The 221660-nt window shown below is 37.7% G+C and overlaps 9 protein-coding genes across 12 annotated transcripts; 4 read left to right on the forward strand and 5 right to left on the reverse strand.

Moving 5' to 3' along the window:
• Window positions 1-9103: 9103 nt before the first annotated feature.
• Window positions 9104-10749, reverse strand: LOC132861085 (transmembrane protein 100). Its single transcript, XM_060892446.1, has one exon. The coding sequence runs from the start codon at window positions 10514-10516 to the stop codon at window positions 10130-10132; it is 387 nt and encodes a 128-aa protein (XP_060748429.1). The 5' UTR covers window positions 10517-10749; the 3' UTR covers window positions 9104-10129.
• Window positions 10750-13204: 2455 nt separating this feature from the next.
• On the reverse strand, window positions 13205-21708 carry LOC132861330 (tubulin epsilon and delta complex protein 2). Its single transcript, XM_060892809.1, has 10 exons — window positions 21475-21708; window positions 21239-21337; window positions 21111-21169; window positions 19779-20283; window positions 19640-19693; window positions 18281-18359; window positions 17457-17589; window positions 17018-17116; window positions 16386-16573; window positions 13205-15443 (listed from the first exon to the last, which is right to left on the reverse strand). Exons 2-10 carry the CDS (start codon window positions 21334-21336, stop codon window positions 15288-15290), a joined length of 1371 nt encoding a protein of 456 aa, XP_060748792.1. The 5' UTR covers window position 21337; window positions 21475-21708; the 3' UTR covers window positions 13205-15287.
• A 98-nt stretch (window positions 21709-21806) lies between these two features.
• On the forward strand, window positions 21807-40804 carry cfap70 (cilia and flagella associated protein 70). Its single transcript, XM_060892489.1, has 26 exons — window positions 21807-21908; window positions 22072-22255; window positions 22758-22856; window positions 23074-23159; window positions 24867-25052; window positions 26597-26779; window positions 26870-26958; window positions 27369-27471; window positions 27566-27703; window positions 27908-28054; window positions 30215-30277; window positions 30362-30453; window positions 30581-30641; window positions 31625-31819; window positions 32361-32492; window positions 32680-32805; window positions 32966-33099; window positions 33686-33801; window positions 34534-34701; window positions 36632-36801; window positions 37071-37223; window positions 38205-38366; window positions 38552-38641; window positions 40193-40294; window positions 40488-40535; window positions 40718-40804. The coding sequence occupies exons 1-26, from the start codon at window positions 21852-21854 to the stop codon at window positions 40796-40798; spliced, it is 3165 nt and encodes a 1054-aa protein (XP_060748472.1). The 5' UTR covers window positions 21807-21851; the 3' UTR covers window positions 40799-40804.
• Window positions 40805-41664: 860 nt separating this feature from the next.
• Window positions 41665-50123, forward strand: hmox2b (heme oxygenase 2b). Its single transcript, XM_060891853.1, has 6 exons — window positions 41665-41711; window positions 42976-43116; window positions 44834-44951; window positions 45085-45576; window positions 46546-46666; window positions 46784-50123. Exons 2-6 carry the CDS (start codon window positions 43019-43021, stop codon window positions 46909-46911), a joined length of 957 nt encoding a protein of 318 aa, XP_060747836.1. The 5' UTR covers window positions 41665-41711; window positions 42976-43018; the 3' UTR covers window positions 46912-50123.
• Window positions 49900-56475, reverse strand: dnaja3a (DnaJ heat shock protein family (Hsp40) member A3a). The gene is made up of 11 exons (XM_060891852.1): window positions 56238-56475; window positions 55916-56052; window positions 54966-55049; window positions 54671-54889; window positions 53056-53208; window positions 52819-52966; window positions 52020-52084; window positions 51392-51520; window positions 51195-51310; window positions 50956-51053; window positions 49900-50757 (listed from the first exon to the last, which is right to left on the reverse strand). The coding sequence occupies exons 1-11, from the start codon at window positions 56428-56430 to the stop codon at window positions 50735-50737; spliced, it is 1365 nt and encodes a 454-aa protein (XP_060747835.1). The 5' UTR covers window positions 56431-56475; the 3' UTR covers window positions 49900-50734.
• A 3689-nt stretch (window positions 56476-60164) lies between these two features.
• Window positions 60165-166563, forward strand: coro7 (coronin 7). The gene is made up of 28 exons (XM_060892810.1): window positions 60165-60305; window positions 67901-67997; window positions 68646-68726; window positions 68934-69004; window positions 73278-73461; window positions 74603-74679; window positions 81634-81684; window positions 107853-107936; window positions 108164-108246; window positions 156019-156073; window positions 156230-156287; window positions 156439-156584; window positions 159107-159202; window positions 159368-159469; window positions 160041-160182; window positions 160285-160460; window positions 160690-160798; window positions 162887-162973; window positions 163047-163189; window positions 163341-163445; window positions 163546-163631; window positions 163761-163902; window positions 164089-164178; window positions 164254-164370; window positions 164513-164648; window positions 165334-165425; window positions 165509-165595; window positions 165707-166563. The coding sequence occupies exons 1-28, from the start codon at window positions 60246-60248 to the stop codon at window positions 165713-165715; spliced, it is 2766 nt and encodes a 921-aa protein (XP_060748793.1). The 5' UTR covers window positions 60165-60245; the 3' UTR covers window positions 165716-166563.
• On the reverse strand, window positions 128550-145327 carry vasnb (vasorin b). Its single transcript, XM_060892638.1, has 2 exons — window positions 145109-145327; window positions 128550-131568 (listed from the first exon to the last, which is right to left on the reverse strand). Exon 2 carries the CDS (start codon window positions 131546-131548, stop codon window positions 129530-129532), a length of 2019 nt encoding a protein of 672 aa, XP_060748621.1. The 5' UTR covers window positions 131549-131568; window positions 145109-145327; the 3' UTR covers window positions 128550-129529.
• Window positions 166564-176881: 10318 nt separating the features above from the next.
• Window positions 176882-179833, forward strand: pam16 (presequence translocase associated motor 16). The gene is made up of 5 exons (XM_060892815.1): window positions 176882-177009; window positions 177238-177326; window positions 178245-178377; window positions 178465-178530; window positions 179671-179833. The coding sequence occupies exons 1-5, from the start codon at window positions 177007-177009 to the stop codon at window positions 179755-179757; spliced, it is 378 nt and encodes a 125-aa protein (XP_060748798.1). The 5' UTR covers window positions 176882-177006; the 3' UTR covers window positions 179758-179833.
• Window positions 179834-181462: 1629 nt separating this feature from the next.
• glis2b (GLIS family zinc finger 2b) lies at window positions 181463-213166 on the reverse strand. 4 transcript variants are annotated; one of them, XM_060892812.1, is made up of 8 exons: window positions 212419-213166; window positions 195212-195310; window positions 191238-191450; window positions 190105-190241; window positions 185084-185263; window positions 184775-184908; window positions 184576-184694; window positions 181463-184500 (listed from the first exon to the last, which is right to left on the reverse strand). In XM_060892812.1, exons 3-8 carry the CDS (start codon window positions 191425-191427, stop codon window positions 183839-183841), a joined length of 1422 nt encoding a protein of 473 aa, XP_060748795.1. In that variant the 5' UTR covers window positions 191428-191450; window positions 195212-195310; window positions 212419-213166; the 3' UTR covers window positions 181463-183838. The 4 variants fall into 4 exon arrangements, with proteins under 4 accessions (XP_060748795.1, XP_060748794.1, XP_060748797.1 ...); XM_060892811.1 differs by lacking the exon at window positions 195212-195310; XM_060892814.1 differs by lacking the exon at window positions 195212-195310 and having other exon boundaries at window positions 191238-191325; window positions 212419-213165.
• Window positions 213167-221660: the final 8494 nt, after the last annotated feature.

The raw sequence follows: 221660 nt of genomic DNA on the forward strand, positions 1-221660 counted from the left end.
TAGTTTTTTTTAGGGGTATAGAATGTAAATGTATCATAGATTAATTAGAAATGAAAGATACATATTACGTATAGATATAAATTATTTCAATTACGTTTGACCATCGGCTTCACACAGGATGAAGAGCACTATATAACAAAAAGTATTATTTTTCTATACACAAGAGATTAACAGTAGAGCCTGGCATGTATAGCAGACATTCTCCACACCACCTCTGCATGTCATAGTTCCAAGATGCATCTAGAGAACCAGTTATTCTCTATAGAGAATCAAACCATTTCTAAAGCTTCGAATGTTCCCAGAAGTGTGAAATGTAGAAGTTTGGAAACACCCGGACGTTACCTAAAGATGTCTGCCCAGTTGAACTTAGTAACCAGACTAGAAGGGCCTTGATCAGAGAGGTGAACAATATCCCAGTGGCCACTCTAATGGAGTCTTCTGCAGAGATGTGAGAACCTGCTAGAAAAACAAGAATCTCAAAATACTCAATCAAGCTTTTATAATAGAGTGGCTAGGCCTAAGTTAAAGGCATGTGGCAGGAGTTTGGAAGCATGAATTAAAATATTCTCGTTTGATGAGATAAAAGTGTAATTTTTTCCGATAAACACCAAGTGCTACATCTGACATGACCAGATACTAGGAAGAGCTTTCAGGAAGAGGTAGGCTCTCCCATCTCTTGAAGACAGCCAGTGACTCAGCGGTTTGACTAGAGGAAGTTCCTTCTACCACCTTAGTGCCAGAACAGAAACGAGTCTTGATGTATACCTACCTCTTAACCTGAGAGATCGTAGTAGTCAAGCAGTGCTAGTATATCGTGGGGAGCGTGATGCAGTGCAAGGAGTGATAAGAACTTCTCATTGGATTGTTGCCATTTGAGGACACCATTTCATCTTTGATTTCTGTTTTCTTTAGATTTTCTGTAATTTTCAGCCATATTATCAGCTGTTATCTTTTAACTAGTCAGTGTGCCTGTTATCCTTTATGGTGTTGCTGCAGATTACATGCCAGATCTTTTGACAATTAGCATTAATGGAAACAGGACAAAGTGCCAGTTTTCAATGACTCCTGGCAGCATTTGACATTTACTGTGAAGCATTTATAAATTAGTTATAAAGTATTCCGTCAGTGCTTTGTCTGACTTCAATAAATGTTACTTATTGAACTGAAATAGCTTCTGATGGTGTCGTGACTGTTCATATTCATGCAAACAATGTATGTCAAGTTATAATTTTTTTTAATTCTTTTAAATAATGAGGAGTTAAAATAAGTTATTTTAATCGTGCACTTGGAAGACTCTGTGTGAAATTATGCCGTAGATAAATGTATTATTAGCATGGAGTAAGACAAAGCATAAGCATAAGCAGAGTGTGGCTCTATTCATTGGAATCTACAAATATGTTCAGGTCAAATGATTCATACTTAGTGTGCCAAAAGAAGAACTGCGTAATTGCAACAATTAGCAGTAGTGTCCTAAAATACACTCACCGGCCACTTTATTAGGTACACCTTACTAGTACCGGTGTGGTCTTCCGCTGCTGTAGCCCATCCGCCTCAAGGTTCGACGTGTTGTGCATTCAGAGATGCTCTTCTGCATACCTCGGTTGTAACGAGTGGTTATTTGAGTTACTGTTGCCTTTCTATCAGCTCGAACCAGTCTGGCCATTCTCCTCTGACCTCTGGCATCAACAAGGCATTTGCGCCCACAGAACTGCCGCTCACTGGATATTTTCTCTTTTTCAGACCATTCTCTGTAAACCCTAGAGATGCTTGTGCGTGAAAATCCCAGTAGATCAGCAGTTTCTGAAATACTCAGACCAGCCCGTCTGGCACCAACAACCATGCCACGTTCAAAGTCACTTAAATCACCTTTCTTCCCCATTCTGACGCTCGGTTTGAACTGCAGCAGATCATCTTGACCATGTCTACATGCCTAAATGCATTGAGTTTCTGCCATGTGATTGGCTGATTAGAAATTTGCGTTAACGAGCAGTTGGACAGGTGTACCTAATAAAGTGGCCGGTGAGTGTATATGTCTTACGGAGCAATGTCTTTCTTAAAAAGAGAACTTTTCCTATTCTTCAGTTGTAAGACACAAGAAACCAAATGCATGTAAATAATTTCATCTAAAGCAATTTACATATTCTATATGAAAATTCAGTTCAATGTTATGTTGGCTTTATCTTTAAGTCATAAAATGTATTTTCCTCTTATTATTTCAGCCCTAAATGTTAAATTGTTAACATTTAAATCTTCAGACATAGTGGTTAGGCTTGTGAAAGATTTTTTCCATGCATTTATTATGGTACCTTAAAATAAAAATGTGTTTTTATTATAAGACCTACAGCACACGTAAAACAATATTAAAAGTTAGTGTTTAAAATGAAAAGTCTCATGTAGAAATAAAAACAGTTGCAATTCTTACAACTGTAAAACACTAGTACTCTGTATTAAATGCACATTAATTCCTTCAATTCAGAGTTGAGGAACAGTCCACTTTTTGTTGAAGAGCTTTGGACACATGTTGGACAATGTTATCTGCTGGGATCAAACCCAAAGCTTCGCTTGTAGCCAGGTCCTGTGACTGCCTGGATAGTTAGCATTTGCAGCCTAATTAAAATTGAAGTGGGGATTCACAGTGGTGCAGTGAGTAATATTGTCATCTCACAGCTCTATGGTCTGGTGTTCAGGGACGTGAGCTCCGGTTTCTGCCTGTGTGAAGTCTGACATTCTCCTCTCTGCCTCTGCTTTCCTCCCACCTCTAAAAACACGCTGATAAGTAGATTCAGTAATCTGAATTGCCCATAGGTGTGAATGATTCTAATAACTAGAGGAAAAACCTAAAACATGAATCAATTATTCATGAATCAGTTATTTATTTGATAATTGCTAAAATTGCCCTTCTTTTTTCAGATATATCAGTTAGTCAGTAAGTTACCAGTGGGTAGATTTGTAAGTTAACTGACTGATATTTCTAATTGTTACATATTTGTTATATATTCATATATTTATTTATTTAAATATTTTTAATGATGTTTTAATTGACATTATTGACATTCACAGTTTAACTAAAGCAGTGAGAATAAGGCTACAACACTATGTCTACTTCAGTTTAGTTGAAGAAGAAGAAGAAGAAGAAGAAGAAAAAGAAGAAGAGGAAAAAGAAGAAGAGGAAAAAGAAGAAGAGGAAAAAGAATAACAATTATAATTTGTTATTATTCTTTGGTATTAAATACAGTTCTCTCTGTCAATTTGTTTTATTTTTTAAATTAAAAATTCCAGATTTAATAAAATGATGACAAGAAAACTACAAAGAAATATTTGTAGCCAGATATATCCCTAATTAAAAAACAAACAAAGAAACATGCAAACAAAAAGGACAGCTCTACTATAATATAGTATAACCAGTCCTTTGTATATTTCCAAAACTTTTATTAACATTTGAGGGATTGTACCATTGAATGAATTTATTGAGGCAATTAGGAAACATTTGTTGCTGCTGACCCTTAACTTGTACTTACATGTATGCGTGTATATAAAGGATAAAATGGAAAGCCTAAGCATGAACAAAAAAATCTAAAAGATATACTTCAAAAATAAAACATACAGAAAAGATAAATCAGAAATAAATCAATTGCAGAATACAATCAATAAAGAAATTAACACAGAAGAAATTACATGCATATGCAAAAATATTAAGACATCATAATTAGGTAGAATTGTAATATGCTTATCCATTCTATGATTTATTAATTTCTTTAGAAGTTCTGGTCTTCTTTAGTAAGGTGTGCTATGAGTAGATGCAAGATATGTAAATGCACTGAAAGTATACTTACTGCAGAAAGAGTTCACTCAAAGATGAAAGATAAAAATGTTTTTTTCCTTTGTGTTGCAAAGGAGCTGGTTAACACAAAAGAGTAGTGTACACCCACCAGTTTAGTATATGTTTTCAGCATGTCTAAATCATCACTACTGTCTAACACAGACACTAACATTAAACTATGAAGAATTGTAACTATAAAAATATATTGTCCCCAAGCCTCAGCTGAGGTTTAGCTAATAACAGGCATTGTCTCATACACTTCCCAATCGTTAACCCACTAGCTTGCCTATAACAGAGCAATGTAAAGACTTTTCCACCCATTTTAGAGTTCTAGACCTTCATTACAAAAAATGCAAAACCGACAACACCATAAACCACCAAACATTTCCAAGCTGATTTACTAGCAGGGTCTAGTAATGACTGCATTCTTTTTTAACAGAAAAAGCGGGTTTTGCAGTAGTTTTGCACATTTTCTCAAAAACCTAGCAATATGTTTTCTAATAAAAGTAAACCCTGTCATACAGTGGCATTATCTGAGATATAAAAAATGAGGCTGAAGCAAAAGAAAGTGCTCTTTTTTTTCTAGTTAATTTTCCACGCATGACAACAGTTTGACAAAAATAGAAAAACACATTCGCATGTGACATCTTGTGGAAAATACAACATTTTTTAAGAATCGTAAAAGTGTTATATATATTTTTTCATACTTCCCTGTAAGTGAGAACAGTAGTGTTGTTGTGAAGTGCTGTGCTAATAATTCATTCTGTACCATCTCCCTGTGTGGTTTGATTTTGATGATGGGAGGGAAAAATCAAAGGGTGCAGTTTTCCAGGAAACTTGCAGTGCTCAATTGCCGGATAAGTGCCCAAGAACATCTGGCAGAGTTCACCCTGCACTCTTACTAGTCAATTTAACAGCGTCAGATATTGTTTCCCCTGTTTATTTACTGATTGCTCTCAGGCTAGCTAATTATCTCTATACTCCATCACCCCCCACTCCCCCAAACCCTCAGCCCACCTAAAAAAAAGGTTAAGATATTAAAACAAGCTGCACATAAACTTTTAGTAGACTGTAATATTATTTGTTTTAAAAGATTAGATTAAGTTGTCAGGCCCCTAAATGTTTTTTGTTAGAAATCCAGAAATAGATATAGATGCTATTAGATATAATCTATGAGCATTACATGTAACTCTGAGTTATTAAGCAGGATGAAATATTTAGCGTTGGTTACTTCTCATTTTATTAAAGCTCTGTCTTAATGTGCTGCAGTTTGGTAAAGCAATCCAATATTTTCATGTATATCTGCCATGATGATTTATTTGTTGCTTTAATGACCACTGAACATGTGAGTGTGAAATCAGGAAAAAGATGTCATGCTTGCCAAGCCAATACTGGGTGGAGAGGGAGGAAAAGGTCGGTGGGCCTGAATTCCTGTAATCTGCACTGACCCTCCCAATCCCGGAGCTTCCTCCTCTGCCCTGCTCTCGCCCTTTCCCCTTTTCCCTGAATCAACCTGCTTCCTGTCCAAACGCTCACACGCTACCCAGTCACTGGGCTTCATTTGTCATTTTACTTTTTTTCTCTTAGAAATTGAGGTGAAACAGTGTGCAGTTTACCTGTGAATGTTCACTACAGTGTTCATGTTCAAATAAACTAGAGCAGACAAAAGAGGAATAAGAGCCTGGAAAAGTAATTTGAGTTACTGGTACAACGCCTCACATGATTCTGGTGGAACCCAGGATGGGGTTTGTGGAAGAGAAGTTGATAGATTGCCGTCACTGCGGGAACTTGAAAAAGAGGAATTGAAGAGATAGTCATAAAGTAAACACATTGTAATGCATCGTGGTCTGTACACTGTAATTAGGAATACACTATAGCACTTCGTTCATTTAAAAGGATATCTAAGGCAGAGATTAATTTAGTAAATTAATTAAAAAATATAAATGAAATAATGCTAATATTTATCATTATCATCAATAATAATAATAATAATAATAATAATAATAATTCTTTTTTATTTCACTATTGTTGTTGCTAAATGTAATATGGTATTTAGCTTGAGGTTTCAATATTTTCTAAGCCCACAGTGTCATCAGTACAGTTTGTGTATCAACAATTTGCTAACACACACACAGTTATCTAAAGTATAGAACCAATCCTCAAAACATTTTTCAGATTGATCTTTCGCCCCCTACCTCACTTGGTTCTTCAACAACTATCTTAGCGCAGATCATTTTAAAAATGTCTAACTTTAGTTATCACCCAAAAGTCTAATCCAAAAGTGAAAGAAATGCTATACATTTTATGTTAGATCATATATTAAGAATGACAGGGAACATTAATTGTGAATAGTGCAGCTCACAATGTGTTTAATATAATTTAGCCATATAGGCAGAAGATTGTCTTATCTGTAGACATAAACCACATTTGTAATTGTACTACAGTTTTTAAACAATGTCACCTTACAGCTCCAGGATCCTGCTTCAAGTCTGTGGGGCGTTTCACTCTGTCCGTGTGGGTTTCCTCCCTCGATCAAATTGGTTTTCATGCGTGCCTTAAATTGGTTTGCTGTGCCATCCAGGATGTATATGTGCCTTGCCTGACCTTTCCCAGGATGAAGTGGTTTTTAAAAATCAAGTGTATTAACAATTATACACCATGATTCGTACATCAATGTGTGTTGAAAATGAGTACTGATTTCCTATCAATCTGAGGTATACACAAATGCTTAAGAAACACCCACATCATGTATAGGTTAAATTGTTTAATTAACAATTAATGAATAAAGCACATTTAATACTTTTTACTTTTAACATCCTAATAAAAACACAAAAGGCCCATCTCTATTAGCATTTTTAATATAATAAAAAAAATTGTTTAAATAGGAGTATAAATATATAAATATAAGTTGGTATTTACATAACTAACAAAGCTAAATACATTACAGGTCACAGGTTAGCATATATTCACCTCCAGCTAGTCAATACTCTGCAGTGCATAGGCACACTAAAGGCCAATCCAATAAAGTATACCCCACAGAAAAAGAGGTAGATTTTTCCTTTTCCCCCCCTTTTTTTCATTTTCAAGCAGCAAAATAAAGGTCATACACAACACACACTTTCCTCTTTGTACAAAAGCAGGGTTTGAAAATAAAACTGTCTTTAATAACTTTGCATCTTGGCCTACAGTATGAATGTACAGCTGTAGAGTGCATTTACAAAGCCATAGCTCAATGAACGAATATACAGCTGGAGTGTATGGAGGGCACAAGTGGGTAGCTGCATATTGAGAGAGAGAGAGAGAGAGAGAGAGAGAGAGAGAGAGAGAGAGAGAGAGAGAGAGATACATATAGATGTCTGGCTACGGATCTTTCTTCATTCCAAGCACGTGGCAAATTTCTTCCATGCTCTTTCCCTCAATGAAATTGCTCATCTCTCTGCGGCTTTGTATCCTTCTCTATCTTTTGTCATCTCACCTTGTATGCCTGTGGAGAATGTGGGCCAAGTCGTGACCTGAGTGCAATAGCCTTTTGCCACAGCTGATAAATTCACACTTAACCGGGCCCTTAACCCACAGGCATAGATCACCGTGTCATGTGCTACTCTACGTCACCTCCCATGGCACAGATAGAAGAGATGGTCAATATTAGACTAATATTAACTATATAAGACCCTCAATCTTTCAGTCATCATTAATTATTCACCAAGCTATGCTTTCAGATAATGTTCAGATAATGATCAGTCAGATGATCATTGAATGACTGCTTAGTTGCCATCACTCATCCCTTAGTTTCATACCATGGATTATTTTGCAAACACGTCCCCCAATTTACTGGTCTACCTAATTTCTTCATATTATCTCCTGGTTATATCAGTTACACATGATTTTTTCCAATATCTGGTCCCTACAATTCCTTCCACTTAAGGAGTGTTCGATTTAAATGAGATGCACTATAGCAGGCAGCAACAGCATTCAGTATTGTTAAAAACACCACTATAGCATATTGTTTTCCCTTTCACAAGGCACACCTTTCCTTTGCAAAAACAAAGGGAGGAATTATTTTCTAATTAACCTCCGAGTTCACAGAAAGAACTTTCAATGAGCATTAAGATACTGAGACATAATAATAATAATAATAATAATAATAATAATAATAATAATAATAATAATAATAAAACTAGTTGTGCAATTGAGTGTTAATGAAAGTTTATGGCTGCAATTATCCAATTATTCAATAATCCTCCATTAGTTTCATGGAGACATTCAGGGGAATTCCCACTGTGCAAAAGTCTGAATGTAGTCTGATAGACGGATATTCTACAACAACTGTCTTCTCAAGCATATCCTGCCTACGTTCTGTTTCTCTTCACTGATGCTATTATTAGTGTCCTTTTTCCCTGGAAACCTTTCTCTAGCTGAATGAGCCAGGAGGTTCTAACTGTCAAATAAATATAATAAAAATAATTATATTATAATAATATTACAAAGTATAATAAAATAATGATCAGTTTCATGCATAATCATAATGATTCACTTTTTATCGCACTTCAATGAAACATCATTCTACCAATCATAAGGATTAAACAAACTAGGTTTCTCAGTATACAACCAGAGCTGAACAGGTGAACAACACATGAATATTTCACAAACCAATTCCTTCATCCGTGGGAAATACATTAAATAATGACGGTAATGATGAGTCAACATAATGTCAAGTCCATTAATCTGTCATTTGTCTACCAACCTGGATGAAGGTCTTTCTTCAAATGGAAAAAATTCCTGACACAGTGTAATGATTGGTATTTCCACCTTGGGGATGGATATGAAATGCAGGAACGATGGCAGTTTGTGGATCTAGAGAATGGAGTTTATGAGCTGGGAGTGACAGAAGGGCAGAGGAAGGGGAGTTGATGGAAGGTAACTCCTTAAGCCAGAAATGACATGAGAATTGGGATTAGCTTGAATGGAAAATCTGATGTTGGCCAACGGATTTATGAAGAGCAAAGGCCAAAGAGAACGATGTTGAGAAGGTATTGTACACCACTTGAGTCCCACTTGCTCAAGGCACACGAGTGAAGTAAACGTGTTGACATCTGGTGTCCTCTTGCATTTTTTTCTTTTTCAGAAATATCATTCTCTGTGAGGCAGGGAAATAAAATCTCTGCAGACAAAATACACACACACATATATACATATATATATATATATATATATATATATATATATATATATATATATATATATATATATATATATATACTTTTTTTTTTTTTTTACCTAAAATGGGCTTTGGTTTGTTATTTTTACTTATATATTCCTTAAATGCTGCTGTGCAAGGGCCTGAGAGTGATTAGAGGCGCACACCTACAGCGAAGAAACCAGAGGTTTATAAATGTTTATAGTATTAAAAATCCTCAACTTAACCGCTTTTGGTGCACAGAGGAGCACACCTTCCTATAGAATTCAGTTCCAACTCTAACTCAACACACATGCTACAGGTAATCAATCTACTTGCCTAGCCAGATCAGCTGTATTGATCGAAGACAGGAACTGAAATCAGAAAGAAGCTTGACTTCAAGGAAAATGGTCACTGCTTTCCAAGCATCCACTACACCCAGCCTGATATCAGAAAACCGGGACAGAGAATGAAGTAGAATTCCATGCACCATGCTTGCAGTTCTCCGTATTTCTGCCTGCACGCACAAACACAAGCAATGTTTCCTGCTCATGCCTTCTCTCACCAGTAGTGACTAGCTGAGGCTCGACTCAGGTTCCACTCTCCCGTTGCATAAAAAAGCTCACACATTGCTGTAGTGTCACAGGACAGGAGAATGACGTGCGCCGATTACGGATTTGCACTTCTGCTTTTCGTCGCGGTGTCTGGTTGCCCTCACCGGATCACTTCTTTGCTAGCCTTGGGTAGCCATTTGGCCCCAAGGGCAGGAATGCAGGGGACTGACGGCTGTGTTGACGGCAGCACTGACTTCAGCAGAGGCTTGGTGTTACGGCCCAAGCGTTTAGAGTCTTAAATGTATATGTGGCTCTGGAGTTGTTTTGACACCAGACACTTGCTGAGTGGTGGTAAACCATGTGTGTGAACGCTTATATTTGTCCAGTAGGTTCCTTTGCTCCCTGGGGGTATCCTGAACACACTGGCCAGCTGTCCTATTTGCATGTTCACACTGCTGCTTCCTGAGTGAACACATGGGCAGACGTTTGGCAAAACAAAATGCTAAACAAAAAGCAAGGTGGTATAACAACTCCACGTGTTGTCAATCAAATCTTCATTCTACTAGTCTCTCCCCTTAGTCACAGGGGACACTGTTCAGTGGTAAATGGACCTCCCTCTTTCTTTTTCCTGCGTTTCTTCTTATGTGCTGTCCAACAGGCAGCAGCCATTACCACCAGGACCAACCCGACAATCAGCAAGACCACTGACACCACCTTGGTCTGAGGGAGATCATTGTATGTGTAGGTCACGCTTGTGCCAGCTATACCAATCACCAGTGAGATGATTCCAAAGGGGAAGATGCAGCGATACCAAGATTTCTCCATGCCCCCTGTTGCCTGAGAAAGCTTCTCCAAAGATGATAGGACCTCTGGTACTTTAGCTGCCCCCTCCTGAGTCTGTCCCTCTTGGTTGTTGCTTGAAGAAGGCTGGGGCTGGCATGCCAGGTGCCCTGTAGTACAGCCCATCGTAAAAACCAAATGCCAGTGAGTTTGTTGGAGGCCAGGTGGAAACTTCCTCTACTGTACTCCAAATCCAGTCCTGATTTGAGAAAAGATGAAGGCTAGATCTAAACAGGCAGATGTGAAACTATGTGCAAGATGAGTGTGACCAGCAAAAAAAGGTCTGAAGTCCCTGCACAGTCCTCCTCTCTTTCTAGGCTGTGCAGTGTTACAATAGTCTGCACTGTGAATCAGCAGCAGCATGTTGAACACTCTCCCAGCTAGACTGTGCGCGGGTATTTAATATGCCAAAGGCAGGGGGTGGAGTAAAGATGCAGCGAAGGGGCTGGACACCAGAAGTGATTGGCTAAAGCTGCAGTGTGACGCTGAAGAAGAGCAAAGGAATGGGGATCAAAAGGAGAGCTGGAAAGAGGAAGGGAGGGTGGGAGTTAACCATTTAACATCCATGTCTCACTTTTGCTTTTTCCAGGGATCCCTGCAGTCGTTCTTCCTTACAGGAACAGAATAACAAATATATCCCAAAAGAACAATTAATATGAACATGTGACAGCTTTAAAGACACAAGAATATTATGTTGAATCCCGCAATTTCAAGTCATTTTTTATCTTTGTTAGTGATCAAACAGAGGGAATTCCATCTGAGAGCACAGATGAGCTCTGCACCCTCACTCTGTGGATGATTAAACCCTCCATACACACACACACACACTCACATACACACACACTCCTGTGCGTGCCCACACACCCTCACCCACCCACGCAGCAGCAGACAAAGGCAGGTTGCCAAGTGCTTGGAAAAACGGTTTCGTATGGACATCCATGTGGAGTTTCTACACGATCTGGATACTGAGGAGGTTTTTGACCCCAGAGAAAAGAAAATCAATGCAGAGACACAAATCCCAGCTAAAGGACTGAAAAGAGGGCTAGAGATTAGAGAGAGAAGTCGTGATTTTTAACTCTCTATATTTGATGTTTCCTTCAATGATCACAACTAGACTAGCAGTGACAAGTATATTACAGTATGATTAGAAAAACCTAGGAGACAAAGCAGAAATGAAAACGTTGAGTCAAAATTGAGTTTTGTACATTGACACAAAAAGCCCAAATAAATAAATAAAGAAGGAAAGTGCATCTTATTTTACAGTGCATCCGAGTTAAGTGTCTTTATTCCATGTGTCTAGATTTTGGACTGATAATATGAGACCTGAATTGAAGTTTGATATGGTTAATAATGTCCATCAACAAAAAGCCCCATAAACTGACGGTTCAGTACCAGAAGCTGATTTAGAAAACACAAAACAATTCAAATGTTTGAAAAATCATCTGTAAATAAAAGAGACTGAACATCGTGCCACAGTATGTTATCCACTGAAAATACTTTTTAACCCTCAAGGCACTAATATTTGGAGCAAAGCTAAACCACTTTAGGATGCAGAGACTGCAATTCACCCTCTCAGTTTGTGAAGTGGTTCCACAGCAAGTAGGGGCAAACACTGTTACTGATGAGTGCAATGACTCAGCATTGGCAGCTTTAACTTCACACGCCAGCATATCCCAAGCATAGAGTGGAATCACAGAAAAAGGGTTAAATGGGACAAGATGTTGTGGCATACTGCACATGAGGACAAATGTGCTGTTGGCAGGGGCACACAAAAAAATTATGAATAAAAATTAAATATCTGGTGGCCTTCAGTTGCAGTTCTCCCACTTGTCTCCTAAAACTGCCTATATGGATAACAATAAATATTGAGAACTAGTTAACAAAACTAAATCAATTTTCATTGCTTTTAGCATTAGGAGTGTGATAATGGCTGCCACTCTTTGTCTGAGTAGATATGTATTCACACAGGGCAGCAGGACAAAAGGAAAAAGGTTTATATATATATATATTTAATTACAAGTTTAAAATAAATTTAAAAATATTAATTTTAAATACTATATATCTCAGACTTCTTTCCCTAATGAGCAAGAAAGAGACAAGGAAAAACTCACTGAGATGATATGAGGAAGAAACCTTGAGAGGAACCAGGCTCAGGAGGAAACCTATCCTCATTTGGGTGACACTGGACAGGAAATAATGTAAATAACAATTTTTACAACAGTTCATAAGAGCTCCTGGGGAACGAATGGGTCAGCACAGACTGAGTGCACCATAGGGCCAACACTAATTCCTTCCTGCCAAAGTCTTCAAAAGATTGCTGATAAAGTCCAGACCATACAGCTGACTGACGCAACAATCGCTCAAGGCATAGCAGCACCAGCCAAAGCAATCCCATGAATCCCTGGCAGGGTGTCCAGGCGACGAGACTCCAACCAAGGCTAGAACATCAGGATCGACAAAGTAGCTCCTTAAGAAGAGACGATCAGATATCAAAAGACCTTCATGTCTAATCAGGATTATAAGTGACACATAACTGACACATAAGGCTCGAAGAATATGTAACTTAGCCATAGATGAGCTAAATGAATTATACTTTGATCGGGTCATCAACATACTGTATATATTATATATTTATTATAATTACTAGCAAGAATAATGATTTTAATGAATATAAGTGCAAAGGTGTTATCTGGGGATCCTCCTGAGAACAGCTATAGGTATAGGTTGTGACAAGAATTAAATTCACCTCTTTGTTTCAAATGTTTTCAAAAAGTTATTTAAAAAAACTCCTCACAAAACTTTACCAACGTCATGTTAAGCAATATAGTTCAATTTATAATAAAATATACAGAATGAATTAGTGCGACAGAGCAGAATATAGGGGTTACGGAAATCTGGAAGCCCAGAGTATGAGAGCCAAGAATCAATGATCATAAACAATGAGAGAGCTTTGCATCAGACAAACACTCGGTTATGCCTTTGAGACAAAGATCATGACTGGAAGGAATATCACCGTTATAGAGAATCATCTTGTTTCCCGATTGCATGGAATTACAGGCCATACACCAGTCACCTACATGTCTTTCCCTCCGTTAAAGCAGGTCAATGCATTGATGATATAAGGATGAGCTTGGTGGTTTAAAGGTGAGTGAGTTCATGCATGTGGGGTGGGTGTCTCATCTGTTGTTTGTCCACTTTGTTGTGCTCTCTTTTGGTTTCCCCATTTTCTTGGTGAGTCACTGAGAAAGGAGGAGTGCGTAGGGGTTGGAGGAGGCTCCAACCAGCACCACCTGTCCCCCCCGTCTGGACCAGCCTACATGGCCAGGATCTCACTTTCACCTACAAGAGTCTGGCATAAATAAAGTGCTCATACAAGGCATGGAGAGCATTGATCACACTGCGTACACTCTACACTGATGACAAATCGGACTTTCATTGTATTGCAAAGAGTAGGATGAGTCACACTGTTGAGCTGGCAGCATGTTAAATCTAAGCTGTGCATAAAAGCTATGTAGTTGACATATAACGCTGCATAAAACCAATGTGTCATTCATGTCTTCTGTGTAACCAAGGAGACATTTAAAAACTGGTTCATTGTGCTAAAAAAAATACATGATTACACATGCAGGATCAGATCAGTGAGGAAAACTTCACTAGTTCTTATCTCAGAGTGATCTCAGCTGCTGGGACTCTCGATAACCTGTAAGTGTCAATAACTCAATTGTGATTCTATATTATTTGATAAATTTATTTCCAGTAGTATATTATTTAAAGGCCCAGCTAATATGTATAATCTGCCAAATTTGTTCGCCTGTTCTTATGGGATGTATTTGCTAGATAGATACCTAAGAATAGATTTTTTTTAAAATCAGGCCTGCAGACAATAAACACTGCTGTCTTATTCTTAACCTACACACTTCTGTTTTTAAGTCAGTTGTAGAATAGGGACATATTCTCCCTTTTCACAAAATAACAGGAAATAAATAAACTGTTAACTAACTGTATATGTGTCTGCCTATATTGGTTCTTGCATTATAGTATGTAATAACTTCTTTAAGCCTGCAGAATAATTAAAAATAATCCACTGATCAAAGACAGAATATCTGAGTGAGATGGAAACAAACTTTGAGTATGCAATCTAAATTCTTAACAAGCACTTGGCTGTCATATTTATTTATGGACTGATTGTGTTTCTATGTATAATTCTTATTTTTAAATAAATGAAAAAATAAAAAGAGGATATAGGATTATAAAAGTTCAGTGATTGTCCTCTGGAGATTTAAACTTCAGAAGTAAAATAAAATCTAATTTATTCCCAAAGTCATCGCAAAATTGTGATTACCATTTCAAGCACTATCAAGAAACCCCCAGGTGCTCAATCTTCTCATTTTACATGTTTCATTGCTTTCAACACACACAAGTTGTACAATCTATGTAATGGCAGAAGGTGCAAACCGGGGGGGCAGGCACAGCTTAATCTAATCTAATTTGTATCATGGTGCTGTCTGGTAAAAACTCAGCAAAACATGACTCATGAGATACACGAGACCACAACATGCATATTAACAGACTTTGTAATATAGATACTTGAAATGTAAAAGCTGCTGATGAGCTTACAGATCAACTCCTGATTTAAAATGGTGGTAAATAGAGGAGAGACAGCTGTTAACTGCAGCTGGCAGATTTATCCCTGCTACAGCCAAGCAGCTGCAGGCTCTTGGCTGTCAGTATTTAACACAGCAGATAAGAGGCATTTGAGTAGACATCTGTCAAACACATACAGCAAAAAAATCCTGCTCGTGTCTGGTGTAGGAGCACAGTATCCAATCAGTGCATAGGGCCTAAATCAGTCCAGGGTCATCACTTTGTCCACTCGATGTGAAAATGAATGCGGTCTTTATGTTTGAGCTGAATCGATGTCCAAAACCAGGCTCGGAAACTGAGCACCTCCCTCTCCCAGAAGTGAATACACACCACGTAGGGCTGTAGCACTGAGGTGCCCAGAAGAGGAGGAGGAATCACTGATCAGATCTAGGAGTGCATCACACATGGCCTGTAGTAAGAAAAATGTAAAAAGCTGCTATCATATGTGTAATGGAATAAAACAGTTAAAAACTTTTAGGTAGTAAATTTGTCCAATCCTCAAAAAAAGCATAAAATAGATTTGATTAAAGGCTTCCTTCTTGAGGTCAGAAAAGTGAAATGTTCTCAAGGGGCTGAAATTGGAAATAAAAGGAGCTTAAATATAAACTGGCTCGAGGCATGAAGGAAGATGCTGCCACCTGAATGTAAAAGTACAATGTAATTGTATTTAAGAAAAAAGCACAGAGGTGCTATCGCTCAGATATACATACACACATTATATATATATATATATATATAAAAATGCCAAAGAAGGTTAAACAAGTGATGAATCATTTCCTGCTTTATTTCACAACATATAGTCTAATAAAAAAAAAGCAATGGTGCAGATGTACCAACATTTGCCTACCTGTTATTCACAGGTGCTGTATAAACCATCAGTGCTAACTGTAATCTTTGCTGGAGCGTTGAACTGTTTTCATATTCAGAGTTGTTAGCTGTGTTAGTCTCTGGACTATAGATTGATTGATTAACACCTACTCAATACAAAACCAGACCTGAAATGATGTGCATGTGGTAATGGATTAAAAACCTCAAAAAGAAATAGAAAGAAAAGATCCACTCAGGATAAAGACTGAAATATGCCAAGTGTGACACTGCTCATGTAACATATCACTGTTTTCACTTTTTCCCTATTTTACACATGTATTATTCCTATGTTTTATGTAGTTTAAAGAAATCTGCACAAATTGTTTTAATTTTCTAAAATCAAACGTGTCCAGTATTTGTTTATTATATAACGTTTATATGTCCATTATTTGGTTTACCTGCTGAGGTTGACCTAATCAGTATAGAAATAATGAGTATAGAAAGCTGTGTTTCTGAAATTTATGGGGTGTGAATCATCTCTTACCTGGTGCATGTGGATCTCCAGCTTCAGCTGAGCTACCTGTAGTCTCAGGCTGTGCAGATCTTCTAGCTCTACTTTGCTGCTATAGGCCAGTAATGGGGGCAGGCAGGGTTGCCCTGAGAGGTGCCACTCAACCCTGCTGCGCAGTGGACACAATGCCCCATGCCACCATGCCATATTCCTCTCCCAATCTGAGAGAAACCATTTAAACATTATTTATATATTTGACTCTTCCATGATGGGTACAAAACCCTGCACCCTTACCGTACCTTTGCAGATAAGAATGGACACCATTCTTCAGAATATATTCCTCTATATTCTATATTTTCCTCTTTTACAAATATTTCAGGTAATCCCAAGATTTGTTCATAACAATTGTATGATTCTTTCCCCATCCATGAATGGAAAGAGACCGGTTTTATGAAACACACCAACCTTACTGGTCCATCTAGATGTGGTGCTCATCTTTGGCTGTTTACATGCAAGGGTTTATCACTCTATATGATTAATGCAAAATAATCTGATACAAAGTTAGTGAATTGAACATGCATTAAGACTGAATTAAATACTGAGCTATGCCAGTGTAAAAAGCTCTATTCTGTTGTAGCCTTTATCAGAAAGGCTTCATTAAATACCTTTTTTGAGGCGACCAGCTTCCTTAATGACCAGGCCCATCATTTTTTCCAGGCCTGCCAGCATTAGTAGAGATTCATATTCCTTCTCTGTGGATGGTTCTGTACACAGACATGCAAACACAAACAAACAGAGTGCAAGATATTTTCACATACCGCTTAACTGGAGCAGTGCAGTTTGCACATAGGCAACAACACTTACTTGCCTTTTAAAAGCTGCCAGAATATAAACTATATTATTACTGTTGTGTTAAATCAGATGGGAGCATTAGATCAATTCTCTCCTGAATGAGCTGCCTGAAAGCTTTAATTCCACATTACTCCCTCTGGTCTTGTGGCTCATCTCTCAGTCTCTCCTCCTACACCCTTCTGTTATGATCTCTTGCAGACTCCCTGAAGAGTGTTCTCTCTCTTCAAGCCTGTTCTTTTAATAATCTACTACCTGGACTCCATCCCATTTGGTGGCTTTGGAGCTCTGCGTTATAGCAGTGAGTCAGGTCCAGCCCTAGCTGCGTAAGGACATCCAGCTCTGCTTCCATGGTTGCTTTGTGGACAGAAGCCCATTCTGTGGGAAACTAGCACATTTAGAGGTCAAGGAGCCATAACATGCTGTTCAAAATATCCAGTGATGTAGAACAACCAATGGTTGGACTGAGGGCAAAATAAGGCAGCTGTGTCATAATAAATAATACCATCATTATAAACAGATTATTAGGAAGATGGAACTAATGGAAAACTGTGGCAAATAAAAATACATTCATTCATCTTCTACCGCTTATCCGAACTACCTCGGGTCACGGGGAGCCTGTGCCTATCTCAGGCGTCATCGGGCATCAAGGCAGGATACACCCTGGACGGAGTGCCAACCCATCGCAGGGATAAAAATACATATTAAAAACAAATTAGCACCATAACACTGCAGAATATAAACTGCTCAGAGCAGAGACTGATACATTAGTGTTTCTCAATACATGTGTACGTGTTAGTACTAGATGTATATCTAAGTAATTTAAATCTACCAAAATATCAAAAACCATAGCCCACATTAAGATCAAGCATAGGATCCGATTTTTTTGTCCCCTTTTAATTCCTACTGGAAGCCAACTGACAGGTTACCAATAATGCCACACAAACAGCTAATTTGTGCTCAGATCTGTTCAAGGCATCTGTTGATAAAGCATTGCAAACTTTAAATAGATGGCATTGAAAACAAAAGAAAGGAGGCACTGTATAGTTCTTCTTCTTTAACCAATTCTGCAAGGATACAGTACTAATAAGTCTCTTCTTGAAGTGGTCTCTCTCTGGTACAGCCTTAGAATGTCTGGTCAAAACTTTATTCCACAGCCTGGTAATAATCACACAACTAGCAAATTAACTTCTGAGATATTGAAATAAAGCTCAATGGTGTGAAAGTGTTGCCCCCTTTCCTTATTTTTTTTTGCATGTTTGTCACACTAAAATGTTTCAGACCATCAAATAAATTTAAATATTAGTCAAAAGATAACAAGTAAACACAACATGCAGTGCAAGGTTTTTATTCTTAAGGGAAAACAAAATCCAAACCTACATGGCCCTGTGTGAAAAAGTGTTTGCCCCTAAACCTAATAACTGGTTGTCCCACCTTTAGCAGCACGAACTGCAATCAAGTGTTTGCGATAACGTGCAAGGAGTCTGTTACAGCACTGTGGTGGAATTTTGGTACACTCATCTTTGCGGAATTGTTGTAATTCAGCCACATTGGAAGGTTTTCGAGCATGAACCTACTTTTTAAGGTCATGCCACAGCATCTCAATAGGATTCAGGTCAGGACTTTGACTAGGCCACTCCAGAGTCTTCAATTTGTTTTTTCTTCAGCCATTCAGAGGTGGACTTGCTGGTGTGTTTTGGATCATTGTCCTGCTGCAGAACCCAATTTCGCTTCAGCTTGAGGTCAAAAACAGATGGCCTCTGCCATGCAGGCCATTTTTGCCCAGTCTCTTTCTTATGCTGGAGTCATGAACACTGACCTAAACTGAGGCAACATCCATTCTTTGGATGTTGTTTGTTGTGGGGTCTTTTGTGACATCTTGGATGAGTCGTCGCCGTGCTCTTGGGGTAATTTTGGTCTGCCGGCCACTACTGGGAAGGATCACCATTGTTCCATGATTTTGCCATTTATGGATAATGGCTCTCACTGTGGTTCGCTGGAGTCCCAAAGCTTTAGAAATGGCTTTATAACCTTTTCCAGACTGATAGAAAGTAATTGAGATCTTTCTCATTTGTTCCTGAATTTCTTCAGATCTCAGCATGATGTGTTGCATTTTGTCAGTCAGGTCTTATTTAAGTGATTTCTTGATTGCGAACAGGTGTGGCAGTAATCAGGCCTGGGTGTGGCTAAAGAAATTGAACTCAGCTGTGATAAACCAGTTAAGTTATGATTTTAAAGGGGGGCAAACACTTTTTCCACACAGGGCCATGTGGCTTTGGATTTTGTTTTCCCTTAATAATAAAAACCTGCATTTAAAAACCAATCAGGAATGGGGCCAACGCTTTCACACCACTGTATAATAAAATACTGTTTCTAGAAGGAGGTTCATATTTTCTTTCAAAACATGCGCACACACATACACACACGCACACACTAACTTGTTCTTTTTGGCTCGTTGTGTCTGCCATGATGGTAAGAAAGGAGAGGGCACCCTGCAACAAAGAAAGCACGTAACAATCAGCAGAAAATTTAAATAAGGAACAACTACTGATGCTAAACAGCAGAGGCTAATTTTACCATTGCTCTTTAGGAGATGATGTTACACTTTGCATTTTTATCTGTTGATCTGAAGAAGTTCTCTCTTCTGAAGAAGATACACTGGTATTCTTCACACCTCTGTCTAGGGAAGATCTGGTCATCTGGCAGGGCTTTATCTGGACATTGACTCTTGTAGTTTTCTGCGTCGAAAAAGGTTTTATTCCCGACTGCTTCCCTTTGATTGTAGGCCGAGATGAAGGCACTGTTTTGCCCAGATCCTGCCGTGCAGCACTGTCTCCACAGGCAGCACTGCGTTTTAATTGTTCTCCACGCTGACAGCTTCCTTTCACCTCAAAGGTCAATGAGGATTTTTGTGGGTTTCTTTTACCACTGTCATTAACAGCAGGAGCATTTCTAGCGCTGCTACCTGAAAATGTTTTTTCTTGGTAATTCGAGCCAACTGCAGAGTTGCTGCGGATTTTGAAAGCCTTTTTCAGAGCTTGTTCTAGGAGCTCAACCTCTTGTCTCTCTTCCAGAGGAACGTCTAAAAAAAAAAAAAAAAAATCATCATACACATTGTGTGGTTAGTCAGTGAATTAGAGTGAAGAAAGGGTTTGGACAAAAGTGTTAACATGGAGTCTATGCTTGTTTACCTCATGTCATGTAACAGCTGCATGTCAGTGATCTACAGTGACAGCTAGAAACTTGATTATACTGTAGTGTTTATTACACCACAACTGTTATGGAGATGGACACGGTTGCTATTATATCAATAACCAACATGCCTGGTTTAGCCAGTGAAGAGAGTATTTAGTTAATGTGGTACCTGTATTTGCTTCTTTATTTATTTCAGATAGAGTGTCTTGCATGTCAGCAAAGCCGCAAAACCAAACAGAATAGTTACCCAACTTCGGTCTGTTATTAAAAATCAAGTACAAGGAACACAAAAAAACGCTTGTTGCTTAACCAGAATGTTTAAAGGCAAGCCTATAGATTATAAAAGAGAATACCTAATAAGAAAACTACATATATCATATTGTCTAACAGACTTTCCTTTCATTGGCCAGGTGTATTACCTAACACTGTAGGTCGCCCAAAGACATAGTAAAGGAGGTCCCTTTAGATTGGGTGGTTTTCTGGGGTAAAGCTGATGTAAACAAATGGCTAATTCTGATTGTCTGGTATTTTTCTAGACCCAGATATATTCTCGTCCACCTCGTATTAATAGTACAGAATTACAGTGTAGTGAAACGGGCTCATTGAAACATATAGAACCATGTCACACTGTCATGAAACCTTGGGCTACATTACTGTATGGTTGTTGTTTACATCCCGACTGGAAATTGTGTGTATTGTGTTCATTCATCTCACCATGATGGTTCACGCTGGTCGGCGTTTCTGCTTCACTGCTGTCTTTCACACGTGTTTTCCTGCCAAATGACACACGTTATTATTAAAACTATTAGCTAACCAGCATAGCTAGTAATAACACGACTTACATGGACCGTAAAATGTCTTTATATTGTCGGATAGTTTGGGTTAGTTTCAGCTCCTCGTCTCTGCAGAGTCTGATCGCTTCACCCACAGGTGAAGACATGCTGAAACACAGATAAATCAACTGTAAACTGCTGTGTGTGTGTGTGTGTGTGTGTGTGTGTGTGTGTGTGTGTGTGTGTGTGTGTGTGTGTGTGTGTGTGTGGACACATCCACAGGAATCACAATATGGATAACTTACATATAGCGTTGGTTTAATACACTCGCCTCATAAAGTGGCAGTTTCAAGTCACACACCAGGAAGTGAAACTTTACTCATAACCGGTTACATTTGTATAAAACAGCGCCATAAATCAGCATATGTTGTAACTAGATCACGTTATTCACGTTAATATTCTGTAGTCTATTCTGCTGCAGCTACCAGAAACCGTCCAATACACGTGTTGTACACTAGCGTTCTAAAGAGAAGGTCTGACAAAATAGAACGCAACGCAGCTATGACGTCAAACATCTCGCGAGAGGTAGCGTTACTATGGAAACATCGAGACGCTTGTTTTGGACTTAAGAGAAAAAGTCAACAATTTTCGGAGGGAGTTTCAGCTGATATCGTGGATCGACATGGATCAAGGAGCAACCGGTGCAGTGCAGATGACTGTATTGCGAGGAGAAAATCTGGTAAAATAAATCTTCTGTTGATTTCAGCTACGTATTTGAACTGATTTTCGCTAATTAGTAAATCCTTCAATGCCCATTTTTTTAAACAAAGATCCATATTTATTTTAAAATAAGTATGAATACACGTCCAGATGCTGTACTGCTGCTTTTTCTGTCATTTCAGAGAGGTAACAAAAAACAGCCGTTTCTCAGCTTCGTGCGTGCGGAGTTTAACGGTGTGCTGCTGGGAGACTCGCAGAAAGTGCAGGTGCCTTTGGACGAAGACGTGAATTACAGCTTCACCTGTGACTTTGAATGTTCAGAAGTGACCCACACGCTAGACGATCTGGCTCATAAACCTGTTATATGTGAGTGAATCTGTGTGTGAGTGGAGAAAAGACTTGCTGACTTTTATTACCATGATCGTTTGCTTCCTGTTTGTTAGTATCACTGATAACAGTCCATTTTATCATTAGCCATTTGGACCAGTGGCTCTTAAAGCACCGTCCCAAATCACAATCCACTGTTATGAATGTTATTCTATTTATAAAGTCAATATTCTTTCGTTTTATCCTGTTCATGATAGATTAGAATGGCATCCCACTGCACATTCATGATATCATTCACACTTTTAGTATAGACAATACCTTTACTGACCTAGCACAGGATCAAACCAGAAACTCTGAAGCTGTTATGGACTAATGCTACGTTCTATCACCATGTGGCTCTAGTACTGAGTTCTTATAGACCACAAACTAAATGGGTTGCCAGCTTGGAACTATTATGTTGTTTGCGTGTGCAAGCCTAATTTAATTCCTTCTGCATAGGGTAAAAATTAATTGAAACTTCTCTGTCATTTTGACTTTTTAGTAACACTGTTTGAGGTCTCCCCAAAAGAAGAAAAACAAAAAGAGGAGAAGACGTCTGTCTTGGGCCAAGCTGTTGTGGACATGCTCCCTCTGTTGCATGGTGAGCATTTGCTTATTCTTGTCACACATGTCAAATAGGAAATCTGCATTTTAACAATACTTCACCTGAGAGTTTGTCAGGAAAATAAAAGTTAGTAGCCAATTTTAACACACAAGGTTTAACACACATATGACAATAACAACTGAGATCCTTTTCAGTAGAAAAAATATTTATAAGGGTTTTTTGTTGCTAAGTTTCTGACCTATTTGAACTGTAGGGCAATGTAGCTTCTCCTCCACTGTGGTGCTTCACGCTACACATGGATCACCCTATATCACTGTCTCACAAGACAAAGGAATTAAGGTAAGGTATACTAATTGCTGCATAAAGCCTTCTTGAATAGAATTAGTAAAAAAAAAAAGTAGTCCTTAAAGTACAGTTCCACTCTGTTGCTTATTTGTCTGTTTGTGTTCTGCAATGAGACTGCGCTAAAATAAAACAGAGAACATTTTTTAATATTTATTTTAAGGATATTGTTTTAACCCCTGGTAGAAGGGGGAAAATGTTTTTACTGTGTATTTAAAAACTAGAATATTGTGCACTAGAGTATAAAGTTAAAATTGGGCATGCACATTTAAAATTTGCAGATGCATGCATACACATTTGTCCCTATTTATCTTTTAACAGAGAGGTTACCCTAAATTGATCCAGGCTTATTTAGGGTGAATAATACTTGGGACATGTTTCTGCAGTTGATAGCGATGCTACCTAACAGAAAAAGAGCTACAGGTTTGGGTCTGGGTGGAATTTAACATATTCTTACCACATTAACATGTTTTTTTTGGCATCCCTGGTTTCCACCCTGATAGTAAATGAGTGTGTGTGTGTGTGTGTGTGTGTGTGTGTGTGTGTGTGTGTGTGTGTGTGTGTGTGTGTGTGAATGTTGCTCAGGGATGGACTGGTGTCCCATTTGTAGTAAATCTCTGACAATCTGCACCTAGTGTTCCATGAATTCAGGTTTCACAGTGACCCTGATGGATGTCATAACCATAAAGTTGATTTGCGAAAAAGGATGAAAAAAGGTCAAATTGTTTTCTGAGTTTTCAGTCCAAACTTTTTATTAATCTCTTAAATACCCAGATCTTAGGGAAGATCCACAGGTAAATTTCCGTTAGGTAATTTGCATCGTGGAATGGCACCCAATGAATTTAATGTGAGTTCATAATACAGTGCTGTATTTGCTGTATATAGTAATAGGGTTCTTATTGGATTTGTATGTATTAATAATGAGGATCTAATTTAATTTAATAAAATAATGTTCTATTATGATCTTATTTGTATAAGGCTGCCATGAGTTTTATGCTATTCTTAATGTCAAATATACATTGCATTCTATTGTCCTTTTTAGAAGTCCTATGACATTCTATAGTATAGTTTTTCTAGGAATTTAGTGGATGTGTTTGGTATAATTCTCAAATATTTAGAGCTTTAGATCTCTTTAGAAAGCTAAGTGGGACAACCAAATGAATTTTAATGGGTTTTCATATACAGCTTAGGATATTCCTATGAACTACTGTTGATAAACTATAGACTCCAGCAGAAAAGACAGTGAATTTTGTAACTGTACATTTCCGTATAGTAGTCAAATGATCCCCCACCATTCTGCATGTCCAATGCCAGTTGAGATGGTTTGGGCAGCCAGTCAGTTCTCGCTAGAAATGTATCAGGTATGTCCCACTGGATGGAAACCCTGGGGAAGAGCCAGGCACTGCTGAATAGATTATATCTCTCATTTGGCTTGGGAATATTTGGACAATTCCCAAGTAGGAGCTGGAATCTGTGGCCAAAAATAGAGAAGCGTGGACTGACCTTCTAGAATGTTCCCACAGTAATGGAAAGAAAATGAACAAAAAAATGAATGACTACATTTCTATTAGTTCATATAATTGAAAAATCCACTGTAGTTACTCAATATATGCTTGGACAATAGAGCAATGAGATAAGAGATTGAGGATGAAGATCTTTTTTGTATTTGACTTTTTACTGGACTATGGAATCCTCTTTCCACAGCCAACACTGGAGGTGACAGTCAGTACACCAAAGCCGTTGCTCTCAGACACTCAGCTATCTGAATCTAATCTGTTGGCAGTCACAGTGGAGACGGCTTACTCTGTACCTGAGGTTTGGAATACTGCTGCCAGTGGGCCTCAGTACAGTTATGTAGCTGCTCTGCAAGTCCCCCTAACATCACAAAAGGTAGAAGAAGTTATTACTATATGTATTATGACTGGTTATGAAGGAATAAATAAATAAAAATAAATATAATTTCTTTTGCCAGTCCGTGATAAAAGTGTACCCCAATTTAGTGTCCCTGATCTACTGTAACACACCTACTTTAATGCATCTAATTAGTTGAACCACTTGTGTGGGAGCAGTAAAAACAATAATATGTGTGGGACAGAGAGTACTTTTGGGATCAGGACTGGGAATTTATGCTCTAGACAGAACCATTTTATACACATTGACATTTCTGAGATTATGAATTTTTTTCTCTTTTGGTAGAAATAAATTTTTTTTCATTTCCTCAGTAACATAATATTATTTATAATTGTCATATAATTGTTTCTTGGTGCATTTAAGACTGTATTCTGGCTGTTTTATGGCTAGTGTCTGTAGCACTTTGTGTCTGTGTGCATCTCATGTTTAATGATCCTTGTTTTTGTTCTTCTTATAATTATTATTTTTTAGTCGTTTTGTAAAAATGTCATTTTGCAGCAGTTATACAATGGATATTAAATTCAACACACCCCTGTTAAAATGGTTTCCGTTATGTAAAAAAATCAAACCAAGATAAATCGTCAGAACAAAAATATGATTTACAATCATACAATCATACAATTGTATATTTTCCATCCTCAATGTGAAATTATGACAAACATTTGCATTTTTTTGCCTGTACCTTGGATGGTTCCTCTGGGTACTCTGCTTTTCTTTCACAGTCCAAATACATGCATTTTAGTTTGATTGGCATCTCTAAATTGTCTGTAGCTTGATAATGTGTCTGTGCAATTGTGTCATATGATAGACTGGCATCCTGTCCAGGAAGTCTAATGGAATAGGCTCCAGGTTCCCTGCAACCCAGCAGGATATATAAGTGGTGTAGAATGGATGGATGGAAGAGGTTACAATAAATTGGTTGCATAAGTGTGTTCACCCTTTTATATGATAGATATAGAGGATGTGGCTGTGTTCAGGATGGATCTCACTTATGTCCAAGCTCAAGTTCAAAATCAATGAAATGATTCTGATTAACCCCAAATAACTTTCCACTGATTTTTAGTAATTTGTCTGCATTTCCATGGTTTCATCTGACTACTAAAAAGATGCAAAGAGCTTACAAAGAATGTATGTCTTATCTTACTTGTTGAAATGAAACAGAAATGTTAGAATATGTTTTCCTAAAAAGAAATGGGAAAATATTGTCAAGTGAAGCTGTCCCATGCATTTACCCAAAATGAGTGGTGTAATAGAATCAAATGCTGCTTCAACAAATTATTTAGTTGGGGTGTGCACACTTGGGTTATTGTAATTTTGTTATTTTTCATTTGTTTGTTTTTTATTTAATTTTCTTAGATTGTAATTTCACACTGAGGGAGGAAACACTGCAACATGATTTAGCTTGGTTTCATTATTTTACATCACAAAATCCTGCTATTTTAAAATTCCACTTTTATTCATAGCCAAACGCTTAAATGTGAATATAAAATGCAAAAGTAAAAAAAAAAAATGTTCTTTTTCAGAAAGAGCAGTTATTGTTGTTCTCCAATGGCATATTAAAAATGGGTGGTGAAAGAGAGCCTGTGCCTAGAGGCAAAAAATGGCCCCTTGGTTCATTTCTTGCCCCAGATGCCCATTTCATCCCAGGCATGTTCATTGTTGACGAGCCTGTTAAACTGGAGCATATTGACCGTAATACTGTTGAGGTATGCCTGGATGTTTTAAATGAATTCTTTTCTAATAAGACAAGTTTGATGTTCATGCAGTGACAGCTAATTAACATGTCTGTGTAACAGGGTGAAGTATTCCAAGCTAACGCTGAGTGCAACAGAAAAAGAGTGAGCTGGGATACAGAGCGTCGCTGTTTTATTGATTCAGCTACATGGTTTGAAAACACTTTTGTGCTTAATAACTGCCTATTTTACTGTAATCCACTGTTTTTCATCCCAACTCTTACTGGATCAGGTTTAGGTTAGTTTGCAAACTGTGAAGAACAAAGTGTTCATAAAAATATCAATAATCTATCTTTTGCAAAGTTAAAATGATTTTGAGTTTGATGTCATTTTGGTTTGGGTATCAGCTATGCTTATGTTGACAACCTCAGCCAAGATAGATCATGTCCAACCTGGAATTCTAGATTAAATGACCATTGCAGATTTTCTGATCTGAGGTCCTGGCTTCTGAGTACACTGAAACGAGGCATAGCTCCCCAGGAACTGGGTGTACTTGCTTTTCTTTTGTCTTTGTATTATTAAGATCGTCCTTCCAATGACAGTGTTGGTTGTTGTGTGTCAGTTTGTCCGACAGAATTGTTGAATGCAGGTTGTGGCCAGTGGAAGTTATGAGATATACGCAGTCTTCCAAAGCAAAAGGAGGAAAAGTAGGCAAAGAAAAAACGGTAAGCAATGAAGTAAGAAACTGTATATCTATCTAATATGCTATTTCCTTATTATGCTTTTTTATGAATTATTCTTCTTTGCATTTGCATACAGCAACTGGAAGATGACATTCAGATTTCTTTTCATGGAGTTGCCTATGTCGACTTTGCACCTTTGCTGTATCCTGGAGTCAAGCGTATCCGTGGAGCGTACAGAATCCACCCATTCTCTGAATCTGACCTACTAAAGAAAGTAGGAGTGGGCATCATCCCATACAGACTTTTACACTGAAATAATTTACATTGATTACCACACATATACTGTATAATTAAAAATCAAACAGTTTCTCTAGTAGTGCTTCCTTGATTATTTTTGATTAGCCTCTATCATATTTTTCACAAATTATTTGCTCTACCATTGTACTTCATTTGGGGTTTAACCGAGTTTATGTTGAAGACCAACAGGCAGGCAAGTGTGGTGAGCGAGAGCATGAAGTCACAGCTATCAGAAGCTCGTCTTCGTCCAACTTCATTAACCCCCTGCAGGGCAGCATCCAGCAAAGTGTTGGGAAACAGAAGAGACAGTAAAGAAGAAATAAAAAAGGTATATACTATTCAATGTAATGTGTATGTAAGATTCTATAGAGCCAGGGTTCCCAAATTGTGGTTAAAAGACTCCAAATAGACATTGGACAAATATAATTTTATGTGATCCCATGCTGTGAGCACTATACTTTTTTTTGTAAATTTTGTAGATTTTATAGTATGTCAGTAACAAGTGTAACTGTGACTCAAAAAACAAAGTGATGTTCCTTACACAGACCTACATATCTAGTTGGATGAGCAAAGGACATCAGCAGCAGTCTGTACTATGCTCTGTATATTTAAATTTTTCCCCACACAAACTCAGCAGGATCAGCTTATAAAGGGCTGCTGATAAATTGAGTTGAGAATGTACAGAGAATGACTGGCCGGGATGGAAATGAATAGACTATTCAATTCCAGTGGATTCTTACCATAAATGTCCATGTCCAGTGGTGCCCTTATTATTATGTGAGCAAATATGAGTGACATATTAAAAATAAAACAGGCAACTTAAATACAACTTAAATAAAGTTTTAATTCCATATTTTAGTGAAAGTGTAGGTTTGTTGTCCAATTCAGCTTTAAGGTAATATTATTTTTTTCTCTGTTGAGCAAAAGGAAGAAACTGTGAGAGGGTTCAGTTGCTTTGAAAAGTGACTCTGAACAGCACATTATCAATGAAATTATGACATTTGATAAAGAAAAGCAATTTAAACGTGCTTCATGAAGCTGTGTAGAGATGCAGATGCCCACTTATCATCTCCTATGTGGCGCAGCTTGGTGGCTCATATCCTCTGTGCTTGGATCCGGATCTGTAACAAAAACAGGCTTCCAAAAGCAATTAGTTGTAAAAAGAAGCAGATTGGTGGCTTCACTGCAGATGGTTGATCGTCATGACACCAAGAGAGCATCAGTTTCCTGCCACGTCGACACACTCTAATGCCTTTTACATACCTACATGTCCTAGCCTTACAAGTAGGGATTAAACAAGATCCTTAGATAGATAGATTGGATATTTATTCTTTTTAAAAAAAAGGGTCACCCTGCAAGTCTAATACCTGCCAGATACCCATGCAGCACCTTCAGGAAACAACACAGAGTAACACAGGCAACTTGAAATCAGCACAATAACAGAAGGCTTGGAAAAGACAATTAGTGTGACCTGAGCAAATACTTTGTAATGAATAGACTGAATAAAAAGTCCTTTTAAACACTGTGTGTCAACAAATGCCAAATTTAGTATTGGACATAGATTAGACTATACTTAAATCCAATCAGTTTTACTATTAAACCTAAGCTGCTGAAGCATACATGCTCAGATTTTGGATCAGTGTCGCTTCAAACTGTGATTAAAATCTATGTAACTGACATTTTATTATTGAATATTACTGAATATTTATTTTTATTTTTTTACTTGCTATTTTCAGGCTTTTATTAAAGAAAGCTCTATTTTACTACACTCATGAGTATATGCCTTTACAACAGTTTAACTCACTGTTTAAACTTAAAATGAGATGCAGCTTCTCACAAGCTTTCTCACATTTAGTATTTCTATACTAACATTTATAACTTTGAATATATCTCACACAGAGACTGCTGGGAAAACCTCTCATGCACCACTCTGTACAGAAGCAGCACAAAAATCGATCTAGTTTAGTTACAAGTTACCAGCATGTGTGTACGTATCAGGTTAGACCATGCACCTGTGTGTGGCATTATAACAAGCAAAATCCTGTCATACTGAATGTTGACCATATGCCACTGGCTGTCCCAAAGGCCTTCTCCTCCAGGTCTGTTCTGAACACTTGCTCTAATTATTGACCACCTGTTCCTCACTATTACTCCCACTGTGTCACATTTTTACTTTGCATATACATTATACCCATCTGATATGTTGTTGTTGTTCTTGTTTTGTCTTGCATGTATTGTTAGCTCCAAGTCTCAGCTCCAAGTTTTTTTTAGCTTATTTTTCTATATATTGTTTTAGTTTTACGTGTGGTTCTGAAAACTTTCTGCCTGTTGCATGGTGAATTTACTTGATATTTGGTTGTTTGACTGTGTTCTGTACTGAACTATGAACCTGTGCTTTGACAACTATTTATTTCGATCATCTATTAGGAGTAAATGATAAATAAATAGAAATGGCACTCCAGCAAAGATATAATTGCTATCTTTACAGACAATACCTGGAAAAGCAGAGAGTGTGACCGACGTTGAACTGCAAGTGAATACAGATGCTCAGGTTGGTCTGTTTGATCAAAAAAGAATACTGAACCTTTCAGACTTTTAGACAATTTTGTGCAGCTAATGGGAAATGTATTGATAGATGTATGCAGATGCGAGATCATACATCGTTATTGAAATTGCTTTGGAGAAACCGTTGGTTCCAAAAAGACAGCCAGAGGAGCTAGCAAGAAGGTAATTGTTACTTTTTTAAATTACTTTAAATATCTAGTATATTTTATATGTTATATTGTGTGTTGGAATGGCATTAAGAGATTATATGCACTGACTGAATGCTTTTGTGAACCTGTTTGTGCTGTAGAGTGAGGGACCTGGTTCCTCCCAGGCCTCCACGACACTGGCATGCAGCCGGAGCAGAGAGAGTAAGAGAGAAGCAACATACACACACATGCACACTCTCTCCCTCTCACTCTCTCACTCTCTCTCTGTCTCTCTCTGTCTCTCTCTCTCTCTCTCTCTCCCTATTTGAATCCATGCTCTGTCCATTTGTCTGTGTTGCTCTCCTGTGGAAAGTGAACTAAATTTATGTTAGTTACGCCCTGAATACACTGACTCTCTTTAAAGGGACAGTTTGTCTTGTACAGTTTCTGTTGCTTGCAAAACAAATGCTTAATAATTTATTATAATGCGCTTTCATCTTCAATGAAACCGTTCAGCTGACCTCATCTCTTCAGTTGTTACATATGCCTGTATAATTTACCAAAACATGAAAACAGTCTCACTCAATTTTGCATTTTTTTGTCTCAAATGTTAAAATAACCTACATTTTTCTGTTACAAATACATAAACTCAGACTAAGATTCAACAACTTGAGTCTTAATATTTGAATCTAATATTAATATGTTTGTAATAGTAAGTTAAATCTCACATTTATTTTGTTTATATTACACTATTTCTCCATGGCATATCTTACAGTCCTAGTGAAGGATACATTACCTCTGTTCCCATCAGTCCTAATGAATGAGGCTTGACCTGTGTGACTGTCACTCACAGTCATTCCCAGTAAAGATGGTGTGACCTCCTTCCTAGTAGAGCTAGCATGGCTTTCAGGGACAGGGACAGTGAATGGCCTGGTCAAGCTAGTACTTCAAAACTCTTTAACTCTGTGATTATTGAGACTCTCTCTCTCTGTCTCTCTCTCTCTGTCTCTCTCTCTCTCTCTCTCTCTCTCTCTCTCTCTCTCTCTCTCTCTCTCTCTCTCTCTCTCTCTGTCTCTCTCTCTCTCTCTCTCTCTCTCTCTCTCTCTCTCTCTCCTATTCTACAATGCTACAATGTTTATACCCTTTAAATGCATTTAAATACACCTGGTAAAAAAATAATTAGTCTGCGTGGGTTTTTGGTGCAGTCTGTGCAGGAATACCAGGCACAGATAATGAACGTAGCAGCGCAGGTGTTGCAGCAGTATGAGCAGATGTTTGGAGCTGCATTCGTTCCTTGTGCCAAGCCTCTCGACCCTGCTACCCAAGAGCAGCGCAAAACTCAGTTGTTCGGAGAGCTGAACTGCTCTGGGAAATACTTCGCCTTTAAGGAGCAAATGAAAGTAGGTTATGAGTTGGTGTGACTTGAAAACATTAAAGTGTTCTGTTACAGGAAAATAATTAACAGCAAAGTGGCACCATGCAGCATGACGTGAAAATTACATATGTTATGTTCCTATATCAGAATGTCTGTATGTGTTTATATAGCACCTCAGTTTGAAAATACATTTTTTGGTTATTAAAGAATGGCACAGCATACGCTATTGTTGTGGAACATCCATGAAACCTGAGTTATAATACTACTGCCAGATTAACTGTTACAAGTAAATAAATTCAAAATTGAATTATATATTGACACATACACAAATATATACAGTACAACATGTTGTGAAATGCTTTTTGACTGTCTGGTTCTTATAAAACATAAAATAAAAAAGAATAAAAGAAATAGCTACAAACTACATAGAAATATCCATTATCCATATTAAATATTAATAAAATTATGTTATATACCCTGTTATATAACATAAGGTATATAACCTGCTTTAGTAGACTTTACTTTATACATAGGATGACCAGTTTATTGATTTTGTCTGTTCCAAGTATTCAGTAGTACGAATTGTGCGTGAGAAGATGCTGAGAACGGAGGCTTTCACCAACCCAGAGCAGCTGCAGGCTTTTTTGAGTCAACTTTACAGCTTCCTGGTGGATGAGATGCATGTTGCACTTAATAAGGTGTGGCAATGACTTTCTGGTCAAGTTAATTACTTGGTTGTCTGGCTTGTGATGTATCTACTATCTGTATATTCCTGTCTGTGAATGCATGCTTGTTGGAATAATGGTCATTGGACACTAGAACACTTTTTGAAAATGATTTTAAAATCAGACTGGCAAACAGCTTTTCTCCCTGACCATCCTGCAGACCTTATCAGCTGAAGAACAAGAGCTCCAGGCTCAGCCCCTGCTGGACTGCAATCAGCTTAGGCAATTTGCCAAAGAGGCTCTGCTACATGAGGATTATCAGCTAGCTGCCCACTATTACCAAGAGGTTCATGTCACTTATTCCGATAATCTTATTAATAGTTTTGCTTTGTGATAAGAATCAAGAATTTGTCTTGGTGTGTTGGTGCATAGTAATAATAGAGAAGAAGCATTAATATAAAAAAAATAAAACTAAAAACCATTCAAAACCATTTCTCTCTTTGCAGCAACTGGCTCAAGACCGAAGCAATCCATCCCACTGGTTTGATTATGGTGTGCTTTACATGTGCACTGCTGAATATGTGAAGGCAAAGGAGTGTTTCCATCTGGCCGTGTCTGTAGACCAAGAGCACATACCCAGGTGTGAAGTTCATAGTTTGTGTTGCATTTCATTGTGAAACATGTGATACATAGACAAATGTATGTGGACACCTGACCACTGCATCCATATATCAGTCTTCTTCAAACTGCTGCCACTAAAGTTGTATGTACACAAATAGATTGGATGTCTTTATATGCTGCACTCATATTTCCCTTCACTGCAACAAAGGGGCCCAGTTATGTTCCAGAATGATAACGCTCCAGTGTGCAAAGCAAGAATGTTATGGAAGAATTTGTGTGTCTTGCACAGAGCCCTGACCTCAACCCCACCAAACACATTTAAGTTGAACTAGAACACTGTCTACACATCAGGCCTGCTCATCCAATGTCAGTGCCTGCCTTCACTAAAGCTCTTGTAGCTGAATAAATGCAAATCCCCACAGCCATGATACAACAGCTAGAGGAAAGCATTCCCAAAAGAGTGGAGCTTATTATAGCAAAGGAACTAAATCTGGAAAGGGATGTTTAAAAAACACTTATGATTGTTATGGTCAGCTGTCCACAAAGCCATATAATGTACACATATGTAAAAATCAATTCTTGAAATGTTCACTTGTCTTCTCCAGCTTACTTCTGTGTGGAATTCTGTCAGAAATGAACAATTGTTGTGAAGAGGCAGAGACCTTTTTCGAAAGAGCCACATGTATCAATTCAAGCTCCGTGGTCACCTGGACCACATTTGGTAAGACCAGTATGAAATAAGTAATGCTACTGTTGTTTTTTTTCTTTCTCCCACCACTACCAACCAGCTCTTTAATACCATATGGCAGCCAGGAAAGGTGAAATCTAACACATGCTTCTATATGAATACCAACTTCATCTTTTTAAACTGCTCATGAGCTGCACACATGGAGGAAAGTGTTATCTGTAAACTTCCACATACATGAGCTCTCTGACACCCACAGTTGGCTGGTGTCACTGTGATTGACAGGGAAGAGACAGTATGCTCCCACACAAGAGCATAGCCAGGTTTGCTGTATTGGCTATGAGCCATGGGTGTTCATGATCTTGATCATTATGAGAAACGATATTTAAAGTGTTCCTGTAATAATTTAAATATAAAATAATTTATATATAAAACACCCAGTTGGGTATAACAGCAAAGTTGTTATTGACAAATCTGCTCATGTGCTGGCCAGTTTTGCAAAGCCTTCAACGAAGTACATCTGGTCAAAACCTGGCTTTTATTTTACTGGAGACTCATAAATGTGAAAATGATTGTCAAGGCAAACATGGATTAATAGCCACAAAAACAGTTGACTTTAAGTTGGCCTGGTATACAAAGATCAGTTAGGGTTACTGTGTCTAAATTATATTTCTCTATATCATGCCTGGATCCATCTGGGTATAAACACATCCCAGTGAAGGCCTGTCTTATCATTATCTCCAAAATAGATATGTTTTATGTGTGCAGGCTTGTTTTACTTGGCCCAGGAGAACTTCATCCAAGCAGAAATGGCTTTCATGGAAGCAACTAAGCAGCAGAGAGCAGCCCTGGAGTGTAGCAGCCCAGAGCAGACAACAAAGACTGTGTGTGACAGTAACACTCATTCAGAAGATAATAAGCTGGTGGATGAACCAGGTGAATTATTTCTTATTTCATGGTTCAGTAAATGGTACTGTTCTTGGGCTTTATACAATACAATCTACTCATTTTTCAGATTTCTATAGATGTCAGATCTACATTTAATGAAGTTAAGCTTCTATTTATAGAACAGTTAAATGGCACAATCTAATTCTCGTTGAAGCTCATTCTAGTTTTTGCACGTAATCTGAATTCTTCTGCAGAAATCCCCAAAGACTTTATTAAATTCTAACATTAGATTACTAAGCTACAAGAAGACATGTGAAGCCTGATAAATGTATGTTTTTGAACTGCTCATGTAGTAGTAGTAGTAGTAGTAGTAGTAGTAGTAGTAGTAGTAACAATATTGTAGCCTAAGTGGTAACTTTGACCATTCGGAAGCTAGAGCTTAGTTTAGGCAATTACCTCAGCCTGTAGCAGTTTTTATTTTATTTTCATGTGAAGAATAAAATTTTTCCAATTTTTCATGTGAAAAATAAAATTATTCCAACTAGATTTGTAAAGTTCGTCACGACAAACGTTGATGTTGGCTTTGAGGATGCAAGTACAAAGGCCGGTGCTTTTTGGAGGAGAGTGGACATAAGGGTTAGTTTAACTTTTGGAGGCAAGTGGACAGAAAGCTAGGGTGCAGAAACATTTGGAAGTAAGTGGAGATGAGCATGTGGCATCATCTGAATACTCTTGAGGAAGTTCCCCACATTGGGCTGAGTGTTTTGATATGTCACATGTCGATGACTGCATATCATGAGTTTTGTATTCAGTGAATGAATTGAGCCTAAATGTAGACATCACGTGACATCAGAATACATGTGAGGAAGTTCCCTTCATTGTTCTGAGTGTTTTGATATGTCACATGTACATGTTGTAAAAAGTTTTTTGATTTTGCATATATTGGGTGCGGGGCTGCGGCACAACCGAAAGGCCAGTCGGTGCACCAATTTAAAAGTCTGTTCAGAGTATCACCCTAAAGGAGCTGGTCGAGTTTGGTGTAAATAGTTCGAAAGCTTGCCGAGTTATAAACCTCCAAATTTTATAATGGGAGTCTATGGGAAAAAAGGCCAATTTGAGACCCAGTACCAGAAGTACCAGTACTCGGATCGCTTAGGAAAGTAATAGCAACAAACTTCAGACCAGGGTCTACAACATATCCGAATTTGGTGCATGTGGCTCGAAAGCTCTAGGAGGAGTTACTCTTGATAAATTTTTGTCTAAGCTTAAATAGGAAAACAGAATGTTGGCTTCTACAAAGCCAACATAATAACCCAAAACACTTTCTACATTTTCTGGTAAATCAGCATGGAAAATGCAAAGAGAACTTTCTCCATGAAACACTACGAGTACAAAGATTTGTCTCTACATTTAGGCTCAATTCATTCACTGAATACAAAACTCAAGATATGCATTCACTTAATGTTTCACCTCTTACACTCAAATCTAAAACATATTGCCAAAGGTTTGTGGACACATGGTGAACATTCCAGTTTTGATTTAGTCCTCCCTTTGTTATGACCTCCACTCTTCTGGGAAGTCTTTCCTCAAGATTTTGGAACATGGCTGTTGGGATTGTACTCATTCAGCCAGTAGAGAATTCAGACATTGGTGTCAAGCCTGGTGTGCAGTGTTTCCATTCATCCCAAAGGTGTTTAATGGGGTTGAGGTCAGGACTCTGTGCAGCACACTAGAGTTCTTTCATGTCAACCGTAGCACACAATGGATTATGGATTTTCCTCACTGCACAGGTGCATTGTCATACTAAATCCTGTCTGGATCTCTTAGTTCTCTCAATTTTACCAGTGAAGGTAAAATTCTAATGCTACAATAAATGAAGACATTCTACACATTTTTATTATTTTTTTCCCACATTGTCATGACCTTCATGATGGAATACACAGTAGCTAATATCAGGCTAACAGTTTTGATTTTGCAGCTGTGAAAGAACACACAGGTGAGACAGAAGGACAGGACAAACCTCAGAGCAGGCAGAAAGTCAGAGCAGAAGAGGATGACAAAACAAGAGACCATCAGTCTTCCCCTGGAGTTAGCACCACCATCTACATGGAGACGGCAAAGTTTCTACTAGAGAGTTATGCCTTACAGGTGATCCAAAGCCCTCCAAAGTTATAAAATTATATTTAGCAAAGAAAAATACTCACTGATATTATGAAGCATTTTGAAACAGATCAGATGTTTTTTAGTGGACTGCATAGTGGACTGTGGACTAGTAGTGAACTGCATCACATCACCTTGCTTTTGATTATTTTCATGTAACAGCGTTCCTTAATATGATTTATTCCTTAGATAGTGGATTATATGTAATTGTATGCTGAATGTAATTATATTCGTGTGTGTGTGTGTATGTATCCAAGATGGCTCAGAGGGCTTTGGCTCAGGAGTTGTTGTGTCCAGATGGAGGGCCAAGCAGCTCATATTATTTGGCGCTGACCCAAATACAGCTGCTGAGAGGAGAGTACAGCAGTGCTGAGGCGAGTCTGCAGCAGGCCCTCAGTCATAACTTTCAAGTATGTGATGTGTCTTCTGGATTATTAGTCTATAAGCACAATACGTTTTTTAACATTCAAGTAGAAAGTATAAAACATCTGCTCATATAATGAGTTACTGTTTAATTAAACGTAGAGCAAACATTATGCTTTAACCTTGATTAAACTTTGAAAACTGGATGGAATAAATCAGGATTGCATTTAAGCTACCTGGTTAACACTGTAGAGAATGAAAGGTTCTGCTTAAGGTCCAAAACATACAAACTCAACTGTGAAACATGGTGGCGGTAGTGTTCTGGCTTGGGCTTGCATAGCTGGTTCTGGAACAGGCTCAGGGGAAACGTGGAAGGTTTTAGTTTGGCCGAGTCAATCACAAGACCTTTACCCAATTGGGCATCATTTCACCTCCTGAAGAAGAGACTGAAGGAAGAAACCCTTCCAAATCAATGCAAAAGCAAGCCTGGAAAAGCATAACAATAGAAGAATACAACAGTTTAACATTTAGTGTTAAATCTATAATGAATTCAGATGTTACGCTAATTTATGAGACTGTATATGACTGTAGAAAGGACATTAGTTATAATCAAGATAGTTTCTGATGTCACACTCTTTTGTGTTATAATGATTTATAATTACACTCTCTGGTGAAACTCAAATGAGGATGGGTTTCCTTTTGAAGCTTCCTCATACCATCTCAGGTAATTTTTCCTTGCCATATTCACCTGAGGCTTGCTCATTAGGGATAAATACAAATAAATGTAAATATAAGTCTAATATAAAATATTGAACTTGAACTTTCTTATACTCTGTGAAGTTGCTTTGAGATGCTTTGGATATCGACAAAATTACATAAACATTTGTTTTTAGCTGATGCCAAATATGGTTAATCTGTCCAGTTCTTTGTGAAGCACTGATTATAACATTTTGTGTTAGAACTTAGAATCAGTGCGATTTACCCTGTAAGATGCTAAATGTGATTTTTTTGTTGTTGTTGTTGTTCAGAACCCTGATGCGTGGGCTCTCTGTGGTCACATGTACTATATGATAAAGGATTACAATCAAGCTCAAGAGTCTTATGAGAGAACGCTTGATTTTGTAACAGATGCTTCAGACACGCATACTGTTTACCTGCGTCTGGGCTCCATCTACTTACAAAAAGAACAGGTGAGATAACACCTGCTTCACAAACAGTGTGTTCTTCATTATACATTATACAAGGCTTTTCTGAGATAAATCAAAGTGGCTGGATATGTGGAATAATGTTTCTTTTAATTACTAGACATATATTAGACAATTAAATGATGTGCATGACTAAAAGGCATTTTCAATCTGTTTACATGCCATTGTAGTATGAGAAAGCAAAGCCTACATACCTGCTTGCCTGTAAGAGTTCTCCCTCCTGTCTCACCTGGCTCGGGCTGGGGATTGCCTGCTACAGGGTAAGTACATAATTCACAATCGAGAAAGATGGTGACATCACATCTACAACAAACCTATAAACACTTACTGGAAGACCAGCACAACCTTGACTGTATAACTTCATTTAAAAAAAAAAGGCACTGATTTGTCAAATGTTATATATCAGAAGGTGTACAGAAGATGCTTTTAAACATTAATGAAAGGAGTTTTATATCTCAGCACTTTATAAGTCCATTTTCTCAGTATTCTGATGAGCTGCTTCAACAGAGATCTAAAAGAGAGGCTTGTTAGTGAGCAACTGTTACAACATACACACACCATTCACTTTATTAGGAATGTTTGAATACATTTACAGCATTTGGCAGATACCTACATACCTACACATTTGTCTATATATCCAATCAGCCAATCACATGGCAGGTGTACAGTGCAAAACAATAAATCATCCAGTTAATGATCACATCAAACATCAGAATGACATGACTGTTGGTGCCAAACAGACCAGGCAACATTTTTCGAATCTGCTCGTGTATAGTTTCTACAATGACAAAAGGACCCATGCCCCCCTTTCCCATCTCCCTCCACTTGGTACCTGTATCCACTCAAATTAAATTCAGCCTTGAGCTTACATACAAGACCATGCCAGGAACAGTACTCCCCTAACTCACTCTCCTTGAGGTTTATGTTCCTCCTGCAACCTGTAAACAGTTAATGCTCCTACTCTGTGAGCCATGATGTCCCTTTCAGGAACTTTCAACCTGACTATTCCTCAGCGATGGAATGTAATTCCAAGTAACCAGCTCTCTACTCTGCATACTTTGCTTTTTTAACACTCAATTAAAATCTTATATGGTAGTTTGTAACTACTTCTGTTGACCTCTGTTTGATATGTTGCTATGCTTGTATTTCCTAATTAATAAGTCACTTACGATAAAAGTATCTGCTAAATAAATACATATAAATGTAAGAGTTTCACTATATAAAATGAATGCAGCATATTCTAAGATGCTATTCAAATGCTTGTTCGTTATTGTAAATGTGGTTACTTGAGATACTATAATCTTCCTGTCAATCAAATCAAATCAAAATCCTGACAGTTTCTGAAATACTCAAACCAGCCTGTCTGGCACCAACAATCGGAATCCCAGTTTGAATCCCAGCTCCACCAAGCTGCCACTGATGGACCCCTGAGCAAGGCCCTTAGCCCTCAATTGCTCAGTTGTATAAATTGAAATAAAAATGTAAGTCACTCTGGATAAGGGAGTCTGCTAAATGCCTGAAATGAAATGTAACCTGGATCTGCTTGATTGTATGAATTGCGCTGTGGCTGAGTGTCTGATTGGATAATTACATGAATGACGACATTCTTCACATTCAGATCTTCAATAAAGTGTTGGTTAAATGTAAATTATAATAAGAACTAACTAATTTTGTGAACATTCCACTAGGTTAAATATATAATAGTGTCCCATTCAAAAGGGTCTTGTTTTATGACCTGCATGTTTGAAAATATGATAAACATTTCATTACGGTGGTTCTCCCATATGTCATTTGTTTGTTTGTGGAATTAGTTGGGGGAGTTGACTGAGGCTGAGGATGCCCTGACTGAAGCTAATGCCCTCAATAACAGGAACCCTGAAGTCTGGGGCTACCTGTCACTGATTTGTTTACAGGTATGTAATAATTTAAATATTTTTCACTAATTTTTGACAATTCTGTTAATATCACTGTGCTGTTAAAAATAATCACAATCAGCTAAAGAAACAGTATCTCTGCTTTATGTCATGTTATTTACCTAGAACCGCATGCTGAATTCTGTTTTTTCCTTTACTTGGTTAACTTTAATGCACATTATTGCTTTTTCAGACTGGAAGGAAACTTGAAGCAGAGCAGTCATACAAGTATGCTGTAAAGGTTGGTTGTCTTTTTAAATAGGTTTATTGTTGATGTAATCTTTTGAATAATACTCAAAAAAAAAAAAAAAAAAAAATATATATATATATATATATATATATATATACATAATAAAAACATAAATATACATAAAGATTTGTATGAATGTAAATAGGTCATCTACATGTACTGATCTTTGACAGTTCAAGGCGTCTGAGACACTGCTGCAGGAGATTACAGATGTGCAGAAACTTGTGGGGTTTGGAAATCCAGGTTTTTCATAAAATATGTACACACCACAACTTTTTAAGCAGATGTCTTCATTTATTCTGTCTTCTGCTAAAGAAGTATTCAAATAAAGCATCATCCTTTTTCAGAACTGAGTGTTTATTATTATTATTATTATTATTATTATTATTATTATTATTATTATATGGTTGAACTCCTAGCAATTAGTAATTAGTAATTTTCTTAGCAGCGTTTATGTGCACCCATATGTGCATTGATTTGGTCTGTTATCCCAAGCAAGATGTATTCCTGCATTGCACGACCTTGCCCAAGATGGAGCGGTTATTGTAGAGGAATAAATGAATTGATAAATCAAATGTAATTTTATACAACAATTTGTTTTGAAAATAACAATTTGAGGTATGCACAAATGCTCAAGAAACACCCAGGACAGACTTTAGATCCACTGCAACCTTGATCAAAATAAGTGAGTGCATGGATCATTTTTTTCCACAGGACTTGCAAAAGTATTTCATTGAATATACCATTCACATATTTAACACAAACAATAAGGCTCCTGCATTTTCTTGTACATAAAACATACTTTATCTTTCAAAAATCTCAGAACTCAGCAAGTCACCAAATCTCATATTTCTTAGAAATCTCAGTTGTGTATGTACAGTATATGTTTATATCTAGTGTTACACGTGTATGAAAACATATAATCTACACCACTGGAATCGAAGGAAACTTCTACATTAGTCTAATATCGATAAACGAGCATCAATTCATACACACGCGTTATTGTACTAGTGTATTAGTGTATTATCTTACATTGGAATATAGACCGCTCCAATATGGCGGACGCTATGACGTAATGCTCGTCGACTAATGTTTTCCTGTGCGCTTGACAAGCACGTGGCAAATAAGCACTTCCCCTTTCTAACTGCAAGTGCGTTGTAGGTAAAGGTAAGTGTGTTTTACTGATTATATGTTTTACACTGGTTAGTGTTTTAAGTGTTTTGTTTAACAAGCCTTTGGGGACTATGTGAAGGGTTTGAGGCTGATTATTAGGAGTCGCAGCTGGAAAGCTGATGAGAGAAGCTATTGTTTGTAGCTGTGTTAGCTACAGGATGATACCTAGCGGTAGGATTACACAGAGCTAGAGCTGTAGGGTTACATAGAGCTGTAGGGTTACATAGAGCTGTAGGGTTACATAGAGCTCGTTATTTGGGTGACGGTTTCCAGCAAAATTGGTTTACATACACTGTGCATTTCAGCTAGTTTTATTCAGCCGGCAGTGTTCCAAACGCATTAAATGGTGAACTGCTGCGTTCACTTACAGCCAGAGTTTCCCGTGTTGGTGCTTGTAGCTCGCTATAACGCGTCGCAGCTGCGGATCTAAAACACGTGGCGTTACTGAGCGGTAAAATGTACAGAAACAAACAGATGTAGCTCGAAATCTCAGCAGCTTTCCCCTCACATTCACTGCGAGCTCTGAAAACACCAGAAAGACCTTTCTGACCCAGTCATGACCTTTTGTTTACTTTCTCCCCGTCAGCTGAAACAGTTGTGTAAACAATTCAGGTCTTTTCTCTGTATATTGTCAGTTTTGCTGCTAACTTTTAGCTGTTTATTATTGTCTTAACATTGTCTGTGCTTAATTATTTTACTAAAACACAGTTTTCTGTCACACACGTTATACAGCCACACTAGTGTTTATTATGAACGGCAGTAAACTTTAGCTGAGCTGCAGGTTGTACACAAACAGTTGCTGAAGGAAAACAAGATAAAGTGTATTGTATAACTCTTTACACCCACTGAACCTGTCACAATTTCTAGTCTGGAAGCATGGTGGTGGTAGCACCAAGCTGAGCAAGACCTTTGGCCTCTTGTTGTTTCTCACACTAAAAATGTCTTTATACATTGCTGGCTTTTAGTTTCATTTCCTTTCATTTTAAAATAATGCATTTTATGAAACTGTGTGGGATGTTTAAAGTTTGGAATTTTTTTTTAAAAAACCCAAACCCTGATTAATACTTTGTTCCTGATACATTTAAAAACCTATTGTGCATAGATTCATGACGTAACACATGAACACAAGAATACATCATGAGTTTCAATAAGTAGTAACACTGAAGTGCCTTTATTATTATTATTATTACTTTTCTTATATTAAGACTCCACTTCTTGTGGAATTGTACTGAAAATCACGTCTGAATCACTTCCACAGGTATAACGAAAATCAGGCAGTCAGCAGAGACGGAGGCTAAAACATGTCTGCAGTAAAGACAGAAGATTCAGCCAGTGGTGTGAGTGTGGTGAATAGTGGAGGACCTGTGTACGAGGATAAAGAGGAAAATGACAATGCCAGGTGTTGCTGTCTTTAATACATTATCAATGCTGACATCTATAGAAATGGATTTAGTAGAATTACCATTGTGGTAGTACTGTAATATGGGAATATGAAGGACTTTTCACAACTATAGTGTAATAGTTATATAAAATAGTTAACTCTGGGTCACTGTAAAATCCGGGTAAAGCGGAATCTTGTGGTTCGTGTTTCACATTATAGATTCCTTGCAAACACAGGTTTAGCCTTTGCATTTGCATATTTGCACAGTCAACAACCATGACTGAATAAATACAGAACATGGCCACGGTAAATTGACGATTCACTTCAGTGAGAGAATTTGTTTTTTTATATAGTTTGACCAGGCATTCACTGATATCAAGCTTCTTTTAATTTTTCAGTCAGTTCTTTAAATACTCTTGTTATTTCACACTTCTCCATCCAGTTTGTGACATCCACTTTTACTATTAAAGGTTAAACTACTAAAGGTTTCCTCTTTGATGTTCCTCCAATCGATGTGTTTTCTGCCACCAATTGACATTATTTAAATTTTTCATCAAACACTGGAACTGCTGTTCACATAACAGAGACACACAGGGTTTTTGTGACTGTACAAAGCATCGTTTTATTTGCATTATTTATATGTTTGGCATTGCATTGCACTTAAAGATGTTATGGGAGTCTGACTAGTGTCTTTTTGCTCAATTTGAGGTGACTGTTGTAGCACTTGAGTTTTCCTCACAGTATTTGTGCTGCATTGTTCTGCTCTTTTCTTAGTTTTCATGTTCCACATAGGAATATTTAACTAAAAGTTTTCTTCTGTCAAAATCCTTCTCAAGTTCTTCTCAAGTAAAACACACCCACGTGCCACTGGACCTGGATGAAGGATAATTGGCAATGTCGAAACCTAGCAGCACAAACGCATAAGCATTCTATGTGGTCAATCAGTATATCATGTACACGAACTGGGGCACTGGTAAGGATGCTGTATCATTACACATTGGGACACTGATGACTCAGTATCCGGAGACATTCTAATTTCCTCATCAGTCAGTGTAAATACCTGAAAATGTCAATATGTCACAAACTTTAACCAAGTGTTTTTGTCACAGTACTTCAGGAAGGATCGTAGGCTAGTAAATAGATTTAAACTTAAAAAAGTCACTTAAAAGTCATTAGACTCAAACAAACTTTAAATAGAACGAACAATAAACATGAGTACCTTTCATTAGAGTTCATTGGGCTTAGAGTATGTCTAGAGAGGCTACAGAAAACGAGACGCGATTTCCAATACGGGAACATAGTGAGAATTCGATGATCCCATGTTTTTGTGGTGCATTGTGGGATTTTTTAGGGAGTGAAAATTTTAGTGTACTGGAAGGATATTGCAATTGACTCCCTGCTCAGTGCCCTGACTACTGAACTGTATGGACTACTGAATGGACATTGTCTCAAAGCAGCTTTACAGACCATACAATTTTTATGTAAATATATTTACATTATCCCTGTTTATCTCTACCGAGCGAGCGTGAGGCAACTGTGGTAAGGAACACTCTTTTAGATGGTATAAGTAAGAAACCTTGAATGGAACCAGACACAAAAAGGAATCCATCCTCATTTGGGAGGCACCAGAGAGTGATTCAGAGAACTCTTTCTCTGATCTGTTTGTATAAATGGACAAATGTTTATTCAGTTATGCTTATTCTGCATCATTCTAATGAAGCTGCTTCCATTACAGACCTGAAGATCTCTCTGAGCTGCTAGCTGCAGGGACCAAATTAGTTCATGAGCAAGCTGAGAACACGCAGTTTGTCAAAGATTTCCTTCATGGAAAGATACGCAAAGAACTCTTTAAGGTTAGACGTACTAGAAAGCAAATATCCAGTTGTCTGTATTTAATTTACCACATGAATATTACTTTCTGTTTTTAATAGAACATATTCAGACCAAAGCAAACTTCAAGTGTCTAAAATATCTCTTTACTTACAGCTCGGAGCTGTGGCACTCTACTACACCTATTCGGCCATGGAGGAAGAGATTGAGAAAAACAAGGATCATCCACATTTTGCACCTCTTTACTTCCCCAATGAGCTTCACCGGCAGGAGGCCCTGGCTCGGGATCTCGAGTACTTCTATGGCGAGGACTGGCAGAGTCAGATCAGCTGCTCTCCTGCCACTCAGCGCTACATAGAGCGCATTCATGAAATCGGTCGTGAAGATCCTGTGCTGCTGGTGGCTCATGCATACACGCGCTACATGGGTGACCTCTCAGGGGGTCAGGTGTTGAAGAAAGTGGCCCAGCGTGCCCTCAAGCTGCCCCCTACAGGAGAGGGAGTCTTCTTCTATCAGTTCGACAGCATCCACAGCAACAAAGCATTTAAGCAGCTGTACCGCAGCCGAATGAACGAGCTGGAACTCGATGCCAACACCAAGGACAGCCTTGTTCAGGAGGCTGTGAGGGCTTTCCAGTTCAATATGGAGGTAGGAAGCAGCAAATAATCACTTTGCTGTCTGAAATGTTAGAATTCATGTCTGGTTAGTTTTGGTACCAAACCGTCAGCCAATTTCTATGAAGTTTGACTTAAGTTGACTAAAAGATAAAAAATATAAGAATGAGGAACTATACAGTGAAATTTGCATACACATCTTATACCGTTAATTTTCAAATACTTTAGACTGTATTCACACCTGCAATAACGGAGTCCACTTTTCTGGGCAGTCTTCAAGATCTTTCAGATGGCAGCCGAAGGAGCATTCTGGACTTCTGTAATAAGTGTGAGATACAGTAAATGTATTAACACCCAGTTTTTAATTTTAGATATTTAGTTTGAAAGAGTTCCCTGCTCCAGCGGCAGGATCCTGTGCACTTACCGCCGTGGTCCGAGTTCGATTCCCGGGCAGGGAACTGACCCAGCCAGAGTGGTTAATTCTCAGTGCTGGTCCCAAGCCCAGAATAATCAGGAAGGGTGTCCTGCAGGTAAAAACCTGTGCTAAAACTTAAGAATGCAGATCACAAGATCAGTTGTGGCAACCACAACAGGGAGCAGCCGAAGGACAACAATGACTATAAACGAGTGGTGAGATTTGTTCTCATGTTCGTGAACAGAGCACAAGTTTGTGGCTGTTTTGGGATTGGGTAATGAAAATACTCTTAATGTGAGTTGGTACATTACACTGACAAGAGGCACAATGTGGGGGTGTAATCATTGCAAACAGAGTGTAGTGATTGTAAAGAGCAAGCACTGATCTGACAGAGAATGTGATGAGTTGCACAGATGCGCTTTCTAGCAAGAAATCTAAAGGAGTTTGGTTTTCAGTGTACGAGCAATTTAAGCAATGCAAGACGTACTATTGGTGAAATGTAAGGTGCTATATTCTGTGTTGCTAGCATGTTGGCATATGTTAAAATCTTGTTCCTACTGACCCTGTATAATTCTGTGTTCATCTTAGGTTTTCAAAGAGCTGGAGGAAATGGGGAAGACAATTCAGGAAGACGTTCTGGATGGAGGACCCATCCACGGCCACATGGAAGGAGACGTCAGCAAATGTCCATACTACGCCGCCAAAATGGGTAAGCCTGATCCAAATGCTCGTCTTCAAAAATGTTTTGGAAATTATGGCCATGAATGATGTCATGACATGCTGATTTCATGGTGGCCTTCATGTCTGCCTCTCTTTCTTGCTGTAGCTGCCAGTGGAGGATCAGCATATGTTTATCAGATGGCTGCAGCAGTCCTCAGAAACCCCACAGGCCAGGTGCTGTTAGCTGCGTGGATTGCCGCTCTTGCTGGATTGGTTGCTTGGTACCTCAAATGATTCCTTCATGGCCATGGAATTGTAGAATTGAATGTTTATGCTGGCGGAGTTCCTCCCCCTTACCAGAATCCTAATCAATAGTTAAATACTAAAGCTGATTTTGAAAGAGGAACTTCCACCACCAACCTCACAAGAGTAGTATGATGGGTCGGGTCTAATAGACATGTACACATTCTTTAATTTCTTCTTCCACCTGGGAAACAATGAGTCCCACTCACCTTTCTGTTACTAATTGAGAAATATTTTCACATGAATCTGTGCTGCAAAGTGAAAAGCAAATAAATAGAGCCAGTTGAGCTCACAAGCTTACATACACATTGTAGAATCTGCAAAATGTTAATTCTGGATAACGTATATATCTTATGTAGTTTTTGAAGGGCAGAACTGAATGTAAAAATAAAACAAATAATATGATTATCCTATTTAAAAGTTTACACCCCCTTGCTCTTGTTGCTGCCTTTATCATCAGTAAGTATCTACACCTTTGAGTACCTCAGTTGTTCTCAGAAAAAACATTGATCACAGCATTATACAGTATAATCACTGCTAGAAAGGGCCAGATATGTAGAAGATACAGGAAAAGGAAAGAATTTTGCTGGACCTGGATGGTATTTCTGAAGAACAGTGGGCTGTTTAACTGCTCAGGGTGAACAAGGCACTCATGAAGAACTCACAAAAAAGAGTCACTGATCATGCAGGAAACAACACAATGTTAAGAATAAAGCATATGTGATTTGCTTTATTCAGTTAGTATTGTGTTTTGCAGCACTTATTCATTTAAATTATTAACATTTTGCAGATTCTGGAAGACGTATGCAAAATTAAAACCTTAACTGTATCTATTTTATACTGTATGAATACAATTATAATAGCTGTTTTGTGATGTAATTTCAGTTCAGAATATAAAGTTTTGAAGAACATTTATGCACTGGCCCAAATGCCATAGTTGTGGTCCTTGCTTCTGCATGCTTGATTATGAGCTTTGTGAGGCTTTAGATTGCACTGTACTTTTAGTGAAAGGCTTTAGAAGGCGACCCAGAGTGTTCTCTATACATTTCGCTGGTCGACTCTGACAAACACACTGTAATCCTAACACTTAACCACTCCTAGCGAACATCGGCTAAATAGTCTTGCCTGCTCTGTAGATTGACGTTGGTATCAGTCTGGCAAAACTTTGGAGGAGAATAAAAGTGAACAGGAGCCCTTTATGCGCCTTGCTGTGTGCATCCACCTTTAATGTGGGACCACACAAATCGTACTTATCGTACAATATCTCAGTAGTAGGTGTGGTGGTGTTTTTTTAGTTATTTTGCAGCATTGGAATATTATCAGTGAATGGTTTCATTCAGTCGTGTGGTAAATCGTGTGGTAAATCTGTACATATTTCAAGTGCTCTTCAGTGAAACACTTGTAGCATCCAGAAAAATCACATGTAAAATATGTACTGGTGGTTGAGGGGGAAAAAACCCCAACAAAACCAGAAAAAGTAATAAGTGTGAAGGCACATTTGCTGCATTCTGACCCAAGCAAGCAATGATCTCCTACACACAACTCCCTGCAGTTCCACACAAGTACAGGGAAAGGATAGGAAGCAATGATGAGAGATGAGAAATGGGTGAGAATTTAAAACTAAAATTAGAGGTCTAAAGTAGACTATGATTTACAGCTGAACACCAGTCCTGTGTGTGGATGGGATTAAAGACGTTTGATCTATAACCATTACACAAGACTTTACTCAAGGCTCCTACATGGAGCTCTGTATGAGGTCCTTAGGGATTAGTACACCATTTAGGACAGTGCTTGTTCTATTCAGTATTACTGCTACTACCACCAAATCAGTTCTTGTTGCAGTAGGCAGGGGTTTTGAGAGTTTAATATATTTTTATATATATATATATATATATATATATATATATATATATATATATATATATATATATATACACACACAAGTGTCATGTGATTACTTTTTGCAACAATCTGGTGCCACACGGTGTTTACATGAATGATGTGATTAGATTTTGAGTAGAATTGAAATAAAACAGCAGTATAGAAAAAAGTACACAAGTATTTTTCTTCCTAACCTGATAAAGTAGGAGCTACAATCTTCTCCAATGTACCGAATTTATCAGTGGCAGGTTTTAAGTGTTATATAATACACCATATATTACCACTAAAATCTGTTTAAAATGGTTTTACTGATAGGGTGATGGTTTGTGGCATTTTCCTTCAACTAACAATATGAGTAAATAAATAAGCTTGCAGTTGGCCTTAACGTTTTTCAGCTTGCATTAACATTAGGCATTTACTAACACACAAGCTCAGTGCTAAGCAATGTAAGGAAAAGAATCTTAAATGTGCTCATTAAGCTCCTACACATTTGTGAAAATGTGAGTCGATTTAGAGAATAATTAAATTCAGGGTCAGTTTGTAACTGAGGAGTATATGAATATTTGCACAAAGCAGTTTGTTGATCGTTTGACTACTGCAGCTGTTTCAGACTTCTTGCTTTTAGGTATCTCAATGTTTAAAAAAGGGATCCTGCACACAAACTGCCTCATTTGCACTCTCTCATACTGCATATGCACAGTAGATTACTTCTTAGATATTATATAGTTTGGTTTCATCTCCTAAGAAATATATTAAAGTGAAATTTGCTTTTGTTATATTGAAGTAAAATTAAAATTGTCACCAAATAGTGAATAAGTGGCTCTGCTTTCCTGGACCCAAAGAACATGTTCCTGTTATTTATGTGCTATTAGAACTGAATAGTATTTAATTTAGAATACCAAAGTCACTACAATAACAGGCTGCATATGCTGAGGATTTTCCCCCCAGAAAAGGCTTTGCATAGCAGCTGGTGTTTGAGAAATGCACAGAGAATGTTATGTAAAGGTTGATGTGTATTTTAACAGATGCCGCCAACAGGCTAATCAAACTTAAGATAAAACATTGATAGTTTAATACACACAGTTTGTAATACCAAAATGAGAGTCCACATTCAAATGGATTTATTCATTCATTCATTCATTCATTGTTGCTTATTGCACCTTTAAATGGGAACTAATCTATAGTGGAGCAGATTACCAGTACAATTATCTTAGGCTTAGTAACTGTTTGTTTATAGTTCTGTCTGTCTGCACGAATGACTTCTTTGTACCTTCCCACTATGTGACAAATATTTTGGACTAATAAACACTTAATCCAACACATTTGACTTGTGATGTCCAATTTAATGTACTGTGAACCGATCATAAAGGTTTATGAATGCTGTTTAAACAGTGACATCTTCAACATTTAAATAACAGCTTATATAATAAGAGGCAGAGCAGCAGTTACTGTAACACACTGTTCTGTGAAGATGATCAGGCACTCGCCTCATCTGTGCAGAGAGAAATCTCAGAACTTCAGAAAATCACACCTAACCAGCATACAGACTTAAAGCACAGTTAATGGAACATGGGGTAATTTGTAACGATTTAAGAGCAGTGCATACAACCTTTGACAAAACGCTGCAACATAAAATTCATTCATTCTGATGCAAGTCAGAAATTTCTGTGCGTTTGTTGAGCTCCCAGAATGCTTTCCACAGACTAGACCACACTGCACGCAAAGCTAGTGAGATCAGCTTCAGTGTGGATCAGCAGGTCCTATCAGAAATCATCTTCTTCCCTAAGGCCTTTATGGAAATGGTGGACAGACCTGTGTGTCATGTTGGGGCTGTCTGCTTGACAAGCGAGAGATCTCACACTTGCTTCTCTTCTGTGTGTCCAGCAGTTGGTCATAACAGCTGCCCTGTGTCCTCATTACCCTCACTGCTGTCTCAGTTTCCTGTAGATCTTTTACCTGAGGAAGTTAACACTAGTATGAATAAGAGCACAATACCAAAGGATTTTGTTACAGCAGCTATAAAACATTCCTTTTTTCTTCTCTTTTGAAGTGAAGACAAAATTATGTAGCTTGTCACACACTGCAACTGAGAAAAGGTAAAAACACAAACTCCTATCTGTGTGTGTGTGTGTGTGTGTGTGTGTGTGTGTTCACCTGTAGTGGTTGTAGTGACTCCATTTACTGTTCCCTCAACATCTACTTCATCTTCAGCGTAGCTCATAATGAGGGCACGCTGTCTGTCAGTTAGCACCCTAAATACCATCACAATAAAGGATCACCATCAATGAGATTTGACACTCACTATAACGATCACAGTGATTACAGTGCTTTATAAAATTTTAATTGAATACTCGAATAGATTATATAAACAATTAAGTATAAACGTGTCATACTTGGGGACTTTAATCTTGATGTGGATGTAATGATCACCATAACCATAGCCACTGACACGTGGGATTCCCTTTCCAGACAGCCTGATCTTCTGCTCGGGCTGGACGCCAGCAGGGATCTGTCCAACATTCAGGTTAGACACCGTTCCAAGAGTACAAATCTCAAAAAAAAACTTTTCTGCATTAAAGAACTAACTCACAGAAAGGTTGACTGTCTCATAGAGTCCTTGTGCTCGTGCTGTGCCTCCCAGGATGGCCTGAGCCACCGAAACCTGAACGTCTGAGTGGATATCTGCTCCATCTCGCCTGAACACAGGACTCTTCTGGACCTGAGGACCAAAAAGCTAGACTTTAACTCAACCTGGCAAATCCTAACAGATACAAATTTAATAAAGAGCTGTGTAATCATGCATGTAGCACACTAACAAACAAAAGTAATTATGGAATTTCTCTGTAAACTGAAGGAATAACGTACATGGATGTGCTTTCATAAGAAATTAATCAAATCTGGGTAGCACATTTCTATTTAACAGCAGTTGTACTTTATTCCTTAGTTAGTAGGTGTTAATTCTTTTTCACTTTGGTGAAATCTCTCTCTCTCTGTCTCTACATTTTAGATATTTTTTAATTCTAAAATAAATAAATAAATAAATAAATAAATAAATAAATAAATAAATAAATAAATAGAAAAAATTTTATAATACATTGATAATATAATAGCATTAGGCAGTAACTAACTTTGCTTCATTGTCTGTAAAAAACAACAACATTATTGTCCTGAAGTGTCAGATTGTTATTTAAATAGAAACAAAAAATACATCAACTCACCTTGAATGTGATAAAGATCTCTTTATTTCCCACAGGCATCCTGACTGTCTGCCCATCTTCAATACCTGTAAAACCAACCATACAACAAGCATCAAACCACATGGTTTAGATCTCACACATAGGTCAGCCATAATATCCCTGGCTTAAAATAAAATGGGTTCATTCATGAACAAACTATAATAAAAATAATAGAATTTGCACAGTCCAGATGACAAATTTCCGATATCACAACCTAGCACCAGTAACACTGATAGATTTCTGTGCTTAAGACACACACGGCCTCACAAATGCCAATTTGAACAATTCAGCTGGTTTGGGAATGTGTAAATTATTAAATGGATCTGAAAACACAATATTACATGCACTATTTTCCAGCTTCAATCAAAGCCATCTTGTTGAATATCATCCCCAGGGCTCGTTCAATCTGATCATGTGTAAGAAGGCTTTCGTCACAGACCCCAGGTTATCACATGATCCCAGTTCCAGCACACCCAAACTAGTCTGTTTTGTTGTTTGTAACAACTGTAGAGAGCTATGCACAATAGATATTCTGTGTTTTTGCATATAAGGTGAATCATACAGAATTCTGTAAAATTGGCCTGTGTGCTCAGTGCCACAACCCCATGTACACTGCATAGAAACTACCGTGTTTCCTTTCATCTACTTTATTTCATGTAAGTTAATCAGTGTGGATCAGGCATGTGATTAGGGCAGGAGAGGCATGTTAACAGGAACAGAATTTCATGTTAGCGTTGCTATATCTTTACATGTGAATGTTCACTTTAGTTGAATGACTCACCGGCAGGAACAGGAACCATGACGGTGCGTCTCTGCTTGCTCTGACCTGTTCCTTTACACGCTATGCAGGGGGACGTGATCACCGAGCCTCGGCCACCGCACCGCCGACAGGTAGAGCGCATCACAAATGGCCCTGTGTTCACAGTCTCCTAAAGGGACACGAAGGCCATGTATAGGTTAGTATCAGGCTGCCTTTCTGTTTGTAGCTCATGTTGTTGAATTTCACAGTATAGATTACCATTCCTGTGCCGTTGCAGTGGTGACAGTGCTGGATCTTAGAACCTGGCTCATGGCCTTTGCCATCACATCGCTGACAGGTGGCCTCAATGTTCACTGTGATTTCCTTATTCACACCTTTAGCAGCTTGTGCAAATGTCAGCTCCATCACGTACTGACAAAAAACAGATGGAAGACATTGGGCCCTGTTAGCTGCTTAAGAGAAAATACATTGCATTCCATCTCACTACTGCAAAGCTTATGCTTTATAACACTTCACCAAATATCTGAAATCTGAAACAATTGGAACAGCAAGGCTAAGTCTTTTGTTCTGCTTTAGACTGATTTCAAACCCAAATCATCAAACAACAAACATGGGTCTCTATCAATGTCCTGAGCCCAGAGGAACTTAACTACAAAAGGACATCAGAACTGTTTTTCACAAAGGAAATTCAGTGTCTTCATTCAGGCTGCAGTTTGCTAACGTGGATGTAGTAGAGATGAATACTCGGGAGATCAATATGTCCTACTCATCCAGTATTCTTTTCCCCACTTTTACTTCATTTCTTTGATGGCTCAAATGTATGCTCTAGTCTCGTTAGTGTTTCAACCATTTGTGAACTACATTAAAGCTCTGTCTCATTTTTCATTTACAGAGATTATACAAACCAATGTGATTTAATTACAACTAGAGCACAAAAGCTCTTCATAGAGGCAGTCTTTTTAATTTTTCTCTCAGCAGGCACCAGAATGACGCACACACCACAGTGGGCATGTTTACAGTGGTGCGAATCTGAGACTGATTGTTTTCGGCGCCTCCTTTAAGGTTGGTCTTGTTTGAAGTCCTGGACACTGGCATGCAAATATGCATTTTTATTTATTTATTTTTTTTCATTTAAAGTTCATCATTAGTCTTTATTTGGTTTACATTTAGCATTTACTTTAAACCTTTTTTTCTCTGTCATTTTGAAAGTTTAAAGGATTATATATAAAAAAAAGTTCAACATTTAAACTTGAATAATGTAAATTGTTTTAAATAATCGTTTTGTAGTAAGCTTCAGTTGTGTAAGAACGCTGGAGAACCGAGAGGTTTTCCCTAATAAATATCAGAACATTTTGCACTGGAAATGTTTCTGAGTGACACTCTTTTATTGTTTCAGAACTATGTAGTGGTCCATGTTTTATTTTGTCCAGTTAAATGTAGTAGTGTTAAGAAGACTGCATGGTGCCACAAATGACAGTAGAAGAAATATTCCAATTTTCTTGTTGTTTATGTTTCTTTTTTGTTTATGGATTTTAAAATAAAATATGATTTTTTGCAAGTTTCTGTTTCTCTTTATAATAAGAAACTCACTAAATAGTACACACAATTGTACACAGACCTCTCAGGTTCAGTACTGCGATGTGCTTTCTGGTCCAAGTGACAGTTTCCATACTACCAATTATTCATGCAAAAGCTGCTCTGTTTTGGACTAAACGGTCACTGTGAAAGCCCTCGAATTTGATCAATAACCTATGAGCATGAACAGTGCTGTGGTATAATAAGAAAAAAAATAAAAGTCTCTTATTTTCAATATCATCTCGTCCCTTTGTGATCCACATCAGCTCCCTGTTCATCAGCGTTTAAACTCACTGACCTCCTGTGGCTGATCAAAGATGCCATTGAAGTCCCCGAAGCCTCGAGCTCCAGCAAATTCCCCAAATATCTTGCGGAAGAGTTCCTCAGGGTCCACTCTGGTGCCGCTGCTCCAGTACTGCTGCTGACCCGCACTAGCTCCAGCTCCAGCTCCGCCCGCCTCAAAGCCAGCTGATCCATACGCATCGTACTGCTTCCTCTTCATCTCATCACCAAGCACCTAGAAGGAGACCAGACACAGAAGATCAGATATGTTTCTCACATCATGATCAAAGTCTGTGACTTTACTGTGATACCTCATAGGCTTCAGCCAGCTGTGCAAATTTCTCTTTGGCCTGTGGGTCGTCTTTGTTGGAGTCTGGATGATATCTCTTTGCCATCTGAAAGAAGCAAACCAATTTGTGTAAATAAAAAAATGTGTGTCTACTAATTTAATGTCACAATGTAGGATTCAAACTACAAGGCTTTTGTAATAAATCTATAATAACATTTAAGCAGCTTTCCAGCATTTTAAACCTAAATGCAATCTGAAATCTTACCTCTGTAACTGAACTCTTAACTCTGTAACTGAACTGTAAAGCCATGAACTGCACAATAATCTACATTATGAAAATTATTGCTTTTGAAATAAACATTCCAAAAGATTTTCTAAAATGCAAAACCAACAGTGGAGACTGAAATGAAGTTTGTGGCGACAAACTTTGATGTTGGCTTTGTGCTGAGTGTGTTGATATGTCACGTGTCCATTTTTGTATTTTTATTTATTTTGGGGGGGCTGCACGTGGCGTCTCGTGACGTCATCCAGATACCCGTAACGCCACCCACTCATTGCTCTGAATGTTTTTGATACGTCACGTGTCAATGTTGTAAAAAGTTTTTTAATTTTGCATATTTTGGGGGCGGGGCTACGGGACCACCGGAAGGCCAGTCGGTACCCCAATTTAAACCTCCAAAGTTTTGAATGGGATTCTATGTAAAAAAAAAAAAAAAAAAAAAGCCACTTTGAGAACCGGTACACTCCGGAACTCGTATCGCTTAGAAAAGTAACAGCAACAAACTTCATACCAGGTTCTACAACATATCCAAATTGTTGCCTGTGGCTCAAAATAAGATCCAGTAACAAAACAGAATGTTGGCTTTATCATAAATGCTGAAGATGTTAAAAGTTCTGATTAAGATGTTTCATGTTGTGTCTGCTAATCGCTCTCATGCTACAGACGCACTGGACACAGAGTTGAAGGCTTACTTGGTAATAGGCTTTCTTGATTTCTTTCTGCGATGCTGTACGTGGGACACCGAGGATCTGGTAAAAGTCCTGTTTATTTCTGTCGGCGGCATTAACATGGAAACACAGCCTCGGAAGGACATGATGAGGATTTACACCTGCAACCACAAGCCACAAAACACTGTAATTATCTCTATTTAGGTCTTAAAGCACGAATGAAACGTCAGCTCGCATTACTGGGAGTTTGTATGTCAACAAATCGTAATTTAATTATAATTCTGATAGCTGGTCTGCTCTCACACTCAGGCTATTAGCATGTAGCTTAGCCAGGCCTGACTCTCACCTAACAGTCCCGTCAATGTCACCGCTTTTTCCGCTCCATTTCTAACTCTGCTGCCCGCTGACCAAAACACCCCGCCACCAAATTTCGCCAAAGCTCTATTAGGCCTGGAGACAAAAGTGCTACAAGTCCGGACATTACAGGACACAGTGACTGTCACCCAACGTGCTGCACACCGCGCTGCAGGAGACGCCATCACTACCGAATGCACAGTCTGGGGACAAACTGCGCATGCGTGGTACACAGTGCGCATGCGCAAGACCGATCAGAATAAGAGTCTTACAGGGATAAGACAGTTTTATTTTTATTTTTTATAAATCGACAAATTTAAATATCAGAATTATAATGTATAAAATAAGCATATGAAATGTGTTATTATAAAGCATGTTATAGTGCATATAAAAAAGTCGTTTGAGAATGTTTCATTCCTTGAGTTAAATATTAATCATAAGGTGTAAAGCAAGCAAGATTTATTGTAACCAAAGTGGACAGAATTAAATATATTTATGTGTTTAAATGAAATTGTCACAGTAAAATTTTCTCACAATAAATGGGCGGTTATCATTAAAGTTGAAGTGAAAATAATAAGGATCATAATCATAATAATTATCATAATAATCAGTTATGTTTGCTAAGTTCAGCTTTTCATTACAGTCTATCAAACCAAAGTGAGTAATTGTGTAGCTTCTCAGTCATGTGTGACCTGCTTTTGGTGATTTACACCAAAAGTGACATCTACAGATCTACCAGCTCCAGTTGGACTCTATGATACTAAGAGGAGATCTGAACTTCATGTGAACCAATACAACACTTGCCTGACTGTATATTTGTAATCACACCATCTAGTGTCACCCATATCAGGATGGGTTCCCCTTTGAGTCTGGTTCCTCTCACGGTTTCTTCCTTTACCAATCTAAGGGAGTTTTTCCTTGCCACTGCTGCCTGAGTCACCTCAGACTTGCTCATTGGGGATAAATACATATACAGTACATACACACTGTGAACTATATATATTTTTAATTTTTATTATATTAATTCTTTATATTACTCCTTACTGTATGTTTATCTTCTGTCCTATGTTCATGTTCTGTAAAGCTTTTTTGAGACAATGTCCATTGTAAAAAGTGCTATACAAATAAACTTGAATTGAATTTAAGATTAAATAGCGGCTGAAGTTCGTTGTGTAACATGTTTGCCGCAGGTTAAAAAAAACACAGTTTCTAATTAAAATCCACTCTTTTATGTAAATGTTTGTTTTTTTTTCTTTTCAAAGCTTTATTCAGACAAAGCTTTTTGTGCAGCAAGAGATCTCAGGGCTGTATGCAGATCCTGGATCAGAGTTCTATTGAACTCTCTAGAAAGACAACAAGACATCTTAGAAATAATCAATACTGTTTAATAATCAATGACACAGACTGAAGCTGAGTTTCTTTTACAACCCCAAAATGCTTAATTCCTTTTATGTCACAGTGATTTCCCAGCAATAAAATCATTTAATGAATAAAGGATGACACATTATATTTAAAAATATATATCTAAAAAATTTGTTTATATAATGAAAGTTGTGCAAAGCATGAACTTTCCTATTATCACTTATTTTATGGAATTTTTATAGTTGATCTCACAATATCCTTTCTAGAAGTTAATAATGCAAGAAAATGCAGCTTGTCTTGTTACAGAGTGTTGTTTGTTTAACAACACTCTGTAACAAGACAAGCTGCATATAAGACAAGCTGCATATATATATATATATATATATATATATATATATATATATATATATATATATATATGTACCCTATATATAGCCAGGGCAGTTACAAGTGGTCTTGTATGAATAGTGGAACATGCACAAAAATGTCCTTCATAATGGACCACATAGTTAATCAGTGTATGATGAGATGGTTACTTCAGCATACCCTTAAAATACAGAATAAAATGAACTTTCTTCTATTATTGACTGTTTATTTATTTTTTTTTTAAAACTCTATAAAGTTCCTTACTCCAGTGGGTCACAGCACCTCAGTTTCTCTAAACAGGGTGCACAAATGCACTAACAATTTTTGCTTGCGTCTTCTTTACATCTGCTGCTACTCTATCATGTACTTTACTTTATCATATATGTCAGCTATCAAGCACACAACATTACTAGCCATAACTAAATCAAACAATGTACATTTATAACATATGATGAGAATGAACTGGTTGTAACAACAACAATAATCACTTTTCACTTATTAAACAAAAGAAAATCAACAAAAATGAATATTTCATCTGAGGAAAAAGTTACAACACACTATGCCCTAATAGCTAGTATTTCCCCCATTTTCCCCAACTGGATGAAAGTTTTCCCCACTCTTCAATGCAGAATTCATTCAGCTGTGTGATGTTTGAGGGGTTTCTTGAATGCACAGTCTGTTTCAAATCACTTCACAGGATCTCAATAGGATTTAGATCTGGGCTTTGACTTGGCCATTCCTGAATTCTCAGTTACTTTTCAGCCAGTCCTTGGTGGATTTGCTGGTATTTTTTTATTATTATTTATTTATTTATTTTTTGCTGCAAGGTCCAGTTCCACTTCAGCTTCAATTTATTGACATTGTAGAATTCATAGTGGATTGTATGATAGTGATCTGCCCAGGTCCTGCTGCAGCAAAGCATCCCTAAACCATAACACTTCCACCTCCATGTTCCACAGTTGGTATGAGGTTCTTTTCTGAAATACTGTATTTAGTTTATGCCAAACATGCCCTCTGGTCTCCAAATAAAAAACATTTTAGACTCATCTGTCCAAAGCACGTTATTCCACAAGTCTTGACATTTGTCTCTGTGTTCGTTAACAAACTTCAGTCTTTTCCTCATGTTTTTCTTAGACAGCAAATGTTTCTTCCTTGCAGACCTTCCATGATAATTAAAGTTGTGCAGTCTCTTTCTGATTGTAGATTCATTCACTTTGACATCTACTGTAGCAAGAGCGTGCTGCTGGTCTTGTGATAATATTTTAGGGTTTTTGGAGACTTCTTTAAGCGTCTTGCAGTCTGATCTTGGGGTGAATTGCGTCGACGTCCTGATCTGGCCATGTTGGCAGTTGTTTTAAATGTTCTTCAACTGCAAATGAGTTTCAGACAGTGGAATGACTGATTAAAAATTCTTTGAGATCTTTTTATATCCCTTACCAGACTCATAACCATGAACAGTCTTCTTTCTGAAGGCCTCTGAGAGCTCTATGGATCTCACAATGGTGAAACCTCTTCAACACTTCAACGATTAAGAGTAAACCAAACTAAATATCTGAGGCTTAAATAATACAAGTGTCCTTTAAAATGCTCTGTAACAATGTTCTAATAATTTGCACCTTATGTGGTACAACTATAGGTCATTTTATTCATTTTAATTACAAATAAATGTGGTTGCGTTCTTACTGTTTCCTCACAAGAAATTAGATTTTTTTTAAAATGACGTTTTACAGATAATTTAAAAAAAGACATTTCTTTGGTTTTATTTGTTTAGCTATATTCTTTGAATCTTCCAATATTGTTAAACTGGCTTTTTTCTATCTCTATCTCTCTCTCTCTCTCTCTCTCTCTCTATATATATATATATATATATATATATATATATATATATATATATATATATATATATATATATATATATATATAAAAGGATGAGTAAGAACTTTGTAATAAAGTGTCATTAATTCTCAGTGTTTTCTAAATGGTGGATTAATAATATGATCAGTCATATATCCGTTATCATGCCGTAAATATAACCCTGTTGATGGTTAACAAAACCATGCTAACGGAGTGTATTACTGAATAGATAAAGGGAAGGGAACGAATGTGAGTGAAGGTTTATTGGTGCCTTCACTATTTTATCTACGTAAAAACAGACCGCGTCTGAAGCTCAGCCAATCAGCGCTCAGGATTTCACCCATTCTGCTTCACTAAAGCTGAGCGTGACAACACAGCGACACCCGGAAGGCACGAGACGATCAGTGAGGAGCCAAGAATGAATCGCTTCAAGACGTCCAAATTTAAGAACACCACTCCGAAGATCTCTAAGAAAGATGTGAGTAGCATTTCTGAATGAAAGCATGAAACCAGACGTGTGCTTTTCCTACATACTTCTAAAAATCTGTTCGCTGTTTCGGGCGGAAGACGCGATTGTATCTCAAACGCCTTGTTTATCACTAGGAAGTGCACTACACAGATAGTACAGTGAATGACACTATAGCCTACTGTAGTGCACTACATGTTTATAGGCACTTGATTTGGGCTTCGGCCGGAGTCTCTCTGTAAGGAGTGCCTGTGTATGGAGGATGTCTAACATCTCACTTCCTCCAATATTGACAAACTTAACTAGATTTGGACATTTTACACACATGCGGCTCTGAATGTTAAACATTTCACTATGCAGTTTATTACTGTGTAGTTTAATGGAATTATAGTTGCTGTGTTTTCACTCTGTTTTGCATCAGAGCCTCTTTCTGTGATGCAGTGATCAATGTTATTCTACATTAGATCACTGACCTGATCTGAGATCCTGCATTTTTCTGCAGATTTATATGATCTTGTTTGCTTTTCCATTCTGTTTGAATTTGCATGATGTATGAAGCCCTTTATTGTCCTGTTTGTTTATCTTCATTAATAGTCTGTAACCCTGACTTTAATGCTTATTGATTTTAATCTGTATGTCTTTTGCAATATATAATTTTAAAAGTCAAATTACACTACTTGAGTTGACAAAACCTCAAATTTACAAAAAAATAAATAAATAAAAAAAAAGGCAGTTTTGGCTTCAAAAGTGAATGAACAAATGAATAAAAATGGTTCCTCAGTCCAGTTCAACTGAAAGATCCCCTGCCCACTTCTACATTTATAATCTTATGTCCTTATGGGGAAAAAAACAAAAACTTTACTTCTAAATTTGAAGGAATGATGCATTTATAATGGACATTGATTCCACTTCATTCTCTATTTCTTGAGGTCTCCAGAGGTAAAAGTATCTCATGTCATTTAAACTCAAGCCTTCATCCTCAGCTTCACTCTTACATCAGCTGAGAAAACTGCTGTGTAATTCGGTTATTTCTTATTGGTTTTATTTTATTTTATTAATGTTTTTTTATATAGCCTTTTAAGTCATATTCCCCTTTTTAAAACTTTGCTGTTGTGTGTACAATGTGTAAGTGCTCTTCCCCTTTATCATGATGATGATGATGATGATGATGACAAAGTTTTAACAGATAGTATATTATTGCTGTCTATTTTTATTATTATTAGTAGTAGTAGTAGTATTATCCAAAAAAATATGGAAGTAATTCCAACAACAATAACAAAAAAGTGCATGTTGTTTGGGGGGAAAATAAAAGTAGAAATGTCCTGACATTTATTATTGGCAGAAAAAAACATTTTTGTCAAAGAAAATCCCAGGTTTTCTCAGACTAAACACAAATTCACAAACTATGTAAGGTTCAGAGGTCTTATACAACCACATTTTCAGTATTTTCTGTCTCACACCTTAAACCCACATCTCACACAGAACATCAGTCATGACCTTGTCATTTATAAAGTTAAATTCACAAGTGATTCCTTGTTACAGGAAACAACTTCATAGTTTATTTATTGGCAGATGCTTTTCTCCAAAGTGATTTACAAGAATATATACTTATCCAAGCAAATAAAAGCAACTAATAGGGTTAAGTGCCATGTTTGGTGTTGCTTTAGCAGTCTTGAGATAAAAGCGGTATGCTGCTGTTGGTGTTGTGGTGCATAGTTAAATGCATCACAGTGTAGGAGGCAACACTGTGTAACCCAATGCCCTCCTAATCCCATTAAATTGATGCAGTGGCAGAATATGTGCATTGGGGGAGTTGCTTTATTTAAAAAAAAAAATAGTTAGCAGTGGGGAGCTTCTGGAGGAGAAATGTGTGTTGCCAAATTCAGATTCAGTTGCTTATTACATAACAGTTTGAGTTATTGACTGCTCTCACCCCTGCCTTTCCCATCTTGTTAACATTCTAAAAAGGGTTTAACAGTTTCAATGTGCATCACAGGGAGGCTATTACATGTCCTTGTTTCTGTAGATTCAAAAAAGGTTTGTGTGTGTGTGTGCAACAGAAGATTTTAGTTTCATCTCAGTTTGTGCAGTGAGTTTCCTTTTCCTTCTTCCTGTTTGCAGTCTTAACTTCTAACTTCTTTTTCTGCGTACTGAATATTGTGTTTTGTGTCTTACTGAGAGACAGAGAGAAAGACAGAGAGAGAGACAGAGAGAGAGAGACAGACTTGTTTTTCTCAGTTTGGATCCTGCTCTGGCTTGTTCTTTATGTTAGTTAATGTGACATGCATTATATGATATAATTTAAAAATAACCCAGAATGATCTGTTTTGCGGGGGACACGGTGGCTTAGTGGTTAGCACGTTCGCCTCACACCTCCAGGGTCGGGGTTCGATTCCTGCCTCCGCCTTGTGTGTGTGGAGTTTGCATGTTCTCCCCGTGCCTCGGGGGTTTCCTCCGGGTACTCCGGTTTCCTCCCCCGGTCCAAAGACATGCATGGTAGGTTGATTGGCATCTCTGGAAAATTGTCCGTAGTGTGTGATTGCATGAGTGAATGAGAGTGTGTGTGTGTGTGTGTGTGTGTGCCCTGTGATGGGTTGGCACGCCGTCCAGGGTGTATCCTGCCTTGATGCCCGATGACGCCTGAGATAGGCACAGGCTCCCCGTGACCCGAGGTAGTTTGGAAAAGTGGTAGAAGATGAATGAATGAATGGATCTGTTTTGCTAACCTGTAACAATATACAATGTTAGACAGACTTTGTATAGACAACTCCATGAGAAAAAATAAACATGAATTGCATTAAATAAGTGATGTTTTGAGATTAAACATATGCAAACATCGTATAGTTGTATTGTAACTGTATTTCTAAATACAGATTTTGTAAGCGGTGCATTTATTTATTTATTTATTTTCTTAAACATTAATTAGCACAGCCACAGTTAATATTGCATTAAGAATCTCCTGGTGAAAATAGCAGCACTGAACTGCTTCCTGTAATATCTGACATTATTATTTATTCTCATCACACAGTGCATTACATCACACTGAAATTTTTTTGTCGCATATCCCAGCGTCGGAAGTTTGGGGTTAGAGCACAGGGGCAGCTATTATACACCCCTGGAGCTAAAAGAGGTTTAAGGGCCTTACTCAGGGGGCCCAATTGTGGCAATTTGGCAACTAAGCAACTAAGATTTGGGTTAAGATATCACACAGCAAAAAAGGTCCCTGAAGCTCTAGTTGCAAAATATCTTAACCACCATATTATGCACTAGGGTTGGGTGATTTGTATACCATTTGTATACATTGTATACTGTATCATATGTTCACTTTGGTCTTAATGTGACTTTATAACAATTCCAGTTCCAGTAACACTGAAAATGGCAGTGTTTTTTGGCATGAGTGTTATTTATATATCTGTGGGACAGGAAGTGACACAGAAGTGCTAAAACTCAGGTAAGGTCTCCCTCTGGTGCACTGTGTGTCCAGTGGGCTGACTTGTGTAACGATGCATGAAAAGGGGGGTTCAGTACCTGGGAGGAAGTTCCTAATGGTAAGTTAATGGGTTTATTTGCCTTGAGACCTTGAACGGGCCAATGAATCTGGGACTGAACTTCTTATTTGGGACTTGGAGTTGGAAGTTTCTTGTGGACAGAATGGTCCCATGGCACCATTTGGCCTGGTTGGTACCCTGGATGTGGACGTGTCACCGATCAGCCTGCAGAAGACCCCTCTGTTCAAGACGGTATTCTCAGAGAGGCTGTAAACTCTGAATATATGGTGAAACAGTATATTTCCATGGCCGTGGATAGGCCTTTGAGGGGGACCAGTCTACATGCCTTTGAGAAGCAATCTATGATGACTGTGGTTCTGATTGTTGGGAATTGTTTAATTTCTTCCATCAACTCCCAGCATATGGGGACAATAATTAAGGAAGAGGGCAGAATGGGCTCTTAGCTGGCAGGATTACTGATGGGGTCATGTCTCTTAGATAGGGTGTCTGCTTTGCTTTTCTTGAAACCTGGCCTGAAGGTTCCAGTAAAGTTAAACCTCGCGAAAAATGGTTTGAGTATTTTCACGCTTTTGATGTATTTTAGGTTTTTGTGGTCTGTGGTAACCTGGAAATGGCATCGTGCTCTCTCAAAAAAAAAATCTCCACACCTTTAAGGCCACCTTGATTGACTGGAGTTACTTGTTCCTTACATTATGCTTGGCCTCAGCTGGTGTTAGTTTCCTGGAAGAGTAGGCACTGGGGTAGAGCTTGTGTGGTGTCCCATGGCAGTACGACAGAACTGGATTGGTGGCTGCGGTAAAATCTTTCTTGAGTCTTTTAAAGGCCGCCTGGGCAGTGCTATTTCATGAAGCTTATTTGGTTTTCCTTTTAACAGCGAGGTGAGGGAGCAGCTACCATGCTGTAATTCCATATAAAATGACAGTGAAATGACTTTAGTACCTTTACTGTGGTGGGTATTGGCCAGTAGGTTACTGCTCACACTTTGCTCTGGTCTATTTTTACCTCCTGGTGACTGATGATGTATCCCAGAAATGAAGTCACAGTGTGAACGAATTTGCGTTTCTCTGCTTTGACTTAAAGTCAGTCTAAAAGGTGTGACAGGATAATTTACATGTGGGATACATGTTCTTCCTTGGTTCTGGAGTTTATGAGCATTATCATTAATGTAGGCGACTGCGCATTGGTTCAGCAGGTTCCACGGACATGCTGATGCATAGTGCCCCCTGTTGGTAATGAACGCCGTCTTCCACTCATCTCCTTCCTTGATTTCATATGAGTTTATATGTTAAACAGATGGGTTTCCCGCAATTGTTCCAGTGCTGAAGGGACTAGTGGGAGGGAGTATGGGTATTTTACCATAATGGCATTGTGAAGCCTGCTGGGAAAGTTAGATGGAATAATGAAATCTAAGAGTCTCCTCAATAAAGTGCTCTATTGTGTTTCTGAAATTGACAGTGGACTGGGTCGCCTTCAAGGACGCTTTACAAGGTACAGTATTTCAAGACAGATGAAATATAGTGTAACATACATTCGTCGAACATTTGCCCAGGACGAAGGATCACATGCAGCTGCATGAGATAATAACAGAAGAGAGGACTATACACAAAAACATACAGTACAAGAGATAGGACTCTACATAGTACACGATACATACACAGAAAAATTAAGGACTCCTAATACATATGCATTTACTGATAGTGAAGGTTGAAAAGGTGGGTCTTAAGCCTTGATTTAAATTCAGACAGAGTGGTGATGGTTCTGAGTGCAATGGGTAGGGAGTTCCATAGTGTTGGAGCAATGACAGAAAAGGATCTGCCACCCACAGAGGATAAATGGTATCTAGGAATACAAAGAAGTTCAGAATTTGAAGACCGGAGTGACCGTGAAGGTACATAAGATGAGAGAAGATCGGAAAGATGGGGGGGGGAGAGCATTTAATGCCTTATAAGTGAGCAGTATGATTTTATATTTTATGCGAGATGAGACTGGCAGCCAGTGAAGATCAAATAATATAGGGGTGATGTGGGTAGATTTTTTATTGGAGGTTAACATTCTGGCAGCCGAGTTTTGTGTGTACTGTAAACGTGAGATTGAGGGAGCTGATAGACCAGAGAAGCCTGAATTGCAGTAATCGAGACGGGACGTAATCAGAGCATGTACTAATGTTTCGGCATCATTTCTGCAGATAAAAGGTCGCAGTTTGACAATGCGTTGTAAATGAAAAAAAGACGTTTTGGAGAGGCTGCGAATATGGGCATCAAAGGATAGTGAGGGGTCGAATATGATACCTAAATTTCTAACAGTAGCTGAGGGGAAAATCGTAGTAGCATCCAGATCAAGACTAAAGTCCACAGAGTTGTTTTTTATTAGAGATGGAGGACCAGTTATCAGATTGTCGGTTTTATTCAGATTCAGGCTAAGAAAATTTGAGTGTAGCCATAGTTTTAACTCGCTAACACAGGAGGAGAGTGAGGATTTTACATTAACAGAATCTGGTTGACAGGCAGTATATAACTGAATATCATCAGCATAACAATGATAGCTAAAACCATGTTGACGAATGATGTTGCCAAGCGGCTGAATGTACATAATGAATAGTAGTGGGCCAAGAACAAAGCCCTGTGGGACACCCTGTTTAAGTAAGACAGTACGAGATTTGGAATTGTGTATGGAGATGTGATATTGCCTGCCCGTGAGATAGGAGGAAAACCAGGATAGTGCAGAGCCTGATATGCCAAATTCCGCTAAGCGGGAAAGTAATATCTTATGACAGACAGTATCAAAGGCAGAGCTGAGGTCTAATAACAGAAGCATAGAGAGACTACCTGAGTCTCCAGTGAGTAAAAGATCATTAACAACTTTTACTAGCGCGGTCTCCGTGCTATGCTGTTGGCGGAAGCCAGATTGAAAAATATCGAAGAGGTTGTTACCAGCTAGGAATGACTGCAGCTCTCCATAATCTTCGATACAAATGGCAGGTTGGAAATAGGGCGGTAGTTGGATAAGTCTGCCGGGTCCAGATTAGTCTTTTTGAGTATGGGAGTAACAGCAGCAGTCTTAAGTGACACAGGTACAGTAGAGGAGATAAATGACATTAATAAGGTGGGAGATGGGGGCAGAAATCGCCGATGTACAGTCTTTTTGCAGGATCAAGAGTACATGATGAGGAGTTAGATTTTTGTATTAGCTCAGTGATTAATGAGGAATTGGTTAAGGCTAGGGTTGTCATAGAATTATTAGATTGAGATTTCATATGCTCATCGGTAGTTGGTTCCTCACCAAATGTCGCATACAGAGTATCTTCTTCTATTCATGGGAGAAGAGATGGTCTTTGGTTTTGGACCGGAAAAGTCCTACCTGGAGCTACAATGAGACAGTTTGATGTGTAATATAACCCAATTTTCTGATTATCAACGGCTGTTTTTATGAGAGTTGAGGCACATGGCATGGTGGAAATGTTGAGATCTTGTACCAGTTGATGGTGGATGAGGATTAATAGAGGAACCTGAATCTAACAAGGCTTAGATGTGATGAGATTGAGCGGCATAACTGAGACAGACAAGTAACAGGAGATTGAGGAAACAAGTAACTAGGCATTCCTTGGTAGCTGGGGTTCCTGGTTTATTTGGGCAAACTGTACAGCAGTTAAGGCAATAGAGGCACCATTGCTGAAGGTGGTGCCTATGATGTTCCTCAGATGATATACAATTCTTCCCTAACTGCATGGGTTTAGGTGCCCCCTGAGAAACAAAGTGAGATGCTTCACTTTAGGTTGGGAAGGTTTGTGGGGCTGCTGCAGATGGTTGAATGCAATTTAGGTTGTTGAGTCACATAGCCAGGGTAATGTACTGAGAAAGAGTTAGCGACTCATCCTTGCCGGCCAACTCTGCTTAAAGGGTTGGGGTTTAGTCCCTTCTGAAAGACGGCCGCTAACGCTGAGTTATTCTTTCCGCCCTGGGTGGCTATAGTACGGATTTGAACACCGTACTAAGCAGCCAAGTTGTCACCTTGGTGTAATTGCCTCAGAAACACCTGTGTCATGTACCTGAAAACTTATTTAAAAAATTGTGATGAATTTTGTTTTGATTTCCTTTTTAGGAGTGGATCTCAAATGTGCGAGGAAGCTCCCTTAATTCTCAGGGTAACCATATTAAATCCAGCTGCAGCATTGTGGCCTTCAATACCGACCAGACTGGTAAGTTCATCTTTCTTTAGCAGTTTAATACATATGCTAAACGCAATAGCAAATAGCAAACAGAATATTGTCTGGTGTTTTCAGTATTAAACAAAGTTAACCTGAGAACTTAATTATAATGGCCATCCTGCATAATCCCAGGACTCATATAGACAATGCTGAATGTTCACCCTGAAACATCTTTCAAACACACTCTACTGTTTGACTATGTAGTATAAAAGAGTACAGAAGATAAATTAATTTAATTTAAGCTTTACATTTATTTATTTATTTATATTTTACTTATTTTTTAAAAAAATTTATATTTCTGAAAAGCTGCTTTGAGACATCATGAATTGTTAAAAGCGCTATACAAATGAATTTAATTGAAAAAAATCTAATTAATTTGCGTCTAACTTATATAGGAGCTTCAAACACATTACGGAGTCGGGAAAGCCACTGTATCCCCATATATAAAAATAAAATATATATAATCGCACTAGATCAGTTGTTTATATTTGACATAATGTGTAAACATACACAATTCTGTGTCAAGTAAGTATATTTATAATTAACTCCAATATAGTCTGGTTTTCTTAATTTCTTTTTGAATGTTTTTTCATACTTTCTTCCTCTTTCCCCTTGTTGTCCTCTGCTCTTTCTTTGTAGGCGGTGGGATGGTTGGGCTAAGCTCACTTGATCCTGGGCCTGATGGCAAATTTATAGTAACTCAGATTCCATGTCATACGGGTAAGACACCAAGTAAACCATCAATGTACTTTAATTGTAACTGTAAAGCTATCTATATTTTACATATTTGATTACAATTCTGAACAGACTTTAGATTCTTTAGATTCGTAGTGTCTATAAAAAAGATTTTCACTCCTGGGATTTTGGGCTGACTTTGAGCAACCATCATTAACAAAACACATTTTTCTGCACCTTTTCTACTATTAGACCAAGTGACTGATCTGGATTTCTCCCCATTTGATGACTATCTCTTAGCCACGTGCTCAGCTGATGAGACGGTAATGTCTGTGCTGCTTTCTTTTTGTTCAATTTTTTTATTTATATTTACAGATCCTCATATTGCCATGAAGAAAGAAATAAAAAAATAAACAAACAATGAGAGAGAAATCAAAACATTAAGCAAATCTGTAACAATCATACAGTATTTAGCATTAAACTTTAAGAATGAACAGGGTAATAAGGATGTTATTGCTAGTATAAGGTTAACTAATCCCTGTTCACAATGAAGCTGGAACACTCTCGCACTTCTTCTGCATTATTTAAATATTCAAATATTAAATTCAATTTTACTTGTATAGCTTTTATCAATAGATTACAAAGCAGATTGACTGAAATCATGTTTCATGGAATCCCTCATGAGAAAGTCACAATTGATAATGGTCACAAATAACCTTTTTAGACCACGTCTATGGCAGAAAGCCGTATCTCAGACTTAGACTGTTTTGGGGAAGTCTTTTTAAGGTACAGTACAAGAGCTGAGTCACAAGGACAGCAAGCTCCACATGAAGATGCAGCTCCCTGACAAAAGTCTTGTCGCCTATCCAAGTTGTAGGAACAACAAATAATAATTTGTCTTCTAGTTGATCATTTGGAATCAGAAGTTGCCTTTTTTACCAAAATAAAATCTTATCATGCCTTGATTTTTAAATATTTAATTAGGACAGAAAGGCCAGACTTTGCTTAGACAAAAGTCTTGTCACATCTTTGAAGGATTCAACCAATCACAGATTAGAGCGTCACCTGTGAGAAATACTGTAATTAACACATTCACAGATGTGTAGAAGAAGAAGCCCAGGACACCCAACCTTCTTTTGAAATGCATCTTGACCAGTGACAGCATTGTCAAAGCTCCAACCACAGACCAAAGTGCTGATCATCAAGAGCCTGAAGACCAAGTCTCCTGTCTCCTGCTACATCTTTAATGTGTCTGAACTTCAAGTGGAGAGTTTAAGAAAAATATTTGAAGAAACCGGTGAAGTTCATGACAGGCCCAGGTAAGGCAGACCCCGTAAGACAACTGTTCGAGAGGACCATTTGTTGGTTCGACAGTCCAGAGCCAGCCCTTTTTCAACTGCAGCAGAGCTACATAACAACTGGTCACCAGAAACCATCATTAAACAGAAGACAACTAAAAAATCGTGTTGCATTTGCCAAGGCCCACAGCTTGCAGGAAGAATGGACTGTGGAAAAGTGTCAGAACATTAATTTTTCCGATGAATCATCTATTGAACTGCATCCCAATCATCGCAAATACTACAGAAGACCTATTGGAACCCACATGGACCCAAGATTCACACAGAAAACAGTCAAGTTCGGTGGAGGAAAAATCGTGGTTTGGGGTTACATTCAGTATGGGGGCATGCGAGAGATCTGCAGAGTGGATGGCAACATCAATAGCCTGAGGTATCAAGACATTCTTGCTGCCCATTACATACCACAGCAGAGGGTAAATTCTTCAGCATGGTGGCGCTCCTTCTCATACTTCAGCCTCCACATCAAAGTTCCTGAAAGCAAAGAGGGACAAGGTGCTCCAGGATTGGCCAGCCCAGTCACCAGACATGAACATTATTGAGCATGTCTGGGGTAAGATTGAAACCAAAGAATCTTGATGAACTCTGGGAGTCCTGCAAGAAAGCTTTCTTTGCCATTCCAGATGAAGTTATTTGAGTCATTGCTGAGACCTATGGATGCAGTCCTCCAAGCTCATGGGAGTCATACACAATATTAATTCTTTTTCCATTTCACCATGACATTATGTTCTGTACTGTACATTATTTCTGTTAAGTGACAAGACTTTTGTCTAAGCAAAGTCTGACCTTTCTGACCTAATTAGATAATTAAAAATCAAGGCATGATAAGATTTTATTTTGGTAAAATAAGCTTAATCTAGAGGCCTTTGCCTTTCATATAAGCCACTTCTGGTTCCAAATGATCAACTAGAAGTCAAGTTATTATTTGTTGTTCCTACAACTTGGATAAGCGACAAGACCTTTGTCAGGTTGTGTATAGAGGGCAGGTCTGAGTATGACAACCATATTTAAAAGGATGAGCCAGTAGGTAACACAGGTATGAGGTCACCCAGGAACATAAAGCCTTTAATACACTGCCAACAACCCTGATTGATTGTGGGAGACAGGGGGCAAAAGCATTAAAACAGCCCAGTTGACCTTTAATGTTTAGTAAAGAGCCTGTACCTTTTGTTCAAAGCAGGTGTGGTGGATCATAATAGACCAAATGTTTGCTTAGATACTGTGGGGTGAGACCATTGATTACCTGTTGGTTAATAGGCCATTAGTTTTTCTGCATCAGCATTATACTTCTTAGCTTAGCGCTGTTTCATGTTTCAGAAATGAAAATACATTATCTTAGTACGTTATTTTCATGAGCCTCAGTTGACAGACTAATGTCAATAATTACACCAAGTTTGTTTACTTCTGCACATTCTCACTTTCTCTTTAAGGATTACTTTATAATCTGAAGGCTGATTTCCTGTGCCCCTAGTAGGCAAATAATGATCAGAGGACAGTGTTAGGTAATTTACTACTTTAACCAGTACTGTGTCAGTATTATACTGAAACCTAGCTGGTGGACTGTATCTTTTTTCTGTGGTTTTGGAAATAAAGTGTATGCTTGAAATAAACCTATATTTCAGGTTTTAAACCCTTGTCATTTGCAGGAGTCGGGTGCAACAAACAGAACCTTTTTTGTTTTTAACAGAGGCCTGATTTTTTGATATTCTTCTTTTAAGAAAATGCATAGATGTAATGGTTTTAGGATCGGGTGCTAATTGGAATGCTAATCGCTCCAATGTTATTTTGTTAGTATAATTCTTGAATAAGGGGGGCACGGTGGCTTAGTGGTTAGCACGTTCGCCTCACACCTCCAGGGTTGGGGGTTCGATTCCCACCTCTGCCTTGTGTGTGTGGAGTTTGCATGTTCTCCCCGTGCCTCGGGGGTTTCCTCCGGGTACTCCGGTTTCCTCCCCCGGTCCAAAGACATGCATGGTAGGTTGATTGGCATCTCTGAAAAATTGTCCGTAGTGTGTGATTGCGTGAGTGAATGAGAGTGTGTGTGTGCCCTGTGATGGGTTGGCAGTCCGTCCAGGGTGTATCCTGCCTTGATGCCCGATGACGCCTGAGATAGGCACAGGCTCCCCGTGACCCGAGGTAGTTCGGATAAGCGGTAGAAAATGAGTGAGAGAGAGTGAATTCTTGAATAGAATGATGGGCAAAGCAGCCAGTGTTTTTGACTTACTACTAGTACACATCCAAAAATGACTCCAATGACCGAGACCATAACCGATTACAATGGGTATTGATGTTTTAATGTGACTTGGTAGGCCGATATCAATAGTCCTGTTCGGTAATAGTTCTTTAACAGTGGCTTAGTGTCAGTCCATGGATTTTACATCACAAATGTAGTCTTTTAAAAAGTGTATAATATCACCAACTGCTAGAATTTAACCTATAAATAGGAGTTGCTCTTGGTGAACCTCTGACCCACTGGTATTAAACTTTCTTAAATGCAAACTGCAATGTAGGCTGTACACCCTTTCATAACATTTCTTGTCTTGACAGGCCTGTTCATAAAGTCTTACAAGCCTCACATACCATTGTACACACCACTGAATACACAATTTAACATTACATCCAGATTCCTGCAAAGTAACAAACTCACACGTTACATAAACTCACTCTAGATATTTTCTTGGGGACTAGAGGAAGCTTAACTTATTCCTTTCTCTGAAGTGGAGTTCTGTCCCTCCTGATATCTTCGCTTAAAGCTCGACATTTCTTTTGTCAATTTGCAGATGATATAGCTTATTCTCTAGAATTAAATGTTTAAAATTTAGCTAAATGATCTGCCAAACCAGACAATAAAACATGAAACAAGCACAAAATGTTTAGCAATAGGTTTAATAATCTTAGATTTGTTATCTTAGGAAATACTACACAATACCTAGTACCAATATATGCACTTAAGCACCCCTAGTCCTGAGGGGTATACAAATTCAAAACTCAACTTAATTTATTTATAGATTAATAATATAAAGGCAGTTAAGGTAAGTTTCTTTTTTCACATTCACTTTATTCCATTGGTTTGTGTCACATGGTAGTAAAAGAGGCAGTGAAGGAAGTAAATACCACTAACCGCAAAGATGGGGAAAAAAAACAGCAGTAAAGAAAACACCAAGATGGCATGATATGTGAACAAATAATATTTTTCTCTTTTTCTCTCCCTCTCTTTTTTTCTCTCCCTCTGTCTCTGCAGGTAAAGGTATGGCGTCTGTGTGATCCAGGTCAGGAGCAGGCTTTAAGTGCTAATGCATCTTTAAATCCTGGTGAAGGGAGACTGGAGCTGGTGCTTTTCCATCCCACTGCTGCAGGCTTGCTGGCAGTCGGCTCTGGCAGGGGCGTCCAGGTCTGGGATACTAACAGAGAAAAAGGCCTGGCAGGTACATGCCACACACACACACACACACAAACACACACACACACACACACACACACACACACACACACACACACACACACACACATATACATATACTCTATATTTAACAACTTAAGTTTCTTTATATGTTTTCATTGCTAAAAACTAGTCAAGTTTACAGCAGCACATAAGCATTGTGTCTCCGTCCCCACTGTTCTCGACTGTCTTGTTTCTGTTCTTTCTTTGTGTAAATTGTCCTTGTTTTGATTGGCGTAGCCTCTGGTTGTTTACAGGGCTGAATGTACAGTCCTCTGGGGTCTAAGCTGGAGCAGGTGAGGCAAAAGATTGAAGCCTAGTGGCTGTTTGATCCTGGCACCATGATGGCTGCCGCTCACTGCTGCCACCTACTGGCCCTCCATCTCTCACCACCCACTTTTGACACCATTCCTCATAACTTGTTTGGAACTCTTGCTTTGTTTGTGTTTGTTTTTATGTGATGTCTCCTTACAAACTTTATGATATTCAATAATTAAAGTTGAGTGCCAAGATGAAGTGTTACTCAAGTGTTCGAGCAATTCACTTATTTTTGAGTGTGCTTGGCTAGGCCATCTTAGGATAATGAGATGTGGCCTTTTATATATGTTTTTAACTCACATTCCATAACACACTTTTGTCAGCCTGTGTTCACCATGCACCTTCATTCCTGCTGTTTTATGTTTGTGTGCCTTTCTGATCTGTCTGATGTGTCTGTATATGTGTGCAGCTTTTCTTTTAGCTGTGACCTCTATAAAGTAAACTGATATGATTTTTCAGACACAGTGGCATTGGTGTCAACTGACATGATTAAAATGAGATCTATTTTTAGATCGATTTGTTTTTGTGGGTAACATAAATTTAATTTTAATATCCCTTAAAACCAATAATATCACATGATCTGTTTTAATTCATTTGTTTTAGTGTGAAGTTTATTCAAAGCTATAAGGTGTGCATATGTAGACATTTCTGGCATTAAAAAATAGACATGTTAAACTCAGATACTGTTTGTGTTGGTTGATGATGGCTAGTGTAAGAGAAAAATCATGTCAGTTTCAGTTTGAAGTTACTACTGTATTTCTTTTATTTACTAAGAGTGTGTGTGTGTCTGTGTGTATCCACGAAAACAGTTCTGGAGCAGCATAAGGAGCAGTTGCAGGGTCTGGCCTGGAAAGACGATGGTTCCTTACTGGCCTCCACGTGCAAGGTGAGTCAATGTCTTTGGAAGGACCAAGTCCGAAGGGTTGGTAATTGAACTTGGATACTGATATCCAACCAATGTACCATCACAATCACAGCATCACACTACCCAATACCTAATACCAAAACAATACAGCAACATACAAATTAACATTAATCAATCCAGGCTGAATGATTTCAATGAGCAATTTTAGCCAGATGAACACAAGCTACCAATAAAAGAAAAACATTCAGCAGGTTTATCACCGAAGATCTAAAGAAAGAAAGAAAGAAAAGAATAGCATTGAAAATACATTTCAGCAAAGCTTTTATCTCTGATTGCAGTCAAACCTCACCTCCTTCAGGAACTAAAGTATCTAAGGTAGCTGTATCTAGAGTGCTATTGCACTATCTTGCCAGTAGAGGTCATTAGAACATCTGTTTTCCAGGCTGCTCGCCAAGCATTTTGTGAAGCTGAAGCCTTTCACGGGTCTGTGTAACCTGTCTAGGTCAGGTGATCACTCATTCCTATTCTACACACAAGAATGAAGAATCTTTCCACTGTCACTTCCCTTGACCCATAACCTTCTCTGCTCTAGTGGCACTCAGCTTCCAAACAAGCTGGGATCTGTAAGAAAGAATTTTATTGTGCATAACTTGTATGTGAAAAGTGAAGTAAAGGCATCTTCATATTCCTCTTCTCTATTCTTTATTATTTTTATTATTATTATTATTAAAGATCTGTAACAAGCATCACACTGAACCCTCTAAGACCGTATACTGCCCAGAGATCTGTGAAGTTATATGACCCCAGTGGTATTGCAGTTCTACCCAGACTGTATGCATGCTGTGTGAAATTTGCTGTAGTTGTAGTCCCCTGGCCTACGAAGCATTTGCTGCTTTATATTCTTAACTAGTCGAATGCTTCAGAAAATAACATTTTGTAGTTTCTGTGGCAGTTTGCAAACACATGAATGCAAACATCAGCATTTTTGTGCAAACTTCTGAACAATGAGCAAGATATAGTTACTGAATTATTCTAGTGTTTTTAAAGCAGTTGCAGTGCTGGGTAAACTTATGTATGTTTGAAGACACAGAATATTTGTTGCTATTTGATTGCAATATCAGTGCAATGACTTCTTGGTGTGAAAGATAGATATTTTTCAAACTGATGAAAGGTATAAAAGTCACTTAGAAAAGTGATAAAGTTTTCTCTTAATTATCTTAAAAGGCTAGGATAATGAGACCTGTTGTATAAGGTTAATGGTGACTTTAATTAACATCGCTGATACTTAACAAGCAGGATAAAAGTCTTGAGCTCACAGGTTGTCTCCCCTTTGGCCCTGTGTCCTGCCTGTGCCCAGTCCCACATGTCACCTCTACCATGCCCCTGTGGAGAATTCTCTTTAATCAGGCCTTCAGCTCACCTCATTTCTTGGCAAGTCATAGAATTATGACCTCTTTAAGTAGAAGAAAGATGCAGTAGCAGGTTTTTACATGGTCCAGTCTGTGATTAGTGCTTCATTTCCACTATTTTCCGGAAGAACCAGTTTTTGTTGAACTGTCTTCGTCTTTTTAGTTTTGTGCCAACTGATGAAGCCATGATCAACAAAAAGCTTACAAAGTATGTGTCGTATTTCACTTGCTGGAAATTCATTTATACTCCTTTCCTGATTTAAAACCTTTCAAAAAAGTTAGCTGTACCCTTAAACACTGTAAAGACAAAAACTTACCAGGGAGGCTGAAAAGAGTCAGAATTAAAGGAGTCGCAGGAATATCTGACAAATACTAATTATTCTCCCAGTTTATGGTTTGGTTATTTTACGTTATTCTGTTAGATTAACTAATTAACTAGCCCTGTGTTTCCTGTATAGCTTTTTGATTTTGGATGTAAAAAAAATAAATAAATAAATAAATATATATATATATATATATATATATATATATATATATATATTTATATTATATTATATTATATTATATTATATTATATATATATATATATATATATATATATATATATATATATATATATATATATATATATATATATATATATATATATAATATATATACATTATATATATATTAATTACATGGAATGATAAAATAATGGTCATAATGTTTTATTTTATTAACACATAGTTACAGCAGTTAGTGTGAGGTCCTTTGATTCAATAAAACTTGCCAGTACTGTATTTACCCTGAATTACCCAGAATACTGTCCAGCTTGCTGTATCAAATGTATAACATTGTACAACATGTCTAAAATATTTATACTATATGATATTGAAGAAGCCGCAGAAATCGATTACAGTTCAGGTTAAGAATACATTTCTGATGTAATGATTAGCTTTGGAACTAAAATGCAGCTGTAACCTCAAAGAGTTTTGAAAAAAATACTTCTCTCAAAAAGATTCAAAAAGATAAATTCTCTCTCACTCATTTTCTACCGCTTATCCGAACTACCTCGGGTCACGGGGAGCCTGTGCCTATCTCAGGCGTCATCGGGCATCAAGGCAGGATACACCCTGGACGGAATGCCAACCCATCGCAGGGCACACACACACTCATTCACTCACGCAATCACACACTAGGGACAATTTTCCAGAGATGCCAATCAACCTACCATGCATGTCTTTGGACCGGGGGAGGATACCGGAGTACCCAGAGGAAACCCCCGAGGTACGGGGAGAACATGCAAACTCCACACACACAAGGCAGAGGCGGGAATCGAACCCCCAACCCTGGAGGTGTGAGGCGAACGTGCTAACCACTAAGCCACCGTGCCCCCTACTTTAAATTAATAATTGTTATTTCAAGTGTAATATTTTGCACAAATGATCTAAAGACTAGTCTAGAAATGCTCAAAAAAAACTACCCATAATTTAATACTGGATTTAAACAACAAAAAAATTTGCATGAAATTTTAATGCACATTTTCAGTTAGAATTTTGCAAATACACAGCTTGACTTTGCCAAACATAAAACCATTGAAAAGCATCTGCATAGCAGCTTGCCTTCATTCAAACCACAGACTTCAGCAACAGAAGCATCACTGCAGACTGTTTTACATTAAGCAAACCACTTTATAATGCTGTGGCACTGTTTCTGTGTTAGATTAGAGATGATGGGAGATATGAGTTAATTGTAGGGCAGATAACTTCATTACTACAGTGCAGAAACCATCTGTAACTGACTGAACTAAGAGCATTTGAAGATAATGCTGCTGAATGAGGTGGTGTATGGCATTGGGAAGTTGAAATGACTGGAATGAGTAGAAAAAAAAGGAATAGAAAAACAGGAAAGTAAGAGAAACATGACACTAGATCACAGAGCAGCTCCAGAGGTTCTGCCCTTTTCCGTGCTGGATTGTAAGTGAACTGAATAGACCCTTCAGTGTCCCTCAAATCCTGCTTATTAAAGTAAATCAGTGCTGCCAACATGTGTCTTTAATTTCAGGCAGTTTTGCCCCTATTCAGTAAACACAGGGAGCAGATAAATTGGGTGTAGGCCAGAAAAAACGGCTCATGACAGGCTTCGTTTGGAGACACATATTTTATGGGCCATGTGCATAGAGAGCACCTTTTGTACTCGCACTGCAATTTATTTTTTAACTGACGACTTTTGAGAGGATAAGGCTCAAATAAGCTTGTAGATGATTGTGTCTTTGTTAGGCTTTCTTGTATGACTGGGAAAATGGAATGATCGTATTTTATCGTCCTTCTGTGAGTTTTAGTGAGAGGGTTTTTTTTATACAGCAATCAGCATTAATACTAAAAGCATCTGCCTAATATTGTATAGGTCTCTCTTGTGCCAGCTCTGACCTGTCACGGCATGGACTCCTCAAGATCTCTCTGAAGGTGTGCTGTGGTATCTGGCACCAAGACATTAGCATTCCTGTTGTCCTGTATGCTGTAAGATCGCACAAATGCTTGGTTGGATTGAGGTCTGGGAAATGAGGCAACACCTTAAACCCTTTGTCATGTTCTTGTTTGTTTGTCACAATTTGGTCCCGTGTCAAATTCAGTCAGATCTTTATACTTGCCTGACATTCTTCCTGCTTCCAAACACATCAACTTAATTTATTGAATGATAAATGATTTAATTAACAGTATCAAGACAGTATCAAGACAACACCACATCCACTCTTTCTGGGTTGTGTTGAAGGATTTACTGTAAAACTGCAGCATTTTAGTTTAACTAATGTTTAACTAACTGGAATGTAAGACGTTTAAGAATGTAAGATGTTTATTTTTTTTTATTTTGACACTGACAAACACTTTTATTTATTTATTTTTTTTGTTCAGAAAAAATAAAGTCTGCTCATTTAAGCTGCACCGAACAGGTTATCATGAATGAATACAATCTATGAACAATTTACAGCTTACATTTTCATGGTGAATTAGAGGCATCTCTGGGGATACATGTGTAGCATGTACATGTGCTAATTTAGTTTTACAATTCAATTTATTTGTATATTTGTATAGTTTATCAATAGACTTTGCAACAAATCAGCAATACGGAAACCCTTTTTTCACAACAATGCTATTTTCACCCCTTAACCTCACTGCCTTAAAACCCATCTCCAAAACATCTTTTCCTCTTTGGGCTGTTCGGAATAAATGAGGTTAACAGGTTCGGTTGTTATGCTGATTAAATGTATACAGATTGTAATGAAACCTTCATTGAAGGCCTATAGACCTGCACTTATGGCATGTTTATTAGGTTCTACAGTTCTCCCTGAGGGGCTAAGCTCATACTGAAGCTCCAGAGACTGAGCTCTCACTTCCCTGAGGCTACACAGCTTGTGGGTGGGCTGCCTGGTTTCCGGAAAGACCTTCTCTTTTGCCACACTTCTTTAGAGACATCAAGTCAAACTCCATTTGCTCTCAGCCATAACAGCCTAACAAAACACAACACCCATCATGTTTATTCTGTCATAAAAAGTTGTGGTGCGGTCAACGATAGATGTGTGTCCTTATCCGTTTATACAGATTTTTGTCTTGACTGTGTTTACGCTGTGCTCCTTTGAATGATTCTGTCTGGTTTTCTTCTAGCTGAGTCATATCCATGATGTAAATCTCTTCTCTTGTCTTCTCTCTGCTGATTTTTTTCATGCTGCTTTGAAAACTGTAATTGCAGCAGACAGATTGTGTCAGTGGTTGATAAGTGAGTTAGGAGTTTTTGCTTATTCAGGCTGGTCTTAGAGTTTATATAATAGGAGAGATAAATTCAGCTGGGCAGAACCTGCTCCATGAAGCGTGTGTGTATGGGTACGGGTGTGTGTCTGTACTTGTGTGTGGGCACGTGCCTGCACATGTGTATGTGTGTACATGTGTGTGAGTGAGTGTGTGTGCGCACCGTACAGAGCCTGGACATTTCACTGATTTGAAATGAATCAAAGATCAGTCTCAAATAAATTATATTTCCTCAGGTTGTGTTAGTAAGATTAATCCAGATGTAGCTGTTTTCCCAGAGAAAATTGTCGGCTTGATTGCACTTTATTGAAGTTAGCAACTCCCCAAACTTAAAATGACTGCCAAGCATGAGGGTTGGGGATTTTTTCATCCTCTAGCTGAAAAGTTAAATCTGCCTTTTCTTTTTCATTAGTGTATTGCCCCTCTTGACTAACCACAACAACCCCCCCTCCTGACCACAAGCTGCATTCATGTCACAGCCAAATTAGACATATTAAGAAATGAAATTTCAAATTGTACATTTATTTAGGCATTTTCGTGTGTGTGAGTGAGAGTGTGTGTGTGTGTGTGTGAGTGAGAGTGTGTGTGTGTGTGTGAGTGAGAGTGTGTGTGTGTGTGTGAGTGAGAGTGTGTGTGTGTGTGTGTGAGTGAGAGTGTGTGTGTGAGTGAGAGTGTGTGTGTGTGTGAGAGTGTGTGTGTGTGTGTGTGAGAGTGTGTGTGTGTGTGAGTGAGAGTGTGTGTGTGTGTGAGTGAGAGTGTGTGTGTGTGTGAGTGAGAGTGTGTGTGTGTGAGTGAGAGTGTGTGTGTGTGTGTGTGAGTGAGAGTGTGTGTGTGTGAGTGAGAGTGTGTGTGTGAGTGAGAGTGTGTGTGTGAGTGAGAGTGTGTGTGTGTGTGAGTGAGAGTGTGTGTGTGTGTGAGTGAGAGTGTGTGTGTGTGTGAGTGAGAGTGTGTGTGTGTGTGAGTGAGAGTGTGTGTGTGTGTGTGTGTGTGTGAGTGAGAGTGTGTGTGTGTGTGTGAGTGAGAGTGTGTGTGTGTGAGTGAGAGTGTGTGTGTGTGAGTGAGAGTGTGTGTGTGTGAGTGAGAGTGTGTGTGTGTGTGTGAGTGAGAGTGTGTGTGTGTGTGTGTGTGTGTGTGTGAGTGAGAGTGTGTGTGTGTGTGAGTGACTGTGTGTGTGTGAGTGACTGTGTGTGTGAGTGTGTGTGAGTGTTGCTCTGGCATTGATTAGTGTTTTGGTGAGCAGTAGACAGGGCTGCACTGGTCATATCCTGTTTCTATTATTGCTTGTTTCTCTTTAATCACCATAAATTTTTTCTGATAGGCTCCCCTCATTAACACTGCATGTGAGGGGTCACTCGATGGTCACTGATTGCTTTAGAGATGTGAATTATAGTCCAGGTTCTAAAAATCAACTTAATAGTACTTTAGAAACTAACGTCTAAGCCACACTACAAAACGAATATAATATTCACCAATGTAGAAACTGAGACCTCACATATAATTACAGTGTTCTGGATCATCCTTCAGCCATCAAATTCCTCATATTACTAGATTAACCCAGAACGTTTCCCACCACCCACTTTCAGATGCACATGAAACCTGACCAATATTTAGTGTTTTTGCACAGGACAGATGTCTTCACTGAGTGTTGGTTCCTGTATGAGTATTGATTTATGATGCAGTCCTGCATGATTAATTTGTCCTCATATTTGTGTATTTATATCATTACATTAAGCTGTTAAAATGCCCAGGAGTTTATCTGTGCTCTTCATTTTCTTCCCCAGGACAAAAACCTGCGCATCTTTGATCCGAGAGCACAGTTGTCTGCAGTCCAGGTAATGTGCTTCACAACTATTTTCATTTAAATATTACTTGCATATAAGTCACCAGTCAGTGGGGTTTTGAAATATGTCTGTCTAAACACCATGCAGTCTGCCATTAATGCACTGATTGTTTTTAACAATCTGTCTGCTATGTGTTTGTGTCACAATACTTAGTGTGTTTCATAGTACATAGTTTCATCGTCAAACCAACGCTAATCTGAGAAAAAGAGCAGAAAATACTTTTGCTATATTTTGGAGGTATGTGAGTTGTGAAGACTAAGGGTTGTGAGGGACTGAAGACAGACACATCAGAGGCAATGATGAACTTATACATAATGATGTATTATTACAGCAGTCTCAAATATAGCTGACTTTTGGAAAAGGTGAATTAGTTTGTTTTATCTATGATGCCGGCGTGCTTGGCTGAGTGCAGCGCACTGGGTGCAAGGAACGGTGACGAGCGGGTTCAGGGAGAGTCGTCCTTTTCTGCAACCTCAGGGTGCGCTGCAAAAACAGAGAAGAGTTGCACATTAGTTCCTGTGTGGCACGACACCTTACCTCCCCAAAGGCACTGTGCCCAACTCCGTTGCCAACTTCTTGTCCCAGAGGGTAAAGAGCTTGTACTGTAGAGCTGCTCTGATTGGCTGCTGGGTTTTTGCCATGCTTTTTCCACCCTATTCCATGGCCATGCGCTTCCTGGCTGTCCACAACATTGTGAATTTGTGCTGTTCGTACTCCACATACTGTGTTTGATGTGTGTTTATACTCCGCATAGTTGAAAATGTTTTATGTGTGCAGTGGCTTGCTACAAAGGCTTTGATTTAAAGTTTTTATTAATGATTAATTCATAATTAAATTTTCACAGTTGTTCAGAAATTAAATCAAACACTTTTCTATTTAGGGGGCACGGTGGCTTAGTGGTTAGCATGTTCGCCTCACACCTCCAGGGTCGGGGTTCGATTCCCGCCTCCACCTTGCATGTTCTCCCCGTGCCTCGGGGGTTTCCTCCGGGTACTCCGGTTTCCTCCCCCGGTACAAAGACATGCATGGTAGGTTGATTGGCATCTCTGGAAAATTGTCCCTAGTGTGAATGAGTGTGTTTGTGCCCTGCGATGGGTTGGCACTCCGTCCAGGGTGTATCCTGCCTTGATGCCCGATGACGTCTGAGATAGGCACAGGCTCCCCGTGACCCGAGGTAGTTCGGATAAGCGGTAGAAGATGAATGAATGAATTAATTTTTCTATTTATGGATTCCTTCACTCTCAGATTTTGGGATTATGCATCTATTTCTTGATCTTTAATACACAATATTTCAAGTGTCATGAGGCCTGCAGGGCCATGGAATTTACCTTTACTCATTTTAAGGCTCTTTGTGATTATTCACTGAAGGCCCGTTAATACAGCAGTGTTCTTCAATCCAAAAAGTCTTAGATCAATCATAGCAGATTGGTTTCTGAAGAGCAGGGAACACATAGAGAATGCACAGACTCTACACAGTGTATTGAAATTAAGTGGCTTTAAATGTAATCCATCGCTGAAAGCATAATGACAAAAATCCTTACTGATCTTTAGCACAAGTGATGAAATGAAGTGAGTGATGACCGTGTTAAAGACTCTGACAGCATTGCTGCAAAAGCACCATGCTGAAAACAACAACCCATTTAAACATCTTGAACATTTTCCCAAATGCTCACTTTAAAGATCCTTTGGGACTGGCCGATAGAGCTGTGAGAATTGCTAGTTTTTCCAAAATCTAGCTGTGGTGTAGAGCCAATGACAGCCAAAAGCATCACACCATACACAATCTGCTCAATCAGCTCTTATTGTGGAGAACAATGGCTCCAAAACAAGTGTGAAAGAAAGAAAGAAGGGAAAAAAAAAAACATTCTAACCATCAGCAAGCACAGAACCAACCTTCTAATGTACACAAACCAGTAAGACTGACTTTGACTTTGATGTGCTGAGTGTGCTGCTCAGTCTCGTGAGTATTACCCAGAATATTCAATAGCTAACAGGTAATGTATAGCAGGATGCCTCGTCCATTGTCTTTTCTAAGAAATGGTCTCATTGTGCTATGGTGTTTTTTTTTTTCCTCTCACTGAATGCTGGTGACTGTTAGAATATTAAAAACTGGGCAACTAGGTATAAAATACAAATTGTCTGGATGCATAATCTTCTTGTCCAGGCTGCTGAGCTTAGTAGTTTTAGGACTGCTGTCTATAGAACCACTTGAAGACTGTCACTGGCTTTGAACTGCTTTTGTAACTGTCAATCGTAATCATTGAACCTTTAATGGCTTTGGCAGGAAGGGATTAGTGTTAAATATATATATAATGAACTCAGACATCACACTCCTCTGTGTCACCTAGATGAGGATGGTTTCCTTTTGGAGTCTAGTTCCTCTTGAGGTTTCTTCCTTATATTGTCTCAGGGAGTTTTTCCTTGTCACCATTACCTTAGGCATGCGCATTAGGAATAAATATAAATTTAGCTTTAAACTTTGACATTTTTATATAATTTTTTTTTTATTTCTGTAAATGTCCATTGTTAAAAATGCTATACAAATGAAATAGAATTGAATAAAGTTGAATAGTTTTTTCCAATCCTGCATACCATTCAGATACAGTATGCTTTTATTTGGTTTTAGACCATACCATTAGAATTTCCCATGTGCTACAAATCCAGCATTGTGACCATGAACCTGTCAAGCCACTTGTTTTGCAGATGAATAAAGGTCAATAGCTGCCTGTGTCTGCTGGAGTAAATCAATCCTGGAAAATGTAGCAGGAATGGGGAAATGCATTAGGATCTGGGCAGAATACAGATTAAACATTCCCACATGCTTCCTATAGCCTTTTCAGCTGAGGTGTGAGGGCCTATTATTGATAGTTTTCAGTAGGTAAAGAAACCCTTAGCAAAAACAGTAGTGGCCACGGAGGATTAAACTTCAATTCAATTCAATGTATTTGTCAGTCAAAAACCGTTCAGAAACACACACACACACACACACACACACACACACAAAGATGAGAGCATATTTAATTTTTGTTTAGGTGTTTGTTTGATTTCTTCCTGATGTTTTAAACAGAGTTGATGTCTCTAATTCCCACATTTTGCTACCTCCAGGTTTTTAATTACTACACTTTCATATTCCAGTAGGTTTAGTTTTACTCCATGTGTTTTTGTTTTGAGTTCAGAGCAATAGCCACTAATCACCAGAAATGGAACAGTTTTTTCTGTGGTCTGTTGTGACCTTTTTTCATAACCTCTCCCAGCTCTGTGGCATGTTTTTTCATGGCAGTGTGCTGAACGCTGAATGATGGACAGTGTAGTGACTGCACTTTGAGAATTTTTTGACCTTTTTGAAGTCAGATGGCAACAGAATGTGGGCTGTTTTTTCAGACACCATATGGAACTGCTGAGTTTGGGGAGGTTAGCACACTAAACTCCTGGCTTGCCTGTATGTGTCGTGAAGGCACTTTTCATTCCAGAAAGAGAGGGAGAAAATGTGCTTCATTCTTCTGTAAAAAAAAAAAAGCGCTTTGGCAGGGAAAAAGAAGTTCTGCCTCAGCAACACAGATTGCTCTCAGTTCAGTTTCCATTACTAACAGCCCATCCTCTGTTACCTCTCTCATTAACACCACATTTGCTTGAGTGCTCTTAAGTGAGCCGTTTACAGCCAATCATATCACTAGTCACAAGGGTTATAATGACTCCACCCTTGAGGGTTTCAAACTTTGGTATAAATACAGCACAAACAAATAAAAATGATGAGGCCTGTTTCTTTTGGGTCTGTGTGTAGAGGATTCCCTTTATACCCAACTTTTCTATTTTCACACCTACAGGCTGGAGTAGGGATGTTACTGTACCATATAGCAATTAAAATATGGTTCTCTTGATATCACTGTATTAGTCATCCATTTAACAGTCCCTCAAGGATTTATCATTTTCACAAACACAGAAGATGAATATTGTGTATTACTATATGTGACATCATTACCACATGAATATACCTAAACCCCTATTCAATTAATGTGTATCAAACATGAGTAGAGCTATTATAGAAGGTGATTATACATGTCTCTTCAGTGAGTGATAGCTCAAACGAAGAATCCTGTGCCTGCAATTTCACTAATTCATTGTTTGGGATGAATATCATCTCTGTACAAGGCCTTTAACCTTTCTTGAGCTCAGCTCATATGGATGTCTCTTTGATGGTATTTACCAAATGAATGCAAGTGTAAATGATTTTTCTGACACACATGAAACTACAGCAGCTTTCTAAGGTAGCTTAAACCTTAATACTAAAGTGTAACTTATCCATGAACTTGCACTGCCTGCGATTGGTTTGTCTCAGACTGTTGACTGTTTTGATGAAAGAGGGGGGTACAGGGGGTGGATAATCCAGCCAAATGGGTTGCAAGCCAGTGATTTCTGTGTTGGTCCCAAGCCCGGATAAATAGAGAGAGTTGCGTCAGGAAGTGCATCCGGCATAAAATGTGCTTAAACGTGCGAATAGTCAGTGTGAATTCCATACCGGATCGGTTGAGGCCCAGGTTAACAATGACCGCCAACGGCACTGTCGACCTACAGGGTGCCGCCCGGAAATTAGGCTACTGTTGGTTGAGGAAGGAGAGGAGGGAGAAGTGTTCATAGGTAGAGAGAGAAGAGGCACGAGAAGGCTGTGAGTTAGAAGAGAAGGAGAGATTCCTGAGTAAGTTAGATGAGGTGTTCGAGAGTATTCCCAGATGGGAGAGAGTAGTGATTCGAACAATTTTCAATGGGCATGTTGGTGAAGGGGACAGTGGTGATGAGGAGGTGATGGGCAGGTTTGGTGTTAAGGAAAGAAACCTAGAAGAACAGATGAAAATGGCTGTATTTACTTATTTCCAGAAGAGAGAGAGAGGAACATAGTTACATATAAGAGTAGAGGTAGGAATATGCAGGTAGACAGCAATCTATGTGGATGATGCAATCTGAGAGAGATTAGTGACTGCAAAGTGGTGGTAGGAGAGAGTGTAGCCAGACAGCATCAGGCAGTGATAAGTAAGATGTCTCTGGTGGCCAGGAAGAAGATGAGAAGATGAGAGAAGACCATATGATGAATGTTGGAAAAGGAAAAATGTCATGAGGAATACAGATAGAAGCTGAGACAGGCTTTGGGTGGTCAGTAAGAGCTTCCTGATGACTGAGAAACTACAGCAGAAGTGACCAAGGAGACAGGTAGGAGGCTGCTTGGTGTGTCATCTGGAAGGAGAAAAGAAGATAAGGAAACATGATGGGCAGCAGTATGGCTTCATGCCTAGAAAGAGCACTGCCGATGTAATTTTTGCCCTGAGAATGTTAATGGAGAAGTACAGAGATGGTCAGAAGGAGCTGCACTGCGTCTTTGTGGATTTAGCGAAAGTGTATGACAGGGTGCCGAGAGAAGAGCTATGGTACTGTCAGGAGTGGCAGAGAAGTACATCAGAGTAGTTCAGGATAGAGTTCAAGGTGGAGGTGGGGCTACATCAAGGATTGGCTTTGAGTCCCTTCTTGTTTGCTATGGTGATGGTCAGTTTGACCAATGAAGTCAAACAGGAATCTCCATGGACAATGGTGTTTGTGGATGACATTGTGATTTGTAGTGAGAGTAGAGAGCAGTTGGAGGAACACCTGGAAAGGTGGAGGTCTGCTCTGGAAAGAAGAGGAATGAAAGTCATCGGTACAGTAGTAATACAGAATACGTGTGTATGAACGAGAGGGAGGGGAGTAGAACAGTGAGGTTACAGGGGACTGAGGTCAAGAAGGTGCAGAAGTATTTGGGGAGTGTGGAAAAGAGGTGAAGAGGCAAGTGCGGGTGGGTTGGAGTCAGTGGAGAAAAGTGTCAGGAGTTTTGTGTGACAGAAGAGCATCAGCAAGAATCAAAGGAAAGGTGTACAAGACAGCTACTATGCTGAATGGGTTCGAGACTGTAGCAGTGAGGAAACGACATGAGGCAGAGATGGAGGTAGCACAGATGAAGATGTTGAGGTTCTCTTTAGGAGTGATGAGAAAAAGAAGACTGGGTGGAGTGGTGGATGGTGAGACAGCAAGAGAGACAGATATTTAGTTAGGGAGATGAAGACAGATAGTTAGGACACAGAGAAACACAGAGATAGAGAGAGTAAGAGTTTCTTGACAGTATGGTAAATGCATATTATCTCATTTTGATTTTGTCAGTTACCAGATGATTTAGTTGCTGACCTAATATCTGGATCATATAGCATAAATACAGTTAAGTAAAAACAATCAGGAATTTCTGGAATATTGGCATGTCATGCATTTCCAAAGAAAATTGATGTATTTTCATGAAAAAAAATTATCTTTTCAAAAAAAATTATTTCAGCTGTATCACTAGTGCGCACATGTAATGGCACATGAAGGCTTATATATGTGTTTTGTTTAACAGGCCAAAAACATGGATGTTTGTCATAATTTATTCATCCTGGGACTGAATAAACATCTCGTAGTAAAAGAACAAACCCTCTGACGGGATGATGTGATGAAAAGTGGATTTTTTTATAGATGAAATTCCATTTGTCATTGTCAGCTCTTTATTTCCTGGGATTATGTAGATTTTTTTGACATGTCAAAACAAAGACAGGTACGATGGAAATATAAAGTAATTGCAGTCCTGCGTGCACTGTATTTATGGGAATGAGGGGAAGCTGTGTACTCTGTGGATGAGCGTAAGTGAAATCTCTAATCAGTGTGCATTCGAGAGCTGGTTTTATTTAGATTGCTCGCACACTGTGTTTTTGTAGAGCGTGGCACTGTAAATGATTCCTGTTGCTTTTATGTGGACATTGGTTTAGTGTTTCGAATGGCTAGAGTATACATATATACATATACGTATATTGTATTGGCATTGTCTTTTCTTACATACGTAGCCTTGTGACCAAGATACAGTGATTACTTTTGAGAGAGACAATTTCTATTCCTTAATCAGAGCTCCAATATGTGCAGATCACCACCTCTTTTATCTGAAATAATCTGTTGGATTGAAAGGAAATAGCAGTCTGGGTGTGGTGCACACTGCCCAAAGAAGACCTACATACATTCACATATATTGAGGCAAAAATGCACGTGTGTGTGTTTGTGTGTGTGTTTCAAATTACAGAGCTGAAAATACTCCTCATAGTTTTGGGCTGGTGCTGGCTGCAGTGATGGAGCGATGTGGTCCCTGGCACACAGGAAGACAGGAAAGGGAATATTTTTTGGACTCAAGGAGCCAGATTTCTCGATTTCATTGTCGGCTGCTGCTGCTTTTGGTGAAATTAGAGAGCCCCTGGAATGAGTATGAAACGGGAAAGAAGGGCAGGGCTGAATGAATAACCTTCAGAATAGACAGAGCGGCTGCAGGGGTTTTTAGACTCTCTCTCTCACACACACCCACGCACACACACACACACACACACGGTCTAAAAAGAAGAAAATTGTTGAGTCTTGACATTGTGGATTATGTATTTTTGATTGCCACTGCTGTATAATACACTGTAAATAAGCAGCATTTCAGAACCAGCAAAATCTGTAGATTTTAGTGTTTTTAAACATTAAACATGTCAATTTATGAAAGGAAATACCTTCCCACAATGACATTTATGAGGTACTTATAGAAAAAACTGCATTACTGGCACATTTGGAAGAAGTTTACAGTTGACATTTAAAATCCTCTCCTTCAGTCTTGGTCTCATCAACTGAGCTGAAATACACTTGTAGCATTAAACACTAGCCTCATCCTCGACTCTTCACTCTATTGAGCTCTGTACATGCTAATGTTTAACATTACTTATTACACACATTATTCACTGACATCTGTAAAGTGCTGTTAGGAACTTTCTCAGTTTTGCTGATGTGATGCACAGGAGCAATGTGGACATTTTGACAACTGAGTTGGCTCCTTACACATCATGGTCTTTTCAGGCAAACAGCTAAGGCAAGGATAAATGTAGCATAAATGAAAACAAAATTAGATGTAAATTTGCTAAAATATTGATGTTTTCTTAAAGTGATGTAAAAAGTGCATTATTTGTCATTTATGGATGTTTTCCAGAATTTAGATGATGATCTTAGTATCTGCAGAAAAAAAAAACAGTTTTTTTAGAATGAGGCACTGATGGACAAAATGGAACAAAGTATAATGTGTAAAAACAACAGTTTTTTACCTATAACAATGCATCAACCTACAGTATAAGAGACAGCTTGTGTCAGACATTGAGAAGCTCTCAGACATGCCACAGACTATGATGCTAGTTGTGTAACAGTCCTATAGCTAGCAATAATGAAATGCTCAATATTTTGATGTACATTGTCTTTTAATCTGGAACTGACTTTATTGTCAGGAACTGGATTAATTCTCAGGAACTAGCTTAATTCTCAGGAACTAGCTTAATTCTCAGGAACTAGCTTAATTCTCAGGAACTAGCTTAATTGTCAGGAACTAACTTAATTGTCAGGAACTAGCTTAATTGTCAGGAACTATCTTAATTGTCAGGAGCTAGCTTAATAGTTAGGGACTTGCTTATAATCAAAAACTGGCTTAATTGTCAAGAACTGCCTTATAATTAGGAACTGGCTTATTCATATCATGGTAGCTGGCACTATGCATGTAGATGGACATACCCACATGGTGAACATGTGAAACTCTGCTCACACTGCAAGTGTATCTGAGTTCTGGATTGAAACTCAGAACTGAGAGGAGGCAACACTGAATGCACCAGTTTAGACCACGGTTAACATTTTCTTTATACTGAATGTTATAGTGTAATGAAATTGATCTGTGTGACTACAGACTTCAGCCAACATTTTTCATTTATCTCCAAAAAATCATTTAGAATTGTGACCTTTACTTTTCTTTTTCATAGATTCAGTGTTAGCAGTACTGCAGTTGTCAAACAGTCCTGTGACAGCCCTCGAGACTTAAAAATGTATGTGTCTCGATTAGAAACCAGCATTTAACCGTTTTTCATAATTTCTTTGCATGTTCTGTTTTGTAATTTTCATATCTATTATACAGGAAAAGACATACTCTTAAAAATATGCTTACAACAGTCCATGTTGCATACCAGACCGGACGCTGAATAAGTCCTTGTTGAAACAGCGTTAACTCGTAAACATTGCCATTGATGTTACCTCTCAGAATTCTGCTTTATTATTTTTGTTGAAGGAGGTCAGAGTGGTCATGCAGTTAGTGCAATGGAAACCTATTAAATTGAGTTGGAACTGTTGAGCTTTTTATTCATGAATTTTCCTCTCACAAAATACATGAATTATTATAATTGCCATTTGATTTAATTTGCCATCATTTATAAGCCTACCTTTCAGTTTACCTTTTCAATCCAATTTACTTATGCAATTCAGGTGACAAGTTAAAATGCTAAGAGTGGAGTTTAAATTTATTTTTTTTTATCCTAGAAGCCCTGGCTTTGCTTCTCGGACCACTGGTTGTCCATGACCATTGTCCGTCCCCAGACCCCACATTGAGAATCATTGACCATGTGAAACATTTTGGACTTTGCACTGTTTTGCTGATTCCTTATAAATCCATAAACAATAAATGCTGTTTACACTCAAGGAATGTTTGATAATAACATGCTGCTTTGGAATGCCATCATTGTGAAATAAGTCATATCCATCTGTAAAGCTTCAAACAAAGCTTTAAACCCGTGTCAGGGATTTCTTTTTCCCGAGAAGTTTAACCTCCTTTTACATACAGTTTGGACCTGTTGGTGCTACAACATCTCCTGTTGTAAATCCCCAAAACATTGCCATGGAGATCATTTTGTTACTCTGTTTGTCAGTTGAGCTTAGAAATTATGCAGGCCAAGAAAATCAAACGCATTCAGAGGGCCATTGCTCTACATAATTCTAAACATTTCTGCAGTGAAACGTCCAGCTGCCTCACAGGCACTCAGCAGAGTCTGACCAGGTGGCTGCTGACACACACACTCTGCTAGAAAAGCATCACAAAGCATGATAACCCAGACAGCTCCATATAAACACACAATGACCTGGGAAGTTTATTAAGTGGATAATACATTTAATGTCAGACTGCTGTCTGAAAACCTTTTTTCTAAAGGCCAACTACCAAATATTTCAACATGAAAAACCTGAAATGTTTTATCTCATCCCACCCGCAGTTATGTAAACACTAGGCTCTGAACAAATGATGATTCTTCCATGAATCGCTGCCATGAATGTTATGAATGAGAGCTAATGCAATTCAGGAGTGAAAAAAGGACACCTTGGAAAATGAATTGGAAGATGGAAATGGATGTAGGCTCATTTAATCCCAGCTTGGATTAAGCCCGACCTGCCTGCTGCACTTCCTGTGAACCCGACACATCTGCAGGCTTGTGTCGTGCTTTATAGACCCATGTATCAACTTAACCAGTGTTTATCAAAACTTTTTAGAGAGAAGACTGCTGATTTATTTTGCCTTTCATGACAAAATAAATCTCATTAAGAAGGAGAAGGTAGCAGATCTTGCAGCAGCATTGTTCAAATACGCTCACTGTTGTTTAATAGCAACATCTGTATACTTACTGATTTCTGTAGCTATCATGGGCACAGACATGAACAGTTGAAAAAGGTTTGAATATTTATGCATGATGAGATGCTTTTCTGCTCACTATGGCTGTAATAAGTGCTTACCAGTATGGTCATTTTCCTTAGATCGCTCTCAATTTTCTTTTTTTGTTTTTTTTTGGCACTATTCCTTGACACCCTAGAGACTGTGGTGTTTGAAATTCCAAGGAGATCAGCAGTTTCTTTACAGTTTCAGTTAAAATACTCCAGATTATGGTTGTTTTTAAACAATCCATTTGGTAAAAACAACCATGCCAGGATAGAAGTCACAGAGATTAAGTGTTTTTATTTTATTTATTTATTTATTTTTTCATTTTGATGATTAGTTGTTGGTACCAGATGGTTTTGATGGTGTTCTTCACTGGCCTTCTCAATCACCTTGTTTGACTTTAGTAGAACTCTTGGGATGTGGTAGAACAGGAGATTCAGCATGAAAGTACACATTAGAAATCTGCAGGAATTGTGGGATGCATGTCAATATGGACCAGAGTCTCAGATTATTTCCAACATCTTGTGGAAACAATGCAGTGAAGAATTGAGGCTATATTGTGAACAAAGGAGGGGCCCTACCCAGTATTAATATAGTGATCCTAATAAAGAGCTCTGTGAGTGTATTAAGTAAGGAATATAATTGCAATGGATTCTTTTTTGATTACAACATGCCCTGACGTGTTTTATTTCTCTTAAACAATAGCAATTTAGCAACAATTACAAAGCTTCAAGTCCTCAAGAATCTTCATTTTCTTTTTACTCACATGTGGCATAAAACATACAGTTACAAAGGCACAGACTCCAGAGGCTCCTGTAAATGTTTAATAAACATGTGCCTACATTTAATTTGTTAAATAGCGGTGCCATGGCATACAAGTCCCTGCGAATGAGCTTTTACAATAGAAACAATCAGGATTAGTACATTAATACAAGCTTTTTAAGTTAGAGCCAGCAGTACTGTCAGATTTGCACTTCATCATCAGATGAGAGGATGTAACAGCAATGCAGCCTTCAAAGGTTCCACAGTGCCACAGTTTGACAGGATAAAGGTAATACAATAGTAATACATCAATAGCCTTTAGCACAGTGTATGTGTAAAAAACATATTACACAATATACTGTAGATGCTATTACAGTATACTGCATTCATTTTCATACCCTTGAAGAAAAATGAATCCCAATTTATGAAAAAATAATACATTTCAAAATTTCCAATAAAATGTCAGGAAAAATAAGAATAATTACAAATATTAGTTAAAAAAGTGGTATCTCCCTTTCTAGATATAAAGTAAACATTTTGTTAGAACTTCTATGTCACCTTTGCCTTTATAGAGTTTACAAACACTGTTATGCTCAGATCCACTTTTAGATTCTCAACCCATTCCTTCCTGACATACAAATCGGTTTTAACTCTTTTTGATTGCTCTGTCAATAATCGCCACAATTTTTAAAATCTTTAACTTCATATAAAGCATTCATTAATTTGGGGTTTGGGGACCTATCACAACACTTTATTTTTTCTTTTCTGTTCATTTCTAAAACTTTCATTTGTTGATCTTTTTTGTAAATAAGTAATTGTATAACAAATCTAAATTTTACTTTTTGTATCTATACTAAATGGTAGCCAATTATAGCAAATTTTATATTATATGCAAATTTAATAATATATGAATTAATTAATATATGAAGTTATAGTGTAGGTGTTTTGCTGCTTGATGTTAATGTATGTCATGCTCTCCTTTCCCAGTGTGTGTAAATGTGCACTAGACCTGTTAACAACCAATCCACTCATGTGTTTTTCATTCATATGGTATGGATGAAATTCCAAATTGCCCATTCAACCTTTCCACCTACTTCACCGCTCCTTTCCATTACAATTTCAGGAAGCAGTATAAAAAGTATTTTCCGTGATGAATACATGTATATTTTGCATTAGTAGAATCACATGGGAGGGAAAGGGCTATGTTGAAATATGTTTTGATTTAAGTTGTTACAGATTTTATGCATGACAGTCATAAATCATGGACCATCTGTGTTTTATGTGTGAGAAATGCAGTTCACCTGACAACCAACAGTTTTTTACTGTCATGGGCTGTGTGCGTCTTCATGGATAAGTGTAGGCAGTGCACATATGTGTAGGAAAAATGGAAAAGCTTAGTAGTCTATGATGTTTTTTACCTTAGGATTTTTATTGAGATGACGGACAGTGGGTTGAAGGAATCGGTACTGGTAGAGAAAACAAAGAATTCACTGTGGCCCTGGATAAAGCACTCTGTAGAGTGTGTGTGTGTGTGTGTGGGGGGTGTTAAGATTGAGGTAGCGGGGAGGATATTGGTTACCAGATGGCACTGTCAAATAATCCCACATGTGGGTGTTTCACATTCAGTCTTGTGTCTTGTGGCACTGCATCCCTAATAGCACCTTTTTTCAGTTAATTTCATGATGTACATATGCACAGCACCTGGAGTAAATATAGCATCAATGCAAGCAAAGCTGAATATTGTAGCTCTTGATGTGGTGAGGAGCAACTGAACTTCCCAGACAGAATCAGAGAGCCAAACTAAACAACCTTTTTGGATGCAGGTTTGAGCAATAACACAGAATCGTCCCTATTGTCTCTCTTTTTGCCTCATTGTATCTCTATATTGAGTTGTTGTGCTTATTGTTAAAAGGGATTCATTCACAAGGTTCTCCATAGGACTGGCATTCTAAAGTGTGTTCTTGCCTACCTGCTTAGTGTGTTTACTGAAGATAAATGAATTAATGAATAAATTAACTAAGTAACTAACTAACTAACTAACTTAAGAAGCCACCAGACTTGTTTCCTCTCCTATATGTAAAAACCCTTTATGAACCCTAACTAAGAACCTTTAGCAACAACGTTTTCTTAAGTGTTTTAGGCTTTCACCATATTTTGAGCTTAAGTAAATCATATTGATTTGCTGATCTTTTTCTGCCTTTTACAAAGTACTCGGCATGTCACAAGACTGACCTGCCAAAGCATTCCCAAGAATATTAGATTGGAGTATGTCCCCACACACATCCCCTATGTGTCAGTGCCAATAGTGAAGAAGTAAACCATCACCAGCAACAGACTTAAACAATAAGTATAGTGGTCACAGAGATGTGTTTGGCCTTTATTCATGTGTTCTCTAGATAATGAGACTTCACTTAATTGGATTTTCAAGAGCAAGTGCAAGATGCAAGGCACTGAGAATGTTTAAAGAGTGTAGCTTTTAAAGACTTGCTGAAATACTGAATCCTAAAACTTTGCCTAAAGTGTTTTTTATTTTTGAATTAATATAATTTGAATTATTTGCATAAATGTAGTAGGAAATCATATAGTGGTCTGTTTTTTTGTTAGCTAAATTAATTAATATTAAAATTAAAATTAATATTTTTAAAAAATTTGGGTAGAAATGCATGATAATAGAAGCTTAGAGGGTTTTTGAATGACTGTATTAAAAGCAACACACTTCAATGTTTTAGCTGGCTTCCATTAAAGTTAATCCTATCCTATTCAAACTGAATTGAAAGATCATCCAGGAATTTATTTGTTCTATCTATTGGATGAGGCTCATAGACAGATATTCATTCAAATCTATAGATGGATTTAAATTCGGGGCTTAAGTGAAGTGTATGGAGTCTATCTGCTAAATAAAGCAGGTACTTGAACCCACATGTCCGCACATGGGTACTATTTCAGTTAAGCACACCTTTACTGACATGTTTGTGAAGCATGCTAGCACTGGTTTAAACACCCAGTCATAGCACATTCTCATATAACCAGAGCCATGGTATTGAACTTAAAACAGTCAGTTCTTAGAACAGCTTTTTTTCTGTCAGGCATAATTCTAGTCAAGACAGACTTATGAAGTGGCTTGAACTCCAACAAAGTCGGCCTGAACCTACCACTGCATCTGCCACACGGACCAGCATAAACTGTATCACATCCCTTGTAGAACAGCCCTTATGAAGTACAGGCCTGAGTTGTGACTGAGGAGCAATACAGTGAGGAATGCAGTGTTTTTGCAGATCCTTTGTTTTGTTGAGAGCTAAATATCCTCAATACAACACAGGTGTGTGTTCCTCACACTGACACAGAGATGATGTTGATATAGATCTTTTTAGGGGATGCATAGGAAGCTTGATGTTCCAAACAGACATAGCGGTCAAAGGGTGCAATGGTCATTCACCAACAACTTGAAGGGCTGATAGATAGCAGTGATGGCTGGTGCAGGTCCTTTCTGAAGCAGACTAAATGCTGAAAGATGGTGAAAGTTTTGGATTAGTGCATGAAATGATCCCATTCTGGTGAAACCATATTGTTCATCAGGATGTGTAAAGAGAATAGTTTAAGGATGATTAGTAGTTGGCTTGAAATGGAACACTATTATGACTTCCTGAACCATGGTATTTAAAGAATATTTCATTTATTCATTTTCAGTAATCAGTTCATCTTGGTCAGGGTCACAGTGGAGCAGGAGCCTATCCCAGGAACAGTGTGACTGAGGAGTGCCAGTCCCTTGCATGCACCATGTGCACACCTAGGGGGCAATTTTGCTCAGCCAATCCATGTTTACTTGTGTAATGTGTAATCCAATTACTTTTTTAACCACTTAATTAAGGAATAGTTTCCTCCAAAAGTTGTTAAAATCATTACAGATACTGTGATTCAATTGTTAGAGAGCTTATTGTAGTTTAATTCTGTGTGCACATTGTGTAATTGGCAAATGGTGGGAAATGTGTATGATAAAAATAGACTGTGTATATTGTTGTGTGTCTGTTTAAAGGAATGATGAAAGAAGACAAAAATCGAATTTACACAAATTTTCCACTCGCGTCAAAAGTAGACAATAAGCCAAAACAGCAAATTCACTTTCTTTCTCAGCACATAATTTGCTGTCACTTTTTACAGGAATGAGACTTGTGGCTTTCAGAGTTCCAAACCAAACAGCTGCCACCAACATTTGAAAGCAGAATTGCATGGAAAGTTAAGTGATTCAGCCTTTGTGATTCAGCAAAAGTAAAAAATGACAATATACGGTTCACTTTAACTAAGGTCCTGTTACCCTGGGTTATAAATATATGGTTGCATACATGTACCCTTACCATGTCAGCCATTATCATGGGGAAAAACTAAGTAGTATGGAGAATGGTGAAGACAGGAGTGATCAAATTTAGAAATCTATTCCTATAATATTACCTTTAAATTCTACTTTCATAAAAACAAACTGTTTCGAAGCATCACAAGCCTTTCCTGAGTGCATTTCACAAAATACAGACTGGTCAACAGGTGCCATTAGAACTGCAACTGGTATTATGTATTTTGGTTAGATGAGATTTCATGACATGAGACTCATTGGTCATGTACACAATCAGCATGTTTGGTGACAAATTGGGCCTGGTACAGAAAAAGCACCTGAAACTCTATTGTAAAATACAGGGCATGGATCACTAATGCTTGGGCACTGTGTTGGTGCTGGTGACTGTGTTGCCTCTTCCAGGAGTTTCAGACTTGATTATAAATAGAGCTTTCAGCAACACAATGAGCCAAGTAGACTCCTAAATGAACACACAGATGGTTAAAGAAATCACATTCAAGTTCATTTAAACAAACTGAGAATATACATTTATATTTAAAAATGATTATATTAAACTCCAACTTATTTTAATGCTGTATTAAATAGTCCATGTAGTTGTATTGCTACTTTACAAAAAAATGTCATTGTAATAAATCCTTTGAGGCTTGTTTTTATGATGGTTTAAAGCTGGTACTTAGTGACATTAGCCTTGTGATGTCAGTGCAATGGTAAAAGAAAACACTACCTTCAAAATAAATGCTATGGGTATAGAGAGAGAGGCATTTTGAAGAATAAGGCTCATTTATTGTGTTCATAGGTGAATGATAAATCAACTAGCTGTTTCAGCTGTAAAAAGGGCAGTAAAAAAGCACACAAGTACCCTCTCTCTCTCTCTCTCTCTCTCTCTCTCTCTCTCTCAGAAATTAGTATGCATTGTCATACACAAACCTGGTACCATGCATTTTGAGATTTATTTAAAAACTGGAATAACTTTCATCAAGAAGGACGCATGTAAAGTCACCTTCGATACTAATCCACATAATGCATCAGAGGATAATGCTATCCTCATGCTCGTTCACAAATTTTTTTGTCAACACCCCTAGTGGTTAAAATGCTGTTTAACTAGGAAGCTAATTATATAATTCTGTTTTATAGCCATGTTTTTCTTCTGTAAAACTTTCTCTCCCATCCTGCTGTAATCACAGCACCAGGGCTATGGGGCATGGTGTCCAAGGGATTAGGCACCCAGTGGACCAACAACAGCTGCTTGCTTCAGCACATCTGGCAGTGCTTGAGATTCATGCCACACTGGCACTCACTTCTTTTGGGAGCTCATTCCAATTAGTGCAGTGGCAAAAAATGACAGGTTGTTTTCCTCCAGTGTTGAATTTTTTTTTGCTCTGCATTTGAAACCTTTTTGATAATAAAAATAAACCTTTGAAAATAAACCTTAGATAATACCATTTTGCTAATGCCAAAAGGATGAAATAAAACACATGCTAAATTCTGGACAAATACAGTATATTGAGAAGTGAAGTTTTTGTGGAGCCTTTAATATCGTCTTGGATAGGATGCACTGTGAAATATGATGTTTGATTGCAAAACCAGATAAAACCAGGTGCAGCTCCATATGAGGATATATTTTTCTCCTATTTAATCTCAATTTAAAACACTGCCTCTACAGATGGTGTTTTTGCAAAAAAGTAACGCACAGTGAAGCCAAGGAAAACGAACGTGGCAGCAGCCTGAGCGTTTTCATGAGTCACTGTGAATTTCAAAGACTTGGCTCTCTCACTCTCTAATGGCTTTTACACCCTGTTGATTTTCCCCGGCAATCACAGGACCTGGATTAGATTACTGTCCTCTTTCCATTTTAGACGTAACGCATAAAGCTCCGGAAGTCTTCACTCTGTCTGAAAGCAATGTGCCTCTTGGCAAGTCACAGGTCCGAATATTGTCACCTGTCAATTGGTGCGGAAGAGCAACTTCTAAATAAAACTTCACTTGCCTTAAAAGAGCAACTTGGAAAAGCTGACTTGGTAAAACCCAGGCTTTTTTTTTTAAAAAAAGTCAATTACCTGTAAGATTTATTTACAAATTCGTGTTCCTTACTTTTTAAATTAGTTGTGGGAGTGGATTTTGAAAATTCTGGTAATCTAATTCGTCCATACTCAATGGGTGTGGGGGTGGGGGTTAAATGTTAAATATACCTTATTTCACAACACACGTTTACATTTCCTTAATGATCACTGGTCAGAAGATGATGCGAGAGAGAAAGAGCTCCCGGAAATGAAAGAAGTGTCATAGTGGACCCTTGTAAGGTGATTGCCAGGTGCTGAAAGCCAACACCGGTGAGAAAGCTATGCACAGAGAGAGTCTACGTTTTTCTTCTTGTATTTTTAGCCTCTCACATTAAAAAAACAGCCCTGTCTATTCAATCTGTGCATATTCTGATGGGCACAACCATCACACCTTTCCATGCTTTTTTCCACTTTCTTTATTGGAGTCTCACAGTTCCTTGTTTCTTCCTCTTTATATATTCCTACTTCTCATTTATTATGAATGTGAAATAAATATTTTTCTATGAGATTTACATATCTACATACATTGCTTTTGATTCTTCTGAGCAATTTAATCTTGAATTGATTGTTATTTAATCTTGGACTATTTTTTTTTTCTTGCTGACATAGTGATGTGTGGCTGTGTTGCAATCAGTCATGGTATGGGAACTGATGCCTGTTTCATTCGAATGACTCTGTATTGCGGTGGTTTATAATTTTATAATAATTTATAAACCATGAATGAAACTTTATGGTGCATAAGTTTACCTTCCAAGGCAAAAATATGATTTTTTTTCTGTATGAGTTCTTCCAGTAATCATGAATCACCCAAGACATATTTTCTTTTCTGTAAGATCTATTTTCATATACATGAACACTGATCTGTTCAGCAGGCCACTGACACTAACAGGAGCTGATTGAGGTTTTCACAATTTACCGCCACCTCTTTATATGTGCACTCAGAAGAGTGATTCTAAATATGCACCATGAAGAAGTTTAACCATAGCACCCCCTGTTTGCCCTTTTGGCCTCTACCCCCAACCTACCCCTCTTCTGTTCCTTCATTTTCTCAGCATGTTTCCAGAAAGCTTTTGGGAAGAATCCCAGGGCAAATACAGAAATATTAAAGATGAAAACAATACAGATGGAAAACCTCTGCCTGGATAAGCCATTTAGAAATGGTGCTATATTTATCTGATATTTTATGTGATATGTTAGGTATTCCCTCATTAGAGGTTTGCGGTTAAAGCCGCTGCTTTTTCAGTTGTTCTTTTGACACTTTTGTATAGTATACAGACTGAAGGAAATAGAGATAGCTAATTCAGACATATAAACAATCAGGTTCAGTTCAAAGAAAGTGCATCTTAATTATAAAAACCCTTCCTAATGACTTGAGTGTAAGTCAGAAATAATGTGTATTTATATGCTCATACAAGTGTGCCTATAACTTGGTGTGTTGGCACCAACCCTCCACATATAAAGGATGATAACATGAATGAATGCTTTCACAGCTGTGCGGTGTCATTCCTGGGGCCCTGCGTTAAGCTTTGGCTACGTTTGCAAAGCTTTATTCTTTATCCTCTCTTAACTTCTCCTCTTTTTTCCAAATGGCTAGGAGCGATTGTGTTTGGGTGGAAAACCTAAGGAGTTTTCAGGTTGACATGGATTGGATATGTTTCTGAGAACAGAGGCAGTACCTAATGTTTTTCATAAACATTATTAGGTACATGCTACTGAAACAAAAACACAAAATTTCTGGTTTGTGTTTCATTTTCTCCTGTTTTTTTCTCTCCTTTGGCTCTCTCTTTTTGTAGTACTTCTGATCAGCCCCTAATTGAAATTGTAGTAGAATTGTGTGGTTATGGAAAAGGATAATTCTCCATTGTAGCACTTAAGCAGGTTTGCATCAAGTGCTTTAATCACAAATTGAAAATGGGAACACATGTTCCTTTTCGAAAAGATTAAAGGAAAAGACCAAGATTAAAAGAAAAAGTGCATTGCTGGGAGTTTCTATGTGCAGGAAAGGTGAAGAGAGGAAGACAAAAAAGAAATAGGGCACTGTTTTACTGGTCATTGGGCCAGATTATACAAAGTCATCAGGTTAAATTTCCCCTACTCCCCTTAACAACCAGTGCAGGGCTGGAAATAAACTCCTTTTAATCACGTTTGATCGGTTTAATTAGTCCTCTTCTGGCATGAGGCTATGTTGAAGCTATGCAGGAGAGGTTCACATTACTGCTGGAACAGCAACCACAGCCAGAATCCCCCCGAATCTAAGAATGACGGACATGCCGAAGCGTTGAAGAAAGCAGGTTCACAGCTCGTAGCCAACCCGCTTTTGATGGAGCACAGTGGGGAGATGAGGGGATGCGGCTGGAAAAGTCATGAGCAAAGCAGGATGGTTACGCAGGAAGGAAAATATGAACTTGCACCAAAGCCCTGAATAGCTGAGGCTTACATTTTCCTATTCTTTTCACCATGCCGTTCACAAGGAGGGAAGCAGGCAGAAAGCGGGAGTGGGGGTGGGGGTGGGGGGATGATTATTACCATATGTGCATATAGACACCTGATATTTCTCCCAGTGGGTGGACAGGGAGCATTCACTGTCACTGACACAGAAGCACTCTCTGTCTGTTAAACTCTGCACCTAACTGCACAAAATGAGGTATAGCAACATTTTTTTCTTTACTATTTAGGGCCAGACTATTTATTTCTGACCAATTATAAACTGCTGCAATTTAGATAATGTAATCCAAACACCATCTGGAAAGAAAACTTCAGAAAAGGATTATTTAAATAAACACATTTGGACAAATATTTCTTACTCGTGTACAGGAAGCACTGATGTCATCTTCAACATGGTCCCACAGCCTACATGGGAGTGAATATTTATTTGCCAAGCTGTGTGATTGATGTGGCCTGTCCTTTTCTCCCCCACCTTTCTAACTTAGCTGCACAAGCTGATTACTTCATCATCAACAAGGACCTGCATCTGCTCTACAGCTCAATGGTCAAATCAATAGAGAAGTGACTTCATCGTCCTTCCACACTCTGATCAGCAGAACACTATGGACTGAGACATATTTCACAAATTACTGTGCAATACTAGTGTTTATTAGGTTTAGATGTGCATTTACTATTTTCTAGCTTTCAGCAAGAAAGTCTCTGTCAGATATTGTTATGCTCAGTGTCTAGGCCTCCACATGTCATTATTACATAATAACAGCATTACAAATCCTTCCCTTTAGTTGTGGTAATTTTGCATTTGCAAGCAAAGAACAATTGCCTGACAATTAGCATGAGGTTGTTTATCAGCAACTTGTTTCCTCTTGTCACGAATAATTACTATGAGGAACGTGCCAGGAGTTCAAACCTAGAAAAACAATCCATGGTTCCTTGTCAGTAGAAAAGGGATTATTTTGGTTGTCTTTACACTTTGGAACATGACAGAAAAGACCTGTGTGTACGCTAGTACTTTAATTCCTGCAGGCTGAAATGTTTACATCTGAGATATCTTCCATCTTTTCATATTCGGCAGCCCATGAACCAGCCATAAACACAAGGAGAGTTATTAGAGAACAGGAAAACTTTGTCAGATGCACTCGAAAAAAATGAAAGGGGAGTTTTCTGTGTGATTGCATTGGAGCTGAAGAATCTTTTTATGGTTCTCCTGCAAACTCCAGTAACCTTGTGTGTTTGTAAAATAGTTTTATATAGCAATATCTTGCTCTTCTGAGATATTGTGATTCTGTACTTAAAAGGATGTGAGCATGATGAATGCTCCATGCCCTGATGCCCTGATGCCCTCAGGCCACAACACTTTCAGAAACATTATTCTTGCTTGTGAGTACATCATATGAAAGCAATACATAAGCTTGTCTAAACTGACTCTGTCAACTATTTTTATAACACTGGGTTCAGTGCCCTTGTTTGCATCTGATGAAAGCAATATGCAGGTTGGATGTAGCAGTATGACACACAAGCCCAGTCCTCTCATTACATGCTGAATGCAAAGTATTGGCAATTGCAGGCTCTTACACACAGAAATATAATAAAATCTTCATAATTAAATGTGTACATTGAAAGAACTTGTGTGCTTTCCCTCTTTTATGTATAATGTTTAAATTTAATGTGTCCTGTTTTTTTCCGTTTTGTTTAGTTTTTTTGTTTTATATTTGAATGTTTAAATAAGAAAGTTTAAAATATGGGTGATTGGGCATTTATTTACAGTAAAACCTTGATCTGGTCACTGGCCAAAAAAGTTTCAGAACTGAGATGTGTTGAGTTTGGAGATAGAATTTAAATAGAAACTAGATTTGTAAAGTTTGTTGCAACAAACTTTGATGTTGACTTTGACGATGGAAGTATTTGCAAAGGTCCGTGTTACTTTTGGAAGCAAGACAGGAAGCTAGGGTGCCAAAACATTTGGAGGTAAGTGGAGACGAGCATGTGACGTCATCCGAAAACTCTTGAGGAAGTTCCCCACATTGGGCTGAGTGTTTTGATATTTCACATGTCCATGATGTGCTAATTATTTTTTTTATGTGACGTCACGTGACGTGACCAGAATACACGTGAGGCAATGAGTTCTCCTCATTGTTGTGAGTGTTTTGATATGTCACATGTACATGTTGTGAAAAGTTTTTTGATTTTGCATATTTTGGAGGTGGGGCTGCGGCACAACCGAAAGGCCAGTTTAAAAGTTTGTACAGAGTATCACCCTAAAGGAGCTGGCCGAGTTTGGTGTAGATAGTTCGAAAGAGCCGAGTTATAAACCTCCAAAGTTTATAATGGGAGTCTATGGGAAAAAAGGCCACTTTGAGACCCGGTACCGGATCGCTAAGGAGAATAATAGCAACAAACTTCAGACCAGGGTCTACAACATCTCCGAATTTGGTGCATGTGGCTCGAAAGCTCTAGGAGGAGTTACTCTTGATAAATTTTTGTCTAAGCTTAAATAGGAAAACAGAATGTTGGCTTCTACAAAGCCAACATAATGAGGGATTAATTTCTGAGGGATGTGTTTTTTTTGTTTGTTTCATGTTTAGCGCTACCTCTTTTTCTGGTCTGATCCATCACACTTTTGAGGCTCTGTCTGATCACACGATTGACTCTGATCACCGGCTTGTTATCTCCTGTAGTAACTATAACTGAAAGCTGCAGTTTCATACAGTAGTTATGATGTTTATTCGAGATGCTGAACTGTACACCACAGGCACATGGCTACGCATCTTGTATTCAGAATTTGGAAAATTTAGATTTGAATTGTTAAAATGTTTGGATTGCTTCCATTGAACTGTCAACTGTGTGGATAGTACAAAACAAAAGGTCTGTAGAGTCAGTGGCTTCCCAGTGACTTTGATAAAAGAATGATACACTATGAGCTACAACCCTTCAAGAAACACATATTAAGTGACATTTTGATGAGGTCGGCTCAGTTTAGAGGTTTATGTGCAGGGTGTGTGCGGCTTTGAAACATTCCACATCATGTTCTTTGGACAGTGCACAGTGCAAGCGCTTCTTAAATAGGCTGTAATTTAATGGCCTGAATAAAAAAGCATGATGTGTCCAGTGTTCCTGGCTGTAATTAAATCTGGTTGAACCAGTGGATCAGAGTGAATCTCCGTGTGTGATTTAAGTAAGTGTGGCATGTAGCATCACTCCTCCAGACTGAGAGAGAGGGAGAGAAGAGATAAGATTCCATTCTTATGAAATCAGTTTCAACTGGTTCCAAAGCATGATGTCCACCTCCCCACCCAAACTCCCTCTCGACCCTGAATAAATAAAGAGCATCACAGTTCTTGCCTTCAAACAATCTCATCAGTACTCTGCATTTCACACATCATTTTCAATAGTGTGATCAATAGTCAAATAAAATAGTGTTAAAATATCTATATTTATTTATAGAAATGTAGAAGAATTGTATTAAGCTATATCATGTTACATCCATTAATTAAGAGTTTATAAGCAATTTTAGTGATGTTTTTAATTTAGATTTTAGATATTTTTTTATATATTTATTTTTATTTGTAAACAGGAGTACAGAAATGTTTCAAACTATTCATCTGATATTACAAGGGAGAATGCAGAAAGTCTTTATAATGCGGACTTGCATGTTTCTGCCAGCAACCACACAAAATCATACAATCAATACAAAAATTCAGTTTGTTGGTAAGTCTGGGTATTTCTTTTTATATGTATTATTATTTTAGAATATTATTTTAGGTTCAACTCATTTGCACTATTTTTCTTTTAGCTAACTGTAGAATTCTTGATGTAAAAAATGTGTGTCTATTAGCCTCAATTGCACTTCCTGCATTTGAACTTATATTCGATTAGCATACATCTACTACATGCTGTGATTCTAGCTCATGATAAACATTTGTCTCGTGCTGGCCTGCACAGCTAGAAATCTCCATTTATATAAGAATGTATACTTGTATGAATATTCTTTTGCAAGACTTCCTATAGGATTCAAAGAATGATGTAAATGCAAATATCAGTACAGTCAAATTTGTTTGGCAGTCTTAGCAGACATCAGAAGCATTTTTTCTCCTGTCATATTACAAATTAACTGGGTGAACCATAGTGCAAAGTCTTAACCCTCTCCTACAAAACTTGGCTCAATATCTTAAGATATTGTCACATGGAACCTTATAATTCCAAGGTCTGAAGTCTCTCTCTCTCTCTCTCTCTCTCTCTCTCTCTCTCTCTCTCTCTCTCTCTCTCTCTCTCTCATATGTCCTATGTTAATCTTCAAATGGCTGTGTGTGGCTATATAATTACCTGCATGCTCTTTGGCATATATTCACTGAGGCCTGCATTGCCACCATTTAACTTCATGGTCTTTCTTGTTCCCCTGCCCCCTTTTTCCTTCTCTTTCTTTCCATACATTATACTATTCCTTCTCTGAAGTGTCAGCAGCAGTACATCAGCTTGTTCTTATTACCCAGTCCTGCTGCCGTGCCATGTGTTCTTCCTCCCCTTAGTTTTGGGTCAGTGACAGCCTGCCTATAAAAATGACAGCCCTAATTTTGAAAGATGTGGCCAGCAAACCTCATGTTACATGAAATAACCGTGGCGCCTAAGGAACCATGGGTCCTTTTGGGCCCTGGTGTTTTTTATGCAGCATATACTCATATTTAGGCATTTGCCTTTGGTTTGGCAAGCGAATTAGACTTCCAGAATTTAGGACCTTTCCTGGCAAAAAACCATCAACGCACTCGTAGCACATATTTTCCGTCAATGGCCTGTATTTGTCCCATATCCAGTAATGGCAGAAAATCTGAAAACGATGTGCAAGCATGAAATGTCACACCAGGAGAATGGAAAGAGGACGGAGTTGATTTCTTTGTTTATTTTGTTTCCTTTTCCATTGCCTTTATTCTTTCATTCCTGGAGCAGTTTGAAATATTCTGGAGAAAGTATTTGCTAATGATGCATGCTGAAAACGCACTGTAGCCATACAGACACATCACCCTGCTCACATTGTCTTTGGTTTCAGATTTTCATGTTGAGATGCAGTTTTTGTTACTGTTTTTCTGCTAGGTTAATTTGAGTGACTAGTGTACAGTGGATTTATCTTTCTTATAGTTTGAACGACATTATTGACATTTTTCCTGACAAAGTTATTTTTCACCACAGAGTAGTCCTTCACAGACCCTGTACTGGATGTAGAAGAATATGATAGGGTGCAGTTACTAATGTTTTCATAGATTGTGTTGAGAGCATATTAATAATATGATGTCAACCCTGTTAGGCAATAATGACACTCTTGCTTGATTGTTACTTGGAAACCGGGTTTATGTCCTACACTGTTGTTTGAACTGTAAAGTAACTTTTCTAATTCCTTCAAGAAATGAGTGTCTCTTTTCACACAAACACATGCTAATTTTTTTTCAGTGTTGTTTCTCAATATTTCTCAATAACATTTACAACTATGCATTCAGATTTACACACATTGTGACGATGACGGAGTAATTGAGCCGTCTTACAGTGTCTCAAATTGCAGTTACATCCACATCCTTTACTACAACTCGAATATTTTGCACCCGAGTCAAAATGCAACTACAATTAAAAGTCGCTTGCTCAAGCATCAGTGTTCCCTCACATTTCATGACCGGTTGCTATGAGCACGAATTATTAATCATGGCTTGTCATTTAGTAAAACCTCTAGATACTCTAAAGACTCATCAGACCCCTCTGGTTTATTTTTCTTGTGCATGTTAGGCTAAAAAGCATTCAAAAACACACTTTTCCATTATTAGAGTAGCTTACAGAACTGCCCCAGAAGCTTTCTGTCTCGCTTTTTCTACTGTGTTTAATTAAGTGAAACAATGATTGAATTAAAATAAAAAATATTTAAAAGATTCAAATCACAGTTTGATTATAACAGAAATGTAGCGTAAAATTAATGTTGGTCATTTTCTCTTTACAGTGTGCTCAGGTTCTTTATAGCAACAAGGATTCTCGTGTTGTCTGGGTAAAAGGTGATCATATCCTCACTACAGGATTCAGTCAGGTAACACTCTGTTTGTTATAACACATACACTTTCTGTCAAACTGTGTCAGTTTTTACCTGGTCCTTAATTCTGTGTTGTTTTATGTAGCTCTGCAGTTTATGTAGCACTATTGTCCTAAAAAACATTGTTACCTTTCACTATGTACTGTACCATTTATATATGGCTAAAATGACAATAAAAAGATTCTTGACTTCACATATACACATATGTGTTGTGTGTGTCTCAGAGTCGGCAGCAGGAGGTACGGCTGTGGGATTACAGGAAGCTGAACACTTCTCTGAGCTCTGCATCTTTAGCTACTTCCAGTGGGTGAGTCTCAGTACAAAACACGTCCAACGTCCAGTGATCTGTGATATATGTGTTGGTGTGTCATCATAGGTGTGTGTCTAGGGTTTTTTTTGAGTGTAGAGAGTAGAGTGTAGAGAGTAGAGTGTAGAGAGTAGAGTGTAGAGAGTAGAGTGTAGAGAGTAGAGTGTAGAGAGTAGAGTGTAGAGAGTAGAGTGTAGAGAGTAGAGAGCAGCGCGTCGAGAGCAGCGCGTACAGAGCAGCGAGTACTTAATTAATTCTCCAGAAATTTCTTGTGAGTCTGTGGGTTTAGGAGTGTGTGATTGACCACATTTAATTTTAATCAGGATTGTATATAGTTTTCTTCTGTCTTATTCCCTTATATTATTACTATATTAATATTTATTCATACAGAGTATAAAATATGTTGTGAAATGTAAGTAAAAGTAAATATTCTAAAAATGGCACACAATAAAAATAGCAAACTGAAAGGAACTTCAATCAAGCACACAAACATTCATGGAAAGACTGGAACACACACAAGTTATGTTTAGTTATGTTTGATTAGTGCATTTGTAGCACAAAATATTTCCCATTATCTGCCAGTATTGGTCTTATATCCATTACTGCAAGAAAATGTAAAAATTGTGATCAAGCAGAAAACATTACATTAGAAGACGCAAGAGTGGAGCGCACACACACACACACACACACACAAGACAAATGAAGTGGTAAACAACACAGTGGACAGAATTAGAGGGAGGGAAGTAGTGAAATGTGGTGTTTATATAGCGATGTTGTGGCACTGCTATGGTAGCAGCTATGTGGTTCTGCTCTAAAGGACAGTAGGGAGGCGAATGATGCCGACTGAGGCTTCACTTGCTCTTGAAGCTGTGGAAGGAAGGAGAGGGGAAATACATAGGATGGGGTCTGTACACAAGTACGGTAGCATTGTAGCTCATCTAACGTGGTCTTTACTAATGTGTAGAGGTATTTACCGAGCAAAAGTTCATAGATGTAATGTGACTACTTTGGCCTCTTTTTTTGGCTGAGAAATTGGTGTTTATTTTAAATGACTCCAAATGGGCTCTTCTAGCTGCCTAACAACCCATTTTTTACCTCTCTCATTTCCACTGGGTTTTTGTTAGACAGATAGCTAACTTTATGTAACACCGTGAAATCCCCCTGATAAATTATCCCTGAACATTGTGCACTATTGTTAAAATCAAACAGATAGCTCTTTTTAGCTATTCTGAAATATTTCAGTTTTCACCAGTGCTGATGTCCTTGTTGAGAGATGTAATTGTGCCAGAACTACACAAAACTACCGCAAACTACTAAAAATAGACACACACTCAGCTTGATGAGTGTGCAGTGTGTTCTTTGTTTGTCACTAAGCTTGTGCCAGTACAGCGACCACAGGATGAGGAATGTTGCAGCTTGCACAGCTGATTGTGAACCATGTGTCAGAGTGCTGGGTTTAGTCCGAAGAATGTACCATGTGCTTGTTTTTCTATAGATGAGCAGATCTGCATAATCCGTTGACAAGCTGTGTGACCCTACTGTTATTTACACATTAACACTGTACCCTTACTATGTTTAGGCTAAATCTATTTATACTGTTTTCATTTAAACATGAATATTTTATGTGAATCAATTATTAAAATCAATTTCTGTGTCCTGGTTCTAATAGTTAAAAAATGAACTAACATCAAACTAAAGTTGCTGCCAAACAGGTTAGGGTTAGAGTTAGGAGACATCACTACAGCACGTAAACAAAATGGTGGCCGAAGTACTTGTAGTTTGTTTTTGTTTTTTCGGGTCATAATTTAATTGTTACTGAGGCATTTACAACATGCTACATTAAAAACCATTTTAGCAAAGGATAGGCTATGGCTCCTGTCTGTATTATGTATATATATATGACTGTTAATGCAGTTTTTTGTAAATGTAAAAATGAAACCAAGATATATTATGACCTTCAATTAAAGTAATTCAAGTAAAACCAAATAGAAATGTTATAAGGAAAAAACATGCAATAACCTGGTTGGATAAATGTGTAGATTCTTTATTAATAGGGCATGTGACTGCTATGACTCTTTAATGACTCTTTCAATGAAGTGATTTTGATTAAATACAAATTAAGATCAACTGCTGAAGCAATGATCCACAAACAGCTTAGAAAGCATATACAGGGTATCACTGGTAAATAGAAATTCTTGAAAACAAAAAAGAATAAATACAATGAAACACTGTGAAGACTATCATTAACAAGTGGAGAATATGGAGTAGAAAATAGGAATGAAATAGAGTTCTCTTTAGCTGGAACAGAGGCTCTGGTCAAAATATATGGAATCATGTATAGCTCCAAATGTCAATCTACTATGGCACAAAACATATTAGACAGCTCTATTAGACAGCTGAAGATAAGGAGATATTTCCAGCAAGATAATGACCCAAAGTACAACTCCAAAGCAAGGAAGCTGTTACTTCAGAAGAAAAAGTGCAGATAGTCAGAGCCCAGATGTCAATCTTATCAAAAACCCATGGAATGACATGAAGGGTCTGTGCAGAGACAATTTCTTCACAACTGGGTAGTTCTGGAGCATTTTTTCAGGAACAGGAGCATTAACAATGTATTAGTTAATGGGGGCACACACTTATGCAACCAGTTTATTGGAATCCTATTTCCTTAAGCCATTAATATATCCACTGTTGCTTGCTATTTATCACATTACTGTACATGATCAGACACTTTTTAGGTTTTTATTTTTCAGATAGCTTTCTGAGCAATCAAAACATGAGACTGTGCAACACAAAAGAATATATTGCAAGGCTTATATGCATGCTGAGTATTTCTTAAATAATCCAGACTTTTGGTTTGCTTACAGCAAAGGCATGTTTTATTTGGATCTCCAACTATGAAACTTGGTTAGTACTAACCTTGACTTCCAATTGTCACTTTATTATTCTTTTTGCCCGTTTTAAAAAATCCCTGACTTGCATTATCCTGTGGGTCAGATGACCAACGATGGCTATATTTAGATTAAATTACCATGAAATAGAAAAGGATGTCTGTTACTAATCTACATATTTGGCTCTAGTGAATGATGCAGAATATTGGTCATGGGCCTCAGCTATCTTAAAATTCTTGTTGGTGATCAAGGGCATTATTCTCCCAGATGAGAGTTCAAATCAGAATCAGAATAACAACACAAAACATGTGAATCAGACATTAAGTTAGGGGTGATATTTGCAAAAATGCCTTTCGTTGTTCTTTGCAAGTCATCTACAGTAGTTTCTGAACTGATTTCTGGTAGGGTGTATGGTAACAAATAAACTCCAACAGCGATAAAATTCCAATAGTGTGCCTTTCACATTCTTCCAAAATTTCAGTTGAGGTTTTCTGGCACTTCAGAATATGTAAATTCAGTACACAGCTCTGAAAATCCAATCCAACTAAAGGTTAGCTATATGTTGGTCATTACATAGCGTGGAGGCAAAAATACAGTTAATGTGTTCCCAGAATGAAGGAGCACTATTTGCAAAGCCCTGACACACTGGATTGACACACTGCTTAATACTGTTATCATCGAGGAAGTTTATGAAAGCAGCCCACTTTTTATTTAATCTTGGAGAGAAGCCACGTACCCCAGGCTCTTGCAAATGAGAACAGTCCTTAATCATCCACCCCCTATGGCTCACATTCCCTGCCAAGGCATTAAAAAATTTGTCCCGTCCTGCTTTTTGTGCTTTATTCAGTGCCCTTTTTATGGGGTTTTTATGATTACCAAAGGCACAGATGTTTTGCATTGTTTTGCAACTATATTATGGGATCATTAGTTCATTATGGGATCATTAATTGTATTATTAGCTTTGGATGCTGATTGCAAACTAGTTTCACTATGCCTTTATTTTTGGCATAGACACTTGGTAAAAAATGCCAGACTTGATTTGAATCAGATTATTAAAATATCATGTGTCTTGAAGAATTCATGTTGCAGTAGAGCATCTTTTTATATGATTGCATCAGAGCCAGATTATGTGCTTGTCTCACATGTCCCAAGAGTTTCTCAAACATCTTTTCCCCATCTAACTAGTAGCCCCTTTTGTATGAGGAGGTTTTTATTTACCAGACTCATTCGAATTATTAAAACTTTAGGTGCCTAACTAGCTTAAATAGGTCTCCGAACATCTATTTTGATGCAGATTCAGATTCGTGATATATTGCAATTCCTTATCTGTTGTAATTATTGACTGATTTATTGTGAAAGGAAATTTTTCATTAATTAATTTTAATTAACTTTTTTCCTGGGCTGACATTTTTGGTGTTTTGGTGCTACTTAATTTCTCTCTCCCATTTACATATTTTTTTATTTGAATTGAATTGGACCAGCTGGAATGGATACAACTGAAATCAGCCAGTGCAGCTACATCATACCATTTCCTGCCAGTGTTCTGTTAAAGTCTGTCCACTTCCACTTTAAGGGTAGCTGAGATACAAGTCAAGTCAAGAAGCTTTTATTGTCATTTCAACTATATATAGCTCTGAGCAATTTTTCTACACCAAAATCATCCACTGGAGCCTTTTCATGTAGTCTCAGAAATGAGAATAGCAGGATTTACAGCTGTGGATTGTATTTTTATATGTTGCATTTTAAATACAGTGCCTTACAAAAGTAACCTTCAGCTTCTGGATAAAGATTACTACTGACACTTGATTTTTCCAGCTGGTAGTTGCTTGCATAAGTATTCAACTTCTTCAAACTAGTACTTGGTAGAAGCATGTTTGCTAAAATAACAGTCTGTTGATGTAAGTTCCTGAGCTAAGTTGGGAAGAGATTTTTGTCCATTTTTCCTTGCTTATTCTTTTGGTTGGTTGGATATTGTTGGTTGATTCAAACCTTCATTCATTGCTACAGATTCTCAATGAGATTCAGATCTGGACTTGGGCTTGGACACTATAGAACTTTTTCAAATTTTGTTTTTAACTACTTCTGCATTTCTTTGGCTGTGTGTTTGGGAACACTAAACTCCTGACAACTGAAGTTTCTTCCAGGTTTATTTTTTGCAGATTGGAACAGGTTCTCTTGTTATTCCCCTGTATTATTCACCCATTCTTTGTTCAGTTTTGACAAGATAGCCATGGTCTGATGATGAAAAGCAGCAGAAAGCATGATTCTGCCACCACCATATTCCATTGTAGGGATTTGTTAAGTTTTACAGAAGTATAGATACAGAAGAGAGAGAAAAAGAAATAAATATATAATAATAATAATAATAATAAGAGGAAGAGGAAAAAATAAGAATTTAAAATAAATTAGTGAATATATAAAAAATAAAGTTTCAAATTAAAAAAAAAGATTAACTTTAAAATTTTAAATACTATATATCTATCCCTATCCCTAATGAGCAAGCCGAAGGTGACGGCGGCAAGGAAAAACTGCCTTGAGATGATAAGAGGAAGAAACCTTGAGAGGTACCAGGCTCAAAAGGGAACCCATCCTCATTTGGGTGACACTGGACAGGAAATAATGAAAATGTAAATAATGACCTTTCTACAACAGTTTATAATAGTGCAACCGAGAGATCAGACCAATTTCAGGGTTCTACATAGACCTTTAAGGCTTTCACATGGGGCAGCTGAAGAACCTGTAAGCGTTCCATAGTTTACATTGATCAAAGTCTGCTTTCAAATAGCCCTGGTACATTTTCGACAACTGTCTTCTCCTAAATTGGCTTAAATGGGCCTTTAGGGTATGGATGCAGTGTGACTAAAGAGTCTAAATTATAGATTTCAATTATAGAAAACATCAGTAAATGTGTTGTATGCACAAAGCCAAATGAACCATGTAATTTTTTTTCAAAAGCTCTTTCAAAAACTAAGTATCCTAAATATCCTTACAAATTTGTTTTCAATTTTGTACCAACTGCTGATTCAACAGGAGCTCACTGAGAGCCATCCTAACCGTTTTGCTAATCATATAAAGGACAAGTCAAGTTTCTGTCTAAAAGCAGTCCACTGTGGACTAGGATGTTGGTGCTGGCTGTTTATCTCTGTATGGTTAATCTCATATAATCTCTCTTGTTTTTTCATGGACTTCTTGGTTTAGCAATGATTTTCAGCCAGAGCTTGGATTTGTCTCATAAGTAATGACTTACTCCTTCCTGTACATAGATCCAATCCCTCTCTTTATTAAGGGCAGGTGTTCGGGGTACTAGCTGAGCTCAGTGTTTGGATTTAAATGTGGTGTGTGTTTGATCAGTGATACAATAGTCCTATTTTTCTGCCGTCAATGTTTTTTTTTACTCTAACAAACTAGCAAAATTCTTTCTGCTGATCCAGGCAGAACCAGTAAGGAGGAGCCCAGTTGTGGTTTAACCATAGCAGCTTTGAGAGATTACTAAAGGGAAATGTTGCTTGGCTAGAGAAGTGGCTGTTACTTGCTGGCCAGATAAAAGTATCTGAGTACTTTTGGGTTTAAGCTATCAGTTAAGGTAATCATAGGCTTCATGACAGTATGACGCAAAATTAGGAGCTTTGGAAATCTCAGGTTTTATTTTTATATGAAGTGTTTTTTATTTTACCTGGATAGTTTTCCACCTCCATTACTAATTAAATTCTTCATTTTGTGTATATTTATTTTAGTGTGTCCTCTTAAAATGGGTGTCAAAACAATTCCAGAGTCAAAACCAACGGTAGAAAGTGAATCAAATATGCTGTGTAGGCAGCAGTTGTTTGTTTTTTGTTTTTTTTTTTTGTAGAAATAATGTGCTAGCCTTCCCCTCAAACTGAGCCAAAGGACAGAGCTATAGTGGGCAGAAGTATATGATGACTTCCAAACATGTATTATTTTTATTATAAAATATCAATTATTTATTGAATTATATATTTTAGCAGATGTTCTTTATGGTTTGTTGATTTTTTTTTTTTTTTGCACACTTTGCAAATGTATGTCTATCTGATTGATATCACTGTATTTGTGACTTTTATGTACATTTTATAGCCCATCAGCTTGTTTTCATGTTTAGGCTTATTTAAATAGGTGCAAAATTAAATCAAAACAAATATCAAACAAACCAAACCATTTTGCTCTCATTTGCAAATGTACTGAATGTGCCATGATGGTGAAATCAGAACTGCCCATTACATTACTTATTTGCATTTGGAAAGCCATGCAATGAGAGCATAGGTCTATGCGGCTTTTTTAGTAGATGAATAAGCAGGCTTAAATCGCCATGTGCTGAAGTCATCTGTGTAATGATGATGGCTCTGAATCATGCCATTTAAAACTCGCCTGTTTTCTTTGACTATTGATATTCAGTAGCCATGCTGAACTGTGTGTGTGTATGTGTGTTTGTGTGTTAGGGGAGCATCAGGGGTAAGTTTGGCAACCCAGGCAGAACACAAGTATATCTAGCCCAATCATTATTCACTACACATGGATGAAATGCAATGTGATTTTTTTTCCCCCCTCAATTAATTTTTTTTTCCTTTGCTTAAAACAGGTGATATAGAGGAATGATTTCTCTCCATCTTTCTCTCACCCAAAAAGCTTTTTGTGTGTTTGTTATTGTCACTCTCATCCTTGAGCGAGAGGGTCTGTGGTTTAGACTCCTGTGTATAAGTGAAGGTTGGTGACTAGTGCCAGAGTGTTGAATGACATCCCTTACTCCATGCTCATAAAGGGAACAAACCTGTTTCCCATTAGGTTTCTCCTTCCCTGTGCTGCCAGGGTTCCAGTGGCACACATACTACACAGCCAGTTAGCAGTGGCAGGTCACCGTACACAAATACACACATGTGTAGCCAATTACCGCTCTCGATTTTTACTTCTTTTAAATTGCACCGTTAAATTGAAGCTGTGGAAAAGCAAGATTTTTTTTTATTAGGAAAACCTGGAGGACATTTTTAAGTAAGAAAATTAAACCTGATAATTGTTTTTGTTTCTTAACACTGCAAGAAAAAACAGCTCCAATAAAGGTTATAAATATGTCAAAAATAAAATCATGTCATTAAATCATAAATCATGTAATCATGTCATTGAGACATTATTTAAAACTTATTAAATAAGTTCCCAAATGTGATGTCTGTGGCAACATACATATATATATATATATATATATATATATATATATATATATATATATATATATATATATATATATACACACACACACACACACACACACACACACACAAGTAAATATCAAAGTATATAATTTACTTGAGTATTATTGAAAGTACTTATTCTTCAAAGTCTCTTCTTCACAATCACTGTATGCTACACACTAGTTAAACAGGTTAGCATTCAGTCATTTAATTTATCATCCAATCAAGTTCTCCATTGGTATAAAAAGAAAATAAAGAGTAGTCCCCGATCATGCCCCTCTCATACTATTAAGTTCTTTCTAGTGTTGAACTTAAAGATGAGCGATTCCTGGTCATACCTTAGTAGAATATTTCATTATGCTTGAGTAAGCAAAGGCTCATATAAATAAGGCATCTCCTTTGCCTCTATAAAATACATGAATAACATCTAATTTGATCAAGCATGTTGAGGTTTACTATTTTACTACATTATCTACTTAAATAAGTTATCCTGTTTTATGGCTGATTTCATCATAGACTAGCATCTTTTCCAGAAGCTAAATATCCAGTAACTAATAGAATTGGCTAGACAGCAAGTCAGATTCAAACTATTTATAAATATTGCAAATTTACAGAGATCGAATTTTGTTTTCAGGCAAAATGGTATAGTAATATTATAGTAATACTATTTACTACTAATAGTAAATATTATTATTTTTATCATTAATAATAATTATTATATTGAATATTAAATATTATTTATCCAAACACCTATGTTGGAGTTGTACAATGAAAAATGATTTACATTCTAATTTTATTAGCCATTGCATTTTGCTGTCCTTTTTATTTACATTTTGCATTTCTGTAATAAGTCCATATAATCTGAGACCTAATTCAATTAGAATTGCAAAATGAAAAAAATAATTCAATTTAAATTAAGCTCTTAAAAATCTGTCTGGCCTCTTTTCTTCCAAGTCTATTCTATATTCTGTAATATTTCCATTTTTTAAGATAAGCTCTTCCAGGCCATAACATTTACAAACATTATTGGCTGTTTAGATGGCAGTATTTCAGTGCAAGCATTTTACTGGCTGTTGACAGGTGGCATGTGCATCTGTCTAGTCGCATATCTCTGGTGAGATTTGATTGGCCACAAGATCACAAGTAGTCCGGTGGGAAATATGTTAGTGTCAGAAGATTGAGTCTTTACTTGCTTGCCCTCATGATTGGCATGTATTTAATTTGTCTGTGTTTACTGCTGCACTGTTTTCAAGCTGAAATTATTGGTCATTAGACCAGCCTTTGGAAACACGCTGATTAAGTGGCTGGATAATTCAGCTGCCAGTGTTCAAATGTGCTGTTGTCTGTATTTGTTTTGGTTTTAACATTCAAACTTTTTGAACTTTTCATACCAACTTCTTAGCCACTAGCTTTCCAGCACTATTCACCACATTGACTATGGCTGGATGGTAACACTGCTTAAAATGAGCTTTCAGCTGTGTTACGAATCCCTGAAAGAACTAAATGAGATGGGTGTAAAAGGAGATGAGGCCCAGCAGGTTCGAAAGAACAACAGTTCTTGTTCATATGTTCATCATGGCAGTATTATGATAACATGCTGCACTCTGCACACCTGGCTGGGGGTTCTGGGTAGGGACCACAAATCTTTAGTATAAGCAAATACAGCATCGAAATGACATTTCCTTCCAAAAAAAGTAAAGAATAAAGTAATTGAGAGAGAGAGAGGGAGAGAGAGAGATTTACTAAAAAAAGAATGGTATGAAAGGATAATTTAGCAGAAAAAACTATGGTGAATGAAGATGATTAATTAAATAATGTGCAAGGGAAACAGGGAAGGGTAAAAATGAAGGTAATAAAATCATACTGAAGGACTATTCAGTAAAGCAGCAGCTTTTATCTATCACTTCATTAAGAGCTCTGGGTTCAGAATGGATTTGCGGATTTTCCCAGTGATGTTTGCTTTAAGGGAAATTGCTTTGTCAGTTCATTTTTGTTGGTAGGAGTGGAGATTTGAGCTGATTCTTTTCAATACTTTTGTCCCAGCTACTGTGCAGGCAGCTCAAGCTGCAAACCTTTGATGTCTCATGATTTTGTATTACAGTTTAAATTAAATTAAAGGAGACATTTTAGTTATTAGGAAATTCTCCAGTTAGAGGTTTAGCCATTAAAAATGAACCCACAAACTGACACTTTAAGGAAAGTTTTATGTCTAGATTATTGTCTTCTTATGTCTTGCATATTGTACTATCTGTGTTCATCTATGTACTGTATACATAAGCATGATTATTATGAAGTTCTTTTTATGGCATCACTGGGCATTAAGTGTCTTTATTCAGTCATCCATCATAACATGGTGAACTGACTTTTACAGTCAGAGCCACAGGTTCCTTTGTTGCTCATAAACCAGTCCAAGCATGAGGGTTAGACAATCTGGAGAAGCAACATTCCTACACACACACACACACACACACACACACACACATACACACACACACATACACACACACACACACACACACACACACACACACACACATACACACACACACCGTCTTTCTCATCATTACCATTCAGGTCTTGTGGCCTTTTCAATAGATATGCTTTTAGAGTTGATAGAAAAGAGAAACAATACACACACTGCATTATGTCCAGGTGCACTCACACAGGGGACTAGATTGCAGGCTTTTGAGTACAGAATCAGAAAAAACATACTAATTTTACATCCTTACTTTGTGTGCACCAGTATTTCCAGTACTTTCTGCGCCATAATTTGCCAATGTTTCCTTATATTTAATCAGTTGATACCATGCCATTTGTACATGTTGCTTACATTTTACTGCCTCATTGTTTCATAACACTCAATGTGACTTACTGTTTTGCACGTCTGGTTAGCTGCTTTTTCATTAATTTGTTTTGTACTCATTTGTTTTTTGTTTTGTTCTACTGATAATCTAAAATATCTGATCTAATCAAATGTTATATCATATAACCAGAATCGTACATATAATCATATCTTTACATATCCACCAAATATTTTAAACTGCCTTGCAGCCTATTTATTTATTTAAGTTTGTAGTTTTCCAAATTATTAATGTAGTGTATTGTAATACTCAACATCTTATAATTGATAAAGTATAAAAAGCAAAGAAAAATTAATTTAAATTCAGTTTATTTGTATAGCACTTTTAACAATTCCCATTGTCTCAAAGCAGCTTTACAGAAGTATGGAAACAGAAGAGAGCGGATAAATAAATAAATAAATAAATAAATAAATAAATAAATAGATAAATAGGGGCATGGTGGCTTAGTGGTTAGCATGTTCGCCTCACACCTCCAGGGTTGGGGGTTCGATTCCCACCTCCGCCTTGTGTGTGTGGAGGTTGATTGGCATCTCTGGAAAATTGTCCATAGTGTGTGATTGCGTGAGTGAATGAGAGTGTGTGTGTGTATGCCCTGCGATGGGTTGGCACTCCTTCCAGGGTGTATCCTGCCTTGATGCCCGATGATGCCTGAGATAGGCACAGGCTCCCCGTGACCTGAGGTAGTTCGGATGAGTGAGAGTGAGAATAAATAAATAAATAATACTAAGAAGATGATTGCTGATAAAGACCAGACCATACAGCTGACTGACACAACATAAATAGCAGGTTATGAAAGCACAGGAAAATAAGGAGAAAACATTTTAGTTCATAAATCTTCAGTCCAGACCTACACCATCCTTGGGCTGTTTCATTTGTTTGTTAAAGCCCATAAAATAGGTGTTTTTTTGACATTTGTTTCTTCCTGTGGTTTAGTAATTCACATTGCAGTTATTTTTAAATGCAGCATTTTCTGATCCATGTCTGGTCAGGAATTAGGTGTGCTTGACGAGGATCTTTTTTTTTTTTTTTTTTTTTTTTTTTTTTTTGCAGACCATGGTTCAGTTGTTTTGTGTGCAGTTTTCTAAAACTGAATAAAAACAAAAGTTTGGTACGTCTTCACCAAACAAGGTAGTTGATAGGTTGGTTGTCTTTCAGCTATGGCCTAAGTGACCCATAACAAAGAGTTGTGAGAAAAAATAGTACAGGACAAAACACAAAGCTCTTCTTGTGACTTATTTGTAGAATGACAGAAAGCAAGAGGCCCTGCTTCAGGAAAAAAAAATGTAGGAAGGGGGTTTCTGTTTTTATAGGCTAACAGGGATAAAGACTGTATAGTGGGCTCACACTGCCTTTACCATTTACATATATTGGAGGAAGACAATGCAAGTGTTTTGGCTGGTTGCCTTAATCCTGAACTTTCTTACAGAAGTTAACACCAGTCACCAGATTTGAATATTATTGAGCCAGGTGTGTTGGAGGCACAAGTCACCGAATCCACCATCATGTAGTGACCTGGCTACTGTTCAGAGGAATCTTTCACAATCCCTTTGGCCACTGTGCAGGACTGTGCATGTATCTGTCCTTCCCAAGATGAATTGGTGCTGTAGTGGCTGCAAAAGGAGACCCTATACCATACTAATAAATGATTGTGGTCTAAAACCCGGTATTTCATTTTCATTGTCCAACACTTTGTATACTTATACATTTTTAATGGCTTTATAATGTCCAGTTATTGCCTGGTCCAAGGAAGGACAAATGGTGAACCGGTGAACCGGTGACACGAGCTCCCAAAGCTCATTGATGCACATGGGGAGTATAGGCTAGCGCATCTGCTTTAATTCCAAAATTACTGTAGCACAGATGAAAAAAGTTTATACTGGCAATGGTAAGTGTCACAAAGCAGTCTGTCACATCTTGCTATGTATAGGGCTGCATAGCTGTAGACCTAGTTGGAGTGGCCATGTTGTGAGAATTGCCATGTGGGAACTAGACAATGGAGCAACGGAAGAAGCTGGCCTGGTCTGATGAATCACATTTTCTTTTACATCATGCTGGGTGTGTGTGCGCATTGCTTACTTGGGTAAGAAATAGCACCTGGATGCAATGTGGGAAGAAGACAAGCTGGTAGGCACTGTTCTGCTGGGAATTCTTGGGTCCTGGATTTTCTGTGGTTATGACACCTACCACCTACCTAATTATTGTTGCAGACCAAGTACACCTCTTTATAGCAGTGGTGACTTAATGGCAGTAGACTCTTTCAGCAGGATGATGAACTCTGACTCACTGCAAAAATTGTTCAGGAATGGTTCAGCATTGAAATCAAATTTCAAATTTCCCAGATCTCATTCTGATTATGCATCTATGTGATTTGCTGGATAAACAAGTCCGATTCATTAAGACATAACTGAAGGTGTGCTGTTGTATGGCACCAAGACATTAGCAGCAGATCCTATAAAGGGGCTTTCATGGATTGGACTTGGCCTTCAAATTCCCCAAATCACAATCTGATTAAGCATCAGTGTGATGTTCAAGGTAAACAAGTCCGATACATGAAAGATCCCTTATAGGATCTGCTGCTAATGTCTTGGTGCCATACGACAGCACACAGACATTTTGTGGAATCCATGCCTCTCAAGGGCATAGCTGTTTTGGTGGCACAAGGGAGACCTGTACATATAAATAAAATTGAGTCTTTTCAGTTTTACCACAGGAAAATCATACTACCCTCTGAGCCTCACAACAGCAGTGCCAAAACCAGACATTTTTAAGCTATGCAATTTTGAGCCCCTCTCAACTACCCAGTGAGAGATGGGAAAGAAAAAAAAAATTTTTCTTTCACCATTTGCCAAGGCACCCCCGTAACACACACAACACCCTTCCATTTTTAAACCACCTTTTGGCAGCAGCACTAATCAAAATGTATAGGTCTTTATGTCAGCAATGGAGCTCTGGCTGGAGTTTGCATGGTCTCATGTTGACCTTTCTGCAGTTCCTTTTTAATTACATCTCTTCAGAGGTTTAAAAAAATGCACTGATGGATTTAGAAGCTGTTGTGGGTTAGGGGCCGGATGGTACAGGGCTCACGGCGTGCTGGTGTGTGATGAGTTTTGAGGGGTACCACACATGGAACAGCTGCTATTCAGCCTGATCAGCATTTTTCTCCATGGACACACACTGGCACGCAGCCTTGGCATTAAGAGATGCGTATAGCCACGTTTGTGTTTATGTGGTGCCAGAGTGCTGCACTGGATAGACTTATTACAGGGAAGAGGAAAATCTGTGCGCACGACCAGGCCAAACCACGACTACAGCTTCTAGTCTTGAGAGACAAAGCTAGCTCACAAGAATTATATCTAGCATTTAGAAAAGCACACTTTTTTAAAAATATTTTGTTTTTATCCAATATTTAAATCATAAAATACTGTTATATCATTTAATTATGAAACATTCCAAATATATTTTTTTTGCTGCAGATGGCCATTTTTACAGTCGCTTTACAAATAACATTTATTCAGTTAATTATACATTTTTATATCTTAAATAAATGCTTTTTGCTGCTTCTTCTCCGAGTGGAAGACTGGGAGTAAGGCGAGCAAGCACACACATTTTCAAAAATCAATTAGAAATAAATTCTATGGATTTTATATATACAGTATAATTTTTGGTTCTGTCCAAGATTGTTACTCCTGACCATCTTGACTGCTCAATGAATAAATTAATATTGATTGTCTTGAAAACAGCTTAAAAAAGTTTTTCCTGAGCTGCCATTCAGCTGATCAGCGATGCAACAGCTTTTCAATGTCAAGGTGTTTCCTGCAATCAAAGTGAGTAATAGAACATCCAGAGCTTGGTGAATCCTTCAGGCCCATGTGGTTCATGTCTGATTATAATGCTTGTTTGTTCTAAGGGTTGTTCCCATTGTTGCTGGGGCAAAAGACGGGATGAGTTCAGGGGTCATGAAGTATGCAGCTTATGTAAGCTGTTTAACTTTAAGATATTTTTTCTTTGTTGCCAGGTGAGAGCCAGGCAATTTGCTGAAATTAGGCTTCCTTTTTTGTGCTAAACTCTTGCACACTTCACTGAAAATCCATACACACAACTACACTCCTTTGTCTATGTTGGCTCATGCTTCTGACATGTAAAACCATTGATGAAAAACTTGCCTTTTGTGACAGATTCAGCATGAAAGCAAGCAGGATGTTTACTAAACCGGCTAAATAAGATATTTGGCACTCTACTTAGACAGCTGAGATTAAAGCTAGATAGTGCTTATTTTATCCACTCATCATAAAGATATGACATGCTGAAATGTCATACAGTATGTTTGGCAAAACAATAGCCATACTGTGAGTGAGAGTGAGTTTAGATCACTCACTCTCACTCATTCATTTTCTACCGCTTATCCGAACTACCTCGGGTCACGGGGAGCCTGTGCCTATCTCAGGCGTCATTGGGCATCAAGGCAGGATACAAGGCCACTCCCTGGACGGAGTGCCAACCCATCGCAGGGGGCACACACACACACTTTCATTCACTCACGCAATCACACACTAGGGACAATTTTCCAGAGATGCCAATAAACCTACCATGCATGTCTTTGGACCGGGGGAGGAAACCGGACTACCCGGAGGAAACCCCCGAGGCACGGGGAGAACATGCAAACTCCACACACACAAGGTGGAGGCGGGAATCGAACCCACAACCCTGGAAGTGTGAGGCCAACGTGCTAACCGCTAAGCCACCGTGCCCCCCAGTTTAGATCAGTTTGTAACAATTATTAACACACATGTTTTGATTGTGTGTGTTTTTGTGTGTGTGTGTGTTTTATCACCAATGTTATATAAGTTTGAAAACAGGTATTTGAGCATTTAACATAGAGCATGTAATGAATGTTCTGGCATGACTGGAAGAAAGTGGTGGACGATAAACAATTGGAACCCAAGTTGTATAATAAATGAACTCAGTGTATGTATGTAAAGAGGGTGCACATCTGCCTTCTACCAACATTTTACTGTATTTGTAGAACTGGACAAAAAGAGAAAATGTCCACCATCAACATAGATCTGAGCTTAAAGTGTCTGCTACACATGTTTCGTCACAATTGCCTCTGTGTGCATGTCTCAGGATGTGTGTGTATGTAGCAAAACCAACGGCTGTTTTCATCTGGATAGACAGGTTGGCCATTTCAAAACTCAGGTGCATAAAAGGTCTTGTACTCAGACTAAACAACAGACTAAAACCAGTCAAACATTAAACGTGTTTACAAATATAGATTCAGAACCCGGTTCTATTCTTGCATTATTGATTTCAACACATCCAGGTGAGAGAGCATTATAATCGTGTTTGTGTTGAAACATTCAGGCCCTGAGTGCTTATACGATTTTTATTAGAACTAAGACTTTTCTCAACATTTTCCTATTGGATTTGTGGCTCTTTTACAGTGATGGTTACCAATAAATCCTCTAGACACCATCCTAGACAACATAGTGCAGGGCAGGAACAACAATAGCAGAGCAAGAGATACAATTAGTTCATGTTGATGTTTACAATGTGGAAGAGATTAGGCAGGAACTGGTTTTATCTGTCTTTGCCAATTGAAGCAAATTAGATGCAGATGTTTTAAGGGAGATCTTGTTAGGTTTGAGTTTAATTGTAGGCTCTTTTTTCTCCACCAGCTGTTCTGTCACACTCTGACCTTCTCCACCCTTCCCTATCTGGAATGTTACTCTCTATTATTAATGCCAGATTTCAAACATCCATAGGATTTCCAGATTCCAAATTTCCATATGATGTAAGAAATATTCCCCCAACACTCTTTTATTGTTGCTTATGCTTGTTGCTTTGCGGTTCTGAAAGGAAAAGTATAAGCATTGTAATGCTCCATGGTAACAAATCTGTTGTGATTTTGATGCTCATTAGTTCCTGGGCTTGTTTTTGGCATCACATTCTGTGATTTAATATTCAGTACATTTACTATGAAGAGTACTGATTTATTACATACAAGCTTTGCCACCTGATTTCTTACTATTCCTTGCGCTTTCTTGTTTTGTAATTTGCTAATCCAGAAAATAATCAAACCACAGTCTCATCTTTATTCACTGTGTGAATAACTCCCAATCAAAATAACATTCTATTTGCTTTCTACTCCATTCTTGTCCATAGAGGCAGGTGAGGCAGAACCCCACTATTTCTATTATCCATTCAGTAAATATTCATTTTCTTAAAGTAATCTCAATCATTGCAGCTCTCTGAATTAAATTAACGAGTGTATTGATGGAAAATGGAATTTAGGTAGGTTTGGTATTGGTGGATTAAATCTGCTATGCTGTGCAGGTGCTGCTGTTGGGCAAGTGCAGAGACTTGCACTGTCAATCCTGTTCAGACACAGAAATATACATGTTTATGTGATACTTTAAAACACTATGCAGCAGCCAAAATGGCAGCACAGTGTGCTTATGATGTATAGAGGCAGTTCAATTGTAAGATATATTGCAAAGATTTAGAGAGGGAGAGAGAGATTATAGAATAAATATTGTCCATACAACAGAAATACATGTGAAATACTCAAAGAAATATTGAAATTTTGCAATGCGTAGGTTTATGGGCTAATTAAGGTATTTTGTGTGGGTTTTTATGTGATAGTTGAGCTGGAGATTTTGATGAAAATCTGGTTAATGATGCTATATCAAACAGAAGACTAACTAGAAGACAAGTTTAAATCTGCTAAAAATGGGATACTAGACCATCTGTGGTCAAATATCAACAACCCGCTATAGGCTTAGTCTAAATATTCACAAGATGGTAGCACAATGTAAGTTTAATAACCTTTCTGCTTCATTTATTTTGAAGTGATTGTAAGAATATTGGCCCGCCCCACTGAAATCTCAGGCAGTGATTTGCTGCTTAATTCTAGCTCTGCTAATCTGCTGCTGTTAGACTATTTTGCAAGGCACTTAATCCACTCTGCTTCAGAGGCCCTATTCCATAGCTAATCCAGCAGTCTGTCTTCCTTGTACTGGACATGTATACATGTATAATGACAATATATGATCTCTTGAGCTTTGCATGTAATAAAGTTCTGCCTACACAAACAAAAAAAGCCATGTTTACTCACCTTACTATAGCAAGGCCATGATCTCTTCTAATGACATGGCACTCACAGACCCATAGTCAAGACATAGTGTGTAAGCAGGAATAGTATCAATCACACTCTGGAGAAAATGTTAACAGCAAATATGGACAATAATGGCTATTAAAACTTCTTTTTTTTTTTTTTTTTTAAACCAAATAACTTCTCTCATTCCAAACTTCTGTCAGATTAAGTTTAGAAAAGAGGATTATTTTATTTCAGCAGAATGTATTCTTCAATCTTTATAATATGAGGTCTGTCCTTATTCACCTTCAGCCCACTGCTTGTATTTTAGAGATAAATTAATTTTCTTATAGCACATGAGTATATTTTTGGAACAATATTTACTCTGTAATTAATTTCCATGGAATTTAAAAAAGATAATTTGGGAGGGATGTTTGTAGTTACAATGGATTCTTTGAAAGTTTAGAGCCTGAGCACTGAGTTTGGTACAAAGCCAGAATGCCTGGACTGTTAAATTCAGAGAATAATAGGAGCCTTTTATTGAAGGCTTGAGAGGAGAGAGGCACACACTTTCATACACACTCAGGTACATGCCACAATCCACACACAGAGTAGCCAGTGTTCTGGGGTTGAGGGATCTCCTGTTATTGATATGGTCACATAAGACATGCTGAACTCCAAACTTTGACTCATTTCATTCCCTGCTCTAAATTTGTCTTTTGTTTTCATTACTACATGATGCTGTTGTCATTAGTAATTTGTGTGTGCGTGTGTGTGTTGGATGTTCTTCTGTAAGACACTGCTGGGCTGTTTTATGTGTTTGTGTTAATCAGCGTTTTAACAACAGTTTACAACTGGATTGTTGTTCCTTTGCCAATGCTAGCAGGAGATTGTGTGCAGGCTTGTTTTTATATCTTGGTTAAGCCAGATAATCTGCCAGTTTTGAGACTATAAGGACATCTGTTTGGTCCCCAGAAGTGAAACTTCTTTTTAAAGAAAAAAAGCTGCAGCTTATAGAAGTGTTTTTTTTTTTTATTGAGGTTAGGGTTAGGGGTAGATTTAGGTGCCAGTGGTATAGTAAGACAAATGTTTCTTTGTTCGTGTATGTGTTCAATTCCATTAAGCACTCCAGCTAGACTTCTACTTGTAAAATATCTGAGTGGTCAGTCACGGGCATTTGTGCAATAACAAACAATATCAGCTTGTTCTATGTGGGTGAAGGGAGACAATTACAGTTAAATATGTTTATTTAGATTTGAATATGGTATTTTTTCAATCACTATTTTCTTTCTCCATAAAGCAAAAAAATACCTTACTGTCTCACTCTCAGTTTCAATCCACTCTTCCTGAAAGTATTACTCTAACACAGCAGTGTCTCCTCGGAAGATTCAGATATCGCTTCCTGCTACACCCAGAATAGCAGGAATGACTAAATTGAACAAATATAGATGTTCTTTTATTAGATTTGTATTGTTATTTATTTGCATTATATTTTACACAATGCTACTGTTCAAATATATACAACTTAAACAACCAGTACACAAATAAAATCTTCCCCAAAAATAGGGAAAAACAAACATGCATATTGAAAATAAAGAAATATTTTCAATGCTTCATACAGTTCACACTTGTTTTCCAGTTTAGACATTTGTACCCATTGACCAGAATAGCTTCACATGACACATCTATTCATCTATGCAATGTTTAGACTGACCAAGTACAGAGCTACTGGCTAAACACTAATGCTGTTTCTCACTGAGGCAAGCCAACAAATCATCACATCTGCCCTTTCACTATTTTTTGGTTGAATGTAGTTTTAAAATGAGATTATTTGGGTCTATACTGTCTTTGTATTTAGAATCCAAAGTCTCATTCAAGTAATATACTCAATTACAGTAAAATTATGTTTGGATATTTTGGTGGTTTCTGTGCTCAAGCAGCTGGGTCTGAGCAGCAAAATACTTGTTTGATCATGGTAATCTAACAATTGTCAATTACATTTATTTTTTTAACCTTTTTTTTTCTTAAAAAAATATGTATTGTTTACATTGCAGTATGGAAATATACATTTATCCTTACAAAAATTGTTTTAAGCAATCTCAGTCTACTAGGTCAATTTTACATTTTGTTGCGGGTATAAATACCAGGGTTTTTTCTAGAATATAATTAGCAAATTTTTACTAGTTAAATGTATTAACTTGAATCCGTGCTAATGACAGAGGTAGATGTGTTCAGGAAACAGAACTAGTGAACACAAATAAAACATTTCATAACCTTTAATGGGTGACTCGTGAAAAAGGCTCAAGCACAAGATGTTAAACGGATTTAAATAATAATAGGATTTTGGAAGTGCTATACCACTTTGCCACTGTAATTTCCCTTTTAATTTACTTTTGCATGTTAAATATCAATAAAGAAAATGTACTCACTAGAATATCTGTAGGAAAATATACAGTCATTTGAAATGTGTTACAATAGGATCTTTCATTGTTTTTATGTGAGATACAGGAAACTTGTGTCTCTTGAAAACTTGAAACTCTTGGAAACTGTTATGCCCATCTGATGTAGATAACAAAATAAATGTACTAATGAGGATTTGTGTACAATATGTAACTTTTTAAATTTACTAACCTGTTTCCGAAAGATTAAAAACAAGGCTCAAGTATAAAAGGGGCTTTAGTTAATTTCAATTATTTTCTTGTCTATTATCTAGACAGTCTTTCTTTGTAGAAACAATTCTTTGATTGAATCGTTGGTACTAGCGTGTTTATATATATTCAGAATTTTTGTTGTCTCATAGTTAAGAGGCAAAGGAAGAAGAACTTGTATTTATATACTGAAAACACACAAACTTAAACAATCAGTAATATACATTAATATGCAAAAATAAATGCTGACTTCATGTGCCACAATTAAAACCAACACAATTATCTGTCTTTACATAACTAAAGAAGTCCTTATCTTCATTTTTAAACACGTTGTACATTGTTCTCCAAGCACAAACGTTCCAGAGTTCTACATGTGGGCTACTCAGCAAAATAATGCCTTGATGGTTCAACCATCTTTTTTTGTGCTACATTTTTGCCCAATATACCGCTGGTTTTAAGTGAAGACATTTAAACAGCCAGCATTTCTCATATATTTGTATTTTGTTTCATTTGCTGAAACAGTGCTGACAAGATCATAGAATTCATGCTTTATTTTCCTTTGCTCTTTAAAAAGTAGCTCCAAGTATCAAACTCAGGATGGCTTTAAAGTGTTCAAGTTGTTTGCAACACAGCAATCTTGTATGAGTGGCATCTCATAGTCTAAATAATCTTTCTGCACTGCTGATTGAGATGACATAATATCTGGCTGTTTTTGTGGCAGGGCTCCATTGTCCATGTCTGCTTTAACACCCTCCAATTCCAGTTGGGAAGGGTCACAATACAATTGTAATTGTTTTCTTTTTTTTTTGTTTATGTACCAAGCCACACCAACAGCAACTGCCACTAGCACTAACAGGAAAAGAATAGCCAATGCTGGCACAAGCATTGTTGTGAGCTTTGGATCTTCTACTTGTGCACTGGTGTACTGCTGGTTTAATGTCTGAGCTTCTGTGCATACACTGTCTTCATCATTGGGCTCATCCAGTGGACTGGCACAGATGAAATAAGTGGAATTTGGAAGCAGTCCACGCACTGTGTACTCTGCATAAAAGGCTGGAATATTGAGTTGCTTTGGACGTTTATCTGATCCTGAGAGGTTTTTATAAGTTAGTTTGACACCACGAATATATGGACGCCTCTCAATGTAGCGATAAAGGTCTAGCAATATTGATGAGCTTGTTACCTTTGTTGCAAAGATTTCAGACATCCCGCTGACTGTTGCTGTAGAGAAATTTTCAGGTAGATCCAAATCCACCTTATTTTCACAATATTTCCCTGAAGCCCCACGGGGACAAATGCACCCAAAATGACGTTGATGATCTAGCCAACATGTGCCTCCATTTAGGCAGATACTGGGCGGACAAAAATTTATATTCGGATCTGATCCTGTACTGCTGCTTGGGGAAGCTGGGTCTGGAAGTAGAGGATGACTGTCTGTCTCTAAAGAAGGTTCATCGCTAGGCTTAAGAGGGAGAATTGCATGTGTTGTGGTATGCAAAGTGGTGATTAGAGGTGGGACCAGTGTGGTGGTCTTAGCTGGACTGATAGTAGTCCTTGAAGGGCATCCAAATTCATGATGTCCTAGTCTTTCCAACACCTTTCCTGCATTTCTGGGTGGAAAATGACAGCGGGTCTCCTCCGTCCTTCCCAGCGATATCTGTTTGTTGCGCAGCCAGTTGGGAAACCAGGCAAGTGTGCAGAGACAGTTAAAGGGATTCTCTGCAACAGTAATTTTCTTCATGTGAGGGAAGAGCAGGGTCATGTTATCAGGCAAACTCTGCAGACTGAGGTTGCTGATGTCCAACTCCTGCAGTTCATTCAGGTTCTCAAAATTTTCCCACTTTAATGGACCTACAGGATTGCCAGCTAAACTGAGTCTGACCAAGCCCTTTGCCTTCCAAAGCACTTGAGGTAAAACCTTCAGTTGATTGTTTGAAATATCCAGCTCATGAAGGTTCTTGAAGCTACCCAAGAGTTCCTGATTCAGAGTGCTCAGCCCTAATCCACCCAACTTAAGTGACTCTAATTTGGGTGTCTGGATGTCAGTTGGGCCTGGTGAAGGGATTTTATTGAACCGCAGATCCAGAAGAAGCAGATGGGGCATTTCAAGAGCAGGTACTGTTGCTAGCTCATTTCTGTACAGCTTTAACTCGAGTAACTGCTCCAGACCAGCAAAAGCTGCAGGGTGTATGCTTTTAATGACATTGGTGTGAAGATAGAGCCTTTCCAGCAACTCCAGTCCAGCAAAACTCTGATGAGAAATATGGGTGATTTGGTTAGATGAAAGATCCAAGTTACGTAGGGAAGATAGTGGCTCAAACACCCGATCTGGTAGTTCTTTCAGTTTGTTCTGACTTAAGTCGAGCATCTCTAGGCTTTCCAACCCAATAAAATCTTCCTGGTCTATGGTCTCAATGCCATTCTTAAAGACATACAGGTTTTTTGTTGATGCAGGTACGTCAGAAGGCATGGTTATGGCCTGGCGTGTATAACAGAGAATGGAGTCATGACTTGAACAGGAACAGTCTTTTGGACAGCTACTGGCCAATGCCCAGGAGGCCAAATGCAGATAGAGGAGCAAGGGTAGCAGCAGACGGAAGAAGGGCTTCATGGTGCTGCTGACACTCAGCCCTAAAATGAGAAATGCAAGATTATTTTAATAGACAAATAATAAATATATATTTATTAAATATGAAAATGGTACTGTACAATATGGAAAAGGAACATTATATTCCATAATTCATTTTGTTAAATTCATTACATTTTATTATATTCCTTTCTTTTCCCTTCCTCAATGACATTATACTGCATGTTGTACTAAATTCTTGTTTCAACAAATTATCATGCAAAAACCACCCAAGCAGACTTGTACTCACTGAATAACTAAAATGAGGCATGTAAATTTTATTTCTTGTTTTTACAATAATAATCGTTCTCTCTCTCTCTCTCTCTCTCTCTCTCTCTCTCTCTCACACACACACACACACACACACACACACACACACTCTCTCACACACACACACACACACACACACACACACACACACACACACACACACTATATATATATATATATATATATATATATATATATATTAGTTCTATTAATTTTTTTTGGTGATGCTCACAGATTAACATGTTGCCAGAGTAAAAAACAACACTTGTTTGATAAACAACTGTGAATGTGTAACAAAAAAGGTATATTTTGTTATCTGGTTAACTAAAAGTATCCACCTCGCGAGCAACCACTTAGAACTTCATTCACAAAGGGTGAATTGAGTTAAAGTTACCTTTGTTCCTGAGACACGATAAATTTGCATATGTCTTCACGACTATTAGTTTCACTGCTTGCGTTTACCTGAGAAGTCTCATGAGTCATCTTGTGAAACTCAAATTGAACTGCAGTCATGAATCATACCTTAACTGGCAAGAAGGAAACTATAAAAGATACAGAGCAGGTTTCTTCAGTCTGGCCTAAAAACAGGTTACGTTGCAGTTCAACAAAACAGTTGGATGACTGCTGCACTATTACAACCACCAAAAAAGGCTTCTGTTAGCTAAATATGCACTCTTTTTTTCTGTCTGCCTGTTCTCATTAAAATACGTTTCATCTCTGGAGTAAAAGAAATGCCTGAAATATTGAGACTTGGCAGATCAACTGTTCAAACGCAACAGGGTGTGAGGGAGATTTTGTTCAGATTTACTCTCTTACTATTTTTTTTTTAGTTTTATTGGCATATTTTATGCAGAGCAGGATGCCTAATTGGGTATTTTTATTGTAGGTGCTGCTGGAAAACCCATTTGGACATTGCAGATAAGATAAGGAGTAAAACAGTTTGCCATGGTCAGTTAGTTTCAGAAGTCAAGGGTCATTGTTGTCCCATGGTGTTTTGCCCTTTGAGTATTATGGGAATGTAATCAACTGACTTAATCTGACAGTGTCTTTAAAAACCAAACTAGCTTCTATGAATGACCAGAAATGCATAATGGTTCTTATAGGAGCTGTTTCAGAATTCATTTAATAGGTAGGAGATGGCAAATGATTTAAGACAAAGCAAAAGATTAAAAGGACGAATGGAGCAGTTTAGAGTGGAAACAGTGAAAGAGATGGTAAATACTAAAAATAAATAAGAGCATGAGGAAATGCTTAAAGATATGCCTGGGTTATAAGTAAAGAGCATTCAGCATCATAGGGAAACTGCAGAGTAAACTGGAAACTGCTATAGTAGCCCAGGTGGATTGCTCTGGAAGATCGAGGACAAGCTTGGGCAAAAAAAGATCATTTACAGCTTAACATTTCTGGCTGTGTATGCACCTTTCACATTTCTGGCTGTGTATGTGTTTTTGTCTTATTTAATTCAAACCGGCACAACCACCATGATTAAGCTAAAATAGGACATAATCTCTAAATTCTAGGCTAATTCCTGATAACCCTCTGCATCTCTTTTCACTTTCTCGTAGTCAGTCTTATCAGAGAATAAAAAATTAGAACAACCTCTTGTGGATTACCTCAAAGCTCTGCACATAACTCGTGTGCTGAGTGACTTTTGTCTGCTGAGGCATTAACTTAAGTGCCTGGACGTTGTATACTGAGGAGATGGATAAAGGTTGCCATTCAAGGTGGCTTGTCTGCCTGCTATAAGTTTTGTGGGTGCAGCAGTGAGCTTAGGAGAAGAGGGAGCATTTCTGACCAGCTTCAGGCTTTTACCAGGGTAAGAGATTAACTGGCTTTATTCCCTTTTCATCACTGGGCTGTTGACATAACATCTGGCCCTCTGTACAAATTTGACATATAGATTATTAGATTCTCCAAAGAAACGTATTGTTTATTAAACATTGAACCCAAATGGCAAATGCATTTGATGAGTACAAAAGATTGAATACCAGAGATGAACTGGGAAAAGAAATTTTCTCTGGCTTCATTTTCAAAACCTAAAGTTAAAAAAAAAACAGTGAACAAATAAAGTTAGTGAGAGGAAGAAAATGATTTGTCAGCAAAGAGGTAGCCAAGAGCAGGAAACAGAAGAGCAAAGTGGTACAAAGAACTTCACGGGACCCACATTAAGAGAACTTTCCTTCAGAACAAAGCCCGGGCACTAAGGGTAGGAGGTAGAGGCAATTGATGGTTTGCATTGTGCAACATGGGAAAAGAACAAAACTTTTCATTCACACACAAATACAAGAGTATGCGAACAGAGTGCACTCCATATTATAAGAGCCTTTGTCAGTGGCCTTATGGGCTCCCCAGAGAAGAATGGCTACACTTATGTAGCACAGTTTAAAATGTAAACCTTAGACTAATCTTTGAGATTTCCATGCAAAATGGACTATCAGTCATTAAATGAACCATTCAAGTCCAATTCCATCCTTCTGGGCAGTTGGCTCCGTTTACTCAAAATTAATACACCGCTGCCACATCACTACACAATAAGAGATCAGGAGGAAAAAAAGAAAAGATCAAACAGAACTATGTAAAGCAGAGGCAGGGGAATCTTTTGTTGTTAGCAAACCATGTCAGATATGTAAACTATGAAACTCTGGTATGAGTGCTATTTTGAGTTTGTTTTATTTGCGCAAAATATGTGTGTGTATATATGTGGTGGGGGTATTTAATGGAATTTTCACTTAAATGGAAATTGTATGACTTTGATATCAATGCTAATATTAATGATGGTTCACAGGTATCTTAGAGCTGTAACTAACTCAGAAACCATACAAAAGTACTTAGTAAACTTTGTCTCAGAAAAGAAAAGACACATAAGGAAGTGCTATGTTTTTTAGTGACTGATCCTGAGAACCTTGCAGAAGCTACTGTAGGTGTTTTCAAACTTAACATTTAGCTCTGTGCTCCCTCAAAGTCACACCCTAAAACACATGTTAGAGTAGAACTTCAACTGATTAAAATGTTTCAGGGTAGATAGATGCTCAAGTCTGTCAACATAATATCAGTTACTGCTAAAGCTTTAATAGTGCATTTGTGACTTGAGTGGGCATCAATACACCATCATTACTGGGAAGAACACCCTGAATGTCTTTACTGAAATGCATGAATGCATCTCAGCTTGCTAACCATTCAGTCCTTTTCAAAGAACCTAAGAACAAAGCAGCAAAGTTGTAAAAGTAAGCCCCTATCTTAGGTCAGGCGTGTTTGTCATTTTGTTGGAAGCCAAAACCCATCTCCTCTTTTGTTAGACCCGTGCCTGGCTGACATCACAGAGATAGCGGAGTCGTATTTGCCACAGGTAAACAGGTAGGATTTCAGAGGCAGGTGCTTGAGCGTGTTGCATCCTCCAGGGTGCAATGCAACCTGACACCTCCAGCATGAGTATGTCTGTGCCAAACTGAACTCCTGTGCCCTGTACTCACCCCTGTAAAAGCGAGATGATGGGCAGGGCTGTTAAGTGGGCTGGAAAAGAAAGGGTGCACTTTAGAGAAGGCCAAATGTTACACCTGTGGAGAGTCAGACAGCAGATATACAAACTTGTTGCTGGTACTGTGTCCCCCTCTAGTATGGACTTATCTATTATCTTTTGTAATGAAGAGCTCAGACAGAGCGGCTGCGAGGAATCTTTTCTAGCACAAAGCTCTGCTGTTAGAGGCGTCTCCCACTCTTGAATGTCAGTCAACACAGAGATACTTCATTTAGATTACCTCCTCATATTATGCCCTTTGAAAGCCTACAGTTATAATGCCAATATTGTTCTCTGTGTGACCCATCACAAGCTGTTCGAGAGTGTTTAACAGTGTCCTTTAATAACGTTACCACACAAAGCAGGTTAACATTGTTATATATTAGATCTGAGATAACCTGACCTTATTGGTCATTTTTTGTTACTGGTTGTAATTAAATTTAGAAGTTGGCTAAGAATAAGTAAAGACCTAAAGTTACAGAAGAGAAGAGAAGAAGCATAGCAGCTCGAACAATGAGGGTTTCAAAACAAGTAAAAAATGAGTTATTTCCATTCAAATGTACTGTTCTAAATACTGAGTTTGGGGTTTTCACTAATGACATTTGATGTATGTACTGTTTGATATCTCTCTCTGTGTGCATTGCCCTTAATTATCAAAAGAGGTTCTGGGTTCTGGGTGATCTGGGTGCAAACAACTCTGTTTTATATTCATCTAGTGAGGTATTCATTGAATCGCTACAGTTATACAGCAATAGTTGGAATTTACAGATGGTATTTCTGGTTTGTTATATTAATCCTCACTTTAATTGATCTTGCCTACAGTATATCACTCTTGCTGGGCCCACAAAGGTATTGTGATTCAGTAAATGTAAGTTTCCTATATTGAGTTATTTTAAAAATCCAAAATAGTTTTGTATGTTTTATTTTCCTTTTATTTCATCTACATTATTGGGTAATTGCACTTGCTAGTGTTGTGTTAATGTTATAAATAAATGTCAAAGTTCTGCATAGCATCACCTGGTCTACCTATGTTTATACGATATTACTTTTTATATCAAAGAAACCCTTATGTATGTTCATGAGGTTATAGTTTTCATAATTGTAGGCACCGTGCTAAACAATGGCATTTCTTGGTCGTTGGGTGTTTGTATGTCTTCTCCAGGGAAACCAGGGCTCCTGCGCCCAGAGTTATATTAGTGTAATGTAATGGGATTGGGTTAAAATGTTTTCTTGTTTGTTCATCAACAATCTACATTTCTATTCTTCTTCTACACCTTTCTGAACATACCTGTGAACACAAACACACATACATATAGGCTCGTCTTGCAAAAAGTCAAGAATGAAAGGAATCCAAAAATGGACAAGTCTGCCATAACATTTTTTAACATCTTTAGTCTTAGTTACAGGTCTGTTGTCAGGGTCTTTTTGTATCCTGTCCTCACAGCTGGAAAAACATGACTGAACACACCATGTCACACAGCATCACCACACGGCACACTGAGCATGAACAAAGTAGCTAAGATCTGATAAGCTGAGCTATCTTTAAAATCTGTACTCTTGAATTTCACAAGCAATCTTCATTTTCTTGTGCACTTATATGGATACACATACACATACATATATCTTTAGAAATCACTTTGCATCCCTAAGCCAGTCCAAAATCTTTAACATTTTGGGCATATTTCTCTATACAGTCACAGCTTGTAGATAAATCAGAACTCCTGGTCTTTATTTTTTTACTCCTGTACTTTAATTCTGCCAGTGAATGATTAATTATGAGGTAGAGAAAGAGTTTTAAAGACAGAAAAAGGTAAGGATAGGAGCTATTGTTCTTAGTTCTGCCATGTTGCTGGCTCTACTCAAGTACACCAATCTCTCCTCCCTGACCTTGAAAACCCTCCCATTCTGTCATTCATGCCTGAAATCTACATGCCATCAGCATGATGTCTATCATAACTCATAAACCAAAATAAGCATGCTGAGTTCAAAGGAGGTGTGTTGAAAGTGCTAACTGCATATTATAGACTTTTTTTTTTAAACTCTGATTCTTATTTTATATGCAGGTTGTTGACAGCTTTTGCAAGTTTGTATTTTTCCTCATTCTTGTTGATTACTTTGAGTAACAGACCATTTGTAAGATACCAGTTTTACTGGCTTTTTATGCCAGGAGGCCTTTTTTTTTACTCCATGGAAGCACATGAAAGATCAACACATCATGATCCTTTACTCAGTTTGGTGTAGTTTAAAGCACTTGTTTAATGTTTGTCAATAGCTAAGTCCCCATAGGCCCACCATCAATCCTGTACACTTGCAGCACCATAAGCTTATAATCGTAGTATTGCCAGTACACTATTAAGAACCTAAATCTAGAACCATAAGGGACTATTCATGTTGTATCCTTGAGGTGACCACAAGAGAAGGGGTTTTAAACATTTTTCAGACAGGGACCCCTTTAACTGTGAAATAAATTACACCAACTTCTACATTAGTTAAAAGCAATTCCTGTTCTTTGGAACCATAAGCTTTTTTAAATTAACACAAAGCATATTAAACTGAAGTTGACTTTTCAGTTGAATATCATATGTAGGCTGTACTGAGGATTGGATTTAACATTAAAGCAACTGACCAATAGTAAATATAATATCTTTTAATGATGGTTTGTGGTTTTCACCACTGTAACAAAATATTAAAATCTCAGACCTTTGGGATTGTCAAGACAAGACTTGGAAAGCCAAGGCACTAAAGGTTGACAAAGCTGTATTCATGTAGTAATGAATAGAAGTAGAGGTAGTTGTAGTAGAAGGTAGTGCAGGGGTCTCCAGGTTTTTTCATCTGAATGATACTTTGACAAACATAAGTTAAGAGCTACTTGTGTTATATTGTTACTAACATTTGTTTACATAGCTAATTGCCATAAACCAAACCAGCTGAAATTGTATTAGAATTTATGTGATTAAATAATTATATTTTTATGGCATTCATATGCAATTGCAATAGGTAATATTAAAAACACCACCTGCACTAATAAAAAATGTCTACAGTACACTTGTCCTGACTCTTCGTGAGGCAGGATATATTAATTTCCCGGTGAAATTAACTGTTTTCCTTTGGCAGCTTGGTAGCTTTAAGCTTCCAAATTGAAAGAATTTGCCAGGAAGTACTACATACAGTTTGCCTACTCAGTCTCTCAACACACACCCTCACCATGTTAAACACCATGGTAGATTTAATTTAGACTAATCCATAGAGACTTCATGCCCATTATGAACAGGCAGGGATTGGCTGTTGTTGCAACTTTGAAGTTTAGGCAGGGATGGAGAACACATGTCCTACTGCCACATTGTCAGTGCATGACCCAGCAAGCCCAAAGACACTTATACACTTAACACACTGACAAATACCAAATCTGCTAACTAGAAGATGCATGTGTCACGGTCTGCATCCTTCCGTGTGTGTGTGTGTGTGTGTGTGTGTGTGTTTGTTTTTGCTAGACATGCCCCCATGACTGCATTATAAGTTTTGGGCTTTCTGTTTCAACTGCTGGTCTGTTGTGTCAGTTAAAGGGCTTGGAAAAGTCGTTGGCAAATTACTGTGTTTAGTGTTGCGTGTTCTGGCTTGAGGCTGTGGTCTGCTGCCTCCTGGCTGAGAATAGAGTGGAAGCATTATTCCTTAACTTTATGGACCTTGTAAAACCTCAGGCAGTACAACAGTGGACCTCAGGATCACATCCACAGGTGTAGCAGTGTGCCTGCCCAGGCCACTAAAAATAATCCCATCACACATGCATCATACAACAAGGCACCAGGAACTCTTACTTTCCTTACACACATATACAGGCATTGTATTTTCACTGCTTACACCTGCACTGCAAACCATTAAATCCTCCATTATTGTTTTTCACCTGTATTAATCACAAGTGTGTCAGCTGCCAACAAATGTTATAGGCATTTCTATGTCACATGCGTGTGTGCTCTCACACACGCACACTAACAAAAAAGCACATTGCTTTCAGTCTGGCATGCAAGGTGACAGCTTTCTGATCTGTCAACACCTTGTTTAACAGTATCGACAGAGAGAGAAGAGAGAGAGACTGTGTGCGTGTGTGTGTGAGTGTGTGCTGTCAAATTCCTGCATAGCATACTTGAGAATTATATGTCCGTGAAGGTAACAATGTAAATTTTGAGGCGTGTGTGTATGCTGCGTGCATGTGTGTATGTGCATGCTGTACTACAATGCATAAGGCAGTTCAGACACTAAGTAATTGTGCAGTTATTCGAAAAAGCAGTCTACTTCTGGGCTTGTTTAGAGATAACAGCTACCATCAAGCATGCCATCATGGAAATGACACACACACACGCAAACACACACACATATGCATGCATACTTATTTCCCAGTAGAAATACTCGACAGGAGTTTATTTTTGAAACCTAATATTTCTACACTGATTTCTGTGTACAGACCCTGTGTACACATTTTCTAACACCCCCCAAGACACATGAAATACACTTAAATCTGAAACCACTTCTGAGGGTGAGACAGAAATGGAGAGATTTTAGCCAACGTTAAAGAAGTGTATGTGTGTCCGTTTCTGCAAGCCACCTTTGGCAGCCAAAAGTTTCCGACACATCATGATCCATGATTGTTATTAAGTAGATAAAGTCAGCATGCAAAATGCTGAATCATCACTTTTTGCATAAATCAACTGAAAACTAAGAGATTCACAGAAAGCTGGAAGTTGATTTGCTTATCAATGTAACAATCAGCAATCAGATGATACAACAATCAGATGTTAATCTGGCTAACCAGAGACATTTGACTTTGTGTGTATATGCTTTTTTTAGCTCCTTTTTTTTTTTTTAGATTTTTGGTGGTATTTATCTATTGTTCTTTCATACCTTGCTGTCAATTGCAAGCACATTATTTGATAGTAGATTTTATAGTACAACATGACCAACTTTGCATGTGCAAATCCAGAAACTAGTTTTCTAATCACACTTCTTTGTAAAATACACGAGTAACCAAACTTGTAAAACAACTTACACAAAAAATGTCTCTATTCTAGGCTTGACGGATATATAGGCCAGATGTAATGCAGCTATTGTTTGCTTCCTTTTTCTCTTCCTCTTTCCTCTTTCTCTCTCTCTTTACCGGACATTATGGGTTGAGAATACACATGTATGCTGATCTGGGACCTGTGAGTTTAGGGTTGTTCGTTGGTTTTGTATTAGTGTTAACCCATTAAACTTGTGTTTCAGTTATTGATGAATTATGAATTCAGTATTAGGAGAGCTATTTACTTGTGGACATTCCTCACACTCCTCTGAGTTTGTAGGGTTAAAGTGTGCCAGACTAAAGCTGGGAGTGTTCAGAGCTCTTCGGCCAACAAGATATCAAATTAAAGAAGACTCACCTCATTTGGCCTGGGTTATTAAAGGTGCTTAAAAAAACATGAAATGTATTATTACAGACAACACTGTAGTCTTTTACTGTCCTGTGCTGAGGAAAAATAACATTCTATGTTTTCACTGAGGTGTATTTTTATATTAGTTAATTATTTTAACTAATATATATTCTTAAACTATAGCATAACCCTAAAAATCATGTAGATAAGAAATTTTATATAATATGCTAATAGCTGCTTGTTGTATTGAGAACTTTACCTCAGAACATGCCCACACACCTGTAGTTCTAGAGAATAAATTCCTAGCATCTACACATTGTGCCTTATATACACAACCTGACACACAGCGATCATAAAGTGTTTATTTTCTTTGCCAATATGTTAAGGAAATACTGTAACTGTGGCACAAGGCTCAGCTAAAAGCAAGCACCCACATGTGAGAGGTGTAACTAAGAACATCGTATGAGTGTTCGTGTGTGTGCACGCGTGTGTGTGAGAACACCGTTCATCAGAGAAATGCATACGCACAAATATACACACATTTTCTCTTCTTCTTGATGTCTTGTACATTATCATAAAGAAAACTCAAGCTAGTTCTCACTTATCTTGTAATCAGTTTTTGAGTGAAGTTTTAGTGTTTCTCTTTCTGACTTGTTTGAATTTGCATTAGTCATTAACTGTGGCTGGTTAAGCATTTAACCTTGTGTGGAGTTCAAGGCTGTGGTCAAACATCGCTCTGAACGTGTTTTTGAGCAGCTGCACATTTGCACTGGTGCTGTTTGTTGCCTCCTCTGTTTCAGGCCTCATTTCCCCAATTACAGTTCAGTCAGGAGGTAATTACAATCTTTTGATTAAAAGTCATTTCTCTTGTTTTATTGCTTGGCAGAAACACTGCAGTTTTGCAGTGGCTTTCAGAGACACGTTCACTGCCTCTGTTCTCTCTCTTCCTCTCTCTCTTCCTCTCTCTCTCAGTAGCAATTTTCTTGTTTTTGTCATATTCCTTGTGCAAATGGGGAATAAGACAGCAGTCAAATGGCTGAAGTTTACATAGTTCATTGGAGATGAAAGAAGTAGGCAAAAACACTAATAGTTTAATGTTTATAAAGCTTCTGGCAATGGCATAAATCATGTGATCTGCTCAGGATGTTTCATGTGATACTTATTGGCCTATTTGTCAAACTCTGCTTCAATCCAACACACTGCTTGATGACTATGGCTTATTGAATATTTGAAATTATATGTATATAAAATCAAATTTCAAAATGGTGAGCTACATTAAAACTTGGAAACCTTAATAATGACCTAATCATATTTAAAAGGCTCATATCAGAAAGGCTTTTGATCTAAAATCAACAAAATCATTCATTATAGTTCACAGCAAATGTCTAATTTTAGTCTTTAATAATGGCTATAATATTGTCAGCAGTTTTACAGAAATCAGCATTTCGATTTAGACCCCCAAGAAGCAAGGCAGAAGTGACAAAAATCTGTAAGATGGCATGACTGAGAAAGCTTAAATTTGTAACAAGCTTTGTTCTGTGGCCTATGGATGGTCTCTTTCATTAGTTTTGAAGCTATTGTACTATTTCCAGGGTTAATATACAAACACTCATTCTAGTGGATGTTCTTGTCTTCCTACTGTCTGATTTTAAACCCTTTCCCTTCTGTGTGCAACTCTCTAATCCCTCTGTTGAGAAGTGGTGGCACATAGTGGTGACTCCTAATTGAATAGCAATCAGGCCTGTGCATGTCTCTCTATCAAAAATAAAAAAGACAAATGAAATAAATTTCTTACTATTGAATTAACAAGTGTGTCCAGCATTTTTCCAGTGTTTTTTCAGGTTCTCCTGAACTGGACACCAATTATCATTTTGCATTGACATCAAATGGACCCAGTAACACAATATGCCATTTTAAGAAGAGAGAATAGAGATGCACTGCCTGTATTTAGAAGGCAGACATCTCACAGCTACTCTCTAGGTGTCATTTGAGTAGAAAAGGCAGACAGGGCACAGGTCCATAACACAGCCTTTTAAGATCATCTTGTTGCTTGGGAAGGTGTCTGTGTGTGTGTGTATGTGTGTTTAAACAGTCTGTTGTTTAGCAGAAACCCTGGCTGCTGTTCTGCTGCTTGAGTGATGGTGTTTGGACAAGGTAGTGGAGGAATACCAGGGGATGTTTTTCTGACACTATATCTACTGCAAAGAAACCTGGTATTTAAAACTTTGTGCCATCCACATAACTCTTGTATATGTACATGTACACACGTTATTTTCATGTTTCACAAAATCTAGTTTGGTATTCATAATTATGCCAATGGTGCTGCTAAATGTTGCTTTACATTTCTATTGTGGTGTTTATTCAGTGGAGGTCTGTTAGAGGTTAAAGCACAAAAGTGACAAAATAGTATATGTTGACTTTTTTAATAGTGCAAACTTCCCTACAGCAGCATTTTCCAACGACCAGGGTCATAGTGGACTCTGATGGATTAACTAAGGCACCCCTGAATGGATTAACCCCAAACCACTAGTAAACATAGTTATTTTGCTTGTTATATCCATATCAAGCTAGGGCTGTCTTTGGTTTACAAAGTAAATACTCCTGTATTTTGTATGACCTTTTTTAATTATTTCTCTTCAACCTGAAGGTGCTACTCCTTGGCACACACAAACATAGAATAGGACTGTATAGTGCTGAAAGAATATTTCTCTCCTCATTTTCACACCAAATGCCATGCAACAGCTCTAAATAAATCCTCCAGTAGCAGGATTTTGCATATGCACTCAGAATGGATTAATTGCCAGCTACCTGTACAAGAATTTGGTTTGAATAGGCTACTGTTGCATCAGAATGACACTGCTCTGAGGACAGAAGTCTTACCTTTTTAATAAGTTTTTCTTAATTATATTTTTATAGTCTTGTTGCTTGTATACTGATAAATCTTAAATAGAGCTAATTAAGCTGAGATATATTTTTCAAAATCTGTCAGGTACCAGGAAGCTACCAAAAAGTAAAAAGTCACCAAAGTGTTTTTGCAAGGTTGGTACCATCGAGAGTACATCTTTTGTACCTTATACCTGTATATATCTTTGAATTTGTTAGATATACGTGGTGTACTTCTAAATAGCTTTAAAAAATAGCTTGTAAAGGTAAATTGACAGTCAATAATATCCAAATACATACTTTGAGTTCTTTGACATTTATAAAGATACTAAAGGTATACATGATCTTACCAACCCAGTGACCAGGAAAATACATTTTAGTAGGTTTATGTTTGAGTGTTCAAATGCAGTAAGCTTTAGATTGTAATGGTCGTCAAATATAGTGCTATATATATATATATATATATATATATATATATATATATATATATATATATATATATATATATATATGCACTATATTTAATGATAGAAAATGATACTGAATAAAATATCACAAAAAAATGAGATGCAAATACAATAAAAGGACACCAACCAGAATGTGAAGTCTGGTTTAACAAAACTTTTATTCTAGAGACAAAGGATATTCTTTAAGTTTAATGTCCACCGTTTCGTTTCGTTTAGTTTCGAAGTCAAATAGGGACGGTCAGTGCAGGTAAAGTAAAAAAAAAAAAAAAGTCTGAAAAAATGTTACTAATTAAAATAGGTGTGAGAATTTATCGCCTTTACACTCCATGGGACTAAACAGATTCCCTTACAGCATCCCTGTGTCTGACCCTCATACTGAACTGACTGCTGAACTCTTTAGGCAGACAGACATACGGTGTTGATCTCAGTACTTATGCTGAAATGTAATTCAGTAAAGTACAAGTCTGACTGGGACTCAGTAGGCTGCACCCTGGAGGTTTTGTTACTCTGAAAACCGAGAAGTGGGTGAAAATAAACCCCAAGTGTCTGATGTGCTGCGGTCAGACTGTAGCTGGGACACTTCTGCGACTCTCTGCTTTCTGTTTGGTCCACAGTGATTACAGTGTCCCAGAGATGGACCGACAGTCTTTAACACGTCCTCTGAGTCTTTGGTCGGCGTGACACGTCTAAAGCGTCGTACAAAGCGCTCGTGCTACTTTTAATATGCTTGTTACAAAGTTGTGATTTTTATCCTTCTTGATATGTTGTTAAGATTTAACATAAACATTTGATCCAGAGGCACAAAGACTTTTTATTCCTAGTCTTTTATTCCCCGAAATTTTATTTTCTGGCTTGTGTCATCATTTTGTGCTTAGCCTTTAGTATTGGGAAGGAAACAAACCAAGAGGCGCAAACTTGTGGGAAAATAAGTACAAAATGTATAAAATCTATATTTTCTGTTGCTAAACCTAATTAGCTTTTGTTTGTTTAATAAATCGAGTCGACTCACCAAGTAATGTTTGTTGTTTTGCTTCAAACTTTCCCAAACTCTTCCCACCAGCTTCTGTCTCTTATTAAGGACAAAATCCTTTTAGCCGCACTCAAATAAAATCCAGTGAATTTGAAGGTCGTTTAACATTTAAACTCGGAGAGGTTTAACGCGCGCGCGCAGCTGTCAGCGTCCGTGCAGCGAGTCTACGGCTCGCGCCTCAGCCCCTTTACAACAAACAGTGATTTACCGGCGAGAAGGCGGGGCCAGTGGTGACGAGTGGGCGTGGCTAACAGAGCCCCACGTCCGCGAGCACCCACACTGCAGTGCGCTGTTAGGATTTGCGTGGCGTTAACTCACCCAACCGGTACAAACGAGCATCAAACAGAAGCACAATGCTCCTGCTACCACGTCTTAGTACACACACACGCGCGCACATACGCGCGCGCGCGCATACACGCACTCAGTAATACATGATGACAGGATTATAGTATTTTCATGTGTGTGACCCAGACACAGCACCATACTCCATGATTTCACTGAAATTAAAACAAGAGAAAACATTTTCTTCTCCAATTTTCTTATTCACCATCTTCTGACACCCTTTTCTCTGTCCCTCTTTTTTTTATTTTCAATTCCAGTTTGTCTCATTTTTCCCCCTCACTCTCTGTCACAGTCTCACCATTATCCTTTTTCTTTTATTCTTACATGTCTGTTTCACAACATGTCTTATATCTCTCTCACACCCTTCATAAATCTCTTACCTGTCTGAGGAGCAGATGAACTGTTGTGCTGACGGTTTTCAACTGCATAAACATTTTTGTTGCACTTGCGTTAAAGATTTATGGAATTGTTAAGGGATGCGGCATCACAGTTGTTTGGGAGTTTAGTGACAGGCTGTTTGGGAGAGAACGGCATACAGCAACTGACCTGCACCTCCTGGCACAGAACAGAGGTGTTTATCTGATTCATCACTTCTGGCTGTGTGTCTCCCTCTGTGTGTGTGTGTGTGTGTGTGTGTGTGTGTGTGTGTGTGTGTGTGTGTGTGTGTGTGTGTGCATGTGCATACATTTAATACCTTGGAATTAAAACACTGACTTAGATCTCTCATCTATCTTCTTTGCATGTGTGTGATTAAAACAAACAAATCAGACCTCTCCCATGCACTGATTTGGTCTACATCTCTCTTGTTTTATAGCAGTTGGTGTGTATAAGTGTGTTTGCCAGGTTGCCTGGTTTTATACATTTCTGTCTGCTGAGTAAGTTAGTAAGAGTAATAGCTCTGTGTTGTGTGATCTCAACACACTGCCCTGCTTAAACATTAGAGTCCTGTAAATTTGAACCTAATGTTGCTAAAAGGAGACTGTAAACAAGACTACTTGTTTAAAGAAAATCCATGTACCTGGCAGAGATGCTTATGCTGACACACATAAACACAAGGATGTTCATTCACTCTCACCCTCATGTGGTGAATTTGGATTTATAGAATGTGATGGGGGAGTTTACACCACAAGAAGAATAAACCCAGACATACACAGAAGGAGAGACATGTAACATTGACACCTCTCACTGAGCATGGTTCATGTGTTATCCCAGGAAATCACACTTATCATTTGTTATTGGCAGAAGTTAAATTACCTTGAGGAAAAAAAATATTACTAGCATCATATAAGACTTAAAAAATAAAAAAAAAAAAAAAATAAAAAGAGAGAGAGAGAGAGAGAGAGAGGCAAAGGTGTGAGCAAAGTAAGAGTGTGTGTGTGTGTGTATATATATATATAATGGACTTGTAATAGAGTGAGTGAGTGAGTGAGTGAGTGAGTGAGTGAGTGAGTGAGTGAGTGAGTGAGTGAGTGAGTGAGTGAGTGAGTGAGTGAGTGAGTGAGTGAGTGAGTGAGAAAGAAAGAAAGAAAGAAAGAATATGAATATATCAATGTTTTAGAGACTTTTTCACACCAGACGTGAATTCTTCTCAGTACCAACAACCACACACACACTCTCTCTCTCTCTCTCTCTCTCTCTCTCTCTCTCTCTCTCTCTTCAGCTCACGCACCAGTAGGGGGCAACATTGAAAGTCTGTTGTGCTTTAATAGTATAATGTTGCTATTTTGATCCATGTATGCATTGTCTTTGATACAGTATAATATATTTATTTATTGCCATGTGAAATAAAGCCACTCTATTCTCTGCTCTCTACATTGTTGGACCAGTTCTGACATCTTGTATTGTCTTCAGTGAAAGCTCCCGCTGCTATGTGTCTGATGACTCTTGACTGTTTGCTGAAGAAACAAGTGGAAAATTAGACTCTAATGGTGACTCTAGTGGTGAGGATGCCTGGGTAGTGACCTTTACTAAGACTCACTCTAGGACTGTTTTTTCATCTTTTCTATGGTTTCTATTTGCCCTTTTCCCACCAACACACATGGCTTCTTAATCACTTACAGCATAGAGGGGTGTGGTTGTCTTCATATATTCTTTACATTTTAAGCCCTTTTAAAGAACCCACGAAATCCACTACATTTTAAAAAATACTATTCATGAGGATACCAAATGCTAAATACTTATTCTTGTGTTTTATCCTGTGACATTGTATGATGATAGAGAAGTGTTCGTTCATGTTCGTAGAGAGTGGAAAATTGAACAGGAAGAAATCCATCATTGAACAACTGATGTTAACAACTGAATTTATGTTAAATGCATAAAAAAATAAGAAAGATTGTACAGATGCTGCTCAAAAAGAAGCTCCTGGTTATACAAATCCACTAACTATATGCAGTTGTAAAAAGGAAATTATTTAATCACACTTCCCGGTGTCTCCCTGATGAGGGGGGGTTTCCTTTTAAATCTGGTTTCTCTCAAGGTTTCTCCTTCATATCCTCTCAGGGAGTTTTTCTTTGCCACCATTGGCTTGCTCTTAAATTTTATTCTGATTTGTGAAAGTGTTTGTGTGTAAAGCAAAGAGGAAAAATAACTGCTTATATTACATTTTATTTCCATTTTTATTCATTTGGTATCTACCTGCTCTCTTTAATAATAATAAGAATAAGCTATCTTTAAGTACACATAAGCAACAGGCAGAGAACCAACATGCTACCTAATCTGCAGCCATAATCACCAAAATGTCTATCAGAAACACTGGTTTTCAATTAGTTTGTCACACATCTATAGGTTGTTAAAGTAGTTTATTTGGTTTTCGTTGCTTTTCCAAACAGCTTCACCTACACCTTTTTGTACATTTATAACATTTAAGCATTCGAAAAACTCTTCAGAATGTCAAGCATTAGGGGGTTGCCTAACATTGTTTTGCTATAGAAACACACAAGTCAAGGGAAATACTTCACATAGATAAAAGTGTGTGTGTGCTTGTATGCATGTGTGTGTTTGTGTGTATGTCAGGAGTAAAATGTGGTTGTTCATTGTTAAGATTTTGTGGTTTGATGCCTGGAATTGTAACTTAGCTTTAGGGCAACACCAGTACGTAGTATGCGTGTGTGTCAGAGGGAAGTGTGGAGTACCCAAACACACACATATGAAGAAACAAACAAAATGTGTTCAATTCCTAAAATACATTTATTTGTTTATCTATTCATTTTACGCTGGTGGAAAAAGCTATTGTAATCGACAATTGTGAGAAGAATTAATTTTATGCTTTTTTGTTCTGTGTGGTGGGTTTAATAGTTTTATCTGTTTTCTGTCGATATCATGTTTGTTTTTTTCAAGCATTGTGTTATCAAACAGATTTTGCTGATCCACAAACACACACTCACACACACTTCTATAGGAAAGATTCTATACTTATTCTAACACTGCAGGTTTTTTATTTCTAAGATATTTAAGAGGCAACAGTACTCTCCTGTGTTAGATCTCATTTAGCATTTTGTACACATATTATTGTTTTTCTCTTCAGGTGTGTGTTTTTCCTAGAGTTAGAGTTAAGGTTATAGAAGCAGACATGTATGAACATGGTGCTTCAGTCTGTGTAGGCGGCACAGATGTAAGTAGGCATGTGTGTTACTGAAGACACTTTTTCACAATATGCTTGATCACTTGTTCTAAAAGGCCCAGGAATGTGAGTATCTGATTGTGTGTATGTGTGTTTGGGGTTTGGGGCTGATGGATAGATCTATGTTCACAGTGTGGTGGTAGAGTTGAAAGAAGATACTGTGGCATCAAAATGTTTAGGCCAGACATCAGATTAAAGATTATTCAGCCAAGAGAGTGTTTTGCCATGCAGAGGACAATGTAACAGTGAATGCTTTTAGTACATATATTCCATATAATAAGGGTTTCTTTCAAGCAACATAGTTTTATACACATTAATTTGTAATTGTCATTATACTTTTTAACATATAGCATCCATCCCTGTATTTAAGCCGTTATTATTTTTTTTTTTTCCATTATTTTACTATTCCTTCTGCTGTTTTAAACAGATTTGTTTAAAGCTGTATTTTGAAATTAAGGAATAAAACTCAACATTGTATGGTATTATAGAATTTTTTTTATGTATTCCTAGGTGCACTATGCACTTCTTCCTTAGGTGAATATAAAACACTTTGAGGTGTTGCCTGTCCCAAAAAAAAAGGGTGGTTGTCAGTAGGTTGTTAACAATTAGCATGCGTCCCCTGTAGGACATTTCCATTTGTCTAAGCAGCCTTTTATTCTCTCAACTGTCTCTTCCCAGTTTTTTGCACAACTGACTCATCCCTCAGGTACACACCTGAATACTCGAAAACTCAAAAGAGTTTGTTCCCTGTTCCAAGTAAGTTGTTCCAGTTAATTTTGGCTGAGGATATAAAACAAAATTCTCTAGAGACATTGTGCACTATGTCAATGACACTCTGTTCATCCACTGTTATCACTATATCATCAGCGTAAGCTGACAGACACAAGGTATTCTGACATCCAAGAATCAAGAGCCCTTTTAATTCAGTTATTAGTCTGTTTCAAAACATTTCTGTGGCTAAGGTGTAGAGCATACCAGACAGAGAGCAACCCAATCTTACTCCCCTGCACACTTTAAAAGGAACACATATTCCGTCAAAGGCATTCTTCTGATCTATAGAGATTAATCCTATATTCAACCTGTAGAGTTTTGAGACACAAACCATGGAGATGTTGAATATGGACTTCCTAGGTACACAGTAGATTTTGGTTAGATTAAGGTTAACTAGTGTTTCTGCATCATGTAATTACATCAAATTTCCTATCAATATTTCTGAGATGAAAGAAGGCTACCCTAGTGATATCATTTATGTGAGCTTCAAATGAGAGACCGGTATCAATAATCACTCCAAGGTTTTTTGTTGCTGCACATGATGTAATAAAAGTCCATCCAGAGTTACTCTGTAATCAGAAAGCTTACTTCTGTCTGCCTGTAGTAAAACTCCTGTCTTGTCAGAGTTAAGCAGGAGGAAGTTAGTAAGTATCCACTGTCTTATGTCCTTCATACAATTTTCAATGTTATTAAGCTGGTATCTAACATTTGACTTGGCTGGAACACAAGCTGTGTGTCATCAGCGTAACAGTGTAAGCTAATACCATGTTTATAAATAATTGCACCAAGGTGTAGCATTTATAGGGAGAAAAACAATGGGCCTAAAACAGAACCTTGCAGAACACTGAACATTACCTAAGAATGTTTAGAGTAGTCACCATTTAGACCTATGAACTGATAGTGATCAGTCAAATAAGGCCTGAGCCAGAAGAGGGCTGTCCCTTTAATACCAACAACATGTTCTAGCCTATCAGGTAAAATAGCATGGTCAACGGTATCAGAAGCTGCACTAAGATTGAGTAACACCAACAAGGAGACACAACTTTAACCAGTGCTGTCTGTGCTATGATGAGGCCTAAACCCTGATACTGATACATTTCATGAATATTATTCCTATGTAGGTATGAGCATAACTGCTGTGCTACAACATTTTCTAGGATGCAGATAAAGGGGAGGTTTGATATTGGCCTATAGTTGGACAGCTGGCTTTGGGTCAAGGTCAGTTTTTTTAACCAGAGGTTTGATAACCGCTAGCTTAAAATTTTTTGGCACATACAGTAGCCAGTGTTAAATGAAGAATTTATTATTTTTAGAAGGGGTTAGGTAGCTACTGGTAATATTTGTTTAAAGAAACATGTGGATAAGGGATCCAGTATGCAGGTTGATAATTTTGAAGAAGAAATTAGAATCTTCTAACCTATCAACATTAATATTAAAGTGTCCCACAATTAATGCTTTGTATAAAGAAACAGCAAGGTTTGAAATGAAATCTGTAAATTTACAGAGGGATTCAGAATATGGCCCCTGAGGTCTGTAAATAACAATTAAACAAATTGACTCAGTAGACTTATTTTTGTGTTTACATATGTTAGTATGAAGAACTTCAAATGAGTTGAACATATATATAGATTCTTGCTTGGCACCTAGTTTATCACCATGAGTAACTGTGACACCTTTTTCCCTGCCTGTTAGTCGTGGCTGATGTATATAACTATAACTCAGTTGGATAGGCTACATTTAATGTGACAAACTCATTTGAGAGATCTTATATTTTACAGTTTTAGCTTCAGATCAAAGTTGCTGGTTGTGCATTCACTATGATCTAATTTTATGCTAATAAGGTTAAAAAAACATATTTTCTGAGTGTTTATAGATTTTTGTTTAGATTTTTGCTTATAATTAGATTATACTTATAAATATAAGGAATACATTAAAATACTTTCCAGATTTATTGACATCTGGAATCCATGGACATCATCAAATGCTGAGTTTCCTCCCTTGAGATGATTGCCAGGCCATTACTGCAGCTGTCTTGAGTTGCTGCTTGTTTGTGGGTCTTTTTTCTGAGAGTGAAAAGCATGCTCAAGTGTGGTTGAGGTCAAGTGCAATAAAAATGCAAAATGCAATGTTGTTAATCCCCTTACACTTCAATCACATTTGATTGCTTCATTTTAAATTAATTGTGGTGGAGACAAAATTACACAGAATTTTTCACTGTCCAAATACCTATGCACCTGACTCTATGTAGCTGGAATGAGGATTTTTTTACAAGGTAGTGTTAGCATGCATGTAATCCTATGCTGACTGGCTTTTAGTCTGACCCAGAATTCTTGACTGTGGATTGTGGTAATTATTTTGCTTCTATTACTATTCCGTATCACATTTGAACTAATTTGCGTCTCTGTTTAGGTCAGATTTTTGTATCTTTCAAATTAGCCAATTAGTATGTGTTTTTTTGGGAGGGGAGGGAGTGTTTTTGACAAGCTGCCATCAACACAGTTAGTCCATTATCATCAGTTATTAAATGTATATATTTCTGCAGTGCTAAAAGTCAAAGGTATTTCATGGATTTTTTTATAGGGAACTGAAAACTTGTGATTTGTGATTAAGTATTAATGTCCAGCCTATTAGTCCATACTAGATAATTACAGACCAGTTTATGCTATGTCTGGTTTTTATGCTGGAGGTCCAAGAATAGATGTTTACTGTCACCACACAAAAAAAACATTTAATGTTGTCTCTACAGTGTTTGTATTATGGTATTTATTAGACTTTCATTTCTATTCTAAAATATTTGAGTCTGATTTCACCACTAGATGATAACCACATTTAAACTTCACAAGTATTAAATGTTAGATGTACTAGATCTAATTGTTTTTATCCATTTAATTATTAAACCAAAACAAGACCTAACAATGTAAATGTCATCATGAAATACTACCATATAAAGAATTATTGGAGCAGCGTGTACTTTAAAGTGTAATTCTTCAACCATTATCTTTTACATTCCAGTCAGAGTTCTTTGTTCCTGAGGGAAAAGTCTACACAGCATCATTTCATTGCTATTCCAGGACATCAACCTTGATATGTCTTTGGTGACTAGTATATTAACATGAATAGAGGCTCTCTTTATATGCTGTGATGGATTGTAGGAAACTGGAATAGGTTTAACAATTTAAAGATAAAAAGTGATAAAAGATAATGTGAACAGACTGTCAGTATGCAAACTCAAATAGTCAAACCTTCTAAGAAAGTTATTAAATGTATTAAATGTCACCAGCAGAACCCAAAGTATAATCTTTGGCATATACCATCCGCCTAAAAGAACCTCAAATTTCCTCTGGGAAATGTTGTGTCATGAACCAATTACTTCATGATATGCATCTATCCCTTTTGGAAGAGGAATTAGACACAGTTGCAGAACTGTCATGGCCAGTTCCCACACTACCACAGCCTAATTTACAACAGACTGATAAAGTGAACTGTAGAGTATACAGTCCAAAACACCATTAACTTCATTTTCGCACACTTTGATGGACACACCCAAAATCAATCATAAACCACAGTACGATAGTTAGCTGACATTAGACAAATATTTAAAAAAGGAATGAAAGAAAGGACTGCTAAGCTGTGTTGGTGTACATGACCCTGTTATGTGATCATGTAGTGGCTATAGAGTATTGTTCAGAATTGTGGTTCCAGTTTAATAGCTTAAGACATTTTTGTGGTCTGTGAAAAAGCTGACCATGAGATAATGATTATCATGCTGTTGTCTGTTAGGTGAGGCAAAATCAACACACACATTCCTGTATGCAGAGTAAAGAATTAATAGCAGCAGTACTGTGTGTCTTTGTGTGTGTTTGGACAAGAAACCTGTTGATAAGTACAAACAATTTTGCAGTCAATTCTCTATCAGTTTTTAAGACCAGCATGATTCATTTTCACCATACTGTACATAGTTATAGAAGGAAATTATTTGTAATGATGCCCATGAAAATGTAATTTTATATCTGATCTTATATTCTGAGCTTTGCACAGTAAGTCCTGTAAGCCATATTTTGATGCCTAGACAACTGTTTCAGAGCATCATCTGAAATTCTACAAACTTAAGTTTGATGTGCATGTAGATTGAAGGCTAGTCCGTCTTTCCCAAACAAATAGAAGAGCTTTTATAGCACAAACTGCTGAACTGGTTGATAGGTGTCAGATCACATATACATCGCAGTTTTCTGCATAGCCACAGACCATTCAGATTGCCCATGTTGACTGCTGTGCACCAATGCATTCTGCCACACTGCAAGAATTGTCCAGGAATGGTTTGAGGAACGTTACTGAATTCATAATATTGATTAATCCTCAAAATTCACAAGCTGATCAAGCTGATCTACAAGATCTTAAGCTGATCAGGTTGTAGAATGGGATGTGCTGGACAACTATGTCTGATTACGTCTGATAGTACTTATAGGATATGCTACACACGTCTTGGTGCCGCATACAACAACACACTCGCAACGGTCTTAAGGACTCCCCATGCCTTTATGATTTAGAGCTGATTTGGCAGCACAAGATGGACTATATTAGGCAGGTGATTTTAAGCTTATGACTCTTCTGTGACATATGAACCGTTTTAACTAAAAATTTATTTTAGTGATTTGCAATCTTTTTGTACAACTGTACATTGCTGTGGCATGTGGCAGGAACAGGAGCAAAAGCAGAAGTGCTGAGATTGTTTTGGTGCAGAGTCTGTTTTTGCCCTTGGATTGGAATAAAAGTGCCAGTGGATTGTTTCTGGTAAGAATATATAGCTTGACAAGAAAAAGTAGGAACTTCACCATAAAAGCATAGTCACCATATGACTTTGAGCACTGTGAAAAATATACAGGGTTTGGACAATGAAATTGAAACACTGGCTAAAATAGTTTTAAAAGTTTTATGCCTGTAAGAAGAAGAAGCTTACCATATGAGTGCCCAGAGTGAAGCACAGAGTGGATCTGTGATGGTTTGGGCTGCAATATTGTGCCATTCCCTAGGTGGGGCCTTGATGGGTCGAACTTGTTTGTCCAGCACATAACAAAAACAACTTGAGCGGGTTGAGAGCTTGAGAATTTGGAGGCCAAGACAATATACTGAACTCTTTGTCAGGCTCAAGTCACATTCCTGAATAATTTCTGCAGTGTTTCAGGTACATTAATCTGCTGAAAGATATCACTACCATTAGGGTATACTGATGGCATGAAGGGTTGTACTTGGTATGCAAACAACTTTAGCTTGGAGGTATACTGTATGTCAAAGAAATCAGATGAATGCCAGGACCCAAGGTTTCCAAGCGGTACATTGCCCAGCCCATCACATTATCTTTGGTGGCTTGCCATCTCTCCCCTAGATAAATAATCCACATGCACTACCCCATCCACATGATGTAAAATTAAACAGAATTCATTAGACAGGTCACTGTCTTCCATTGCTCTATTGTCTAGTTTTTATGCTCACATGCATGGGCATGCATGTACTGTATGCATCAATAGACCTTGGATCCTTTCTTATACCACTTTTGGTAGGTACTAACCACTGTATACTAGGAACACCACTCAAGACCTGCCGATTTAAAGATGATCTGAGTCATCTAATCATCACAATTTGGCCCATGTCAAAGTCATTCAGATCTTATGCTTGCCCATTTTTCCTGCACATAATAGCTACCTTCTGTCCCTACATCGAAAATTTTAACTCTATAATTATTGCTTGGAGGTCACAAATATGCAGCTCTACAGCAGTAAAAGCAAACATGAGTGTATATCATTGTATTGGTGAACAATTCCTGCATGTCCCTGGCAATTATATTATATGCTTGAATTCCACGGTGGACTGTAGTTTTTTTTAGTAAGTGATTAAACAATATCAATCTGTTCTCACAGAAAGGTTTATCAGTTATATATAAAAAATCATATTTTAAAAAATCAAAAGTATATGTTTAAAAGTTTATGGGGTCAGTTGTCATGGTTGGAAACATTCAGATGCACCTTTAAAGGCTTAGGTGACACTCTCAACTTGAGCTATATTTTGTTTCTGCTTTCTAGCTACATATTATCTTTGAATAACAGGAAATGTAGAGTAATATGTAAATAATTATTCATTGCTTTGTCTTTTTAACACCCAGGACTTTAATGCCATTGTATGATCCTGATACTAGTCTCCTCATAGTGTCAGCAAAGGTGAGTCTTGTTTTTTTTTTACACATTATGTCTTCTCTTTTTGAATGTCTTCATAACAAATTGCTTTATATTTATTAGTTAGTCAATGTTTCATTTTTTATGTACTTTGGACACTGTTAAATATGAAAGTTTATCCTTACCTTAATTTTTTATCAGGGAGACAGTGTGATCGACTGCTTTGAGGTGACCACAGGCGAGCCAAGCCTTTCACAAGGTTAGTCTTAAAAAATAAAATGAGAAGTATTTTGAAAAGAACAGACTTGATTACAGTGTACCTAATGAGCATCAGTCATCTTATGGTTATTTAATATGGTTATATAATTATATTTAATAGAGTATGAGTATGCTGTCTCATTGCATTATAGTGAGCCAATGCCTGTGCGATGCGTCCACACGTGGAATAGCAATCGTGCCCAAACTGGCGCTAGATGTAGGACATTGTGAAGTGCTGCGGGTGATGCAGTTGTCTGACAATTTCATTGTCCCAATCAGCTACCAGGTACCTCGCAAGGTAAGAGCTAGATTCTAGACAAGTACACAAAAGGATGACAAGGGCCATATTTTGATGCCTAGACAACTGTTTCAGAGCATCATCTGAAATTCTACAAACTTAAGTTTGATGTGCATGTAGATTGAAGGCTAGTCCGTCTTTCCCAAACAAATAGAAGAGCTTTTATAGCACAAACTGCTGAACTGGTTGATAGGTGTCAGATCACATATACATCGCAGTTTTCTGCATAGCCACAGACCATTCAGATTGCCCATGTTGACTGCTGTGCACCAATGCATTCTGCCACACTGCAAGAATTGTCCAGGAATGGTTTGAGGAACGTTACTGAATTCATAATATTGATTAATCCTCAAAATTCACAAGCTGATCAAGCTGATCTACAAGATCTTAAGCTGATCAGGTTGTAGAATGGGATGTGCTGGACAACTATGTCTGATTACGTCTGATAGTACTTATAGGATATGCTACACACGTCTTGGTGCCGCATACAACAACACACTCGCAACGGTCTTAAGGACTCCCCATGCCTTTATGATTTAGAGCTGATTTGGCAGCACAAGATGGACTATATTAGGCAGGTGATTTTAAGCTTATGACTCTTCTGTGACATATGAACCGTTTTAACTAAAAATTTATTTTAGTGATTTGCAATCTTTTTGTACAACTGTACATTGCTGTGGCAGGAACAGGAGCAAAAGCAGAAGTGCTGAGATTGTTTTGGTGCAGAGTCTGTTTTTGCCCTTGGATTGGAATAAAAGTGCCAGTGGATTGTTTCTGGTAAGAATATATAGCTTGACAAGAAAAAGTAGGAACTTCACCATAAAAGCATAGTCACCATATGACTTTGAGCACTGTGAAAAATATACAGGGTTTGGACAATGAAATTGAAACACTGGCTAAAATAGTTTTGAAAGTTTTATGCCTGTAAGAAGAAGAAGCTTACCATATGAGTGCCCAGAGTGAAGCACAGAGTGGATCTGTGATGGTTTGGGCTGCAATATTGTGCCATTCCCTAGGCCCTCTACTTATGCTAGATGGGTGCATCATTGCAAAGGGCAACCAAACCATTCTAGAGGAGCATGTACACCCAGTGGTTCAAACATTGTAGACTAAAGGTGGTGTTGTGTATTGGGATGATAATGCAGCAACACAAACAGCAAAACAGGTGACAGAGTGGTTTAATAAAAATGAAAGTGAAATGAACCTTCTCCTATGGCCTACACAGTCTCCAGAATCTGGTTCACTCTCCATTCACAAGCCGGCACTCAATCCACATAGGCTACCCCACTCTCTGTGGCCTTTTTTCTGTCAACTACTCGTACAACACTAAAAACAAAGATAAATAAAACAATGTGAATAAAACAAATCAATGTTATATAAAGTGCATTGATAGTTATAAGTCTATTGCAGAGGTTTTCAACCTAGAGGCATAAGCTGTAACCTCATTTGTATTTAAAATAAACAATCACTGCAAGTGTGAAAGCACTATGGGCATGCGCTGCTTCCACTCTGCTCATTCATACAGTGTCAAATAGACATACACTAATACTTTGTAGGGCTGCACTTTGCCCTTAAAGTTTCAGTTCTTTGTGACAAAATATTCCTTTGATATTTTCCATATTGACATGATTATTTTATGGAATCCGAGCAGATTTTCAGGTACACTTTCATGCTGTGAATCTCGTTCTACTATCTTGAAAAGGTGTCCTATTGGATTCAGATCCTGTGACTAGGAAGGAAACTGTGACGCATTGACCTCATTGTCATGTTCCTGAAACCAATTTGAAACAACATACTTTGTGACATGGTTTGTTATCAAGCTGGGAGTATGCATTAAAAGGTGGCCATGAAGGGATGCGCATGGTCAGCAACAATACTCAAATTGGCTTTGGCATTCATTCAATGATTCACTGGTTCACCAGGCCCAAAATGTGTCAAGATAAAATATTCATCATATCAGGCTACATTTTTCTAGTCTTCAACTGTCCAGTTTTGTTATGCCTGTGCTGACAACAGCCCGATCCACCTCAAGGTTCAATGTGCATTCCAGGATGCTTTTGTGATCACCAAATTGTGCAGAGTGGTTATCTGAATTATTGTAGCCTTTCTGTTGAACAAGTTTGTCCATTTTCTCATAACCTCTCCAATCAACTGGATGTTTCCCTCTGTAGAACTGCTGCTCACTGAATTTTTTATTGCACCATTCTGATTAAAATGACTGCTGTGAACTAGCCCTGGCAACATTCCAAGGTCAAAATCAACCTCCAAAACCATCACCCAACCTAACCCCCCTTAGCTGAACTTTATAATTTTAATTTTACGTACTTGCTTGTGGATAATTAGATTTGATTAAAATGACTGTTTCTAAGTGCTCAGTGAGTGTATATATATATATATGATCAAATTTAGAAAGAAGCGTTGGCATAGGAAACTAGAATTATGAAAATGCATAGGAAAGTGTGTGTGTGTGTGTGTGTGTGTGTGTGTGTGTGTGTGTGTGTGTGTGTGTGTGTGTGTGGCAGGCAGGACAGGACTTCCATCCTGACCTATATCCAGATACTGCAGGCCACACAGCAGCCATGACAGCAGATGAATGGTGGCAAGGAATGAACAAGCAAGTACGGACTTTTCCCAGTTTAGAAATGGACTACTAACATTTTACATTTTAATGCAATTTAAATTTAGAGTAATTTAATCACTGGTCTATAGAAGGCTTTTAGTCATTTAATAAAGGTTTTGGCATTTTAAATTTGCAAACCTAAATGTTCTATCATTTTTGACAGGTGGAAAAGCTTAGCCTCCACCCAGACAAGAGGCCAAAGGGGAAAACTCAGCCAGATAAACAGGTCACAGCAAATGAGCTGCCTCATAGAAAAAGTAAAGAGGTTTGTGGAAAAAAATAATTTACAGAACCACAGTGCAATAATGTAGCACCACACATTATAAATATAATCAAGTCCATACTTTTTAGCACCTTTGGATTTCCAAATAATTAACAAATAAAATACCTTTTTAGATAAAACATGTGATTTGTGAAAAAGAACTATTTATAAATAATAATAATAATAATAATAATAATAATAAGCTTTTGTCAGAGGACATTAAGAAGCTTTTCCAATTAGTGATGGACAAAATTAATCAAGGTTTCTTTTTTCTGAAAAAAATAAATTGTTGCTTTTATTTTTTGTAAACACTCTGAGAAAATGTTAATTTTTTCAAACAAAAATTTTTACAAAAAAAAGGGTTGTAAAACGTGTGTATTGTGCAATAGACTTTTCAGACCAAAAAAGAATGTCAGAATGTCTGTGAGAGACTGAGAGAGAGATTACTTGCAGAAACAGAAGCAAATGTGAACAGTCAGATTCTCCAAGATGCTAAGTAAAGAGATGCATTTTTAAAAAAGCAAAGGGTTACCATGCTAGTTGCCATGTGCCTAAAACATTCCCTGTCTTTCAGGTGCCCTCCACTTCCAGTAGTGCCCTCAGTACCCCCAGCAACAGTATGGCTCCATCCCGCTCACCCTCCTCCACCAGCGATCTGTCCTCTGGATTCATCCCCAGCCCCAGCCAGAGCTCCCGTGCCATTCAGAACATGCTGGGTAACCACCTGTTTTCCCCAAGCCTTCATATTGGCAGAGATTAGTGCAGTGTTGAAGTTCAGTTGATTGTTGATAAACTATATTTTTACTGTATTTTTGCAGGTCCAAGCTCCAGATTCCGTCACATTCAGGGCACTGTTCTGCATCGTGACACACACATCACCAACCTGCGTGGCATGAGTCTAACTACACCAGGCGAGTGTGATGGCTTCTCTGCCAATGCACAGCGGGTGGCAGTGCCTCTGGCCATTGCAGGAGGGCAGATTGCTGTGCTTGAGGTGCTATATTATTAAAAGCATTTGTGTCAGAATGATTTGTAATTTAAATGTCACTTATTAGTATGTCAGTGCATCCATCAACAGGCTATTAAATGTAATGTAGTTAAAGAACTCTTGTTGTTTTTGGTTCCTGTACCACTATAGGGTACAGGTTCTTTAAGCTGATTTTTTTGAAGGCATGTATGTGGATATCAAATCACATACAGCATTTTGTTACATTAAATTGCAGATTTCTCAACCTGGGAAACTTCCAGACACAACATTGCCCACCATCCAGAACTCTGTGAATGTGGCTGACTTCTGCTGGGACCCTTTTGATCCTTACAAACTGGTGGTTGGTAAGATGGCCTTAGTAATTCAAACATGCATTCTTTCTCTATAATAGCTCTGTAAGAATAATGGATGTTTAAAAGTACGTCAGTTAAAATAATCTATTTTAGCTTAATAAGCCAAAATCAAGAAATGTTTGCCATAGTATTTGATTTAAACAGTGAAAAAATATGGAACCTTTCCATTCCCTGGAATGCTGCAAGGATGTGTGACTGGCATAACGAGGAACATTATGCAGGTTTGCCTTTATAAAATGTTAAAAGCTCAATTGATTTGTTAATAGAAGTAGGTGATATAAACCTGAGCAGAATCCCAAGGAGTCATATGGCCCCCCGTGCTGCCAGTGTTCTGAATACCCAGTGTGACAGCTTCCTCTTTCCGGACTTACCTGGTCCACTCTGATGCCCTACCTCTGTTTGGAGTCCCATCCCCTGGTGGTGCTCAATGCTGTGTATAGATCTTCATGGACAGCCGGTGACCCATGGGATTGCTGTGGATAGAACCACTAGGAGACTGTCACTGTCTTTGTACTGCCATTGCGTCGATCAGCTTTGTGCTCGGTTATTCATTGGAGAACATTTAAAGGAATTAGTGCTACGTCTATAATGAACTCAGAAATTGCGCTGACCTATTAGTTCCTCAGCAGCAGTGGAATTGGTGGCACAATTCCACTCGACTAGAAACTGTTGTGGAAAGGACATTGTTTCCATTTACATTATTTACTGTCCAGTGTCACCCAAATGAGGATGGGTTTCCTTCTGAGTCTGGTTCCTCTCAAGGATTCTTTCTCATCTCATCTCAGGGAGATTTTCCTTTCCACCGTCACTCAGGCTTGCTCATTAAGGATAAATGTTAACTTAATTTTAAACATTTTATTGTTGCTTTGCCTCTGTAAAGCTGCTTGTTAAAAGCACTATATAAATAAATTGAATTGAAAAAAGTGATCAATAGCAGAGAGACACATTTTAATTCAGCATACTGCATGGGATTATTAAAGGAGGTTTTAAGAAATGCTGGTACCAGGGAGAGATCCTATGCCTTACTCTTGAAGTAGTGGGGAGAACAAAGGTGACAGAGTTAGAAAGAGACTTTACTTTATAAGAACTGTGTAGGACATTTGTACTCATGCAGAACCTTAGACCCAGATGATAAATTGCATAATGTTTCCACTTGAGATCACAAACAAGTAGAATTTTTAATGGGAATTCCTTTTACAACCACCATCCTTCTACCTAAATAGTAAGTAGGTTGAACCATCTATTCTTTGATTGTGCCACTGTTCAAGAGGCCCATTTGCAAATAAGTCAGCAAGTCAATAAGGTGGATCGTAGTATTGGGTGTGAGTAGTTACTAAGGATATTGAGCATATACCTCTATGCTGGGATCAGTAAACTGTGTGATATATCAGAAACATCCCCAATTCTGTATGGCATCTTAAGCATCAAAATGCTCATTTTACATCCTCAAGCTGTGAATTCTTCACTTAGCATGTTTCTTGCTATAAAAACTGTTTTTTTACTTGAGCTGTATTTCATAGGTTGTTTCCAATGTCCACAGAATACTCATGGATTACTGTATATGCATTTATTATGTGAATACATTAAAAGCAAACACATTTTGCTTAATGGATGGAAATTCAAATTTCTCTGCGCTAATTGAATATTAGCCATTTCATCATTTTTAAGCAAATATTTCAATAAATCTAATGCCAGGAGACTGAATCTAGATCAACTGCTTCACATCAGCTCCAACAATATAAAAACCTTTTAACACTTAATATGGTGTTTGCAGTATTTTGTAAGGTTTTAAAATGTTTCACTGAATTAAGCTTATCTTTTGAGAGCTGTGAGCATATGAGTAAGTAAGGCACAGCTCCAGCGAGACGATCTGATCTTTGTCACTATGACAAATAGGAGGCAGAGAGTAATGCCACACCTCCTGCCTAGGCTATTAACTCCTGGCCACGGATGGCAGAGCCAAATTCAACATTTTATGCAAATAGCATAATGTAATATCACAGATCAAATAACTTAGATTTGTAATTAATGTATAATTGTTAGACATGTTAAGTGTTAATCCCCTCCATTTTTTGATAGCTGGTGATGATGCAAAGATCCGTGTGTGGAAGATTCCAGAAGGTGGACTGGTAGAAACACTGACTATACCTGAGTGTATTCTACAGGGTAAGAAAAGACAAATTTCTCTAAAATAATAATTCCTTCTTCATTTTGAGTAACATGACTGGCCCCTCAACAGGACACACTGAGAAAATCTACTCCATCAAGTTTCACCCACACGCCTCAGGTCTACTGGTGTCCACATCATATGACATGACAGTGCGACTGTGGGACCTGGAAACTCGAAGTGAAGCCAAAAAACTGAGTGGACACCGTGACCAGGTTAGAGTCTCTATACAGTACCAGGTGCACTCTAAACAGGCTAAAAGATAATAGACTGCCAACAGATAATAGACTGCCTGAGCTGAAAGATGATAATAGCTCATTTTCCAGATAGCAGACTGCTGTCATATATATGAAAAATATTTTGCAGATATTTGGAATAGCTTGGAGTCCCAATGGTAAGTTGTTGGCTACTGTGTGTAAAGATGGAAAAGTACGTGTGTTTGACCCACGCAAGTCTTCAGAGCCTATTCAGGCAAGTTCTTTAAATGCTATTTGTAAACCATACAGTATACAGTATAACATTGGGACAAGAGCGTAAGCTCTCTTACTCTTTTTCATATCTCTTCCAATAGGAGGGCCCTGGTCCTGAGGGCCACAGAGGTGGACGTGTAGTCTGGGTGTGTGATGGCCAGTACCTTCTGGTGTCAGGGTTTGACTGGTGAGCACAATGACATATTAACAGACAACAGAAACAAAAAACATAATGTTGTTTCTTTTACCTGGTATGTTGGCTTGGTAAATCGTAAGAAGATTAAATAAAGATTTTCTTTCTTGGTTTTCCCTACAGTCGCAGTGAGCGACATCTTTACCTGTTCTCTGCTAAGTCCTTAGCCTCTGGACCCGTGGCTACTGTACCTGCAGACGTGTCACCTTCAACTCTTATCCCATTCTATGACCCTGACACCAGCCTTGTTATTCTTACAGGGAAGGTGCTGGAAATGTGCAAACCATATCTGTTTTAAATAAATTATTTTTGGACCTTATTAAAAGTGATGTAGAAGTGCTGTATCTAAATTGCAAATGTGCTATTTATTGAATACCACAGTATCTATCTAGTTAATGCAGTCATCACATGCTTTAATGTTATAACTTGACATGTTATTTTACCCTGTTAGGGTGACATACGCGTGTACATCTATGAGATCATAACAGAAGCCCCTTACTTTATGGAGTGCAGCAGCTTTCAATCCTCTGAGCCACACAAGGTAGTACAAAATTCCCACTCTCTCTTCTCTCTGTTTAAGTTAGTAAATGTTTAAACTGTTGTCCTGTGTGGACAGGGCTTGTGCTTCTTGCCAAAGACAGAGTGTGATGTACATGAAGTAGAGGTGGCCAGAGCTGTCAGACTTAGCAAGACCACCATTGAGCCAGTGGCCTTCAAAGTGCCTCGAGTCAGAGTGAGTGAGCTCAGAAAAACACAACACAACAGTGACATCTTGTGGCCTGTAATGTGTTTTTAAACATGTTACCACCCAGATTATATGTTCAGCAACTGTTATAGCAGTGTAAAATACAAAAGTTCATGTAATTCTGCTGCAGAAAGAGTTCTTCCAGGATGATCTGTTCCCTGAGACAGCAGTGTTGTGGGAATCAGCTCTGAGCGCTGCTGCCTGGCTCTCTGGTTCTGATGGACAGCACCGCAAAATCAGCATGCAACCTAAAGACATGACCCCTGGTACTGCAGCACATTCTATTCATAGAAGACTATGGTCATACTGGTAGCTTTGGCTTGAATTTATTTTTATCTGATTTTAGCAGGAAAACACCATTTCCAGACAAAAGGCTCATTTGTAAATGATTTCCACCTGATTAGAATCTGATTTCTAGACAAAATATTCTTTTAACCAGTTGTTGTTTGTTTATCATTTGGTATGTGGCTAACACACAGAATAGACACTTGCAAAAGGAACTTGAAAAACAGCATGAAGATGGGTCAGGAGCTTAACAGTAGTATCTGAATTAAACAGCACAAACACAATATACACCACCCTCTTCACTTTTGTAGCTGTTGTGTTCAGAACTATGACTGGATATTGTCCTTATGTAAAAGCTAATCCATAATTAAGCTGTGACATCCAAATTTAATGTTTGTGGACAATTCAAAAGTTATTCATTCACACATTCAAAGACAAAAATTTCAGATATTAGAAAGAGCTACATTCTGACAATCCCCAGGCCCAAATAATACAGCATACACACCTGTATTATTATAATAATTAACAGTGCACCAAAATTTGAATAAAGTCCAAACAAACGGATTACAGGTGCTCTCATGTTTTGTAGTATGAACACTGAATATATCTAAAAAAATTGTAATCTAAATGATTTTTAAAATAAAATGTTTTTCTTTCGTCACCCAGTGAGCGAGGCTCCTAAGGAAGCACCAGCAAGGAAGTACATCCCGTCTTCTGTGTATCTTGAAGAAAAGACAGATGAACAGAAAAAAGAAGAGGTAATAAGGGCATGACAAATTTGTAAGAATTAAGTTATTTTTTCTCTATAGCTTTTATTTCATGTTGTTGTCATATTTTGCAGCTTTTGAGTGCCATGGTAGCTAAGCTGGGGAACAGGGAAGATCCACTGCCACAGGAATTATTCGAGGGGGTGGATGAAGATGAATGGGTAAATAACTAAATTGATGTCCAAATCAAACTTGGATTATTTTGATATATTACAATACCTTTTGAGATCTCTTAATTATTCTTGAATGTATTTTCTTATGTGTACTTGCAGGATGACTAATGAGAAGCCTTGCCGGGTACAGTGCCATTAACAGAAAACGCATGTTGTTCCTCAATGCCTGACTGAAAACAACGCTCCAATACATTCGCTTATGCATCACAAAATCCAACATACATCTTTTTCATCTATAAGAGCTAAATGAACATAATTTTCTGTAGCTGAATAGGCACTTCTGTGGTCAGTTATGATGCCATTAGGTACATGCAGACTGTTTAAAACATAAGAATGGTTGAATGTACTGAGTCTCATAGCATTGTATGTGTTTTTAACTATAGATCACAATTAATTTTTTATATTGTTAACTGTCTATAACTTTGTAACAATGTTTCATAAGCTGCTCCTTATTCCACAATTAACCAATATTTTTCCTGAGTTATCAGGAACACTGAATCTCTAGAATGTGTTTTCAGGTGTTATGATTATATTACATATAGTATATCATGTCAGAAAATGAATTAATTCAAATCCAGACTTACATAAAACACCCACGGCTACATCTATTACATAACTCTGTACTGCAGTTTTAATATATATACACTGTAGCAAATGGTGATTGTCTGATATTTTCCACCTAGTCAGTTGAAAGTATTTGTTCAACTTCACCCACAGTTGTATAAGCAATACCACAATAATATTCTAAATATTTGACAGGAGACTTTTGCATGTTATAGAACTTTCTATTCTCCTTCTAATCAGCCTACATATAAATCCATTAAGATACTATTCGTTTAATTATTCTGCATTCTCTGAAAAATCATCCAGCAAGTTTGCTCTTACTTTCCTGTTCAACCAAATGTGCCATATAGAAATGTTGCCTTGTAATAAAGCCTTTTGCAGGTTTAACCATATGTCAGTGTGAGCGTGGTTGAGCATTATCAAGAGGAGCCAGGCTGAACCATGAAGCATGATTATTCTCACCTGAGTCCCTGAGTGTTGCACCTGAGTCTCTGGATTGTTAATCAGCCCAGATTCTTCACCATTAAAACATTTTTAAAAATGTAGATTTTGGATTAATAGACTATTCCAGACACTTCAATGTGTCAACTCGGTTGGAATAGCCTTTCGGGTTGGCGCCACTGGCTGAACGGAAAGCACTGAGGTTTCACTCACATAGACATTAAGACCTCATAGTACCTTATTCATAGGTTTTGAATTTTGTATCTGTGGTTATGTTTTTGCCCCTAGAGTCTTGGTGCCCCAGTTTCCCATACAGTAAATCCACCTACAGTATATGGACTCTCATCTTGGTTCTATTTTACCTCCCTCTTATGTCCACCTTTCTCTTGTTCTCTCTTCTGCTTCTACCCTGTCAGACAAATCTGACACAAAACAAAACGTCAGTTTGTTTTAGAGAAGCTGTGGTACATTAGCTACAAATATGACATGATCAAACAAAAAGCTGGACTGATCATAAAACTTGCCTCAGGCACTATCACTGTAGGATTACCAAACCGATAAAATATTTGGGTAACTTGGAACTAAGAAATAATTACCAAGGGATTTTTTTAACACTACACTTAGTGTGGAAGTTGATTTTTATTTATAAAAAGGTTTAGTCCTGTTTCATTTAGATTTCTGAGCCACAGAAAATCTTTAAGTTCTGCTAGAGCAATGATCAATTCAACCTAATTGAAGATAAAAATAATTCTATCTTTAAAATATTAGGCAAAAAAAATCAGACTATTAATTTTAAACCATACATTTTGATAATAGTTATCTACAAATTAACTATCACTCTAATATCAGCCTATTCATACCTAATAAGAATTTTTCAATTCCCATTGAACAATCAATTTAATTTAACAAATGATTTTTTTCAAAATCATCAACTTTACACATCTTTTACCCACATGTCTTTAAACAGGTAATACCCGGAGCAACCAAACCCTATTAGTACTGGCGATGTACCTAAATCTTTTAAACAATATAACAGAATGCATAAGGGCATCCAAATGCAAGACACCAAAAATTAATTTTCAATTTCAATTCAATTATCTTTGTGTTGTACTTTTATCAATGGATATTTCTTATATTCTGTAAAACTGCTTTGAGACAATGCCCATTGATAAAAAACAAAAATCTAAAGGTATAATATAAATAACTAATGAGCAAGCCTGAGGCAACTGTAATGTCTGAGTTCAAATATAGACTTAACACTAACTCCTCCATGCTGAAGACTTCAAAAGTCTTTGCAATGTTGGCATGTTCTCTATAATTGTCCAAAATCTTCATGAAGTGGAATGCAACTGGAGCTGATACAATCTACAAATCCTGCTCTGGATCCCTCAGACATCAGCAACCACAGACCTGTATCACTTCTCTCTTTGCTCTGTAAAATTCTGTATGTAATTGGTAAACCTACCTGTCTAACTCTCATAGAACATCCTCCAAGATCCCAACCAGTTGGGCTTCAACGTGACACATTCCACAGAGACTATGTGTGATAAAATATGAAGTAATAAAAAATATTGTAATAAAATATGAATTAAGAAAAAGCTGAAGGTAAAGTATGAAGTAGGGGAAAGGTGAAGGAAAAGCGTAGGGTATGAGGTAGTTAAACATTTTAAGGTAAGCAGGCCAGTAGTATGTAGAGGCCTCAGAAGAACATATGTAAACATATTTTTGTGGGTAAAAACACACACAGGAATAAGGCTCAGTGCTGAGCATCAACATTAATAAAGAAAATGTTGGTGCTGAGCATCAACATTAATAAAGAAAATGTATCAAAATAAGTTCTTCTTTATGAAACAAGGTTTAACAGTATGTCACTCAGGATGTTGAGTTCATTTGTTAACATGCCATGGAGCTTAAGTAGCTTGTGTGCTTGTGCATGAGGATGAGAAGGAAAAGAGTTTGAGTAGCCTGAGTAAAAAAGTAGAAGCCTGGGTAGAGACATCAACCTTCTCAGCAGCAGAAGAATTAGTAAGTAGATCATGACTCTCCAAATCTTTAGTATAAAGAATAAGGATTTTAGTGAGAAGGCCAGCAACAGATGGAGGAATAGGAGTGCTTTATCCAGAAATCGCTTAATCCACAGATAAGCAGCAGCTGGAAAACACATAGGTTTAGTACATTACATTAACCCTGTACTCATGTACAGACCCTGTACATCCTGTTATTAAACAACCAGTAACAACAGCGCTAGAGCTTCTTAACAGGACAACGAAAAAGAGAATCATATAGGAAAGAATGAAGTTTGAGGGAAAACATACTGTACTGTATGTACCGATGGCAGAATGAGGGTAACTTTCTTAGACAAGACACTGATAGGCCAATACTTATTGATGGAAACAAATAAAGCATGATACAATGTACTGACTGGAATAAACCTGAATCAAACCTACCTGAAGTGGAAAATATGGATACAGGCCATGCGGCAAGACTAAAGAAACAAAAAGTCTTTTACACTGTACCTTGTATTATGATTATGACAGCAAGGATGAGGAATTATGACAATTGTGGAATGGACTAATGGAAATTAAACATTTTGAAATAACAATGATAGATGTGATAATAGGCCCAAAGGGAGTGGCTGTCATGGTACTCCTGATGGACAAATTAGAGGCAGGGCATCACATTCCAAAAGCTGCCCCACACATCTCTCTCATGGTAGCAGAAGGCTTTGAATCTAAAGATTTAGTACTAAAGGATTAAAGAGGCAGCACAGGTCATGGAGTGGAAGCCAACTCACAATCCATACTCACACATCTCACCAGACAACAAATACATGAGAATTTCACAAAAGGCAACAGATAGCATGGTATCTACACATACATGGATAGAGAGGCAAATGCCATCGTCATTGTGCATACACTGACACTCATAGCAAAAGATGAAGTAGAGGAAGACGAAGCACTACTAGAGAGCATGCCTGACACCTTGTGGACAAAACATCAGACAGATGTAGGATTTGTTAAATCAGCAGGACAAGTAAAAACTCAGGTTAAATCCAACGTAAGGCTACCATAGCAAAGGCAATACCCATTATCAGTGCAAGCTAGAGAAGGGATTAGACCTTCAAATTTTTCCAAGTATTACTTGAGGCAGGAGTCCTGATTCCAACCAACAGCCCAGGCAACACGCTCATATTTCCTGTCAAGAAGCCCAACTCAAAAATGGAGTCTTGTGCATGACTTACGAGCAGTCAATATGGTAGTACAAGCTGAAACACCCATAGTGCCTGATCCACACACTCTCTTGTCAGAAATTCCTGAAAACGCAAAATGGAGTAATATATTTATGTCCAGCTTTTTTCATTGTGCCATTACATATTACATCCAAATTCAAGACATATGAAGTTCAACAGTATGCATATACATGAAAGTACACAAGGGTACTGTGAAATTCCTTCAATATTAAACCCTGTATTAGCAGAAGATTTTAAATTTACAGCATTTGGCAGACGCCCTTATCCAGAGCGACGCACATAAGTGCTTAAGTCTCTAGCATTGAATACATTAATGCTGGCTCACAAGGTTACATACTTAAGATACCATGAGTTTAAAACATTTGTTCAAAGTTACAGTGAAAAAGTGTGTTTTTTTTTTTTTTTTTTTATAATGCAAAAGATAGGGAAAGAAGTGCTAGTTTAAGTGTTTCCTGAATAAGTAGGTCTTCAACCGCCGTTTGAAAATATCCAGTGACTCAGCTGTCCGGACCTCTAGGGGAAGTTCATTCCACCACCTTGGTGCCAGTACAGAGAAGAGTCTTGTAGTATACTTGCCTCTTACCCTGAGAGATGGTGGAACCAGTCGAGCAGTGCTGGTAGATCGGAGGGTGTGGGGTGTAGTGCAAGGAGTGATGAGGGCTTTGAGGTAAGAGGGAGCTGGTCCATTTTTGGCTTTGTAGGCCAGCATCAGTGTTTTGAATCTGATGCGTGCAGCTACCGGAAGCCAGGGGAGGGATCGTATCCTGTCGTATGTGCATGGGTGATTACGAATGCTGGACTCAGATTTAGCCTCAATAGACATCTCAAGCATTCAAATTGAGTTCATTGATGATTTAATAAGTATGCAGCCTGACTAGAGAGCAGTGCAGAATGGACTTGCTTAAAAGTTCTTAGAGTGCCAGCGTAAAATGGTCACAAATTAAGATTAAAAAAAAACCCCTGCAGTTTTATAGAGAAAACGTAGGATATCTCGGCAGAGCGTTACAGTGGACAAATAGCTCTCCCACTCCAGCCCATGCGGAGAAGGTACAGTTCCAAAACCTCAAATAATAAAACAGTGCTTTCGTTGTAGACAATGGATCTGTGACCTCGCACTAAAAACAGCTCCTCCATGAGCCCTAATACACACAGCAGACCAGAGACCAGATCCTTACCTGTAACACAGGCATTTAAAATGTTAAAAGGTGATCTTTGCTCTGTGTCAGCTTTGGCTGGGCCTGATTACAATAAACTATTTCACTTGTATGTCTCAGAGAAGTAGAGCTTTGTGACTGCTGTTCCAACTCAACAGCAAGGTCAAGGTAAACAACTGATTGCTTACTTCAGTACATCTCTCGACAATGCAGAGAAGGGAATGCTTCCATGTTATAGAGGGTAGCCTCTAATGTATCAAAAAGTGTCCTCTGTTACCATGGGCCATCCAACAAATTTGTACATGACACATGCACTACATGCCCTTTTAATGAGTCCAACATTCGTAATCACCCATGCACATACGACAGGATACAACATGATCTTTTCTGCACCTGAAATAACAAACCAAAGATGTCAAACAGTAAATCCAGCAAACAGAATGGTGATCCCCTTAGAAGGGGAGCCACATGACCATTATATCATCTCAAATAAACATTTTAAAAGGGCGTCAGGATCTTGAAAATGTGCCAATGCCACATTCAACCCTAACATATTTAAACAATGGTAATTTTGCTCATGTCACTCATATCAGTTTTCACCTTTGTAACATCAGAAGGATTCAGACATTTTTTAACCACACAGCCCAATCAGATGCTTGTTCAGTCTCTTGTCATTTTGAGACTGGAGTATTGCAACTCTCTGCTATCAAGTAAATGATCCTAAATGCGGCTGTGTGACTTGTTTTCCACCTGCCTAAGTTGTCCCAGACCCTCTTATTGCTGCACGCCCTGCAATGGCTTCCAGTAGCTGCATGCATCAGATTCAAAACACTGATGCTAAAGGCAAAAATGAACCAGCACCCTCTTACCTCAAAGCTCTTTTCACTTCTAGGACGCTCCCTCAGATATTCTAGCACTGCTAGACTAGTCCCACCATCTCGCAGGGCACAAGTTACATCGATCTCTGTTCTGTTACCAAGGTGGTGGAATGAACAGCTGAGTCACTTGCTTTCTTCAAATGATGGGTGAAGAACCTGTTCCTGAAATACTTAAATTAGCACTTGTTTTTACTTATTGTTTGTTTAAACAAATTGTATGTGTGCTATATATTTAGACGCATGGTATCCTTAATCTGTCACCTAGTGTACCAATATTGATGTATACATTGATAGAGACTTCAAAGCACTTTTGTACTTTACTCGAGATAAAAGTGTCTGCTAAATTCCATGAATGTAAATGCAAATTAAGTGAACAAAACAAAATTTACTCTTATTAAGTGCCTAGAGATCCAATATAATAAAAATCCAAAAGAGATACTATAGTTTTTTGCCATATTGCTCCACATGGGTGTATAGAAATTCCCATCACTGGCTGATTATTGAGAGTCATAGAGCTGATTTGACCTAATAACTTATGTGTGAGGAGAGGGAGATTAATGGCCATGTGCAGATCCATTCATATTGTCGAGAACAGAGGAAGCTCACAAGGTTAGCTTGACAGGTTACATATATAAAAAAGGTTTCGCCTTATTTTAGATGTCTATTAACAAGAACATTAAGTATTATTATGTATACAACATTTACAACATATGAGCTGATGAACTGTTTTCAGTGGGCACAGGAGTGACAAGTAGTGCACAGCTCTCTGGAGAGGGCAGCTATTTTACCAGGGATAAAGGGACAACTGAGAGGCCAAGACTTTATGATGTGATGGCAGCTCAGGTTACAGTTAAAAATCAGAAAGAGGCAGTGGCTGAGCAGTATTATTGTACAGGAAGACAGCACTTTGTAGAAAATATCACAGCCCCCAAAAATCAAGACACAAAAACAGGAAAACACTCTGTTAAATCAGTACAAAAGGCTTGATTTCAGATAGTAAGCATGAATTATCTGATTTGTCAGAGAAAGAATTGTAAAAGATCTAATTGTAGATGGCTTCTTTGCAAATCAGCTACTATTTAATGACTGCAAAAACTTTTTTGAGACAATGGGGAGCATATGGAATCCTGAAAACAGAGGGCTTTTAACATAGAGCAAAAATTAAAATTGCAAGAAGCCAATGACCATGGCAAATTAAAAAGTTGAAAAAGATTTCATTTTAAATCTTAACGGTGCAGAGAATAATATTTTTTTAAACTGCTGAGGCAAAGAGTATTGATTTCAACCTGCCTAAGTATGTCAAAAAAGCACACCCTACCAAAGACATAGAGGTGGAATGGCAGGGACAATGGGAATAAAACATCATTTTCAGCGATAAAAACACGATTTTCAGCTACAGTTCTACCAATAAAAATGTTTTTTTTTTTTAAAAAAAAGCTAGCAAATACAATTTGTTCCCTTTTTTCAGTCTGTTGCTGAAAAATGAGCAATTATTTGTTTGCTTGTTTTTTGTTTTTCTTTGTTGTTGGCAGGTGAAAAATAATTTACCTTTTTACAACAGTAGTGTAAAAATTAAAATCCAGCAATTTTGTAATAGTACACCCTCAATGTGACTCAAGACATCAGTTGATCAGTGAAGGATCTATAGATAGGTATTGTAGAAGTCTATGCTTTATTTGAGTCCACAAAAAACCTTCATTAGCTGATCTGCTTGGATTAGAGCAAGACTAGCACAAGTTTAACAAAATACAAATGAGGAGCTGGAACATCAACCAATCTTACAAGAGCTCTTTCCCACCCTCAGATACCACAGCTTCTGATCGTATCTCAGCATGTCTGGCAGAAATATCATCATGGATGATATCAGCTCAATCCTAGCAAAACTGAACTGCTGATCTTCCCAGGTGATTCATCCCCAGGTCATGATCTTGCAATATCCCTGCATAACAATCTAATCTCCCCAACTGTCCTTTTCCTCTCATGTTGCTAATGTGACACTCTCATGTCGGTTCCTTCTCTACAACATTAGAAGGATTTTTGTCCATACAGGCTGCTCAGGTACTTGTTCAGTCTTGTCATCTCAAGACTGGATTACTGCAACGCACTGCTGGCAGGTCCACCTATGAACGCAATTCATCCTCTGCAAACGATCCAAAATGAAGCTGCAAGGCTTGTTTTCAACCTGCCCAAGTTCTTGCATACCACACCACTGCTGCGATCCTTCCACTGGCTTCCGGTAGCTGCATGCATCAGATTCAAAACACTGATGCTGGCCTACAAAGCCAAAAACGACCAGCTCCCTCTTACCTCAAAGCCCTAATCACTCCTTGCACTGCACCCCGCACCCTCAGAGCTAACAGCACTGCTCGACTAGTCCCACCATCTCTCAGGGTAAGAAGAATGTATACTAAAAGACTCTTTTTCTGTTCTGGCAACAGGGTGGTGGAATAAACTTCCCGGACAGCCGAGTCACTGGCTATTTTCAAACGACTGTTGAAGACCTACTTATTGACAACGTGGTCCATAATAGTGGCTCTAATTTCATCTGAAATGTGTCCATGTCTCTGGCCTCTTCTTCCTGTTCCTCTATTTTGCCTCCTTACCTTTCAGCATGCATCCTTATTCTTGGCTCTCGACCATGTTTGTTTCCTAGCTATTCATCCATTTTCAACAATTGTAAATCTGTGTTTTGCTCTTATTACATACACTTGCCAATTTAAAGGTTCACGAGATTCAGCCTTGACCTATTTAAGAGAACTAGTTGATTACTGGTAGATCTGAAGGTGTACACGCCCCTTCATTAGTGACATTCAAGGTTCATCTGCACAATTCATGACACATTTACAAGAAAAGTTTAATAGAACTGTGAAGAAGAAGAGCTTGACAAATTTTGACAACTGGTTTAACCATTTTGCACTCAGTGACTTGTGCAATGAACTGATGCCTAAATATTTTGGGGGTTCAGACCATTTAGGTGAAAGCAATATAATACATTTTGATCAACATGACAAACAACTGATAATGTAGGAAACAGCAGACACTTGTACACAATCCATTAAATGATGTACCAAAGCATTCACAATTTGATCAAAGCAACGATAAATGTTCTTAGGATGAGCACAAATGACTAAATGATGTGGAGGTTGAAAAAGTAGTTTTGAGAATTTCATTTCTGATCCGAGAAATGTTCCAAAGTGACTGAGTAAAACTGCAATATTTAAAATACTATATAACTATCCCTATCCTAAGGAGGCGACGGCAGCAAGGAAAAAACTCCCTGAGATGATAAGAGGAAGAAACCTCTTGGTGACACTCTACAGTAAATAGTGTAAATTAAAATAATGTAATTTCTACAATGGTTTATGATAGTGCAGCCAAGAGCTCCTGAGGAACTAATGGGTCATCGTAAAAATTCAATGCAGACCTGATTGCTGATAAAGACCAGCCCATACAGCTGACTGATACAACAAAAGCTTGTTGTATGTATGTATATATATATATAAAAAAAAACTTTGAACAGTGTGTTAGACTCATGGTATCTTAAGTATGTAACCTAGTGAATCAAAGTTAATGTATCCAATGATAGAGACATAAGCACTTTTGTATGTCGCTCTGGATAAGGGTGTCTGCCAAATGCTGTAAATGTAAATGTAAGCTAGAGGAGGCAATTCGGGAAATGGCAAATGCAAAGTCTCCAGGCATCATTGGTGTTCCAGTGAAGTTTAATAAGGCATTCTGGACCAAGCTAGGAGATGATCTTCTATCTGTAATCAATGACAGCATGACCAGAAGGACCTTGCCTCAAGTTACATATTAGACCTAGGCTAACAGACAATGAAGAGTCAGCTACCTCACTGGATTTAGAAATTAGTGGAGCTTGGACAAAGAGCGTGCCCTGGCCAGATTCATGTTTTCTTTTACATCATGTAGATGTCACCTGGGAAACACATAGCACCAGGATGCACTATGGGAAGAAGCCGGTGAAGTAAGTGTGATGCTTTCTTCCGCTGGTAAAGATTGTGTCCTGCTATCCATGTAGATGTTACTCTGACACATACCACCTACCTAAGCATTGCTGCACTCCATGTACACTCTTTTATAGAAACAGTATTTCCTAATGTCTGTGGCCTCTTTCAACAGGACAATGCACCCTCTGCCACAAAGAAAAAATGTTCAGGATTTGTTTGAGGAGCACAACAATGAGTTTGAGGTGTTGGCCTCCAAATTCCCTAGATCTCAATCCAATCAAGCATCTCTGGTATGTACTGAACAAACATGTCCGAACCATGGAGGCCCCACCTCACAACTAAAAGGATCTGCTACTAACATCCTGGTGCCAGATACCAGAGCACACCTTCAGGGGTCTAGTGGAGTCCATGCCTCGACAGGTCTGGGCTGTTTTGGCAGCAAAAGTGAGACCAACACAATATTTGGAAAGTGGTCATAATATTATGCCTGATCTGTGCACAAAGTGCAATTGTGTAAACAGGAGCTTAAATATCAGACTCTATCTAACTGATCATGCCAAACAGCCACTAGTCCAGTCTATTGTTATCTCAAAACTTGACTATTGCAATGCACTGCCCCCAGGCCTCCCAGCCAGCTTCATCAAACCCAGCCTTAAAAGACCCATGTCACACCACTTTTTGTCTCCCTCTACTGGTTTCCTGTAGCTGCCCACATCAAACTCAAGTCCTTGTTTGGATTATATAAAAAACCTCTGGCAGTGTAAGTGTTATAATGAAAGCTTAGCATGAAGCTGTCTTATATAAGACATAACTGTAACATTAAGGTATTAGACCTCTAGCAAAAACTTAGATTTAATTATATTTACATATTGAAAAAGTTAAACATTACTTCATTTTTAGTCATGTTTTAGCCTAAAATTTTGGGAAGATAGATAGATAGATAGATAGATAGATTATTGTTCGAGCGATTCAAAGCCGCAGTATTTAAAGCCCTCCAGCCAGCAGGTGGCAACAGAAAATAGTAGAAACCGGAAACAGTATTTTCTTCTCTGGTGCGATCACCTTGAGGAACACACATGTAAAATTACAGATGTTATGATTGTCACTTTTACACTTGATCGCAGCTTATGACAGGAGCTGAATAATGGTAACATTACTGTTTCTGTTCTATATATTTCTTCCGCTGTGTATGTTTTGTCTTGAGAAGTTATGTGAACTTCATCTATTAGCAGTGATGCTAACTACAGACTGTCAGTGAGGGAAAAGAGCTGTAACAGTCACACAGCTGTCGCATATGAAAGGCAGCTTGTTTGTTCATGTGGTATGTCCGTGTGTTTGCTGTGTGGACTTGAGTAATTGTGTTGTTGTGTTTCAGGCGAAGTATCTGGCTCAGATCGTGGTGATGGGAGTGCAGGTCGTCGGCAGGGCTTTCGCTCGGGCTTTACGGCAGGAGTTTGCAGGCATGTTGTTGTGTTGTCCATCAGATGTGTATTTACTGACTGTCACGTTACCCATGTAATATAAATTCGCATATACAGTTATATAAGAGTTAGTTTCAGTCCACTGTGGACTGGACAAGCGTTGTTTCGATATTTAGTACAACATCCCTGTTACATTTCAGTGTTTTGGAGTTTTATGAAGGGCAAACAGACATGAGAGATGAAACAAATCTACTTAGTTATTATTACAAACTATTCTACACCTAGAGCTGGTCTGTCAGTCAGCTGTGTGAGCTACAAGGGCAGATCTGAATGGGTTCTGTGGGGAAGATTTGTATAACAGAAAGAATAAATGTGTTGGAATATTGTGTCTCAAGTGTCAGTTACTTAATATTCTTTTTTGTTTTCTGTTGCATAAAAGCAAACAAAATATTAGCACTGAATATCAGCACCTGTGGCCTGTTAAATCACAGACAGGTTTATACAGTACAGAAGTACACTTCCTCTTGTGATATTGCTTAGTGTAAAACTACCAAAGAGTAGACATCAAGGGTAACATGTCCCCAATACGTTGCTTATACTCAGATACAATATTTACTGATTTAAATTTCTAAAAATTAGTTTAAATCATATAAACTGTTCATAAAAACATGAATTGTTTTGTTTTTGTTTTCATTAATTATTTCAAGTTTTCCAGTAACAGGCAGTTTTAAGTTTTTACAACATATATTGGATAGCCTCCTGTTGCCAGTCTCTCTACAAGTCAGATCAAATATTCCACTCCAGCCCAAATAATAGTTCTTTTTCATTTGTGCCATCCTTTTAAGGATGTTACTGGTATTTTGAAGGTGCCTGTATGTTTGTGTAAATCTGTACTCATGAGTAAAGCAGCCATCAGTCCTATGGTCTGTATCAATGCTTATTCTGGTGTATTTACAGCCAGTCAGGCTGCGGCAGAGGCGAGAGGACGGGCAGGTAAGCAGTCGGCTGCAGTTTCCAGTTTCACTGGGATGAGTCTACAGGAAGCACAGCAGATTCTGAATGTAGCAACACTAAACCCAGAGGAAATCCAGAAGGTATTATACAAAGGTTCTCATGATAAAAATCATGTTATACCAAGTCCCTTCATTTCACCAGTGACACCAGCTTTTTGTTCTTTGCAGAATTATGAACATTTGTTCAAAGTAAATGACAAAACTGTCGGAGGATCTTTCTACCTGCAGTCTAAGGTAAGTTGAGCATGGGGAAATAATTTTTGTCACGGAAATCAGAAGCACACAGGAAAGCAATATCTCACTGATGATAAGTTATTGCAAAGTCAGTAATACCATAAATAGATGATATTCGGGGACTTATGATGCACATCATTGTAGTGCATCATACTACAATGATACACTGTTGACACCGCAGAGATTAACAAAGAAATCTGTGTATTATAGCATTATAATAAGATGGGGAGATGAGCATGATGTAAGATGCTCTGTATAAGGGCATCTGCCAAATTCCCTAAATGTAAAGGTTGCAAGGGCCTTCTACAGGTGCATCTCAATAAATTAGAATGTCGTGAAAAAGTTCATTTATTTCAGTAATTCAACTCAAATAGTGAATCTCGTGTATTATATAAATTCAGTTCACACAGACTGAAGTAGTTTAAGTCTTTGGTATGTTTGATTGTAATGTTGTCTCTGGTTCAGGAGTGGCTTATCAAGTGCAATACGACAACTGTAGCCAAATTCCTTGACCCCAGCCTCAGTTCATTACTTGTGAAGTTCACCCAGATTTTGCTTGACAAGCCTCTCAATGCTGTAGTTCTCTCTTTTTCTTCCACACTTTTTCCTTCCACTCAACTTTCTGTTAACATGATTGGATAGAGCACTCTGTGAACAGCCAGCTTCTTTGGCAATGAATAGTTGTGACTTTCCCTCCTTGTAAAGGGTGTCAGTGATTGTCTCCTGACAACTGACATATCAGCAGCCTTCCCCATGTTTGTGTACCCTACTGAACCAAATTGAAAGACCATTTTGATGGCTCAGGAAACCCTTGCAGGTGTTTTGAGTTGATTTAGCTGATTGGTACTTTTAATTGTGATGATTTTAGCTAATATTTAGCAAAAAAAATAGAATATGGTGACGTGTAATTGAGTTGAATTACTGAAAGAAATGAATTTTTCCACGACAGTCTAATTTATTGAGATACACCTGTATATGTTGTACTATTGTGAATCAGTGATACTTTTATTCTTCTGTGGTGTCATTAAATTTGCCACTGTGTACCTATATTTTTTTATCTAGAATGTTGAGTTTACATTGTCACATTTGGTCTTGTTGTGTGTTAAAAACAGCTTGTATTACAACTTTGTTCTTTTCCAGGTGGTGAGAGCTAAGGAGCGTCTTGATGAAGAGATTGCAATTGAGAAGCAAGACAAACCACCAGCGCAGGAACAGACACAAACATGATTGATTTTGTTCATTTCTTTCCCTCTGACCCTCCATTGTAAATAATGTCCTAAATAAAGCTTCATCCTTTTCTTTAGCATCATTGAATTTGTGTTGACATCATAGTTTTCCATAAATGACATCTTAAAAGTTTATCATACAAGAATATTATCCAAGCATCACACAATTACACATTCTTTTCTACTATTCAGCAAGAAATTAAAATGCTTATCCTCCTTATTGAATAATTGAAAATTACTTTAATTCAACCATTGCTCTCTTTTTTCTTTGGTTCCCCTTTGCTCAGATCAGTGTTTCATTTGTTTTTACCTCTATTGGTGTAGGAATCAGAAAAGTAGATGAAGTGCAGCTTAATATATCAAATTCAAATTTATTAAACATGTATTGTTTACTCGTTTTCAATGACATCAAAATTAATATTGTAATAAATCTCCTAAAACAGGACCACACAATTGTGTTGTACCACTTGAAGATGTTTTGCATGTTCATCGTAAGAACACGATGCCAGGAAAAACAAACAAACGTCATTTTATATATATATATATATATATATATATATATATATATATATATATATATATATATATACACACACACACACACACACATCTTCCCTATAATAAAAGGCACTTGGAAAAAATTAAAATACTGATAATATATTTCAATGTGCAAAAAGAAAATAAAAAACAATACTGGCCTTTCCTGGCCATAGTCTTGCATTAACCCTTTGGGCACCACTGTGGCACTTTAGTTTGTTTAATAATTAAGAGGGAAAGAATGTCTGTTTCATATTTTTTCAAATGACTAATTTACCAAAGTGAAATGGTGCTTTTTGTATCGTATACTTGCTGCCCTTGTTTCCAATGTAGTTACTGGATCAAGGATTTCTATAGTCAGTGCCAAACCAGGAAACTGTCCAATTATTGCTTATGTTTCTCTTCTAGTAACTGCATTATGAACACGCTTCACTAGAGTGCTCAAAGGGTTAATGGGTCTAACAGCTTATCTGATATTTAAACAATGTAGACCCTGACGGGTCTGTGTCATCACTATCTTTCTCAAAAGAGCAGAAGAGCAAGTGAGGGTGGAGGGGAGAAAAGGTAAAACACCCGTAAAGGTCTATAACAGAGCTTTAAACCTGCACAAACTGCTTGGAGCTAAAATATCTAAAGGCTTGCCTATGGGATTATGAGTTGCCTCTCATTTGTAATATACTGTGTCCTGCAATAGAATTTCCACCTCAACTGAGCTCCAGGGTCCTCAATTTGGTCCTGGGTTCAGTTACTTTAAGGCTGCATTTTCTCCCAGTGTCTGTATGGGTTTGGTCTGGCGCATATAGATTGTATATATTCCAGATATCTGAAACACAATCTGTGTCAGGAACACACTAAAAGATGAAACTTCCTGGAATGATTATCTGAGACAGTTAAGTGGTTCATTTTTAAGAAACAGTCCATCCCTCTGACCAACCTTACTTTTCATTCCTCCATCCTCCATGCTCTGTGGGAGAAATCTCAGTTTAGAGCAGCACTAGCAGAGACAAGGAGATAAAGCAACATCAACATCCAAAGAAATGTCTCGTCAAAACAATATAACAAACAAAATAGCCATATTATCAAGTGTTCTCAAATGTAGCATAAGGTAGTATTGTGGAATTATAGGATTTAAACATGGATGTGGGGCAGGGATCATAAATAAACATACATTTACAAGATTTAAATGTTTTAATCGTAATCGTTATTAATTTCTTATTAAAACTGATGAAAGCAACCTATGCAGGCAAATACTGGGTTTTAAGGAATGCTCTAAAGAGTTCTGTCATAAAAGGGAATAGTCACCCTGAAGAGACTTTTTAACATCTCATTTCAGATGAAGAGACTTGGTACCAAAGACTAATGTTTTTTTTTTTTTTTTTTAAAGAGCTCTTAAATTTAGATTATAAGTATGTGTAAACAGAAGAGCCACTCTTTTGTAGAAAGGGAATGTTATTTTTGAGCTGTAATGAAGTATTAATTTTCATGCACTGTGTTTGCCTGCAAGAGTCATCATTGTGTCAGCATCACATTTGACTCAGAGGCCTGTACCACACACCAGTTTTTGTTTGCCTGCAAGTGGCTTGTGTAATGCACAGTATGGCCCTTTCCATGACATCTTCTGTCAGTTAAAGAAAATGTATCAGTGCTATGCTGTGCTAGCATACTATGTGTGAGGTTGTTAAAACAGATGTCCAACTGGTGGCATTAGTGCAACAAATGCATTAGTGCCACATTAATCTACACTTAGGTAGAACTATATAACAATATATAACAAGCAATATATAACACCTTTGTTAACCTTAAAACCCATTGCAGAGTCTTGTGTCTGATACCAGTTAATTTAAGCCAGATTCAAACCTGCCTAGTTTGAAACTGTCTGAACAGTGCTGGTTGGTGGTTTCTGAGAGGGCAGATGAACCTGAAGTCTCTATTCAACGTAATAGACTAGACAGCATAGCAGTGTTCACTAGAGGTTTGTTGGTCTGTGGGTAAATGAATGGTATCTCTGTAAGGGATGCAGCCATATGAAATGCTCTGATTGTCCTCTGAACTAACTAAACATTAATTAACCTACCATCAAGCTCCTTTGCCAACTCTGACTGAATCGGTGTTGCCTAAATAAAAATACATGCATCATAAAAAGCCCTCCAAGGAGTTCTACAGTTCACCAAAGAGTGATCAAAATAAGATTCATTACAAATGATGGTGTACTTAGTGTGCTTCACACACTGGCGTCCTGTTGCATATAAATATATAGAAATAGTTAAGTGCTTACTCAGACACATATATAGATTCTTAAGACACCAGTTTGTAAATAAAAAAAAACAAAAATAGCAGGAACACTAAGAGTTAGTGTCTGTGTTGGTTTTTAGGCCACTGATATTATCTCATCTCTGTTTGTACGAGATACTGTACAGTTCTACTGCAAGACTCTTCAGATCAGTTCTTGAAGAAAAAGCTGAAGAAAAGTTAATCTATTTTAATAGGTAGGGACACAAATACCAGAAATAGATCAACCGGATGATCCTTCCAACACAGATTTGAAATGACTAAGAAAATCTGACAAAAAACTGTAAATAATGTATTTTGAATGGGACATAAAACCTTTTCTGGGAACTTCTTAACCAAATAAAGTGAACAGTGTAAAAATTGTGTAATGTTTTTAGATCAAATAACAAAGAAAATATTCATGTTGCTCCAGTTACTGCAAATGCACTTTATATATCTAAAGACTATCTGTGAACATGGCATTTTCTAATAGGCCAGGCATCATAACCACCAAGGCAATTGGCTTGTTTTAAATTGTATGGGCTCCAGAGAAGATATTTCTCGGTGGAACCACTGGTATGCAGCTTGCTGTAAAAAAATGTCCTAGACACAAGCTTTACAGAAAGACCCTTACATCCATGATTTAAAAAAACCTGCTTCAGACAAGCAACAATCACATCAAATTTTGTTTTGCAGTGGCTTTCCAAATTACTGGCACCTTTCTTTAAAAAAAAAAAAAAAGAGCAAAAAAAGAGAGACTCTGTGCTGTTATTCTCAAAAGGACAAGTGTAAAGAAAAAAACCGTTAACTGCAAATTTTAAAACCAGTGTTTTGTAGAAAATAGTAGGAATTTCTGTTTGAAACCTTAAAATTATACAATTTTCCTGCAGGTTTAACCTCAAAATCTAACTAGTTACATATTATTTAGGGGCTGGTGCATGACAAAATGCAGCAGTGCATTTTTATAGTTTTTTAGTGGCCTGACTATGGCAAGTTCAGCACACTGATTTGTGTGATAGTTTAAATGATAGTAATGGGAGTAACATACATAATAGCTATGAAAACCTTTAGTTTCTAAAAATGTGTAACCTCTGTTGAAACACAGGCTTGATAACAAAACTAAAATGACAATGCTGGAAATTACTGGGTGGATATGATGTTTCAGTGAACTCTGAACAGCTCCTGATTTATGAAAACAAAAAATGAACCCCTTGATCTTTGATCCCATGCTATCCCTTTCCCCCTTCCTTCCCACTGGAATAATTGGTGTATCCTTCTCAGTTGACCAGAGCTGGCTTCAACATAAAAGAGCCTGAAGGTATGACCACCCATGACTCTCCTGTGGAGAGGTTGAGGATGTTCCTAGGGCCTTCTTCCTCGTGCTCCATTACTCTAGAACTGCCTGTTGCTTGTCCTCTGCTATCTGAGCACAAAACAGGCACCACAGGCAGGCCAAGCGGTGATGTCGAGAAGGCAGTGGGTAGCAGTGGTGACTTGGCCAGACCATTAAAGGACAGGACAGGTGAACTGGGACTTCCCAGCATGCTCAGATCCAGGGGCCTAGGACTCAAAGGTGACAAGGAGAGAGAGGTACCAAGGAGAGCAGCTGTTGCATTTGGCAAGATGATATGGGCATAGCTCAGCTCAGACTCTTTCCCTGTAATGTGAGATGGCTTCAGCACAGGTGAGCCCATGCCCCCACCTCGTCTACCGACTCCCCCACCTGGGCTTGTCTGCTGCTCCTGTGAAGCCACGAAATGCCCATGTGCCTTGATGTGCTTTCTTAGAGAGCTCGGGTCCGTGTAACGCTTCAAACAGCCAGCCATCTTGCAATAGTACGGCTTATCCACATAGTGAGTACGGGTGTGCTTGAAGCGGTCACTGGAGTTTGAATAACGCTTATTACAGCCTTCATAAGGACATAGGTATGGTTTCTCACCTGGAAAAGAGCAACAAAATGTGGAGTTGGCTGATAAAAGATAAAAGCTGCGCACTTCACTGCAGTGGCACTAACCTGTGTGTGAACGATTGTGGATCTTGAGGTTTTCCAGACGTGAAAAGCTTTTGTTACAGGTAGGGCAGCGGTGTGGCTTCTCATTGGTGTGTGTACGAATGTGGATTAACATTTTGTATCTGAAAACACAAATACTGGTGTCTAGTCATTGACATTACTATGTAACATATCTATAATCCTATTCCTAGTAGCCTCTCACCTTGCATTGAAGCCCCGTCCTTTGCGTGCACAGCCCTCCCAATGGCAGCAATACCCAGAATCTCTCTCAGGCTTTACATGAAAATCATTTACATGGTCCACTAAATCTTGCAAGGAGTCAAAAAGCAATTGGCACTGCAAAGTACATCTGGAATTAAATAACTAGTACCAGCAAATGAATTATTTCATCTAGTTTTATGTAAAAATAAAGTATGCCTGTGTATTGAATAGATAGCACTAGACTGGTAGATTGTCTTTCTGGTTAAAGTTTTAAAAAAATCATAATCTTTATACACAACACCTTTCTCACCTTCTTCCATCGACAGGACAGCTGTTCATCTGCTGAAAGTTCAGGGGAAGCCCTCTTGTCCCTGTGCTGGCCAATAAATATTGAGGATGGCATATGGATCCCTCCTCCTCCAATTGGCAAAAAGAACTGAAAAGCTTGTGAAGGGGCCCCTCCCTCAACATAACGGATGTGAGCAGAGTCCTGACACAGAAAAACAGAATAAGGGAAACACTGTTAAGATATTTGTTTTAATATAAAATCTTGTTTTTAATATCAAGTAAGGTTTTTCTAGTGGTTTCTTTTTTGTTCTGGATAACTTCTCATTTGAGTATTTATGTAACTGCTGATCCCCTGTGATTTTCCACACAACAGTATCTAGAGTTTACTCCAAATGGTGCAATATTAGTTAGATGCTATAATTTATTGCCATGTCAGCTACTGAGGCTATCTTCATGGCAAGAACGGTTAATAAGAATTAAAATAACCTAAAATCACAAAGAAATAAATATAGACAAATATAGACAACTTAAATGAAATTTTTTACATTAATATATGACAGAAACTCTAAAACTTTTTCTGACGAAACCTTGTAAAATAGCTCTTTAAATGAATTGGCCTCATAAAATAACCTTCTATGGTCATTATGCGCAGGACAGTCCAACAAAATATGCTTGACAGTAAGGGGAATGCTGCAGTACAAGCACTGAATGGGGTCTTCTCCTTTCAGCAAGTATTCATGTGTCAGTCTTGTATGCCCAATTCTACATCTGGTTAAGATCACCTGATCAAGTCTTGATTTCATAGGAATTCGAAACCTGTTAGTAATTTCAGGGTGTATGGTGCAATATAAAAAAACAGTAAGTGGTAGTTCTGAAGATGGAAATGCCTTGTTGCCCAACAAAGAATGGAGATTCTGGTTTAAACTGACAAAGACACCTTTAGTCAGATGGACTACAACAGCATAAGTCCACACCGGTTCCGTATCTGTCAGCCAAGAACAAAAAGCTGAGGCTGCAAAGTACATAAGCCCATCAAACCTAGATAATTGATAGTCTGATGAATGTCAATTTCTGTTGAGGCAGACAAATGGTAGGGTCAGAATTTGGCATCAATAGCATGAATCCATGTACCCAAGCAGCCTTGTGTCAACAGCCCAGGCTGGTAGAGGTGGAGAAACGGTAAAGGGTGTGTTTTCTTTGGTTTTCTTTAGTTCATTCAAGAAATCAATGCAAATGCAAAATACTAGATTTTATATTTCTGCAAGCATTTTTGTGTTGTTTTGGATGCATAATAATGGTGATTATATATGGCCTAGGTCATTATGGCAGAGGCATCCTTTGTTTGGTCTAAAATACTAATTACACTGTCACTATTCAACCTTTAGAGCAGGTATAAATTGCCTTTTTCTTGTGCATCCCTATTTTTGAAAACATATAACTGTTTTATTATTACCCTGATTGTGTTTAATGAGTACACCCTAGCATTCAATAACAGTATCACCACCTTTAGCAACATTAATCTGTAGGGAGTTTAACAATCTTTAGCAAAAAGGTGTATGAGATTATCTCGACTGTAGCAGTCTCTCCAATCATTTTGGAGCAATTCTAGCCCAACTATATTTATACACTGCATCATTTTATTATTATCATTTAAGCTCTCCAAAGATCTTGCCACAGTATCTCAATGCGGTTGAGAACTGGATATGGCCATTCCAACACCTTAATATTTTAAACATTTTTTGTTTCAAAAACATTCAGATGTTAATTTGGTGGTGCGTTGGTATCATCGCTGTCCTGTTACATGGCTGAGTTTCATCTGAGCTTAAGCTGCTGGATAAATGACCTTACATTTGTTTAAAAAAATTTCTGGTGTAGAAACATTCTACAATGTTGTCTCAATGAGTGTAAGTTTTTTATAGAGGTAGCTGATTGACCAATTATATGCATTGCATATGCATGAATTATTTTGTTACACCTGGCTATTAATTACTCTCTTATGATCTTTTCCTACCTGGTCTGTGAATGCTGGTTTTCTTTTTGGGAATAGCTACATATCAAAATCTGCTGTGTTTTGCTGTTGCATCTGAGGATATCTCTTTGTTTATAGAAGTTGGTGAAAGCGACACAAGGTTGTTGGTGCCAGCTGGTCTGAGCATTTTAGAAACTGCTGAGCTCCTACAAAAGAACAAACCAGGAAATGTATTTCCAAATCATCAGCAGCCTACTGTAGCCTCAGTTTCTTCATTTGGCTGACATGAATGGAACTTGATGCTCTTCTGCTGTGGTAGCACACCTATCCCAAGGTTCAATATGCTTTTCTGCTCAACACAGTTGTAAAGAATGGCTTTTTGAGTTTCCACAGCCATTTTCCTAAAAGCCCTCTGAAGTAAAACTTTAGTATTTAGTTTTTTTTCCTCACTATTCTGTGTGAACCCAAGCTCATGCCATGCATCTGAATAAATTTACACATCGGGCAACTGCTAGCCGAGTTGATAAATACATGAATCAGCAGTACATATGTTTCCTTTAAAGTTATGTAAATGTATTTCCCATGGCTAAAACAATTTGAGGAATATTATACCGGTCATTCCTTGGATTCAGTCATTCTCAATCCCCCAGCATTGAAGTGGTGGTTCACAAAAATGATAATTTTACAATATGATTGTACGTCCATTAGTTAAAAAAAATAAAATATTTTGGTATGTCCAAAATTAAGATGGAAAACAATCACTTTTCAAAATGTTATTTAAATCCATAAAAACATTAAATATATTTACTTCATTGTGACGTGACATACGGCTAAGTATGGTGACTCATACTCAGAATTTGCCATGTGCTCGACTCTCCTAGAATACATGAGGAGAAGTGGCCATTTTGAGCACAAAAACTCAAACCCATCACATATGCCAATGTTTTGGGGTTGTAAAATTCTGACAGCTTTGAATTATTTACTTTATTTATGAATAATTTTCATTTAAAAATAAATATGAAATGGACTTCATTCTAACATCATAACCAAATCTAGTTATACTAAAATAAGATAATGTCATGTGTCCACTTAATCTTTGACAGGCATCCTTTGTCAGAAATGGCACCCACATCAGCAGCAGACAGACAAAGGCAGTATCCTGCATGCAGAGATGATGTCCCAGAGGGAAGGGACCTTGAGAGAGAGTTTTGTTTGACATTTCAGCACTAGTGAATTTACCTGTTATGCCTATTTAGTAAAAGGTTCTGTATGGTAATGTATGCTGTAAAATTATTTTCGTTTCTTTTTTATTAACTTAAATTATTGTTTTTTTTTAAACTAGTCACTAAATAAATTACTTATAACCTTAAAGTCTGCAGTAGTAGGAATTATTTTTGCAGTTTGGTTATTAAAATTTCTAAATTAATCTAAATATGATTAATGTCTTTATTGCATCATATACTTAAATACACTGTCTTGGTTGAGTCTTAGAGGGAATTTCATGTATATCAAAACAAATTAAAAGTCAAGGTAATGTCTTCAACCCCATCACACTATTCTTAACCCTGTCACACTAATATGGAAAATAAATTAGGGAAGATTATTACAACTGAAAGCATTTCTTGCTGAGAGTAAAACTACACTTTTAGTGAATCTAAATTGAAAACATTTTTAGATTGGCATAGATTGGCATCCAGAACATATGCCTGGATAGGATGGCAGGCTATTGCACAACACAATTGCACACACTCACATTCGAATATATTTGTCATTCCTGGAATTTGGTAATACTTCAACTTGACCATAAGCTACATTTCTAATACCCTACATCATTAGACATTAGACAAACTTGCAACAAATCATATTTTCCCACCTCAAGCATTAAAGCCCTTTTTAATTTTCTTCTTATTTGAACACATTTTATTCTCAACCACGTTTTACAATTATTTTACAGACAACTTGTTATAAAATAAACACCTACCTGCTGTTCATGTGTCCCTCATTAAAAATTATGACTACAAAGGTAACATTTATGATAATTTTCACATTTTTGTTTGATGGAAACCCCACAAACACTGACAATACCAATTTACAGTCTATGGACAATTCAGCCTACAGTGCGTGTCTTTCAACTGTGGGAGGAAAATTGAGTACCCAGAGGAAACTCCAGAGATATTGGGGTAACTCCATACACAGTGGAAGTGGGAATTATATACAAAAATTATAATATATAAGAATTTATAATATATTTCCTAAAAGCAGAGAAAAGAGAAAAGTTTGACCAGAAGAAAAAACAAACAGGATTTGATTAAACAAAAGTGTCTCTTATACTGTGTGTAAAATGACAAGTCTCATATGGATACTGGTGTTGATGAGGATCGAAGAGGGTCTGCAAGATTCCAGCTGTTGATTAAGCACCAACAGCAGACCCTCAATTCAATTAGGACTGAATTTAATTAAAGTAGCATGAGGTCTGGACACTCATATCTTGTTCTAAATGTGATTTACCCCTGCATACCGTCAGCTGGTCTGAGACGCAACCAGAGAACAACTTTTGTTTGAGGAACAGGGTGTATTTGATAAGAACCCCACCTCATTAGCTGGGTCAATGAGGCTAACATTATTACATAACATTAATGAGTTATTGACAGCTAATACTTAGCTTTTTACCATTATCTATAACTTGAATTTACCATTAACTGCAAACATAATTTGTTTTGCTTTTTTAACAGTGATGTCTGCATTGATTTCTGCGGTTTTCTTTAGGTAGACTGAATTACCAGCCATCTGTTTAAATCACATCTAGGGAAACTTGTACCTTCTCACTGCAGCCTCTATGTGTCCAATCATCCATGAACAAATCGGCATCTATTTAGAATTTTAAATTCAATATAATAATATATTTTAGTTTAGCAATCTATGTGTGATAATGACAAAGACAATGTAATTCACAAGTAAAGACATTTGAAATCTTACATTTCCTCTCCCAAATATACTAATGTGAAAAAGCAGTGAATAAAATCTTGTCAAGACTTGGGCGAGTCTCCTTTTAAGACTTGACATCTTGTACTCACCCCTGAGAACAAATGAGAGGAGCCATTTCCAGTGAGCTCAGGGGAGCAGGGTGTGTGATGAGAGGATGGAGACATACTAAGGTCCACTGCAGGAGGGGTGGAGAGCTCAGGCTTCTCCTGGCACACCACAGATACACCTAAAGATGCAGGGGTATGAGCTGTTATCGGTTTGTCTTATTTGATCACTCGCTCACAAGCCTGATGAAAAACACTGCAAGTTCGATTATATACCAGAATAGAGTAACTGAGAGAAAAGGAAATTCAGTCACGTATACCAATCAGCCATAACATTAAAAACACTGACAGGTGACATGAAGACGTTTGCTTATCTCGTTACAATGTCACATGTCAAGGGGTGGAACAGGGAAGTTCTGAAACTGATGTGATTCGGATCAAAAAAAAGAAAAAGTACCTTTTACAAGAGTCAAATAATGTTCAAATAAGCTTCCAAATTCCCCAGAGCTCAATCTGATTGCGCATCTGTGGGATGTTCTGGACAACAACAAGCCAAGTCTATTGAGCCCCCACCTCGCAGGACCTGAAGGATCTACTGCAAAGTCTTAATGCCAAATAACACAGCAGACTTTTAGAAGTCTTTTGGACCCCATGCCTCAACGAATCAAAGCTGATTTGTTTTCACAAGTGGACCTACCCAACATCACGCCGTTGGTTTTAATGCTATGGTTGATCAGTGTATAGCACAGAGCGAATTTTAAACGTGACCATGCACACATTTTGCTGGGTAGACAATGTAGGTGACCTGTAATTAATTTATATAACATTTTGTGGTTTAAAATAAATCTGAACAGAATGCTTATTCTGGTATAAACTGATAGAATTCTAGGACATTTTGGAAATAATCATCTTCCTCCACTATAGTCAGCAATTATTAGAGTAAAATTTCGAAGTGTAAATAATTAAATAATTGCAAACTTTCTTATAGTATAGTTATAGTTGAGGTTATAGTAAGAAACATAGCAAATTATTCAGAAATGCTGCAAAAAGTTACTGAAAATCCCCTTTAAGATACAATCACTTGTTAATTCTCAGATTTCAGAATGGTGAAAACCTTATGTTAAAGAAACTGGATGGGCTAGCATGAGGTTTGCCTTTGTGCTTTATTATGAGATTACCTATTTGGGTGGAGGCAGGGGAGGCTGGAACATTATCTGCTGTCCCATCATCAGCAATTGGAAGATGCCCAATCCTCTTGGCATGGATCTGAGAGGAAGTAAGATTGGATGGTGACTTGAAGCCTCTGCTCTGCCCATTGATGTGCCCTCTGGGCAGCTTCAGGTCCAGTGGCTCATCTAATGAGAGCATGGGTGCAGCTCAGAGTTTCTTACCTTCAGGAAAAATGCACATAAACAGAAGAATCTTAACAGAATTGTTAATACAACAATTCAACCAAAATTAGCACTCTGCATAATGTTAACGTATTATACAGCTTGTTATGACTTCAGATTAATTTAATGGAATTATGATAACATTAAAATACTAAAAGCTACAGTACTACATTCAACAAACTACATTATACAATATATTTAAAAAACAAAAACAAACAACCAAAAAAAAAAACAACTTGGCAGTATAAACAATACAAATTAGCAAACACGTGGTTTCAGTGGATTTTACCACCTGCACTTCTTTCAAAGGTCTGCAAGTTCTGGAGATTTTCTCATATATACTCATTAAAACATATAGACAAAAGACACGTCCTGAGTTCTGAAATTGGAGTTCTTAAATGTTCTAATAATTTTAAACAATTATTTTACAAAAATCCTTCTAGCGTTTCCATTAGTAGGTACATACTGCAAGTTTGTACTTTTAGAAACAAAATCAGGTCAAATTAACACAGGGACAACACAATGTCTAGCTGTTGTCAAAATGTGTGTATAAATACACTGGCAATTTAATTAATAAAATCTAACATGTTCACACTTAGCCACAAGCTCTCCCTATCATGTTGACCTTTGCTTGCAATGCAATTCTGAAAGAATGTCTGCAATCCAATCCAGATGGCCAAACTAACCCACCCCCCAGAGCTGCCCCAGTACAGCACTGTATAAAACTTCACAACACATAGCCAGCTGCAACATGCCCCTCTTACTGTCATGTTGGTCCCTTTCTGTTCTACACACTATTCTCTGCTCCTAAACCCATCAGATACTGTGACAACATAACCAAGATAGTCTTAGACAATGATGTCTGCACACTGATCAGGACATGTTTAAACATACAAACTCATGCACAACATAAATGTCCACACTCAGTAATTGAAAACCTGTAATATTGAACCCTACATCTGCGTAGTTCTGTATAGTTCCGAAAGAAAAGGTTCACAAACACACTACACACATAGACAAACATTCATAAATATATACTTTAGCCTACATACTGTACTAATGAAGTGGTGATTTGCAACTGCATTTTAAAAACCAGGCATGGGATAAACAGAATCCAACAGAGACAAAAGAAGGGACTAGAATAGTCAACATTATGACAATAGAAACGAACTTACATCATTTAATGTAGCTAAATGTTGAGATATATATATATATATATATATATAAACAAAGAAAAACATTATAAGACAATAACATGCAATAAAAATGAACACCTACATATTATAAAAAAAATCTATTTCACTAAATTACTGTTACTAAAATACTAAATTTCTGTTGATGTTACACAATATAAACAAAAACCTAAATAGATCCACAGCATTGAGTTTATACTTCGTTTTCTCCTCTACATGCTATATTGTTTTTTTTTAATTTATTTCAATGCATTTCAGTTGACTCCTGCTTTGAATCATTTTATGAAAATGCTTAGCTAAGAGAAATTTATAATGTAGAGATTTATAATGTATTATTTTGGTATTTTGACTGTCATTTTTTCCAACATTAATTAAGGATACTGCAGAAGGTCTACCTTTTGACTACCTTTCTACCTTGTAAGGTCTTACATTTTTGGCTAAAGAAATTATTATTATTATTATTATTATTATTATTATTATTATTATTATGTATTATCTGTACAATTGTGTCTTTTTCTAAAGCCAGATAGAAGGCGGTGGCAACAGTGGGTTGGACTCAAATTGGGCCCAGTGAGAGTGGCAGCATATGTCTGGTCAGCATAAGTCTTCATATGCCTAATGATGATCCTCTTAAAGCAGGTCATGACAATGGGTGTGAGTGTGACAGGACAACAGTCGTTAAGACAGACCACAGAACACTGATGGAATTTGGGGATGGTACCAGTCTTGAAGCATGTTGAAACAACAGCAAAGATGTCAAAAATGTCAGTGAAGGCATCCACCAGCTTGGTCTGCACATGCCCTGAGCACTCTGCCAGGAATGTTTTCTGGTCCAGCAGGCTTCTGCATGGTAGCTCTGTGTATAGCTTTCCTCATATTAGCTGTGGTAAAACAAAGTACCTGGTCAGTGGGAGGAGGGGCAGTCTTCCTTGCTGACAAATCGTTTTGCATCTCAAACCAAGCATAGAAGTAGTTCAGCGCTTCTCAGGCATCTCTGTCACAGGCAGGTGAAGTTGTCCTTTAGTTAGTTATGGCTTGGATGCCCTGCCACATGCACTATGTTGCCACTGTCCTGGAAGTGGCTGTGAATTCTCTGGGCATGTGCATTCTTTGCCTCTCTGATGGCCCAGTTTGGCCCTTGCTTTTCTTAGATTCCTTTGCAGAGCACATGTACCTTAGAGCACACCTTTATAGTGACCCATGGCTTCTATTTGGAGCAAGTGGTGATGATCTTGGGGACAGTCAATTCATCAATGCACTTGCTGATGTAGCTGATCACTGATGCCATGCATTCTTCCAAGCTGGTGAAGTCACTGTCTGTGTAGCCAACTGTGAAAGTGTGCTTAAAACAGTCCTAAAGAGCAGAAATGGCTAGGATTTAGCCTGCTTTAGAACTGGTTATAATCATTTAAAGTGCTGTCTGTATGCTGTAATTGGCTTAACAGAGATGTGATCTAAATAGCCAAGGTGGGGGCAGGGCTCTGACAGTCTGAGGATGTTTGTGTAAACAAGATTCGGCATGGTTGCAAAGTCAACATGAAATGGTAAGCATTCTGCAATTCGCTAATAAACGCATAAAAATCATAAAGTGCCTCCCTTAACATTAGCACTGGGGGAACATACACTCTGACTAGGAAAAGAGTGGTGAACTCCTGAGCAAAATAAAATGGTCTGTATAACAGTCACAAAATATACCAGCAATGAGCAGCTATTAGAAACAAGCAAAGAGTTCTTGCACCAACGCAAGCCAAAACAAACAAGCCACCACGAGACTTACTGCCCTAAGCTGCATTTCTGTCAGCACAAAACAAGGTGAGTCCATCCAGCTGAACGGTGGCATCCGGAACTCTGTTGCTGAGTCATGTCTCCATCACAACAAAGACACAACAGTCTCTAAACGTGTAGACACATATGTTTTTGGTCACTTTGTTGCTGCAAGATGCTGCATGCATATACTACTATATCGTATATGCAACATCTATACTACTAAATTATAACTTGTGTTGTCAGGGATTTTGCAAGGCATTAGTTGTGCCAAGAGTACAACAGGAATAAGAATCATGCAGGGAGAAGGTATAGGAAACAGTGGTAGTAAGTAAACATAGTAAACAGAGTAAACATAAAAACTACAATCTCTAAGAAGATTTGTCATGACCACAGCTGTAACTAGAATGAAATTCAATATAAACTGTCAGTGCAGTAATTGTTGTGAAAGCAACTTAAAAAAGGAATTCAATTCAATCCGTTATTAAAAGTGCTATACAGATCAAATCGGACATTCTCACAAAGCAGTAAAAAATAAATATATAAATTCAGGATATAAATTTCCAAATTGATAAATTTACCCAAATAGAATGGAGTTTAGGAACAATGACAAAATGGTTGTTGAAGGTGTTCTGCATTTCTTGAGATTATAACTGATTTAAGTGCTACAAAGAGGTCGAGTCCTTGAGTCTCGACACTTCTGACTTATTCAGGGCCAGTATGATTTTGGTAGCCTTAAAAACACTGTGTGACAATTGCTTAGCTTAGGAAGATGTTAAAGATATCTGCCAGGATGTCAGTCACCTGATTCACAATCTCTTTGAGCACTTGTCCAAGTAGGAGTTTTGGTCCTGCAGCTTTGCAAGGTTTGACACTACAAAGGAATTGTCCTCCTCACATGTGCTGGAGGACAAAAAGATTACATGGCAGTGTTTAGTTTTTTATTCGTGAAGTTTTTTTTTCTGTGTGATCAGAAAGAAATTTATAATGTAGAGATTTATAATGTATTATTTTGGTATTTTCACTGTCATTTTTTCCAACATTAATTAAGGATACTGCAGAAGGTCTACCTTTTGACTACCTTTCTAGTAAAAACTTCAGGTTTGAGCACCTAGGTCCAATAAAGTGAACTATAATGCTATAGCATACAAAGACACCATATACAATCATGTGCTTCCAACTTTGTGGTAACAGTTTGGTTCAGGGTCCCTATGGCTGCAATTGTCAGGTGTCCAAAAACCTCTGGCCATAAAGTGTACTTCTATGCGGAAGTGTCATCAAACTATTCTCCATTGAATCTCTGAAGTGTGACCCCCTAAGTCTCAATGTATCACACACATACAGTATATGATTTATAATCTAACAAATTTAACTACTGGGGATGTTGGGTATACCTATATTATTTTTAAGAAGCTAAAAGGCTCTTTTTTAAATGTGTAGCTTAGAATATGAAATAAAAGGACACAGTTAATCAATCATTTTACTCACAGACCGGAGATCTATGTGTGGTCTGCATTCCAAAAGCTCTGACAATTCTTATGGTATGACTTTTCATGTCTGTATGTATTGATTTGTTTATCAATGTTAGCACAAGAGAAAGCTTCAATCAGCTGGGTTCCAATGAAAGAAACGCATGTTGCATGTGTTAATCACAACATAACTTCTTGTTCTGCTACTTGGCTTTCAGTTGTGTTGTGCAACAATCGAAGAGTGCTAAGATCATCCGAGAGAAAGTGGAAGAAATGAAAACTTGATGCAGATCTTGACTTTTACCGTACACTCCTGGCCAAGTTCTCCTCAGATGTGACTTCTGTCAGATGTGACTTCTGTCAAAAACTTGAAGCTTCAGCACAAGACCCTCGGAAGCTCCACATCATCATCTCTTCTTTACTCAACCCCCCGGCTCCACCTGCTTCATCCTATCTCAATCTTTTCCTCTCATGTTGCTAATGTGACACACTCATTTCGGTTCCTTCTCTACAACATTAGAAGGATTCGGCCATTTTTGTCCATACAGGCTGCTCAGGTACTTGTTCAGTCTTGTCATCTCAAGACTGGATTACTGCAACACACTGCTGGCAGGTCCACCTATGAACGCAATTCATCCTTTGCAAATGATCCAAAATGCAGCTGCCCGGCTTGTTTTCAACCTGCCCAAGTTCTCGCATACCACCCCACTTCTGCAATCCCTCCACTGGCTTCCGGTAGCTGCACGCATCAGATTCAAAACACTGATGCTGGCCTACAAAGCCAAAAATGGACCAGCTCCCTCTTACCTCAAAGCCCTAATCACTCCTCGCACTGCACCCTGCACCCTCCGATCTACCAGCACTGCTCGACTGGTTCCACCATCTCTCAGGGTAAGAGGTAAGTACAGTATACAACAAGACTCTTCTCTGTTCTGGCACCAAGGTGGTGGAATAAACTTCCCCTAGGGGTCCGGACAGCTGAGTCACTGGCTATATAACAACGGTTGAAGACTTCCTTCTTCATGAAATACTTGAACTAGCCCTTCCTTCCCTGTTTGTTGTACTGTATGTATGTATATAAAAAAATTAAAAAATAAATAAAAATAAACTTTTTTTTGAACACTGTTTTATTCATTGTCATTGTATGTTACGTATGTAGACTAGTAAACCAGAGTTAATGTATCCCACAGTGTTGTATAAAGTACTAGAAAGCAATACTTGAGTAAAAGTACAAGTATCATGCTAGAAAAACTCTTTGGTAGAAGTGAAAGTTACCTTTTAGAATATTATTTAAGTAAAAGTCTCTGATATATACTGTACTTAAGTATCACAAGTAATTTTCTGATATTTAATGTACTTAAGTATTTAAAGTAAAAGTAAAAAGTAAAATTTCAGTGATTTTCGGTAGACATAAGAGGCACTTCATCCGGTAGGAAGAATCTTTCATTCCAATGTACAGAAACATTTCTTGCAAATATGGCCTCGGGTGTATAACGTTATCTTCTTCACCCTGTTCACCACTATCGTCGAGGTGGTCGTCTCAGACAGGGGTGGCCAAACCGCGGCTCCCGAGCCGCATGCGGATCTTTGCCCGGTTTCATGCGGCTCTTATGTTCATATCGAAGTTTGTATTTGTGTCTTTTTAATGTGCGTGTTCGCTTCGCTTGAGTTCAATACGGTAATTTTGTCAAACACGCATGTGAGTGGGATGAAAATACCTCAAAGTTTCCCAGTAGGGGCAAGATCATTTGAGTAAACAATTTGTGTCAAGTTCGCTCTCAAAATGGCAGGGACAAAAAAGGTGATGATCATGTGTGCCCAAGTGTATAATGCGGCTCTTTTTTAACACAGTAAAAAATGTGGCTCTTGGTCTCTGACTGGTTGGCCACCCTTGGTCTACGATAAAGGGAGGTCCTCCAGTAGGTGCTTCCATGGCGGTTTCAGTTGTGTTTCAGTTCCGCCTCCTTTAGCAACATTACGCTGAAATAGAGCGTGCGGAGCGTGATGCAATCTAGGAGCAGTGATTCGCCAAACCTCCCTTATTGCAGTCGCACACATTTCTTCTGATTTTATTTTGTAGTAACGAGTAACGAAGATGCTTAGTGGAAATATAACGGAGTAAAAGTATACATTTTATCTAGGAAACGTAGTGGAGTAAAAGTGAAAGTTGACATAAATATAAATAGTGAAGTAAAGTACAGATACGTGAAATTTCTACAACACTGGTATCCAATGATGGAGACTTAAGCACTTATGTACGTCGCTCTGTATAAGGGCGTCTGCCAAATGCTGTAAATATAAATGTAAAAATGCAAAACTAAGAAACTAGATAATCTTCATCTAGTGGTGAAAAGGGTTAGAGCAGTGGACTTCACTATTCACTATTATCTCAGTTACATCAGCCACACTGATAGGACAAAGTCAATAGGAGAGCCACTTTCACCGCAAAGTATGCCAAGTTATTCAGTCTTAAATAGCTTATCTGCTTAAATACAATGTACAATATTGCAATACAATAATTACTCGAGTTGCGGATGATGCATGCTCCCCATCAGTTACCTCTTTTGTCACTGTCACATTGCTTTGTTGCTGTTCATTTTGTGCGTGTTATTGTTTGATAAGAAATCGATCCATTTTTTAGTCCGTGTGTACAGTAAACACAAGTTCTTAACTAGCATGAAACACAAACTAGCTTCTGGCAGGCCGCCAAAAACTGGCTATTGCGCAGAGTCAGTGACGAGTCAAATAATATATATAAATATATATTATTATTTGTAATAGAGCACATTCGTTTTTCTATGCTTCCCTGATTGTTTTTAATGTTATTTAAATGAAAAATAAATTTTAACCATATGATCATATCATCGTATTATTTACTGCCATGCGAGCCGCATATTAAAGCTTGGTGAGCCGCAGGAGGCTCGCGAGCAGTGCAATGAGTAACACTGGGTTAGAGGATAAAAAGGATCGGGCATTATACTGTACCTGAAATCTGTTTTTTTTTTTTGGGCAAAGGTTTACAAAAGATTGGAATATGTTCCTTATACTACAATTCTAAGAGCTTAAAATTAATATAGATTTTGTATACAAGTATCATTTCCAAATACTAGCATTTAAAGCTTCAATACAGTGTTAATAATCTACTGAGAGGATTTTTGTGTAAGTAGGATTTTTTGTAAACTTATTTTAAAGTTTGTTGTCTTCTCTACCACATTTTCTTGCTCTTAGTCGTTACTTTAATATTTCTTTCCTACCCTCAATTTCTCTCTCCTTGCTTGACCTCTATTAAGGCAGACTGACTGTACCTTCACTAACCACACACTCACACTTATCCTAGAAGCAAAGGGATTTTTTTCCTTCTTTCCTTTGCCTTGGCTATTCGCCTTTTCAGACAGGAAACATTAGTTTCCACTCTGCCTTCACAGGGCCTCTATCCTTCTCTCCCTCTTTTCCTCCATCATCCCCCCTTTCTGCCTACTTTACTCTAACATTTCTCTCTATAACTCTTTTGTCCCACCCCTTTTTCATTATCCCTCCCTTTCTAAAGATTTTTTCTTTGCATAGTTCATAGAGAACAGACTGCACATAGGGATATGTCATCTTCACAGTTATTTTCTGAAATAACTATTTTTCTGAAAGTTTCATTTCAAGTTTATCTAGTATTATCTCTAGTGTCTCAAATGAATTGAGATGAGAATTAATTTCCTCTCCCAAAAAACAATTTCATGGAAAATGAAAATGGGAGACAGCAAAAAACTAAGAGCCAACCCAAGTAAACAGTTGATGGTTCCAATGCAAGTGTTGCCAAGAGGTGCACCTGCCAAGAGAGAGGTGTGTGATCTTAACCAGCGAAATGGAGAGTATAATGAACAGAAATGTCCTGGATAAACAAAAAAGGGAGAAAAGAACAAGGGGTGGGAAGGGGATTGCAACAGGAAGCCTCTTACCAAGCTACAGATGGCCCCAAGCCATAAGTCTCAGACACTAAGGAATTCCTCACAGAGTTTAAGGATAAAGGGAGCGAAATAGAAACCCAGGGAGAGCTGCAGCTGTGACTTTTAACACTGTAAAAATTGGCACTGCATCAGCAAAACTACTTGTGCAGTCATCTGACATAAGGTCAAGAAAGCATACAAACTAGAAGGCATCAATTATTACTTAAAATTCTTACAAAACAATCCAGATGCTGTCAAAACATTACATATTTTCCAGCAAAAATTTAACAAACACAGAGCACCACAACTAAGAAGTTCCCAATTATTTCCTCTTACTTCCCTCATCAGCAACTTTGGAGTCTGGCCCATAAGGATAAATAAATAGATTTTAATACTTTTTTTTTTCGACTTGTGACTTGCAGGTTGAGGGTGTAAGGCAGTTCAATAAGAACAGATACCTTAGCTTTTAGAATTGACACCTTTGGGCCTTCCATCAATCATAGTTCTCAGGGAAAAGAGGGTGGAGTGTGCAGTGTTAAAGATGGGGACAAAAGCTTTGTCTAATATAGACTACTCAATAGTGCCTTCTTTAACACCACAATGACTTTTCCTATGCAAATTTAAAGGCTTAATTTTTTACTGAAGTTACAGAGTAGTTAATAGTGATCACTGAATAGCATGCTTTATGGTGAACAACTGAATAAAAAGGGAGGAATTAATGGTATTAAAATATATAGGTGCAGGGCATTTTATATATATTATTTTATATATATATATATATATATATATATATATATATATATATATATATATATATATATATATATATATATATATTATATATATAATTTTATATTATATTGAAACAATGGCAATGTGTCTGTAGCGGGATGATTACTGTCCTAAACTGGACGGCATACAATTTTATCACGCTACACAGAACATTACATTATGAATTTTTACTGTATTTCTGTAGTTTCCTATTTACTTTTTTGGACCATGGTCAACCACAGTTACATGAAACCGTAGTAAATAAAACAGCAGATACAGGATTTTTACTGTAATTATGTTGTGTAGGGCCTGAACTTAGAACTTGTAACATGAAATTTGTACTTGCAAACCTGGCCAATTTTGGACAATTTTTGTAATTTTGCCTCTGAACACCACATTGAATATGACATGATCTAGATGTGATTGATGTGTAGACGATTTAAGCTTTAATTAAAGATTTTTAGGATTTTTGTTTAGGAGTAACAGCTCTGCATTAAAAAGCTCTTGGGCTGCATTTGCATTATGTTTTGGGTTATTATCCATTAGACCAAATCTAAGCAGAAGATATAGCTCTATTCAGTTTTTACTCAAGTATTCGAAGAGTAACTTTATCTCATAATATTCTACCCCCTCTAAGATATCATTATAATGTAACACTTATAGTTATTTGATGCTGTAATGATGAACTTGAACTGAAACATCTGCCACGGGAATTGACGAACAAAAATCATCAAATTCTTGTGCATTACTTTATAAAAAAAAATGACACAAAGCACGGCACACACTTCACCAGACTGTCAGTTTATACATGATCTAGTGGCAAAATCTGTAATACTGTACATACACTCATAAGTCAATTTGTCAAAATCAATTTTATACTTATTAGGTCTGTCTTACTTACTCACTTACTCCCAAACATCTAGAAAAAAATAAAAATGCATGCAAAATTAAAGCTTAGGTCTTAAGAGGTTTATAGGAACATCCATACACCCACACATTTACCCAGCCAGTGAATCGAGTGGCAGAAGCACAGTGAATAAAATCATGCACATACAGGTTAAGAGCTTCAGTTAATGTCCACAGTAAACATCACCATGGGGGAAAATGTGATCTCTGTGACGTTAACCAATTCATGGTTGCTAGTGCCAAATGGGCTGAAATAGTTATTTAAGTATGCCAATCTCCTGGGAGTATTTGGATTGTACACAAAATATTGCAAAAAACAAAGTACATCCTGAGGATCTACCTAGGTGATCGAAGAGAACAACCAGACACCTCTGAGCTGAGAGGAAGAGCTGAAAGGAAGAAAAAAATCTTCTACCAGCCAAAAAAAAAAAAAAAAAATGTTTTTTTTCCTAATTTTTAACTGCCCAGTTTGGGTGAGACTATGTGTCTGTGACAGCCTCAGATTCCTGTTCTTGTCTGACATAAAACCTTCCAGATACTACTGACAATACAGTATTCCAGAACATGCATAGAAATAAAGTCTAATATATATTCTATTGTATATTCTCAGTTACATATTTTGATCCTAAGAAAAAAACAGCATTTGTACATATAATATTTTTTTGTTTGACTGATTTTCACCTTTAATAGAAACATCTTGATTCTATTCATTAAAAGGATACAGAATTAATAAATCGTGTGATTATTACGAATAGGATGAAGAACTAATAGAGTTGTTCTCTTCATCTTTAGAGAAGAGTATTAATAAATTAAACATTGTTTGTGTGTTTTAAAGGAGGTGCATACTAGTCCTCACCTTATAAAAAATATCACTAGAATCTCTCCAACATTATACCCATCCTAACAACAAATTCACATATTCACTTTGCAAAAACAATTTACTAAATAAGTCACAGCAGAATTATTGTGTTCTCACAGTATTAAGGCACTAGTTTAGCTTTTACACATTTACAATAATAATCAGACAAACTCCAACCTCCGCCACAACCCTGGACTAAAAATGCTGCAGTTTCTCAAGTCGGTTCCTCCCTTGCTGATTAATCTCTCTCTTTCTCTGCCTGTCTCTTCCTTTCTCTCTTATATTCCTCCCCTTTTCTCAACTAGTTCTTGCAGCCTGCCTCAACAGTCTGTGATGCAATCCACACACTCCTGCATGCAATAGAAGAGCTTGTTGTCTAAGAAGACTGAGAATGGCAGTGTGAAATGTTTCCCATAAACATCATTACAGAATGAAAGCCACATCTTATAGAATACTACAGAATCATTCTGAATGCTTCCTCCAACAGTAAAGAGGATCTACTGCAGGCTGCGAAAATGGGCCCAAAGCCTAACTGAAGAAAGCACCATAATAATTTGTTGTTCTTTACATTTCAGAATTTGGACTGTGTTCATCATTTGTATTAAATGATTTTTGATTTGAGGTTAGAGGAAAACACAGCCAGCTGGAATACTGCACAGGACAGAAAGATCAGCAGATGATCATAGATTTTCTCAGCCAACCAGTGGAATTCTAAAGAAGTAAATATGATTTGTATAAGCTCTCTGCTTCTATTTGCTGGAAAGTGATCTCTCTTCTTTTTTGTTTTTCTAAGCCAAAGGCTCACCTCAGTCCATGGATGGGTTGTAATAGAATACAAATAACTTTGTATTGAGTGTATTCTGAATATTTCAATAGTCTGTACTATATATATATATTTTTTTTTTTTACAAATAGCATTCAGAATACAGACACTTTTCAAATTTCAAGGGCAACTTATTTTAACTTCTCTACTAAATAAAAACAAAAAAAACAACTATATTTTAGTTTTTAGTTGTTTTGTTTAGTTGTTTTAGTTTTTAGTTGTTACAGTAATTCTTAAGATTTCAATTTATTTATTGCAAAAGAAAAAATTCATTAAAAAATAAACAATATGCAATTGGACCAGTCAAAATGGTGATTTTAGTAGTATAACCATTTAAAACTTTTTAAGCCTTCTAACACAAACATTAAATCCATTAATGTCCCTTTGCAACTCCATTGGTTTTGTTGTTAGGTTAATGCCATTACAGTCAGCATTCAAAAGATGTATAATTTTGAGAAATGTTTAGCCAAATTAATAAAAATGTATATTTTTAGATTCCTTCCAAAGTTTTAATAAAGGTTTATTCTATTATCTGCTTTGATTATTACTTGTACTAATACAGTGAATATTGTAATACAAATCAGCTATTTAAACATGACAATATGTTCCAATATGTTCCAATATTTATATTTGACAGCTTGATATGTCTGTCTTGAAGAGTACAGTAATTACAGTAGTAATTTTTCCACATCCAGAAATGCCAGAAACAGTGTTTAAGAATAATGGCACGACAAAAATCGTGTGTGTTTTCATTATGCTTTTTAAATGTATTCTCAATAACTAAGTAGTGAACTGGAATGCATAATTGAATATATTACAAAAGATGTATTTTGTGTTCCATCATAAATACTTTTATAATAATCTTTCCAGCCCTTATCCCCCACTTAATTGTATTGTATACCACAGGAGTTTCTTTTAAGAAAAAATGATATCAATTTGTTTTTAACTTGTACCACTACACACCTTCATGGGAAGCACCGTTATTGCATAGAACAGATGTTACTTGATATAATAAGCTGCTTTATGGAACTAAACCCTTCAAGCACATTTGTGGTGTCAGGCACTTGATAATGTAGATAAAAAGAAAAATAACCTTTTCCTATGACTATAGCTTGGAATAAAATTCCTGTATGCCTCCTGAAGGGACATGTGCAAACAAAACATTATTCTGGACATCCAGGGGACAAGATCTTGGTCAGCTGTTAGTTTTAGTTCTTGCCAGTAATGAAGTTTGTGTGTTTGTGTGTGTGAAGCTGAAACAGCAAAACACATCAGGATTGCAGATAAATAAGAACTGAAGAAACACAAACAAAATCACAATTAGTCAACAAATTAACATGCCTAGTGTAGAGCTATTGCTCACTGCCTGTTTGATCAGAGCCTGTAGCCTCAGCATTGTCCACCAAACAGACTCACTCACATTCTGCCCCTAGCCAAGCCTCTCTTCTCTTTTCCTTCTGTGACGATGCCAGCTATGCTGCTACATGTGTTCTCCAACTCCCCTCACCCGGGGTGCCTGTTTTCTCAAAGCAAGGCCGCCACTCAAAGCTCCCTCCCCCTCCTGTGCCTGTCAGCCAGACAAGGTCAAATGACTCTTCATTCTCTCTTCATCTTGCTCCCTCCCCTCCTGCCCCTGTCTTTCTGACACACAAGCTACTCATTCAAGCACGGCTGAGGTACTATCATGACTTTAGCTTGCATAGCTGCTTCTGGACCAGGCTCACTAACCTTCATTGATTATATTTGCATGTTGTGAGAATTGCAGCAGAAAGAATTCAGAAGTCTACCTCTGCACAGAGAAAGGAATTCCATTGTCCTTTAATCTTCCCCCCTGACTTCTCTGCAAACTGAATAAAAAAAACTACTGAACTACAAAAATATGTTCCTGTAAACTATTCAATTCATTCAGATAATGAGGTTAATCTTGGTCCAAGAACTTTTGTGTCTCATTTCTTTAATCCTCTATTAATTCCAAACTGCGAAAGAGTGGGTGAATCTTCTGATTTGGACTCTATATTTCTGATGTCTTTTATGAACAGTGTATTGCAATACCTTCACCAGTCAGTGATGTTACCAACTGCTGCTTTTGGGTGTTTAACAGTTTTCACAAAGTTTCTGTCATCAGCTTTTTGCCTTTGTCAACATGTTTAATATCTGTTGCTTAGTACACCATTGGTTTACCAGGACATTCTAAACTGTTGTATTGACTATGCCAAATGTTCGTTCAGTGATTTTCAGTGTCAAAATCTCACAGATGCTCTCTGATTTTCATATTGGATTATCCATTTTAGCAACAAATGCATCTTCACCGGTGAAACTGGTCAAAACCAAGGGAAGATGTTTAGACCTATGTAATGTTATTCACATGTTCCGATATTTTTGCTCACCTAAATATATAGGGAGGTCTAATATTTGCTTTGATTTACCAATTAACATCTTTTGATCTCAAAACCAAATATCTTCAGTCTACAGCCAAAACAAATGAAGAGTCCAGTTAATGTAGATATTTCTCTTCAGATTACATAAATGTAGTTTATTAACTTCCACATTTCAATTTCATGTCCAGACAGTGCTATGATCAGAAGGTTGTAAGTTCAACTCCCAGGCCTACCAAGCTGCCCCTGCTGGGCCTATGAGCAAAGCCCTTAACCCTCAATTGCTCAGTTATGTCAGGAATGGCTGGGACTATGCCTTACCTGGACACTAGGGGGCCATTCTGTCAGTTTTTTTGTCTTGTGTCATGTGCCTTTGTTTTTGTTTTGTGTTCACGTGTGTTGCCCTGCCCTATCCTTAATCCATTCCCGCCTCTGCACACCTGTTCCTTGTGTTTCAATAATCGCCTTCCCTATTTAATCCTGTGGTCTTGCTGTCTGCTTTTTGTTAAGTCCTTGTCTTTAGTTTCCTGTCTGTGTTGCCCACTGTTGTCTCTGATTCCCTGTGTTTTTGGTTTCCAGTATTTTCTGTTTCTGAGTGTTGTATTTCTGTGTTCCTAGTGTTTCCAGCTTCTTGTTTCCCATAATAAATTCCCCTTTTATGTTATCCCTGCATTTGGGTCGACATCCTGGTTTCTGAGAAATTGTATAAAATTGTAAGTATCTCTGGATACAGGTGTCTGCCAAATGAGATAAATGTATCCAAAAAAAACAAAACCACACCTGTCCAACACACTTCAAAATTAAAGGTAGGGTCTCCAATTTTTGGAAGCCAACGTTGACATATAAAATCACCAAAACAAACACGCCCCTAACCCAAATGGGTCCCACCCCTGTATTTATAGCGCTGCCCACACATACATATGCAACCCAGGCAACTAATGGAAAGAAATGTGCCTTTATCATAGCTGAAGGGAAGAACTATACGATTGCAGATAAACAAACAAATAAAAATGACACACAAGCATAATCATGCAAAGGACGGCATATATTAGTTCTGTGAAACAAAGCAAAACCAACGTTACTCACCTATCGAGAAGGAAAAAAGCGCCTCAGCGTCTTAAGTAATGTTGGCCGCATATTCACAGATTCAAGTTTCCCGAGTCAATAACTCCTGAGCTAAACGCTGTTACTACACAAACGCGGTTGTAGCTGTACATTACTACCACAGAAAAGAGGTGTTATTTGTGTAGTAACAGCGTTTAGCTCAGGAAACTCCAATCTGTGAATATGCGGCCAACTTCCTGCTCCTTCAGTTCTCTCCAGCGCTGGGAAGCTGATCCTATATTAACACGGGTACTTCTGACCTTATCGTAAGCCTTTCTTTGCTTTCTTTCTTTGTTTTTATCCACTATGTCAATATTAAAACCGCTTTCTTCTAAAGTCACACATGCGCACTGAAAACTCTCTCCGCCCATATTGACAAGACCCACCCCTTTCTGCTCATTGGCTACACCACTGAGTTGCCACACATGGCTTGTTTTGTTTTTTGTTTAGTTTTCGGCCCGACTCAGTTTTCTGAAGCATTTCTCAAAAATCGGAGACCCTACCTTTAAAGATGCATCTCAAATCTTCTCTTTCCACCAAAACTGTTTGTCATGAGCTCCAGAATCAATATTCATTGTTAGGCTGCTATAGCCAAACATTTGTTCACTCGTGCCAATGCCAAACATCAGTTTCAATCATGCCAGCAACAAAAATCAGGGAAAACACGTATTATTCTCTGATGAGTGCACCTTCACTGCCTTTCCCACATCCAGAAGAGTTATGCTGGGGAAAAACCCCAAAGAAGAGCAATGGGGCTGCATCATTGGTGGTTTGGGCTGCAACATCGTGGCATTTCCCAGGCCCACTACTTGTGCTGAAACATCGTACAAGGATTTTCCATGTATCAGGATGATGTAAGAGTGTTCTGATAAACATGAAAGAGTGACATTTGCATTTGGGATAAGGTCCTGTCAATGTAATGTCCATTGTTATAATGTCCAAGCTTCAAATAAGACTAATTAATGTAAACCTCAACTTTTATTAACTTTAAATCATATAATTTGCACAGATTACTGCACTATTATATTTGGAAAATTAAGTTTAAATTTCATGTTTTTATTACTTTTACAGCCTGTAGCAGACACATTTTTCTACAGCAACTTACAGAAGTGCTTTGGAGTCTGTATCAGAAATACACCTTACTAAGTATACAATAGAAAAATATCTTTTGAAACGCATTTTATATTAATGTTATTAATTAAATTACAAGAGAAATAGAAGAAAGCAAACACTCATAAATGAAGACAAATAAAATAAATAATTTAATTAGAAAAGCCACTATACACAGAGGACAGTGCTATGTCTGCACATTGACTGCAAGTTGTAAACAAATACTTCACCTTATAGATTTAAAGAACTTATATATTTAAAAAAACTATTGTTTTGAATTACATTGTGAATTACTATTATGAATTACATTGTTTTTTTCTTCTTGTTGTATATTATTAAATATTTTATGAGCCCATATAATTTATAATTCTGATTTTCATTTCAGGTATAAAACAATATTAGTATAAATATTTCATTTCAAATATAAACAATATATATAATCTAATTAGGTTTTTCTGGCATACCCCTGATTCACCGCTATTTACATATGGCACTGTCTTTGCACTGTTTTGCAAGTGCTACTACATGCAAATCAGCTGTGCAAGTTCTTGGAAATTTACAGTGACTGGCATTTTCATACATACACACAAGTATAAAGAAAAAAGTACTGATCTTCATGTAGTTAAAACCTCTGCAATTTTCATCATACTAGGAAGTTGTTTACCTTTTTTATATTCTTTTTCTTTTTTTTTTTTAATAGTTTCAATAATAAAATAAAATTAATGTTTTTAAAAACAGACTTTATAAAAATTGTGTTATACTTAATATTCTGGAATTATGTGCATTTTAAATTAAACCAGCTTACAGAATTCTAAAAAGTATAAACTATTAGAAACAATTAATTATTTAGAAATTAACAATTTCCTATAACATTCAAATACAGTGATTTCTTCTGCTTCCACATATAATCCTTTTTTACTCAAAAAAGGCATAATCACATTCTATTGCACTGAATCTTTTAGGAATAGTAGGTCAAGGAAACAGGGAGGGAATTCTGGATCATAGACAGACATCTTTTCTGCCGGAATAGATTTGCCCAGACATATCACGGAGCCCAGGCTCAGACTTGAGAAGGCTTTATTTTTGTTGCTGAAAATCCTCCCTTATTCCCTCCCTCTCTCCTTTTCTTACATCTGCACACACACATACAACAGTCTTTGCTTGCTCACTGAAGTTCGGTTGAACTATTGTGGGTAATTCTGGAGAATCCAGGGTGTTGGCCATGCAAGTAAATAATAATATAAAACAGCTGTGCTTCCATTTTAAGTGCATGAGCTTTTGGTACAGTACACTGCTGAGCGCTCTAAGATTTAAAACAATCATGGTCATCATCTGGAGCCATACATACTATTCAGACATAACTATTCTTGACATGAGTACCTAATAATTTCTTGTTTTCACTTAATTTCACTTAATACAGTTGTTCACCCTTGCTCTAGCATGGCATTTTCTTTGCGATGAGATATCTTCTTCTCCAAAAGACAGAAATATGAAATAGCTTCAAATAAAGAAGAAGAACGTACAGAGAACATGTATAAGAGAAGTTGGATGTTAGTGGTTTGGACAAAGTTATCAAAGCCCAGCCCAAACAGTAGAACTGTGAGTGTTAGCTGTGAGCCGCACACAGATTATGGAGTTTTAATAAGAGATGGAAAAGGGTAGCTCTTATGCTTAGTGGTTAGTAATTAACTGGAGAGGAATGCATGGTCTGGACCCAGTAAAGGAGGGTCTAGACTTGTCCTGATCAGTGTGTAACTCAGGCTTCTCTGTTCTCATATCAGCTCTGATTCTGCCATCTGGAGTTTTGTCTGGAGTTTTTGAATCTCCCAGGTACATTCCCTTTAGCAGCAAAGATTAAAATGCTACACTTTTAAAATAAAACAGAAATAAGCCTATGTATACAATGCTGTGTGTATTCAAGTGAAATAATAAGTAGATTCACCAAGAAAACTGATGTCTTTGATAAATAGATAAAATTATGAGGTTTTGCAATAAAGAAAACAGTGTAAGCTACATATAAGGCCAACTGTTTACATACACCTCAGCTAAATACATTCAAATAATTAAATTTTTTTTTTTTTACAACTTTTACACACATACAGGTTATTTGAAATGACAGATTTATTTTAACTTGTATTTGCTGCACTAGATTTTTGATGGTCAAAAGTTTACAAACATTTTTTCCATATTGGCTTTTAATTGCTTGAACTTAAACCAAATACTTAAGGTTGTCTTCCAAAAGTTTTTCACAAGGTTTTACCAGAATTGCTGCTCATTCCTTCTGACTGAGGTCAGATTCGTTAGCCTATTTGCTTGAGCATGGACTCAATTCAGTCCATAAATTCTCTGATTTAGGTCAGGGCTTTGTGATAACTATACAGCCTCTATACAGCCACTGTAATACTTTTAATGCTATCTTGTTACAACTCATTGTCCTACTGAAAGAGCCATTGCTGGCCATGTTTCTTGCTGATGCGGTTGCTTCAAGATTTCTATAATCTTTGTTCTTTAAGGAAAAATGAGTTCCTCAGACAGTGGATCATTATGCGGATACCAATTATAACCACTAACTATTTGGTATCATGGGGCAGAAAATACTTAAGGAAGCTGATCACTTGGCTTCAGTCTAGCTTTTTATGCCAGTCTCATGATGTATTTGACTTTCTCTCCAGTTGAGAAGACAAGGTTCCACAGTAAGAATTTTGAGTTGAGAGCTATCTTAATTTCAGACACTCATACTCTTGTACCTGATGCCTCCAACTTCTTCACCAGTTCCTTTGCCTTTCAGTTAATTTATGCCTCTTTCCTGAACAATGCAGTACCCATGTGATTCCAAGAGTTTTTGAGTTTTTTCCCCTTAGTCTTGCCCAAGTTGCCTGGATTTGTTTTATTTATAAGTAGGTCTTTTTACAACCACAGTACACTCCAAAATAACTCCTAATTTTGACAAGTGACAAACAGAAACGTCTAAAAGTCAATTATACTCCTTCCATACTGTTTTAAAAGAAATTCAACTTCCTGTGTGTACACAATGCCCATTGCTAAAAGCACTATACAAATAAAACTGAACTGAATAATGCAACAACCCACTTAATGGTAAAATATTGCCTGGTTTGACCTTGTTTTCTCAACTAAAGGGGAACAAACACTGTGCTTACTAACAAGGCCTATTACTGGCCTTCCAGCTTCTCATTGTTGTCAAATGTCTCAAATTTCCAAAACATTCATTGTTGCCTTGATGACTGTAGTTCATATTATCTGTGGTCTTCTTCAGTACAGAACAAATAAAGAACTGTTTATCTATAATTCCACATAAGGGCTAGCAAGCTGATATAACGGCTAACACTAAATAATAATAATAATAATAATAATACATTTTATTTAAAGGCACCTTTCTGAACACACAATGAATGAAATTCAGCAGCATTGTATCTCAGAAATGTATGCACAAGGTTGGATTTAAAGACTTTTTGGGAAACTGCTTAACCATACCAAATATATTTTAGTAAATAATAATTCTGCACCATACATATATGGGATCATAATACACAATCTAATAAAACTAGTTTTTATTATACCAAATGTACCAAATCTGCACTAGCATGTGCTTTAATCTCTGCACACAAGCTACTATTTAGCTTTATGGATGCTTCGTGTTCATGTTGTCTTTTGAGTGCACCATAGCAATTTCCTAAAGACTGATTAATATTACTATAGCTGTGGAATAAATAAGTAATATGTTAAAACAATATTAACTTATTAAAGCATGCTAAAACAAATTTTATGTTTATATTGATAGTTTCCTTAGTTTATAGTTTATTTAGATGTATGCTTCTTTGCTTCATTACAGTGCACCAGCACACCATGACAAATTACTTATACATGAAAACCCACAGTACTTAGACAATAAAGGGTATAGTGATTCTGAAAATCATATGAGAGTGGTTTAGTTTATAGTGTAGAATACGGTCCTGTATAGTGAAAGGCACTCAAATGAGGCAAAAGTTATACGCTTACCTGTATGGAACACCAAGACATTTTACTGTTGCAATAATCAGCCTTGGGCACAGAGAACTAACACAAACAGTGTTACAAAGTACCTGAGGAAAAGCTGCTATGTCCCTGAGCATGTACTTGTCATTTAATTTCAGATTCTTTGTTTCATTTGGTTTACTACCTTCTGGCATTCAGGCTCTGTAACATTTAAGCCATGTGTGGCCACAAATGACCACAGGCTCTGATCCAAGGGCCCAAACTCAATGAACTCCAGTTCAAGCCCAGTGTTTGTGAAGTTACCTAACTCTTATAAATACCGTTAACTCTCTGCACATAAGGCTGAGTATTTATTCATGTATTTCTGTCTGAACAATCACCATAAGAGGTATCTTATATCAGCATGTACCCTTAATAAGGGCAGATAACTGTCATTATATTACCAAGATGGTCCACATATAGAGATCTGTGAGCCAAATGAACAATTATTAGTAAAATGATTCATTCGTAATAGGTAGAATTGACAGCTACACACATCCCAGTCTAATCACCACCTCGTCGTGTTTACTGAAATATCTGTGAAAAGATGAAGAGCCTCGGTTGCAATATCAGAGTGATCCAGTGTACATTTAGGGCAAGTTTAGGAGTTTATGAAGGCGGTCTTACCTTTGAAGGAACTGAGGAATGAATATAATAAAGCTTCGGCTTGAAGTGACGCGAAACTTCCCTATTAGACTGGGTTTAATTCCGTTGTTTGTAAAAACGCTATTAAATCAGTGTCCGTCGGTGAACTGGATTATTATTCTGCACGTCTGAATTCACGTCTCGTCATCGTTTAGTAATCTGTAGCGGTCTGCTGTCAGACCTTTGTCTTACAACACGGACAGGAGCAACAAGAATACGGAGATAAATGCGCAGGAAACAGAGAAAACGCAGGCACGTTGTCGTTAACAGACTAGTTGCGGTTACTTAAAAAGAGAGAGATTATTACTCTCAGTCGAGAACCTAAACTGTGTCAACACTTCAAACAGTGTCCGTAATCTTCACAGGTTGAAGTCCAGTAACGGCGGTCATAAGAAAAATAACCCTAGTCGATTTTTCTGAGGATCATGAAGGTGCATCGCGTAGTAAATATCGGTCTAGACGGTTTTTTTTGGGTGCTCGTTCTCTTAGGGGTCTTAAAGGATGGAGGGGGCCGCGCAGGGTGAGAGAAAGAAGAGATGTCTTCTCCAGATAATATATCCTTAAAACGTTTTTCTTGTCTTGCTGAGGTGATAACGCGCAAAGCTGGCTGTAGCAGCCAACCCCCCCCCGCCACGGACTCGAGCCCGTGTGCGGTGTCTCCCTCCCGGTGTGGAGCGACACTATCCCTGATTCCTTCACCCAAACTTGCTCCCAAGGCTGCCCGTTTTGCGCATGCGCAGTGCTCCGGGAGCGGGGCCACGCTCGACTCTCCCTCCTTCTCTCTGCCTTGCCACGATGCGGCCACGTCCCAACCCGCGCACAACAGTCACGTTTGTACAGCAGTACGCCACCTAGGCGTCTCAAAGAGCATACTACTGCCCTGCGCTATAGAAAATAGGAAACTACCACAGTAATTATCTACATTGGGTAAAAAAAAATTAAATACAATTAATTAACATTAATCAGGAAAAAGGTTTTTCTAGTGTCCACTTGAAAAAAACAACCTAGATTGGAACATTGTTTAAATGATTTACTCTGTAGATATCTGCCTGTGTAATTGTCTGTTTTAAAAGCAATTGCGTTCTTGGCCATCTACAGGTACTTATTGGTGAATGCTGGTAGGCAAATAAACAACAAGTTTATCAGTTCCTGCATGAGATGTTAATGGCCTGATTCTCAAGTGGAGAGAAATGGGTTCCTCCTTTGGTAGTCCTTAAAATAAATAAACTGACTTTGGATTGACGGAAACAGAATTAACTCTGGATAGGTTATTATTAGATTGCAGTCATAATTTACATACACTTTCGCACTTAGGCGCATAGTCAATTTGCTTACCTGTTTCTTACCTTAAGATGTTTCTGGTGGTCAGGAAGACGAGGAGAAGAGGAAAGATAGAAAAGAAGATCAAGTGGTGGATGTTGAAAAAAGGATGAATGTTGTGAGGAATTCAGACAGAAGCTGAGACAGGCTTTGGGTGGTCAGGAGATTCCAGATGGCTGGGAAGCTACAGCAGAAGTGATCAGGGAGACAGGTAGGAGGCTGATTGGTGTGTCATCTGGGAGAAAAAATAAGATAAGGAAACATGGTTGTGGAACAAGGAAGTACAGGACAACATTCAGAGGAATAAGCTAGCTAAAAAGAAGTGGGACATAAAAAGGACTGCAGAAAATAGACAGGATTACAAGGAATCGCAGCACAGAGTGAGGAGGGACGTGGCAAAGGCCAAACAGAAAGTATACGATGCGTTATATGCCAGATTAGACACAAGGGAGGGTGAGAAGAACTTGTACAGATTAGCGAGACAGAGATAAAGAAGGGAAGGATGTGCAACAGATAAGGGTGATTAAAGATAGAGATGGAAAGGTACTAACAGGTGAGGAGAATGTGCAGAGAAGGTGGAAGTATGGAGTGTTTTAAGGAGCTGATGATGAGGAAAATTAGAGGGAAAGACGGGAGGAAGAGGTGAATATTGTACAGCAGAAAATAGCAAAGGATTGGAAAGGCTTTTGGTCCAGATGATATACCTGTGGATGTGTGGAAGTGTCTACGAGATACAGCAGTGAAGTTTCTATCTAGATTGTTCAACCGGCTTTTAAAAGTTGAGAAGATGCCTGAGGAATGGAGGAGAAGTGTTCTAGTGCTGATCTTTAAGAACAAGGGTGATGTGCTGAATTGAAGCATCCACAGAGGTATAAAGTTGATGAGGCACACAATGAAGCTATGGGAATGAGTAGTAGCTCAGGGAAGCTAGGCTAAGAAAATAAGTGGATATTTGTGAGCGGCAGTATGGCTTCATGCCCAGAGAGAGCACTACTGATGCGATTTTTGCTCTAAGAATGTTAATGGAGAAGTACAGAGATGGTCAGTATGAGCTGCACTGTGTCTTCGTAGATTTAGAGAAAACGTATGACAGGGTGCCGAGAGAAGAGCTATGAAACTGTATGAGGATGTCAGGAGTGGCAAAGAAGTACATCAGAAAAGTTCAAAATATGGATGAGAGGAGAATGACAGTAGTGAAATGTGCTGTAGGTCAGACAGAAGAGTTCAAGGTGGAGGTGGGGCTACATCAAGGATCGCCTTTGAGTCCCTTCTTGTTTGCTTGTTTGGTCAGATCGCCCAATGAAGTCAGACAGAAATCTCAATGGACAATGATGTTTGTGGATGACATGGTGATCTGTAGTAAAGGTAGAGAGCAGGTGGGGGAACACCTAGAAAGGTGGAGGTCTGTTTTGGAAAGAAGACAGAATACATGTGTATGAATGAGAGAGAGGGAAGTAGAACAATAAGGTTTACAGGGGGCTGAGTCCAAGAAGGTGCAGAAGTTTAGGTTTTTGTGGTCAACCGTCCAGTGCGACGGAGAGTGTGGAAAAGAGGTGAAGAAGCGAGTGCAGGCGGGTTGGAGTGGGTGGAGAAAAGTGTTGTTTGACAGCAAGACTCAAAGTGTCAACCAGAATCAAAGGAAAGGTGTACAAGACAGTAGTGAGGCCAGCTACACTGTATGCGTTAGAGACTGTAGCAGTGATGGAAAGACATGAGGAATAAATGGAGGTAGCATAGATGAGGATGTTGAGGTTCTCATAAGGAGTGAAAAGAATGTTTCTGTTTCTGTGAGGAAACTGCCAGAGAATGCTTTTTATTAACTTTTAACATCAAACATCATAGTCAAAATGCAGACTTTGGACTGGGAATGATTACCCAGCATCAGGCTGATAGACACTCATATCTTTTCCATAAAGCTTTTCCAGATGTGGAATGTGAATTGTATGCCTCGGTCACTATCTCTTCCTGTAAAACAAGGTACCAGAATATGTGGTTAAACAAGAATTATGCTGTTTCACAGGCAGTTTCACAGTTTAACAGTGGTTTAGGTGAGGGGATTAGAGGGAATTGATAAATAGTTATCATCATCACAATTTTTCCATGGGATGCTTGGGATATTGGTCATGAAGTCAAGTGCAATATGAGATCATGGGCAATGCAATATTGACAGGTGAACTAGTTTACCTATGTATAATATATTTGGGACATTGGATTGTATAAAGTCAACTTGTTTTAGGTCCTTTATACGAACATGAAATGTGCAGCCACAAAAAATAAGGCTTCTGAGTTGATTCAACTAATTGTTATTTACAGACAAATATGATTGAATTCTGAGTATTCTGAATTCCTCTAAGAATTTGTGGATATTATTTCAAACCTAGTTATTTCTATAGACAAAGCAAATTTGTTTTAGATGTTAATATTCATTTTAATATTCATTAGAAGACTGTATTAGAAGACCCTCTGAGAACAGCAGTTGTGACAAAATTTTGCAACACTCTAGATAATGTAGAAATATATAATAAAAATAATTAGAGTGAATAGCCAGCACCATGGTATTAACAGTCACACATATACCTTAAATCAGACCACTAGAATATTAGAACAAAAATGTCATCAAAATAAATTGGAAGTATTTTAATTAGGGTGAAACGAGAGCCTCTTCAGCTGCAGAAAATCTTAGTGCTGCTCTCCAACCTAATTGAAGGTAACAATTATTTCCTGGATTTTTTATTAATATTGTAGCAAAATTAACTATAAAAATAGAAACTGCATATAGAATAGAATATAGAAACTGAATTATTTCATTTGCAAATCAGATTTCAGAAAGTGAATGTTTCACTCTCATTTGAGTGACTGATTTAATATCACAAATTTCTTCTATCATCACAGTGAGGTTTCCCTTGCCCTCATTGCTGCTATTTAAAATTTTTAATTGCTTTTTTCTGAATTATTATTTTCCTGTAATGCTTTTGCAACAACAAAATAGTGAAAAAAACTACTTGAATTGAGGTTTGAGGTGAACATGCTCTTGACATGTATCTACATGATTTTCTGCATTGTGTTGCTGACACATCAGGTTGCTGACCTGTTTTACCGGTTTTCTGTAGCCTAAAATTCTTCCTCTCTCTGACCAATCTCTCAAATACTTGATCCATCTATGTGATCCAATACTTGATCCAACCATTTTCTTGCACAGAATCATGGGGAGCCTGGAGCCTATCCCAGGGGACTCAAGGCACAAAGTGGCACAGTCACACACACTACAGACAATTTAACGATATCAATCAGCCTATAGCACATGACTTTGGACTGGCAGAGTAAACCAGATTTGGGAAAGAGGAAACCCCTAATGCATAAGAAGAACATGCAAATTCCACACACAAGGAAATATAGTGAAATGCATCTTAAATGTATTTTAAGACAATAGTAAAATGTCTAGCTATAGTGTGCATTCATATATAACGTGCTTTTGACAGGATGTTAATATTCATTTAATAGAAATAGATTCAAATAGTACAAAGGTACAAGAGTGGGATTTAATTATATTTATTAAGTGTACATATGAACTGGATAAAATGGAGAAATTTGGGTTTTGAATCAAAATATGAGATGACAGAACATAATGCCATTGTTTAGTTCCTGAAATCTACATGATATTTAGATGTGTTAAATAACTTTTAATCTGGCACCTTTTGTATGAATGACACTCATTTTCAAGTGCTCACAAATATTGGAACATTTAATTCATTTAATTTTATTTCTATAGCACTTTTAACAATGAAAACACTCACAGAAATATAAAATTTAAATTTATGTTTAATGAACAAAGAAGACAACAAAGTGGAACTATCTACAGTAATCAAATGTATCTCCAGGCTGTCCATGTGGGGTTATCCCTAGCAGCAGTCAGCAGCATCCTAGTGGTGAGACTCCAAACAGAAGTAGGGCATCGGAATGGATTAGGCAGGTATGGAGAGCAGAAGGGGTCAGGAACACTGGAATCTCATGATTAGCAAGTTAAGTGACAGAGAGAGAAACAGAATATTGGGTATATATTAGGTGATCGTTTCACTCCTCACACTGCACCTCGCTCCCTCAGATATGCCAGCACTGCTCGACTGGTCCCACAATCTCTCAGGGTAAGAGTAGGTATACAGCAAGACTCTTTTCTGTACTGGCACTGAGGTGTTCAAAATTAACTTCCCTTAGATGTCCGAACAGCTGATGTCCAAACATCTTTAAACGATGGGTGAAGACCTACCTGTTCCTGAAACACTTGAACTAGTACTTTTCCCCTTGTTTATGTGTGTTTTAAAAAAAAAAAATAAAAAAAAAAACCTTAACAGTTTTAGTTTGATGGTATACTAAATTAATTTGTTTCCTATACAGCATTAATGTTTTCATCATTAGAGCCTTTATATCGCTTTTGTATGTCACTGTATTATGGCGTCTGCCATATGCTGTAAATGTGTAATGATCACATAATGGTTCAGGACAATGTACATTGTTGGCAGAGTGAAAGCAGGAACTCAGACTATCTATGAAATCATAACTAAAAGAGCCAGGTGACACAGACATGAGGGATCCTTGGGCCCACTCTAAACACTCTATGAACATGCAGCTAACAGATGATTGTTATTACCTGTGAAGGCTGCATTTGTTCATTAAAAAGAACAACTTGCTGTTTATGGCAAGCCATATTGATGCAGAGAAATTCAGCAAAACTGATCGTACCCATTGCATAAACATTGGGCAGAGTCATTACAACAATGTCCATGAAAAGTATGAAACGACTGACATACTAGACACTGTATAGGTCAGTCAAGAAAAAGAGCAGTTGAGCACAGTAACATTGTGGAAAAAAAAATCCAACTTTCAGTGACATCATCATCAACATCCACAGGGAAGGGCTGAAAGTACTGCAATCTACTGAAAAAAATCTAACTGAAAAAGGCTTCAAGAGTAAAAATATAGAGGTTACAACATGAGTTGCAAACCACTCATTGGCAGTATAAAAATACATGAAAATGCAAGAACCAAGATTTTTCCAAGTGATGGAAAGGTCAGTGTGGAGAAAGAAATCAACCGCTAATAATCCAAAACATACAAGCTTATTGGTCAAACTGGTTAAAGTAGTGTTATGGTTTCAGAGGTTTACAGAAACTTTCTGTCTGCCAATGAACAGAAAAATGCATCTAACTGAACATGGGGGAAGATGGGGTTCATTGTGTAGCAAGACGAAGACCCAAAACACACTACCAACACAACAAATAAAAAAGCATTTTAACTCCTGAAAAGGACATTGAAAGGACAAAATTCCCAAAGCTGACAACAACTGAAATAAGTGCAAGTAAATGTATGTAAGTATATACTGGTAAAAAAAAATAATAAAAGTGCAGTTGGCTCACTGATATCATAACTCTGTTTTCTTAAATTGACTTTAAAACTATCTGTTCCCATTATTTTTATATATTCAGCCATATTGGTGTGGACTAGGACCTAAACATAGTTGGTACATAATAATAATAATAATAATAATAATAATAATAATAATAATAATAATAGGGGCACGGTGGCTTAGTGGTTAGCACGTTCGCCTCACACCTCCAGGGTTGGGCTTTCGATTCCCGCCTCCGCCTTGTGTGTGTGGAGTTTGCATGTTCTCCCCATTCCTCTGGGGTTTCCTCCGGGTACTCCGGTTTCCTCCCCCGGTCCAAAGACATGCATGGTAGGTTGATTGGCATCTCTGGAAAATTGTCCGTAGTGTGTGATTGTGTGAGTGAATGTGTGTGTGCCCTGCGATGGGTTGGCACTCCGTCCAGGGTGTATCCTGCCTTGATGCCCGATGACGCCTGAGATAGGCACAGGCTCCCCGTGACCCGAGGTAGTTCGGATAAGCGGTAGAAAATGAATGAATGAATGAATGAATGAATAATAATAATAATAATAATAATAATAATAATAATAATAATAATAATAATAATAATAATAATAATAATGTGAGGTGCAAATATAGGCTATAAATCTCATAAATCTTTTTTTCCTGGCTGAATCTAGAAGCAGTACACTTTGGCAGTGTGTGTTGAGTGAAACAAAAATGCCGGCAACTCTATCATTCATTCATTGTTGCATGGTCTTTCATTTCGTGGTTTTCTAAGTAAATATTATATAAGTGTGACTACAAACCATTGTAGATAGGACAATTTCCTATCCAAGCCTGGTTTCTCTTAAGGTTTCTTCCTTATATCATCACAGGGAGTTTTTCCCTGCTACTGTCGCCGCAGGCTTGCTCATTGGGGATAAATGTTAGGGGTAGATTTTAGAGATAAATAGTCATTTTATTTTAAACTTCACGATTTTTATTCTGTTTCTATACTTCCATAAAGCTGCTTTGAGACAATGTCAACTGTTAAAAGTGTTACAGAATTCAATTGTAAATTGAAAATATATCTTTCAAATAATGAAAATCTGTCAGTAAAGCTACTTATTTATGCAACTACTTAAGTTGATAAACATCACTTGGGTTCCTTCATATGTATGTGTGCCAGCTCACAAAACCAGTGAGACAAAACCAAATGTTTTCTAGCACACATCTCAATAAAGGATTTATTTGTCTCTGAGTGTAGACTGGGACTTTATGCTGCATAGCAGTCCCAGTTTTAATTCTAATACTCTAGGAACCAAGGTGTCATCCGGTCAAAATGAGGGGACGCAGATCATTTGTTGAACTGTTTTCATCTGTGTGAATAGAAGGACTGCGTACTAGGGATTCTTGCATACAGCAGTGATTCCTGGACTCCATGGTCTCAGCCCTCAAAGTGCACTTCACTCCAGGGGGTCGGCCATATCCACAGGTGCAATGGTTGCCATATGTCTCACTGAGCCTCTGCCAACAGATGTGCTGTCTGGACAACTTGTTTGTTGACTAGTGTGCTGTCCCAGAAAGTGAGTTGCACTTAGTGAAGCCAAACATTATTATGAAAATGATCCAGTCTATGGCTCTGCCTTTACCTACCTGAAAACTGGAAGATTCTGGACTGAAAATTAGACACCTTCTCCGGCAACAAGGTTTAATCACTTTACAGTTACAGAAACATGTAGAATCTATGGTCAAGATACACTGAATTTGTTTTGACACATTTGTTCTGTTACCTGTTCTTTGTAGACCAGTGCAAAAAGGAACATTTGGTTGGCAGTGTGATTTACAAACCCAAAAATCTGTGCACTGATGATTGTTTATTCATCTAGGCTGACCACTCCTGACTGAATCAACAGAAACAGTGGTGAATAGCAAATCTGATCTGAATTTTGATTGTTCTTCCTAGCAAAAATTATACATGATATTTTTTTAAATAAAAAATTAAATGTCCTATGTCTATGTTTGGTATATAGCTGAAAGATGTATTTTTTATAATATATAGTATTCACTTGGATTTTAGGATGCCTTTAGCCACTCTGGCTCCAGTTACTTTTAGCTGGTTCATTCTGTACCAGTTAGGGGTTTTGTCTTCAATAGCGTTTCTCTCATTTAAAAAGATGTTGGCCGAACGTGGAAAAAGTTAAAATTGACACTAAAATTTATCCGGTATTATTACTAATGATATTAAACTAATGCTACTTCGCATATTATACGGGTAAATTCACACATTGTGTCTAACACTCAAACCATAGCTCATAATTTCAGCACATAATGTCAGTCGCTATGCCTTTTTAACGCATTTCAGATAGAATTTTAACCAAATGCTGGACAATGCGTCGGCTATAACGCGTTAAAAACAGTTCACGAGTGGTAATAACGCTGGTATTTAGTGCTACAGATGCATGAACACACTTCCGGCTTCTCCATGCAAACCCGCTCCCATTTTGTTCCTTCAGAACGTGTGCAGTAGAGTTTACTAAAG

This window comes from Tachysurus vachellii, chromosome 18, assembly GCF_030014155.1.
Source record: "Tachysurus vachellii isolate PV-2020 chromosome 18, HZAU_Pvac_v1, whole genome shotgun sequence".
In the NCBI taxonomy this organism is placed as follows: Eukaryota; Metazoa; Chordata; class Actinopteri; order Siluriformes; family Bagridae; genus Tachysurus; species Tachysurus vachellii.

What these genes read in the sequence shown, in the direction of transcription:
- hmox2b (XM_060891853.1), top strand. Translation starts at nt 43,019, where the DNA reads ATGTCTGCAGTAAAGACAGAAGATTCAGCCAGTGGTGTGAGTGTGGTG. An exon ending in TACGCAAAGAACTCTTTAAG is followed by an intron (nt 44,952 to 45,084) that starts GTTAGACGTACT and finishes CTTTACTTACAG; the next exon opens with CTCGGAGCTGTGGCACTCTA. An exon ending in ATACTACGCCGCCAAAATGG is followed by an intron (nt 46,667 to 46,783) that starts GTAAGCCTGATC and finishes TTCTTGCTGTAG; the next exon opens with CTGCCAGTGGAGGATCAGCA.
- coro7 (XM_060892810.1), top strand. Translation starts at nt 60,246, where the DNA reads ATGAATCGCTTCAAGACGTCCAAATTTAAGAACACCACTCCGAAGATC. An exon ending in CGAAGATCTCTAAGAAAGAT is followed by an intron (nt 60,306 to 67,900) that starts GTGAGTAGCATT and finishes TTTCCTTTTTAG; the next exon opens with GAGTGGATCTCAAATGTGCG. An exon ending in CAGAGAAAAAGGCCTGGCAG is followed by an intron (nt 73,462 to 74,602) that starts GTACATGCCACA and finishes CCACGAAAACAG; the next exon opens with TTCTGGAGCAGCATAAGGAG.
- dnaja3a (XM_060891852.1), bottom strand. Translation starts at nt 56,430, where the DNA reads ATGGCGTCTCCTGCAGCGCGGTGTGCAGCACGTTGGGTGACAGTCACT. An exon ending in TCTTTGATCAGCCACAGGAG is followed by an intron (nt 53,209 to 54,670) that starts GTCAGTGAGTTT and finishes GTTTTTTGTCAG; the next exon opens with TACGTGATGGAGCTGACATT. An exon ending in ACTGCAACGGCACAGGAATG is followed by an intron (nt 52,967 to 53,055) that starts GTAATCTATACT and finishes GTGTCCCTTTAG; the next exon opens with GAGACTGTGAACACAGGGCC.
- glis2b (XM_060892811.1), bottom strand. Translation starts at nt 191,427, where the DNA reads ATGCTCTCATTAGATGAGCCACTGGACCTGAAGCTGCCCAGAGGGCAC. An exon ending in CCCTGCCTCCACCCAAATAG is followed by an intron (nt 190,242 to 191,237) that starts GTAATCTCATAA and finishes CTGCATCTTTAG; the next exon opens with GTGTATCTGTGGTGTGCCAG. An exon ending in TGTCCTGTCGATGGAAGAAG is followed by an intron (nt 184,909 to 185,083) that starts GTGAGAAAGGTG and finishes TGTACTTTGCAG; the next exon opens with TGCCAATTGCTTTTTGACTC.
- LOC132861330 (XM_060892809.1), bottom strand. Translation starts at nt 21,336, where the DNA reads ATGTCTTCACCTGTGGGTGAAGCGATCAGACTCTGCAGAGACGAGGAG. An exon ending in AGAAGAGACTTATTAGTACT is followed by an intron (nt 17,590 to 18,280) that starts GTATCCTTGCAG and finishes TAAATGTGCTAG; the next exon opens with TTTCCCACAGAATGGGCTTC. An exon ending in AGCTGGTCGCCTCAAAAAAG is followed by an intron (nt 16,574 to 17,017) that starts GTATTTAATGAA and finishes GGTTTCTCTCAG; the next exon opens with ATTGGGAGAGGAATATGGCA.
- vasnb (XM_060892638.1), bottom strand. Translation starts at nt 131,548, where the DNA reads ATGAAGCCCTTCTTCCGTCTGCTGCTACCCTTGCTCCTCTATCTGCAT.
- cfap70 (XM_060892489.1), top strand. Translation starts at nt 21,852, where the DNA reads ATGGATCAAGGAGCAACCGGTGCAGTGCAGATGACTGTATTGCGAGGA. An exon ending in TATTGCGAGGAGAAAATCTG is followed by an intron (nt 21,909 to 22,071) that starts GTAAAATAAATC and finishes CTGTCATTTCAG; the next exon opens with AGAGGTAACAAAAAACAGCC. An exon ending in CCAGAGGAGCTAGCAAGAAG is followed by an intron (nt 30,454 to 30,580) that starts GTAATTGTTACT and finishes TTTGTGCTGTAG; the next exon opens with AGTGAGGGACCTGGTTCCTC.
- LOC132861085 (XM_060892446.1), bottom strand. Translation starts at nt 10,516, where the DNA reads ATGGGCTGTACTACAGGGCACCTGGCATGCCAGCCCCAGCCTTCTTCA.
- pam16 (XM_060892815.1), top strand. An exon ending in CGGCAGGAGTTTGCAGGCAT is followed by an intron (nt 177,327 to 178,244) that starts GTTGTTGTGTTG and finishes ATTTACAGCCAG; the next exon opens with TCAGGCTGCGGCAGAGGCGA. An exon ending in ACCCAGAGGAAATCCAGAAG is followed by an intron (nt 178,378 to 178,464) that starts GTATTATACAAA and finishes TGTTCTTTGCAG; the next exon opens with AATTATGAACATTTGTTCAA.